The sequence below is a fragment of the Sciurus carolinensis genome, chromosome 13 (assembly GCF_902686445.1).
Source record: "Sciurus carolinensis chromosome 13, mSciCar1.2, whole genome shotgun sequence".
NCBI lineage: Eukaryota > Metazoa > Chordata > Mammalia > Rodentia > Sciuridae > Sciurus > Sciurus carolinensis.
In genome coordinates, this window is record NC_062225.1 from 30511557 (window position 1) to 30799914 (window position 288358).

The following is a 288358-nucleotide window of genomic DNA, read 5'->3' on the forward strand; positions in this document are numbered from 1 at the left end:
CTATTTCAAGGAATAGTTTGAGGAGTATTGGAATGAGCTCTTCTTTAAAGGTTTTGTAGAACTCGGCTGAGAACCCATCTGGTCCCGGACTTTTCTTTGTTGGTAGGCTTTTGATGACCTCTTCTATTTCACTGCTTGAAATTGGTTTATTTAAGTTGTGTACGTTCTCCTCGTTCAGTTTAGGTAATTCATATGTCTCTAGAAATTTGTTGATGTCTTCGAGGTTTTCTGTTTTGTTGGAGTATAGATTTTCAAAGTAGCTTCTAATTATGTTTTGTATTTCACTCGTGTCTGTTGTGATATTTCCTTGTTCATTCCGAATTTTAGTAATTTGAGTTTTCTCCCTCTTTCTCTTTGTTAGTGTGGCTAAGGGTTTATCAATTTTATTTATTTTTTCAAAGAACCAACTATTTATTTTGCTAATTTTTCCAATTGTTTCTTTTGTTTCGATTTTGTTGATTTTGGCTCTGATTTTAACTATTTCCTGTCTTCTACTACTTTTGGTATTGGTCTGTTCTTCTTTTTCTAGCGCTTTGAGCTGTAGTTTTAAGTCGTTTATTTGTTGATTTCTACTTCTTTTGTTGAATGCGCCCCATGAAATAAATCTTCCTCTAAGTACTGCTTTCATAGTGTCCCAGAGATTTTGATATGATGTGTCTTTGTTCTCGTTTACTTCTAAGAATTTTTTTATTTCCCTCCTGATGTCTTCTGTTATCCATTCATCATACAATAGTGTATTATTTAATCTCCAGGTATTGGAGAAGTTTCTGTTTTTTATTCTGTCATTTATTTCTAATTTCAATCCATTATGATCTGATAGAGTACAAGGTAGTATCTCTATCTTCTTGTATTTGCTAACAGTAGCTTTGTGGCATAAAATATGGTCTATTTTAGAGAAGGATCCATGTGCTGCTGAGAAGAAAGTGTATTCGTTCTTTGTTGGATGGTATATTCTATATATGTCCGTTAAGTCTAAATTGTTGATTGTGTTGTTGAGATCTATAGTTTCTTTATTCAATTTTTGTTTGGACGATCTATCCAGTGGTGAGAGAGGTGTGTTAAAATCGCCTAGTATTATTGTGTTGTGGTCTATTTGATTTCTGGAATTGAGAAGGATTTGTTTGACGTACGTGGATGAGCCAATGTTCGGGGCATAGATATTTATGATTGTTATATCTTGCTGATTTATGCTTCCCTTAAGCAGCATGTATTGTCCTTCTTTATCCCTTCTGACTAGTTTTGGTTTGAAGTCCACATTATCTGAAATGAGGATGGATACTCCAGCTTTTTTGCTGTGTCCGTGTGCATGGTATGTTTTTCCCCATCCTTTCACCTTTAGTCTATGGGTGTCTCTTTCTATGAGATGAGTCTCTTGCAGGCAGCATATTGTTGGATTTTTCTTTTTAATCCAATCTGCCAGCCTGTGTCTTTTGATTGATGAATTCAGGCCATTAACATTCAGGATTATTATTGTGATATGATTTGTATTCCCAGTCAATTGACTCATATTTGTTTTTGACATGATTTGGTTTCTCCTTTATTTGGCTATTCCTTTAGGCTAGCGCCTCCTGTTGCTGATTTGCATCGTTGTTTTTCATCTCTTCCTATGGAATATTTTGCTGAGAATGTTCTGTAATGCTGACTTTCTTTTTGTAAATTCCTTTAGCTTTTGTTTATCATGGAAGGATCTTATTTCATCGTCAAATTTGAAGGTAAGTTTTGCTGGGTATAGGATTCTTGGTTGGCATCCGTTTTCTTTCAGGGCTTGGTATATGTTGTTCCAGGCCCTTCTAGCTTTTAGGGTCTGGATTGAAAAATCTGCTGATATTCTTATTGGTTTCCCTCTGAATGTAATTTGATTCTTTTCTTGCACGGCCTTTAAAATTCTGTCTTTATTTTGTATGTTAGGTATTTTCATAATAATGTGCCTTGGTGTGGGTCTGTTGTAATTTTGTATGTTTGGAGTTCTATAAGCCTCTTGTACTTGGTTTTCCATTTTGTTCTTCAAATTTGGGAAATTTTCTGATATTATTTCATTGAATAGATTGTTCATTCCTTTGGTTTGTTTCTCTAAGCCTTCCTCAATCCCAATAATTCTTAAATTTGGCCTTTTCATGATATCCCATAATTCTTGTAGATTCTGTTCATGATTTCTTACCATCTTCTCTGTTTGGCCAACTTTGTTTTCAAGATTAAATAATTTGTCTTCAATGTCTGAGGTTCTGTCTTCCAGGTGTTCTATCCTATTGGTTATGCTTTCTATGGAGTTTTTAACTTGGTTTATTGTTTCCTTCATTTCAAGTATTTCAGTTTGTTTTTTTTTTCAGTATCTCTAACTCTTTATTGAAATGATCTCTTGCTTCCCGTATTTGCTCTTTTAACTGTTGATTGGTGCGATCATTTAATGCCTGCATTTGCTCTTTCATCTCCTCCTTCAATGCCTGCATTTGCTCTTTCATCTCCTCATTAGCTTCCCTGATTGTTTTAATTACGTACATTCTGAACTCCCTTTCCGACATTTCTTCTGCTGTGCTGTCATTGGGTTTTATTGATGTAGTATCTAGGTTTGTTTGGGACATTTTCTTCCCTTGTTTTCTCGTATTGATCAGCTGTCAGTGGGACCCTGAGATATTGCAGATTTCTGCTATTGGCTTATAGTGTCCCAGTAGATTTCCAGTGTATCACCACCCAGCCTTCAGTAGCCTGATTTCTTGGAGGAATCTGATAATGCAGCGCATCCGAAGAAAGCTGCCCCTAGCCCCCTACTGGTTCCAGGGTTTGGAGCTGGCTCTGTGCAGAAAGGCTCTCACTGTGGGCCTGCACCGTGCAGCTGGCCGTGTGGGAGGAGCCCACTGCCGGAGTGTGGAAGGCTACCTGGGGAAGACTCTAGCTGCCCTGCCCTGCTCTGATAAGCCACCTCTATCTGTGCCTGCCACCCGGGCCGAGCTTTACCCAGTGGGCAGAGTCACCCGTGGTTCTATTTCAGTCCGAGTCTCTCAATGCCTCCCCTTCTTAACTCCTGGGTTCTGGAGCGACTGGGGATGCAGTCACCCTCTAGGCCGCCATCTTGGATCGCCCTGTGTAAAGATCCAGTGGCCGGAGTGGGCAGAGCCGCCTGAAGAGGTCTCTGGCTGCCCTGCCCTGATCCCAGAGGCTGCTTGCGGATTGAAGATCTCCGTTGGTTTGGGGACTTGTGGCTGGTTCTATGTAGAAAGCCTCATTGGGCAGTCTGGTCCAAGAAGCTAGCCTTGAAAGGCACCTCCCACCGCAGGGGTTCAGGCTGCTTGGGGAAGTCTCTGGCTGCCCTTTCCTGGTCCCTGAAGCTGCTTGCGTGCCGGAGTACGCTGCGCTGCGCTGGCTCCGGGACTTGGAGCTTGTTCTGGTCAGAAAGTGTCAATTTTTTTTTGATGTGTGAGTCTGTGTGTGTGAGTGTGTGTGTGTGTGTGTGTGTGATTTGCTCCACTAAATGGCATGGGTATTAAAAAATGCAACAAATGAATTAGTTTATTTCAGATTACATAATAAAATATATATGCAGAACCTGAAAATTTCACATAAAGTCAGTTGAGAGAATTTTAGAAACTGGAAACTGTGCAAAAACCATTTGCAATATGTCTCAAATTCTTTAAAATAATCCAAACTGAATTGATATATACTACATACCAAAGGACATATCTTTTAAATTGTCTGAGCCCAATTTGGTTGCTCTACATTTTACTGGTGAAAGAGGTTTATGGTTGGAGTATCAAGCACAATTATGAAATATTTTGTTATGAATGTTGAAAATAAAATTAAGAATAGAATATAGTCCCTAAATATTGTACCACAATATAAAATTCTGTTTTTTTTTTTAAAGAAGGAAAATATAAAATATTGATAAATTCAGAACAATTTTAACTACTGAGCAAGGGAGAGAATGGTCTACTAATATAGTTATGAAACTAAACAAGAATTTCCCATTCTACAAATTATTTTGTAGTTTCAGTGTTTTACTCCAGAATATTATCTAATGTCCTACCTGATGTCTCCAGTGGAATTTGCAATACTCTTCCCAAATTAACATTCCCCAGAAGAACTCCTGCTCTCTCACCTCAAATCATTTTCTTTGTACTCAGCCTGGTTACTGCATTGTCAAGTCAATAACCCAAAGCTTATTCTTGGATTCATTAAGTCCCTTGACACTTCTTATCTACTGGGAAACTTCATAATTACTTTTGATGGACCATCAAAATTTCAGTCTGATTATAATAGGATTACAATGACCATTTTTTTTTTTAAGTTCAAAACTAAAAATACCCTTTCAGTATACCCAGTCCCTCAAATCCATTCAATTCTGTGTCCACCATCATCTCTCATCTGGACAAAAACCTCCTAACTGGCCACTCTCTATCTAAAATTTTATAATTATATTCTGTGCTCATGAAAATCAAGAGATATTGTTTAATATAAACCACTCATGTTACTCTTAGTTCAAAACCTCCAATGTTAAAAAAAAAAAAAAAAGTGCCCAAAGTAAAATTCAAATCTTTTATTATGGATTGCAAAGTTTTACATGAATTTTACAGGATTTCCTCTATTTACTTATACTCCAGCTCTAGTGATCTTCTTGCCATCTCTGGAAAAAGTCATGCTAGTTTAAATTATATTCATGTCTCTTTTGGATCTATGCCCCATACCCCATGCCCTAGGCTCTTAGCTTGGTTCTCACCCTGGAATGTTCAACTCTAATTCTGCATTTCTTCTGGTCATTCTAATCTCCTATAATTTCTTCAGAGGGTTCAGTTTATTGTCACATCTAAAGCTGTGGATTTTCTCTGATTACTCTAATTTATCTCTCTTTCTTTCCTTCTTTCTTTATTTTTCTTTTTTTCTGTTCCCCTCGCCCCCACCCTTTTTCCCAGGGATTGAACACAGGGGCACTTAAGCCCAGAACCACAACACAGGGGCACTTAAGCACAGAGCCACCTCTCCAGTATTTTTAAAATATTTTATTTGGAGACAGAGTCTCACTGAGTTCCTTTAGGGCTTCACTAGGTTGTTGAGGCTTTGATGTCGCCATCTTCCTGCCTCAACATCCCAAACCTCTTGGATTATAGACATGTGCCATGATGCCCGGTTACTCTGATTTCTTTCACATAGTCCACCTTTGCCTATGGTTATCTTACTCAATGATTCTGTTATACACTTTTATCTCTAATGAGGTGGATAATGCTTCATTATGCACTGATTTTCCCTCTTCACTATTGTATGCTGGGCACCAAGAATAATGACAGTCATATTTTGAACTTAAGCACTTAATACATGAACACAATTTTAAACCTTGTTTAAATTAAATCACATAGTTCATTATAGTCCTTCATGAATTTAAGGCCTATATTGTAAATATTAAAATTCCTTCTCTGACTCGTGTATAAATCCTAGACTTATGTATTTGACCCACCTGAATTCTGTCTCTGACCAATTATTAATGTACTTATACTATGACTTTCCTTTTCATGAAGAGATTTTTTTAGGGGTGGGGAAAAAGAGGTGTTCTCTTATTTTTATGTTTCTAAAAATGTATGTGAACAATAAATGTAAAATATGTGCACAAATTCTCAAATTATTCAGACTAATATAAAAAGTAGTAATATTGAAAATAAATGATATGAAAAGGAAAATAATTATAAAAGTATAAACTCATCTATAGTCACTGTGTTCCCTCCTTGCACCTCATTTCCCACCCAAAAGTTAACTACAATTAGCAGATTGGTGTTACTCTTCTCAGTCTTGTCCTATGTATTACTAATCTGTGCTTCCATTTAAATGTATCTTCATATACCTATATACAAAGGTTTGGAGAGTTTAATGTAAGGTAAAGAGAAACATGAATGCATGAAAAACCTCAAGGGCACAAACAGTAGATGTAATATTTTCTAGAATAAATGAGGTGCTCATTAAATTGACTAGCACAATTGCTGACACAATACTTTAAAGAAGCACACTTGAGGCTGTATTATGTAACATATATTTCAGATTTGAGAGTAAATGGAAGTAATTTTCTTTAAATATGGCTGAATGAATCTGATATTTTCTTTGTGTATCAGTATATTATCAGCATAAGTAAATTGACCTGAATACATAAGTACTTTTTTCTTCAAAATTTCTCTTTAATTGTCAGTGATAGATTAATTAACCTTAAAAATATTCCCTTAGTTCACATAAAATATATAAAATGCTGTTTATTTAGGGAGAGTAATTAATTTTCTTCAGGGACTAAAATCATGTTCCCTAAAGCAAAATCATTCTGACATTATCAAATATCACAGTGTGTTTAAAGAATAATTATAAAGTAATTCACAAAATAAATCTCATTGCTTTCCTAAAGTCTTTGAATTAAGTGAAAGAAAATGTTACCACATTAGACTTTCAGCCTTGTTTCCTCCAATAGTTGAACATGCAGAAAAAAAGAGTGATATTTCAATACTGATAAACTATTAAATTCAAATGACCTTTAATGTATAAATTTCAAATATACATTGCATTTTTTTCTTCAAAACTTACTGTATTTTGAAAAAAATAAAATTTTCTTAAAACTAAAACAATGAACTTACTTTATAATATGTAGGAATAAGCTTTCTAAAGTATTTTTAGATTTGGTGGTCACCTATTATTTTTTATGTAAAAACACTGCAATTCACTTATTCATGGATTTATTCCTTTTCTTTCAACAATTCTTTGTTGAAGGTGGATTCTGTAAACCCCCATTCAAAAGACTATGAATTGTTGAAAGAAACAAATGGTACAGTTCCAGATAGCTTTCATCAGAAAATTTGAAATATATTAGAAAATATTTCTCAAATTTTACATTTAAAAAATACTAAAGAAATAAAAAATTATGGCACAACTAGAATATTATCTAGTTGAGCATAAAAACTAAATTAATATAAATCAGTAATATAGACAACTTCTTAAATTACACTACCCATTGTTTTCTCTGTATTTTCACTCTTGGAATCATCACTAATATTTATTTTAGGTCTTATCACCTAAATTTCTGCAATAATCGTAACTTTTATCCATCTTCCCTTTTGAACTAATAATGTTTGTCTACAGACAAGAAAATATCTTTACATTATATAATGAAATAATTATGCCACTTTTCTGTTAAACTTTTATTATTATGTGAGCAAATCAATTCTAATATTCAAAGCCTTGCATAATCTAGTTAAAACATTGTTATTTAATCCATACAGTTTCCTTAAATGATAATAACAATGCCTAGCTTTTCTAAAGTGCTTGTAAAATTTCCTTCCTCTGTTACATTATTTCATGTAATACTTACGAATGTTCTATAATTAGTTCCATTATACAGAAAAGGAAAAACAGAATAAATGAATGTCCAACACCATCCAAATGATATCTCTCATTTGCCATGCCTGTTTCTATATCTTCCAAAGTAAACAACATAAAATTGTTTCCCAAAGTCTTTACTGATTTTATTGTTTGTTCAAGATTGCCTATTCTAGTAGGTACATGGAATCTAAAGTAAAATGGTCATACAATGCTTTTATTTTTGTAGTTCTGCTTATGTTCTTTGCGCTGGAAATCTATATCAAGAAACCTTCCCTATCAGAAGGTAGCCATGATTCTAAACTTTCTTCTAGAGTTCACGTATTATTTGCTAAATACTATGTTAAGGAGTAGTATTAGAAAGGAGAAAAAACACCATCATATTTTATGGGCAGCTCTTAAAATGTTCAAATTCTGTGCTAGAAATAAATAAATGAAACAAATATAACAGCTTGATTTTTCTGAAGTGAAAAGAAAAAGAGACTGTGTACTACATGTCTGCATGCAGAACAATGTTCCAAGAGGTGTCCTAAAGTCCTTGCCTTATGCACATAAATAATGAAGTTTTTCTTCTCTTTAATTCCATAGATGCAAAATGACCTAAGCCTATCCATTTGTGTCATTTATGTCACTTGCCCACTTATCATCTTGAGTGGAATTACAGATCATATTTAGCAGTAATGCCTCTTCCGTTTTTATTAGTAGCTTTCTTTCGTAGCATTTCAGCAATTATAACCCACATCAAATTCAAACTAAGCATTAAGCCATTGACCAATGTAGCTGGGGTACACAGTGAAATTGTTTGCAGTTTGATGATTTTTTCATACTCACAATGTTCTCATGTCCTATCATTTCTGACATTTGAGTTATTTATGATAAATTGTGGTAAGAGACATAAAAGAGGACAGTCCTATTGGTGGAAAGGGGCCTCTTCTTGGTACTGAAGATTTTCTTTCCTTGAAGCAGTATGCCAGCATAAAAATTATGAAAATCTATATTTTATCCCTTTATTCATTTTTCATTGAGAATCTACTATGAACCAGTCAGTATTCTAGATATTGGTAAACATGTCTTTGTCAGAGCCCCCAGGACAACCTTGGTTTAGTGATTCACTAGGGGGTTCACAATATTCATCATGGTTATGATTTACTACAGACAAAAAGTACAAAACAAATTGAGCAAAGAGAAGAGGTACATGATGTGAAGTTCAGAGGAAAAGAGAGAAAAAGCCAGAGTCTTCTCACAGTGGAGTCATACAGAACACACTTAATTTCTACAGCAAAGAGTTATGACAAAATGTGAAATATGTCTACTAGAGAAGTACATTAAAGGTTCGGTACTCTGGGTTTTTGTTGGGTGCTGCTGACAAAGGCACTCTCTGTCTAACATGTACAAAATTTCAAACCCTTGAAAGAAAAGCAAGTGTTCAACATAAGCCATAGTGTTTGCATAGTTTATGCTCAGTGAGACATTCTTGTCACTTGAGGGAGGATGTGAACCATCCTGAAATCCAATCTTCAAATATCAGACAAGAGTCTATCTTGAAAGCGGACATATAAGGATAGCAGTCTCAGGTGTGCTGTGTTAACTCTTCTGTGAGTTACATAAAGACATTGCAGTGTTGAAATTTATTTACCACTATGTGGGCATGTGTCGCTGTGGAAGGAATGAAAAAATGAAACAATTCTATTAAAATGACAGACCTTGATACAGCAGTTAATACATGCCAGGTATTCCCCTGAGTGCTTTATGTATATTAACTTATTCACTCTTACAATGATGCAAATAAGTATTCCTATTTTACCATGAAAAACGTAGGCATAAAGAATTTATGTAAATTGCCTAGGTCAAACAGGAAGAAGTAGAGCCAGGAATTCAACTGTAAATCTACATACACTCTGTTATCAAGAGAAGTTATATAGTTTTCTTATGATTTAAGCCATTTGAATAAGGTTTTTCTCTCACTCATAGTTATAAATATTATATTAGGTTAAATTAGATGATAGGAAAAGACCTTTCCTAGTAAATGGCATTTAAGCTGAATCCTCGATGTTAAGAAAGACCTAACATGTAAAAAATATCTAGACTGAAGAAATAATATGTCAAAATATTCTTTTCTGTGCGTGAGGAACAGAACAGAGGCTAGAAGTGGGAGAGCAGAATGTGTGAGAAAGAGATGGAGTAAGGGGTTGAAATGATTAATGAAAACATAGGTTTTGAAGACTATGGTGGGAATAGTGGATATTGTCTTAGGCGCAACTGAAAGCTACTGAAAAGTGCTAAATATGGAAGTAAATGATGTTCTTTTAAAATCACCAGCTAACTGTGGAGGATAGAAATTTGAGCATTTCTCTTAGAAGCAAGAAGACTAAATTTGGAAATAATTATAGTTTTCAAATAAAAGATGAAAATATTTTGGATTAGATAATAAAAACACAATAAGACACAAAGGTAGATTTAAGAGATATTTTATATCTATGGCCAATAAATCTGGATGACAGAGCAATATAAGAACATCATTTTTATTTGTCTTTTTCTTACTAATTTGCATGTTTTATTTATTCTGGACACAAGTCCTTTATCATTTATATGCATTAGTATTTTTACTTCTTTTACCTTGCCTTTTCTCCCCCATGCCCCATAAAAGCCATATTCGAATGACTAAAAGACACAAAATTATCTCAACATGATTAACATCAGGGAAATGGAAATTACAACCATGTGAGAGATTTTCAATTTAAGCTTAGACAAGTAAAGATTGTTGAAATTGTCATTCCTGTCTTTGTACGACTGAAATAAATCTCACTTGACCATGGTATATAATTATTTTCATACATTGTCAGATTTGATTTACTAATATTTTGTTGAAATGTTTATGTGTATTTTCTTTAGAGAAATTAATCTGTAGTTCTCTTTTCTTTCAATATCTTTGTTTTGTTTTGTTATGCTAATAGTAGCTTCCCAGGATGAGTTAGAAGTATTGCCCTTCCAATGCAACAGTTTAGAAAGGGTGACACTTCAGATATCACACAGATCAGTTGTTTTCAGGACTCTGTAGATGAGAAAGTGTTGAAAAGATGAGACACAGGGGTGTTCTTAGGATAGTAAAACTCATTGATATCATAATGGTAAATTCAAGATATCATAGAAAATACAGTGCAAAAAGTGAATCCTATGCAACTAGGAAAAAAAAGGTCATCTAAGTAAAAGTCTCAAAGTGGAATAGAGTATGTGACAAAAGAATGAAGCTCTATTATCAATACATGAGGCAAACTAATCAAAAGGATTGGAGGGAAAATGTGCTGAAGTAATTAACTTTTGAAATGAATGTAATCTGTAAGACAAAAGGCAAAACAAACTATAGGTAAGCATTGTATTTTCATTGATAATGTTGTTCCCCAAGGGAATGAATTTCAGTTCTCATACCACCATATACAAATACTGAAATTTAACAATGAAATAATGAATAATGGATGGTGGGAACAAAGAATCTCATGGCTGGAATGGAAGTTTCATGTAAGCAAGAGGAAGCATCTCAAGTAGTACATATGGTAATTATTTACTGACATCACTATGAATTCATATTCAAATGAGTATACATATGTGATACACATATTTCCTTACTCTGTCAGCTCATAGGGCTTAATAGTACTGATATTATAGGAGAAATCAACATTGAGCACTGGAGTACTGATTTCTAATATCATTTTCCAATATGAAGAACAAAAAAATCCTTGAAAAATAACTAATTCTAGGAATTTGGCAGGAAATTTATACTATGAGCCTGGAACATAATGCCAGAAAATAAGGAAACTCTAAGTACACAAATGTATACTAATGGGAACATTTAAAAAGGTTATCAGAGCGAACTAAAAGAGCTATTAACTGTCATACCCGGAAAAATTTGAGCATAAAGTAAATCATTTTATTATATTATGGGACAACCTGTATTACATCAGATAGGGTTACCACAACAAAATCCCATAGATAATAGAAATTTAATTTCTCACAGTTCTGGATTTTGGCAAGTCCGAAATCAAAGTTCAGCAAGTTTTATGTTCTGCTGAGGGCTTTATTTCTGGATTTTAGACAAAGGTTTTCTACCTGTGTCCTAACTTGAAACTTGAGGAAGAGAGAGAGAGAATAGGAGAGTGGGAGGGAGGGAGAGATAGGAGAGAGAGGGCAGGGGATAAATTAATCTGTGAGGAAGGGAATGAGAAAAACGGGGGGTGGGGGGACATGTTTTCCTATTCTTATAAATTCACAAATTTTATCAGGTTAGGTCCTATCGTTATGACCTCATTTACCCTTAATTACATCTTAAAGCTTTGTTTCAGAATATAGTCACATTGAGGGATTATTGCTTCAGCCTATGAGATTTGGGGTGGCATAATTCGGTCTATAAGATACTACTTTCCTACCTCCCATATTTATGTTCTCACATGCAAAACACATTCATTTCATCCTAATAGCCCCCAAAGTCGTAATGCATTCTACATTCCACTCAATGCATTCCACTTTCCACTCTCAAGTCTAAAGATCAATGTTAAAAGTTGTATTTAGTTCTCATCTAAATTAGACATGTGTGAGACTCAAGGTACTATTCATCCTGAGGCAAAAATGTTCTCCAGCTCTAAAATAGAGTATGTTATACACTTTCAAAGTATAGTGGTATAACAGATTTTAAAAGAGAGAAATGGGAAGGAAGATATATAATTTTTACCTTTCTATCTAATAACATGATATATATTTTCCATGAGAATAATTGTGTTTGGTTTCATGCTCAGCCTGATAGGACTACTAGAGTGTTGAACCCCCTCCCAAAGATCTGCTGAGTGGGAATTCTACCTCCATGGCACTGTACAGAGTCTGTCTGTTCTTTTGAAACCCAGATGATAACCCTGAGGTTTAAAACAAAGGAGATAGTTTTGATGACTTCTGAAGTATGTGGATCCTTTTCCTTTTTTTGAAGAATAGTGCCCATTGCAATTGCTTTAGTAAGCTCTGACAGTTTCTATGAAAAGTCTACATATACTTATCCTATATACCAGACATATCAATCATAGATAAATGCCTAAGAGAAACAAGGTGATATGTTGTATTTCTATAACAATGGTTATAGAAACTTAATTAATAATGGTTCAAACTAGAAACAACTAAACTCATTCAATAGCAGTTTAGTATCAAAGTATGGTTTGGTTTTATGATGGGATACTCCACAAAAAATAATAAAGAATGAACCATATATCATACAGTATAATGAGCAAAAGAAGACAGATACAAAATGATACACAAGGTATAATACAATTCATTTAAAAATATTGGAACAGGCATAACTGTTCTATGGCTACTTGTTTTAGTCAGCTATTTTGCAACTATGACTAAAATATCTGACCAGAACAATTTTAGGGGAGGAAGGGTTCATCTGAGAGCTAACATATCAGTGGTTTTAGTCCACAGAAGGTTGGCTCCATTCCTCTGGGTTCAAGATAAGGCAGAACATAATAGCAAAATAGTGTGGCAGAAGGAAGCAACTCACATGGTGATCAGAAAGCAGAGAGAGAGACTTCACTGGTCAGATAGAAAATCTATACCCCAAAGCCACACCCCCTATGCCCACTTCCTTGCAGCCACATCCTATCAGCCTTCAGTTACCACTTGGTTAATCTCTATCAGGGGATTAATTCATGATCTGCTTAAGGCTGTCACAATCCAATCATTTTTCCTCTGAACCTTCTTGCATTGGCTCACATATAAGGTGTTGGGGGACACCTCATATCCAAACCATAATACAAGCCAGAAGAGTCCTCATTTGTGGAATAGGAAGCTATATTGTTACAGGTTATTCTATAGCTTGGTCTTAATGGTAGATCCATGTATGTAGGTATACATAAAGGATCACAAGACTCTATTTTCATTATCTAGTTCATAACAGAAAAATTATATCTCATTATAAAAATAATTTTGCAATTTCTTAGGCAACTGAAAAATAAAGGAGATATTTACTAAAATGCTGAACAATAGAGAAAAATCAGATTTTGTCTGGGAGGAAAATCAAGACATCTGCTTAGATACCATCAAATTTGAGAGTCCTGCTGGATCTCTAGATATAGCTATGATATGTAATTCTGGAGGTATTGAAAGATGTAAGGCCTGGGAGAGCAACTAAATAAATACATAAGGAGGAGGTGTGTGTGTGTGTGTGTGTGTGTGTGTGTGTGTTGAAAATATTTAATTTTGTGTTCATGTTAATAACCAGGATATATCTGGTAGAAAACTTTATTCTTTACCATGTATAATTATCACTGTGATTGCTAACCAAGCTAGTTTTCCTCCTTTTTCCTTCAGAGGAACCATCCATACTAAATCTACATCATCAGATGCCCAGTTTTCTGTGTGCCATGTTAAAGGTATATACTTGTCCAACCATGGTGTACACTACCTTCATTTCTAAATCCACTCTCCTCTCTTGATATTTGTAGTGGGTGGAGAGGAATTGGTTTCTAAAATTACTGTCTCTATTATTTCCAAGGATTACTTCCAAACTACTACAGCTTAGTACCTCAATACAAAATTGACTGCCCTATTGTGTAGCTATTTCTCAAAGCTGCCTTTTTCTTTTGATGTAGACTAAGCATATTGCTTATTCTAGTCACTACTATAACTCTGTGTGTGTGTGTGTGTGTGTGTGTGTGTGTAGGGGTCATTTAAAATGGGATTTGAAGGAACAACACACGGGAGATGGCAAAACATCTTTCTCCTATGTTTAACAGGCTTCCAAATATTATTTGAAAAAACCAACAGGTGAAAATACAGTGTATTTTTCAAAGGAATATGTAATTCTAATATTTTAATAAACATTTTAATGATAACTTTCTTTGTGTCTTTTGAATTCTGTCTTTTAAAAGTAGAAACTAGTCAGGCATGGTGGCACTGCCTGTAATCCTAGTGACTCAGGAGGGTGAGGCAGAAGGTTCACAAGTTCAAAAGCAGTCTCAGCAATTTAGCAAGGCCCTAAGCAACTTAGCAGGATTCTGTCTCAAAAATAAAAAAAAAAATGAAAAGGACTAGGGATGTGGCTTAATGGTTAAGCACCTCTGGGTTCAATCTCTGGTACCAAAAATTAAATTAAATTAAATAAGTACAAATTATATGAATAAACATAAAGATAATTGCTATAAATGCAGTGGGTGTTTCAGGTTAGATTTTACTGCTCTTTTTGGTTCCATTTATTAACATATAATCTTTCATTAAAGATAATGTGTTGACAAAATCTCTGTTTTATGTGGGAGATAATTTCCAACATGACTCTATAAATATGCAGAATAGAATTTAACTATATTTTTTAAAATTGCTGCAAAAATGTTCAGCATGAGACATGCCCTCTTAAATTTTTAAATATACAATATAGTGTTGTTAACTCTAGGCATAATGTTGTACGGATCTCTAGAACTTACTCATCTTGCGTGACAGAAACTCTATACCCATTGAACATGCCTTCTACCATTCTACTCCCTGCCTCTATGAGTTTAATTATTTTATATATCTCATATAAGTGGAATTACTCTTCAATGATGTTTTTCTTCACTTCATAAAATGTCTTCAAGTTTTATCCATGTTAAACTAGATGACAAACTATAAAGTAAATGTTTGTGTCTGCAGAAATTCTTATGTTGAAATCCCCCCTTTCAAAGATATACTATTAGAAAGTGAGGACTTTGGAAGATACTTAGAAAAGGAGTCAGTGCCCTCTTGAATAGAATTAATGTTCATATAAAGGAATCTCAGGAGAACTCTGTCCCTCCCACTATGGACATGGTGAGAAGAAGTTGACCATGATTAGACTCTGAATATGCCAATGCTTTGATCTTGAAGTTCTTAGACTCTAGGACTGTAAGAAATAATTTTGTGTTTTCATAAGCCACCTAGTTTGTAGGACTTTTGTTATGGCAGCCTGGATGTGTTAAGATATAGCAGAATCTCCTATTTGGGAGCACAATAGTATTCCACTGTCCACATTTTCCTTATCCATTCATGAATAATAATAGATAAAAGTCAATGAATGTTTTAAACTAATACATTTAGTAAAGTAAATGCTGTCTTCATTAAGTTCAGGTTTAAGTTGACTTTGCTAAATCAGAATATATTTTAAAAATAAAACTAAAAGTGCTTCTAGATAAATAGCAACTATGTTCCTTTAACTCCTTTCTAGACAAATGAAATGTACCAGGCTTCCAGGATCCTCTAGCTATTTCTTCACAAAGCACTGAAGGTAATCTGTTCATATGGCATTGTCCTTGTGAAAACACTCCAGAAAATAAAAGCCACAGAAAAGAAAAGGCAAAGTTCCTAGCATGGATCAAAAGTTTCTGAATGCTCTGGCTTCCCCACCTTCTTGGTTGAAACTCCTTCCGATTTCTTTGATCCTAGCTGCACATCAATCATACTGCTTGTTTCACTGTTCCAAGAGTACAGTCAACTATGCTTCTTGGTCTATGTTTTAATGTAGTTCTAGCTATGTACTTATTTCCCTTTCTCACTTCATTTATATGTGTACACAAATAACATCAGGAAGTTCTTTCTTGATTGTCCATTTCATTTTAATGATTTTTTATCCCATTTTCTTAACTGTTTAATTTACCTTAGTAACAGACAGATAACCACAAATTTAGTGGTTTCATATAAATTTATCGCCTTATTTTTCTGAAAACTGGAAGTCTGAAATAAAGTTCTGTGGGCTACAGTCAAGGTGTCAGGCAGCTTGCGTTCCTTCTGGAGATTCTTGTGGAGAATTTACTTCCTAACTCCACCATCTCTGAGATACTAAATGCATTCCTTTTCTCGTGGTGTCTTCCTCAATCTCAAAGCCAGTGACATGTCTTCTCCCTCTGACTCTGCTTCCTTGTGGTTCTATTTGACTTTACTTCCTCCCACTGTAGGGATCCTTGTGATGACCCTGGCCCTTCACAGAGCACTTGAATTCAGAGCACTAAGATAATACAAGATCTAATCCCTTCCTAAAATCCAAAATTTAATCATAATGGAGAAGTCCCTTTTACCATGCAAAGTTCCATAGATGCAGGTTCCAGGGATTAGGACTTGGATATCTTAGGAAATTCATGATTCAGTCTACCAAATCAAAATTAAAACTTTGTAGTTTTTTGTTCCTTTATTTTGTTTCTCTCAGTGAGATATAAGCCTCATTGGGACTTTGAACAGGGACTTGAATGTTATGCCCATTTCTTTTTCCTTATCTGCTAGCAAATATCTGGCACAGAAGAGGGACTCAACATAAAAAGCAGCCAAATGCTGTTTATGGAAACTTTATCCTGTAAATTATTTCTTAGTTTCAAGTCTCATCAACAATTTAAGTAATTCAGGAGAGAATACTGATGGTTTTCTATGAAAACAACAACAACAAAAATAAATAAATAAATAAATAAATAAATAAATAAATAAATAAATAAACACCTGTTCCCGTGTAAGGTGTAGTTACATAGAAAGGAAGACATGAAAATGGAGATAAAATGGCAACATTGGTTAGATTGTCCTATGTGAGTTTTTTCAGGATACAATGTGCTTGCTGTTTCTTCTGTTATGTCTTCTGAAATTTTGGTTATATGTTACAAATGAAGACAGACAATCTTTTCTGATATCTCAGATTAACCTCATATCAAAGATAATATGCCATCTCAAACTTCATTAATAAACACAAATTAGAAGCTTCTAAAATTATTATTTAGCATTTTGGACCATTTCCTTACAATAAATTCATTTGGTAAAGCAATATTAACTCTAATTCCTCAGATTGGTTTTATTTACTTAAGTGTCTCAATCTTTTCTTTCTTTAGTGATGTTTTTCTCCATTTGATTCACCCGTAATGAGGAACTAAATATAGTACTGAGAACTAATAAAGTTCTTTATGACTTTTTTAGTTTATCTCCAAATACATCGATTCTATATGAAGAATGAGAGAAATATAGAATCAATTTAATTTAATTCCACTAAAGTATTTTAAAAGAAAAAAAGTCAAATTGATTTTAGTACATTAGCAAGGTCCTATGGATACTCGGGTGTTTTAACTCTTCTAATAAAGTTTTATTTGGTTTTTATGCTTTTATTTTTTTGTACTGATCAAAATAAAAATTACCTCTAATTCACAGTCTACTCAATTTTAGATGTGAAGTAAAATAATTCTCTTTTTATTTTGTTTTGCTCTTTATGGTGATAGTAAACTTAGTATAAGTTACTAAGGTCAAGAGCCTTCTGTCTTGGATTCCTCATGCAGTCCTTATTTGTCATCTTATGACCAACCACTGACTGTGGCAGCCTCCATTTCCTGGTGCTGCAAAGTACAAATTCTGCTGTGCATCAATTTCCTTTCTGCCTCAGAGAAACTTCACATAAGTAAGCCAGAGATTAGTTTAATCTAACTTCAGTATAGAATAAGACTCAATCTGCTCTAACTTAATCAAAGGCAAAACCAACAGACAAAAGATTCATCAATGATTTTAATTAATGGATAATGATGCTCCAGAGCTCTCATGTATTATTGCTATTTCAGTAGAAATTTTGAAGTTAGATAAGTTTATGGATTTCAGTCATTTTTTATCCTAATCAAATCATTAGCTATTTTATGCAACTCTTGTCTTCATTTCTATTTCAAATATTTTGCCAGTTTAATTCTGGCATATGCATTGTCAACCTAAAAAAGTGGTTTCTAATAGGAATAGCTGATTATCTTGACCCACAAAGAACATTTGTAAACTCTGGAAATATTTTTGTTTGTCAAACCTAGAGGAAAATTCATTTGCCTCTAGAAGGTAGAAGCCAGAGATGTAGCTGAAAACTCTACAATAAGCAGGACAGTTCTTCACAACAGAGAATTATCATATTATCAGTAGCATGGAGGCTGAGAAATTCTGTTTTTCTTTTCCCCCTCAAAGGACATATAATTTATTGAGATTATTCAATTTTAACACAGCTCTTTGTCTTTTTAATTGGAAAGGATCAGAAATATTCAATGGACTTGCATTTGTGCAAATCGTTTTTTATCCCAAGAGTTGATAGAAAAGAAAAAGGTCTACACAATATTTTTATTGTTGTTGACATAAACCAGGAGCATAGGGTTTTTAAAATCCTGTTTAAAAATCAAATATGAAATAACCTCTAAAATTAAGGCAAATACAGAAAGATAAGGTCTACTAGAGACTAATGGAAATATTTGCAGTTTCAGTACTTTTATTTTTTAAGTTTGTGTTTTCATCCAAAAACTCTTTACAGAGAAGCAGAGAATTAAATTAACATGCTTAAAATCATGAAGTAGAGCAATAGGGAAAATTTCATAAAGCATTATATTGAAGTGAGATTCCCCATCTTCAGTCATAGACCATTAACTGCTTATCAAGGATGAATAAATAAATAAATAAATAAATAAATAATAACTTGCTCACTACTACACTCTTAAATATCTAAGGAACATAGATTAACACCTCAAAATGTACCTATTTAGGTTATCAATTAGGCCAAAAGCTTATTCTTTTAATTTCAATTTTATAGTTTTGGCAATTCTCTTCCCACATGAATCACAAAGTGAGTCTCCCTTCCCTTTTTACTTATCTGTATTTAAGTATGTAAATAAATTCTAATAATGTTCAATTTTTCAGAATCTGCTATAATACTATTAGAACAATCGTCATTGACTTGAATTAATAATTAATATAGTTGTTCCTATTGAAAAAGAAAAATAATGTTTCTATTCCATTAATAATCTCCATGTTGGTGGAAAAGTTGTGGATATCAAGAAAAATTATCTGGTAGTGCATTCAAGAGATCTATGAAAAGGAGAGAGCACTTTACCTTCATTTTAAGAGACCACAGTCACCTGAAACCAAATGTAGACAAGAACAGAAAGAAAGAAAGAAAGAGAGAGAGAGAGAGAGAGAGAGAGAGAGAGAGAGAGAGAGAGAGAGAGAGAAAGAGAGAGAGAAGGAAAGAAGGAAGAAAGGAAGGAAGGAAGGAGGAGGGAGGGAGGAAGAAAGAAAGAAAATTACAGGACTCATAATGAGTCCCAGGTGCAAAAATTCCTGACTCAATTCTGGCAATTGGAAGCACTGCACATTAAGGGATCTTATGCCCATTTGAATGGAGTTTATCCCTGGGACACAAGATGGTTAAACACTTCCAAATCAATCTGTTTGCTATATCACACTGACAGAATGAAGGGTAAGGGATATGTCATCCTCTCAATGGATTACTACTAGCATTTGACAAAAGTCAACATTACTTCTTTTGAAAAATTATCAACAAATTAGGTATAACAGGAATATAAATCAACACAATTATTATATTTATGACAAGCCTCAGTTAATATCATAAAAGTTTTCACCTTTTCCTCTGTAAGACCAAGAGTATGACAAGGATGCCTATGCTCATCACTTCAATTCAGTACCATATTACTCAAAACTATCAGAAAAGTAAAAGCAATTTAAAAAATCTAAATATCAAAGGAGGAAATAATTTTCATTTTATAGATTGCATGATGGTATATGTATACAATCCTAAAGAATCCAACATAAAAATATTAAACTTAGCAAACAAGTTAAGTTGCAGAATTTAAATCAACACATAAAAATCAGTTGTGTTGCCATGTACTAACAATGAATCCTCTTGAAAAGAAATTAAGGACTGGTGGTATAACTCAGTGACTGAGCACATACTTGGAACACAGAAGGCCCTGGATTTAATTCCCAGCATGAGAAAGGAAGGAAGGAAGGAAAACAAACAAACAAACCTCAATTACAACAGCATCCAAATGAATAAAATACTTAATAAAATTACACATTGAAAAGTACAAAATATTCATGAAGGAAACAAGACTCAATAAAAACAGAAAAATACAATGTTTTGTGAATTAGAAGACAATATTGTCAAAACACCATAATATCCAAAGGGATATATCAATTCAATGTAATTTCTGTCTAAATGCCAGTGGCACTTTTTTTTTGCAGAAATAGACAAAACAATCATAAAATTTGTATGAAGTCACAAAAGACTGCAAATAGCTAAGTAATTTGAGCAAGAAGAATAAAGCTAGAATTGTCATATTACAAAGCCTTTGTAATATAATTAATAATTTCACACAGTTACAGTAATAAAAACAATATATACTGCCATAAAAACAGATGCATAAACCAGTGCACCAGAACAGAAATCCTAGAAATAAGTTCATGTGTATGTGGTAAGCCAACTTCCACAAAGGCACCAAGGATGTACAATGAGGAAAGGCTAGTCTTTTCAGTAAATGCTGCTGAGCAGACTAGTACTCATATGAAAAAAAAAAAAAATTCAAATTTTTATCATATACCATATACAAAAGTCAACCCAAAATGGATTAAAGACTTAAAAACAAAACTTGAAACTGTAAAATTCCTAGAAGGAAACAGGGTTAAATCTCCATGGCTTTGTTTTTGGCAATGTTTTTTGAATATGATACCAGAACAGGAACTGAAAGCAATATAGAAGTAGAACTCTTATCAAACTAAGAAGTTTGTGCAATCAATAAAATAATATGGCAACCTACTGAATTGGAGAAAGTATTTGAAAACCATAAATGTGATAAGAGGTTAGTTTCTAAAATATATAAGGAAGTAGTATAAATCATAAACACAAATGATCTAATTACTAATACACTAGGGACTTGAATAGGCTTTTTTTTTTTTTCAAATAAGACATACATATGGCCAACAGGTATATAAACAAGGGCTTCACATCGCTAATTATAAGGGAAATAAATGCAAATAAAAAACACAATGGGATATCACATCACACCTGTTAGAATGACTATTATCAAAAGGTCCAAAGATAAGTATTGGTGAGAATGGGAAGATAAGGGAATCCTTATATGTAGTTGGTTGGACTAGAAATTTATGTAGTCATTTGAAGAACAGTATGGAGATTCCTCAAAAAATTAAAAATAGAACTACCATACAATGCAGTAATCTCACTGGATATACATCTGAAGGAAATAAAATTAACTTAAGGACATGTCTGCATATCCATGTAAAAGCAGCGTTATTCACAATAGCCAAGATTTGGAAACAAACCAAGTGTTGGCTGAAGGGTGGATGGAAAAAGCCTTAAGAAAGAAGAAAATCCTTCCATTGGCAACAACATGGATGAACCTGGAGGAAACATGGAGTTCAAGGAGGTAATCCAGGTACAGAAGACAAAGAGTAACCTTGTGGAACTTTTGTGTGGAATGGAAAGGAATATGAAATGTATATATAGAAAGAGCAGAAAGGGGATATCAGGGGTTAAGAGATGGGGAAGAACAGAACTGTCAGAGTATAAGTTTTCATTTAAAGCTTTTCAATAAATATTTTGAGACTGAATGAAATGCGTGTGTGTGTGTGTGTGTGTGTGTATTTATATGATCATATACATGAAATTTACTAAGAGAATAGATGTGAAGTATTCGTTTTGTATGCACTCTTACACAGAAGTAACTGGGAGGTGATAAGTCAATTATCTTGATTATAGTAATTATTTCAAAATAAATATCTATATCAAAATATCACATTATATGCTATACATATTATTTTTATATAATTATAGTAATAATTATACCTCAGTATAGTTGGAAGAAGAGGGAAATTTATCCAATCAATTTAGTTGACAGATATTTTCTAAGAGCCATACTTATTTCAGTGGTTTACAATATTGCTTATTTTGCTTAAATGATCCTTCCTGAGCAAAATGTGTGTCCAAATTTAAATTGTACACATTGTCATCAAACCTATATTGTGCCTTCCAATTGCATACCTTAAATATTGCTTCCAAAAAAAGGAGACATACAGGAAGGAAGAGGAAAAAGAGGAGAAAGAATAAATAAAAGTGAGAGAAGGTGTTAATATTTTGAGCTTCTCTTGTGTTCTAAATTCCCTTTGAAACTCGAAAACCCAATTTGAAATAATAATTTATCATCAAATATGTAAGAATGGGACACTAAGTTTCCATATACAGGGTGAAATTTTACTTTAGATATAGCTTGTCTTCCTTTGACAATGCAGACTCTTGTGGTGATAAGATCAGTTGTCAGCATTTATGAAAATAGCTTAGCTTCTCTTTTTCAAATCTCCTTTCTTTGTATATTTATTTCAAATTCTTTTACTTCCCAGATTGAATAAGTATAGTTTCTGGCCAGAGATATTTTCTCACCACAACCCCCTTTCTCTTGAACAGGGTGACACATATTTCTAACAATCTATTCTATAAAGTTCTAGCATTGCAATTCCCTGTAAGAGTCAAGCTCCAGCTAATTTTGCCACCTAAAATAAAAAAGTTCACAGAAATCTGAATTTTTTCTTCTTCATTTTGTAATTCTGTAATACTGCTATCTCTCGCTCTGAATTCCTTTAGCCTGTTAGAGCAGTATATAAATAGAACTTAATTTTTCTTCACTGGCTTTTCCTAACCTGAATTCACAACAGGAAATCATTGAATTAAAGGTGTAAATTTTTGTGCATCTTACAGCTGTACAGATCAGCATGTCTTTGTTATACAATTGTGCTTTTTAATACAAGTGTATACCTAAATATGAAAGTAAAGGATAAAACTTTCTCCTACTAAATACAGTGACACTGCATGCCCACTCTCCTTTCATATAGTAGTAGAAACTTTCTGTCACATGTCATTTGTACGTGGTGTATATCCACCTTTTTTATGAAAGTTTATGTGTGTTTTAAAATTTTTACCTTTCTTAACTCAGTCCTTTCTTGTTCTACCACATGTAGGTTAAAAGAATTTGTTGGATCCTCTTTTCTTTCTATCCTAGAAATTTTGTCTTGGCCATAAGATCAAAATTTGTTTTTAAGTTGTTCCTATATCTTCCTGAGTTTCTGATGTCCCTATTTCAAAGTCTGAGCTTTTCTTTTTGTTCACGAACCAAATTCTGAAGACTTAAAAAAAAAAAAAAAAAAACTTGCTAACTGTGGTTTTCCTTTTGCCTCATGGAAAATCTAATTCTTTGAGATAATGTGATCTAAAAACAGGTTTTCAGCTGCTTCCTTCATGCTTACCCTTGTGATAATTCCACTTTTTTAAATCTTCTGAATGTGAAATGGTGCACATAACATTTTTTCACTTTATTTTTTATCTGATCATTTATCAAATGTATTCCTCTCTCAAATACATTATTTTTGGAATCATATTTTAGATTGCAAGTATACATGAGCATATGTAAGACTTGTTGCTATCCCGTCTCAATTGTCATTATATAAAAGAATTGTTTAAAAGCCTGTCTAGTTAACAATATATCAAATAACAATTCAAATGTTTGCATATATAAATCATACGTCTGATAACTGAGACCACCCTAGTTCTAAAAGTAATCCACTGCTGCCTGATAGATTCCTGATAGTGGAGAATAATGTGTTAGATATGTAGATATGTCTTCAATGTGAAGACCCTGATGATGGATTTCAACCTCATCCTCTTGTCCTAATTTTGCAAACTGACTCTTCACGTGTGCTTTTGACTAAAAATTTCTTCTGCTGTTAGACATATGTCTCTCATAACTTATAGTGTTTTGTGCATATACAGTGTTGAAGTTTGTATATGTGATGTTCCCCGAAACTCATGGGTGACACAACGCAAGAAAATTTTGAGACAAAACAATTGGGTTATTTAATCCAGGCATTAATCCACTGACATGGATTAATTGAGCAGTAACCATAGGTGGGTAAGGTGTGACTAAGGAGGTGGTTCATAGGAGTGTGCTTTTGGGTTTATATTGTATCACTGGTGAGTGGAGCTCTCTTTGCTTCCTGATTGCTGTGTCCTGAGATGCTTTCTTCCTCCACACCCTTCTGCCATGATGTTCTGACCCATTTCAGGCCCAGAGCTATGAAGTTGGCCATCTATGAACCCAGACCTTTGAAACCATTAGCCAAATTAACTCTTCCTCCTGTAAAATTGTTTTTGTTAGATCTTTTGGTCAAGTGGTATGAAAGCTGACTAAAACATGTGCTCTTCAAATTGCTGATACACAACAAATGCTAGTTATACTTCCGGTGGAAAGCAATGTTCAGGATGCAAGGTTGAAGAATCTAAACCAATCAGGTGTTGACAGATTTTTAGGCATACTTATAATGATGTACTGTGTAATAATCCTTTTCCTTGTGTGTGCATGGGAACTGTGAATTGCTTCTAACTAGTTTAACATGGTAGAAAGTGATAGAATATAAATCCACAATTATATTATGTAACAAAGATTGTTACATGTCATTAACTTGATTATATTATGTTATATTATCCATCCAAGTCAACTGAAGAAAGAGTCTACCTTCTGTCTCCAAATAGGAAGTACCAAATTAAGGAATCTCTTATGACAACAAAATGCTGGAAGGCTGTAGGAATTGGGGTGGACACTAGGATCTAGCCAATCAGGAAAATACTGAAGCCCTCAATTATATAGCTGAAAGAAAAGGAATTCTGGCAATAATCTGAATAAGATCATAAATGGATTCACCCCTAGTCAAATTTTGAGATGAAAAGGCAGCTCAATGAAGATCTTCACTGCACTTTCAAAGACCTTCAGCAGTAACCCAGATAAGCTGTGCTCTCGGACTCCTTACTCATGAAAACTGTGGAATAATAAATGCATATTGATTTAAGCTGCTAAATTTGCAGGAATTTGTTGCATAACAATAGAAAGTTACCTTCACCTCATTGTGTAAGAGCAATATGTTTCTGAGAGACCCCTAAAGATTGTAGTTATTTGACTGTAACCCCCGAATGACCTTCTTGAGAGTTGAACTGGAGATTCCATGATCTGGAAATCACTAGTCATAATGAAAGGAGACTTTCAGATGGAATTTCCTTTCATTATGACTAGAGACCCACACTGGTACCAAATTCTTCATGTAAAATATAGGCCAAAGGTTTTATAATTATTCCAGTCATACAATAAGTTTTTTCTAAGAGAAGGAAGACACTGTAGAAAAAAAGGAGATAAAAAAACAACTAAAATTTTTGGTATATCCAAGAATGTTTATTCTTTTTAACTTTTTCATGAGTGTCTTAGCTTCCTTGCATTATGACTAAATTTTCCATCTTTGACTCATCTTAGAATATGTATTTGTGTGTATGTAAGAGGATGTGTTTGTGTGTAGGTGTGCATGTAGTTGAGTTCTTAGAGTCTAGCATGTGTACAAAATGACATCTAAACATTCTGATCTATATGCTTTGGTTACAAGTATAGCAATATGGAACATTTCTTAGTTAAAATTGTTTCTATAACTTTGCTAGTGCAGAAGGATCATCACACAGATATTATGCTTACATTCCTCCCTCAATCATATCAGATGTTTTAACAAAGACATGTTATTGTTGATTAAAGACTATTTTATCTTTTTATCTTTCATATCTGTACAAAATATTTTTTGTTTTTGATGTTTTTCAACCTTGTCTTCACAGACATAATTGCATAGTCTAACTCAAAACAAGTGAACCTTACTTTCTCTGATGGATTTTTAGAAACAAGAAAGTTACTGAAAATGTTCTGATGTCACCAAGCTGGGAAAAATGAACTAGCAAATGCTGAGGTTGGCCTCAAACTTCCAATTCTCCTGCCTCAGCCTCCTGAGTCACTAGAATTATAAACATTGTCATGCCTGACTGAGAAAATAGGGTACATGTCCTTGGATATGAGCAGGAGGAAACCTAAAAGCTGTCTACTAGGCACATTAGATATGACAGAATGCCAATCATAACTTCTTTGATTTTGCCTATATCCATAAATAACTGACAATACAAACAACTAATTGGAGTCTATGAAGACCCATAAACATAAAATTCACTGGCAGGTTTACTTGTCTGTATAAAGGGCAGCAAAACATGGCTATCTTAGAACCAGAGGTGAGAAAACAAGGGTGAAGATTGTGGGGGTATAGGTAGAGCATGATTATTGCAGAAAATCTGATTGTGGGACAATAAGAACTTCAGAAATTAGAGTCACTTTTTTCTGGTGAATATTGAACATAATTTTGTTTAGAAGACCTTGAGTTAAGAACCTAACATCATTGGACACAAAAGTAAAGATTTAAATAGACTGATTTTATTCCCAGTTTGCATTGTTTTATTAGATCCTAATATAAGGAAACGTCACTTTCGAGAAATCTTTAAAAAAGTCTGGCATTTTCCATATGACAAAGGACACAGAGAAAAAATTAAATATGAAACTAATTTCATTCTGAGTAAATTATACACACAATTACATATTTTGTTCAAGTTAAAATTATTTAGACATTTAAGAAATTAGAAATTTTATACACACATAAAACAAAAAGTATACATATTAATGAGATAACATGACATTTTGACACATGTATATATTGTGTAATGTTTTAATCAGGGTAAACATATCTATCTCCAGCAACATAAATTCTTTTTGGTGAAATTACTCAAGTCCTATTTTCTAGCTTTTGGAAATTACAGTATATAATTGTTATCTATAGTCACTGTGCTATGCAGTAACACCAGAACTTTTTACAAATCCTTTCTAAATAAAACTTAATACCCATTGATCAACCTTTCCCCAACTCTCCACTCCTTCTGGTATCCCTGTTCTACTCTCAACTTCTAGGAGATGAACTTTTTTTAATATTCCAATGAGTGAGATTTATGGTACTTGTCTTTCTATGCCTGACTTATTTGACTTCACAGTGATATCACATTTCATCCATGCTAAAACAAATGCCACAATTTATTCTTGTTTGTGAATTATAGATTGTTTCTCTCTCTTGAATACTGTGAATAGTGAAACGATAAACATGGTAGTGCAGATGACTTCAATTCCTTAAACTCAGGAATGGGTTTGCTGGATCATATAGAAATATTATTTTTAATTTTTTGAGACATGTCCATACTATTTTCTATAATGGTTATGATTAATTTACATTCCCACTAATAGTGTGCACATATACCCTTTTCTTCACATACTTGCCAGTACTTGTAATGTTCTGCCTTCTTGACAATAGTCATTCTGGAGTGAGGTTATATCTTACTGTGGTTTTGATTTTCACTTACATGATGATTAGTGATATTGACTCTTCTATCACCTATTTGTTGGACGATTTTGTGCCTTCTTTGTTCAAATATATAAGATTATTGCTCATTAAATGATCAGGTCTTTTTTCCCTAGTGAGATTTTTTTAGTCCCTTATATATTCTGGATATTAACTCCTTGTTAGATGTATAGTTCCAAAATATTTTCTCAGCCAGGCAAGGTGATGCCTGTAATTATAGTGTCTCTTGAGCTGAGACAGGAGAATTGAAAGTCTGAAGCCACCCTCGGAAACTTATCAAAACCTTGAGCAACTCAGTGAGACCCTGTATTGAAAAAAAATAAAAATAAAAATAAAAAAGGCCAAGGATGTGGCTCAGTGACTAAGCACTGCTGGGTTCATCCTGTTTTTGTTTTTGTTTTAATTTTCTCCCATTCTCTAGAGTTTCTCTTCACTCTGGTGATTACTTCCTTTGCTGAACAGAAGTTTTCTGTAATGATATAATCTCATTTATTTATGTTTGCTTTTGTTTCTCAAGTGTTTGGGGACTTGTCCAAAAACTCCTTGCCTATTCCAGTGTCCTGAAGCATTTCCCTTGTTTGTTTGTTTGTTTCTAGTAAGTAGATTTACAATTAAAAGTTTTACATTTAATTTCTTAATCCATTTTTAGTTTATTTTTTAACTGGTGAGAAACAGTGATTTTGCTGCATTCTCTGCAAATGTACACTGAATTATTCTAGCACCATTTCTTAAATGACTGTCTCTGGTGCATGTTTGTTATGGTTTGAATATGCAGTGTCTCCCAAAAGTTCCTGTATGGATGAAGGAATGTTTGGAGGTGAAATAATTGGATTATGAGAGTTGTAACCTCTCAGTCTATCCCAGTTTGAATGAACTGACTGGGTGGTAACTCTAGGCAGGTGGGGCATGACCGGAGGAGGTAGACTATCGGAGTTGTTCCCAGGAAGGGTGCATTTTACCTATAACCTTTCCCCTCCTCCTGTTTCTCTCTGCTTTCAGAACCTGCCATGAGCTGATTCGTTTCCATGTGCCATGGAAACTGCCATGGAAGCTGGGCCCATCTGCCATGATGTGCTTCCTCACCTTGGGCCCAGAGCAATTGAATCAGCCCTCTTGGACTGGGCTCTCTGAGACCAGGAGTCTGAAATAAACTATTGCTCCCCTAAGTGGTTCTTGTCAGGTTTTTTTGTCACAGTGATGCAAAGTTGATTAAAACAATACTATTAATAACTTTGTTATTAAATAGACAAACATTTAAATGTTTCACTATTGTTCATAGCTACTTGAAAGGTTAACTAATGTTTCTTTTAAATATTGAAATCTTCATTTGCCACTGCATTTTATATACACACACACACACACACACACACACACACATATATATATATATAGAGAGAGAGAGAGAGAGAGAGAGAGCGCGCAATTTTTGGTTTAGGAAGAAAAGTAATATGGAATGCATGTGTTACTATCTATATTGTTCAGGCTTGTACACACAAATAAAAGAAAACAAGTATGCATAAACACCATTGTAGTAACAGGAGGTAGAATATATGATTCATTGTAAATTTTCAAAAACAGAACATATAGAGTTAATGCCACAGTAAATGTCATTCTTTTCCTTCTAATCTAGCTATCTGCCCAGATAATTTTGGCTGTAACCATGTTAGATGATTTATTAAAACATACATTATGGTCAGAGAATATGCCATAAGTTCCCATCATGAGTCAGAAGATATAAGACATGAAGTCCTTTTACCTCTACTCAACCTGATATTGGTCAAAATATGATAGGAAGGAATAAAAATATGGGCAAATACCTAAATGCAGAGAGAATGAGTTGGAGTGGGAAAGAAAAGTTTGGGAAGGTTTGGAAGCAGAGGTGCAAAACTCATGTGAAAGATAAACACATAGCCACATGTAGGAAGAGATAGAAACTTGTTATAAGACTACTCAAACCAGAATATTTTAAGTACAAAATACTAGTAGGAAAGGAAAGAATTAGAGAAAGGAAACTCTAAAAGAGATGTATATTGAATATATTGGAGGATGGAGTGAGAAATCATAAAATCAGTTTCATTAGTTGAAATTCATTCAACAAGACTTCATCTACCTAAACAAAAGGGCTTTCCTTTACACAAATACAACTACCTTCAAAATGTAATCCTGTTGGTATAGTAGCATTTCTAGAATAATTATCTCTTCAATCTGATATATGAGAGGATTCAGTGTAAAGAACAGCCTTCTCATTTAAGGAGAGTTTCTGAGCTACCATTCCACTTATCTTTAAACAAACTCCAATTATATATTCTAATTCATGGAGAAATCGGGGAAGAAGCCAATCTCAATATACAATAGCAGAAACAATCCATGCAAATTCTTAAAGTATAAACACAGCTGTTTTTCTTTCTTAAGCAAAAACCTGTGTAAACATTACAAGATCATATAGAAAAAGATCATATGCCCAGAGAGAGAAACATTATGGTAAACTGGGAAGCAAACTCTTAAAGAAACAGAGATTCTGTAATTTTTCTGCCTAGAAATTATTGGACTTCTAATTTAAGCTTCAACATGTAAAATGTTTTAAAATCACTACTTTTATTCTCCATATTTTTTTCTGCCCTTTAAGAAATAATAAATTTTTTTCAAACACATGGAAAATGATAGTCAGAAAATAGGATTTACATAAATAAAAATATAGACGGAGAAAGAAAAGGGAAAATGAATAAAATATTTTATTTATTTATTTATTTATTTATTTTTATTGTATACAAATGGGATACATGTTGTTTCTCTATTTGTACATAGAGTCAAGGCATACCATTTGTGTAATCATACGTTTACATAGGGCAATGATGTTTATTTTTTTTCCTTCCCCCCGACTCCTCCCACCCCTCTTTTCCCTCTATACAGTCCTTCTTTCCTTCATTCTTACCGCTCTACTTATCCCTAACCCTAAACCTAACCCTAAACCTAATGCTAACCCCTCCCACCCCCCATTATATGTCCTCATCCGCTTATCAGCGAGATCATTCGTCCTTTAGTTTTTTGAGGTTGGCTTATCTCACTTAGCATGATATTCTCCAATTTCATCCATTTGCCTACAAATGCCATAATTTTATCATTCTTCATTGCGGAGTAATATTCCATTGTATATATATGCCACAGTTTCTTTATCCATTCATCAACTGAAGGGGATCTAGGTTGGTTCCACAATCTGGCTATGGTGAATTGAGCAGCAATGAACATTGATGTGGCTGTATCTCTGTAGTATGCTGATTTTAAGTCCTTTGGGTATAGGCCAAGGAGTGGGATAGCTGGGTCAAATGGTGTTTCCATTCCAAGATTTCTGAGGAATCTCCATTCTGCTTTCCAGAGTGGCTGCACTAATTTGCAACCATACCAGCAATGTATGAGTGTTCCTTTTCACCACATCCTCGCCAACACCTATTGTTGCTTGTGTTCTTGATAATCGCCATTCTAATTGGGGTGAGATGAAATCTTAGGATAGTTTTGATTTGCATTTCCCTTATTACTAGGGATGTTGAACATTTTTTCATATATCTGTTGATTACTTGTACATCTTCTTCTGTGAAGTGTCTGTTCATTTCCTTAGCCCATTTGTTGATTGGATTATTTGTATTCTTGGTGTAGAGTTTTTTGAGTTCTTTATAGATTCTGGAAATTAGCGCTCTATCTGAGGTATGCTTGGCAAAGATATTCTCCCACTCTGTAGACTCTCTCTTCACATTGCTGATAGTTTCCTTTGCTGAGAGAAAGCTTTTTAGTTTGAATCTATCCCAGTTGTTGATTCTTGCTTTTATTTCTTGTGCTATGGGAGTCCTGTTAAGGAAGTCTGATCCTAAGCCAACAAGTTGAAGATTTGGACCTAATTTTTCTTCTATAAGATGCAGGGTCTCTGGTCTGATTCCGAGGTCCTTGATCCATTTTGAGTTGAGTTTTGTGTAGGGTGAGAGATAGGGGTTTAATTTCATTCTATTGCATATGGTTTTCCAGTTTTCCCAGGACCATTTGTTGAAGAGGCTATCTTTTCTCCATTGCATATTTTTGGAACCTTTGTCTAGTATGAGAAAATTGTATTTATTTGGGTTTGTGTCCATGTCCTCTATTCTGTACCATTGATCTACCTGTCTATTTTGGTACCAATACTATGCCGTTTTTGTTACTATTGCTTTGTAGTAGAGTTGAAGATCTGGTATTGCAATATCCCCATGCTTCGCTCTTGCTACTGAGGATTGCTTTAGCTATTCTAGGTTTTTTATTCTTCCAGATGAATTTCATAATTGCTTGCTCTATTTCTGCAAGGTACATCATTGGGATTTTAATTGGAATTGCATTGAATCTGTATAGCACTTTAGGTAGTATAGTCATTTTGACAATATTAATTCTGCCTATCCAGGAACATGGGAGATCTTTCCATCTTCTAAGGTTTTCTTTAATTTCTTTCTTTAGTGTCTGCTCTTCTTTTTCTAGTGCTTTGAGCTGTAGTGTTAAGTCGTTTATTTGTTGATTTCTACTTCTTTTTTTGAATGCGCCCCATGAAATAAATCTTCCTCTAAGTACTGCTTTCATAGTGTCCCAGAGATTTTGATATGATGTGTCTTTGTTCTCGTTTACTTCTAAGAATTTTTTTATTTCCCTCCTGATGTCTTCTGTTATCCATTCATCATACAATAGTGTATTATTTAATCTCCAGGTATTGGAGAAGTTTCTGTTTTTTATTCTGTCATTTATTTCTAATTTCAATCCATTATGATCTGATAGAGTACAAGGTAGTATCTCTATCTTCTTGTGTTTGCTAACAGTAGCTTTGTGGCATAAAATATGGTCTATTTTAGAGAAGGATCCATGTGCTGCTGAGAAGAAAGTGTATTCGTTCTTTGTTGGATGGTATATTCTATATATGTCCGTTAAGTCTAAATTGTTGATTGTGTTGTTGAGATCTATAGTTTCTTTATTCAATTTTTGTTTGGAGGATCTGTCCAGTGGTGAGAGAGGTGTGTTAAAATCGCGTAGTATTATTGTGTTGTAGTCTATTTGATTTCTGGAATTGAGAAGGATTTGTTTGACATACGTGGATGAGCCAATGTTCGGGGCATAGATATTTATGATTGTTATATCTTGCTGATTTATGCTTCCCTTAAGCAGCATGTATTGTCCTTCTTTATCCCTTCTGACTAGTTTTGGTTTGAAGTCCACATTATCTGAAATGAGGATGGATACTCCAGCTTTTTTGCTGTGTCCGTGTGCATGGTATGTTTTTCCCCATCCTTTCACCTTTAGTCTATGGGTGTCTCTTTCTATGAGATGAGTCTCTTGCAGGCAGCATATTGTTGGATTTTTCTTTTTAATCCAATCTGCCAGTCTGTGTCTTTTGATTGATGAATTCAGGCCATTAACATTCAGGGTTATTATTGTGATATAATTTGTATTCCCAGTCAATTGACTCATATTTGTTTTTGACATGATTTGGTTTCTCCTTTATTTGGCTATTCCTTTAGGCTAGCGCCTCCTGTTGCTGATTTGCATCGTTGTTTTTCATCTCTTCCTCATGGAATATTTTGCTGAGAATGTTCTGTAATGCTGACTTTCTTTTTGTAAATTCCTTTAGCTTTTGTTTATCATGGAAGGATCTTATTTCATCGTCAAATTTGAAGGTAAGTTTTGCTGGGTATAAGATTCTTGGTTGGCATCCATTTTCTTTCAGGGCTTGGTATATGTTGTTCCAGGCCCTTTTAGCTTTTAGGGTCTGGATTGAAAAATCTGCTGATATTCTTATTGGTTTCCCTCTGAATGTAATTTGATTCTTTTCTCTTGCGGCCTTTAAAATTCTGTCTTTATTTTGTATGTTAGTTATTTTCATAATAATGTGCCTTGGTGTGGGTCTGTTGTAATTTTGTATGTTTGGAGTTCTATAAGCCTCTTGTACTTGGTTTTCCATTTCATTCTTCAGATTTGGGAAATTTTCTGATATTATTTCATTGAATAGATTGTTCATTCCTTTGGTTTGTTTCTCTAAGCCTTCCTCAATCCCAATAATTCTTAAATTTGACCTTTTCATGATATCCCATAATTCTTATAGATTCTGTTCATGATTTCTTACCATCTTCTCTGTTTGGCCAACTTTGTTTTCAAGATTAATTAAGACAGGAAAAACTAAAAAGTCTAATAATAAACAAAACATAGTGAATAGGAATCCAACTACATCAATCACCAATTTAAATATAAGTAGGTAAATATGCTAGTTAAATGACATATCAGAGAATGGAAGGGCACCCACCTATGTATTCCCTGTGAAATCTAAATAAAGGTTAAAAGTAAAGAATGTAAAAAAAAAAAGAAAGAAAGAAAGAAAGAAAAAGGTGATGTTACAGCTAGTCAAGAAACCTGTAATAATTTTAGTAAAGGTAGACTTACATCATGAAAGATTATCAAGAATAAAGATAGGTATTGCAGGAGGAGGATCCAAGATGGCGGACTAGAGGGTGACTGCATCTTCCGTCGCTCCAGAACCCAGGATTCAAGAAGGGGAGGCATTAAGAGACTCAGACTAACATAGAGCCACGGGGTGAGTCTCTCCCACCGGGTGAAGCTCCGCCCAGGCGGCAGGTCCAGACAGGGGTACTTCTCAGACCAGGCCAGGGCAGCTAGAGTCTTCCCCAACCAGCCCTTCTCCCTCCTGCATCAGGCTCATTCCACGGCCAGCTTCTTGGAGTAGGCCACCCAGTGAGAGCCTTTCCCCACAGAGCCAGCCCCCAGCCCTGGAACCAGTAGCAAGCTAGGGGCAGATTTCTTCAGAAGCACTGCATTATCAAGAACCTCCAAGACATCACGCTACTGAAGGCTGGAAGGTGATACACTGGAAATCTACAGGGACACTATAAGCCAAAGAGGAAATCTGCAATATCTCAGAGTCCCACTGATATCTGAACAATATGAGAAAACAAGGGAAGAAAATGTCCCAAACAAACCTAGACACTATATCAATAAAACCCAATGATTGCACAGCAGAAGAAATGTCAGAAAGGGAGTTCAGAATGTACATAATTAAAACAATCAGGGAAGCTAATGAGGAGATGAAAGAGCAAATGCAGGCATTGAAGGAGGAGATGAAAGAGCAAATGCAGGCATTAAATGATCGCACCAATCAACAGTTAAAAGACCAAATACGGGAAGCAAGAGATCATTTCAATAAAGAGTTAGAGATACTGAGAAAAAAAAACAAACAGAAATCCTTATAATGAAGGAAACAATAAACCAAGTTAAAAACTCCATAGAAAGTATAACCAATAGGATAGAACACCTGGAAGACAGAACCTCAGACACTGAAGACAAAACATTTAATCTTGAAAACAAAGTTGACCAAAGAGAGAAGATGGTAAGAAATCATGAACAGAATCTATAAGAATTATGGGATATCATGAAAAGGCCAAATTTAAGAATTATTGGAATTGAGGAAGGCTTAGAGAAACAAACCAAAGGAATGAACAATCTTTTCAATGAAATAATATCAGAAAATTTTCCAAATCTGAAGAATGAAATGGAAATCCAGATACAAGAGGCTTATATGACTCCAAATATACAAAATTACAACAGACCCACACCAAGGCACATTATTATGAAAATACCTAACATACAAAATAAAGACAGAATTTTAAAGGCCGTGCAAGAAAAGAATCAAATTACATTCAGAGGGAAACCAATAAGAATATCAGCAGCTTTTTCAATCCAGACTCCAAATGCTTCTAGTGAATAGAATGTCAAAAGTGCCATCGTCTATTATCAAAACACAAGCAACAAAAGGTGTTGGCGAGGATGTGGGGAAAAAGGTACACTCATACATTGCTGGTGGGGTTGCAAATTAGTGCAGCCACTCTGGAAAGCAGTATGAAAAGTCCTCAGAAAGCTTGGAATGGAACCACCATTTGACCCAGCTATCCCACTCCTTGGCCGATACCCAAAGGACTTAAAATCAGCATACTACAGAGACACAGCTACATCAATGTTCATTACTGCTCAATTCATCATAGCCAGATTGTGGAACCAACCTAGATGTCCTTCAATTGATGAATGGATAAAGAAACTGTGGTTTATATATACAATGGAATATTACTCTGCCATAAAGAATGATAAAATTATGGCATTTGCAGGCAAATGGATGAAATTGGAGAATATCATGCTAAGTGAGATAAGCCAATCTCAAAAAACCAAAGGACGAATGATCTCGCTGACAAGCAGATGATGACATATAATGGGGGGTGGGAGGGGTTAGCGCTAGGGTTAGGGTTAGGTTTAGGGTTAGGGTTAGGGAGGGGTGCAAGAATGGAGGAAGGAAGGACTGTATAGGGGAAAAAGAGGGGTGGGATGGATGGGGGGGAGGGAAAATGTCAGAATGAATCAAACAACATTGCCCTGTGCAAATTTATGATTACACAAATGGTATGCCTTTACTCCATGTACAGAGAAACAAAATGTGTCCCATTTGTTTACAATAAAAAAAATTTAAAAAAATAGGTATTGTGTAACTGACAAAGGAGTCATTTTTCTAATTTGTGGGATACAAAAACCTATTCCTTAGTGGGAAATCCATAATATTAAAATCATGTGTTAGAAAAAAATAATGTTATAAAAAATCATCTAAGCACCCAACTTAGTATACTAGAGAAAAATACAGTAAGACTGGTATCCTTGTAAGAAAAGAAGAAATACACAAACACATGAGAAGATGTGGAGGGTGGGGATGGAATACTACATCAATCTACATACCAAGGAACCTGAGGAATTTAAGATCAACATCTGAAGTTAATAGAAAGTCATGAAAGAGATTCTCCCCTCGAATCCCCAGGGAAAGCATGGCCCTGCCAACACCTTGACTTCATATTTTCAGACTCCAGAACTGTGACAGAACAAAATGTCTGCTGTATTAACAGTTAGTGGTAATTAGTTGGAGTAACTTTAAAAAACATAGAGATTCCTATGGAGATACAAATACTAATGTAATCTGGCAACCTAGATGTGATTTTGGTAGAGAAAAAGGATATAAGGGAATCTTTAGGCTGTAGAAATAATATATGGACTTTAGTTAATAAAAATGAATCAATACATTTTTGTTAATTTTAATAATTATACCAAATTTTTATAAGCTATCAATAGTAGGGAAACAGGATATGGAACATACTGCATTAAAAATAAGTTTATAAATCTAAAACTATTCTCAACTTTTAATCTTATTTATATATAAAAAACCAAATTTACAGCAGTTAGGCATGGTGGTGCATGCCTGTAATTTTGAGACTGAGGCAGGAAAATTGCAAGTTTGAGGCTAGACTTTGCAACTTAGCAAGACTGTGTCTCAAAATAAAATATAAAAATGGGGGTGGGGTGAGTAGATAACTCAGTGGTATAGCACCCCTGGATATCATTCATAGTACAATATAACAATAATAATAATAATAAATACATATGCATATATATCTAGCATAAAATAAAAAGGAAATTAAAAACTGACCCTAGACATTTACTGCACACTGAGGTATTAGATGTTATTCCCCACATTAAACAGGTTACAATGAAAAATAATACAACAGAAAAAAAGGGTAGCTTTGGAAATTAAAGGAATGTCTGGTAGAAACAACAGAGTTCAATGACTCACTTGAGAACATTTCCTAGGATTTAGAGCTAAAAGATATAAGAGAAAAGGCAAGACATGTTTATTACTGCAGGAAGTTAATAGGTGATCTAGAAAAAGAGAAGAAAGAAAATCAATGGAATAAAATTCTCAAAGCAATAAGAAAAGTGTATTTTCCAGAGAAAAGAATACTTATTATTAGATGAAAGGACATACCAAAGGACAAAAAGGACAAATATGGTAGTAGAGGAAGGTGAGAGAGTTCATCTCACCTTGCATACATCTTAAGACATAAAATCATCACAAGTAATTTTGTGCAGGCAGGTGGAAAAGAGAGAGGGCATAGGGAGGCTAGGATATATACTCATGAAGAGAAAAAACAGGACAATCCTGAGCAAAATAAAAGCAATGGTGGAGACATCCCAATACCTGATTTCAAATTATACTATTCAGTCATAATAACGAAAACTGCATGGAACTGGTCCAAAAATAGACATGCAGACCAATGAAATAGGATAGAAGACAGAGAGAAAAGCCCACACAGTCTTGGTCATCTACAAAAGTGCCAAAATATGCATTGTAGAAAAGTGAGCATATTTAACAAGTGGCACTGGAAAAACTGGATATCTGGATGTAGAGGAATGAAACTAAATCACTCTCTCTCACTCTGTACAAAAGTAAAATCAAAATGAATTAGAAACATAAGATCATAAATTTTGCAACTGTTAGAAGGAAAAAAAAAAAGAATATTTGCTAAATAATTCAACATATAATCACTGGTGAAGACTTCCTGAATAGGGTCCCTATTGCTCCAGAAATAAGAAAAAGAATCAATAAATGGAATGACATCAAACTAAGAAGCTTTTGCATAGTACAAGAAACAACAGAATGAAGAGACAACTGGTAGAATAAGAAAGAAATCTTTGCCTGCTACTTTGCCAACAGAGGACTAATAACCAGAATATGTAAAGAACTATAAAAAAAATTCATAATTTGGAAAAGAAATAAACACAATAAATGGGAAATAAACTGAACTAACAGGTGAAAAAACAATTCAACATCTTTATTATCTCACTCCAGTTAGAATGGCAAGCATCAAGAACACAGATAATAGTAAATGCTATTGAAGCTGCAGGGGAAAAGGAACTCATACACTGTTGGTGGAAATGCAAATTAGTACAGCCACAATGAAAAACACTATGGAAGTTCCTCAAAAATTAAAAACAGAAACACCATATGATTGAGCTATACCATACCTCAGTATTTATTGAAAAAATTTAGTCAGCCCACTTTAAAGGTACCTGCATGACCATGTTTACCAGAGCAGAATGCATAATAGCTTACTATGAAACCAGCTTAGGTGTTTCTCAATAAATCCCTGGTTAAAGAAAATGTTGTATATACACAGAATTAAGTTTAATCAGTCATAAAGAAGAATGAAATTAAGTCATTCACAGGAAAATAGATGACACTGGAGGTGACAATTTTAAGCATGAGTGAGACTCAGAGAAAAATATGTTTTCTCGTATGTGGGAAAAAAAAGGGAAACATAGGGGAAAAAAAATGGGGGCAAGGATACACCATGAAGTTACAAGAGAGAACAGCAACATAAGGGTAGGGGTTCAGGGGAAGGGAAGAGGAGAGTGCAGATAAGATATCCAGGAGTAGATCTGATTAAATGAGAGTTGTTGTTTTTTTTTTTTGTATACACAAATATTCCACAATGAAACCCATTATTTTGTAGATCAATATGTACTAAGAAAAATCAAAAACAAATAAATGAAGAAACCTAAAGAGCCAAAAAGAGAATAATATTTTGCTATTTTGTCCAGCTAGTTCAGGTACAAACTCTAGTTCAAAGTCTTAGCATACTGTTATTATCTATTGTACTATCTTAAAGTTAGATTTAATAATTAAATGACATTGAATCTGTGATTGCTAATCTATTCTAAAATGCTAAGCCTCATAAGGAAATAGAATATGAATTGTCCGAGTAAATTAGATAAATTTGAGAACATAGAGGGCATTAATCACAGGTGATTATAGATGGAGGAAACCTTCACACACCATTGTTAAAATTACCATAAGGCAAGCTAGCGCTTATTCCAAAATGGAATTCCAAGTTATGCCAAGAAATGATACATGCTGATTAAACAAATATATATGTTTTATTATTTGGTGTTATTAGTGCTTTAGACAAATCTTAAAAATAGGAATATAATGAAAAGTACTTATATTTGTGACATCATCAAATCTACTGGAAAGTAGAAGGACTATATTTATTACAAATACTGCTACTTAAAGAGAAAAAGTCAATGAGTTTTGTTATGAGGATAAGCAGAAGTCATAGATCTTCACAAGTTTAGAATGGTTTTCTGATTTGGTTCCTTTACATGTCCAGATACTGAAAGTCACACATCATATTATCATATTGTATGAGGTCATATTCATTATACCAGAGGATGATAAAAAATATGTTCAAAGTTTGCAATATTTTATGCTTAAAATGGCACTAAACAGAAAAATCTATTAACTAGATCTTTAATCTACAATAAAAGAGTTCTCACTAGAACCAATGTTGGGCTTTCCTAATTAAAATATTGCATGTATGAACATAGACAAATTAAAATAAGGAAAAAGAAGGAGTTGAGATAGATACATATGCTCAACTGAAAAAGGGTTCTGAAAAGACTTCCACTGAAATTAAAGACATGATAGCTTTGCCTAGTAAATACAGCAAAAAAAAGATTATCCAACATAGTGTCAATAGTTGATCATAATATATTGTATATAATGTATTAAAATATATTGAGAGTGGATATTAAATGTTCTCATCACACAAATGATAATTCTGAGATAATGCATGTTAATTAGCTAGATTTATTCATCCCATAATTATTTGTTTCTCAAGATATATTATACATGATAAAGACATAATTGTATTTTTTCAATTTAAAAGATAATAATTTTTTTAAAAAACAAAGTTTTGCACCTAATAAATATTCATGAAGAAGTGAAAAAAAAAATCATCTTGTGTACAGAAACCCCTCCTTTTTTCCAGATTGAAATTGTCTTTACATTTTGTTAAAAAAAGGCTTTGGATCTATGAGGATAAGAATCAGATCATCATCTTTCCATTACTATCTACACAAAGTATTAGGGTTAGTCTTGAGTTCACTGCCATTATTTTGATTAAAACAATTTATATTTAAGAAAATTATTTCTAAAATAAATAGTACCAGCTATAAAACTAAAGGAATAAAATTTTATTTTTCTGGCTCAGTTATTTAGTTTTCCCTAGGCCATACGTGTTATTGTACTTTTTCTTCCAAATAGAAATTAAACTGCTTTTCCAAACATTGATCAAAGGCAGGCATACTGAATATTCACATTACTGTAGAGGACATTCAACATTAGAGATTCAAATTAAGCATCACAGATTTTGATAATCCCTGCATGACTTCAGTATTGAAATCCTTTAATACTTTAAAAATACTTTAGGAAGATATTTGCTTCTGGGTTTTTTATGTCTAGACTCACAATTTCAAATTTCTGTACTAAATGGGTGAGGACAAAGTCTTTTTTTCAAATTGTCATTTGATTATTCTAAATGTATTCTGACCAATTTCACTTACTTTTAATCAAACTTTGACTCTAAATATGATGTGATAAACTTTACATTCAAAACGTGGCTAGAAAACTATACACATAAAGAAGGCAATTTTCTAAAACTCTCTGGAAAGCTATGTGCAAAATGTGATTGACAATAACATGCTCTTAAACAATAACTTGCATAATTTACTTAGAAGAATTTCATAAAAGAAATAATGATTTTGGTAACAAAAATTAAAACACTAAAACTGAATTATTGGAAATCTGATTTAAGTTGTAAAAGTAATGATGTACTTTCTTCACGCTAGATAATTGATCAGTTGTTTAACTGTTTCGCTCCCTATTTTTAATCTTATAGACAAAGGAACTAAAGCTAAACAGGTCATACATCTAATAAAATAAGTAGATGTGAAGAAAACCTTCATTCTTTACTCTTCTTTTTAAAATTTATTCCTTTTGCTTATACGTGATAGTCGAATATATTTTGACAAATGTATACTAACATGGAGTATATCTTATTCTATTTGGATTCTAATTGGGATCCCTGTCTTGTGGAATTACATGGAGATTCATTGTGATGTATTCATATAAGTACATAGAAAAATTGTGTCAGATCAAGTTGGTTTCATCCCAGGGATGCAAGGTTGGTTCAACATATGAAAATCAATATATGTAATTCACCAATCAATCAACTTAATGACAAGAATCACATGATTATTTCACTCACAGAAAAAACATTGACAAAATACAGCCTCTATTCAAGTTCAAAATGCTAGAAAAACTAGGGATAATTGGAACTTACCTCAACTTTGTCAAAGCTACATATGGTAAACATCATTCTAAATGGAGAAAAATTGAGAGCATTCCAAGAACTGGAACAACACAGGGATGCCCTCTTTCACCACTTCCATTCAACATAGTCCTTGAAACTATAGCCAGAGCGATTAAACAAAAGAAAGAAATTGGGAGATCCAAGATGGAGGACTAGAGGGAGGCTGCATTCCTTGTCGCTCCGTAACTCTGGTTTCAAGCAAAGGATTTCTGTCTCTGTCTCTTGGTGAGGCAGTTTTTGCTGCTTATCAATCCCCTGCTGTTTACCCCATTTGTCTACTGTGATCACTTGCAGTCTGCCAGCATATTGACGGCTTTTTTGAGTGCAGATTTCTTACTGTCAGGCACCTGTTATCCGCCATTTGCCTGCCTCTTGCCTGTCCATTGCCTGCCTTTCACGTACCCATCACTCACCACCCAAGGTTCACCTCCCGATCATCCGACAGCTGCCAGCAGACTGACCACAGAGCTCCAGTGGAGCGCCAGCTGCCTGTTGTTGCCTGGAAGTTCTCTGCCACAGTACCTGCAGGTTTGGTTACACGTGGCTGCCACCATTTTGAGACAACAGCCAGGCCCTGTAGGACCCCTGGCCAGACTGACTGAGTCCCGTCTCCAGAATCCCTCAGTCCAACCGATCACTCCCTGCCTCTGGGGCCCTCACATCAACTGACTGCTCCCTGCCTCCAGGACCCCCAGACCAACTGACTGTGTCCTGTCACTGGGCCCCAGACCGACTGATTGCACCTGGCCTCCAGGATCCCGCAACCACGCCAAACACACCCGACCTCCAGGACCCCTGCCTGACCAACCGCACCCCGCCTCCAGGACCTCCAGCCAACCACGTCCACACCCCAAGCAGCAGCTCCCCATTTACCAACATTTGGAAGCCAGAGCGGCCATCTTGGATACTCCTGGAAGTCGTTACTCCGATCTTTAGGTGGGGCAAATCCCAACCTGTGACGCCTGCCAGAGACTTGAAGCTTGTTGTCAGGTACCTCTCATGTATCAGGCTACCGAAGACTGGGAGGTTTGAATATTATGTGACTGTTATAGTGTAGATTTTCTTTCTTCTCCTTATTGAACAATTTTAAGGTTTTATTTCATTACCTTTTTTGACTCTCTTTTCCTTTTGTTTACCTGTTCCCTCAGAGTCTCTTTCTCCCTTTTTGCATGCTAACATCCAATTTCTTTTGATTACACTCTCACCCTTTCTATTATCTAGAACTTCTGTATATTCTTTTCTTATCCCATTAACAGCTACATCCTACATCCCTCTTCATCCTCTTTGTCCTCCATTAGAAACTGCAGACCTTATTGCAAATCTGTTTGTTATACTGAAGATAGTATTTGAACTCATTCTGTTTATTATGACAATTTTGTTATTGTCCTCATAGGGGCTATTTGGTCTAGGATTGCATAGTGTCTGAATTGGGCACTGCTAATATTGATCTCCCCTTAAAGAAAAGGTTTTGGAAACCTATAGGACCACTATAAGCCTATAGGGGGAAATCTGCAATACCCCAGATCTGCACTGCTAGAGGGGGAGATACATGAACAACATGAAAAAACAAGAGAAGAAAATGATCCAAACAAATCTAGATTCTATATTAATAGAATCCAATGACAGTATGGTAGAAGAAATGTCAGAAAAGGACCTCAGATTATACATGATTAAGATGATTCATGAAGCAAAGGATGAGATAAGAGAGCAAATGCAGGCAATGAATGATTACCAATAAGCAGTTGAAAGAGCAACTGCAGGAAGCAAAAGATCATTTCAACAAGAGATAGAGATTTTCAAAAAAAAAAAAAAAAAAAACAGAAATCCTTGAAGTGAAGGAAACAATAAACCAAATAAAAAACTCAATGGAAAGCATCACCAAAAGACTAGACCATTTGGAAGATAGAACCTCAGACAATGAAGACAAAATATTTAATCTTGAAAATAAGTTGCCCAAAAAGAGAAGATGGTAAGAAATCATGAACAGAATCTCCAAGAATTATGGGACATCATGAAAAGAACAAATTTAAGAATTATTGGGATTGAGGAAGGCAATCTCAATAATAACCCTGAACGTTAATGGCCTAAACTCATCAATCAAAAGGCATAGACTGGCCAAATGGATTAAAAAGAAAGACCCAACAATATGCTGCCTGCAAGAGACTCATCTCATAGAAAAAGACATCCACAGACTAAAGGTGAAAGGATGGAAAAGAACCTACCACACACATGGACTCAGTAAAAAAGCAGGGGTTTCCATCCTTATATCAGATAAAGTGGACTTCAAGACAAAGTTAGTCAGAAGGGATAAAGAAGGACATTTCATACTGCTTAAGGGAACCTTAAATCAGGAAGACATAATGATACTAAATATTTATGCCCCAAACAATGGTGCATCCCTGGACATCAAACAAATCCTTCTCAATTTCAGGAATCAAATAGACCCCAATACAATAATTCTGGGTGACTTTAATGCACCACTGTCACTACTAGATAGATCTTCCAAACAAAAACCAAAGAAACCATAGAACTCAATAACACAATCAATAACCTAGACTTAATAGACATATATAGAATATTCCATCCATCAACGAGCGGATTCACTTTCTTCTCAGCAGCACATGGAACCTTCTTGAAAATAGGCTATATGTTATGCTACAAAGCAGCCCTTAGGAAATTCAAAAAAATAGAGATACTGCCTTGTATTCTATCAGATCATAATGGAATGAGAGTAGAAATCAATGACAAAATAAAAAACAGAAATTACTCCAACACTTCGAGACTAAATAATATGCTATTGAATGAAACATGGATAACAGAAAACATCAGGGAGGAGATAAAAAAATTCTTAGAGGTCAATGAGAATGACGATACAACATATCAAAATCTCTGGGACACTATGAAAGCGGTACTAAGAGGAAAATTCATTCCAGAACTACAATAAAAGTTCCCTGAGGGGAAACCTCCATCCTTACACTTCTTTGGCCTGACCTATATTTTCCTAGCACATGCAACTTAATAAATACTTAATGCAATTTAATAAATATTTGCTGATCACATAAAAAAAAAGAATGAAATTAATGGGATACGAATAGGAAAAGTTGAGCTCAAACTATCCCTATTTCCTGACAACATGATCTTCTATTTAGAAAACTCAAAAAACTCCACCAGAAAACTTCTAGAACTCACAAATGAATTCAGTGAAGTAGCAGAATATAAAACCAACACCCATAAATCAAAGGTATTACTATACATCAGTGATAAATCCACTGAAAGAGAAATTAGGAAAACTATCCCATTCATAATATCCTCAAAAAAGTAAAATATATGGGAATCAATCTAACAAAAGAGGTGAAAAACCTCTATGAGGAAAACTACAGAACACCAAAGAGAAAAATTGAAGAAGTCCTTAGAAGATGAAAAGACCTCTCAGGTACTTGAATAGGCAGAGTTAATATTGTCAAAATGGCCATACTACCTAAAGCACTATACCTGTTTCTCTTGAATTTGAAGATAAATAATCACTGGAAAATAAGCCATCTCTTCCATGTCAAAATAAATTAGGAAGAACAACAAAAAAATAAATAATAGCTGTGATAGCAAATATTCCATCATTATTCTCATTTAATGGGAAACTGCCTGGTTATTCCTGAAGCAAAATATGGGTATTAAATTGAGTAGGATTAAAAAATTATATTAAAATGAATGTGAATCTCTGTCATTTCAACAGGTAATTTTAATAAATAATTATTTTGATGAAGTAATTTTAACTTTTAACTTTATAGCACTTATTTGTAACTCTAATAATATTATGTATTTTCCTTTGGTCTTTAAAGTAGTAAAACATTTAAAACTTATAGAGATATAAAATTGCTGTGTTGAATGCCTTTATTTTTTAATATCTGTACATTTCTGAAATCACCTGTAGGGTTATGTGGTTTTTACAAAACAAAACTGTATTCAAATAATTATATCAAATATATTCCCAAAATATAATGACATTGCCTAAAAATAAACTACTAACTTAGCTGTTCCATGTGTCAGCACTAACATACAACATTTTACAACTGGCAAAAGGTTAATTTTCATTTTCTACTGAAGATGGCAGAAATTTAGCCATATAAAATGTCAGAAATGTAGCCATTTCATCTTATTTCTTTTCTTTCCAAACAAATATATATATACATATATATTCAGAAAATAATATTTCATTGTCATCCTGTGGAAGAAATGCATGAAGAAGGAATATTGAATACAATGAAAATTGAGTCTGGAATGTGAAGAATCCAAAACTCCAAAACTGAGTTAATACATGGAAGAACTTTTGTATCTTTCAGGACTCTGAAAGAGAATGAAATAACCATTTTAAGGGGCAAAACTTACAGACCTAACTTATTCTTAAATTTCATAATGTATAGTGAGACTTCTACATCACTTCTAAAGAAAATGAAAATTACCAGGGCCATGCAGATTCTCTATTAACCTGAGACACATCCAGAAACACATCCACAGCATGCAGAGGATGTGATTAAACCCTGCTCACTCTCTTCTCTCACAGATATTCCTGTGAAGGCTAAAGAATTGATCAGTTCTTTTTAAAATTTAGCGATGCTTATCATGGGGTCGTTATGCAAACAAAACAACTGGGAAAGAAAGAGGAATGTTCAAGTCAAACAAATTATAAAAAGAAGGGTGTACTGCAGAAATTTCAGAGTGCTAAATGGATGAAAGGTATAGAGAAATATTTTTATAAAATTAAAAAAAATAAGTCTTTGAAACACAGAGTTCAACATAGAGATACTGGTTAGTTTGTAGTATTATTTCATTTTACTGCTTATAACCCTAACTATTCACTGAGACCACTGATTGTGGTAGGCAGAACACTGGGCCTACAAAGAATGCCACCCCTGAATCTCAAATAGCTGTGAATATATTATATTATATGAAAAGGGGGACTTATTGTAGCTTGTGGGCTTGTGACTACAATCAGCTGACATAGGAGATTAACCTGCATTATCTGTGTTTCCCAGTCCAATCACAGTGCATTAAATGATGAGTAGGAAGGCAATAAAGGTCTATATCATAGTGACAGAATGTGAAGATGCCATTGATCATTGCCAGAGTTAAAGATGGAAGGTGTCAAGAACCCTGAAATGCAGGTATCATCAAGCAGCTGGACACACATTCTCCCCCAGAGAGAGCCTTCAAAAAGGAACGCAAACCTGCAGGCACCTAGATTTCAGCCCAGTGAGATCCATTTCGAACTTCTGACCTCAGAACATTAAGCCCCCAAATTTGTGATAATTTCTTACAGTTGCAATAGAAAACTTAGCACTCAGATAATACAGATGTAATTGTAAAAAGGTGTAAAGACTATTACAAGAAGAAGTTTAAAAAGACAGTATGATCTAATATTAGGATAGTACTGAAACAAAAGGTAAACATAACAGCAATGACACCACCAAAAAAAAAAAAAAAGAAAACCCCACATTTTGAAAAGGTCATGAATGGTTATGAATTTCAAGAAACATCTAACATAAAACCATATGCTCATATAAACCTCTTCTATATGACATGACAAGGGCCATAAATAGCACACATTTATCTACTTAAAACTCCAGATAAAGAGATAAATTCAATTATATTGAATATCTAAGAAAACATTTAAAACAAGGTAACTCAGACGAAAGGGCCAGTTTTATAAATGTTAAGGGGCGCAAATTAAGAACAGACTGATCACCACTGAGAAGTCCAAATTTGAGACTCTTTATTAAGCTGGCCAGCTGACTGTCTCACACAATGCCCCAAATAAATGACTATTGGGAGAACAGCCCCGACCACAGGGTTGTAGGGGTACTTATACCAAAAATCACATCAATCATAAGTGTCTGTTGCTAAGATTTGAAATTACAAACTAACATCATGAGATCATCAACAGAGGGGGAAGTGGGTCAAAATGACCCTTACTAGGTACAAACTAAAGAATGATTGCTAACATCCACACAATTACTGTTTACATGGTACATTGTTTAGGAGCAATAGGAATCAAAAGAGAGCAATTATTTACTACACAGGAGTTGCCATTGTATATTATTAAACATGTCACACCAAGTAACTGATGATGGGCACAGAGGCGGGGTGTTCCCATGGGTGAAGCTTATTTCCTACATAACATGGAATCTCAGAGCAAAATGGAGTCTGTTTAGTCATTTCCCTTAGAGTCTGGCCTATAACATTCTCATGGAGTCAGATCTGTCAGCCCATCACAATAAGAAATATCTAAAATACCATATAAGAATATTATAAAATGCAAAAGTCAAAAATTATGGGGAATACAAGAAGATTCTAAAATAAAATTACTTTAAGTTTTTATTTAATTCTCTTATAACATGCCTGATCAAATAAAGAAAATATAGAAAAGTTAAATAGTTTAATGAGTGATTTATTGCTAATTTAATTATCTTTAAGTATCTTTACTGCTGAAGTTAATCTCAATAGAATTCTCAAAATAAGAAGTGCTACATGCAACATTTTTGATGACTGTAGAATAAAACTAAAAATTTAAAGCTAACGAAAATAAAACAATTCATGAAAAATACTAAAAACTATCTAAAATGTCATTGTATATCAGAGTATATGATCATGTATTTAGCAGTGGAATGTAATCCATAGTATTGAAGAATTCCTTCACTATAAGAAGAAATAATGTTAATTAAGCAAATAAATTTAAAAGAAAAAATCTGCAAAATTATCTCAGGAAAGTAGGCAAATAGTTTTAACTAGATTTAGTATAGATCCAAGCAGAAATTAAGGCATTCAAGATCTAATTCTTCAGAATGACTGAAATCAGGGGCAAAAATTATGAGTGTTTGATGATAGGAGAGTCATGAATTAATGTAATAGCAATGATTCAACAACCATGTATTCTTCTAGAATGAAGCACATATTGCCAGAATACTTTATGCATTTCACATGAAGTAGTGAAAATGATTAATGATTAAGTTAGGGTCTACATATTTTCATATTTTTTATTATAATTTTTATCATTCTATAACTAAATTATTTCGCCTTAGTGCTTGCCTAGCATGTGTGAAGCACTGGGTTCAATTCTCAGCATCGAATATAAGTAAATAAAATAAAGGTCCATTGACAACTAAAAAATATATATATTAAAAAAAAAGAACGAAAACAGCAAGTATAAGTTGCATTTTGAAATAACGATTATGGAAGAACATTGAAAATCATCTGGAAAACATATGTAATGGTTAATTTGAATTTTCAACTTGATTGGATTGTGAGATATTGATGATTAAGAGGCTTCTGGGTGTGTCATTGAGGGTGTGTCTAGGAATGATTGGAATGTGGGATAGTGAACTGAAGTGGAGCCCCTCCCTGAGCCTGGGGAGCACCGCCCAATAAGATGGAATAAAAGTTGGAAGAACAAGGAAGCAGATTGCAGATGCAAGCTCAGCTCTTCTTGAATGGGTTTTTTATTGCTGTTTTGATCGTCTGAGGATATCGGATTCTTGCTTCTTCACTCTTCCAAAGTGGTCTCTGCCAGTGATTCTCCAGGTAGTTTCCAGAAGCCTTGGTCTCAGACAAGGGTAGCACTGTTGATCCTTCTTGTTCTGAGACTTCTGCCTCTTGGACTGTGTAGCTTCTCTTTCTTCCAGCTCTTTAGCCTGCAGACAGTCATTGTGGACTATCAAGCTTCTGGTTCTGTAAGCCAATCTAATAAAACCCCTTTTTATAATCATGATTCCTTGATTCTGTTCCTCTAGAGAGCCCTGACTAATTAAACATGGAAACCTCATGTAATTCAGAGATCTAGGACATCATCATAGTAAGAGAAAAAGTATTTCACACCTGACACCAGTGGTTCCACAACTAGGGAGGAGAAGCCTCCTCCTGCAGGAGTATGGGTGAAAGAGTTCCAGGAAAGTGTGAATGCAGACACTAGAAATCCTAGCTGTTGGATGTTTTTAGAACCCTCACAAGCTTGCCGGAGAACAAGATAAGTAACGTGATATTTGAACAGTAACCTTGTTTTGGAAAGGGATTTACATCATCTCCCAGTGAACCCCAGGTTGTTATAGCCAAAAACCACCTGGAGAAGGACTTGCATGAATTTAACCCGCTATGGCAGTCTGAATCCCCTGTATATTCCCATCTCTGGGATCCTATGGACTTTCCATTGCCCTGGTTCAGTGAGAAGCTGCCTCACAATTCAAGCATGGTTCAGTAGTGTGACTCTTAAGTCTGCAGAGCTCTCTGCACTACAGTGGACAGGTGTTGCAACATGGAGACAAGAAGAGCACTGGTGGCAGGAGCTAAATCAGGAAAGCTGCCTTCAGATACCAGGAGTGTGGAGTCACATGGAGATCCACACTGATACCAGAACTGAAGGCAGCCACCCACATGATTCCTTCCACCCCTACCCCAGAGCACCTCACATAGTGCTTGTTACTTAAATGACTAGGTATGACCTCCAAGTTTCCACTGCTGCACCGTTCATGGATACAACTGGAGTGGTGTTCAGCAACTCAGCTCTTGGGACATGTTCCTGTCCACAGTGCACATGATCTAAAGAGGTCCAGAGGGGACCAATGCCTATTTCTGACTGTGTTTCATTCCCTCTGGCTCACTACCTTGCTCCCTCCTGCAGTCACTTCACTTGGAGAAAAGTCATATCCTTGACCCAACCCATGAGTAAAGTCAAGGGAGGCCCAGGAAGAAATTTGTCTGCAGTTGACTCACTCCCACTCACTACCTGACTGGAGCAATAGCTGAAAGTTAGGGAAGAAAATCTTGGCTATTACCCCATCCCTCGGTGTACATGGTCACAGGAGACCACAAAAGGAGTTTTAATCAGTGAGAGTAAAGACCTATTCCTGCTCACTCCCTTATAGGCACTTATAACTGAAAAGAAGCAAAGGAAGAAAAGCCTCAATTGTTACCCATTCCCAGGTGTGTGCACAGGTGAAAAGGGCTGAGATCCTACTCCTGTGTGTGCACACAAATAATAGCATCAGAGAAGACACATCTTCCACTACCACCACAACTACCTTGGTCTCAATATCAGCCAACCCCTCACTTTGACTCATCATGTATCATTGAGAGGACTGAGTATGAGGGCAACAGAAGGGATGTTGTGTTTCCTTCCACCATCCGGCCTTGTAAAACAACAGGGCTGCTACCCACCGTGCGTCAAAGGCAAGTACTTCAGGCCTTTCACCACTACAAGTGCAGTAAGTGCCATAGATTCTTACATGTAATAGAGCCAACATTAACAGTGTCTGGAGAAAGGTCCATCTCATAATAGAGACCATCACTGCCAGTGTAAGAGTCGCCACACTTTCTGTTATCTAAATCACAATTTCCTGAAGTATTAAAGTGTCCTCCATTTTCATGACCCATAGAGACACTGAATCTCAAAAACATGGCAAGAACCATGGCTAAACTCCCTAATAACAGTCAAAGAAACTATAGGTGAATCCACTGTGGTACCCATATGGAAATAAAGTCAACATTGTATAACAAAATGATATTCCAAGATAGATCCTCAGGAGAAGGTTGCTTACTAACAAGGGCATCCCTTAAAAGTAATGATTTCCACTCCACCAGATGCATATTTCTTAACATAGGAACACAGAAACCAGGAAAAATCAAGTTGATATGACAGAAGATCATAACCCTCTAGTAGTAGATTCCATCTATATTGAAATGGATAAAATGCCTGATGGAGAATTCAAAAGAATAATTTTTTTAAAAGCTCAATGAGAATCAAGAGAATACAAATGAAAAAAGAAAGATAGGGCAGGGTATGAATGAGAGCTTCAGAAAAGAGAAAGAGCTTTTGAGAAAGAAAGAAGGAAAGAAAGAAAGAAAGAAAGAAAGAAAGAAAGAAAGAAAGAAAGAAAGAAAGGAAGGAAGGAAGGAAGGAAGGAAGGAAGGAAGGAAGGAAGGAAGGAAGGAAGGAAAGAAAGAAAGAAAGAAAGAAAGAAAGAAAGAAAGAAAGAAAGAAAGAAAGAAAGAAGGGAAGGAAGGAAGGAGGGAAGGAAGGAAGGAAGGAAGGAAGGAAGGAAGGAAGGAAGGAAGGAAGGAAGGAAGGAAGGAAGGGAGGAAGGGAGAGAAATATTGGAAGTGAAGATCTCAATAAGTCAGTAAAGTTTAGATGAAAGCCTCAAAAACTTACTGGATAAAGTCCAACAAAAGTATGAAAACTTGAATATAGAACTTTTGAAACAACACATTCAGAAAGAAAAATAGGAAAAATGAAGAAAACATTCAAGATCTTTGGGACACCATTACAAGATTTAATTTTCACATTAGTGGCTTACATAAAGGAGAAGAAATAAAGGTTAGGGGAAAAGAAAATCTACTGAATGAAAAAATAGCAGAAAAATTCCCTAATCTTGGGGAAAGTGTGAATATTCATGCACAGGAGGCCTCTATATTCCCAAATAGACATGAACAGAAAATATTTTCACCATGACATATTATAGTCAAACTTTCCAAAATACAGAAGAATTTTAAAAACTGCAAGAGAAAAATATCAAGTCACATTTAAGGGCAATACCATTAAATAACAGATTTCTCAGTGGAAATCTTATAGGCCAAGAGGAAATGGAATGACATATTCCAAGTCCTGAAATAAAATAACTGCCAATCAAGGTTACTATATTCAGCAATGCTTTTCTTCAGAAATGAAGAAAAAATGCTTCCCAAGATAAGCAAATACTGGGGAAATTCATGATAACCAAAAGATGCTTAAGAGATTCCTACATACAGAAGCAAAAGAAAGATAACCACCATCATGACACCATGTGAGATTATAAGATCCACTAGAAAACTACGACCACAAAGAAGAAATAGAATAGAATCAAACACAATCAAGACAGTAAACCATCAAATCACAAAGGTGTACAAGAAAAGAACAAAGAATTTTCACAAGAAGAAAATCAGCAAAACGACAGCCAATAAATAAATCTTGAGAATAAACTTGCCAACTAAAATATACAGACTGACTGAATGGATTAAAAAAAAAGAGCCATCAATATGTTACCTATAGAAACATGGTTCATAAGTAACGACACACATACTGAAGGGGAAAAGGTGGAAAATGATACCCCAAGTCAATGTAATCCTAAAGCAAGCAAGAGTAGCTATATCTGACAAAATATTTTAAGAAGAAATTATAAATATAGACAGATCACTATGTAATGATTGATAGATCAATTCAAGGATATGTAATGATTACAAATTGATATGCACCTAATGTTGGCATATCCAATTTTGTACAATAAACACAAACATACCTCAAGTGGTGGATGGGCTCCAATACAATAATATAGAGCATTTCTATATCCCACTCTCATTAATGGACAAATTATCCAGTTAAAAAAATCAACAAAGAAATATCATACTTAAACTATACTACAAATAAAACGAATTCAACAGGCATTTATAGCCCATTCCATCCAATAGATGAGGAATACACTTTGTTTACATCTCTAGAAGAAATCATATATTAGAGGGGAAAAAAGTTTTAACAAATTCGAAAAATTGAAATCGTATCCTATATCATTTCTATTACAATGGAATGAAACTGGAAGTAAATAAAGAAAGATACTTTTGGAATTACATAAATACATGGAGACTGCACAACACAATCTGGGACAAACAGTGGGTTATTGAGGAAATAAGAAGGATATTTAACAATTTCTTGAAACAAATGAAAATAAAAAAACAACATAATAAAATGTGTGGGCTGCAGCTAAAGAATACTAAAAGGAAGTTTATAGGAATGCATGCCTGATTTTCTCCAAGGCCAGAAATAAGATAAATGTGCCCACCCTTCTTGTTTTTATCCAATATAGTACTGAAAGTTTAGCCATAGCACTTAGCAAGAGAAAGAAATAAAAGGCATAAAAACAAGAAGGGAGAGAGTCAAATTACCCCTGTTTACAAATGATCTGATTCTATATGTGGAAATCTAAAGAACCCCCTAAACAGTATTAGAACTGAGAAACAAAATCAGTAAAGTAGGATAAAAAAGTAACCAATAAGAATTAGTAACTTTTCTATATAGCAGTCATGAATTTTCTGAGAAGGAAATTATTTTAAAAAATCTTTTCACAATAGCTACACGCATAGAATAAAGTAAAATAAAAATAAATAAAATAAAATACCTAGGGACTAAACCTAACTAAAATGAAAACCCTCCTATTAGATGAATCACAAATTGAAAGAATGAATATTAAAATGTCCAAACTACCCAAAGTAATCAACAGATTTAATGCAATTTCTATCAAAATATTAATGTATGCTTTACTGAATTAGAAAATAACAATCCTAAAAATCACATGAAAGCACAAAAGATCCCATATTTCCAAAGGTACTTGGGCAAAAATAGTGAAAACTGGGATCAGTACTCTGCCTAATTTCAAGATATACTACAGAGCCATAGTAATGAAAACTTCATGGTATTGGCTTAAAAACATACACAAAGACCAATGGAACAGAATACGGAACCCATAAATATCAATAACCAACTGATTTTCAATGAAGATACCAAAAATATACTTGTAAGAAGGGATAGCCTCTTCAACAAATGGTGCTGGGAAAAATATTAACATACAGACTATTGAAAATCAACTAATTACTTTTTCTCACCACATACAAAATTCAACTCAAGATGGATCAAATACCTTAATGTAAGATCTGAAACGCTAAAATTATTGGAGGAAAATAAAGGAAACACCTCAAGATATGTTACAAGCAGTGATTATCCAGACAGGAGCCCTGAAGCATAAGAAACAAAAGCAAAAATTGACAAATGGCATTATATAATTTAGTATGTGGAAGTTGACCTGAATATAGAATAGTCATCACCAAGGCAGGGTGAGATGGTGAGGGTAGAGAGTGGATGGATATGATCGATGCATGCTATATGATTCTGTGGAAATATCATACTGGATGCCATTAAAAGGTACAATTAAAATGTGTTAATGAATAAAGTATAGAATAAAATTAACAAAAGAGAAAACTATGATATGACATTTCAGGAGGCACACTGAAGCATAAGAATTCAGAAATGTTGAAAATAAAAGGATGAAAAATTATGAACTATGCAAGTACTAAACAAAATCTAGGGAGCTCAGTAATATCAGGATGAGGAAAACAGATTTTAATGCAAAAAAAAAAAAAGCAGAAATAGTACTGGAGATAAAGAGGATCTGTTCATAGTGATAAAAGTATCAGTTGACTGGGGTTGATAAAATAATTTGAAATATTTATCCATCAAGTAATCTAAATAGTAAAGCACTATAGAAAGTATGAAAACATCACTGTACATATTGTAAGTCATATTGTGAAATTTTAAGAAACTCTTCTCAGTAACTTATAAAACAAGCAGAAAAAATATCAGGTTAAAATATTTGAATGATATTATTCACAACTACATGGTATTTGTGCTTTAAAAAAATACTTGGTGTATTTTGGAGTTTAAAGCATATCTCACCAAATTTTAAACATTCAGTGCCTTTGGAGCTTCAAAGCAATACTAGAAAACAGTAGGAATAGATAAGTTGAAATATGTACATCTTTGAATCTTGAATATTGTTGGCAAATGCTTTTCTAATGCATTTTTGATTATTCAAAAATGTTACAATAAAACAAAATATTCTTTCAAAATGAAAGCAAGCATACTATGTATTAAACAAGTTAGGATAAATCTAAGGCACATTCACACACATATATATACATATACATATACAAACACACATTTAAGACTATAGATTATTAATAAGGAAAAATAGAAGATTGGTAATTAATGGGTTAAGCAGCAATTCCCAAATACTATGACTATGCTAGTAAAACATCCAAAAGCGTTTCAAGGTATGTTATTAAAATTGTTGAGAGTTCAGCCAGTTTGCAGAACATAAATTTGATATACAATAATAAAATGCAACAAAAATACAAGTAATATATAAGTTAAAATACAACAAAAAAAGTTTTTGGAAATCACAAAAAAAATCAATGACACAATGAAATCACACAAAAAAATCAGAATTAAATGTATTAAACTGGAAGGAGATCTGCACAGGAGAAAAACACTTAAAATATAAAAAAGAGGAGAGAGATACTACACTCTTGGACTCAAATATTCACTGTTGTAAAGATGCTTTTATCTACAGGTTGTTTATAGACTCAGAGGAATCCTGATTCTTCACCAACAGATCCACAGTCATTTGGAGGTGGTGGAATTGTCTGTGTGTGTGTGCATTTGTACATAAGAATACAATTGAATCCATTTCTCATATCATAAATAGAGAATATTTGGAATGTTATAAATTATATTGTTTGAAAGACAAAAAAATACAATCATCTTTAAAGAAAAAGTTTGGTCAGTTTAATAACATTAAGATGAGGAATATCTTGTCATCAAATACTCCATCAACAGGGAGTTATCAGAGAGTTAAAAATCACCTAGTGAAATTTACAACACAGTTGGTCCTCTGTGTCTGCAGGTTCTGTATGTATGGGTTCAACTAGGCTTTGAGGGAAAATATTTGAAAACAATAAATTGCAACTCTTCTGAACATACTGAACATTTACAGATATGGTTTACCTTACCATTATTCCCTAAACAATACAATAATGATTTATATAGAATTTGCATTCTATTTGGTATTATATGTTATCTAGAGATGGTTTAAAATATATTGGAGGATTTCTGTAAGTTATATGGCAATACTATGCTTTTTGTGTAAGGGATTTGAACATTCATGGATATTTGGAACCAATCTCCAACAGTTACTGGGTATTTTCATATGTCTTAAAAATTCCACTTGCTACCTTCCTTATAGAAATGTGTGTTTGTGCATATCAGAATAAATTACACAAGATATATTGTTCACAATAGCTAAAAAGAAAGAAACTCAAAGGTCCATAGACAGGTAAAATGGATAAAATGTGGTATATTATTCACTGAAATACAGTACAAAAACTATAGTCAAAGCAACCTGCATGGATCTTAAAAACAGAAAAGAAATATTTTTCTGACACCATTTATTTAGAGTGCAAAAATTGAAGGAATAAGAAGTACTTTTGCAATGAAAATAGGTGGTATAACCATAGGAGGTAAAACTCTCCAAAAATGAAAGAAGTGATTACTATAAAAATTAGGATGCTTTTGCCCTCCAGGAAAAGCAGAGAGGCCTGTTATCAAGCTGATGTGTGAAGAGAGTTTTTAAAATGCTGGTCATATTCTTGAATGGGTGGAGAATAAACAGATAGCTCTAATGATAAACCACTGATGCTTTGTCACTGTTTGGTAGGTGCATTATGATGTCAAATTATTTTTTTAAGATAATTTACATGACAGGAAAATTTGGCCTCAGTGTGATTGGGTCACAACCTCATGTTTTGTAACACCAAATACTGAATCTGTTTCATTATTCTAAACTATTTAATTTTGTAGGAAAATCTGCAGCCCAAAAGATTACCTTTTGGGAACCAAAAGGGATGCAAGGAGTTATTTATTTTATTTTAATGCCTGATTGTTTATGTTATTTTTCTTTGTAATTCAAGATTTTGTCAATATATGTCTTCCTGTACAATATTTTTTCTGAAATATCTGAGTATATTTTTCCTCCCATTTCTGAAGATCTGAATCAGTTACTTCTCTTATAGTTTTGAATTCTGCTTCTTCACCAGCTTATTCCTTAGTATTCTATTATTTAAAAATTCTGTATCTAAATGTGAACCTCCATAGTTATAGTTCTAACTCTTTCTCCAGTTACAACTCAGGTTTTGGCTATGTGCAGATTTATTTTCAGTATCAGTACTCTTTCATATGATTTCAAGGGGAAAAGTATCTAGTATGTTCTCAAGTTCTGTGAGTTGATTTTTTATAGTTTGTGTTCTGATAATCACTTTTGCTTCATCATAATTAATTTAAATCTGCATCATGTGTAATATAAATGTTCTTTGGATTCTGATTAGATACAGAAGTTAATATTTCCAAAAGATTTACCTTTTATTTTTAAAAAGTTTTGTGCAGTTATTTTCTTTTTAATTTTCAGATTGTTCCCTTTGTTTTAATTGCTTATTATATTCACATTCCTAATGCTTTTTAAAATTGCTTGTTCTTTCTAAAGGACATGAATATAATTGCCAACATTATAAAATAATATGGATTCTTATAGTGTGTACGTATCCCTATTCAAATATTTTAGCTTAAATGAGAGAAGAGCAAGATTTTACATCTGGAATTATTTTAGTTTAACAAGTTACAGATTGTGATGAAGCCCGACTCTACATAATAAATAGATGATCTGGTTGGAGTATAGACCTTGTAGTAGAAAGTTATCAGACTTTAAAGAAGTTACTAGAGAGACAGACTGATGATATATATTTGAAATGTCAACTATGCATTTGAAAAGAGGTCAAATATATATGTGAAAACAAAGGAAGTTACAGTGTTTGTTCTTAAGAACAAAGAGGGTATGACATTGAAGATCTGTGAAGGAGATATAAAGTAGGTTCAAGGGTATAAATCATCAAAAATACCTTGCTCATTGGACAGCATTTAGAGCAGTTGCCATGCCTCCCTATCAAGCAGAATGTCTCATACATCCTAGACATTCAAGAGGCCTTTCCATCCCAATAATAATTATGACAAATTTTGAAGAAGGTCTTAGGTATACTCTGATATAAATTTAAAACTTGCTATTGTGTTGGGTTAAAGAACTGTGGGGCAATGAGCCCAAGTCCCTGCCTGGTGACCATTTTCTCCCTTCTTTCTGTACCTGCAATCCTCTTGTTCCATGAAGTCTTTGAATTTTATAAACTTTTTCTCCCTATGATGATTATGCAGCTACTTCTGCAGTGCCAGGAGCTCTGTGCTGTGACTTCCCAATTTTTCAACTTTGAATGATAACAGCATGAAGCTTGCAAATGTAGAAACTTCTTTCCTAAATAGCATCAGTGCAGCCATGAGCATCCAATTGAAATGCCAGGTAGCACCACTATGTGAATGCTCTTTTGTTGAAATTAAGCCCTTTGTGTGCATTCCAGGTATCCATCAACCACCTGAGCATACAACCTTCTCTGTTTCACTGGGCTTCCTTCCACTTTGCCTCATGTATAATCTTTCCCTTTCTCACAGTGTTTCCTTTGTATACACAATGGTTGTATTGGTTTTTACATTTAATTTGCCATGTTAATAGATTACCTTGTAGAAAAATGTTATATTTATTCATTTCAATTTCGTTTATCTGATTTCAGACATCCATGTCATTTTTAAGTATATTCCTTTTGTTATTTAGTGGCATTCTGAAAGGAAAAATAAGGTCTCCAGTTTTGATGAGAAGCATAATTGTTATTACTTTCACTTGTTTCTTCTGCATTTGAGTATTTAAATAAATATATTGATGGCATTATTTTATCAGCAAATACATAGTATCAGTTTTACTTTATACATCAAATACAAGTTGTGAGAAAATATTTTTAAGGAGGTATTATATTAATAGACACACAGAATGAATAGTCCCAATTTTAGAGAATTCAAGGTGTCCAAAAATTCTTGAAGTTATAAGACATGATGTATGTATTATGTCTTCCTGATAAGTTATAAATAATATATCTAGAAACAACATTTCAAAGATACTTCATTGTTTCAAATTATTAGTCCAGAATAGAATTTACAAATATATACTGTATTAGAAGCAAAAGCTTTTAAAAAGCATTGATTTGGGAGTGGGGTTAGATTTATTAACTTAAGTCAAAAGTTTTTGTTTTGTTAGGTAGATGCAAATAGTTACTTTTAAAAAGTGAAAGAAGTATGCAAATGTCATAGCCACATTTTGTTAGGGACATCTTTGACTATTACTTTCAGTAACTAGCCTTGAGTCCATTCCCAGCATCGAAAACTGGGAAAAGTTTAGAAAGTTTCTCTTCAATTACAATGTTCTTTCCTTTTTCTATATAGGGCAAGTTTTCCTGACTTTTAAATAATTCTAGCAAAGATAGCACCAAATATAAAAACTCTGCAAGTGTAATTCCACAGAGGGTTCTGGAATGTTGACTTGGAGAGTAACACCACAAAGGTTCTAAGAGTAATGGGCAAAATATCCTCAGCATTTTCTGCATTTCAGACAGATATAAAACTTTTTCAAGACTTCCTGTCTCCTGGGTAATGTGTGAGCATAGCATTTTCTTACATTTTCTATCCATTTTATGCCTCTCTTTCCACTTGAAATTATTTCTTCTGGGACTGAAATTTTTTGACAGTTGTTGACTCAGCTACAATTCCTCTAAAAAGTATTGTTTTCATCTATAATTAGTCATTGCAATGCTATTGTACTTCTGTCGAGTTCTCTAATCACAATACAAACCTCAAAAGCAAGTCAGTGTATACAAAGATCCAAAAGCTCAAGGATAAAATGCTACCTCCAAAGATACCCTATGGGTAGTTTGCTGACAGGATTACTTTCCAAGTTTGTCTTTGGCTCTTAAAGTTTTGTTATAGTATGCCTGAACCAAGGTCAGATGTATTGACTTGTAAAATAATATACAGTAAAAAGGATTATTCTCTGCTGTTTATGGAGAACATCAAAGTGGTATAGATGTGTCTTTGATGGAGTCAGAACTTATATTCTGGCAAATTTCCTTGATGATGTTTGGTCATTTTATTCAGCAGAAGACTGGCAATAAGATTTTATTTTTTTAAGTATTTCAGTCATCAAATTACTGCTTTTGTCTGAAGGTTCTAATGACATCATCTCCCATTAATATGAGCCTTGATTTCTAAAACAATGTTGAATATTGTTTTCAATTAATCTACCCAAAAACAGGGGTTATACAGAAGATTCTCTAGCTACTCTTACCAGGTGCAGGCATAAATTAATTCATCCTTGTGAAAAGTAACTCTTTAACCATATGCTCACAGCAAAGCTAACCCATTTTTTATGTGTGTAGCTGGGAGAGTTAAAGAACTGAGGAGCATCAGAATAAATTAAGACAAAAATCAAGAACAATAAAAAATCCTTACAGTTTATTTCCTTAAAAAGAGAAACTACAGCTGATGTTGTTGGTGGAAATTCTGGCTAAAGCATGCAGCACACACACACACACACACACACACACACACACACACTTCTCTTCTGTGGACAGGTGCATTGTCAAGAGAAAGCACATCAAATGGAGGACACATTCAAGTTGTTTCACTTTGCAATTGCAGCTGTTTCAGCACAGTCAGTCTCCCTGTCTTTATCAAGATGCTTTTTAAATCACATTTCCTTAGGGATAACTGGATCTGCCATCCATGGTTATCAACTTTTCATCCCATCTGTTACTATTCCTATTATAGTTGCAGTGAAGTAGCACACACAAGCTGGCTTGAAATGTATAGAACTGAAAACATTTGGCTTTGTGACCAAGCATTTAAACCTTACTTGATTCCAAAGTGTAAAGGAGCTTGATCTGATTTCCTGTAGTTGATGTTCAATGCCATCCTCCTTTTCTATTCTCCTGCCTCAGTTGTGATCTAGGTTGTTTAAAGTTGTTTGAGGAAAAATGAAATAAACTTGACCTGGGAATGTGAAAACACAATATTAATCTCACTGTTCTTTCTGAAAATTCTTTGGTTAAGCACTTACCTTCTTTGGCATGAATTACAAAATCAGAAGCATCTACATGTAATATAAACACCACCAACGTTGGAACTGTAGAGTATGCAATCAAGATATATTCCTAATTACTTTATTGCATTTACACTATAATTTCTGTGTAATTAGATTGAATACCCAAACCATTACTTTTTCCCTTGATCAATGAGAATAGCAATCTTTCTGAAAAGCTGAGAGAGAATAACATGTTAGACTTTATGTCATGCAGTGAAGCCCAGAACTGTGCCCAGGTAGGATGGTTAATTTGTGTTAATAAGAGTATGCAGGAGGCAGCCTGGGGAATCAGGAGCCTTCAGTTCTACAGACTTCATGTTCTACAGGACTTTCCAGATTTATCTGCAAGTAAAGAATACAAATTCCTCTTCTTCTTTTGTATTTAAAAATTAATTTAGTAACATAATGTCTTATCTTCTTTGTACATAACACAAGAAAAACTGACCAAATAAATTCACAGCTGGAAAGAAATATATTTATCAAAATTCCACTAAAGAGACTTCCCCCACACTCCGTGGGTAGCTGCCGGGCGCTCTTTCTATCCAGCATCTTGTTCCCGCACCGAGGACGCCAGACTGACCGCCTTGACCCGCTTGGCTTTGGTTGGGCGGCATCTCGGCGCCCACATGAGCCAATGGCATCCTGTCCACAGTGGCTGGGGCCGGGAACTCGACTTTTCTGGACGTCCCTCAGCAAAGAGGAAGGGCGGAAACCGCATCCCAGAAAAGTGTAAAGACTATCTCCCAGTTGGACAGAGGATGCCTGGGACTGGATTCATTGCTTTCAAAATTCCTTTGCAAATGAGTTTTGAAGCGAAACTTGCTCCAAAAGAAACATTTTCTTCTCTGGATCTTTTTAACAAAATCCAAGAACAAAATGAAGAGCTTGGACTGATTATTGATTTAACGTATACTCAGAGCTATTATAAGTCAGAGGATTTGCCAGAAACTATTCTTTACTTAAAACTTTTTACAGTTGGGTATCAGGTGCCTGATAACACTGTTTTTAAATTCAAATGTGCCATTAGTGAATTTTTTAAAGAAAATAAAGACAATGACAAACTTATTGGCGTCCACTCTACCCATGGTTTTAACCAGACTGGCTACCTCCTGTGCAGATATTTGATTGAGTTAGGAGGCATAAAGCCAGATGATGCAATTGAATTATTCAATAGGTGCAGGGACATTGCATAGAAAACAAAACTACATTGAAGAACTTCAGAATGGTCTTGTCAGAAAGAATTGGAATTCTGGTGTGTCCAGGCCAAGTGATGTTTCAGCACATCTCATGGAACCAGTCCACTCCTCTAACAAGTCTGGTAACCAAGGATCTAGGTATAACTTACCTCAGACTTAGGGTTATCCGATGTCTTTCTGGCATTTTCACACTCAGCCCCACACTTGCAGCAGTCATTCAGAAAGTTTTCACAAAATCAGAATGTTTACCATAGAGGCCATATCCCTCCTCCTGGCCCCGCTGGAGAGGACTATTCACAAAGGAGATACTTTTGGAATGTGAAGCCAAATGGCAGTCAAGCAGTCCAGGATAAGAGGTGGTGTCCTGGCAGTTATCAGAGACTGTCCTATCCAGCCCATTGGGGACGGACCAAGTGATACAAAACCTGTCCCGGATATCTCCCTGGAGGCCAGAGCTGCACTGAAGGTAGCTGGAGTGACTTTTAATAAAATCAGGTCAAATGAGAAAATTTTAAAATCTACTGAAGAGAGAAGATAAAGTCCTTTTATCCAAAAGAATCTAAACAAAATTTCTAAAACCTGTTGGTTTTGAAATTTTAGTTATATAGTGAGATCTAACTAAATTAGAAATGCAATTTTGACTCATTTTAATTTTGAGAACAGATGTGATAGATAATACATGTTCTTATTATACATAGGTTAAAATATTTAAAATATTTCCTGTTAGCTTTTTAACAAATTTCTATTTTGATTTGACCCCAGACTCAGAAAATGTTTTGTTGAAAAATTGGTGCCTTCTTTTGGTTTTGTTTTGTTCAAAGAGGGATGTGCTATAAAACTAAGCCAAGATATATCACTGAATAATAAAAGGAGGCACTATGTCTTAATGAAATTGTTTTATCCAACTTCAATAAATACACAATCCAGGATAAGACCAAAGTGTAAGCAATTAGTATTATTTTAAAATCATCATTCAGAGATTTCTATGCATTATTGAGTTTTAAAACATGGATACAAGAGAATACTAAACACTCACATACCCATTACCAAAATAATAAATCAAAAAACCACATTTACTTTAAATTTTAAATCATAGGCTATTATATTGCAATATATAAATTATCTCACTTAATTAGAAAAACAATATCATGAAATACATAATACAATGAATGAAAAAATTTCAGGCTTAGCATATTAAAATAAGTGCCATGGTTCAATGTTCTGCAGTATTCTCCCTGCCCAGAGTTCCCAGAACAAAAACAAACAAACAAACAAAATAATCATAAAATAACGGTCTCTTCATGTGTTCAGTGTGGTTGGTAATGAAAAATGTGAATGCATGGGATCTTGAGAAAATTATGCAAAACAATTTCCATCATGGTAGATGTTTTCTCTCTACCAAAGCCCATCAAAGACAGGAAATATATCTGAAAGAGCCAGAAGCAAACTGGAAGAGGAAAAGTAGAATAATTTTACAAACCTACAGATAATAATTTTGATAATAAATGTGGAGTTAAAAGAGCAAAAGGCAAAGTAAACATTAATTAGGTGATGTTCACCATAATCTTGGGTATGTATAAAAGAGGTCAAAGGTAGAACTCAAAAGGAAATTCTCCCTTCCATTTTTTGATAATGCTATTTACATCTTCCCACTTACAATCCAGAGTCAATTCACTAAAAAAAATAAATTTCTTGTTTTCAGACATAAACAGATATGGGAATAGATTTAAAGTAATTTATAGAATATAAAACCTGCAGCTAATTATCTCCTGAGAATAATTCATAACTTTGCCCCCTACAATATATCCATTCAAGATATTATCATGAGAGTTTCAGTAAAAATCCAAGGGAGAGGTTGGGTTCAAGGTTGACAGCTGAGCTTTCCCATTTGCCATCCCTGCTCTCACAGACAATGAAAAAGTGAACTCTCCAACATGCAGTTAATACAGTGAGACTGAAAAGTCACGGAAATGCTGCTCCATTCATAGGTCCACATGTGATGTAATAAGACATATTGACTCTAAGTGAGAAAGAACAAGATTCTACACAGACAGGGAAAAGCAAGGAACCTGAAACTCATGTTAGGTGGAAATAAGACAAGAAATACTTTTAAAACGACATGTATAGTAGCCAATAACAGTCTTTAAGAAAAAGGAGATAAGCATATTCTTGCCAACAAAAGTTAAAATTGCAATAGAATGTAGGGCAGATTTCCTCTTGTCACATATTTAAAAACAATGGAAACCCATGAAACTTCATATATTTCATTGCAAAGAAATACCCAGATAAACAGAGAATGATTAAAGCTGAAAAATTTAAGTCGAATCTTTCTTGTTAACTAACACGTCTCTTAACTGAAACCATATCTAAAAGGAAAATGAAACAGTGAAGAATGTATTAATATCAATAAGAACTGTGATTTACAAATTTTAAATACATAAATGGTTGAATTAAGGAAGAATATCTCAAAGAATAAAAAACAAAAATTCCTTAAAAAAGATAAAAGAAAGAGAAAAAGCCTAAATTGAATAGTTATGAATTTTTAGAAGCAGCTTAGGGAAACAAAGGGGAGGATGTATTAAAATAATAACTCAAGGAAATGCATTTAGATGATAGAAAACAAATATTTACCAAATAATATCAACAACAGCAACTGCAAAGAAAACAAAAGCAAAGTTAAAGTCAGAAAAACACTTAAAAAGTCAAATAAAGAAGAACCCAATCTTCACTCATATATTGCCAGGATACTATAAATTGGTACCAACCATTTTGGAAAACAGTATGGAGACTCCTCAGAAAACTTGTAATGGAACTACCATTTGACCCAGCTAGCTCATTCCTCAGCATATACCCAAAGGACTTAAAATCAGCATACTACAGTGACACAGCCACATCAATATTCATAGCAGCTCAACTCACAATAGCTAAGCTATATAACAGTCTAGGTACACTTCAACAGATGAATGAATAAATAAAAAGTGGAATATATACACAATAGAATATTAACCATAAAGAAGAATAAAATTATGGCATTTGCCAGTAAATGGATGGAACTGGAGACTATCATGCTAAGTGAAATAAGTCAATTCCAAAAAACCAAAGGCTGTAAGTTCTCTCTGATATGTGGATGCTAACATACAATAAGGGTGGGGAAAGGGAAAAATAGAAGTTCATTGAATTAGACAAAGGGGAATAAAGGGAAAGGAGAGGGATAAGAATATAAAAGGCCGTAGAATGAATAAGACATAGCTTTCCTATGTTCATATATGAATATACAAGCAGGTAACTCCACATGATATACAATGACAAAAATGGGAAGTTATACTCCATTGTGAATTATATGTCAAAACACACTCCACTGTCATGTATATCTAAAAAGAACATTTTTTTTAAAAAAGAACCTAATCATTATCAGAGTTTTCTTTAGTAATAATGGATAAAAGAAGGAAGAGTAAGGTCTTGAATTTCTCAGTGAAAAAGACCATCTTTTCATTTTTCATTTAAGAGAACATGTGCATTGTATAGCTATTAAAAAATTTAGAAAAAATAACAAAATTTAACATCATAAATAATATCTTCAAGGACATTCTTATTAGTGGAATCTTGAAAAACATTTTGCCTGAAAATTAAATTTTATTTTCCCCTCACCTGATTATACCATGCTAAGAATTATGGAACTTTATTGTACTAAGAATTGACCGTCAAGGCACTATGTTGGTTTAGGGATGATGCTATTGTAAAGGAGCTTAGGGCGTTAACTGCTGTGGTATTCACATTTGGTGCCAAAGATTTGCTCCTGTTCTCTGAATAGAGGGTTTGGGAAGAGACCAATATGACTTTTTCAAGCAATGTATCCATAATCTAGAACTTTGGAAAATCATGGTGCCTAAGACGTCTTGGTTCAGAGAAATAAGTATAATAAAGAAGTTTCATCAGTTTCTATCAAAGTATGATCCAAATAAAAACCTCTTCCTTGAAATACAACAGTAAGGAAACAGAGAAAGAGGAAAAGCAAGGAATCAAATGAAGTTTTTTTTGGTTTGTTTGTTTTTTTTTGTTTGTTTGTTTTGTTTTGTTTTGTTTTTATAGAAAGCAATAATTTCTCTTTGAGCAAATGAATGAGACATTTACTTTGGGGAAAGAGTAATATTCTAGGGAATCAAGGGACTTGTTCAGAAATGGATGGTAATAAATTGGGAGAACTTTTGTCACTGATATTGCAGTATCTGCACATGCAGCACATCACATTAATGTCCATTTTAAGCAAGCAAGACTGGAAATTGAAAAAGGAATAAAGCAAGTGGCTTATTGACCTAGTGTACAGCATGACTTGGGATTAAAATGAAGTAATACTCAATCCTGACACACTTCAGAGTTTTCTGAGGGAAAAATCAGGCTCCAAAATGTCCTTGAGAAACTGAATTTCTTATTTCATTGACACCAGGTGCAGGTGAGGAAAGTTTCCCATGAAGTCAGTGGCTGACAAAGAAATGACAAAAATATGTTTGGTCAACTCTGGGCTTAAATAGCAAACACTTTGAATGCTCATCTTCTTAAAAAAACTGAAACATAATTTTTCTTCAGTGATCTGAATGACATCACATGTAGAGACTACAGAGAGGATGAGGTTTAGGATTTTGTATTCCAAGTTTCTCTCAAAATTTTTCTAAAATTTACAAGGAATTGTTTACTTGGTGCTAGCACTAGTCTGATCTCATTAAGAATTAGCCAGAGATATCTCCCCTTTGAACACTTTCTCTGGGGACACATCATTTGGGGTCCACAGGAGAAAATGCCTTTCAACTGCTTCTCTGACACCCTCACTTTTGACCTTCGCTCATCTGCTTCATGTTGGCTTTGGAGTTCTGCTAATGTCTCATCCCCTTAGATCCCAAGGGTTGTAGAAAGTGTAGAACCTTCTTGTTGTAGACAGTGTCCTCCAGTCATGTCTCAAATGTTCCACATTTTGCTGAAATAACTCCAAGATTTGAGAGAATAAATGTCACCTTTCCCTCTTATCCAGGCTTTTGTTTTTGACAATGGAATTTCAACATTTTGTTTACTTTGTTATCCTAACTTAAATTACAAAGAAAATTTCAATGAAACTCATTCATAACCAGTACTGGAATATTCTGAAGCACTGTGAAATTAACTTCTAAATCCAAGGACTGTAATGGAAAAAATCCCTGACCTGGCAAAAACATGAATTTCTTACTGTACCACTAAGTAGTATTTTGGCAAATTTAGAGAAGATTTTTCTGGGTCCCAATTTTCTCATCTATAAAATAAATGTGCTCAGCAAGGTAATTTGGGAGAATACTTACAACTCCTTACATAAGTCTATATTAAAATTTCCCCAAATTTTTCCATGTGGTATGGCATTCAAACTAGTTCATTGTGAAATAGTCTAATGAACAGAACTTCTCTGCTCCTCTTGGAGATTCAAAATGCACCTTAGAATATTATAGACTGAGAATTTCAGCATGAAATAAACTTACTTTTGTTAATTTTTCACTCACCAAAACTATTAAATATTATGTAATGCTTATTAATATCAAGAGAACACATTTTAGAATCCTTCAGTTCAATTCAGGTGAATGTGTCAAATGTTCCTCTCAGGTATCCAGGTATTTCTCATCTCTTGTCTCTGAGGGAGAAAAAAAAAAAAACTAACATGCATTTTTATTAAGTATCTATAGTAATTAACCTTGACATGAGTTAATCATGACCTTCATATGACCAATTATGACCTTATCATAATTAGGCAGCCTAGTTCATGGTGGAATGAAGAATAATGTTACTCTATTGTTCTGAGCAGCAGATGTCTATCAAGGACTTCAGTAAAAAAGCAAAAGTAATGAATAAAGGGAAGACAAGGATTGGCACTGATAGAAACAAGTTTGACCACTTATATTCGATAAAATTCTTCACACTGATATAATTAAGTCTAATTATTTACAAATTGGAAAAATATATCTAATTTATATCTAGTTTTTCTTAAAAACCATATAGTACATTAATTCATCACACCTTCCAGAAATAGAATCTGAGGTTACTGATAACTGTATAGAAAAGAGCTAAATAAATTTTGCAACATATTTACATTAAACCTGTACTTTCACTGATTGATTTAATTCCCCATCTCACTACAGACTAGGGTCTGATCTCACAATGCATAATTTACAGAAATTTATAGAATAATCTGGATTCAGAAATTTTTTTTTAATTTAGAAGAAATAATGTGAAATTTGCCCTCCTTATGTGTGAGTCCCATATCTGTAGATTCAAACAACCACAAGTCAAAAATGTACTTAGGTCTACAGTGGTTTCATCTGTGGTAAACATGTACAGACTCTTTTCCTTGTTATTAATTTCTAAATAATACAATAATTTATATACCATTTGCATTGGATTAAGTATTGTGAACAATCTAGAAAATGGCTTACCTAGAAGGGAAAATGTGCATAAATCATATACATATATGATGCTATTTTATTTTGGATATTTGAGTATCCACAGATTTTTCTGTCCTTGGGAGGTCATAGAACCAATCCTTGGGGGATACAAAGCATTACAGCAATTTGCACATTCCTCAAGTGCTTAATTTAAAAATCAGCCTCGTGTTTTAAAATAGTCCTCTCACAATACAATAAAGATATAAAACTCTGAAATATGAGTCAGGGGACAAGGTTGAGAATGTATTCTACAAAATGAGAACTGAATCACCTTTTATTTTACAAAATAATCAGTGTGTTAATCCAGCCACCTATAATTTGGGCATCCTGGGGTAATTATAAAAAATATCTAGGCTTAAACTCCATATTAAAAAAATATTAACAGAAACTTCACTGGGGGATGAAATAAATTGTTGAAAGATAAAGTTTTAAGAACATTTTTTAAAGAAGGTATATAATGTACACAAAGACCCATTATTGCATATCCTTAGAGGGTCTCTCTGCTACACCTTTAGTATTCTATGAATCTCACACTGCTGAAGAGAAGAGGACAATCCTAAATGGGATAGGATTTCTCACCATCTTAAGGGGATGAGGATTTAAAATAAAAATTAAATTTATTCATAGAAAATAAGGAATATAGTATTTTCTACACACAAAAATAGTTGATAAATTAAGATATACTTCTCCCAAGGTTTTCTTCCCCACTTTACTAAATACTTATTATATAAAATAAGTATATTTTATGTATATTTATTTTTTGAAAGTTTTTCTTAACTTTTTCTATTGTATTTTGGGTATAATAATTAATGATATTTATCTCTTAGTTATCAGTTGCCAAACAATGATTGACCAAAATGAACATCATCCAGATATCTTAGATTTGAAACAAAGTCAAATAACTCTAAAAACTTGGGTATAGTATCTTTTGATGAGCATACATAGTATGATAGATCTAGCAAGGGTGGGGGGGTTTGGTATGGGCATGCATATATGGAAAAAAGAGTACAGGGGTGTCTGGAGTCAAGAGAATGTTGAATATGTACATTTGTCAAGTAATCTGCAACATGTGAATCTAACGTAAGTCACAATCTTCCACCACATGGTATTAAGGAACCTTCAATCATATCGAGATGTCTGTTGCTGTTACCATATAAAGAAGAAAGTTGTCTCCAGCTGGCGAGTCAGAAAATCTGAATCTGCCACCTAATGATTACTTCAAAGATGATCAGAGAAAAATATGACCAATAGAACACACCATGTAATTTTCCACAGAAATTTGAGAGTGCTTGGTATTCCAGCTTTTAAAATTCTTTACTTTTAATCGTGAAAGATAAAAGGCTTGTGATGACTACGTTCCTTATTGAAAAGAGTTTTTCTGGGAGTGAATTTGATCCACTATGGGAAGAGAAATCATGAGATAAGAGGAAAGGCTGGAGTACATAAGGCTGGTCTCCACATCCAATCGTATCTTAAATTAGCAATATCTTGGAATTCAAAATAGCATCATTATATAAACATTCCCTTTCCTTTTGTTTATTTGAAAGCTGATCAGACATGTTTTTTAACTTGAAATCTAAAACACATAACAATGGACTCAGAATGTTTAAGGATCTTCCACTTATTAAACCAGCATAAAAGCAGTTACAATCAATTCTAGGATTGCAAGTTCCATTTAGATGGACAAATAATGTAAAATCTTTCTAATGAGGTAGAGATTGCATGTTAAAAAAGGACTCATGGATAACAATTTGATTATTCTCAGAATTATTTAGTTCAAATTCAAGTGCATATTTTACAATCATGCTAGTAAAAGTAATTAATGTTATACTTAACATTATCCACTTCCTCAAATTCCTACTAAGTATGACAATCATATGCCTACTATGGTAGTCCATAAATTGATCAAATCTATTAATGTTTGAAAATATTTTCAAAACTATGTGATATCACATATACAATAAATTTATTTTTTGTCTGTGTTTCAAAATTATTTGAAATATTACTAGTGACACTGACAGATTTTCTTATCTTAATAGCGTTTTTTTTTTTTAACTTTTCTTCTTCTGGCAATTACTTTCAGTAAACATGCTGTCAAGACATTTTATTGCTATTGGAACAATAAAGAATGCAGAGGTCTTTATCATCATGCTATGCAATAAAATGGTAGCTTAATTACCTGACAGTGTAGGCTGGTATTTTAAATGAATTTTTAATACCCTGTGGGTACATTGATTTATATTTTGAATTATGATTTCAAATATCATCCAAGTGTGCAAATCCTTTAACTCTCATATTCTTTGAATAAATGTGGGAAGAGTTCTAATTGTAATGCAAATAATGTTTATTTATGTATATATATGTGTTTGCCTGGAAGGAATTATGATTTAATTTGCTTTTAATGAGAAAAATAATTGAGCACAAAGCTTTAGAAAATAGGGGGAAATGTAAATAAAACATCTTGATCCTATATGATACCTTAAGGCAAAAGGCAGAAACAGTTATCTTTCTGTTTGTTTGTTTTAAATCACAAAAAATGTTGTTCCACATGCTACAATTTAGGAACTACAATTGTACTTACAAAATATTGAGTTTGATTATTTTCTCATATAGTAACATAGACTTATAAGTATGTGCTATTCATAAGGGAGAGTCATATGAAAATGTATATGCATGTGTGTATTTATCTTAAACCATTTTAAAAGATATTTCTCTTATTTGAACCCAATGAATTGCTCATATATGCTACCTTTTCTCAACATTAATATTTAGATATTTCTGAACTTTCATATTGAGACAGGTTTAATATTTAAACTGGAGAAACATCTGCCAATCAAGGTTCCAAAAAATACTAGTTATGAAAAATGTTAGTGGTTGATCCTCCCAATCTTTATAAAACTTTGGGACATGCCCTATTAATCAAAATCTTCACCATGCTAATGTGTTTAAATATCACTTGTGTAAAAATACACCCGAATGTAATTTAAAAGCAACAACAATAAAATCCAATTTATCTTTGTAATTCTGAGGCTTTATTCTTAGCACACGCCATTTGCTTTTCTATTTAACACAAGAAAACAATATTTCCTTTGAATGCAATGTGGATAGAAATCATTTGAAATCAGTAGAGGCTCCATCCTGAATGTGAGATTTGTTCAGTGAGAGGGTGACTATGGAACAAATAACCAGGCCATGCAAGGTGATTAGGAAAAGAAGTAGAAGTGAGGTCTAAGAAGTTAACTATTATCAGTGTGAATATACTGTTTGTAGACACAGGCGGAGCTCACCTGTACCCAAATAACCCCAGCATCTCCTTTTTGCTCCATGTGATCTCCCCCTGCCACTCCTTGCTCATGTAGTGTTTGTTTCTTAGAGAGTGCCCCAAGAGAAATGAGAGAGAGAGAGAGAGAGAGAGAGAGAGAGAAAGAGAGAATGATGAATGAAACCAACTCCCATAGGGAAAATACGTTAATACACAAGGATGTGGAGAAGATAAAATCCTCAAGCAATAGCCAGAACTGCTAGAACAGGTCCAGAGCATTGTTCACATACATTTTGACACTACATAAATGTGAAAATGAAGAAGGGAGTGGGGACTTGAATGATTCTGCAAACGAAGAACAAGCAGGAGCAAAGGCAGACTTCAGACAAAAGTACTCCTCATTCCGGACAGAAATGCCTGAGAGAGGTTGAAGAGGAGTAGGAAGGATCAGAGTTCTGAGTCTTCGCTCCTGGCTAAATAAAGCTTCAGATATTCTCTCACTATATGCTGAAGAACTGAATAGTAAACTCATTATTAAGCATTTTTTCTACTATTTATCATTCACTCTGTTCACATATTTCTATACCACTGGTGAGGCAAAAGGTTGAACTATGTAAATTGAATCTACAGGCCAGCTTTATGAATCAGTCATTTTCCCTTCTGTAAACCGTTTATTCATTATTGGTGAGTTCATAAATATGTACTTCTTGTTTTTCTAAGATAAATGTTCGTTTTGTACATTTTGAATTCTGGACCATATAGGTATTTTTACAAATTCAAAAATAAGTATCAATTAACATGGTATTGTATTGCAACAGAGACAGGGTAAACGTGAGGTACAAGCTGCTGCCGTGTGTAACCGGGCACACAATTTTCCAGTAATTTTTAAAAATATAAGTGGAAGGTGACACTCTAAAGTAATGATAAAATGTATAGTGTAGTAAGCATGTAAATTAGTACCATCGCTTTTATTATCACAATCCAATTTTTTTCACTAAGCCTTATATACGTGTCATAGTTTTGTGCGACTGGTTGTGCAGTGCTTGGTTTGCATCAGTATCATCACAAAGGCATGGGTAATGCATTGCACCATGTCGTAACAGTGTCACTAGGCAGTTGGACTTTTAAGTGACATTATATTCCTCTGAGACAGCAATCATACATGTGACCCATCATGACTAAAATTTCACGAGGCAACCCATGACTATGCAAATAGTAAAGATTGAATAGAAAAATGAAATAACTTCATAAATATTAAATATTCTTGTTTATGTGGCACAAATAGTATATCAGTTTTTACTTATCTTTTAGTTCAAATATAAACTTGAATTTTAAAATGTTATGAAAAGTAGTTTTTTTTTATTGTAAACAAATGGGATACATTTTGATTCTCGGTACATGGAGTAAAGGCATACCATTCGTGTAATCATAAATTTACACAGGGCAATGTTGTTTGATTCATTCTGCCATTTTTTCCCACTTCCCCCCACCCCACCCACCCCTCTTTTCTCTATATACAGTCCTTCCTTCCTCCATTCTTGACCCCTTCCCTAACCTTAACCCTAAACCTAACCCTAACCCTAATGCAAACCCCTCCCACCCCCCATTATATGTCATCATCTGCTTATCAATGAGATCATTCATCCTTTGGTTTTTTGAGATTGGCTTATCTCACTTAGCAAGATATTCTACAATTTCATCCATTTGCCTGCAAATGCCATAATTTTATCATTCTTTATGGCTGAGTAATATTCCATTGTATATATAAACCACAGTTTCTTTATCCATTCATCAACTGAAGGGCATCTAGGTTGGTTCCACAATCTGGTTATGGTGAATTGAGCAGCAATGAACATTGATGTGGCTGTATCTCTGTAGTATGCTGATTTTAAGTCCTTTGGGTATAGGCCAAGGAGTGGGATAGCTGGGTCAAATGGTGGGTCCATTCCAAGATTTCTGAGGAATCTCCATTCTGCTTTCCAGAGTGGTTGCACTAATTTGCAACTCCACCAGAAATGTATGAGTGTATCTTTTTCCCCACATCCTCTGCAACACCTATTGTTGCTTGTGTTCTTGATAATAGCCATTCTAATTGGGGTGAGATGGAATCTTAGGGTAGTTTTGATTTGCATTTCTCTTATTACTAGAGATGTTGAACATTTTTTCATATATCTGTTGATTGCTTGTACATCTTCTTCTGTGAAGTGTCTGTTCATTTCCTTAGCCCATTTGTTGATTGGATTATTTGTATTCTTGGTGTAGAGTTTTTTGAGTTCTTTATAGATTCTGGAAATTAGTGCTCTATTTGTAGTATGAGTGGCAAAGATTTTCTCCCACTCTGTAGACTCTCTCTTCACATTACTGATAGTTTCCTTTGCTGAGAGAAAGCTTTTTAGTTTGAATCTATACCAGTTGTTGATTCTTGCTTTTATTTCTTTTGCTATGGGAGTCCTGTTAAGGAAGTCTGATCCTAAGCAGAACACTAAAGAAAGAAATTAAAGAAAACCTTAGAAGATGGAAAGATCTCCCATGTTCTTGGATAGGCAGAATTAATATTGTCAAAATGGCCATACTACCAAAAGTGCTATACAGATTCAACGCAATTCCAATCAAAATCCCAATAATGTACCTTACAGAAATAGAGCAAGCAATCATGAAATTCATCTGGAAGAATAAGAAACCCAGAATAGCTAAAGCAATCCTCAGCAGAAAGAGCGAAGCAGGGGGTATCGCAATACCAGAACTTCAACTATACTACAAAGCAATAGTAACAAAAACGGCATGGTATTTGGTACCAAAATAGACAGGTAGATCAATGGTACAGAATAGAGGACACGGACACAAACCCAAATAAATACAATTTTCTCATACTAGACAAAGGTGCCAAAAATATGCAATGGAGAAAAGACAGCCTCTTCAACAAATGGTGCTGGGAAAACTGGAAAACCACATGCAACAGAATGAAATTAAACCCCTATCTCTCATCCTGCACAAATCTCAACTCATAATGGATCAAGGACCTCGGAATCAGACCAGAGACCCTGCATCTTATAGAAGAAAAAGTAGGTCCAAATCTTCAACATGTCGGTTTAGGAAAAGCAGTTTTTAAAGAATTAGATTCAATGCTTTTAAAATTAACTTGTTGAAACACATTCTAGAGGGGTTAAAATATTCAAACAATAATCTAACAACAACAACAACAAAAATCACAAAAATCAATACTATCTAGGAATGGTGACTCATACCTGTAGTCCCAGCTACTGGGGGCCTAAAGCAGGAGTTTGGGCAACTTAGCAAGACTCTCTCAAAATAGAGTGGAAAATGGATCGGATGGAGTATAGCCATAGAATGCTTGCCTAGAAAGAGCAAGAGAGACACTGAGTTCAATTTCTAGGAACAAAAATTGCAAAAGCTAAATTAAGAAGAAAAATACTGTATGTGGAATAAAAAATAACATATTGTCCATATCACTACAGCTCTTCTTTGCAACATTTCTCTTCAGTGCAGTCAAAGGCAGACACTCCTGAATTTGGAGTTTGATGTTTGTTCCTCCCAAACATTTGCAGTGTTATTATGTACATATGTAACTTGTGGAACTACCACCCCAAGGTAACTGAGGTAACTGTAGCAAATTTTCAAGAACACATAAATGACATGAATTTGAACTCTGAAATATTGTATATATCAATTAAACCCTATATCATATCTTCCTATTCCTAATTGTCATTAAAATTCAAGATTCCTGTTTCCTCAAGGGTATCTTTATACTCTGCTTTTTGTTCTGGATTGTGGTCTCTTTCTTCTTTTTTTTTTTTTTTTTTTTATTGTAAACAAATGGGATACATGTTGTTTCTCTGTCTGTACATGGCGTAAAGGCATACCATTTGTGTAATCATAAATTTACACAGGGTAATGTTGTTGATTCATTCTGCCATTTTTTCCCTTCCCCCCTCCCCTCACACCCTTCCCCTCCATCTATACAGTCCTTCCTTCCTCCATTCCTGCCCCCCTCCCTAAACCCAACTCCAACCCCAACACTAACCCTTCCCACCCCCCATTATGTGTCATCATCCACTTATTAGCGATATCATTCTTCCTTTGGTTTTTTGAGATTGGCTTATCTCACTTAGCATGATATTCTCCAATTTCATCCATTTGCCTGCAAATGCCATAATTTTATCATTCTTTATGGCTGAGTAATATTCCATTGTATATATATACCACATATTCTTTATCCATTCATCAATTGAAGGACATCTTTTCTTTAATTTTCCTTTTACTCCTGAACCACAGGATTTTCACTTTAGTAGATTGGAAAAATACAATTAGCTGTTTATAACACTTTGCTAAAACATTTGTTTCAGTCTTCATTGTTTTATCTACCTTTAAAGGAGAAATCCAATGCCCCACCCCCTATTTCCACTTCTCCTCCCACCCACCATCCACCCTTTCAGAGTTAGAAAAAAGTAGTGCCAGAACTGTGGAGAAAAGTTCTTGTTTTGGTCATAAAATTAGCTGCTGTGACCCAACAACCTGACAAGAACAAATTTAAGAAGGTAAAGTTTATTTAGGGGCTCATGGTTTCAGAGGTTTCAGTCCATAGATAGATGACTCCATTCCTTATGAGATAAGGTAGTATGTCAAGATGGAAGGATGTGGCAGAGGAAAACAGCTCAGAACCTCAGACCTGAACCCAGAGAGAGCTTTTTTCGCACACAATATTTACCCAAAAGCAAGCCTCTAGGTGGCCACTTCCTCCAGCCACACCCTACCTTCCTACAGTCACCACTCAATCCCTATCAGGGGATTAATGCACTAATTGGGTTAAGACCCTCATAACCCAATTATTTCACCTCTCAACTTCCTTACATTGTCTCACATATGAGCTTTAGGAGGATAACTAATATTTAAACCATAACAGTTGTGGTGCAAACTCAGTGAATGGCAGAGCAAATTGTATACAGTCAATTCCTCAGTATAAAATTCTTGTTGAAAAAGCCCTCTCCATTTTATCTATGGAACTACATAGACGTGAAGCTTAGTGAGAGTATGGGGACCCCAGTAACAAGAGATTTCTTAGATGGAGTGATTTCATCAGTAGGGAACAGAGAAGGTTACCTATGGATGGAAGGATATTTTTTGCATTCTTCATATTTGATTCCTGTCAGTAGGAAAATTATATATGCTTGGGGGACATCAGCACCTTGTTTATTTTAATCATGTGTACATTAGAGTAAATTAAATCTCCATAGTAGAAAATAGATATAATTTAAGTCCTGCTGTGTTTTAAGCATTTTAATTTAACAGTGTGAGTTAATTTTCAGGGTACATCGATTTAGTAATGTTTCAAAATTGATATAATTTGAGGTCATGTTCAGGAATTGATATCAAGTTAGATTGCTTTGCTGAAAAAATAAATGAGAGGGAAAAAGATCATCATCAAATTCAGTTTTCTAAAACCTTTTTTAAATTTAACTTTCTGATTATTGCCAAGAGTATCACAGTGTAGAAATATTAGAATCTACAGAGATTTAGGATAATATTCATCACTCAAAGATAACTACTCTTAAGTTCATACATATGTATGTGTTTTCATATACTACATGAATATGGATGTAAGAAGTATATGTGGAATTTTCCATTTATAACAATAGTTATTGCTCTGATTTTACATTTTATCAGCATTATTTTTATCAGGGGAATACACAAGTTTATTTAGTAAATAGCTTTATAAAATCCATGAGTATAAATTGAAAATAATTAATAGCCAGATCATAAGAAGATCCAAAAGCAAAAACAAAATTATGAATTAGGTTTCCTACAAAAAAATGAAGAGAAATTGGTACACTAGACCCTGAGGTAGCAGTAGAAAGGAAGGATGAATAATAATGAACTAACCTGAGATCTAAGAATGATGTAGTCAATGAAAATAATGCCTATAGCAGAGAGCAGCTAATGAACTCTAGGGTAATATTTTTCTAATGCTCAATTTCAAGTTGTTTGCTAGCATGCTCTCGCTCTCTGCTGTCCCAGAACTACCAATAAATATTAACTAATCTCCTTTCTTTCAACATATATTAATTGGTTTGTAATATAACCAATATCATGAAGTGGTCAGAAAAAGCAAGAAATCAATCATTACATAGTTTGCAATTTAGCCTGAGACAGAAAATGATCCAATAGTTATGTAAACAAACATGAAGTACTTCTAAACAAAGTTGCACAGGGGAGGTATTATGTGCTCTGGGACCACTGCATACAAATTTGATCTATAATAAGTGTAGGTTTAGGGAAAAGGAAGAAGCTCTGTTTTCCAGCTACAGGTGATGTGAGGTAGGAAGAAAAGACAGGAGATTGGATCATGTAAGGAAAAGAACAACTTGTGGGCAGATCTCAGGAATTCCCATTTGCCATGGTCAGTAAGGTAGCTGAGTGTTGCAGATCTCTTTCTCCACCACAGATCAGTCTGCCCTCACCTCCAGTTCCTGCTCCCAAAGATTGCAAGTGAGTTACAGGGTTCCTGGAGAAGATGGGAGGGAACTTTTCATGTATTACAGTAGTCCTTCTTTTGATACATAGAAAAATATTCCTGCTTTGTGCTCCATTTTCTCAATTCACCCCAAACCTTTTCTTATATTAAAAAACAAAACAAAACAAAAAAAAAATCTTTTAAGTTTCAAACGGTTGGAAGGATCATTTCAAGTTTCCAGTGACCAGCTTTTTATATCAAGCTATTTCAAAGTGAAATTTAGATATCTAGGAGAGTCAAATGTCTTGTCCCAGAAGCACCACTCTACACTTTATTTCTTAAAGCATTTAAAATGGAAATATTGATGAAGAATTCTTGAGCTCATGGGAATGGAACAATAATAAAAGCAGGGAGCAAGGAAATAAATCAGTTTTGAGAATCATTTTAAATTTAAAGAAGATTGTCCTTACTCCCAATTTAGAGGGCATTTTAAATGAGAAATCCAAAAGGAGAGAGAGAGAAATATCTCCACAAATAATTGGTTGATTATTTTCCTGTCGGGAGAAAAAAATGATACTGTCAAAGGAGTAGAGGCTATTAAAGTTCCATAACCAGTTTGAAAAGAGAAGATAATAACCCATTAGTGTCTTTGGTAGTGATTTTGTTAAAATTTTAAAAAGGGAAACCTGGTATGAAGAAACATAATTGCCTCCATGGAATTCAGGGCGTCAATTACAAGTCATCTAAAGAAACAAAAGATTCCCAAGGCATCAATAATAAACTGAGAAAAGTGCTTACTAATATAGTCATCTATAGTTAATTAAAACTCAACATTTCAGTTGGATCTGTCATGTCTTGCTCAAATATCATAAAATAGTTTGAGAGAGAATGTGTTCTCATTGTAGAAGTACAATTAAAATGTGCAGACTGTCTTAAAAAAATTTTAAATTTATCCTTTCCTTACTTTGAATTTTCAAAGAAATGTAATATGAATATAGAATTTCCCTAAAATAATTGCCATATGTGAAATTATTTTAGCTAAGAAATAAATTCTGTCACAATGGTTCCATTTTCACTCAGGTCAGTCTTAATCCTCATGTTCTTCTGTATTTTTCCTTCAAGTGGGCTCATCAAACAAAGCTACACTTGTTTTATCACTGGAAAATTACAACCATCCTTCCATCATGGAACCACAATGAATAACCTCTAAGCCCAGTGAGAGAAATGACTGTATTTGCTTCAATCTTCAATTACTCCTCTGTGCTACCTCATTATAATACTCCTTATGAAAAGTACAACCTAACAAATACCACCCCCCAAAAAACTCAAAAAGAAATCCCACTTAATGGTACTATGTGTTAGTCCTAAAAACTTTAATTTCTGTACTTATTCCTCCTCCCCACTTCTTTTTTTATTTTTTTTAATTTTTACAGACTGCATTTTGATTCATTAAATTCTAAATTCAATGGACATACTCCAATGACTTGGGAACTTTACAAAAACATAGAAATGTCATTATACTCTTATGATTCTTACTTTCTCATCATTTTTTGTGAGACATTTTAATTGCTTGTTTGTAATACTGAATGACATTACCAGGGAGACATAAACTAATTGAGGAAAGAATTAATCCTAATAGAGTATGATATATCATTTTATCTGAAATCTAGTTTGGTTTCCCTTCAAATATACAGCTTTCATTTTTCAGTTTTATTTTCTGTTTTCTCTTTGGTGACACTTCTCATAAACTTCTAGGTAATCACTGAGTGCACCAAAAATCACACTACTTACAAATATAAAAGTCATGCTGCAATCAACAAGTGTTATGGCAAGTTCTTAAAGCATCTATATTTTGGTGTTACCACAGCATAATGACTTATGAATATTATATGAATGAAAATATGCTTAGTACATGAACTGGAACTTAGCCCATAACGTTGTTCATCTTTTATACAAATATTTCTTCCATACAAGTATTTCCAACCAGTGTTGTAGAAGCTGGAGAGCAACATTAACAGACAAATATCCCCAGAACAGCAGGACACTTAAGACTAAGCCTTGCACATATGGGTTTATGAGTTTTTAATTACCTGCACTATTTTCTATTAACAGATATATACAGAAATGATTCTTGAAAAACATATATAGAAAATCACATTTTAAATGAATAATTAACCAGAATCTGGGCAAATATCTTGAGGTGATAACAGATGAATTATACTGCATTATAGGCAATCCAAAGTAAGTAGGCAGGAAATGTAATAAGAGATTTGAAGTCTTCAACACATTACAATTGACATTAAAAATATTTTAGTGTTTTTAATTTTTCAGACACAGTTATCTTTAAATTCAAATTATATCTTTAAATTTTAATTACATATTTATGAATCCTGAAGGACTTTGAAGAACATCTATGATGGATAAATTTTTCTTAGGCCCACTCTGCATATAGACCAACTGGAGCTCACCTTTGACCTTGTCCAGCTGGATCCCAGTTCATAGTCCTCCAAACGGAACTGCTCATGCAGCATTCTAAAACCCTGTGTACTCACTGGCTGATTGTCCTGTTTACAGTTGTGTGATTACTCATTGCTGTATCAACTACCTATTTCTATTTTTACAACTTTCCAGATTTATGTTGATCCTTCTGAATGACTTTTTATATTAAATAATATATTGCATAATATTCAATACTAATTGAATAATCTTGATTTTTCTTCATTTTAGAAGAAAAAAAACTCACAATAAAAATTTACCATTGTTGGTTTCTTACAACTGTTAGTGGCAAGATGATTAATTAATTTCCCATTTGTTTTATCAGAAATGTCCATTTTAATTCATCAAATACCTTTGGCATTAATTAAGATAATCATATTATTTTAATCGATTAACTTAAGAAAAAATTCCAAAGGCATCTGTATATTAAAAAGAAATACAAAATATACAGCAAGAGAGCATAATTAATATAGAAAAGAAGATGGATATCAGGTACAAAATATAGTTTATTGCAGTTTTATAGGTGGATTAAGTATATATTACCTTTAAATATTCAAATATATTTTTGTGTATTCATCTGTAGAATATTTTCTGCTAAAAATATATGGTTAAAAGAAAATAATTCAGAAGGGTTTAAAAGAGTTGCACATGTGAAAAACATTTACATTTGAAAGGAAATAGTATCTTTTATTTATTCCCAAATCCCATCATATAATATGCTAGATTCTAGCTAGCACTTCAGATATTGATAATCATATCTCCCCAAAAATTATGTTTTTTCAGAAACCAAACTGGGCAATACTAGTTTTCAAAGCAACAGAAACAGGCTAAGTTACTAAATAGGTGTTAATTGCTTCCACTATTGACCCACACCACTCACTCTCTTGACTCCATCATCAGTCAAAGTTCTTGAGTGATTAAGGAAAACATTGAGTGATTAAAGGAAGCATTCACCTACCTGAAGATCTCAGCATGACTAAGTAACTTTTTTCCTAAACACATAAATATTTAACCATTATGAATCCATTTCTTTGGATAAAACCAAAAGCTATTTTAAAATTTGATATTTTTAATACGTAGGGGATAAACCACAAAGTTAAGAATAAATGCAAACACACGTTTCATAGAAAAGTTTTCTTTTTTTCCTTTTATCTTTTCTTTTCTTTTTCTTTTTTTTCTTTTTGTAGTAGGGATTGAACCTTAATCACTGAGTCACATCCCAACCCTTTTTATTTTTTATTTTGAGGCAGCATCTCACAAAATTGCTTAGGGCCTTGCTAGGTCACTGAGCTGGCTGGCTTTGAATTTGCTGTCCTCCTACCTCAGCCTCCTAAACCACTGGGATTACAGGCATGCACTACCAGGAATGGCCTTTCTTTGATACAATGTAACTACTTTAGATCTATAAAATTTTACTATTTTATAAAGTAAATTAACAGTATATAAACCTATAACTTATCAGTAATGAGCTATTTCTCCATTTTTCTAAAACTGACCCATTTATGCTTGTTATTATTGCATCCCATGTAGTTTGATATTCATGTTAGACATTAGAAAGTTAAACAAGTGTTATTAACACCAGTTGTGTTAGTAGAAGCATTCACCAGTTGGTACACCCCCACTGGTGCTCCATACTTCCATTTTGGTCTTATTTGGTAGCATGAGAAACACATAAGTGGTGAACTAAGTTCTCACCTTAATGCTTGGTTAAATAAAAAAAGACAACTACTAATAACCTTTTTATCCTTTTCTGATACTTTTCTCACTAAAGTCTACTAACACCTTTTCTCACTAAAGTCTACTAACACCTCTTTTGCAGTGCTGGGGATCAAACCCAGGGCCTTGTGCTTGTGAGACGAGCACTCTACCAACTGAGTTATCTCCCCAGCCCCTAACACCTCTTTTTCAAGACCAATCCACAGAGTCCTTGGTAAAACTGAGCAAGCTAGCACACAGTTGTAGGGAGAGGTAATTCCCTCAGTTGTAGGGAGAGGTAATTCCCTTATTTGCAGGTATAGTGCAAATAATAGAAGAGGCTATTACCCCTCAGATGCTTTATATGCATTTTTAGAAAAAAAAATAATGTTTTGAAAATCTTTGTAAAGGAATATTTTATAGGTCCTCAAATGTAATAAGACTTTCCAGTCAACAAATACACACAAACTGTATCTATATATTTATGTTGTTCTCTTTCACTTATTTGGATTTGAAAATTAAATAATTCAGTAATATTTATAATTGAAAGTGATATAGTACTCTGTGAGAAGTTATTACTTTTCTCTAATATCTAAAGAAAAAAGAAGGCATTTGAACAAGTTAATAAATAGTATGGGTACCTTAAGATAATTTGATTATTAGAAAAAAAGTACGTGTTTTTCAGTCTGATTGTAGAATTTGAGCCCAAAGTAATTTACCATTACTTTCCTTTTCCATATTTTACTATTTCAATGCATTTTGTTCTTCTGTTATTTTCAATAGCAGCAAAAATTTACTGAATTACTACCTATTAGAATGTGTGAATCATTAGAATAGAGACTTCAGAATCTAATAAAAGGGCAAGCAGAATTAACTTCAAGCTCTCCTGTGACAAAGTACATTCATGCAGGTGATATTAATGTAGCCTAAAGAATATACATTGATTTTTAAGCCAAAAAAAAAAAAGCCATATTTATAGGTGGAATAAATAGGAGCAGGAATTGAAACCAGGGAAATAGGTAGAGGACCCAAGTCAGTGGCTTCACAAAATTGGACCAGAGACCGCCTAGCATTCATTGCATCCATCTTACCACTCATTCGTCCACCTTTATATCCACTATTTTGCTTGAAGCATCTGTGAGTGCCATGTGCATCATATTCCTATACACTATTCAATGTCTTTGAAGGTAATCTCAAAGACAATAAAGAAACACACTTTTATTTTATATATGTATTATTTTTTTATTTTTTGGTACCAGGGATTGAACCACCCAGGAGTGCTTAACCATTGAATCACATTTCCAGTCCTTTTTTAATATTTTATTTAGAGAGAGGGTCTCCCTGAGTTGCTTTAGGGCCTTGCTAAGTTGCTGAGACTGGCTTTGAACCTGTGATCCTGCTGCCTCAGCATCCCAAGACATGGGTCAACAAAATGTTATCAGCAACTTTCCTAATAGCATAAACAATGCTATTTTCACAAATGATGACATGAGTTAGGAAAATGACAATAGATCAGACTGTGAATGTAAAATAATTTTAGTGGTGTCTTAAACTTCCTTTGCTTACATTTTCCATTTATGTATCTTCAAAGGGATATATAAATCAAGGTCCATCTGAAGCATGTAAAGAACTCTTTCACTAAATATACAATAAAATTCCATGTGAGAACAATATATTTTGTCAGCATTTAATTACCAGCAGTATTTCAGTACTACTGGTTCTTAAAAAGTATAGCCTATCTTAAAAAAGATGATATTTTAGATTTGACAAAATGTAGTTATTTATGCTGTTCAGCACTCTTTTTATCATGGAGACACACAGCTTTCGCAAAGAACCTCCCCTATTGCTGATGGGAGCACGTAAGGTTAACTTGTCTGCACCTGCCCTCTCCAGCTCCCTACAGTTATAGAAAATTGCTCTAAGCTGTTTTTGCTTGTGGTTATTTCTTCTTATTCTCCCGCTTGGCTTGTGCCTATCTCATCTGATCACATAAATGCTGCTTTGATAATATAGCATTCATCAGGAATTTTATCATGCAATGCCTCAAAGCCAATAAGCAGACAATTGCTTAGCACTCATCACCCTATATTTTTCACTTCAAGTTCACATGTTATTGGGAAACAAACATTAGCTTTTGTACTCTTATCACTTTAGATTTCTCCCCACAGGGAATTTCATCCATCCACCCTACTTCTGCTACTACATCTGTGCTAACATCCATTAAAATCTCTATCTCACGTTTTCCGCATTTCTAACTTTCAGGAAATCTCTTTAATCTGCTAAACTCAGCATACCCAAAGTTTACATTTTAGGAAACATTCAAATGATAAAAATGTATAGAAGACTTGGATCCAAACATACTTTGCTTATATGCCCTTATACATCCAAAAATTCAAATTAACTGAATTTAAATTTCCTTGCAAGAAAAACAAAACATTAGTTCTTTATTTGATTGAATCAAATGAAGTTTATTTTTTTCCTATTTTTGATTTTTGATTTGTTATTTTTAGATATACCTGACAGTAGAGTGTTCTTTGACATGTTATACATACATGGAGTATAACTTGTTCTAATTAGGATCCCATTCTTGTGATTGTATATGATGTGGTGTTTCACTGGTGGTGTATTCTCATATGAACATAGGAAATTTATGTCCAACATAGTCTACTGTCTTTCCTATTCCCATCCCTCCTCTCTTCCATGACATACCATATGTAAAAGCACATTTGAACTGCAAAATTCTAGACACGTAGCATTAAACCTGGCATTCACATCCTCCTGTAACCAAAGCTGAAAACTGACTTAATCTCAACTTCCTTTCCTTCTCCAAAATCTATGAAATAAACAATATCTCCAATTCACTTCTCTAAACTGACGAATCCATTTATTTCTTCTGCCAATGCCCTGATTTAATTAAGCATCTCTTGCCTTGACTGAATTAATACTTTTCTAATTCTCTTTCTTAAATATCATATTCCATCCAGTTATTTCCCATGCACACATCAATTATTAGTTTATAGCTAAATTTGTATTCATCAATGTCATATCTACATCTTTGTAAGCATCCTAAAACATTCAACTTTGTTCAACTTGTAATTCCCATGCAGTTTAAACATGATATCTCTCGCTTACTCCATCTATCTGAAACACTTTGTTTTGAAATTCTACACATTTGTTTAAACCCATATTAGGTGCTAACTTCTTTATAAAGTACTACCTTAAACAATCAAAATTAATCTCTAAAACAACTTCCTTATTTTTGAAAAGCATTTGTTCATCTTTCCTAATACCATTTATGGCATTAATATTTTTATCTCTTTCTCATTCAATAAATTCCAGAATATTTAAGGACTTGAGAATTTCTTATGCTTCTCCCCACAACCTGTGTAAGTAAATGTTTCATGAATAAATATTCTCATGTGTAACAAGTATTATACCCATACCTTTACTATCACACTCATTAGATAAACATTCCCTCATACCTTTTACTTTAGTTACAAATTGCCTTTAAAAATTATGTTGTGATTCTCTTAGAATATGTTCATTGGACTGAAACTGAAATTTTACATACTTAAGACTATTTAAACAATTTTTTATGACACATAAGCTAAGAATTTTTTTTGTATTTCTAAATAACTGAAAAAAATTCAAAAGGAAAGTATTCTATGAAACATGAAAATTTTATAAAATTCAATTTTCAGAAGCCATAAACAAAGGATTATTGGAATATAGTCAAGTCATTCATTCATTCATATATTATTTTTTGATATGGTTGCTTTCATGCCACAAGGCTGAGCTGAGTAATTGTTACAGAGACTGTAAACCTACCAAGTCTAAAATAGGTACCCTATGAACTTCTGTTATGGTTTGGATATGAGGTGTCCCTCAGAAGCCCACATGTGAAACAATGCAAGAAAATTGTTGTGGGGTCCAGTTATTGGCACATAGTTAGACCACGAGAAAATAAAGTAGTAAAGAAGTTTATTTTGGGGAAAGAAGAAAAAAAAAAGAAAAAAGAAAAACAGGCTGACACGTCAGGACCACTACTCCAAGTAAGGGAAGCAGTAGTGGGGAGTGACTTCAGCAAGCTGGTTTTTAAAGTGAAAACCATAAAAAAAAGGGGCCTTTTTCCTTTTTTTCCCTAAGGAGTGCAAGCAGCCACCTCCATTTTGTCTATTTCAGGCTGCACCTGGCGGGTTAGCAGGGCAAGCTAGGCGGTGGCAGGGGTGAGTCAGACTACCCATGTCTGAAACTGGAAGCTTCTGGGGCCCCCATAGGGATGGGTTGCTTCACAGAAATGTTCACAATATCCTTAACTCACAGTCACATTATTTTATCTTGGGTACAGTTCTTGTATTTGCCACAGTCAGCACAACTCAATGATTTTATTCGCACCCATTTTGGTTTGGTCAATCTTAACTAGATATATTTGTTTTAAATTAGAGGGTCTCTATATTTTTCTTTTTATAAGGGGGTTTCTATTCTTTCACATTCCCCCCTTTCTCTAGAACATTAGTCAAATCCTTGACTTACTCTAGCTTGGGGTGAGAGAGGTATAATGGGACCGCAGGACTATTAGTTTTACTGAATAAGTTCTTGGGTTTTGAGGTACTTTTGGTCAAGTTCTATGGACAGTGCCCAAAGGATTTTGCTTTGGAGGAGGTAACGCCTCCTACAGACTGTTATCTTTTGAGGATGATAAAACATATCCTCTTTGCCTGCAGCCAGCATCTGGAAAACATTTATCTTGGGAAATGAAAGCTGTCGATGTATAGTCTTTGTTTTTAGTCCCTTTTTCACCTCAGGTTTTATTATTTTTGCAATTTCTTATTTTCCATATCCATTATTCCAGACTCTGAAAGGAAAGGGAAAATTGGGCAATGACTCTCTGACTTCTTCAAGCTGGGAGGTGGTGAAGTGGGGGAAAGGGCTTCCCTTCAGAGTTCTGGAAGAGACATGGGGGCATGCAGAGGGATATGTGTGAGGGAAGTCCTGAGGTCATCCAAGTGATGTCAACTCTCTTTATGTTGCTCCAGGAATTGAGGTGGTGAGTGGTGGAAGGAGGCAATTTCTGAATGTTTTTTGGCAGTTCAGCTGAGCTGATCACTTTATTTAACAATTGTGAAACTGAAAATAGGGAAAAGAAAAACATTATAGTTAAGATCCAATCAGCTTTGGAGTGCTCCCCCCATGAGTTCATGGACTCAGTTCCTTTGGAGCATAGCAAACATGATTAATCTTGGGTCCATACTTTCCTGATGGTTTAGTTGTTTCCATCCTGTTTGACAAATTACATAAAATAAGACAAGAGACATAATTAACAGTATTTTTAAGGCTAGTAACCCAGCTATATATATGGAAAAATAGATAAAAGGGTTAAGGGAAAACATCCCTTCAGCTAAACTGTTCTAAATTTTTATTATCTAAAGTAGGTGTTTGGGTATTAACCATAACCAGAACCTGAGATTGTAATTTAATATATCTAAAGAGACATTATGAAAAGAATCAAGTCCCATTAAATTACTACATACACTGTGTCATTGAACCTCAGTGTCATTGCATGGAACCCTAGTAAGGTAAAAGTGAGTACTGAAATGAGATTAATACAAAATAAATGTTGCACCATCTGGAACATGTCAATGAATATCATGAAGATGGCAGAAGTCAACAATCTCTCACAAGGAGGTGGAAGAACTGAAAAGTTGTTCCCATAACAAGGCATAACAAAGACTGGAGAGAACAAGACCTTTATTTGGGAAATTTAACCTTTCAAAGTTGTCAGGAATGTAAACACATTTAATTTTTAATGTCATTGATGGTCCCAGAAAATGTAGTTAAGTTATTTAATGTCATCTGATTTTTGTAAAATATCCTTTTATTGATACATTCTCTATAGGCTTAGTAGAGACCTCTATATTTTTGTTACTTAGGGCTAGATAATCATACCATCAAACATAGATTAAGACTACCTTTATAGCTTAGGAAGATCTGTAGACCTTAAACTGACTAAAATTTCTGACTGGCAGTTTCTCTTGAAAGTTATCAGGCATATCTGCCTAAGAATCTCTTTTGTAGCTTTCAATCTTTACTTATTTCAGGGGCTAACACAAGTGTATATCTTAAGTTACATTTAATTATTGTTTGTTTGTTTCTTTAAAGTCCAAGAATGGCTATATTTTGGTTTTAACTGTTTTGCTAGGTGTCCAAGATTGAGTTGGTCAAGTTGACCTGTTCCTATCTGTTAAAGAGTCAGCTGAGTTCCCACAGGGGTCATTTATGGGAAACTTGAGAGCAGCTTCTTAGCTCCTTTAGTGTCTGCTATTCACTAGGTAGGGTCTCCTTGATGATGTGGCTCCCTATGGAAGCATCAGGGACATCTCCCTTTTTTCAATGATCTTCCTCTACAGCAAGTGCACTGATTGGTTTTTGATCCTCCAGTGGTCTCATCAATCTCCCTGACTGGGAGGTCTTTGGCCCAGAGTTGCAAAGCTTCTTAGAGAAGTTCTCTTGTTCCCTGGATTCAGGCTGATTCTGAAGGCAAGAGCCAAATACTGGTTTTCTTGGTCCCTTTATTTTAATCGGAATCTGTAAGTTTTATCTTAAACATCCAGTAAACCAGTCTCACCAGTCATAAAGTAAGAGTACTGGGCTTTAACTTTAATGTTTATGACTTTACAGTCATTTACCCCCTTTTATTTTATTGTACTTTATGTTAGTCCTATAGGTGATGGTTTATTATCTCTAATTTAGGTCGTTTATTCTTGAAGTAGTACTTCTGCAAAACATTAATCAGGCAACAGAGTTTACAGGAAAATACAAAATGGAATTAACAAGAGTAAAAACATTTAGTTTGTGTAATAGCTATCTTGAATTTTGGCTGAGCTCCCCTGTTTGAGACCACAGTAATTTTACAACAACAACAACAACACACAAAAAAAACTTTAGAATATAACTCCAAATAAGCTGAAGTCTGGCTTAATTTGGAGCCATTCTGACATGTAGTAAGGTGGGAGGCAGAGCCTTATCTCAGGTGAGGTGGAGCTCTTTACAAATCTTAGGTGAAGTGTTGTAGTTCTGAAGCTGATCTTTGCCTCTTTTGTCATGGCCAGCATGATCAAACTCTCAGGTCTAGTGAGTGGCAAAGGAGGATTGGAAAATAAAGATATACAAACACAGATTTTAAAGATTAAGCTGGGATTAGATGGAGCTCTATTTTCTGATGGAGATGCAGATCTAAAGAGTTATGCCAGCATCTTTATTTATATATGCCTCACTCTCAGGTTAAAGACCATGAAAGCATTATTCTTTGTATTCAGGAAAGCTATAGAAACTAGGACATCTATATAGCTTTTTCACAGTTGCAAAGTGTTGCTTTGTGTAGCTCCTAAGAAAGTTCATTGTTTAAAGTTACTATAAGGCAGGCAGGAACCATAGAAGGGAGTGGGTGAAACGTTGTTGTCTAGCAAAATAATTCCTTCCTGCCCAGAAGCTGTGTGCCTGAGGTCAAAGAGCTGATAGGACTCTTACACAGAGCCTCCTCATGCAGGGCATTGCCACAGCTGCTAGGCATTGTGTGCCCTTGCACAGGAACATTCCCAGGTACCAGGTATGCCACAGCCATGAGGTCATCAGAGACCCTCAACCTCAGTCACTGCTGTCCCACACTGTTATCACTCTCCATACTCTTTCTTAAATGTTATCTTACAAGTTTGTATATATTGCTTTCAAAGTTTATATAACATTAGTTAAAATAATATAACATTATATCTAAAACACAAATTTAAAAAAGACTGAGAGAGCTTTTAAATTTCCTTTTGTGTGGAAAAGTGGCAAAATGTTTTTATGTTTCATAATATTAACCTTTAAATAGATCAGGCTTTCATCTTTCTTTAAAAATGCATTTTAAATTTTTACCTCAGCATAAAAAGCAATATAAAATTTTATATATACCTTATTGATAACAGGTCCTGTTATAGAAAATTAAATGATATAAATAAATCTCCAATAAAATATATTATTTTTATGAGTTATTTTTATGAGTTTTATGAATTACCTTTACAGTTTACAAACTAAAATTACCTTTTAGTTTGGAGAACATCAGCTTGATAAAAACATTTTTTCAAATTTTCTGCTTAAAAGACTTATATACCTGGAAAATATGAACACATTCAGTATATAAAGAAGAGTAATAGTACCACAATTATACTGATGTTTTATATTAACCAAGTTTAGTTTCTGAAAGAAAACTCAGACTCCAACATAGTATAATACTTTAACATTTGTTTAACCATAATTGTACAAGTTCCAATTTCTTTAAGACTAATTGCTCTGAAGAATAAAATTTAACAGACACAATATTAAGAGCAAATCAGTGTTCCAAAGAAATCCTTGTCAGTTTAACATATAGATTAAACCTTAGTTTTATATCAGTATATTAGTATTTGACCTTAGGGAAAAACCTTAAATAGCTCTAACTGATTGTCTCACATACATATAACCAACTTAGTTAAACACACAAACTTGTTGAAATTTGACTTTACTTACACACAGACTTTCTTAGCATTTACTTAGAACCTCATGTATTTCATCATGCAAAGACTTTTTTTACCCAGAGACATTTTTTTTTAGTAAATATATTTTTTATACATAGAACCTTCCATTTTTTCCTTATTTGTTGACCTTATTTTTTTGTTTACATTTTGAAACAACCCTTATGAAATTTCTAAACTTAGATAAATTACTCCATTTTAATAAATGAAATACTTTGTTATTTACAATACTCTAATTGAAACACAGTTGAAACTTTTAAACCCTTTGTACATAGAATTATATCAGTATATTTACCAATTTATGAAAACAAGAACAACATTTTAGTACATCATCCCATGGAATCCAAGAAGTCAGGAGTATTTGATGCTATATTAACCATTAGCCTTTTAATTTTGTATTTTAATCAGATGTCTCTAACAAACAGAGTCATGATTAATACCATATATGTCAAATCAAATTTGCTCATTTTTCCTGTAAGAACCAAGATATTAGACAAGTGTATTGAACAGCACTTGCCATCTCTTTCTTATTGAAGAAAAGTTCTAGAAACAATGGATATTAGACATTTTATAATAAATACTAGTTTCACCACCTAGAGAGATTCGTGAGTTAAGTAATTTTAAGATATTCTACTTTTATTTGTTTACCCAATTTATTTTTTTTCAAATTTTCTAAACTTTTTATGAAGTCTAAATATCTAAGGAGAATTCTGTTTTTTATTTTTGTTACAGTAACTTCAGATTCCCTTCTATTAGAACACAGAATACAGCACAGATACCATCCTACAACTGAACTCAAAGCAGCTAAAACCAGCTTCAATAACAGATTTCAGAATCATAATATAATGCTCTTTAACCAAAACACTAAACATCAGCATGGTATAACTTTGTCATGAGGACAAGGGGAGTTACAAGCACAGGAGTCTATATGATACTCTTTTTATGTACAAAACTGTTTTCCAAATTCTGCTCTCCATTACACTCTGGCACTACTTACCACATAGACATGTGTTGAAGTCCCTTTTGAGAAATTTAGAACATCATAAGTCACTCATAATCTTTTGAAAATGGAAGCCAATTTCTGGTCTCAAAGACAGAGTTACGAGGAAATATTTCCTTTATTTTTCTTGTAAACTTTTAAAGAAACATAAATGTTCAAAATTTTTATAAAAATAGAAACTTAGATTGGTTCTAAATCCCTGATTTAATAATTGCTTATTAAGTTTTTAAAAGCACTTTTATGGGAATGACTATATTAAAATCATTTATTCTTTATTTGTTTTTGCCAGATAGAAACTATTCATTAGAAGTTGCTTATCCTGAAAATACATTTTAAAATCATCTACTTTATACGTGTATGATTACATGAATGTTATGAATCTCCATCATGTACATCCATAGAAACAAAATGATGTACCCCATTTGTGTACAATGAATGAAAATGCAGTCTGTAAAAAAAAAAAAAAAAAAAAAAAAATCGTAACCTATAAATCTCTGAGTAAATAGTCTTTAAGGAGATACTATGTTGTAACATTTTAAAAAGTCCTCTTTGAGTTTGCAATTATACTTCCAGGAATCTCTTGTGTAAACACTTCCACATGGACATATTTGTTTACAGGATATTCAATCCATAACTCCAAACTCATGGTTAGCCATGAGTTTCATTTTCATCTTACGTTGCTAGGTTTTCAGCTCAAACATCTATGCCTCATTAATTGATTTTTTTTTTTTTTGTACTTGCTAATACTTATCAGCTGAGAAGACTCCATCTCTGGTGGCAGTTTAGCAAAAGCAACTGAAAGGGAGGTCTGTGTACCATTCCATGTTCAATGAAACACTGCTAACACTGCTGTGAAGTAGAAAGTATGACCACAAACACTGTTCTTGTTATACAAATAAAACTGAGGTGTATATACAGTAAGAAAAAAGAAAAAAAAGAAACAACACACAAACTTGAAAGCTTGCTGTCAAGGGTAAGAAGACAGTGTCAGGGTCTCTTAGTTGAAAGATTGTCTTCTACTCTTTGAGAAACCATGCTTTTCTTAATATTTGTCAAAATATGTGATGAATAGACACAAATAGGCAGACACTCATGTCTTGTATATTCTTGTATGGTGCTTGGTCTCCTTAATGAATTGCTTTACACCAGTCTGCAAGTTCCTTGGTATAAAAGAGTTTTGCCTTATTACTATCTAGTTCAGGGTTCTTGTCATCTAGCGAGGCTCACAACTGATAATTGTTTACCCAATTTAAATTGAACCTTTTAAATCATGTGAATTTAAGGTATTTGGATCCATATTTTTGAATTTTAGTTCATGAGTACTCATTTTCTAGGTATCAACTTTGATATCATGTACATGATAAATGGATGCACACGCATATATAGACAGACAACACAAAAAGCAAAGGCCTTGAATCTTTCTGTAGATGAATCTCCATTGCAATGTCACAGACACTCAAAAAACTCTATAGTTGAATAAAAATAGTACTGATCAGAAAAACATGAACCTAGGTATGTAGGATCATGTTTATGAACTCAAAAAATATGGAATTTAAGAAATAACAAGAGTCCTAGAAAAACCATGGCCGTTAATTATTTCTGTAAAGAAGTATGAGAGAGAGAGAGAGAGGAGAAATCCTAAAACCATTTTTCTTGTGTTGTATCTCAGGAGTTTAAACTCACACTTTTTTTTCTTCAGTCTCAGGTTGGTCCCTCTCTGGGTTTCCAGTCTTTTGTAATTTACATTCCAATGCAGACTTCAGCAAGGCCAGGTCTGGGAAGCTGTTGCCTAGGACTTTTTAATCCCTTTTTTCCCCAGTTGGTCTCAGGTTAGTTTAGGATGCAGAAAATTATGAAACATCATTTTGTTCCTTACTGAGACATGCCATTAGTTGCTGGATTGGTCAGTGTTAAGGGGGGCTATTTACCAGTTAGTCATGCCCTTAAAATCTTTTCAGAAGGGGAATATTTGCCTGCTTCTTGGTCTTCACCATCCTTGTAACTTGGGGCTCCTTGGAGGTATTAGGGGACTTGGGAAGGTGTTTGCATTCAGGGGAGGGGTGTTTATCCCTGGGTGATTTCCTGGGTGATATCCTTTCCCAGTTGACTTGGATATGGGAATCTTTCAGAGGGCTAGCCCACCCCAAAAGTGGGCCACTCCAGTGAACAAAGAGTGTTCAGTTTGCTGGTGTAGACTTATCTCCGGATTGGACTGCCTTTCTCTTGAAGTCTGAAAAATGAAGTTCAATTAGTTCCAGGGGGGTGTTAGATTTAGATTGAGATTGTCCCATTTTAAGACAAAGGAGGACAGAGAAGGCTTTAAGAGAATAACAGAACACAAAATGAAAGTATAACAACACGAAAGCGGCCGCACTGCGAAAGAATTAAAAGTACAGAGATATCAGACCTCCATTCAGTCACTCGGAACGGAGGTACAAAGAAACAAAACTCTCACTCAGCCACCCTGAGCGAGACCAAAGGGACCCCGAGCGTCCTCCAGGCCCCCCTGACTCGGAGAGTAATGCTGCATCCAGCTTCTCACAAGTCTACTCAAAAGTGTGCACAACAAAATACTGACTCACCTCCGGAGGCTTGTAGAGATCTTTGCCAGGGACCAAAGGGCATCAAAGATGAGGAGAGTTTAAATATGCAGGTAACTCTCCAAGTCCAAACAGCACCAGAGACGAGGAGGGTTTAAAGCATGCCGACAACACTCCAAGTCTAAGCAACTGCAGTGGTAGTCTGGGTCTGGAGTTTTCACATGGTCAATCCTGGATGAGCCTCCCAAAATATTGTGGGGTTCGATTATGGACTCATACTGAGACCACCAGAAACTAAAGTAGGAAAGAAGTTTATTTTGGGGAAAGAGACAAAAAGCAAAACAGACTGATGCATCAGGAAACTACTCCAAGTGGGGCAGTAGTAGTGAGTGATTTCAGCAAGCTGGTTTTTAAAGTGAAAACCATAAAAAAATCCTGGCAGGCTTACAATAGGGGCCTTTTACCTCCCCACCACCCCAAGGAGTGCAGGCGACCAGCTCCAGCTTACCTATTTCAGGCTGCACCTGGTGGGTTAGCAGGGCGAGCTAGGCAGTGGTGGAGCTGAGCCAGACTACCCATGTCTGAAACTGGCAGCTTCTGGGACCACCGAAGGGATGGGTTGCTTCACAGAAATGGTCGCAATGTCCTTAACTCATGACCATAATATTTTATCTCAGGTACAGTCCTTGTATTTACCACAGCAGCACAACTCAATGATTTTATTCACACCCATTTTGGTCAATTTTAACTAGATATATTTGTTTTAAATTAGAGGGTCTTTACCTTTTTCTTTTCATAAGGGGTTCTCTACTCTTTCACAGTTCGGGGAAGAAATGATTGGGTTGTGAGAGTCTTAACCCAATTGGTGAGTTAATTCCCTGATAGGGATTAACTGAGTGGTAACTGAAATGGTAGGGTGTGGCTGGAGGAGGTGAGAATTTGAGCATGGCTTTGGGTATGTATTTGTATCTGGGCAGTGGACTCTGTTTCCTGATCACCATGATGTGAGCTGCTTCCCTCTGCCACACTCTCCCACCATGCCGTTCTCTTCAGCCTTACCTCAAGCCCTGAAGGAAAGAGCCAGCCTTCTGTGGACTAAGACCTCTAAATCAGTAAGTCCTCAAATAAACTTTTTCTCCTTTAAAATTGTTCTGGTCAGATCCTTTAGTCACAGCAGCGAAAAAAGTTGACTAAAATAACTTCTATGAAAAAAAAATCTATCAGTATCCTGAAAAATACATATTGTTCAACTAAATTACATACTTAGACTGAACAATAAATGAGGTCAATTTATTGATGTGCATGTAAAGGAAAATATAGCTAATTTGTCAGCATTCTCCCTGCCTGTCCCTCTACTTCCTAGAAGACCCCATGTGCCCACAAGGCACTTGCTTGTCCCAGCAAAGAATATTCTCCTAGGACTAGCAGTCTTCCTATTTGATTGGCAGTACAGATTGCAGATGCTATGTTAATGGCCCCTGTGAACCCTGGCATGGATCTGTGACTTTTACACACTTGACTTCAGGGAGAGCTGAACAATGAGGTTTGAGAATTAGCATATCACCAAGTCAACAGATTTATGATGATGCCAAATGTATAGTATAAACTCATGATTAGGATGAAGGTATTTTAAAGTCTCTTCTTCCACATGTTATCAAATTAAAATATAAAAAGAATTTCTCATTAATCTCTCTTCCCTTGACAGTACTTTAGAAGTGTTGTCTTACATTTACCTGTACAATATGAAAAGGAGAAGCGATAGTTATAATTTGTTCAACCTAATGTATCCTAGAGAGGTAAATTTAATAAATTATGACACTTTCTAAGTCATGTTGACTGTTCATATGCATATCTCATTATATTTTGAGTTTTGTGTTAACACATAAACCGTAACCCAATTCTATACTTTTTCAACTCTGGAGGGAGAGAACCATAGAAGTATGGTTACATTAATGAGGTTTATTTGTACAGATTCTTCTGAGTCTCAATGTCCTGTCCTTGATGAAAAAATGATACTGTATTTTTGGTATAGTAGTATAGCTTTTACATGGGAATTTCATCTTCCATTTTTATAACCTAGAAGGAAGGTCAAAGTGTTCTGTGTTCTTTTTTTTTTTTTAACCTGCTTTGTTTTTTTAAGTCTGGCATATTCAGTATGCCAGAGCAGTGCATTTGGGACAGCATGTCTTGAACTACTTCAAATGGCACACAAGTTGGTGGACTTGAATGTCACAGATGTTGAAGACCCAGCACATAGATGTGGGAGGGCAGAATTTTGAAAGCTTATATGTTGCAGAGTATATATAACTAAACATGTTCTATAAAGACTATGATATTTCAAATTAATTAAATGAAGGTAGAAGCAGTATGCTGGAGATACTAAGAGAATTCATGGAACTACAAATTTAAAATAGTGGCAAATTGTAAGAGGGATATGTTCATATCATTCTAAGTTGCCATCTTTAATCCTTTCAAATTGCAATTCTTTTCTGTGGCTCTGCCCTGAGATACTCTTTTATAAACCTTAGTCAACATCAGACACTAACTGGCAACTCTTACACTAAAATTAAGCCATCATGAGTCCTGCAATCATTTAGAGCAAATTCTCAGCAATCAACTATTAATGATTCCTGGGTGCCCTATGAGGAGATAAAAATTTCACATATCACACTTAAAATATGACCGCAGCTGAAGGGAAATTTGTAAACAGAAGTTAATTGGATTTGGAAATGACCATAAAGGAAAGAGTTGCTTTAGTGAGGTTTGTTAGTACAGATTCTTCTGGGGTTCAACTTCTTGTCTTTGATGGGAAGAAAGACAACAAATGCCACAATGCAATTACATCAGTCCTCCACATGGATAGAGTCAACCAATCACAGATCAAAAATGTCTTTAAATAATTTCATCTTTAAAAAAATGGCATCTTTATTGTCCTTGAACACGTTTTTCTTATTATTCCTTAACCAAACTCTCTAAGAAGTATTTACATGTGTTTGCACTGTTAGGCATTATAAGTAATCTAGAGATTACTTGAAGTGTACTAGAGAATGTGTGTAGGTTTTACAGTAAATACTAAGCCATTCTAAAAAAGGAACCTAAGTATCCTCAGATTTCAGTATCCGCAGGGATCCTGGAATCTTATCTTTTGTGGATATTGAGAAATGTTTAAAATTTTTACCTGCAACCAAACATTAAATATTTAATACTTAACAGAGAAGTTTAAGGCACAATTAATGGATTAATGAGAGTTGGACCATATACATTAGTTTATATGAGAATCATACTTGATTTACAATCCCAACTTGGCATAAGGGGATTAAGGATATTCCTTCATAAATGACAATCACTTAAAAAAAAGACATAGTTTTCTATCTTTCTAATACAAATATCCATTGGACTATCTGTGAATAATTAGTTATTCAAAAAGCACTATTTCTTTCTGTAGAAAGGAAAAATAAAATGGTACCATGAAAAATATATGTACCCATCTTTAGTTTACAGTGTCCTTTTTTGCTTTACATAACAGAAATTATTCAATAAGCTAGAAAGAGATATGCCGCTTGGGTTTACATGTCTCAGGATAGCCGAGAATATGTAAACACTGGCAAAGAGGATATTTAAAGGAATTTTAATAGTTGGATTAAAGGCATTTTTGCTCTGTTTTGCTTAATAAGATGAGTAAAATTCAAGTTTTCAGGTAAACAATGATCAATATGTTTCCCTTCATCTTAGAAATCCATTGAACAGTCTGGATTTTATGGAATCAGTGAGCAATATCAAAAGAAACTGTTGGAGAGCAAAAATTAAGGTCATTGTGTTCAAGCTACCATCTAAGTTTTCTGAGACCTCTGAGAGGAGGAAAGCCTATCTCATTATAGACTATGATCTATCACAGAACATGCTACAGAGTAACAGAAACTTCAGGTCTGCTTTCATCTGTACTTTCCCACCTATTATGCAAAACAACTGCTTCTATATGTGTGTCTATATTTTATTGTCAAAGATTCATGTTTTATAAATAAAAAAATGAATAAAGTGGGAACATGCTAGAAAGACTACAAAGAAACTTCATGGGAAGCTTTTCTTAGCATAACAGAGAAGCACATGGGCTTAATGACAGAACAACATAGGCTTAAATCAGTGAATCACAAAGAGTAGCATGCAGAAGAATGATCTGCAGGAAGTATTCTATATAGTTTAAAAGACTTTATAGTCTTTGTTAATATTATGAATATCTTCATTTTAATGATCTGCTTGATTTAATTGATTTGTTTGTTTGTTTGGTACCAGAGATTGACCCTAGCAGTGCTTAACAATGGGGAATATACCCAGACCTTATGTCTAAATTTTTTAATTTTTGATTTTTAAATTTTTCCTCCTCCTCCTCCTCCTCCTCCTCCTCCTCCTCTTCCTTCTGCTCCTCTTCCTCCTCCTCCTCTTCCTTCTGCTCCTCTTCCTCCTCCTCCTCTTCCTTCTGCTTCTCTTCCTCCTCCTCTTCTCCTTCTTCTTCTTCATTTTATTTTTCTTTTTGGCATGGGAATTGAATCCTGGGGCCCTTAATCACTGAGCTACATCCCTAGTCATTTGTTAAAATTTATTTATTTTTTTTATTTTTACAGACTGCATTTTCATTCATTGTACACAAATGGGGTACATAATTTTGTTTCTGTGGTTGTGCATGATGTAGATTCATACCATTTGTGTAATCATACATGTATATAGAGTAATGAAGTCTCCCTCATTCCACCATCTTTCATACCCCCATCCCTCCTCCCTCTCATTTCCCTCTACTTAATCTAACGTTCCTCCAATCTGCTTTCATCCCCCACTGGCTATCCCCATTATATATTATTTTTCACTTGTCAGGGAAAACATTTGGTCTTTGGTTTTGGGAATTGGCTTATTTCACATAACATGATATTCTCCAATTCCATCCATTTATCTGCAAATGCCATAATATTATTCTTCTTTATGGCTGAATAATATTCTATTGTGTATACATACCACAATTTCTTTATCCATTCATCTAGGTTGAAGGCATCTAGGTTGGTTCCACAATCTAGTTATTGTGAACTGAGCTGCTATAAACATTGATGTGGCTGCGTTACTGTAGTATGCTAATTTTAAGTCCTTTGGGTATAAACCGAGGAGTGGGATAACTGGGTCAAAAGATGGGACCATTCCAAGTTTTCTGAGGATTCTCCACACTGCTTTCCAGAGTAGCTGCACCAATTTGCAATTCCACCAGAAATATAAAAGTGTGCCTTTTTCCCCACATCTTCACCAACACCTATTATTGTTTGTGTTCTTGATAATAGCCATTCGAATTGATTCTTGCTTTGATTTCTTGAGCTTTCGGAGTCTTATTGAGGGAGTCTGATTCTAAGCCAACATGATGAAAATTCAGGTCTACTTTATCTTCTATTTTGTGTAGGGTTTCTGGTCTAATTTCTAAGTCCTTGATCCATTTTGAGTTGAGTTTTGTGCAAGGTGAGAAATAGAGGCTTAATTTTATTTTACTGCATATGGATTTCCAGTTTTTCCAGCACCATTTTTTTAAATTTATTTTTATTGTAAACAAATGGAATACATGTTGTTTCTGGTTGTACATGGAGTAATAGCATACCATTTGCATAATCATACATTTACATAGGGTAATAGTTTTTGATTCATTCTGTTATTTTTTTCTTCCCCCCCATGCCTCCCACCCCTCTTTTCCCTCTATACAGTCCCTCCTTCCTCCATTCTTGTCCCCCTCCCACCCCCCATTACATGTCATCATCTGCTTATCAGTGAGATCATTCGTACTTTGGTTTTTTGAGATTGGCTTATCTCACTTAGCATGATATTCTCCAATTTCATCCATTTGCCTGCAAATGCCATAATTTTATCATTCTTTATGGCTGAGTAATATTCCATTGTATATATATACCACAGTTTCTTTATCCATTCATCAATTGAAGGGCATCTAGGTTGGTTCCACAGTCTGGCTATTGTGAATTGAGCAGCTATGAACATTGATGTGGCTGTATCTCTGTAGTATGCTGATTTTAAGTCCTTTGGGTATAGGCCAAGGAGTGGGATAGTTGGGTCAAATGGTGGTTCCATTCCAAGTTTTCTAAGGAATCTCCACACTGCTTTCCAGAGTGGCTGCACTAATTTGCATCCCCACCAGCAATGTATGAGTGTACCTTTTTCCCCACATCCTCGCCAACACCTATTGTTGCTGGTATGATCAACACCTCCACACTCAGGGAAACTGAGGCAAAGTAAGGAGTGGTAGACATCTAAAATACCAAATCCTGATGAAAACCAAATCAGGAAGACTCAATAAGATATCCCCACCTCAGCATGAATTATCATAAATAATAAAATGTTAATTTTGATTTTAGAGATATTACTTTTTGTGTTGAATTGATAGGTATTCCCTTTTTGTTCAATACTGCAGCTATCAACACAATCAATTGTATTTCTTCTAATGTTGAAAAGATTAAGTGAAATTATTCTTTCTTTGTTTTCCTAGTCCAGGTTTACACTTGTTCTTCTTAGTCTCTCTTTTCTATCTTGCATTATCTGCTTCTGCTTTAATGTCCCCCATTATTCTTTTTCTTTTTATCCTAATTTGTATTTTTTATTATTACTTTTCTATTTATTTTCCTTTTTATGTTTTTTCTGCTTTCCCCTTTAAAACCTCATACAGTTCAAGAGTGACTTTACTATCTTTAATAACTGATTTTTCAATATACTCAAAAATATTACAACTGTTCTATATCCAGATTAAGAGAATTGTGACTAATATATTCAATAATTTTATCCCCTTAGAGTTTACTTGTACATGACTTTGCTCTGAAGTGATTACAGTTATGGGGGTTAAGTATTTTAATAAACATGGTGCTGATATTGGGCATAGCAAAAATATACACATTGAGTGGAAAGGTCATTACTTAGATATTATCCCAGATTAGGGCAATTCAGAGAAAGATGCTTACTAAATAGCCCCTTGCATAAAAGTAGAAGAGATAATCATTCTAGCAGATGTGTAGCATACAAACAATATAAAAATTAAGGAAAAAAATAACCTCAAATATCCTATTGCACCTCAAAAATTGATTCCATTGACACCACAGCTGAGAAAATGTCAGATCAAAAATTGAGAAATTTCAAAGTTAAAATTTTCAATGAATTAAAAGAAGAGGTAAGGAATTAACTAAGAGAACAACACAGGAAGTAAAAGATCATTTCAATAAAGAGAGATTTTGAAAGATAACCAAACAAATACTGGAAATAAAAGATCCAAGAAGCTAAATTAAGTATTTAGTTAAAAGTGTCATCAATAGATTAGAGCACATAGAAGACAGATTCTCAAACCTTGAAGAAAAAGTATATATCTTGAAAATATGTCAACAACGACAACAAAAAGATGTTGAGAAATCATTACCAGAATATTCAGAAAATCTGGGATAGCATCAGAAGACCAAATTTAAGTATCATTAAGGTAGATGAAGGCTCTGAAATACAAACTAAAGAACTGCAAAAACTTCTCATTGAAATAATACCAGAAAAATTTCCAAACCTTAAGAATTAGATGGAAATAGAATTCTAAAGAGGTAAGAGATCACAAATATGCTCATGAATACACATTATAATTAAAATGGCTAATATACAAAATAAAGATATAATTTTAAAAACTGTAGGAGAAAAGTAGCAGGTCACATTTAGAGGTTAGCCAATTCAAATTTCAACTCAATTCTCAACCCAGACCATAAAAGTCAGAAGAGCATGGAAGAGTATATACAACACCCTGAAAGAAAATGGTACCAACCAAAATTATGATATTAGCAAAACTGTCCTTCAGAATTGAAGATGAAATAAAACCTATGATAAGCAGAAATAAAAGGAATTCACAACCAATAAGCCTACACTATAAAACATGCTCAGTGAAATAATTCATCCAGATGAGAAATGTCAGAGTCAGTGTATGGATAAATCTCACTAGAATAGTGATGTAAAGGAGAATGAAATCTGAATTAAGCATTAGAAATAGATAAAATGGCAAAAATTAAAAATCATAATAGCACTGAATGTAAATGATCTAAACTCTCTGATCAAAAGACATATTGGCAGATTGGATTTAAAAACAACCATATATTATTTACATGAGTTGAACTTTACAGGAAAAAATTTACACAGACTGAAGGAAAAAGGATAGTAAAAGGTATGCCATGCAAATGGTGATAGAAAGCAAGCAGGAGTAGTTATTCTCATATCAGACAAAGTATACTTCAAGTCAAAATCAACCGGAAAAGAGAGAAAAGGTCACTTTACATTCACTCAGGAAATCATCCAACAAAAGATGTGATAATTGTAAATATTTGTGCTCCCAACATACCTATGTACATAAAACACCCTACTTGATATAAATAATCAAATAACCATTACAATTATGCTGGGTGATTTCAACACAACTTTCTCACTGATAGATCACTCAGTAGTCATAAACTAAACATTCTTCAGAACTAAAAAAAAAAAAAAAATACTATTAATCAAATGAACCTAACAGATATCAATAGAATATTTCATGCATCAACCACCAAATTTGCTCTCTTCTCAACAGGACATGAAAACATTTTTACATAGATCACATTTTAGGGCACAAAGTGATTCTCAGCAAACACAAACACACACAGAGATAATCCCTTGCAAGCTATCAAATCATAATGGAATTAACTTTGAAATTAATAACAGGTTTAAAAAATGGAAACCAGGCTGATGGATTAGAGAAAAGCTGCACTCCCCAGCAGTTCCTGAGCTCAAGATTTAAAAATAGAGAAGACTCCTCAGTGAGGTGGGTGACCAAGAAAATTCACTAAAATTCAACATTGGACAATAAGAAATTCATATAGATGCAGAAATTTGGAAACTTTGAACATAAAAAAGAATACTTTAGAGACTCACCAGCTTGGTTGGTGAGAACACCAATCCCATTAGGTCACAACTGAGGGGAAGGACAGCACGGGCAAAGAGAAAAGAAAGTGCAACGAATAGAATTGGCTTGGAAGAACCTGTGGAATCGAGGAGGATAATCTTCATTGACCCAGAGATGGTAAGATAAATTGTTGAGAGGAAAGTAATTGAAATTGCTTAGTGGATGGATGAAGACTCCATCAGAAAAAAGAGTTGTACCAGTAAGAATCAGTTTTAAAAGACCACATGGCAGTGAACATGGACATAAGATTGGAAACTCAGAAAAGAAGTTGACACCCTGATCCAGGGATAGTCTAATGTGGGGTCCAGAGTGTGCCTGGTCCAGCATGGTTGAAACACATACAGAAAGGACTATGCCTAGGGTGATCTCGCCTGGGGAAATGAAAGGGAAAGATTCCTCTGTGCTGGTATTCCATATGAGCCACTGGAGAGACACCAGAAACTGGTCAAATAGGTGTGTCTATATTCCAGGTTTGATCGAGAGTAATTCACATCCAGATAGTGAAATGTGTGAAGTCTAGAGATGTAGATGTCTCACTCAGAAAGAAGAATTTGGGGAGGGTCCCTAAGACGAAGACTTGCAGATTGGCATCTCCCTACCAACAGGGAACATGGATCAAATATCAAATACCCACCAACTGAGTTTCAAAAATTAGCCAAGAATTAATCTAACTGCTGGAATTTAGTATTTTGCATCAGCCCTGATATGGAAGTACATCATTTGCCAGCACTTCCCAGTCTACCTATCCTATCCAGAAAGACACATCGAGGAAAGAAAAGTACAGTCCAATATTCCTGGTGAACATACATAAAAAATCCCTAATGAAATATTAAGGAACCCACATTAAAAACACATCCTGAAGATAGCATATCATGATCTAGTGGGTTTCACTTGCATGATTGATTTAGCATGCACAATCAATAACTGTAGTTCACCACATCAATAGAATTAAGAACAAGAATGATATGATCATCTCAATAGATGCATAAAAGACATTTCATGAAATTCAGTATAGATTCATGATAAAAAATGCTGAAGAAATGAAGGAGAGAGGGAATTTATTCAACATTAGAAAGTATATATATATATATATGAAAAAACCAAAGACAACATCATACTGAATGGAAAAACACTGAAAATATTTCCTTTTAAAATCAGAAACAAGACAATGATGTCCACCAGTGTCACCATTATTCAATATAGTTCTTAAACTGTAGCCAGAGTAATCAGGCAAGAGGAGAATAAATAGGAAAATGACAAGTCAAATTATCTCTGTTTGCTAATGATATGATTCTATACCTTCAAAAAATATGCACCAGAAGTTTTTCAGAGCTAATAAATTTAGTAAAGTATCAGGGTACAAGATCAACATTCATCATCAATAGATTTCCTATACTCTGGTAGTGATTCTGCTGAGAAAGAAATTAGGAAAATTATCCCATTTACAATAACCTGAAAAAAAAAATGCTTTGGCATTAATCTAACCAAGGAGGTGAAAGACCTTTACAATGAAAATTTTAGAACAATAGAGAAAAACATTGGAGAAAACCTCAGAAGATGGAAAGACTTCCCATGTTCTTGGATAGGCAAAAAATGATATTTTCAAAATAACCATACTACCTAAAGCAATACACAGATTCAGCACAATCCTGATCAAAATAACAATAATGTTCTTCATAGAACTAGAAGAAAAACAGTCCTAAAAATTCATTTGGAAACCTAAAAGACTCAGAATAGCCAAAGAAACACTGAGCAAGAAGATTAATGTTCGAGGCATCATAATACCTAATCTCAAATTATATCACAGAGCTATAGTAACAAAAACAACATGGGATTAGCATCAGAACAGTCATGAAGACCAGAAAAATGCAATAGAAGACACTTCTGATACTTGACAATGATGCCAAAATTATATGTTAGAGAAAAGACAGTCTTTTGAACAAAAGGAGCTGGAAGAACTGGATATTCATATGCAAAATAATTAAAGTAAATCCTTTCTCTCACTCTGAACAAAAGTCAAATCAAAGTAAATCAAACACTTAGGAATTAGACCAGAAATTTTGCAATTGCTAGAAGAAAACATAGAATCAACACTCCAACATATTTCTATAGACATTGATTTCCTTATCAGTGCCCCAAAGGCTCAAGAAAAAATGCCAAGAATCAATAAATGAGAAAGTATCAAATTAAAAAGTTTCTGCATGGCAAATAAAATGATAAAGAAGGTAAAGAAAAAACCTAAAGAATGGGAGAAAATCTTTGCCATTTACTCCTCCAACACGGGATTAATATTCAGAATATATAAGAAACCAAAAAAACTTAACACCAAAACAAAAACAAAAAGCTACAAATAATCCAATCATAAACAGGCAGTATAACAACATAGACATTTCTCAAACAAAGACAAGCAAATGGCTAACAAATATATGAAAAAATGTTCACCATTTCTAGAAATTAGAAAATAAAATTTAAAACTATACTGACATCTGGGTGCTGTGGCACATGCCTGTAATCCCAGCAGCTCTGGAGGATGAGACAGGAGGATGGTAAGTTCAAAGTCAGCCTCAGCAACTTAGCAAGGCCCTAAACAACTTATGAGTTACTGTCTTCAAATAAAATACAAAACAGGGGTGGGGATCTGGCTCAATGGTTAAGGGTCTTTGGGTTCAATCCCTGGTACCAAAAATAAAAATAATAACAATAAAAAAAACTATACTATAATTTCATCTCACCCTAGTCATAATGGCAATTATCAAGAATACAAATAATAATGAGGATGTGGGGGAAAACTTATATATTGTTGGTAGGACTGAAAATTAGTATAACCATTCAGGAAAGCATTATGGAGATTCTTAAAAAAAAAAAAAAACTATGACCCCACTGTCCAACTCCTTAGTATACAAACAAAAGTACTATATTCGGTATACTGTAGTGATAAAGCCACATCAATGTTTATAGCAATAAAGCTGACAATAGCCAAGTTATGGGGCCAGCCCCAATACCCATCAATAGATAAATGGATCAAGAAAATGTGGTACATAGACACAGTGGAGTTTTACTCAACCGTAAAGAAGAATGAATTTATGGCATTTGCCAGTGAATGAATGGAACTGGAAAACATTATGCTAAGTGAAATAAGCAGGCTCAGAATATTAAGGGTAGTGTGTTTTCTCTCATAAACAGAAAATAGTGCAAAATAAGGGGGAGGCAGGGGATCACATGCAAATAGAAGGGAGATCAGTAGAGTAGAGAAAGATGATGTGGGGAGGAAGAAAGGACAGGAAAAGGGAGGAGCTACATAATGGAAGTCATCAAGTTATGCTATGTAAACATGTTAATATGCCACAGTGAATTTTACCTTTATATCCATCTACAAAGCATCAATATAAAACTTATAAATAAATAGAAGAAAGATCAGGTGAACAGGAGTGAGCAGGAGAAAAGGAAATGAGGAAGAACTGGTAACTAAAATTGAGCAAATTATATTCTATGAATGTATAATTATGTAAAAATTAGCCCCAATATTATGTATAACTCTAATGCTGTAATAACATTTCAAAACTTGAGAAATTAGCAAATTCATCTTTTTCCTCAGTTCTCAACTCTACCCTCAGACTTCTCTAAAGACAACCATTGCCATTATCTAAAGACAAAAGTAAAACAAGGACAGGCATGGCGGTACACACCTGTAATTCCAGAGGCCTGGAAGGCTGAGGCAGGGGGATTGCAAGTTTGAGGTGAGCCTCATTAACTTATTAAGGTCATAAGCAACTTATCAAGACTGTGTTTCAAACATTAAAAAAAAAAAAATCATGCAAAATAAAAGGACTGGGAATGTAGTTCTCTGACAGAGCAACCCTGGGTTCAATTCCCAGTACCAAAAAAAGGAAAAAGAAAATACAATGAATTTAGTTGCAGTGACTTTTATTCATCATCTTTGATTACAGCATCTCTCAGAAACAGAAGAGAACACAATGCTTCCCATTATCACTGCAATGTGGTCAATGTGGTCAAGCAACTTTTTTTTTTTCAGTACTAGGAATTGAACCCAGGGTGCTTAAACTACTGAGCCGCATCTCGAGGCATTTTCTTATTTTTATTTTTGAGACAGGGTCTCTCTAAGTTGCTTAGGGCCTTGCTAATGGTCAAGCAACTTTTATGGATAGAAAATTAAAATGATATAAAGAGCCCACTTAATTGGATGAAGCTTGGTGTTTTGCTTTACTTGACCAACCTGACCACCTGTGATTGACTGAAGTTTAGTTGCTATGATTGACTAAGACTCAGACATTTATTAGAAGAATGTGCTCCTAAATTAGGCTTTCAGTTCTTCTCTGTACCAAGCCAGTTTGCAGTTTTCCACTTAAGAGTTCAAGTACAGAGATATTCACATGCTTAAACTAAATTTAATGCATGAATATGGTGAATTATTTCAGTCCATATTGCATTATCATTATTTTTAAATAGTTTTATTTAGAACCCCTGTAAGGAAAATGGAATTGATCATGATCCCTCAACCAGATGTCTAGGAAGCAATGACTAAGATGTCTTATATAAGTCAGAAATGAGAGCACATGCATAGCCTTACATAACCCATGATATCATAAGTGACACTCTGCTGGCTTTATTGTAATCCTGTACATAAGCTGAATGGGACATTCTTTGCACAGATTGCCCACCCATCAAATAAAGGCATGTCAGGTCTCCCAATAGCTCCCTCTGTCTTCTTCAGGCTTTCTGAATCTCAAGTCAGTTTGTCTGGGAGAGAGCATTACACTACAGTTGGTATAGTTGGCAAGATTTGTCTCTGAGGCTCACTGAAATTTTCTGCACCAACAGAGGTGGGTATGGAGGGTGGCCAGCCACACATTGGCACCAGGCAGGAGCCTCCTAACTATCTATTCCCGACAACCAAATGGACAGAGGTTGGCGGTACTGCCCTTTCCCCATTTTGAAAAAGGTGTTGTGCCAAGCAAGAGAAAATCTGGAAAAGCACAATGTGCACAAAGCTGCTGGGTCTGTGGCATGGGTGTTTTAAGTTTCTGAGGGCAGAAACTAATGCAGCTTTAGGAGAAACTGCCAAGATGAGGGAGTTACAAGATACAGAAGAGGCTGGGGAAACCAGAGTGTGGTCATTGCAAGAGGATCTCTGTACTTTGGAAAAGCACCCCTGGGATTCCACTGTGGAGCCCAGTGGGGTTCGGGAGAAGAAAGGGAGGCAAAACCTGAGACCTGAGGCCCACCAGCGATGGCTGAGATTGATACCCAAGTCAAGGGAAAATATTTGTGGGGACAGGCAGAATTGGTGCCCTGTCAAGGTACACCCTGCTGGAAGCTCCAGGAGGCAGCTGCAACCCCAGGCAAGTATAGGGCACAGTGGCTTCTGAGGAACCCTCAGACCACTGGCTGTGATTTCAGTGGGGTGCTCCTCTCGGGGGCAGCATGTGAGTCAATCTGGTTAGCAACCCAGCTGCCCGGTGCTGCCTCAGGACAAGGGGAAGATAAATGTGAATTCAAGGGTTGGTTGTTCCCAGTGCACTGAGATCACGTGTAAGGGCTCAGATTACATGGGTGTCAGAAGTAGGGGTCCCAGGCTCAGAGACTCAAATATGATTGGCTCAGGTGTAACAGGCTCAGATGCTGTAGGCCCAGGTGCAGGGATTCTGGTGTAGTGGGCCCATAGGCAGAGGGTTCAGGTGCAAAGAGTTCAAGTGCAGTGAATCCAAGTTAGTGAACCCAAGTACAGTGGACCCAAACTAGTGAATCCAAGTCAGCGGGACCAAGTGCGATGAGGGGCCCTTTGTGAGTGGGGTTCTGTCTCCTAACAGCTTCCCTGTTCATTGCCCTGCAGGCTCTGTTTTTCCCTCCTTTAAACTGTTCCAGCTTCACTAGCTGGTTTCTTCTGATAAGAGACCCAAAATAGATTTCTATGTGGGCAAATGGGGAAACACCACATTCAGTACAAGTTAGTATCTTGCAGTCAAAAACATGGTGTGCCTAGCTGTCAGAGAAAAAGGTCTTTGGTATTGTTAAAGATTGGGCACCAGAAGACACAGTAGGACTTGCACTTGGCTACATGGTGGAGCCTTAACTGGAAAGGGACCCATGTCAGATGGGATCTAAATTTAATGACTCAAAAAATACTGGGAAGAGATCCAGTATTGTCCATGGTCTCTAATAAAAGTAGCTTGCAAATGGAAACTGCTCAGCACATGCCTTAACTGTTGCTGAGAGACTAGAAGAGAAGTGAGTGACTTATATGAAAGTCAGATATAGAATGGGCCGTATGGAAAGGGATCTTGCTTATCTTGCGGGGAGGTGACTTGTGTATTAGTAACTTGTTATTGTGCCTTATATTGCCATTGTGGATTATGAGTCAGGCCTCTGCCCTTTTTGCCAACGGGCCTTGGTGAAAGACCTCTGTCATGTAGATTGTATGGTAAGGAACTCTGAAGGAATGGAATGTAAGGAAAATGGAATCAATCAGTATCCCTCACCCGGGTGTCCAGGAAACAATGACTAAGATGTCTTGTATAAGTCAGGAACAATGGCACATGTGTAGTCTTAAATAACCCATCATATCCTAATTGCCTCCGAGCTGGCTTTGTTGTAATCCTGTACATAAGTTGAATGGGATTTTCCACTACACAGATTGCCCACCTGTGAATAAAGGCATGACAGATCTACCAGTGGCTCCCCATGTCTTCTTAAGGCTGCTTGAATCTCAAGTCACCCTGAGATAGAGCCATTGCATTATGACTGTCTCTCTCTCTCTCTCTCTCTCACACACACACACAAACACACACTGGATAATTTGGAATTTACAGTTCCCTCACCCTAAAATATTCAACATGCTTACATAACAATGGAGAAAGTTATGAGTTTCTCCACCTGAAATAAGGATACTCAGACTGTGAAGTTCTTCAGATGGACTTGATGCTTGCTTTAGTGCAATTTAATGCAATGATTCCACTTTCTTTACAGTTTTAATACTTTTACCTTAGAATTTGTGTTTCATCAGTGAACTCTTATGGGACAATGTGAACATGCCCTTGAGCAGAAAATGATTATGGGTCCCAGTCAAATTTTCTCTAGCTGAAAATGGGAGAAAAGTGAGAGAAATGGGAAGCATTGGACAGGACTAATGGATTGTTGCCATCTTTATAACTGAAGAAAGATGCCAAGAAGGAATTCTAGTAGGCACTAAGAATGGAGGGGCTCTAAGTGACAGCCATCAGAACCAAGGGAAATACTCAGACCTACAACCTCAAGGACCTAAATTCTGACAACATGCAATGGCCTTGGGAGTTAATTACTTCCTATAGCCTTCAGATAACAGAACAGCTCAGTCAAGACTTAACTTTGGCCTTTTGAGACTAAGCAAAGGATTTAGCAGATTCTATCTGGACTTCTGACCGAATAAACAGTGAGATAATAAAGTGATTCTTGTTTAGAGCCCCCCAGTCTGTGACAATAGAACACTAGTATAAACATCAATTAAAATTATAGACATTACAACTCATACATCTTGAGTATATCTATTATATGGAAAATGATGTTAATCATCACATAGGTATCTCCACTTTTATGAATTCTGATTTCTTTCAAATGATAGTTTTTATTGCTTATTTTATTCTGATAATTTTTAGTTATGTATCAGAGGTTTTAGCCAGAAATCCATATATTAATGTTGTTTTTTTATTTATTATTTATTATATATGTTATTAATTTTGAATGACAGAAAGGAATCTATATCAGATGCAGAATTTTTTTTAATCCTAATTATTGAAGCCTGAAGTTAACTGAAGAAATGCCAAGCAACTATCACAAATTTGGGCATGTTCTGACTTAGCTTGCTATACATGTTACTTGAGATGCTCAGGAGTAAATATCAAGCTTTTACGATTCTAAGAACATGAGTGTCAGATTAGAGGTATTTCCCCATAGGAATTTCAACATATATAGGATAGATTAGCTGCTCTTCTCAAATTTATATATCCTTTTCAGAATCTGTAATGCTGATTTTTTTTTCCTATATGCATGATCTTAATATATTTGTTATGGACTTGGACTATGTTTTGGTTTGGATATGAGCTACCACTCAAAGGCTGATGTGTGAAACAATGCAGGAATGTTCAGAAAGGAAATTATTTGATTATGAGATGTGTAAGTTAATCAGTGGATTAATCCATTTGATGGATTAACAATTTGAAAGGACTATAGGTAGGTAAGGTGTGGCTGAAGTAATTTGGTAAGTAGGGACTTGTCTTTGAGGTTTATATTTTGTCCCTGACTATCTGTCTCTGCTTCCTGGCTGCCAGATCCTGAGCTGCTTTCTTTTGTCCGGCCCTTTCACCATGATGTTCTGTCTCCCTTAGACCCAGAGTATGGAAACAGCCACCGTGGACTGAACCTCTGAAACCATGAGCAAAAATAAACTTTTCCTCCTTTAAGTTATTCTTATCATGTCTTTTGGTCACAGTGACGCAAGCAAACTAAAACAGACTACGCATTGCAGATCAGTGTTCTGACATAATTGAGCTACACAAAATTCTCTTTCACAGTCACAAGGTTTAGGATATTTTCAAGGGATCCTGTGGCTTCCAAAAAAGAATGTTTCATTTGTATCTTTTGAATCCTAGCTTGGAGAGTACTTTTCTGAAACCAGTCCTTGTGTTGATACTTAAAATTTTCTATTTGTGAGAACATTCCTTTTTCACAGTTCTTATGTAGATGTGTGTGTGTGTGTGTGTGTGTGTGTGCGCCCACGCACGTGCGTGTGTGTGCATGCGCACTCATGTATGTGTATAATATTTTAGGGGGCATTTAGAAAGGCTATATTTTGAATATGGAGGTATATTTTTAAGACTATTTGTTGCTGTTATTATCAGCATTATTATTTAAAGAGGTATTCATCAAGATATTAGATATACATATACAATATATTACCTCTAGATACTAAATTTTAAATTAACTATTTCTTCGTTATATATTAGCAGATACTTTTTCAGTACATTGGTTTTCAAAATCCTTTTCTGGTTATTAAAGAAAATAAAAGTATAAAAACAATAATAACAGTGTGTTTTAAATGTTTTTTTTTTCCTAATTGAAGTATAGATTAAAATTAAACTTGCCTGTAGCCTGCATCTTATTGATATTTTCAAATGTCATTTAATATTGGTGGAACATACACAAAATAGATTGAGTTGCAAAGATTTCATTCAGCAAAAAGTTACTCTAACTAAGACTGACTTTTGAAACATCACACTCAAATATTAATATCAGATGGGGGAGGGAAAATGGAAAGTATGTATAACTATTTTGAATATCTATCCTGAGTTTACTCAGAGAACCTATGTTTTATTTTACTGCTCCCACAAACTTTGTTGCCTAATTCTAACATTACTCTTTCTGAAAATGTATCTACAAAACTATTGGTATCTTTGTGATTCAAATCTAATTTCGTGTTTTATTTTCTAATTTTAGAATCGTCAATACTTTTACTTTGCTTGTGCCCTATGCAAGAATATAGAGATTTGCCTTTGGCAATGCACCTCTTTTTCTTTTTTTTTTTTTTTTTTTTGATATAAGACAAAATATGTAGCCATTGAATAAATAGAAAAGACTGGAATAATTTCAGATCCCACTGATATCTTGGGCAACTAGTCAATGAAACTTTCAAACTATCACATAAATTGATATTACAAAAACAGACTTTAAATAATTGTATTAGTTTGGGTTCCCTAGAGGAACAGAATCAACAGGAAGTATCATTATAAAAAGGGGATTTATTAGATCAGCTTACATGACCAGAAGCTTGATAGTCTGCAATGGCCATCCTCAGACTAGAGAGCTGGAAGAACCAGTAGCTGCTCAGTCCAAGATGCAGAAGCCCCAGAACAAAAAGGAACAATAGTGCTACCCTAGTCCAATTCAAGGCTTCTGGAAACTATCTGGAGAATCACTGGTAGAGTCCACTTTGGAAGAGTGAAGAAGTGAGAGTCCAATATCCTCAAATGATAGAAGCAGTTCAAGAAGAGTGGAACTTGCATCTGCATCTGCTTCTTTGTTCTTCCAGCTTTTATTCCATCCTATGGGTGGTGCTGTCCACACTTAGGAAGGGGCTCCACTTCAGTTCACTATCCCACATTCCAGTCATTCCTAGACACGCCCTTATTGACACATCCAGAAGCTTCTTAATCATGGGCATCTCTTAATCCAAACTGACAATTCAAAGTAACCATAACAATAATCTATTAATACAATTTCTTATCTGACTTTAATATTAAAGAACAAAGAACTTAATTGCCTATTTCTCTTAATGAGTGAAAATTTCAAATCAAGAAAATTAAAAATTTGGAAGGGATTAATACATATTTTATGTATTTTGCATTTTATCACAACTTTTATCATCTACCTTGTACTTCTGAAATGTTCATCTGTTTGTATTAGATGAGAAATAAATAAAACCTAATCATATCTTCCAAAAGTACATAATCATTGACATGCAGAATTGGCATAGCTAACAGTAGGAAGTGACACCAGAATTGTGTCAAAGGAGTGGATGTGGCCAAAAAAATGAGTCTTCCTTTCCCCTCTGCTTCCAAACAAATGTTAGTACATGTCGCCATGTGGGGCATATCAACATAAATACAACAAAATTCCCAAAGAGTAGGGAAAGAAACAAACAAAAACAATCAAATAATTAATGGCAGGAAATTTTCCTGATAAGATGAAAAATTAATCTAGACATACAAAAAAGTTCAAAGAATTCAAGTCGAAAAAAAGTAAAAAAAAAAAAAAGTACACACCACATCCAGACACATCATGATAAAAAGGTCAAAAGGCAAAGGCAAAGAGAATAACTTGAAAGAAATAAATGATAAACAACTATCACAGGCAAGGGAACCTATATAAAATCAGAATTGACAAACTTCTCATCAGAAATAATAGAGGCCTTAGGCAAAACTATCTTTAACAGATGAAAAACAAAAAAGCATTCCTAAAGAAATACTGAGAGAATGTGTTGCTGGCAGGCCCAACTTATAAGAAATAATAATGGAAGCAAGTAAACCTAGCTAGAAATTCAAACTATATGAAAAAACAACACACATAAAAGTAATCAGAAAAGATATATATGGGAATTTTTTATTTTTTCAAATCATATGTCTGAAAAGGGACAATATTTTGCTAGCTATGTATCTAGAATATAAATAACCACAAGAACTCAAAAGAAAAAGTTGAAGAATGGACAGAGGCCTCCAAAGAAGATATTCAGTGACTAATAAGCATTTGAAAATACATTCAACATGACGAAACACTAAAAATTAGATATTCCTCTATACTCACCAGAATGACTTTAATGAAAATGGAGAACAACAATTGTTAGGAAGGATATGGAGAAATCAGGGCCCTCATATGCTACTGGTAGGAACGTAAAATGGTGCCACTGATTTGAAAAAGAATTTGCAGGTTCCTCAAAAAGTTAAACGGAATTACCACATGACCCAGCTAGTTTACTCTAGGTGTATGCCCAAGAGAAATGAAAATATATACCCATCAAAATACTGTACACATATGTTCACAGCAGAATTATTTATAATAAACAAAAATCAAACCAAATGTACAACTGATAACAACATAAATAAAATGTGATATATCCATACAATGGAATATTATTCAACAATAAAAAGATGAAGTGTTATGCAACATGAATTTGCCTTGAAAATATTTCAAAATGCTAAGAGAAAGAAGTCAGTTTCATAAGACCAAGTTACATTTAATTTATATGAAATATCCAAATGGGGAAATCTGTAAGAAAAAAACAGGTTAGTAGTTGCCTATGGCAAAGGGGTTAGGAGGACTAACGGGTGACAGTTACAACACATAGCATTTATTTTTGGCATAATGAAAATTTTCTATAAAATTATTATGGCTATGAGTGTGTACCTTTGTGGAAAATCCATTGAATTTTTTGCTTTAATTGTGTGAATTCTATGGCAGATTAATTATATTTCAATGAAGATTTTTTTTCTTTAAATGGGAGTATTTAATATTCTCTTAAGCATTCCCTGGGAGCAGATACTGTTTGAATGCTTAACATAAATGTTTATGTAATGTTAATTCATGTAATAGTATTACATATAAGTATTTCATGTAATTATTTAATGTATTTTTCATAACATTTATCTTCATTTTACAAAAATAGTAAGACAAAAAATGTTTAACTTGCTCATTTAATGTATTACAGCTAACAAGCAACAGAACACCTTTTCCAAACTGCAGTCTGATTCTAGAGACTAAAGTTGTATTGTTTTTTTAAATTTTTAAAAATTTATTATTATTATTAATATTATTTTGCTTCCCTTATTCCCTGTGTGGAGTGGCTTAAGTAGTTCTTAAGCATGCACTGCTACCACCAGAAGCGACATGAAGCCAAAAGACTTCCACTCCCTATTCCTGGCATATCTGGTTCTGTCTGTCTGGAATGGAACTTAAGAATTTACATATCCAAGTTCTCAAGTGTGTTACTTAAAAAAAAATCACAGTAAATAGCCAATCCATTAAAACTAACTCATAGTCAACCATGGTGGCAAGTGCTTATAATACAAACTACTCAGGAGGCTGAGGGAAAGGATCACCAGTTTGAGGTTAGTTTTTGCACTTTAGCTAACCCTATCTTGAAATTTAAACAAGGACTGGGATGTAGCAACTGTCTACCATGCAAGAGGCCCTGGGTTCAATCCCCAGTATTACAAAAGAACAAAAAGCAAAACCATAACTCCAAGTTAATAAATTGAAAAATTTTAGTGAGCATTCATAAAATGATAATTAATATGAAGGAAAGAAAAGCATATGACAGCATAACTTAGTACATTTAAGTATAAAACTATACAATTTTGCAAAGAAAAGTAAAAAAAAAAAAAAAAGGAAAATCCAAACACCTTGAACATCTTAACTCAGATATAATAAGAGTCATTACTTATATAACACATTATATCACACTCTACTAATCATCCTACATATTTAATCTTCACATGAAGTATATTGTACTACTATCCTTGCTGTACAGATAAGAGTGTAGAGCACAGTTCAGTAGCTAGCAAACAGATAAGTCAGGATTTTATATTTATGTAGCCTGCTGTGGAATCTGAACTCTTACTCTCTTGTCTCTTTTAAAAAGATATTTGGTATTATTGATAGTGATGGAGAACTATAGAAATATTAACATAATTTACACACACCAGATGGCCAATGTAAGAATGAATTGTTTAAGAAAAAAGTCATTTGCATGTACTATTAGTGGCAGAAGGTATGGGTGGAACCATTCCAAAGAATAATTTGGCAATATATATCAAAGACGTTTAAAAAGCTCAGACTTTTTGACCCATTATATAAAGCTACAGGGATTTCCATTAAAGGAATATTTACATTAGTTCATGGATATATGCACTAGAAAAATATTAATTGAAATATTGCATTGGAAAATGAATCAGTGAAAAGAAGGCATAAGACAAAAAAAAATGACTAAAATTTACTAGAAGTCACTAAAACAGCATAGATGTTGCTCTACAGTTATCAACACAGAAGGAAAGTCATCTTATTTTTCTCTTTCTTTCTTTGCACTGGAAATTGAAACCAGGGGCATTTTACCATTGAACAACTGAGCAACATCCTCAATTCTTTTTATTTTTTATTTTGAGAGAGAGTCTTGCTAAGTTGCTGAGAGTCTTGCTAAATTGCCCAGGCTGCTCTCAAACTTGCAATCCTCCTGCCTCATTCTCCTGAGTTGCTGGGATTACAGGCATTCCTTTCCTTATTTTCTCATATAAGAAAACATCATGGAGAACTATGTATAGTATAGAGCAACTGTAATTTAAGATATAATATCTTAAGGAAATTAATTAAGAAATAAAACAAGGTAATTTAAATGGCTCATAGCTCCACCCCCCCAAAAAAAGGTAGAGAATTATAGGCATAACATAATCTAAGAAACAACAAAGAAATGAAAATACAAATTAAGTAAATAAAACCTCACCTCAGAGAGAAAATAAATAAATAAAACCTCCCAACATTGAATCAAAAAGGACTTATTTATGGTAAGTTAAATATTATATTTGACTCAAAAGACAAAACCCAAATATTTGTTGTTTTCTTGAAACTTACCTGAGTTTTTTAAAAAGCTAAAATATAGGGATGGGACAAAATGAACAATATGGACAGCAATGCCCACAATGGTAAAAACAGAATTGTAGGAAAATAAAATCACAACAAACATTCCAAATTCACAGAAAGACTGAGTCACTGATCATGTGCTAATTTGCAAAACTAATACATATTTTAACCAAAAATCGAAACAATAGAAATTGGAGTAAATATAATTGTCACTGATTTTTTAAGAGTACAGTAAACAAAAGTCACCCCTAGGTAGGATTAAGATATAGAAAAGGGTTTTCCAGCTTGCGTTTGTCCTCACTGATGGCAGTTTCTGCAGCAGGACCAAACATTCTTCCCATGGTCCTCAGGGGGCAATAGACAATGTGATGTCTCAGTGTAGGACCTGAAGAAAGCTGTCCTCTGATATATGGAGCATATGCCAAAATGCTGAGGTAGAGTTAGCTCTATCAAAAGCCTGTCAAGAATGAGTGAAGAATGAGAGAGAAGAAATTACTAAATTATCTAAATAAATAAAGGCATTTGCACGACTGTACTTGTCACATTTGCAAAGACAAAAATAATGCTTATATGCTGTACATTTCTCATTACATGATGATGGTTGAGCATCAATTTTAAGTACTCAGCATCACAAATACTCTATTCCAGGGCTCAAGCTGAGAAGAACATCTAGTTGAGACATTTCATTTTCGCATAAAAGAAAAAAAAAAAAAGCTGGTGGAGAAACATGGTGACCCTTATAACTTCTGCTCACACAACCACATGAAAGTCTACTCATACTCCATTGGTCAAAGCAGCTTATAAAAAGTAACTTAGAGTCAAAGTGGTGGGAGGTGTATTTCTCTGCAACGTGTCACATGGCAGTAGGCAAGGATGTGTAATCAGGATATTTTCAGGAAAGCAGGAGAGAAGGAGTTTGTTAATCGTGAATGACAATACAATCTGCCACTTTTGGATTTCTTTAGATAACTATTTCTCTGATTGATAAAATGCAAAAAATTAAACACTTTTTCTAGTTTTATCTACCTGTATCACTCTCCCTGGCTGTATTTTATCTCATTTAATTGATTATTCTCTATCTACCAGCTTCTCTTTGTGTCCTACTATGTTCTAAATGCCCTGCAGCTGACTCACTGTGCAAATAATCAAAATGGGTATTTATAGACTCAGAAATAACAGGATATTATTAGTAGATCATTCAAGAGAAAAACTAACTTTATCATATACATAGAATGTGTATATTTTAGAATAAAACATCAGAACTGGCAAAGTGACTAAGACAGCTTTCTTCAAAAACTCATAGTCTGTAATTAGAAGATCAATGATTCTTCTTTAACTTTTGAAAATCAAAACACACACACACACACACACACACACACAGCACACTATCTGTTCCACCCTGCACCATTTTTCATACACACATACAGGAGACAAGTTGCCATGGTGATATGCTTATCTTCATGGCAATTGATCATTTCATTTATGTGTATGTCCATTGTTTCTTAATCAATAAATTATGAGCTCTGAGCTCAAAGATTTGAATCTTCAAAGAAAATACAATAAAACTTTGAGAAAACAAATTCCTGCCCAGGAAAGAATTTAATTCCTAATAATACAACAAGAAAGAGCAAAGCAAAGCTTTAGAAAATTAGTATCTAAAATGGAACTATAAAAAGTACATGCTCTTAGGAAATGAAAGCTTCCAAATAGCTGTAAATGTTCAAAATGACAGCTTTCTCACAATATGTATGATGCAATTTAGTTTGTAGTTGTCTGTGTGTAGTTGAAATGATCCCCAACAGAAAATGAGTCTTGAAATTCTGATCCCCAGAAATTCATCAGGGTAAAATTTGTCTAGCTACTGGAAAAAAATTCAACTCATACACAGGTAGTCACAAGCATTGAGCAGAAATATGAGTGAACTGGAAGTTCTCGACCTACAGAGCAAACTAAAAAAGATAGTGACTTCAATCTCTGAAGTGATTAGAAAAATTGACATGTGGTTTTTTATCTTCAAATGTTACCTATGACAAAAAAAAATAATCTTAGGGCATTGTCATTGAATTCTGATCAACTGTGGGATGCAAAAAAGGCAGTCCCCACACTTACTCCCTGTCCTATCAGGAGGGCAAAGGGCTGCAACTGTCAAAAACGTACATTTTAGGTTTAAGAGTAAGTAGCATTTGCTCTAACTTGCAATACATTTAAAACACTTTTATATTTTTCTTAAAAGAGTCTTCATCAATTCTGTCAAATTAACTTATAAAATTATTTTGAGATTTGACAGTTCATATTAAAGTAACATTTGAAATTTTAAGTTATATGAGGTAATTGGGAAAATTAAATATATACAAACACAAGTTAATATAGTGTTATTCTATTATTTTAATTATTTATATTTATTTAACATTAATGTTTAAATAATTAATAATTAATTCTTTATATTTAACATGATTAGTTTCTTATTTATATTTAACATTATTTTAATTATTTATATATTTTCATTTACATACATTATCTCATATTTATAGCTAACATTATTGTGTAACATTATTTAATATGCTATTATATTTTTAATTATATTAATTTATATAATGTTTTATCTAAACATTATAATTAATATAAATGTTTTAATTTTTTAAAGAACTTAAATAAAGTTAAAAAAGCATAAGTAGAGAAATTAGAAGATTTGGCAATGGGATTAGAATAGCTTATTTTAAGTATTACTTTATTCAAGTAGAAATAATTTTACAAGAAAATTATTTAATAAAATGATAAATTAAAATTTTTAAAAAATACATGTGCTCAAATCTAACCATTATAACATTACTTATTTCAATGAATAGTCAAGAACAAAGGAGTGAGAGTAAAAAGATCTACCTTCTCATTAATTGCACCCATAATGTTGCATTTTTAGAAATCCTATACTCTTTAAACTATCCCCAGTCCATGGATATTTTTGTAATTATTTAAAATTGAATTAAAACCTTAAGTACATATGTTGGAACGATATGTTCAAAAATATTTCTGACCTTGCTTTGACTCCTTGAATATGCTCTTATAGATTTTTAGAAGCAATTTGAATAAGAAGTTAGCAAGTTATTTTCCTTCCAAATAAAGCAAGTTATCTTTGCTTAAATATGTGGATTATTTATATAATACTTGAACAAATAGATATTTCTAACCTTAACAAGTCTAGAAAGAAATATGTAAGTTTAAAAAAATGCATATTTGCTTACTGAAAAAATATCTCCACCAAACTATAAAATATTTATTTAACCAAATATTAAGTAACTATCCTAAATATTTGTCCTTATTCTTAGGTCCACAGTATTTGATACTAATGAATATTTAGGAACAAATGTGTGCTATTTTATTTGATGAAGCATTTAATGGAAAGAGTTTATATTGGTCTTTTAGAGGCAAGTACTATTTTTTTCCCTTAGTTCTTCTTCATGTGCTTTTTTTTTTTTTATCACTGTTGCCTAAATGTGGCATAATACTCTGTCAGAAATTCTTATCAAAATATCATTTCAATAGATACAGTGTCATTTTCAAAATAATGTATAATACAACTGAAAATAAACATCCATCAAAGAACACTAAAAATCAGACAAACAGGATAAGCTACCCTATGTTTATTACTGTTGCAAGGGGTAGGAATACAGGATGTCATGAAGGAACAGAAACCTCAGATGGCTACAGATATGTTGGAGATTATGTTAACTGCTTGGCATTGTTCATACATTATGAGTCAGTCAATGACCCAGTTAATGTGTGATGCTGAGAGAGTCATTTGCTAAGAAATATTATGGCTCCAATATTGAAGACATGTTTCAAGTTTCCATCATAAAAAATGGAAAAAAGGAAAAGCTTATGAAGCTATCTTTTCTCTGTCCTCATTTTATTCTTTTATAATCCCAACAGACCACACACATATCTTAATGCTTACTGTCATTCAATGTCAATCCTTAATTACCTAAATTATACATATAAATAGGAAAAATTCTTCACTTCGCCCCATCTATATCCTCAAATATAATTAAAGATTTCCACAGAGATATCCACAAGGTAATGTTTGGGGAAGAAAAACATAAACAAAACAGGATGTTATTATTCAGCAGTGTATATATTATAGCCAGTCAAATTGAGGAAATTCAATATTCCTTTTCAAGCTGTTCATAATTTTTTCACTTATTAGAGTTCTTTAAGACCTATATTAGAATCCTATCAATTTTATATGCTAATTAGTTAATAAATCCTCAAATTGGATCTAATTTTTGTTATAAAAGCTCCCTTTTCCATGTATTCCTTTTTTTTAATTGACACATTATAATTATGCATAATAGTGGAATTAATTATGCTATACTTTACATGCACATAACATAATTTGATCAATCTCATTTACCTGTACCTTCCCTTTCCCTCTCTTCCTCTCTCCCCCAATACATTCACTTTAATCTACTGATATCCTTTCAATTTTTATTTCAATTAGTGCATTATAATTCTACACATCTAATTTTATATATGCAGGGTTTATTTTGGTATATTTATATATGGACATAGTATTATTTGTTAGATTTCATTTCACAGTTCTTCACCATGCCCTCTCCTCCCCACTCCCTCTCAATCTCCTTGCTCTCCCTCTCCCTCTCCCTCTCAATCTCCTTGCTCTCCCTCTCTCTCTCTCTCTCCCTCTCCTTCAAGTGATCATTTTGACTAGCTCCAGATTTCTAGCTCCAATATCTGAAGTGAAGATGATAATTGTCACTAAGCAATGGAATACAGAAGAAATCTATGGTAGAGAAGATCTATAAATTTTACCTTGCAAAACTGAACTTTGTATCAATTGACAACTCCATATTTCTCCCTCCCCCATGTCTCTGGCAACCAACATTCTAGTAATTTCTTCCGTGTAAGAGTTTGTTGTAGAGACCTCATATAAATTGAATTATGCAACATTTGTCCTTTGATGACAGGCTTATTTCACTTAGCATAATATAGTCCATGATCATTCATGTTGTGGCATATGTAAACCTAATAACATTTTTTACAGAAATAGAAAAAAAATTCCTATAATTCATATGGGAAGCTGAATAAGCAAAACAATCTTGAATGATAAGAACAAAGTTGAAGCTTTATTTTTTTTCTGAATTGTTATATTATACAATAACAATGCTCAAAACGTATACACCAGTGAAACAGAGTAGACAATCCAGTATCAAACCCACAGATATATGACCAAATAATCTTTGCTACACTAGTGTGGGCAAAGGATAGTCTTCTTCAATGAATGGTGCTGAAAAACTGAATATCCCCAGCTAATGAAATTAGATGCTTATCTTAACCCACATTCAAAAATGAACTCAAAATTGAATAAATATGTAAATGTAGACCTGAAACTGCAAAATTCCTAGGAGAAAACAGAAAGGGCTTATTGTGTTAAATACTAATCAGTGCCTAGGGATGCCTGCAATGAGATAAAGTCTCTAAAGAATGTGATAATGAAAGAAATTGAGAGGGGGAACCAGCCACTTCCCTTATCTCCAGTGTTTAGGAGAGGATCTAAACATAGTGACCCTGATTGTAAAGTAAGAAAATAGGCTCATAAAACATCTGAAGAACTCCACCTTTACAGTGGGCATGCAAGCTATACTATATATTCCCCCTGCTTGTAGGCATGGTTCAACACTTTATCATATCCTGACCTGCCACCATCAAGAAGTAATAAAATGTCCAAAACCTTTCCCTTGAGTTTTCTAAATTCTTTCTTCAGAATTGGAAAAGAGTATATCACAGTATTTGCAGTCCTGAGTTTAAACAATTGGCATAGTTGACAGAATCACAGAAAGAAAGTTATCAAGTTGACTCTGGATTTGGGAAAAGATATGGAGTCTGCAGGAGAAATTGTGGGCTGGCCTTGAGTCTCAGTGTGATTTGATGTGGTTTCCCTATTGGAAGGGTTGGTTCTACTGCATGGATATGAAGGTGCCCTGAAAATGCCAGAGGAATTGCTGAGAGTATAAGAAACAACATCCAAAGTAGTCATGGGAAAGCAAAAGGAAACAAAGAATGTCAAAGCAATAGTAGCATTGACCCTGCGGTGTGCAGTGAAGTTAGTCATAGGCCAGGAGCTAGCCACTCAGGTTCGGCTCTATAGCAGACAGGAAGAGGTCAAGCTAGAAAGAGATGCCCATTTAGTGCAGGAAGACGTCAAGGATGTGTCATTATGGTGCTTAGAACTTGTAGATATGAACATCTGCTGGCCGTAGCCTGCTGTTATGTAAACTAAGGGGACATCACAGACCCAGAGCCCATACTGGGGCTTTGATGATTATTGAAAATTGTCAGATGGGGATTTTGATGTAGGGAATCCACTAGTTCCAGTAACTCAGAAGTTTAGATGACGATAAAATGGAAGTTAGATCAATAAAGGTCCAAAATTTAAAAACCCAGCAGAAGTGACCTGAGAAGGCAGATCCAGATCTGCTCTACATTCCAGACAGATATTTACATATTACCATAAGACCATCTGCCCCCAGAGAGTTGGTGGAACTGAGGTCTAAGTTCAGGCATAATACAGCAACAACAAAAAAGTTTATCTGCATGGTTATTCTGCTTGTGGGACACTGGAGCAAATGAGAGTACACCATGCATTACACCAGAGGATTTACACTGTCACTGCTGTTGAATGTGTGGGGTCATTACTAACTTGGCTACTTCTTGCCAGTCACAATATGTGGCCAAATTCAGGAGATATTCCTATGCCCAGAGGTTTCTGAATCTCTATGGAAGAGTTACCAAACTATCTGCAGGAACTGGGAATGAAACATATGCAGCCTTTCCCAGGACCAGACAGAATGAATTTTACTGTCAGCATGAGAGATGCAGTGTTACAGACAGCTCATTCATCCACTTATGGTGCCCTGGTATCAATGTTATCCCCATTAGTAGAGTGGCCCCTTCTGTAATGTGCACAACTGGTAGCAGATCTAGGGGAAACAGATTTTGACAGAAAGCAGGAATTCATAAAACCCAGCCAAATCAAGAAGGACTTCCCTGAGTCTCACATAAACAGATGTGGGCAGATTTAATAGCAGCAGGAGTAGATGAAAGGAAAATAAATAATGCAATTCTATCCTGGTATAGTTATGGAAGCAATTGCTGAAGGACAAGAGGTTTTATCCACTACCTCTCAATAAGGAAACAAAAGAATAGGCAATCAGAAGGGTAAAATCAACTCCTACTCCAAAAAGAGACAGAGACAAGCCTCTCCTATTAGAAGATGTAATAAAAGCAGTGTCCACAGCTTCCAGTGAGGAGTCTTTGAGTCCTTGGGTGTGGGACAACTGGAACAAAGATCAAAGTTCAGGGTCTAAGCCATGTCTTTGGCCTAGAGGCCATATGCAGAATTGACAATACATTGGTCTTCAGAATATTTTCATAGCACTGGTGGACACAGGAGCTGAGCATACATTGATACATGGTAATCAATTCTGATGAAATCCCTGACCAATTAACTGCTTGCTATTGATGGATACAATAGGGAAAGCAGAGTTCCAGCAATAACATTGACTCTGCAGCTTGGACACTTGTCACCCACCCTCTACGTACTGTTCATAGCCCGCATTCCTGAATATATAATAGGTGTTGATATTTATGGGGTAAATGCCTACAAACTACCATAGAGGAGTTGAATTGCCAGAAGATTAAGCATGTGTCAATTATGAGACTTATATTAAAAGAACGTTCTGTATGCCCCCTTCTTGTTTTGCCTGTGCCTTGCCACCAAATAATATCAAACCCCTAGTGGCCATCAAGAGATAAGGAAGGCCATATATAAATAGGCTAAAGTATACACAATTTGCACAAACCACAGTCCTGTTAGCTACCCTGTGTGGTTGGTAAAAAAGCAGGATGGAACTTGGTGCATGACAGTGAATTATGAGGAATTGAAAAAGGTGGCCACTTCATTTTATTTAGCCCTTCCAATTGCTACCATTGTAGAAGAGTTCAGCATCCAGCTGGGAACATATCATTGTATATTAGATCTTGCTAAGGCCCTCTTTAGTATAGGTATAGCCCAATAGTTAAGAATGATTTGCCTTCACATCAGAAGGCTGATATCTCAAGGGTATTTCCATAACCCCACTTTATGTCATAGTATGGTAGTGCAAGACTTAGAAACCTGGTCCTAACCTTCACAGATAAAATTGTTTCATTATGTTGATGCCATTTCTCTCACCTCTGAATCTTTCTCAGCACTTACTGTGCTAACACCCATGCTTGTGATTCATTTACAAAAAACGGAACAGGCTATAAACCCCAACAAAGTGCAAGGCCTTGACTTATTCTCAAAACTTCTTGGATGTTTTGTTGAGTAAGACAAAGTTTGTACTTCAGTCTGTAATATATAAAGTATTTGTAATAGATAAAGTATTCAAGTATTTCCACTTCCACCAAAAAGTACAGAAAATAGAAGAATTTATTGGGCTACAGGGTTGTTGGAAGACTTCTATTCTTAATGTAGCTCATTTATACAACCCTGATATAATTTTGGGGGCATGGTAAGGCACAGAACTGACTGGCATACTGAAGTATTTAATAAAGCCAAATATGATCAACAAAATAGGCACAAGTCCTCGGGATCCTACGCACATCAAAACCTGCTGAGCTTTTGTTCATGAACTCTGAACAGCTTTGGATGGGGCTTATGGCAGTGAATTAGGGGACATAAGACCCCCATTCTATTTTGGTCACAATTATGGAAGGAGGTAAAGAGAATGTTATAGCTTATTGGGAAAAAATGGTGTGTTACTTATGCTAATGTTCTTGCCACAGAGTTCATCACCAGAGAAATGCCAGTCAAGAGTGTGAGGGCATACCCCATCGGTAGATGACTACAGCAAGCCAAGGCCCCCTAATCATAGGTAGTCCAGATGGCAACCACAATAAAATTGGGTGAATTCCTTTTACAGCAAGGAAAAAAAAAACTTTGTCTCTCAACTTAGAACTTCAACAACTTCTGGAACCCATCACATGTGTAGAAGAAAATAATGAAATACCATCAAAATATATGCCTTTATTTCTTTAAGATAAGAAGGCCAACCTCCAACACCAGAGATAGTCTGGTACACTCATAGATCAGCAAAAGGAAGCCCTCTGTCCCAGAGTGGAGAGCTATAATCTATTATCCAATGACAAGACTCTGTGGATGGAAAAAGGAAAGGACATAGCAGTCAATGGGCTGAATTGTAAGTGGTATGGATGCTTATTGCTCATGAAAGTGGGCCATTAACTGTCTGTACAGACAGCTGGGCCATATTCAAAGTACTTATAATGTGGCTGCCTCAGTGGCAATAACAACAGGGAATGATTAATGGCAGGCCTCTGTGGAGAAAGCAGCTATGGAAGGACACATGCCTTTGTGTCCAAACCCAAATTGTCATAATATACAATGTGAATGGTCATTGCTCTCTCCAATTTCCAGGAAATGATGAAGTTGACCAACTGGCAAAGATGAGATGGCTGTAGGAAGCCCCAGAAGAAAAAATTGCCACTTGGCCACATCATAGATTAAAGCACACTGGTCAAAAGACTGTATGAGCAGCTGTGACATGCCGACCAAAAAGATGTCTGATGATTTTTCTGCAAGCCTGCTCTCAGTACTGCCCATGATGACTAATGCCATTGAGGGGCATATCATGCAAGATGACGTCCCTTTTCAGCAATGGCTGATAGACTAACTTGGTCCTCTCCCATTATCAAAAGGATCCAAATATGCATTGACTTGTGTGGACACAGTTAAATTTCCCAGGAATAGAAACAATCAGAAGGCAATTATTAAGGGACTGATACAGACGAGTGCTGTATATGGCATACCTCAGAAAACTGACAGTGACCAAGGAACTCATTTCACAGGCCAGCGAATACAAGAGTGGACTCAAGACCAGGACATACTAAGATTTTTCCACCTGCCATACAATCCATTCATTAATTGAAAGAACGAATGGCTTGCTGAAACAAGCCTGAAGGACTGAGAGTAATTGTGCAGGGCACAATAACTGGGAAGCTCATCTGCCTGAGCTACTGAGGACACTAAATGAGAAAAACAGACATAAGCACCCTGCAGTCATTTCTATGTTATCTCACTCATGGCTGCCAGCATTAAGTTTACAGATAAACACTTCCACTGAACATTTTCTTAAACCAGCCTGGGGCACAAGTTAACAACTTGCTCTGACTGACTCCTTAATACATCACATCAGCAACAGTGATTTTTAGTTGACCATGGACTGCACAAGGAAGCCCCCAGTGGTTTGCCTTATTGATCCTTTGGGAGGAGGGAGAATGCTTAAGCTTACAAGTAAAGTCTACTGTGTTGGGAACCTGGCCTTCCCGGATGATGTTACCCTTGGGTATCAATGCCCAAGGACAACTTAGGATCAGTTTTAAACAGTAATATATTTCATTCTACCTATACCCCAAAGGAAGCAGAATGACATGGTACACTTGCAGGAAGTCCACTATGCAGGCTACTTTACTAACACAAGATGATTAGTTGTGTTATAATATAGCATATACTATATAATATATCCTGTATACTGTTTCATGCAGCTGATTTGGGATTTTTGATTCCTATTAGGCATTTGTCATATTCTCCACAGTTTAGGAGCATATAATCTATTCCTGGAGTGGACAACAGAAATTGAACATTTACTAACCATACTGAAGATTGAATCTGCTCAGACTCCCTAACCCCAACCCTACCTTGCAAATCAGATGGAATGGACTTGATTGGCACAATGCTGGATTGAAAACCCTCAACTACCAAAACAGGCATCATATGATTACATTAAACAAAAAGTTTGGCTTTGATTAGGGAAATATTAAATAGCTCTCTGGTACCTGAGTATATCTCTGTATGGAATGGGCTTTCACAGAAAGTATCAACTCAGGTTACTGTTAAAAGGGTAACTTTCTTTTGTGTCATACAGTGTGATCATGATAACAAGATAATGGACTTTCTGCCTGCCTCTCTATGTGAGATCACAGTTAATTCGCAGATACCTTCATCCTATCACCCCATGTAACTCATAGGTTTTTCCCCTTGCCATAGGGTGTTCTATGGATATGTGGGCCCTCTGGATAGTCTCACCTACCTTACCACTGGATAGGATGATGTGCATACAGATGGTCATATATTCCAGCTAGGGTTCTGCCTTTTTTAACATACACACTTAGTAATTGGGATAGTGTAAAGGCAAGTTACACAAGGCACTGCCAGGCCTACTGGTGGTCCTATCCATTAACTATTCTTTCTCCACTAGCCCGTAGTGAACGATGCAGACACTTAGTTCTCAGCTGTAGCTTTCCACACGGCTCAAAACTAAACATGTCATAACATGCCACAGCATTCTGTAACATGCTATAACCTGGTTAACTGAGGAGACTACTCAGATAAAACAAGATGGTTTTACAAAATAGGATGGCACCAGATATACTGTGTCTGCCCAAGATGGAATATGCACAGTCTTAGAGACAGACTACTGTATGCATGTGTATTCCTGGTAATGAACACAATATTACCCTTGCTTTAACACATTATCTAACCAAATTAATGCTTTTAACACCCTTTTAATTGATCCAGTCTCTAAATGGTTAACATTCCTTCTCTTGACATGACTCCATACCACCTATGCTATATTAATAACCCTGGCATGCATACTGATAGTTTCTTTCTCTTTGTACTGCTATTGTGAAGTATGGATGCAATGTGCCTCCAGAGCCCTGTTGCTAGGACCTGGTGGAATATGTGGGATGGTCTGAGATTGTGAGAGGCATGAAGGTGTTTCCAAGGCACTGAAGGGGTGGAGTGTTGAGTTAAACATGAATCAGTGCGTAGGAAAGCCCACACTGAGGTCAGTGAACTGGCCACTTCCCTTTTCTCCAATTTTAGGAGAAGATCTAAACATAGTGACCCTTGTTGTAAAATAAAGGAATATACTCCTAAAACATCTGAGGAAAACCACTGGCACTGAGGGCAAGCAATCTGTTCTATGCACTACCCCTGCAGGTAGGCATGAGGAGGCCTTCCATTGTATCCCTGTCTGCAGTTGCCAAGGAGTTAGTAAATAAGAAAATGTCCAAACCTCTCCATTGAGTTCTCCAAGATCCTTCTTTGGGACTGGAAAACAGTATGCTGGGTTGTTTAAAGTCCCAATGTTGAACAGGGGTTCATGATGTGGTCATGACAATGATTTCTTGGATATGACATTGAAAGCACAGTTAACAAAAGCAAAAATAAATGTTTGGGCCTATATCAAACCATAAATCTATGCACATTAAAGGAAATGATCAGTAAAATGGAGAGGCAATCTATGGAATGCAAGAAAGTATTTTCAAGCCATATGTCTTATAAGGGGTTGAGACACAAGTGGTCAACAGTATATGAAAAGATGCTCAACATTTGTAATCTTTAGGGAAATACAAGTCACAATTTGAGGTATTACCTCACACCTGTTAGGATGTTTATTAACAAAACAATGTAAGAGACAACAGGAATTAGTGAGGATATGGAGAAAATGAAAACATGTACACTATTCATTGGATCATAAAATGGACCACCAAAGGAAAAACAGTATGGAATTTCCTCAAAAAATAAAGCATGCTGCTACCATATGACCTAACAATCCAACTTCTGGGTTTACATAAAAAACCAATTGAAATCAGCACCTCGAAGAGATATCTGCACTCCCATGATCACTGTAGCATTATTCATAAAAGTCAAGGTATAGAAACAAACTAAATTTCCAACAGGGGTGGTAAGATAAAGACAATGTGGTATATACATACAAGTCTGTTTATCTTTTAATATATAGGATGGGATTGTGTTTTCTTATAAATAATTGTAAATTGGTATACGTGTGTGTGTGTGTGAGTGTGTGTGTGTGTGTGTGTATGTGCATCTGTGTGTCTTTTACTGTGGTAATGATGCAAGTTTACAGTTGCTTTTATTTAGTATGAATAATTTTTGCCTAAAACTTTGTCTACTACTAATGAACTTTAACTTTTATTTTTGTAATTTCAATAACTGCTATATTTCTGGCCTAATCATCTTTCACACACACACACACACACACACACACACACACACATATGTATTATATGTATATAGCAGTCATATATTATATATATTTTCTTAATATAATACACATAAGAATATGTAATATATAATATATATAATATATAATATATAATTATGTATAAGAATATCATATATTATAAAATTTGTAATATATAAAAATATGTTATATATGATGCACTGTATATAATAATATACATATTATATAAAAACATATTATATATAAAGAATATACATATTCTTAATCAAAAAGATGATTATCAAAATACCACAACTTTTTCTCTTCTATTCTGTTTTTACCTCAACTGGTGTAACATCAAATGTGGATACTGAAATACAATTTCTGATACTAACCATCCAATGTTAGAGTTTCTCTGGTTGGCAGACTACAAATATAGATGTTCTAACAGTCTTGCATATTCAATAATTTGCTAAAACAACTCACAGAACTTACTGAAATTGCTATACTTTTGGTTATGGTTTTATTATAAAGGACATAGATGAGGTGGGATCTGGGAGGTTCCCCAACACAGCTTCAGAGTCATCTTCAAGGGGAGTCAGGGCATGTCACCTTATCCCCACTCCTTCAGTATTTCCAAAGCAGGTGATTTTATTCACCAGCCAGGAAGCACTACTGAGCTTTACTCTCCACAGTTTTAATTAGGACTTCATTGTGCACAATGAAATGAATGAGTCAATTATTGGCCATGTAACTGAGCCTAATAAACTCTAATCCTTTTTTTTCTTTTTTTCTCAGGATGACTGGAAGCTGGAATTTTCAACCCTCAAATCATATGTTTGGTCTTTCAAGTGACTGTCATGTTCAAAAACCACCAAGGAGCCCACCATAAGTAATGCATTAGCTTAATACAGTCAATCTTTTCATTTAATAAAGGCCAATAGTGTTTCAAGCTCTGTGCCAGGAAACAATGGGGAAAAAAAAAAGTTCTTTGTCATACCATATCTTTCCACATTCATTATCCAATTCCTCACCCCACCAGAAACAAAATGATTGGTTATCTCATATTTGCATCAACACCAAACAATACTGTGTCAAATAATACTGTTTAGGATTTTCTTGGCTTTTTACAAATCCAACTCTCATTCTTTGAAAATGTCTACCACCAACAACTTCATCAAGGTCACTGACTTTCTTAAATCACTTTCAAACCTCTGGGACCAAATATCACATACACATTCTCAGGTCATAGCTATAGCCACCTCCAATGTCATAAATATCATCAAGTTTACTTTTATAAAATATATTTTTATACTTTTATAAAAATACTTTCACAAATTGTAGTCCAATGATTTTTTGTTGTTTTTCTAATCTTGCCATATTACACCAAATTATAAACAGGAACTTAATCCATTTTTGATCCCAGCCTTGATAGCCATGAACCTTAGCATGATGAATAAGATACAAGAACAATGAAGGCAAATGAACCTCAGAATTTAAAAGATTTCATTGATCATACAGCAACCATGACATGGGAGTCAAGTGTTGCCCAACTTCCTTTAGAGAAGAAAAATGGGAAATTCGGTCCATTCCTCTGTTTGAAGTTTTGCTGCAAGGTCACCATGGCAACCCAGAAAAAGACAGCAGAAAAGGTCTTTGATGCCATCTTCTAGGAGCCTTTCTGAATCCCTTGAAATTACATGCAATGTATAATTTTTAGAAATTTCTAAATAACTACAGTGTACAAAATAAATAGGGAAAACAGTATTGGTTTTGTGTCATGGTCAGTAACCTTGCACACCTGCCAACTATAGCTAAATATGGCAAAATATTCTCCAAGTATTGAATGGTGATATCCTCAAATTAGTAGCTGGGATTGAAAAGAATTATGTAAAATCCAATTTATAAATACACAGTCTTTGAAGAAATATTCTGCTTAAAGAAATAATACCAATCAGTAGAGAAAAGAGGATAAAAGATTTAAATTTTCACTGGCTTATGGAATGTATTTTAAATCTACTGAATATTAAACCTCCTTTTTAATTACTGCTAGGCAAATCTAGCATTAGACCTCTGAATTCATAGTTTATTAATATTTTTAAACCCATTGATTCCTAAAGGCCATCAACTAAGTACCCTTAACACTTAAATTAACAGAGCAAGAAAGAAAATATAAACCTCTGAGTCATCTAGAGTGAGGTTCAAATTCACCCAAAGGGAAGGGAAAAATTCCTATGATCTTTTCTATTCTGCCTTAAAATGCCAGCTATTTTAAAAAAATTGAATCATTAACAACATGGTTTATTTTACTGTTTTTAAAAATGGTTTTCAAATGTCTTGCCACAGAATAAATTGATGTTCCGGGACAATGTGTTTCCTTCCTGTGGTTTTGCCCACCTTATGTACACAGTGTCAGATAATGCCCAGAACTGCTGATACTTCTGTGTCAGAAGGAAATTAAAAGCCCATGTTCTATAAGAAAAGCGTTCATCATAGCTAATGTTCTTTCCTTGAATGAGGAAAATCTCATCTCATAATAGACAACTCTCTGATGATGATAATTCAGTTTTGTTTTAGACAAACCTGAACAGTGGTGAGTAGGCTAATTTGACATGAATAATTCATTTGCATTGTCTGGATCTCTTTGAGGAAATTTTATTCTCATTTTTCATAGTTTATGTCTTTAGCATACACTGATTTCTGAAAGGAAGCAGATTGGAATTGTCTAAAATGTAAAAAAGAAAAGATTAACAGGTGACCTGTGGCACTGACTTTGGGGTACTCAAGTACCTCCTAGTTTTTGCCACATCTAAAAAGAACAATTTGAGATGCTAAGGCAAAAAAAAATATTACAAGAACTTTATCATCCATAATCATTTTGGTATGGGGCTCATATTATAAGCAGAAAAAGCAGATGGAGAGGGCTATGAAATATTTAAAGCAAAAAGAAAAATATTTTAGATTGAAAGTAGAATATTAGGCACACAATAGTAGCAGAAAAATTATATGCATTTATTAAGAGAAATTTTAACTCTTACAATGAAATTTATTATGGTGCAAATGAAAGAAAATCAATAGAGGGCAGAGGGATTTATTTGCTTCTAAATATTTATTTTAGGAGAATACTCGAAAAGAGGGAGAAGATCCAGGGGGTATATTCAAAGAGACTCATATAGATGAGTAAACAAGGGAAGGATGCAGAGTGCCAAGGCATAGGGCTTCACTGGAATCCAGGAAGAATTATACGGAGGAGAGCAGAGGAGGTCGGACAGAGAAGGTAGGCCTTGCTAAGGAAACCCATATCGGAATAATACTCAAAAGCATTCTTGGAACAGAGAAATTGATTTTTAAGAAATGATTGAGAATTTCTCCCTTGATGATGGAAGTATTACCACAACAATCATAAGAGCCAACATGCAGTGAAGGATCACTATTTGGTGAGCACTGTGCTAAGGCCTTGGCCTGCTTTATATCATTTAATCTTCACAGAAAATCTATATGCTCTGCAATCTGTACTGATTTCCTAGAAGAAAGAGGCCATTGATCAGCCTTGAGTCTTAAAGCTGACTTTCATGACCTCTTTAGTAGAGTAGTCTAGAGAAAAAGGATTTTCTGAAATGTATTATTCTGACCTTTATCATAAAAGAGGTAGTCCCGACTAACAGGAATATAGAATATTACTTGGAGGTGGGAGGAATGGTCCTAACCAGACTCAAGGGATTTGAGGAAAGTCAGAGCCCTTTCATTAGGTGGACTGTAGGAAGAGACAGGAGGTATCAACAAGTTCAGACAAAAAAAGATTTATGCTTCCAACCTGTCCAGAGGACCAAACTCTTAAAGACAGGAGTAGGAGGAACTCACAATATAGGGAACCTGCAAGCTTCAGGGGCTACTGGTCCACTCTTAATCCTCTATGAAAGGTTCCACAGACTTTCAGTTTCTCAGGGATACAAGGTAACAGCACAGCAACACAGGCAGAAAAAAAAAAAAAAAATGCTAGATGTATGAGTCAGAACACAGTCTGGATCTCTACATGCTGGAACTAGAAGTGTCCATGTGACCAGCAAGAGACCATAAATGTACTAAGAAAGCCATGGGTCAGTAGCAGGACGGAGTTAACAAGAAGCACGTGTATGAGCTGCAGGAACTTTAAGTCAAGAGGTAAATAGCCAAGGTCAAGACCATGGCAGTAACTGACAGAGTCCCCCAAACTGGATATGGTTACTTCACTGCAGGAGCTACCAGTCCAGGAAGAACCTAGACCAGACACCCTAGAGACTGCCCTGCAAGTCCACAGAAGACATCATCATGTTAATACAAATATCCAAAGTTGATTCAAGGTCACCAGCCCTCTTAAAATATGTACTCAAAACCTTGGAGAGGAGAATTGAAAAGGAAGAGGAGAAAAGCAGAATGTGAAAGACAGCATTTTTTTCAAGAGCAGCTGTTTATAGAAAAAAACTAATTATATCACCTGCTGGATCTAAAACTTACCAAAATGCATATAAAACTTAGATGTCCCAGTTGCCACTGCCCTAAATCAACAGGAAGGGGCAGAACTGCTTGTGCATTGAGGGGGGTACAGGGGTACTAGATATGCTCGCTCGGTTTCGTGGTAGGACTTTGCATTAATAATCATGTCTTAACCTTTCAAGGGAAAATATTGTTTTTAAATGATATTTAAAATTTCATAATTCTACCTACAAAACTTTATTGATTGTCTCATTGTAATTTTTTTTAAATTTTTTATTTTTTATTTTTTTTGGTGGTGCCAAGCGTTGAACCCAAGGTCTTGTGCATGCACAGCTAGCACTGTACCAACTGAGCTTTATCCCCAGCCCCTTTTTTGATTATTTGACAGATATTTTAAAACAAAAATATCTGGTTATTCTCAAAATCAAGTTTGAGTAAATTTTGATATTTTACTATTCTCATTAAAGTTATCATCTAAATTTGGTCTCAACTATTTTTTCCCTTCTTACTAATTCCCTTAGTTTGCTGAGTATTTTCTTTATTTGTCAATATTTGAATGGACCATTTTATTTTCCTTATTTTTGTAATATATGTGTCAGGTTATTCAAATAGGTCTCCAAATTTAATTGTTTTAGTGAGTATTGGTTTCCTGCATCTGGCTTTGACCACCTCTTTGTCTCCTTTTTTGTTTGACAGCATTTAGAACTTTGCAGCCATGTAATTTTAAATCAAGGAGGATACATATCATGCCCCTCAAGGATCTAGGTATCGTCTGGTGGGAATAACAAGTCCTCTGAAGGGTGAGAGTTATGGGATTTGTTTGTCAGAGACCAGAATGATGTAGCCCAAGACTTTAAAACATGCTTTTAAAGACCACATAAACAGATATTATGTGTTTACTTTTCTAAGGAAATTGCAATAATTTCAATAATTATAAAATTTGAGATTTCACATAAGCATCCAAAATACATTTTCATTTATATTTTTATTATCCATTTGGATGCTGTGCTAAAGGATCCAGAGCATTGGCAGTGTGGTCAGGCAGTTTTCTCTCTGCAGTTTTTGCTTTATTTTAGAAGTGCAGACTTGAAACTATGCGCTGCAAGTGGGTAGATATCCCACTTTTACCATAAGTATAGCAAATGATCTGGGGGAATTACAATTTGGAAATATTCATGCACTCCTGAAAGAAAACTTTAATTAATCATCTCTACTTATTACTATTCTTTTACTAAATTGCCAAAATACATTTGCTGATGTTTATTTATAGATTGTTTTAATGGGTGGCTTTGTGGCCAAAAACATCTACTCTACTACTAACACTTTATTTTTCTATGTTTGTTGGGCTAATACAAATTTATCAAGAACTTTATTTCCTTCTGTAGCAGGCAGTAAGGACCTCATTAGAACTATGTTATAGAAGGGTCACTTTATTTGGAAATCTGTCTTAACCAAATACATGCTGGATATCCACAAACAACTTTTCATTGTATTTCTCAAAATTTTTACCAACACAGATTTCTTCCAGCCTAACTAACCCATAAGCCATCACATCTATGTAAATTTTAGATTGGCTAATAATAATGGTATTTTGGAAATCCTGTCTGTATTCACCTTTGTGCTGTTTATTTTCCAGAAATCAAAAATTGAATCAGTCAAATCTCATTTGAATTATAGCAATATAATTATGACTTCACCTCCAAAATACATCAAATCAATGCTTACCTTTATCCTTCAATTTCAATTCTTTCTGTTATAATACTTGAAGAAATTTCTTTAAATTTTCTCTCCTTAGATACTTTTACATTTCTGAAGTGATGATAGAACTGTTTCCTACTGATTTGTATTTCTTTGATATTTAAATAAATTTTTATCAGAATAGGAAATTAAATGAATTGGTACATCATGATGTTAATTCTAAATGCAGTTTTCCCCCCCCAAAGGGGTGCCAACCATTTAAATGATGTGTGACAATTTAGTATTGCCCTAGGTTATTTTATGTCCATATATGCCTACACAATCTGAGAAGTGGAGCTAAGATAAACATTTTTCAAGCACAACTACCATCTAGTTTTATTGCTCTTCGATTTTCAGTAAAGCCTCTAAGATTTAACTATAAGAATAGATACACTGATACCTCTCCCTTCCACATAAAAAGATCATAAACAGAACCAAAATATTTCCATCTTATATCCTCTCCCTCATTATGTCCTAAACAATAAAGCAATAACAAAACAGCTAAATGCTAGTAAATGTCCTTCTTTATAACAGCTGCAAATCAGTTCTTAACATATATTTTGACCCAAAAAAATCAGTTGGAATTATCTTGTGATACTAAGAGTACATAACAAAGTAATTTCTCTTTTTGAAATAGCAGCATACAAATATCTCCATGGCTAATTGAATCTTTTTTATCGGTTCTTTTTAGTTATACATGTCAAAAGGATTCATTTTGACATAATTAGAAAAACATGAAATATAATTTGTTCTAATTTAGTACTTTCCTTTCCCCTCCTTTCTCCCTCCCCATTCCCTTCCCTTTATTCTACTGATCTTTCTGCTATTTACTTGTATTTTTTTAAAATTAGTGTCTTGTGGATGTATATCATGGTCAGATTCACTGTGGTTTGTTCCTATTTTTATACAGGAAAGTTAGGTCAGATTAACTCCACTGTCTTTCCCTATCCTGATCCTCCTCTCTTTCCTTCATTCCCCTTTGTCTACTCCACTGATTTTTCTTCTATTCATTTTTTTATCCCCCTACCTTGTTTTAGATTATCTTCCATATATCAGATTTCACTTTTGGGAACTGGCTTATTTCACTTAGCATCCACATTTCCATCCATTTAATCTTGATAATCATTTTAGGAAACATAATGAATATAGGCACTTTCTTGTATGTACATGACTATTTTTTTTTTACTCTTTTTACTTCTTTCTACAATTAAGATCAGTAAGTTTGGATAGTATTTATATTGAAATAATCATATAAATACATATATATTTATGCTTTTCATATAATCTCTTGTATTAATTTTCTATTGCTGTATGACAGATTTTCACAATCCTAGGTGAGCTAAAATAATACCCACTAGCTATCTCATAGCTTTCTTGGGTCAAGAATCTGAGTACATATTATTAGATCTCTGGAGGTTTCACCAGGCTGAAATTAAGCTGTCAGATGGGGCTAAAATCTCATTTGAAATTTGGAGTTCATTGTAAGGTCACTTGTTTGGGGCACAATTTTAGTTCCCTACGTTTGTACTACAGAGTCATCCAGCTCCCAGAGACTGCCTGCCTTTCTTTGCCAATATAACAATAATCATAGAAGTAAAATCCCCTCATGTTCACAAATCCCACTCACACACAATAGGAAAGAGGATCACACAGAGCTGTACACTGCAGGAATCTTGAGGCCCATCTTGGAATTCTGCCTATCCCAACTATCTAGACAATAGAAACAAAAGTTTTAAAATTAATTACATGAAAATCACACACAAATTAACCTTAGAGAAATATGACTTAGATTATAGGTATGGATTTTTAAAAATACTTTCTGTATTTCAGGAACTGTGTTTTGTGATCAGGGACTAACTGAAACTTTGCAACAATCTTATTAGATAGACATTGTTATTATCTGTAATGTTCAGATGGGTTTCAATGGCTGGCCAGAGGTCAGATGACCTCGTCAATGATAAAGGTGGTCTGGAGCCTGGACCCTGGTATCATTGCTCCCTCTATATGAACCATCTTTTCAGACCCAGTCAAGCACACCTTCCTTGTAGCTAAAGAGGTAGGAGGAAATCAACTAGCACCTCAGTCTTCAGCACAAGAAGAATTCAAGAATATTCTAAGGAAGGTAAGAGCCTTGTCAAGAGCAGTTCATGCTGTCTTTCTTATGGGAATATTGGGTGTGTGTACCAGAATTGTGACAAGTGGAGTAACAGTAATGCACTCTCCATCTCATGAGAATAGATTGTTTCTAATGGACTGAGCATCTAAGCTTTGGGTCATGTCATTGCACTGAAAGCCTGAGATCAAGGAAGACCAGTAGCCACATATACATTGGGTTCCATTACCAACTGGACAAACAGATCCAGATTCAAATATTTGAAGATGTGGGTTGTGGTGATCATTTCAAAAGTCTGGCTAACACCAAAACCAATCCAGACAAAAGTGTCATTCTATAATACCAACAAGAAGTCGTATTTAACTCCCTAAATATACAGTTGTAAAAGAAAACTTAGCAAGTATTCAAAAAAAAAAAAAATAGTACACCAGGCAGATCTCTCCAAGCCCACAGAAATTGATATACTATTACAGATGCAGAGTCTACTTCAGAAATATTCACTTTTCATGTATTGTAAAGCTCAGCATATCAATGATATATGATGCAGAGTGATGACTCTATAGATATCTAACTCTAAGCATCTTGATTTTTTTTTTGTCAAAATCATCTGATAATATACTGGGAATCACTTGCCCAATTCAACTGAACTAGGGAAACAGGAACCAGACTGAAATTTCTTTCTGGCCCAGTCAGATCAATATATGAATTTTTGTGCATTTTGGTACTTGAGACACTTAGGGAAGCATCTTCAAGGCCAATTGTTCTTGCATAGCTGCTGCAGGCCATGAAGTACAACAATAGTCACAGAAAAACCAATATTAATTAATCAATAAGTATAATTCTGAAAGGTGACAAATTATTAAGGATTTACAAGAAGTGTAAGCATTTCTTTTTTCTTTTTGGTACTGGGGATTGAATTCAGGGGCACTCAACCACTGAGTCATATCCCCAGCCCTAATTTGTATTTATTTAGAGACAGGGTCTCACTGAGTTGCTTAGCACCTTACCATTGCTTGGGCTGACTTTGAACTCATGATCTTCCCATCTTAGGCTTCCAAACTGCTGAGATTACAGGCATGCTCCATTGTGCCCAGCAAGTATACACATTTTTGAGCCTTTAGTCAAAGTTTTCTTTTAAAGTTATCTTAAAATTTCTGTGAAGCATCAACTTCAGTCTCCCATTTTGAATTTAATAATGGGAATGAAGTTTCATAGGTAAATTTTTTGTAATAATCTCCTTATCCTTCTCAAGCCTGTATTTAGTTTTAGGTATCTATAAATTACTTTTTCAAGAATTTAATTATTGAACTTCATTTTGAGAATATTGAGTTTGACACTTGTTTACAATGGAACAAATAACTAAACTGCATTAAGAATTTATTAAGTTCTACTAGAGTAAATAGATAGTGCAAGTGATTTTTCTGTTTTTATTTCACAACAAATAGTTTTTTCTGAATGTTCCAAACTCTGAGAACATAGGGACTTTCTTTTAGGGTCAACCTATCTCTCCCATTTATGATTGATGATTCTTTAAAATGATTTGCTACAATATAAACTTTTCCTGCTTTTATGGTTCCTGTTTTATCCTGCTCTTTTCCTGAAACAATTACCGAAGACCATCTATCTTGTTAAATGAGCAAGTTCTCCAAATAACATTTTGATTCTAAGCCTAGTCCCAGGTACTTGCTCAGGTCAGAAGATAGAACTGCTGTCTAAGGTCCTGAATGGCAGGTAATTTCCCAAGTCTTGTTGAACTGTGTCCTAATTATTGCTTTTAGGTGGTCTTCCCACAGCATGTCATTCCCTGACTCCACTGATTAATCTTGAGGTGACAATTGTGACACAATTAGAATCAAAGGTCATAATGAGACTTTTATTGCCTGTGTGAAAAGAAACATGTTCTATTACAACTAGATTCAGAGTTAGGAAGAACTTAGAACTGCTGGAGACTACCATATGAAACGTGAGAATGAAGACAACAGAAAAAGAATGCAGGGTTAGCACATGGAAACTTTTTTCTGAAGGCACCATACCTGAATCAGGCCCAAACTTGGACTTTTCTATCTTAGTGACCACTAAATTCTCCTTCTTTCAGACTGAGTTTAATTTTTCCATTGAAAATAGGAAGTTGCCTAAACATGATTGCTGCAAAGGAAATGCTACAACATTTCCAGTAAATCTATCATAAGTTGAAAATATCATGAGTCAGAAATGCCTTTAATATACTTTACCTACTGATCATCACAACTAACCCATATGATACACTGGAGAGCATCAGTTATTATTCCTCATGATTGCATAGCTTGCTGGGAGCTGTGACTTGCTATGGCTGCCCATCACGATAAAAGGATATCTTACCACCTATGACAATCCTGGGAAAATATCAAATTAAAGTTAAAAATACAGTTTCTAATAAGTGCACATCACTTTTTCACTTTTGCACTGACATAGTTAAAAAATCATCAGTTAAATCACTGTAAAGTCAAGGACAGTCTGTACAAAACATTGTAGGGAGAATTTACATTATAAATTATATACTTTATTCTTTTAGCACAAAGAAGAGGTTAAAATTTGAGAGCAGTTGAATGAATATCTAGGTAAGAAAATGCAGATTGATAGGGAGAGGTAAGACATATTCCAAGTAGGAATGACTACTTGGAATGACTCCTTCACAGTCTTATATATATTTTTCCCATTAGAACCCATGTTTTTCTTTTTTTTTTTTTTTTTTACTATTTTTTTTTCTTTTTATTGTAAACAAATGGGATACATGTTGTTTCTCTATTTGTACATGGCGTAAAGGCATACCATTTGTGTAATCATAAATTTACATAGGGTAATGTTGTTTGATTCATTCTGCCATTTTTTCCCTTCCCCCCTCCCCTCCCACCCTTCCCCTCCATCTATACAGTCCTTCCTTCCTCCATTCCTGCCGCCCTCCCTAAACCCAACTCCAACCCCAACACTAACCCTTCCCACCCCCAATATGTGTCATCATCCACTTATTAGCGATATCATTCTTCCTTTGGTTTTTTGAGATTGGCTTATCTCACTTAGCATGATATTCTCCAGTTTCATCCATTTGCCTGCAAATGCCATAATTTTATCATTCTTTATGGCTGAGTAATATTCCATTGTATATATATACCACAGTTTCTTTATCCATTCATCAATTGAAGGACATCTAGGTTGGTTCCACAATCTGGCTATTGTGAACTGAGCAGCTATGAACATTGATGTGGCTGTATCTCTGTAATATGCTGATTTTAAGTCCTTTGGGTATAGGCCAAGGAGTGGGATAGCTGGGTCAAACGGTGTTTCCATTCCAAGTTTTCTAAGGAATCTCCACACTGCTTTCCAGAGTGGCTGCACTAATTTGCAGCCCCACCAGCAATGTAAGAGTGTACCTTTCTCCCCACATCCTCGCCAACACCTGTTGTTGGTTGTATTCTTGATAATTGCCATTCTAATTGGGGTGAGATGGAATCTTAGGGTGGTTTTGATTTGCATTTCTCTTATTACTAGAGATGTTGAACATTTTTCCATATGTTTGTTGATTGCTTGTACATCTTCTTCTGTGAAGTGTCTATTCATTTCCTTAGCCCATTTGTCAATTGGATTATTTACATTCTTGGTGTAGAGTTTTTTGAGTTCTTTATAGATTCTGGAGATTAGCGCTCTATCTGAAGTATGATTGGCAAAGATTTTCTCCCGCTCTGTAGGCTCTTTCTTTGCATTGCTGATAGTTTCCTTTGCTGAGAGAAAGCTTTTTAGTTTGAATCTATCCCAGTTATTAATTCTTGCTTTTATTTCTTGTGCTATGGGAGTCCTGTTGAGGAAGTCTGGTCCTAAGCCGACATGTTGAAGCTCTGGACCTACTTTTTCTTCTATAAGATGCAAGGTCTCTGGTCTGATTCCAAGATCCTTAATCCATTTTGAGTTTAGTTTTGTGCATGGTGAGAGATATGGGTTTAGTTTCATTCTGTTGCATATGGATTTCCAATTCTCCCAGCACCATTTGTTGAAGAGGCTATCTTTTCTCCATTGCATATTTTTGGCCCCTTTGTCTAGTATGAGAAAATTGTACTTATTTGGGTTTGTGTCCGTGTCCTCTATTCTGTACCATTGATCCACCTTTCTATTTTGGTACCAATACCATGCCGTTTTTGTTACTATTGCTTTGTAGTAGAGTTGAAGATCTGATATTGCGATACCCCCTGCTTCACTCTTTCTGCCAAGGATTGCTTTAGCTATTCTGGGTTTTTTATTCTTCCAGATGAATTTCATAATTGCTTGCTCTATTTCTGTAAGGTACATCATTGGGATTTTAATTGGAATTGCATTGAATCTGTATAGCACTTTTGGTAGTATGGCCATTTTGACAATATTAATTCTTCCTATCGAATAACATGGGAGATCTTTCCATCTTCTAAGGTTTTCTTGAATTTCTTTCTTTAGTGTTCTGTAGTTCTCATTGTAGAGGTCTTTCACCTCTTTTGTGAGATTGATTCCCAAATACTTTATTTTTTTCGAAGCTATTGTGAATGGGGTAGTTTTCCTAATTTCTCTTTCTGAAGATTCATCGCTTATATATAAAAATGCCTTCGATTTATGTGCATTGATCTTATATCCCGCTACTTTACTGAATTCACTTATGAGATCTAAAAGTTTTCTGGTGGAATTTCCTGGTTCCTCTAAGTATACAATCATATCATCAGCAAATAGGGATAGTTTGAGTTCTTCTTTTCCTATTCGTATCCCTTTAATTTCTTTGGTCTGTCTAATTGCTCTGGCTAGAGTTTCAAGGACGATATTGAATAGAAGTGGTGAAAGAGGGCATCCCTGCCTTGTTCCAGTTTTTAGGGGGAATGCTTTCAGTTTTTCACCATTAAGAATGATATTAGCCATGGGTTTAGCATAGATGGCCTTTACAATGTTAAGGAATGTTCCCACTATCCCTATTTTTTCTAGTGTTTTGAGCATGAAAGGGTGCTGTATTTTATCAAATGCTTTTTCTGCATCTATCGAAATAATCATGTGATTCTTGACTTTAAGTCTATTGATATGGTGAATGACATTTATTGATTTCCTGATGTTGAACCAACCTTGCATCCCTGGGATGAAACCCACTTGATCATGGTGCACTATCTTTTTAATATGTTTTTGTATGCGATTTGCTAAAATTTTGTTGAGAATTTTTGCGTCGATGTTCATTAAGGATATTGGTCTGAAATTTTCTTTCCTCGATGTGTCTCTGTCTGGTTTAGGAATCAGGGTAATATTGGCTTCATAGAATGAGTTTGGGAGAGTTCCCTCCTCTTCTATTTTCTGGAATACTTTGAGAAGTATTGGAATGAGTTCTTCTTTAAAAGTTTTGTAGAACTCGGCTGAGAACCCATCTGGTCCTGGACTTTTCTTTGTTGGAAGGCTTTTGATGACTTCTTCTATTTCATTACTTGAAATTGGTCTATTTAAATTGTGTATGTCCTCCTCGTTCAGTTTAGGCAATTCATATGTCTCTAGAAACCTGTTGATGTCTTCGAAATTTTCTATTTTGTTGGAGTATAGATTTTCAAAATAGCTTCTAATTATGTTTTGTATTTCAGTCGTGTCTGTTGTGATATTTCCTTGTTCATTCCGAATTTTAGTGATTTGGGTTTTCTCTCGTCTTCTCTTTGTTAGTGTGGCTAAAGGTTTATCAATTTTGTTTATTTTTTCGAAGAACCAACTATTTATTTTGTCAATTTTTTGTATTGTTTCTTTCGTTTCAATTTCGTTGATTTCAGCTCTCAGTTTAACTATTTCCTGTCTTCTACTACTTTTGGTGTTGGTCTGTTCTTCTTTTTCTAGGGCTTTGAGCTGTAGTGTTAGGTCATTTATTTTTTGAGTTTTACTTCTTTTATTAAATGCGCTCCATGAAATAAATCTTCCTCTAAGTACCGCTTTCATAGTGTCCCAGAGATTTTGATATGTTGTTTCTTTGTTCTCGTTTACCTCTAAGAATTTTTTAATTTCCTTCCTAATATCTTCTGTTATCCATTCATCATATAGTAGCATATTGTTTAATCTCCAGGTGTTGGAGTAGTTTCTGTTTTTTACTCTTTCATTAATTTGTAACTTCAATCCATTATGATCTGATAGAATACAAGGTAGTGTCTCTATCTTCTTGTATTTGCTGACATTAGCTTTGTGGCATAATATATGGTCTATTTTAGAGAAGGATCCATGTGCTGCTGAGAAGAAAGTGTATTCGCTCTTGGTTGGATGGTATATTCTATAAATGTCTGTTAAGTCTAAATTATTGATTGTGTTATTGAGATCTATGGTTTCTTTGTTCAATTTTTGTTTGGAAGATCTGTCCAGTGGTGAAAGAGGCGTGTTAAAATCACCTAGTATTATTGTGTTATGGTCTATTTGGTTTCTAAAATTGAGAAGGATTTGTTTAACATATATGGATGAGCCACTGTTTGGGGCATAGATGTTTATGATTGTTATATCTTGCTGATTTATGCTTCCCTTAAGCAGTATGAAATGTCCTTCTTTATCCCTTCTAACTAACATTGGCTTGAAGTCCACTTTATCTGAAATGAGGATGGATACTCCAGCTTTTTTGCTGAGCCCCTGTGCATGGTATGTTTTTCCCCATCCTTTCACCTTTAGTCTATGGGTATCTCTTTCTATGAGGTGAGTCTCTTGCAGGCAACATACTGTTGGATCTTTCTTTTTAATCCAATCTGCCAGTCTATGTCTTTTGATTGATGAATTCAGGCCATTAACATTCAGGGTTATTATTGAGATATGATTTGTATTCCCAGTCATTTGGTTCATATTTAAAATTTTTGACACATCTTGGTTCCTCCTTTATTTGACAGTTCCTTTAGGATAATTCCTCCCTTTGCTGATTTCCTTCTTTGTTTTTTATCTCTTCCTCATGGAATATTTTGCTGAGAATGTTCTGTAATGCTGGCTTTCTTTTTGTAAATTCTTTTAGCTTTTGTTTATCATGGAATGATCTTATTTCATCGTCAATTTTGAAGGTAAGTTTTGCTGGGTATAAGATTCTTGGTTGGCATCCATTTTCTTTCAGAGCTTGAAAAATGTTGTTCCAGGCCCTTCTAGCTTTTAGGGTCTGGATTGAAAAGTCTGCTGATATCCGTATTGGTTTCCCCCTGAATGTAATTTGGTTCTTTTCTCTCACAGCCTTTAAAATTCTGTCTTTATTTTGTATGTTAGGTATTTTCATTATAATGTGCCTTGGTGTGGGTCTGTTGTAATTTTGTGTATTTGGAGTCCTATAAGCCTCTTGGACTTGATTTTCCATTTCATTCTTCAGATTTGGGAAATTTTCTGATAATATTTCTTCAAATAGATTGTTCATTCCTTTGGTTTGTTTCTCTAAGCCTTCCTCAATCCCGATAATTCTCAAATTTGGCCTTTTCATGATATCCCATAGTTCTTGGAGATTCTGTTCATGATTTCTCACCATCTTCTCTGTTTGTTCAACTTTGTTTTCGAGGTTAAATATTTTGTCTTCAATATCTGAAGTTCTGTCTTCCAGCTGTTCTATCCTATTGGTTGTGCTTTCTATGGAGTTCTTAATTTGGTTTATTGTTTCCTTCATTTCAAGGATTTCTGTTTGGTTTTTTTTCAATATCTCTAACTCTTTATTGAAATGATCTTTTGCTTCCTGAATTTGCTCTGTTAACTGTCGATTGGTGCGATCGTTCAATGCCTGCATTTGCTCTTTCATCTCATCGTTTGCTTCCCTAATCATTTTAATTATGTACATTCTGAACTCCCTTTCTGTCATTTCTTCTGCCATGCTGTCGTTGGATTTTATTGATGTAACATCTAGATTTGTTTGGGGCATTTTCTTCCCTTGTTTTCTCATATTGTTCAGGGATCAGTGGGTCATTAAGATATTGCAGATTTCCTCTATCAACTTATAATGTCCCTGAAGATTGTTAGTATATCCCCTCTTATCCTTCAGTAGCCTGAAGTCTTGGAGGAGGTTGATAATGCAGAGCTCCACGAAGAAGCTGCCTCTCTAGGGGTGGTGACCCTCAGGTGGCGTATATTCCCTGCTAGTGGGCAGAGGTGTCTCCACTTGTTGACCAATGGTCATCCAACGGGGAAGTAGGCTGCGGGCTGAGGCAAGGCCTGTTTGTGCCTATGTCTCTGACTTTACTGTCCCTGTGGGAAAACCTCCCCTGGCCGGGAAGAGTCACTCGGTGGGGACGTCTCGCTAGTCAGTTGCCCTCCTAGAGGTTCCCCTCAATCTACAACTACCCCCTGGGCTGGGCTGTCTTCTTCTGCAACGATCCCAGGGGCCCGGACCTACGTCCTGGGCCTGGGAGCCTCACCCTTCGCAGGCGAGTCTCCTTAGGCTGCCTCTCCCAGAGAGTCTGCCCGCCGCCCTGGAAACTTCGCTCCGCCCCTAGGCGTGTCTCTGTGCGGCTCTTCCAGCAAGAAGTCACCTAGCTCCTGGGACCCTGCTCTGCACCAATCGCCTGGCTATGCAGCCCCTCCCCTGAGCCACCACCTGGAGCCCCGTACAATAGTTCCGAGACACAGAGACCCGCCACACACCTCCTCCTCCGGACAGCCGCCCGGTTTCCGACGCAGTCACTAGGAATCCAAACAACTCACTTTGGGTCTCCTCCTCCCACCAACTACCCGTAGCCTTAGGCAGTCACTCCAAGTCCAAGTGACCCGCCCTGTTCCTCCTCCTCCTCCTTGGGGTAGCCGCCCGGGTGTTCAGGAGCGGTGGCTCCGAGACCAGGTGACTCACCACGCTCCTTCTCCAGGCAGGCCACCGGTGTTCCGGAGCGGTTGCTTTTAGTCCAATCAACTCACCACTCGCCTCCTCCTCTGGCAAGCGCCTGTGGTTCTGATGCAGTCACTCACAGACTAAGCGTCCCACCGCTCTCCTCCTCCAGGCAGGCCACCAGTGTTCTGGAGCAGCTGCTCCGAGTTCAAACAGCTCGTCACGCAGCTCCTCCTTCGGCAACCGCCCGCAGCTCTGATGCAGTCACTCCCAGGTCAAACAACAAGCCACGCTCCTCCTCCTCCTCCGGGCAACCTCCCGGCACTCAGGAGCGCCCACTCTGAGTTCAAACAGCTCACCACGCAGCTCCTCCTCTGGCAACCGCCCGTGGCTCTGATGCAGTCACTCCTAGACCCAAGCGACCCGCCGGGCCTCTCCTCCTCCTCCGGGCAACCCCCCGGTGTTCGGAAGCGGTCACTCTGGGTCCAAACAGCTCACCACGCAGCTCCTCCCCAGGCAGCCGCCCGGAGCCGCAGCGGCTGCTCGAGTCCAAGCGCTATGCTGAGCCGCCTCCTCTACGATGATCCCAGTTGTCCGTGTTTACCGCTCCAGTGGGGGGAGGGGCGTCTCGCCGAGCAACTCCACTTCACAAATTCCCTGCGTTCCGGGGCTACCGCCCCATCCGGGACACCTCCCCAACAGGAGAGACTCACCCGGCAGCTTTGAGTTGGTCCCAAGTCTCTCACTATCTCCTCTTTTGAATCTTGCGTCCTGGAGCAGCGTGAAATGCAGCCGCCCTCTAGTCCGCCATCTTGGCCCGCCCCATGTTTTTCTTAAATGTAAAAAATGTTTAGAATTTTCAGGTCAAGTCCTATAAAATAATATATTGATGTAATCAAAGTTATCTATCTTATTGATTAAAACCATGTCAATGAGAAATTGGAACTGTTTTTATTATTACAGCATTAAAATATAAATAGTTGAGGAAAGAAGCAAAATACATAGCTCAAATTTTCACTCATAATATCATTATTTGGAAGTTTGTCATTTTCCGAGAGCATTCACATATATATTATCTTACTTCCTCTTAGATCAGCCTCTTGAAGAAAGGCTCTATTATCAGTCTCATTCTAGGGATGAGTAAAACAAAGTTTAGAAAAGTGAAATCTCTTGTTAATTTTATCTGTAGCTGAGCAGGGACTAAAATGAATACATTCTATTCAATGCAAAACATATTGAGCATCCATGGTAATAAATTGGAAAATACTGATGCTAACAGGATTAAAAGGCATCCATTTCTCTCTTTGCAGGTGATATAGCCTCCTATGGGTCAGGACTGGGAAGGGCATGGTTATCTGCACCCTCATTAATACTGGGATTGAGTGCTTGGCCACTCTGGCTCCTCACTCAACATTCCTTGCCCATGTGCCCTTCCCAGTACCTCTGGAAACCACATCCCAACATGTAGAAGTCACAGACTGTGGGAGCCAACAACTCCCCATTTACCTCACTGAAGTATCAGACTTCAACACATAATATCAAGGATAGGTCATTTCTAAGGCCTCACCCCTCAAATTTTCTGTTCAGGGATCTGAGGTGTGTACCAGTAAGCTACATTTTTTGACAACCACACAGAAGCAGGTATTCTTTGAGAAACACTGTTCTGAAAGTCTTTTTCATTTCAGTCATTTGCTTTAGATAAACTAAACAGTTACATTTGAAAATAAATTAGCACCCAGAATAAGAAATTAGACTAAGAAACTTAACATGGTTCATCAATAGCCTAATAAATAGATTTGTGTATTAAAAGAAAACACACGAGGCTATTTTTCATTTCTCAATCACAAAGTCTAAAATTAGCAGATCCACTGCTATTGCATCATAACAAAGGTAGTCATATCATCAGGTAACAGTTATCACAGAAGACAACTTCTGAAATTTGCCTGAAACTGCATCCACTTAAATAAACAAACAAAAAAAGAAATATCACAATCCAGTCATCTAAAATAGAAATCTTCAAACAAGACCACCTGTATCTTAACAAAACCTCAACAATTTGTCTTTGAGCTTGTCTTCCTCATTTTGAGGGGACATATTTTCTAAAACTTAAATATAGTTGTATGTGTATGTGAGTGTGTGTGTGAGTGTGTGTGTGTGTGTGTATGTGTGTATGCATGCACACACGCGTGCACTCACCAGTCTCCGTTATATATATATATATAACAGAAAGTACCACAAACATGCACCAGAATCCTTGTGGATTTCATAACAGTATTTGTTTACTAAAATTGTTGCTTATGTATTTCAGAGTCATAATTTAAACTCAGTCAGTAAATTCTGGTGAATTTCCACTTATTTGTGATAGCATGAAAGGGCAGTGATTTACCTGGATGCTTTCAGTATAAATTATCTGAGACAGGACAGAAATCTAAGTACTAACTATTAATCCTTTTTGTGTGTATGTCAATGGCATGCATTTTGATGACACATTTAAAAGCTAATGTTTTAAATGTGAATTTAGAAGTTTAAAATCCATATCTGAAAAATACAACACACTTAAGCATTTTAGGAAAATAGGTAAAACTGAAATAGTCCCCCTCAATTTTATTATGTTTCTTGTCCTTTCAAAGTTTAAATGGCTTTTGATTGAGTGTCACATATTTTCAGAATATGCCAAATATTTATAAAACTTTGTCATTTTATCTCTGACAGGGCCACTTAAGCATTTCTCTCTAGAACCCCATTCACTTTTATTTGTTTAGTTTCACTTTGTAAAGTCATTCAGGTGCCATAAGCCACTAAAAATGTCAGAAGATAGCAGAAATAAAAAAATTAAAATCTTCTTTTCCTCCCAAGCAGCCTTCCTATTTTTATTGCATATATAAGTAGTCCAAACCCTTTAATTTTCATGTAAGTTGAATGCAGTAATCATTAATATTTAAGTAAAACCACAAATTAAATCAAATTTAAACTAATCATCTATTTTTTTTCTTTCTGCATGGTTAAGATTTAAAATAGAAATAAACAAAGAGAAGATATAAAGGGTAAATTGCATGCCCATGGGCAGTGGGATGAACTCTTTCCCCATTATTACCAAGATCTGTTCTCACTTTCATTAATCATTGTGTTGTTAACAACACGGTGGTTAAAAGGGACCAAGATGTTCATCTTGCTTACTAGCATAAAGGTTAGAGATTTTCAACAAATTGCAGCATCCTAGAATTTGCTTTCCAAAGGGATGAACTCCAATAATCACACCATTAGATCACATCAAAAAAATAAGTTCCGCTAAATCAAATAATTAAACTATCCAACAATGAAACAGGAAAAGCTTGCATTTGTGAAAGGCCATGTTTCCTTTCTGAATGGTGTTGTTGAATTAAGGATCTGAGAGTTGATCCTCAGACACTGATTTGGAAGTGTTCTTAGTGGTTATTTTCTTAATGGCAAACTCTCTAAGATGGGCTCCCTGGAAAGCAGCTACAAGAAGGCTTATTAGAGAGTGTTCTTAGGAACCACACTTGTGGAAAGGAGGGTAGAAAAAAGAAGGAAAGCCCTGGAGAAATTGAGCAGAGAGGGAAACCCCTTTGCTGACTGTCCATGAAGAGCTCCCAAACAGGAGATTATTTCAAGGTTGCCCTGGGTCACGTGAATAGAGCCAGCCTGTATGTACCTTTCTCACTGGATGCTGGCCACCTAGGAAACAGGTGTAATCTTGGCCAAAGAAACTCTTCAGTTCAATTTTTTTAGGTATCAGGTAGAAAGATGTTTAGTGCTGATTGCCAAAGTCTTCCTGAAGCTGGGAAAATCCATCTTTCTGAAGGGAAGTTTGAATGAAGCATCTACCATAAACCAAATTTCAAGTTACAGGCATGTGTTTGTATACACAGATAGCCATTTGACACACAAATCTGGGTATTATACACAGAGACACTAATGTAGATACCTTGCACTGTATTTTAAGCTCAGCAATGCAGCAATTACACAATTTGAAAATCAATCTTTCAGGGTCAATTTTCATCTACAAAAATAAAATTTTCAGCTAGACTCTGGGTCAACAAAGGCTTTATAAATGACCTATAAAAGCAGTCAAGATTTTACAGCCACAGGCTAGATGTCTCTAATTTCCTTCCAATCACTAGCATTCTAGGTTTTCATGATTCTTCTCAGAATTAGATATCATCTTTAAATTATATTATGTTATTTTAATTCTTTCTAGAAATAGTTAGCAAAGAAGTAAGTTTTCAAAATTTGGAATGCCTTAGTATTTTTCTTCCCAATTTTAATAATGAGAGATATTAATGAATTGGCTTTAGTTATGAATAATACTTATAAAATTTATCCAATAGCAAAATTGCATTTTAAAAGCTAGTACCTTGGCCTTTTTCAAAGGCAACAAAATTTTCTAAAAAAGCTCCCTGAAAGGAAAAGTAAGGATGCATATTCAGAAAGCCTTGATTTTCCAAGCAAGGCATTTCCAGAAATAATTCAGTGTTTTTGTTGTTGTTTGTTGGTTTGTTTTCCTCCTTTAAGTCTTGGATTATGCTGGAAAGGGATCAGACAGAAAGCCATTTGGGTAGTCTGTGAAATCAGTACTCTCAAGTACCTGGGTGAAAACAAAATATAAAAGGAACTTAAGAAAGATCGTATGTTTATGTAGTCTCTCTTGACCTTAATTGAAAATTTAAGCTCCTTTAAGCAACTGTTTGAATGTGAAAGAACTGATATTTTGGAAAACATAAACATGTCTTTTCATTGGCTTTTCTAAGTCTATGACCTTCTCTCAATTTTGTTCAAGGCATTAACCTGAAAGATTATAAAAGGATTCTAACAAAAGGGATTCAGTGAGATAAGAAGAATAAATATTCAGTTTCTAACATTTAACATAAATTTTTTCAGCAAGACTAGAATCTTGTAATATGGGATACTATCTTGAGAAAGAAACTGCTAGATTCCTGTTTGTCACTTTTTATTAAATCAATGGAAGACATAAAAAAGAGAGTTTTATCATTGCAATATAAAGATAACTTTTTTTGTTGTTACTTGTTTTGAAAATAACATTTCCACATGAAGAGATTTGGCTATGAGGTTTGTTGCTACAAGGTAGGATAAATACAAACGACAATGACAAAATTCAACACTTAGACATCACAAGAAATCTCAGCAAACTGAAAATAGAAGAAAAACTACTGTATGATAAAGAGAGTCTACAAGAAGCCTACAGTAATGATATACTTGATGGAAAAGACTGAATGTTTCTCCTGCGTATTAGAAAAGGAACAAGATGTCCACTGTCATCACTCTTATTTAAAATAGTACTGGAAGTTCTAGTTTTCTCAATTAGGTGGCAAAAAGAAATAAACCAATTAGAGAGGAAAAAAAGACAATTGTCTCCATTTACAGACTATTTGATTGTCTACATAGAAAACACCAAGAATCCTAAAATATATATATATATTTTAAAATATATAAAAATACATAAATATTTAAAATATATATAAATATATAAATATATTTAATATATATATAAATATATAAATATTTAAAATATATAAAAATATATGAAATATATATGTATATATTTTAAAAAAGCAAAACAAAAAAAAAAACCTATAGGAAGTAATAAGTAAATTTGAAAAGGTCACAGAATGCAAGATTCACACACAAAATTATTTCACATTTCTTTATGCCAACATCAAGTGTGGAAAAAAAATTCATAACGATACCATTTACAATTGGTTCAAAATGAAATTATTATATGTAAATGTAACAAAATATGTATAGAATCTTTTACCTGAAAATTTAAAGAAACACTGATTCAAGAAATGAAATAAGACCTAAATTAATGGTGATGCATATCATCTTCAAAGATTAGAAGATTTGACATAGCTAAAATATTAATTCTCTCCAACTGATTTATAAGTTCAATGCAATTCTTATGAAAATCCCAGTAAACATTTTTATAGGCAAACATTCATTAATTAAGAAATGTTATTTGGAAAAGCAAGGAACCTATGATAAATACAATATTTTTTTAACTTTTTTTAAGTTGGGGATGAACACAATACTTTTATTATATTTTTATGTGGTGCTAAGGATCAAACACAATGCCTCACACATGCTAGGCAAGCGCTCTACCACTGAGCTATAATCCCAGCCCAAATACAATGTATTTAATACAAATAATAAGGTAGGAGGACTCAGACAAACAAACATTAATGTTTACTATATTACTACATTCATCAACATAGTGTATTATTGATTGAGAAAGAGATGGTAAATCAATGGAATATAATCATAAAAAGAAAGAAATGGAACTGTACAAATGTGCCCCCCAAAACTGGACAAAGATGAAAGAATAATGCAACATAAGAATAACAACCTTTTCAACAAGAGGTGTTGAAGCAATTTTAAAACTAGAAGAAAAAAACCCTTAGCATAAACCTTACACTTTATGCAAAAAGTAATTCAAAATGGATTAAGAATTTTAAAATGAAATGTAAATTTATAAATGTTTTAGGAAAAAATGGAAGAAAATAATTGTGGCATAATAATAGACAAAGTTTTTTTTCAAATGATACCAGAAGTATGATTCATAAAAAGAAAATTTCATAATATCATCAAAATTATCAACCTTACATATGAAAAGGGCCCTTTGGAGAAGATGGAAAATACATTTTACCCTGGAAGAAAACATTTGCCTACCACATAGGTGTATCTAATTTAAAAATCTGCAAAAGACAAAATAGAGGAGTGGAAACATGAAAAAAACACAGGAAAAGATATTCAATCCATTATCATTAGGGAAATGCTAATCACAGCAAAATGGGGTATTAGTGCACACATATCACCTGACTAAAAACAAACAAGCAAAAATAACAACAAGTTTTGATCAGGATACATTACTCATATTGCTGCAGAGAACATGAAATGGCATAGCTTTTTATAAAACAAAGCTTGCACTTACCATACAATCCATTATTGTACTCTTGCATTTATCTAAGAGAAATGAAAACTAATAAATCAGTCCACAAAAGTCAAATACTGCACAATTCTGCTTATATACGGTACCTAAAGTAGTCAGAGTCACTGAAGTGCAAAGCAGAATAGTGGCTACCAGAATGAATAAAGCCCTGGAAATGTGTTCTACAACACTTCCTTTCACCTAACAATACCATACGACACACTTGGATTTTTATTAAGATGGATATCACATGCCATGTGTTTTTTACTACAATAAAAAGCTTGATTTTGAAAGAAAATAAAAGTATAAAAAATGTAGAGTAAAATAGGCAGAATTCTAAATATCCTTATTAAACCCCCATCAATGTTCCATCCCTTAATTGGCAGGTACTGTGAACATAAGGAGATATTATTCCTATGATTATTTTATGTGAAACAGTTGACCTTAAAATATAGACATTATCTGGGTGAACTGATCTAATTGCATGAACCCTTTAAAGTAGACTATTTCTCTGACTGGGAGCAGAAAAAGACATCAGAGGTTCAAAGCATGAGGGAATAAAAGGAACACAACCTAAGGAATGCAGACAACCTGTAGAAGCTATAAACTGAGCCTGCATGAGCAAGGCTATGGGGGATCAAAGGTGAGGAACTGAGTTCAGCACACTATTGAATGAGGCAGAAGGCAGATTATTCCAAAGAAACTCCAGAAAAGAACCAAATCAGCCCATTCCTGAATTTTGCCCTTGAAGAACCCAAGTAAAACCCATCTAGTTTTCTTATCTAAGGAAAATTTGTTGTTTTAAGTCCTTAAATATGGAAACTTATCACTCAGTAATAGACAATACTGTAGGGAATACTGATAGCTGTCAGGAAACCCAGGATTCCACTAGAATCTAACTTTACTTGGAAAGGAATTTATGCCTGATGTTTTCACTGATGCATCTCGAGAATCTGTAACAAAGCCAGGAGACACTTGACAAATTTCTTTTTAATGAATGAATAGATCAAAGAAGAACTTTTATTTGATCTGCATATATGTCGAGGGAAGAGAATTGGTAGAGACAAGAGGGAAACACAAGAAAAAAGTGATGATGTCCAAAAATTTGAGGTAGGACAAGATAACATCCAAAGGAAAGGATAGATAAGTGATTAAATGTCCTACTCTACGATTGTTCTTGGGGAAAGCAGGAAAGGAGGTGCATGACTTAAGACTCTGGTTTACATATTCAGAACAGAAACTTAGAGTGATATTAATATAAGAAGGGAATTGAAGAGATCTTATATATGCTTATGTACTACTTCATATACTTTACTACTTTATATGAAATAGTACAGGGCAATTCTCTCATAACTAAAGTTGGAGGAAGTGATTTGGAGGGCTTAAGAGTTAGAAAGATGAAAAGAATATGAATAATGTATGATATACTATGATTTAATATTTCAAAGTTATTGCAATTCTTGGTAAAGAAACAGCCCATAGAAAAGCTTCAGGAAAGGGTGATTAATATGTCTTTAGAACCAAAATATCAAAGGGAATGCATAATTGAGTTATTAGATCCTAGAGTACCTACCAGAATGGTAAGAGTGGGTGTGGAATGAAGACAGGAGAAGGAAAATAATAAATGGGAACTGAAAGACCTGATGAATACAGGCCCAGACATTAATAGAAAATGGGCTAACAGACAGATGCAGGAAATTGTGTTTGTCTGGTACCAGTTCCAAATAGAATAGTTTTGCTCTTTCCATTTGCATGTAAAGAAAATGACTGCAAATCTTACTGAGGTAGAAGGAACTATGAATGCTACCTGTGAACATAAGATACTGAGAAATCAAAGACTTTCATCCTTTGCAAGGGTAAGGCAGGAAGAACTTGTAGATAGAAGCAGAAAGACAGACAAGAGGATCAAAAACATGAGAAAGGACTAAAGCTTTATTTGCCTAGTGTGACTAGCTTTTACTTAATATAACCTTAATGATTAGATGCTACAAAAAAAATTGCAAGTTTAATGGTCATTTAATTTGCCAACATCTGTTTTAATAAAATCAAAGAAAATGATCTGCCTCTGAAAGCAAACATATGTTAATTAGCACTATTAAACTGTATGTATTTTAAATACATGAAAATTTTAGATAATATTTCACTTGGAAACATTAAAATTTTCAAACTGTTGAAATTATATCAACTTTAACCATCATAAGTTGCAAATAAGATTTAGACAAACTATGAGCTCTCAAACTTGAAATAGAAAGTCTGAAATTTTATTTGATATAAATTAAAATTGGAAAATAAATAAAATTCAATTTAATTCCAAACTCTAAGAAATGAAGATGATACATATTATTATTAGGCATACCTGTATTCTTAACTAAATTATTTTTTCTTTGAGTATAGGAGCACATTTTAAAATATAAATGGAGTTAAAATGTAACTATTTTGGAAGTTATCTTTTAAATTCTGCAAATATATATTCTTCCACCTCCAGATTGTACTTGATAAAAATCATTTAATTTGAATCTTTAATTTTAGAAAAAAATGGTAGACTTGAATAGAAATCAAGTTTGGAACTCTAACAGAACTTTTATTTTACAAAAATATAAAGATTTTAGCTAATAGTCTTTATTATGCTATTATAAAATCTGACTGCCAATTCCCATTTTTACATCTTGAGAAACTTTATGTTCTTTTTCTTTGATAATGTGTTCATTGTTACAGAGTGCAATATGTAGAAATAAATTGTAATGCAATTTTTGAAAATATTACTTTCAGTGTCTTTTAAAAGAATGAATAATGCTTGTATGTTACTTTATAAGTACAAATACACTTGATAAATAATAAAATTAATATAATAAGAACAATTTGTCTTGAAGACAAGCTCATAATTATATCCATAATCTATGTTATATCTATATACTCACTGATAATTTATGTACTGGTACATAAATTAGTTCAATGCCTTCCAGTTTTAAATTATATCTATTTACTAATCTTTGAAGTAGCACCTTCAGTTATTCATTAAAAAGATAGGTGTACAAAACAGTTATTCATTAATAAAATTTTATTGAAAATTTACAATATTTCAGACACTGTTAGGTGTTGGAAAATCAGTGATGTGTTAAGTCTTCTCTTCAGTGGTAAACACACTCCTGAGCTTTCAGACTGAAAGAGAAGTACAGTACAATCTGAAACGTGGCATGATGGAATGGCAGAGTACCTAATCTGGAAATAAAAGGGTGGTGTCCTTAAAGACAAGATAATCTGATACCGAGAGGTTATAGAGACAAAGAGAGGAGTGAAAACTAAAGGGGCGAAGGAAACAGCTTGCATTTAGTACATATTGACATAAAAGGAGATGGAAGGGAGAAAAGGAAGAATAGAGGAAGGCAGTGAGAGAGGAAGAAATGGAAGGCCAATCACTTTCTAAAAATAAAAATAGCTACAATAGAATGTGAGTAAGAAAAAGTACAAAAAAAATGATATAGGAAAAGTTTGCATAAAGTTGAATGGTCTTATTTGCTGGTAAATAGATGGAATTGGAGAACATCATGCTAAGTGAAGTAAGCCAGAAAGTCTAGGATCAAATGTTTTCTTTCTTATGTTGAAGCCAGAACAAAATAAGGGAGGAAATGGAGGGTGGAATCTCATGAAAATGGAAGAGAGATCAATGCAGTAGAGGAAGGAGATTGAGGGTGAGGGAGAAGGAATGGGAAATGGGAGGAAAGGCAGAATGAAATTGACCAAACTATCCTATGTACATATATGAATATGCTACAGTAAATTTCATCTTCTTTTATATCTAGAAGGTGCTAATTTAAAAAAAAAACTGTAAATAAATAGGAGGAAGATCAGTAGAGTAAAGGAAAGGGAACAGGGAGTTGGAGGAGAGGAGGAAAAAGTAAAATACTGGGGACTGAATTGCAGCAAATTATATTCTATGCTTATGTAATTATGTCAAAATGAACCCCAATATTATGCCTAACTCTAATGCACTAATTTTTTATAAAGTTGAATGGCCTCGGGAGCCACATGAAGAATTTTATATACTTTCATAAAATTAATGGAGGTGCATTATACATTTTTAAGTAAATGATAGTCATGATACTATTTCTAGAATTTAGTTGGATGGTGGGTATATTAAGAGGTACTTCTGCATCACTCAAGTGAGAATTATTATTTGCTTCTACTTTTGCAGAAGTTTAGTGTACAGAGAAAACTTTTCAGATTTGGAGTAGAGAGAATGGAGAGAACTTTATAAATAATTAGATGTGAGTAGTGAGTGAGAAGGAGAAGTCAGATTAGCATTCTGACCAGCTCCAGATTTCTGGCTCTAATCTCTTTAGTTATGTTCTTTACTAATCTGTAGAACACAGATGACAGCAAGTTTGGTGAGAAGACTTGAGTCATGTTAGAATAAGTTCCTTTGTACTTCAACTGGGAAACTGAAAAACTTGTAGAATTTATAACTTTTGCACTTGAAGAGAGATTTTTACTGATGGCATGAGCAAAACCAGCTCATGGGCCTATGACCTCTGTAATGCTCACATCTTCCTCCTCCAGAAGGCTCCCATATTGAGTTAATATTTTGTTGTTGCCATCTCGAAATTCTCAGTACTTTTATTCTGAAGTTACGGTTTGTCAGTGAAGCTCAATGGGATAATGGAGCAGAAGAGGTACGTGCAATGTGCATGCCTTCTATATCTTGTTGCCCACGCTGTTCTCATGCAGCATTTATGATGCATGATAAACCCTGAATTCTAGTGGAAACATAATGTTCAGGAATCTAGCAAGACTCAAAGAAGTGCAGAGTAAGCCCAGTACACTGACCAAAGACTAAGCAGAGGTGCTAACCGCACTGAAAAAACCATACTTTTTATTTGTACCAGAACTTTCTTCTAACACAGGAAAGAGGCAGTGCCAATCTAAGGAACATGAATGATCAAGACCTTATTGTAGCCTTTCTTTCTCATATTACTGCCTGTATTAGCCAGCTACTTATGTTGAAATTAAAGGTAGAGAAAGAAAGGGAAAGTTAGTTAGTACAACCGTAATTTCCTTTTCCTTTCACTCATTTCTTACTCATCAGCAAAGTAAAAGTTAGAAAGTGTATATATCAAGAAATTAAAAACAATTTAGTTTTGTGTAATATTTCTACAGTTCTGGTAAGAACAAAATACATATGCATGTGTAAGCTATAAAACAAATTGTGTAATTTTCATTATGTATGTGCATTAATTTCTCTTGTATTTGCATTTAAAATTGGCACAATGTAAAGATGAGTGGCTCATTAGAATTGTGCACTATTTCAACACATTGGGTAAAGATGAATATCCATTCCAGACAGAGGAAAGAAACAATTGCACGTTCAGAATGTGACATGTTTTTTGAAAACTATCTTGAAAAATGCATATACAAAAGTTTTTTTATGTATGTCCAAGTAGAGAATTGATTCTTTTAACTGCTATGTTTAAGTATATGATAAAAAGAAATATTTGTGTTTTTCCTCAAAATAACAGAGACATTTGGAAAAAGACAAAATAACTTTTCTTCCAGCTCCCATTTTTCCTCCAAAATCAACACAAAGAATAAAAGAAAACAAACATAAAAGTTCTCTGATAATGTGCTAAAATTATCTTTCAAACAGATAGTAAAATACATGTTGATTTTGTTTTCTCTTAATTTATTCCTATCAAATACCCTGGGGGAAAGTCAGATAAGAGTGAAAAATTATAGAAAGCATTCAGTGGGCACTAAATAGATAAGATTTGAAAAATTACATCAACTTAAAATACTCTTTATTTTTTATGAAATGAAGAAATATATACTATTCATCTCTTCTGCTGTTTAACATTAATAAGAGATATAAATTGATTTCACAAATGTCTGCCTATTTCCATATTGATGACTGAAAAAGTCCTGGATATTTGAGTTTATCATTCTAAGCCACTTTTCTAATACCACTTGGTAAACTGGAAATGCATAAAAATTATATAGATAGTAGCTTGAATAGCATAGGAAAACAAAAATTACTTGAAGGAAGATGATCACAACTGCATGAATACTGAGACAAAATATGTATGTATAATAGGTAAACTGGCTATGTAACTCTTATTTTATTGACACCAAGCTCTGATGAGTGCATAAGAAATCATGATACAACAGTCCAAGACTAATACTTTGCTCTTCATTTCAAATCTTCTGTTTATTGCTGATGTTTGCATAGCAATATTTCAGTTCTCTTCATATTGTCTCACAAGAGTAGATTGCATACATCTAAACTTAATATTAAAACTAAAATAGAGGTATCACCTAAAAAGGAAAATTGTGAAGAGAAATCTGCCTATGAAGCACTTCCTCACAACAGAGCTAAGATTCAAACCTGCTATTGAGTGTGGATCTGGTGACAGTCCCTTTAGTAAAAAGTCACTGTTATACCTCATAGGACCATCCTCTTTGTGCCTAATGTAATGAAAGTTTTGTCTTCTTTTAAATGAAATATAGTTGAACTAGCACCACCATTTGTAGTAAGTAGTAAGGAGAAGCAGTTTATTGTTGTTTTCAAAGCTATGAACCTGTACCTTGAAAATCATACATAACTTTATTTCTTTATCTGAATTTAAGGTCAGTACTGCGTTTCTGATTTTAATGACCAAGTCATATTTATTCTCACTCATTAATACACTCAGTTCCAAATGACTGGGAGAACTACAAAATCTGAAATTAACATGCTTTAATCACTTGAATAAGATATAGGGCCCATAAAAGCAATTTATGGCTATCATTACGATAATATTTTTTTCACTGGCTCTATCTCTATTTCAACAAATCATGATTTCATAAATTAGAAAATAGGTAGGTGAACCTCAACCTTCACATACTTAGTAATCCATTAAATTATTTTTTATATTCTACACTCTACCTCCCTTTCAAAGTTTATAAATAATTACTCAAAATATCCATTAAAAAGTGTCTCTGCCTCCAGGAAATGCCCAACAATAATGCATTACTTAAACATATCATCAGAGCAATGGCAGATGTATGATTTATTCACATGTCAAAAGATGACTCCAATAATGAAGGACAATTATGTATAATACACTGGGTGGCTTTAAAACAAAATGGTTAGTATATTCAAGAAAATGAATGATGAGACTACTAAAGAATTGGAATCAATTTTAAAAACTATGTATTTGAAATTCTAGTAACATCATTACAATCCTGGATTTAGGAACTTGGTGTATTTTTTTAATCAGCTGATTGGACAGTGTTGAGAAAATTTTTAGTGAAGTGAAACCTGGGGAAAATATAGATGAAAACAAAGCAAACTAAAAGGGCATAAGATACACACACACACACACACACACGTACACACATGTGCACACACACACACACACACACACACACTTACACATATGCACTTTCATCTCAGAAGGAGAAAAGTGAAAAATAGGACAGAGCTATATTTTAAAGGAAAATGACTAAATTTTTCATGAACCTGATGAAAAACACCAAGCATGGTTAACTCCATAAAGAATAGATATTCCTTTTAAAAAAATCACAACAAAGCACACAGAAGGAAATTACTAAAAAACCAGACAAAGAAAATACTAATGAAACTATAGAAAAAAAAAGACACACCATTTTTAATTCAATAATAAAATAATAATGTTTTTTTAAATAAAGAGTAAAATTGATGCAATAAAAATTAAATGTATAATGACCAATCATTGGTTAGAAGACTGATATGTTCACTTTTAGTGAGACTATTTAGTTAGACTAATAAAGATACTCATATTAAAAACATACTTACTCATATTAAGAATGTACCAACAGAGGCTGGGGTTGTAGTTCAGTGGAGGAGCACTTGCCTACTATGTCTGAGGCACTGGGTTCCATCCTCAGCACCACATAAAAATAAATAAACAAAATAAAGCTATCATGTCCATCTACAACTAAAAAAAAATTTTTAAAAGAATGTTCCAACAAAATCACTATAGATCTCAAAGACATTATAATTAACTTACCCCAATTGATACAAAGTAAAAATCTTTATAATTTTGTTTAATGATAACCAATCTATAAGTAAATTTTTTCTGTAAAGAAATCTTCAAATTAAATGCATTTGGTGAATTATCTCAAACATTAGAGAAAAAAAAAAGTTTTACACATATTTTCCAAAGAAAGGAAAAAGAAGAAACATCTTCCAAATCATTCATGCAGTAAGAAAAATCATCATAATCCAAAGTCTGTAAGTGGGGACAAGATGGTGAAATAGAAGCACCCAGCACTTGAGGATTTGATACTTCCGTTGATAGAACAAAAGCAACAAGTGCACAGCTGCAGGTAGAGAATAGTGACTATGGGAGAATCCTGGAATTCAACAGCAGAGAGATGAACATCTGGTGAATTCAGAATAGGAATAGTAGCATCCAAGAGAAGCAGAGTTGCAGAACCTGACACCTGGCACCATGGCAGGAGGAGAAGAATTATTTCCTCTGAGAGGTAAAGGTGAGAGTCCCAGCTAGGTGAGGGAGCCTGACCTTTGTAGACATACGAATGAATAAGAGGCCTGGAGTCTGCATAGCAGTCTTCTTGTAGAGAAAGAATTTAGTGTACCTCTCAGAGATTCCCCATAATAATATAGCTTGGGACCATCCTAAGAAGGATAATACTGTCCAAGTTTATACTGCTCTGGGGATCAGAATCTCCAGCAAACACCTATCTCTGGGACCCCTGACGTTCTGCTGCATTGCTTGTGTGGGCAATCGACTCACCAGGTAGTCTTGACGTGAATCCACTGAGAGCTCTGTGCTGAGGGAAGCATGAGCTGCCACATGGCAGGGGGAGCAGAGGCACTGCCCCCTGGGATTGGGGATTGAAAAATCTGTCCTCTGAGGTGGGAACATGATGGTTGTGTGTGCCTTCACAGAGAGACCAAGACTGCTGGTGTCAGGACAGAGTGTAGTAGACTGTGATGTTCCTGCTACTCCTCCTTACACAGAGTTCTTGGTTTAATTGCCCCAAACCTACAGAGGCATCTAGGCCCTACCCTAGCTCCATTTCCAGATTCTTAGAATATAAGAAGCTTAGGAAAGAATATATACCCAGAGTGTCATGCTTTTCTCCCTAATCATTCTAGTGTGGAATTCCTCTAGTGAGAGGAATTTCAAAACATTGCCACCATGGTCCCCCTCCCCAGGAACCTGGCAGGTACCACAAATGAAAAAAGAGGGGGTGAAAAAACCCTGGCCAAATTCTCTGTTCCTGGGTCACACAGCCAAAAAAGATGGTGAGATAAATTTTGATTGTCAAAACCCAGGATCATTCACTTGATTCAAGCACACCAAGTAGAAGGAATTTCTGGTTTTGTTGTTGTTGTTGTTGTTTGTTTGTTTGTTTTTAATGTTTTGCTGATTTTTCATATGGTCTTCTCTTTCTCGATACTTCTTTTTAGTTTTTATTTTTGTGTATTTTTAATTTTAGATTTTTTCTTCTTTTTTTTTTTTATCCCTTCTTGCTGTATTATTCTTTTTTCTTTTTTCTCTTTTGCTTTTCATGATTTTGGGGATTGAGCTCAGAACCTCATGCTTATTGGGTGGGTGTTTTGCCACTAAGCTATGCTCTCAGCCCAGATGAGATAAATTTTGCCCCACCCCAGCAATCACCTAGTCCTGATAAAACTTGGCAGACCCTTTCACTTAAAGAATAGGAGGGACATAAGTGTATAGCTGTTAAACCATGCCCAGGTGTTCACAGTGATGGGAGTCTGAGGTCCTACTCCTGGGAAAACACCTTTCAACTTAAGAGCAGAGAGAAAAAAACCGAACATTGTTCAAACTGCACCTGCATGGGTCCCTTTATATGTATTACGAATGTATTTCTGACAAGACTAGAGGAGCATTCCACAATGAATTAGCTGGGATTCTGCCTCTCCCTCTCCCCACGAAGTACTTGGATTTTCAACAATATCCATTCAGAAAACAAGAACTTCAGACCTCTCCCTATGTCTTAATAATCAGAACCAGAATCATTTTCATGTAACAGACCCCATATCAACAGTGTCTGTGGAAAACCCCATCATCTGATAAGGGCTACCACTCCCATTATAGGAATAACCAGAGGGTACACTCCACATAATCTACTGCCTGCATTACCTGAGTGATTGAAAAGCCTTTTGAGATAGTGGATCTCTGTGAATCCAGTAAGAAACAATCTATGCTGAAACACACAAATTGCAATGAAAGAAGATAAAGAGAGATTACACTATGCGACCAGTTGAAAATAAGCTCAATCTTATGTAACAAAAAAATACCCTGATAAACACTTTCAGGAAAAACCAGCTAAACAAGAAGACCATTACATAAAATTGGAAGCCATATTTATCCAAACAAGGTATGCAAATTCTGACATAGAAACCCAAGAAAAATGAAAAATGAGGCAATATGATACTTTCGAACATGCCCAACTTTCTAGTAACAGATTCTAAAGAAATCAAAATGAAGGAGATGAAGAATAATGACCTTTTAATAAGCTAAGGAAATCAAAGAGCCTATGAGTAGTTGAATGAACTGAAAGACAATATGGGATATGAATGAAAATTTTGTTAAAGAGAGAAAGATTTGAAACAAGAACCAAAAAGAAATTTTTAAAACAAAATGTTCGATATAGCAGATTTTTTTAAAAAATCAGTTGAAAGTCTCAAAAATTACTAGATCAAATCTAAGGAGGAAAATTATAGCTTGAAGATGGATCTTTCTAAAATTACAGTTGGACAGAGAAAAAAGTGAAAAAAGAACAGACTATTCAAGATCACTGGCTCAATATTAAAGAATCAAATATCTAGTTCATTGGCATACCCAAGGAAGAACTAAATGTTGAAGGCATAGATAACCTACTCAACAAAATCGTAGCAGAAAAGTTCCCAAGTCTTGTGAAAGAAATGGAAATACAGGTATAGGATCATTCAGAACTCCAAATAACATGGTGAGAAAACAGCTTCTCCACGACACATTAAATTGTCAAAAGTACAGGATAAAGAAAGAATATTAAAATCTGTAAGCGAGAAGTGACAAGTCACCTTTCAAAAGCAAACCCACTGAACTAAAGGCAGATTTCTCAACAGAAACATTAAAGGCCAGGAGGGCAAGAAGTGATGTATATTTTAAGACCTGAAAGAAAAACAAGAAACTGCCAACCAACATTATCATACCCAGCCAGACAGTGCTTCAGAATCAAAGAAAACATAAATACCTTTCAAGATAAGCATCAACTAAGGCAATTGATGACCACTACGCAGCATTAAAACGATGGTCAAACAAATCAGAATAAGAGGAACACTCAGAATAAGAGGTAAAGATAATCCCATCATGAGAGCACATGAAAGGATAATTCCCATTAAAAGAGTAAATAGACAAGTATGAACTAGCAAAGAATCAAACATTAGCAAAACAGTAAATCATCAAACCTCAGAGATGAAGAAGGCAGGACCAAACAAAAATATTCGAAACAACCAGAAAGAAATTAATGAAATGACAGGAACAAGTCCATATATTTCAAAAATAACTGTGAGTATAAGTGTTATTAATTCCTTAATTAAAAAACAGACTGGCTGAGTTGTTTGAAAAACAATTCCCAACAAAATGCTGCCAACAAAAAATTTACCTAATTTATAAAGACATGCACAGAACAGAAGTAAAAGAATCGAAAAGGATATTCCAAGCAAGTGGAATTGGAAAACAAATACCCAACAAAATGTACTATAAGTACTTTAATATAAGAATGTCAGTATATATTGATCAAGAAATAATTCATTAAGAATATATGACAATTATAAATTTATATACACCAAATCATGGTGCACCCAGTTCTATTAAACAAATAGTACTAGATATAAAGGCAGAGACTGACCCCAACAACAATGGGGGACTTCATTACCCCTTTGTCATCAATAGGTTATCACAATAAAAATTCAACAATAATTATCAGAGATAAATTGTGCTACAGATCAGAATGTCTTAACAGACATTTGCAGAATACTAGATCCAACAACTGCAAAATACACGCTTTTCTTCAGTACGTAGGAATTTTCTAGAATAGACCATATATATTAGGCTGCAAAGCAAGTATCAACAAATTAAGAAACACTGAAATAATTTCTTGCATCTCCTCTGATCAAAATGGAATGAAACTAGAATTAAACAGCAAGAAAAACTAGAAATTTTGTAGACACATGGAGATTAAACACCACAGTTTAAAATAATCAGCAGGCCAATGAACAAGTAAGAATGGAGTTTAAAAACTTTCTTGAATCAGAAATGTGATACAGAAAAAAACAATAACACAGAAGTTCTTAGCAATAATTGCCTACACCAAAGAAATAATATAATTAAGCATCTCAATGTCTTAGGAAAGCAAGTACAAACCAAAACCCAAATCAGTAGAAGAAAACAAATACTAAAAATGAGAACAGAAAGAAATGGAAACTGAAGAGACAATACAAATTATTAATAAAATGAATAGTTGGTTCTCAGAAAATATAAACAAAATTGACAAGTCTTTAATTAAAATGATGGAGAGAAAAGGAGTCGAGTTGAAGAAATTAAATTAGATTTTTTTTTAAAAGGAGACACCAAAATAGATACCACAAAAATTCAAAGGACCATTAGGAATTATTTTGAAAATTTGTATGCCAATGAATTGAAAAATGTAGAAGAAATGAACACATTTCTGGACACATACAACCTATCAAAATTGAATCTAGAGAACATAAATAACCTAAAAAAAATGTAATGAGATTGAATCAGTAATAAAATGTCTAAAAACATAGAAAAGCCCAGAATTGGATGCCTTCACTGCTGACTTTTATAAAACTAAATAAAAGACCTAGCACCAATTGTCCTCAAAATATTTCATAAAACTGGAAGAGAAAGAGCCCTTTCAAACGTATTCTTCAAAGTCAGCATTACCCTGCTACCAAAACCTGAGAAAGACTTAACAAAACAACAAAATAAAATAAAAAGAAAGAAAAAGAAAGCTATAGATCAATATCCTTGATGAGCGTAGATATAAAAATCCCCATCTAAGTACTTTCAAATCAAATTCAATAACACATGAAAAGACCACCCACCATACACCAGGCAAGGAGTGATGGTACACATTTGTAATCCCAGCAACCCAGAAGGATCTGAATTTGAGGCAGAATGATCACAAGTTTGAGGCCAGGCTCAGCAAATTAGTGAGACCCTCATCAATTTAGCTACAACCTGTCTCAAATTAAAACAGACTGGGAAAGTAGTTCAGTAGTACAACACTCCTGGTTCAATCCCCAGCACCCCTAAAATAATATAAATTTTTTTTAAAAATTTAAAAATCATACACCAGGATCAATTTTGTTTCTTTCCAGGGATTCAAGAATAGTTCAAGATATGCAAATCAACAGCATAATACAACATATAGATAGAATTAAGATAAAATTTACATGATTATGCCAATAGATGCAGAAAAACATTTGACAAAATCCAACATCCCTTCTAAATGCCTTGAGGACTGAGTATAGAATGACCATAACTCAACATAATAATGACTATATATGACCCATCTATATATAACATCATACTGAATGTGAAAAAAACTGAAATAATTTCCTCTAAGTTCAGAAACAAAACAAAGGTGTTGACTCTCACTATTCTTATTGAATATCGTTCTAGATATTTTAGCCAGAACAATTAAGCAAGAGAAAGAAATAAAAGGTATACAAAGAGGGAGGGATGAGTTCAAATTTATTCCTGTTTGAAGAGGAAATGATCTTATGCATAGAAAAAACAAAAGACCCTGCCAAAGGATTATTAGAACAGCTAAATTCAGTAAAGTAACAGAACACAAAATCAATGTGCAAAAATCATATGGCTTTCTATGTAACAATAAAGAATTTTCTGAGGAAGAATTCAGGAAAATAATTTTATTCACAATAGTCAAAACAAAACAAAACAAAATGAAATGAAACACAAAACAATAAAAATAAGGATTAAAAAAGAGAAATACTTAGAAATAAACTTAACTAAGGATGTAAAAAATGTCTTACAATGAAAATTACAAACACTGAAGAAAGAAATTGAAGAAGATACTAAAAGGTGATACTGCATTTATGGATTGGGAGAATTAACATTATTAAAATGTTCATATCTGTAAAAATTCCCATCAAAATATCCATTACCCCAGGTGTGGTAGCATATGCCTGTAATCCCAGTTGCTCAGGAGACTTGGGCAAGAGAATTGTGAGTTCAAAGGCATCCTCTGCAAGTTATTGAGACACTGCCTCAAAATAAAAATATGTTAAAAAGGGGTGGGGTGTCACTTAGTGGTTAAGCACCCCTAGGTTCAATCCCTGGTACCAAAAAGAGAAGTAAAATTAAAATCACATGCTTCATAGAGCTAGGGAAAAAAATCCTAAATTTCATTTAAAGCACAAAAGACCCCAAATTTGAAAATCTTATGCAAAAGGAACAACTTTGGAAACATCTTAATAAATGTTTTCAAGACATACTACAGGGACAAAGTAATCAAAACATCATGGTATTAGCATAAAACAGACATGTAGACTAATGGAAGAGAATAGAAGACCCAGAAATTAATCCACACATGTTCAGCCAACTGACTTTCAACAAAATTACTATAAACATACATTGGAGAAAGGACAGCTTCTTCAACAAATAGTGCTGAATATCATATCCAGAAGACTAAAAATCTACCCTCTCACCCTGTTCAACATCAGCTCCAAATGTATCAAAGACCTTAATGTGACACAAGGTGGCTCACACCTATAATCCAAGAGATTAAGACAGAAGAATCACAAGTTCAAGATCTGCCTCAGTAACTTATCAAAACCCTGCCTCAAATTAAACATTGAAAAAAAAAAAAGAATTGTGATATACCTCTGTGATAAATCACTCTCTGGGATCAATCCTGAGCATAAATAAATTTGAAATTAAATTTTAAAACTTTTAAAAGAACTTAATGTAAGACGTGAAACTACTAGAGGAAAACAAAGGGAAAACAATTCAAGATATTGACACAGGCAATGTCTTCAATTATTTTCAACAGAGAAAAATCATTTTTTTTCAAATGCACGGGAAACAAAACCAAGAATTGACATATGCAGTTATATCAAATTAAAACTTCTGCATAGCAAAGGAAACAATCAACAAAGTGAAAAGACAATCTACAGAATGGGAGGGAAATATTTGCTAGCTATTCATCTGAGAGAAGACTAATATCTAGAATATATAATGAATTCAAGAACTTATGAACAAAAAATAATTAATCCAATTTAAAAAAGCAAATCACCTGAATCTTCACTACTCTAAAAAATAAATACAAATGGCCAATAAATATATGATATGGCCCAATATCTGTAATCATAAGTGAAATGCAATTCAAAAGTATAATGAGACTCCATCTGACCTCAGAAGGGTTATTATTAAAAAATAAAATAAAATAATACTAGTAAAGACCTGGAGAAATTGAAACTCATATATTGTTGGTGGTAGCGTAAATTAGTATAGCTACTATGGGAAAAAAAATCATGGAGTTTTCTCAAAAAACTAAAAATAAATCTACCATATGTTCCAAATACCAAACTCCTGGTTATATATTTGAAAGAAATGAAATCAGCATACAAAGTAATAATAATAATAAATAATAATACCTATATACCTATGTTTATTGTAGCAGGATTTATAATAGTGAAGATATGGAATCTGCTTGTGTGTTCATCAACAGATGAACAGATAAGGAAAATTTGGTAGATATACATAATCTAGTGTTATTCAGTCATATGGAAGAATAAAATTCTGTAATTTTCAAGAAAACAGATAAACTGGAGGACATGCTAGGCAAAAATAATCCAGACACAGAAAAGTAAGTATATCAGGTTCTCTCTCAAATGTGGACACACACACACACACACGCACACACACACACACACATACACACACACACAGAAACAAAACAAAACAAAACAAAAAAAGGTGTGAAAGTAAAAGACAGGCTATTAGAAACTGAGAAGAGGACAGGGCCAGGAGGAGGGCAGAAAGGGAAGAAGAGAGTAAAATGGGTAAATATACATGATCACTGCTCTGCATAGGTAAGTATAGAAATATCACGGTGAAATCCATTACTTTGTACAATCAATGTGTTAATGATTATAATAAAATGTTTTCAAGAATATTAAAAGGAAAAATACAAGCAATCTCTCTCATCAACATAAAGCTTTATATGAATTAAGTTAGCAAATTAAAAAAGTATTGAAGTAAACTACAAGCTACATCACAACAATATTAGATTTAATCTAAAACATGAGGACTCTTTAATATTTAAAATTAACCAAACAGTCACAATAGCTACAATATAGAATCAACCACCAATGGATGAATTGATAAAGAATAGGTTACACACATACACATGGTGTGGAAATTATTTAGTCATAACAAAGCACGAAATCCTTTCATTGGCAACAACATGGATACACCTGGAGAATATACATTAAGTGAAATATACTTGGCATAGAAATACAAACCCCATATGATCTCATTGATGAGTAGAATCTAAAATAGTTCATCTCATAGAAGTTGAGAGTAAAATAGTGTTTACCAGAGACTGGAGAGAAGAGGGGAAAGGGGAAATGAGGGCAAAACCAGCCAACAGGCACAGAATTATAGTAAGACAATAGGAAGAAGAGGTTCAGAGATATTTTGGGGGCAGTGGGAGACACTGCAAAGTAGAAAGGATTTTGAATGTACTCACAATAATGATGATGAATATTTTAATTTCCCTCAGTTGATCATCACACCGTGTGAATTTGTAACATCACATTGTACCTCATAAATATGTAGACATACTATGTCAATAAAAATAAAATTTATAAATATAAACTGTATCCAATGCAATTTTCCAAATCAACAAACAAGGAAAAAATATATAGTTCAATGGATGCAGACAAGCAGATTGTTTTTCTTTTAATTTAATACCTAATTATGAAAAAAAAAAATCATGGATTGTTATGAAAGTACAGTTTTCAAGACAGTGTGGTGTTGGCCAAAGACAAGCAACTTTTTAAAGGGAACAAACAGAACAGAGTTCATAACCGGATCTGCACATGGAGTCACACTTTATGTTAAAGGTGGCACTGCGGTGCCATGGTGAAAGGATGAGCTACCTAATAAACGATGTTGGGTCAGAAGGATTACCATATGGAAAACAATGACTTCAATCCACACTTCACATACACAACAGTGAATTATACACTTGGGTGACAGTGTCTAAACATGACAGCATGGGAAAGGCGAATAATTTTAAATTAATGTCTAAAAACCCCCTTAAAAGGATGCATTAAGAATTTTTCCAGGCAAGATCCCACAGATGAAAATAAAAATGACAGGTGAAAGCACAGCATCATTGCATCTTATTTTTCCCCAAAATAGTTATTAACTGAAATTAGAAAACTATTAATTTATACTGGTGGGAAAGGCAGAAACCACCAAACCAATTAATCCAGAACAGCACCAGTATAGGACCTACTCGCATCATATACCCCTTAACATGACTCACTGGGGAGGAAAAAACACTTTTATGGTATTCTTAAGAAAAAATGGATAATGAAATTGCATCATTAAAAATCATCACTGAAATCCAGATTGAGGAGCAGGATACAAAGTAACGTACCAGTGCTTTTCAAAAAATGTGGAAATCAGGAAAGAAGAGGAAAAAGTGAGAAATAGTCAGATGGAAGGAGATTAAGAAAACGTGAAAAATAATTGCAATTCTGAATTGACTCCTACAACAGAAAAATAACATTAGTGAAAAAAATTTAGAATTCAAACAAAATCTAATTTATTTATTAGTTTCATATTAATGTTAATTTCTTAGTTTGGTTTTATTTACTATGGTAACATGTAACCATAGTAAGGGTATATATAAACTGTAATAAGGGTATATATAAAGTTTCCTGAAATATTTTGTGACTTTTCCATGTATGTCTTAATTCCTTTAAAATGAAAAGTTTAAAAAATGATAATTAGAACTTCATTAAAATGAAGATGAGGTTGAAAGAATGAAAGGGAAAGATACATATATTGAAATTATACATGTATATTATATACCTCAGACAAGGAAGTCATTGGTATTTTATACTCAAAATTTCAACAAAATTAATAAGAACATAGACAATTCAATAAATGTTTGAACAGTCATTTCACAAAATAGATTACTCAAATAGCCAGTGCATATGTTAAAAATTCTTCAACAACGTCCAATAACAAGATAATGCAAATAAAAACCATGATGATATAGCACTATAAACCAAATAAAATGGCTATGACTTAAAACAAATAAACAAAATCCAGACAAAACCATTGAAATCAAATAATGGCAAGCAAATAAAGTAACAAAGATACACATGACTGATAGCAGCAAAAATTGATTGAAGCACTTTGGAAAATTATTTTGCAAATTCTACTGAAGTTCAGTATGAGTCTGCCTGATGTCAATTAGTTCTACTTCTAAGCAACTCAAATAAATGTCTATCGATAATTCAATATAAAAATGTTATATGCATATTAATTTTATTTATGCGACACTGTAAAACAGGGACAAGAACAAAACTACTGCTACAGGCAGCAACACAAAGGCAAATCTCACAAGCACTATTGAGCAGAAGGATCTATAATCACAAAATAATTCAATTTAAATAAACATAAAACTAGGCAAAATTGCTTTTTAGTGACAAAAATCTAATAGTAGTTACCTGTGGGTAAAAGGATTTAGTCACATGTAGAGGGGAAACACCTGTTTTGTGATATTTGTAGCACTCTGCTTCTCTTCTGCACCTGGGTGATGGTGGTATGGGTGTGCATATTTTGTGAAATTCAAAATGCTTATGCAAAGGTATTTACAGAAATGTTATGAAAGTGGTAATTTTAAATATCATGTATCCAAAAAAAAAAAACATTTTTAACAAACCTTTATTTTGTGATCACAAACATTCATTTTTGCAAAAAAATGATACATTAATATAAAATGTAATTTTTACCATTAGAGAAATTATTATAATGCATAATGCATAACCCAATTGTGTGCTCCACAGGGGAAAAGGTGACTGAAAAAACACAAATTAAACTCAAATATATGTTTTACAACTATGTATGTCACTTTAAAATTAGGGAAATATATAGGCCAATTATGTTTAATTGCATTCTGAGCATCTTAATTGGGTATGCTGTCACATTAAATAAAAAGTAAATAGGACCTGGTGGCACATGCCTGTAATCCCAGCAACTCAGAGAATGAGGCAGGGGAATTGCACATTCAAGGTCAGTCTGTGCAACTTAGTGAAACCCTGTCTCAAAATTAAAAGTAAAAAGACTAGTATAGCTTGGTTACCACCAAGCACTCCTGTGTTCAAGACATTGCAACAAAAATAAAGATTTTATTAATTACTGATTTCTAAATTGTTTCATGTCATAAAATATTTTTGTATGTATGCATTTTTTTTTGGGTTACTGTTGCTTGTTTTGTTCTGGTTTCATGTTGATTCTTTTAGCATGAGTTGAACACATTTCTTCTTCTATTGGCCTACCTTTGTAAGGAGCATAATAAAAGAACAAGCACACCAAGGCTATGCTATTTAAGGCTTTTAGTGCTCTGCTTCATTGAATTGAAGTCTTAACTATATTTCTCCATATATATATATATATATATATATATATATATATATATATGTATTGATATATATAGTATATATATAGATTCAATCATGTTTTTGTTTGTTTACTGTGGATTTATTAGGAAATTCTTTATGATAGGGTTTATACAATACAAAATCTCCATTTTCCAAAAGTAGAGCATTCAGCTGAGGACTGGTAATTGATATCCCTGTGGGTCTTCACACCTATGAAATTAAACCAAATTCAGGAGCTGATTGGTCATGGTTACCAAAGACTTATAAATCTCCACACAGTCACATGGCTCTGTCACTGAGCATTAATGGCCCTTGACTGCTGAACACTGTTGTCAGCATTACATTTTACTTCTTTTCTAATTTCAAATCAAATCAAATCAGTTTTCTCTCTGCAGGGTATGAACTTTAGCTACTTTATCTGTCATGATCACATATTTGATTTATTCTCCCCTAGAGATATCTCTAATTTATCATTGTTTTTTGTTTTCATCCAGACATTTTAATTCCAACATGAATTCTTGGATGGCTGTTCACAATATGATGCTTATCAAGTTCTTATTGAATTCTGTAACTTGATGGCATGTGCCCTGAATGTGTTCTGATGGAACAAAACCAACACAGTCCCTGAACAAAAATCTGTGGCCTCGCAAAGTGGAGTGTGCCATTTCTTCACTGGTACTTCACATCTAAGAGAAATAATCAAATATCAAAGCAAAGTTTTAAGGAAATCTCCATGTATGGTCGTTGGCAACACTTTTTTTTATTTCTATAAAAAATTAAGAAGCTAGAATATACTTTTCAGTTTAAATCTCTAACCTAGTAGTTTTTAATTGATTTCTGAAGATTGAAATTTTTTCCAATATACAATTACTATAAAAGAAAGATGACTCTTCTCAAAGAGTGTTAGGCACAAGGATGAAATTTTTAAATGTACTTATTTTTAAAACTTACCAGAAAGTTTGATGCCTTCAGAATTTTACATGGTGAAAATAATATGTCTACATTTACATGTTTGTAGAAAGAGTACACACATTAAGAAAAAAAGTAATGTTAATAGCAACTTTATAGAAATCCTGCATTAAAATAAATGTTAGGATAGTTAGTGGTATAGCTCAGTATTAGATTACATGCTTTCGTTCAGGTACTGAACAAGAATGTGCCATTTCATTTTGGACCTCTAGTGTCTAATGAGAAGACAGAGTTCATTTGAACTATCGTTCAAATTTCTAAACAACAAAATTTGAACAAGGGGGGTTTCAAGATGGCAGACTAGAGGGCGGCTGCATTTCATGTTGCTACAGGACTCAGGATTCAAAAGAGGAGATAGTGAGAGACTTGGGACCAACTCAAAGCCGTCGGGTGAGTCTCTCCCATTGGGGAGGTGTCCCGGATGGGGCGGTAGCCCCGGAACGCAGGGAACTTTGTGAAGTAGAGTTGTTCGTGGAGATGCCCCTCCCCCACACTGGAGCAGTAAACACGGACAACTGGGATCATCGTAGAGGAGGTGGCTCAGCACAGCGCTTGGACTCGGAGCAACCACTGGGGCTCCGGGCGGCTGCCTGAGCAGGAGTTGCGTGGCGAGCTGTTTAGACTCAGAACGACCACTTCTGAACACCGGGGGGTTTCCCGGAGGAAGAGGAGGAGCGTGGCAGTTCGCTTGGTATAGGAGTGACTGCATCAGAGCCACAGGCGGTTGCCAGAGGAGGAGGGGAGTGGTGAGTTGTTTGGACTCAAAGCGACTGCTCCTGAACACTGGTGGCCTGACTGGAGGAGGAGCACGGTGGGTCACTTGGTCTCTGAGCGACCACTCCTGAACACCCGTGGGGTACCCCCCGAGGAGGAGGAGGAACAGGGCTGGTCACTTGGACTCGGAGTGACTGCCTAGGGCTATGGGCAGTTGGCGGGAGGAGGAGACTCGAAGTGAATTGCTTGGACTCCTAGTGACTGAGTCGGAAACCGGGCGGTTGTCCAAAGGAAGAGGTGTGTGGTGGGTCTCTGGGTCTCAGAGCTATTGTATGGGGCTCCAGGTGGCGGCTCAGAGGAGGGGCCGCATAGCCAGGTGATTAGGTGCAGAGCAGGGTCCCAGGACCGGCTTCTTGGTGGAAGAGCCGCACAGAGACACACTTAGGGGCGGAGCGAAGTTTCCAGGACTGCGGCAGATTCTCTGAGGAGAGGCAGCCTAAGGAGACTCGTCTGCGAAGGTTGAGGCTCCCAGGCCCAGGAGGTAGGTCCGGGCCCCTTTGAACGTTGAAGAGGAAGGCAGCCCAGCAAAGGCGGTAGTTGTAGATTGAGGGGAACCTCTAGGAGGGTAACTGACCAGCGAGACCTCCCCACCAGGTGAGTCTTCCCTGCCGAGGAGGTTTTCCCACAAGGAAGGTAAAACCAGAGACACAGGCACAAACAGGCCTTGCCTCAGCCCGCAGCCTAGTTCCCCTTTGGATGACCATTGGTCAACAAGTGGAGGCACCTCTGCCCAGTAGCAGGGAATATACCCCACCTGAGGGTCACCACCCCTAGAGAGGCAGCTTCCTTGTGGAGCACTGCATTATCAACTTCCTCCAAGACTTCATGCTACTGAAGGATAAGAGGGGATATACTAGCATTCTTCAGGGACATTATAAGTCAATAGAGGAAATCTGCAATATCTTAATGACCCACTGATTCCTGAACAATATGAGAAAACAAGGGAAGAAAATGCTCAAACAAATCTAGATGTTACATCAATAAAATCCAACGACAGCATGGCAGAAGAAATGACAGAAAGGGAGTTCAGAATGTACCAGATCTTCAACTCTACTACAAAGCAATAGTAACAAAATGGCAAGGTATTGGTACCAAAGTAGAAAGGTGGATCAATGGTACAGAATAGAGGACACAGACACAAACCCAAATAAATACAATTTTCTCATACTAGACAAAGGTTCCAAAAATATGCAATGGAGAAAAGATAGCCTCTTCAACAAATGGTGCTGGAAGAATTGGAAATCCATATGCAACAGAATGAAACTAAACCCATATCTCTCACCATGCACAAAACTAAACTCAAAATGGATTAAGGACCTCGGAATCAGACCAGAGACCTTGCATCTTATAGAAAAGTAGGTCCAGAGCTTCAACATGTCAGCTTAGGACCAGACTTCCTCAACAGGACTCCCATAGCACAAAGAATAAAAGCAAGAATCAATAACTGGGATAGATTCAAACTAAAAAGCTTTCTCTCAGCAAAGGAAACTATCAGCAATGCAAAGAAAGAGCCTACAGAGTGGGAGAAAATCTTTACCAATCATACTTCAGATAGAGCACTAATCTCCAGAATCTATAAAGAACTCAAAAAACTCTACACCAAGAATGCAAATAATCCAATCGACAAATGGGTTAAGGAAATGAACAGACACTTCACAGAAGAAGATCTACAAGCAATCAACAGACATATGGAAAAATGTTCAACATCTCTAGTAATAAGAGAAATGCAAATCAAAACCACCCTAAGATTCCATCTCACCCCAATTAGAATGGCGATTATCAAGAATACAAGCAACAACAGGTGTTGGCGAGGATGTGGGGAGAAAGGTACACTCATACATTGCTGGTGGGGCTGCAAACTAGTGCAGCCACTCTGGAAAGCAGTGTGGAGACTCCTTAGAAAACTTGGAATGGAACCACCATTTGACCCAGCTATCCCACTCCTTGGCCTATACCCAAAGGACTTAAAATCAGCATACTACAGAGATACAGCCACATCAATGTTCATAGCTGCTCAGTTCACAATAGCCAGATTGTGGAACCAACCTAGATGTCCTTCAATTGATGAATGGATAAAGAAACTGTGGTATATATATACAATGGAATATTACTCAGCCATAAAGAATGATAAAATTATGGCATTTGCAGGCAAATGTATGAAATTGGAGAATATCATGCTAAGTGAGATAAGCCAATCTCAAAAAACCAAAGGACGAATATCTCACTAATAAGTGGATGATGACACATAATGGGGGGTGGGAGGGTTTAGTGTTAGGGTTAGAGTTAGGGTTAGAGAGGGGGGCAAGAATGGAGGAAGGAAGGACTGTATAGAGGGAAAAGAGGGGTGGGAGGGGTGGGAGGGAAGGGAAAAATAACAGAATGAATCAAACAACATTACCCTATGTAAATTTATGATTACACAAATGTTATGCCTTTATGCCATGTACAGAGAAACAACATGTATCCCATTTATTTACAATTTAAAAAAAAGTTACTCTTTACAAACAGAGAAACAAGATGTATACCATTTGTTTGCAATAAAAATGAATTTAAAAAAATAAAAATTAAATTAAAAAAAATTTGAACAAAAAAATTTTGAATTGCTATTCAAATATAGTGATAGGTAATGAATGACTCATTTCTCTCTGGCTGCTTTCAAGAATTTTTTTTTAATTCAAGTTTCAGCAGTTTGCTTATGTCATGTCCAAGCATGAATTTGAGTTTGTCTATTTGGATTGATTCTCTAAGTTTGTTATTTTGGGTCACAGCTGGAAACTTTTAAGCTATTATTTCTTAAAAAAGGTTTTTCAGTCTTACCTTTCTTTTCCTGTTCTTTCAGAAACCCTGAAGACAAAATTAGTTTTTTGTAATTGCTACACATTATTTGTTGTTCACTTTTTCAATCTGTTTTCTTGCTGTTGTTCAAATAAGGTATTTTTTATTGATCTATCTTCCAGTTCACAGATTCCTTCATCTGTCATGTCCATTCTGCTTGAGCTATTCAAGGAGATTTTTAATTTTGCTTATTATACTTTTTTCGGCTCTAAAATTTCAACTTACTACTACTTTATCAAGTCTTTGCCAAGTCTTTTCTTTTGTGGGGTGGGGTACCCAGGACTGAACTCTGGGCAGTCAACCACCGAGCCACATTTGAATCCTATTTTGTATTTTATTTAGAGGCAGGGTCTCAATGAGTTGCTTAGTGCCTCACCATTGCTGAGGCTGGCTTTGAACTCGTGATCCTCTTATCTCAGCCTGTGGAGCCACTGGGATTACAGGCTTTCGACACCATACATGCAAGAATCTATTTTTTAAAGTGTTCTTAGTTCGTTTTTGGCCATTTTGATTATAGCTGTTGTTTAAAACTTTACCTGGTAACACAAACATAAATGTTGTAATGATTAATATGAATTGCCAACTTGATGGGATTATGAGATATTGCTGATTAAGAGGCTTCTGGGTGTGTCCATGAGGGTATGTCTAGGAAGAGGAGATCCACTGAAGTGGAGACCCTCCCTAAGTGTGGACAGCACCGCCCAATAGGATGATGACTTGGACGGAATAAACATTGGAAGAACAAGGAAGCACAGCAGATGCAAGCTCAACTCTTCTTGAATGGGTTCTTGATTGCTGCTTCAATAGTCTGAGGATATCAGACCTCAATTCTTCACTCTGCCAAAGCAGACTCTGCCAGTGATTCTCCAGGGAGTTTCCAGAAGCCTTGGTCTCAGGTAGCACTGTTGATCCTTTTTGTTCTGAGGTTTCCACCTCTTAAACTGCACAGCTACTGGTTTTCCCAGTTCTTTAGCCTGCAGATAGCTATTGTGGACTATCCAGCTTCTGGTCGTGTAAGCCAGTCTAATAAATCCCCTTTTTATAATCATACTTCCTATTGATTCTGTTCCTCTAGAGAATCCTGACTAATACAAATGTCCGCTCAATTTTGCTATCTGTTAATTACCTTCTCACATTCAACTTGAAATATTCCTAGTTTTGGGTCTGACAAATAATTTGGGCATGTGTCTTACATGTTTTGAGATTTTTGTTTTGAAACTCTGATTCCTATTTAAATCTTCTATTTTCTTAGAAAATAGTTAAACTGTTCAGGTTAAAACTGCATTTCCTGGCTAATTATTGTGGGTGGTGTTTCAACTGTCAACATAGTTATACAAAGTTTTGTGTTGCTCTTCTATCCCTGTTTATGTGCTACACAAAGAGGACAGGTATCCAGCTGCACAGCCTCTGAAGAAACTGGTGAGAGGAGGCAACATCTCTGCGCAGGATTGTGCAGGGTAGAGACAGTTGTCAAGAGTGCACTTTGTGGTCTCATTATCCATACTAAGGTTAGGAGTGGGAGGGAGAGCACCTCATTATTACAAAGCAGAGATTAAAGACAGGGCTCCATCTACACACTCTACTACAGAGTAGGGCCACTCCTTATTTAAGGAGAAAATGAAAGTTGATATAATGGGATTCAGTTCATGATCTCTGTAGCTAAAGTGTTTCATGGGAAGGGGAGGGAGGGATGATGTCAATCGCCTTTGAATTATTAACAGTGGTTATTGTGAACTGTCAACAGATATCTTAAAAATAAGTAGAGTCCTTCAATAACTGTATTTATATGAAAAATAGGTGGTGAGTGATTAGGAGTTCAACAAGTACTGAGTTGAGTAGACCAGGAGATTTTGTAAGATACAAGACATAATAGCTAGAACTTCATGACCTAAGGCCACAAAGAGACATCAAGACGAAAATATAATTTCATTGCTTTAGAAATGCATTAAGTAATGACTGAGAAAATATTTTGCATTTTAACATCTTTTATTTTCCAAAGAGTTGATAGTTATTTTTCCATTTTCAGTTTTATTCCCTTGCTTCCTCCTGATTTCCATATGGATTGCTATCCTAATAAATACAGATCTATTCATTCTTTTTACATGGACTATTTTGAAACACAGACACAAAAACAGTATTACCATTCTCTATTTTATAGTCCATTGTGGAGGCAAAGTTTTGTCACTAACAGGGAACAGAGACTTTAGATAGGTAATCTCACTAATCCTAAATAAGAAGAATTATATTTGTTAGTTGTCTGCACAAATACTTTATTACAAATTCACAAAATAATGAATTTAAACTTTTGGAAGATACCATTAATCAAAGATATTGATTAAAGATGATTTTAAAATAATGCATTTTATTTGTTTTTTATTTTGATCATGGAAAAGTAATAATACCTCTGCAAATTTGTAGAAAGTAAAAGGACTTCTGAAATACCTTAATATTATAAGAATCAATTTAAGATATTCTACAACAGTAGGAAGAGAAATGATCTTAATCACTACTCATATGATATTTCAAAAAGTTCAAAGCACATATGCAATGCTCAAGGAATCAAAATTTTAATACCACCTGTTTTCTCTTCAGGTTGTTTAAAATTGGACCGCACTGTCTTCACAATGTATAAGGAAACAAAATTAATGCAGTTGTGATAATCTGAATATTTTCTTCTTATCAGGTATGCTTCTCATCCTCTTTACCAGAGAAAAGTAGTTTCCAAAAAAAATTTTTTTAAATAAAGAATTATAAACACAGAAAATAAATTCTCTCTTACTCCCTGCTGCTATCAAACTATTTTAATTGTACTTGGCTCATTTTGAGTATTTTCAGCCAAAAACTTCATTCAGACCTCCCTCAAGCACATTTCTCAGGAGGAAAAAACAGATTTCTTATTATTGTATAATAGCATTTAATATATTAAGATGACATTTGAAAATGTCAAGAGGAAGTAAGTTTAAGTATGTGTTTTTATGTGCATATGTGTATGCATATACACACACACATATACAGATGTCAAAGCCTGAAACTCTGAACACCTCCAAAGTCAATCTTTTAAAAAATTATTATTAGCAAGTTTCAATAATTTAAACAAGATTAAATAAATAGCTCATAAAATTCACTAGTAATTTAAAAACATGGTTCAGGAATTGTGCTTTTTTTAAAACAGTGTTATATTTCATCTTTTGTTTCTAAAAACTAGAAAATGAGAGGTGGGGAGAGAGCACAAATTTGAATCCAGAAAATCTGTTTTTTTTCTGTTCTGTACCAATTTTTTATTTAAACAAATGCATATTTTAATTAATCTACCATTCAAGTGTTTTATTGAGCAATAACTATATTCCAGATGTTATTGTAGGTCACAAAGGTAATGGAATGTAATGCACTATAATTTATAGAAGAAACAAATACTGTGATTGTTCACTAAAGGTTCAGTACAGTGATTAATCCCCTTAGACCTGTGTCCTTTTTTCTCATGAACCACAGTGATCATAAGGATCACTAACCTTTCCTTACAGAAAATGCAATAAGATTTCCATATCTGTAAGATGAATAATACAACAATAGTTATTAGAATTAACTCCTAGGTAATGTAAACATTTACTATAATGTAAACTATACTTTTACTATAATAATGTTAATGAATATTGAATAATTTCATTCTACAGCTACTCGCTAAAACCCTCTAGAGTCTTTTTCTAATCTAAAAAACGCCATACATCTCTTCCAGAATTTTACCTTATTAACTTGCACAAACAGCTACTCAGCTGCCAAAATAGAAACCTCAAAAAGACTTCCCGCTCTTTATGTTTGCTGACTTTGAAATCTCTATTTCTCTACAGAGGATAATTGGCTACACTTTTGCTTACATTTACATCAGGAGCTAGTAGAATGCAATGGTTAGGAGCACAGACTGGGGAGCCAAACTGCCTGGTTTCTCAACCCAGCTTCTCCACTTCTGGCTGTGATGTTAGAGAGGTCACATCATCACTTTGGGATTCAATTTCATCAATTACAAGATTAAAATGAAAGTAACTGCATCTACCTCATTGAAGATTATGTGATAATACATGTAAAATGCCTTGTACACTCAGCATCAATTAGTACCTGATATCTTGGGTTTCTCTTTTCCTTTCTTTGATAATCCTACTAATTTCATCCCATCCATCTACTTTCTGTTGTTCAGTAGTATTTTCCATTTCATAAACTCCTTGTAAGTTAATGACATGCTTTTATATTTTCCAGCAAAATATGAAATATGATTTTCTCCATCTTACCTGTATGTGTGTTCTCAGTGTGCAACTTTGAATTGAATTTTCCCTTTAGAAATTATTAGTATTTTGTGAATTTTCTTTTTAACGTCTCCTATTATTTTCTGCATAACACTTGTTTTCTTAAATCTGCACTGTAATATTGTAGTAACTATGCCTCTCCCCTTTCCTCATCCCAAGATTTAAGCAACATTCTGGCTTACAGTAGGCACTGACTAAAACAAGAGAATTAAATTAATGAATTAATATTTTGCAGAATAAAGGAGTACAAAATATATATATATATAAAATCTTCAACCAGCAAAAAACAATTTCTGTAAAATGATAGTCCACCATACACTTTTAGCGATGATGGATATAAGATACTTTTAGAGAGAGAAAAAAATAAAAGGAACATTTAGAAAGCCTGTGCTAGTTAATTTACATTCATCATTTCTTTCTATCAACTGACTCATGAGATAGGTCTCTTTATCTTACTTTTCCCAGGTAAGGCATTTAAAGTTCAGAGAGAATGTGATGCATCTGCATTAGGTATTTGCCAATCAGTCCTTATACAATCCACTGTTGCCTGCTGCCCACATTGATGGTTCTGTCAAAAGTAGTTTTCCAGGTTTTCAAGAGATCCCCAAGCAGCTTGTCTTTGTTCCATTAAAGAACTATCCTTAATAAGAAAAGGTTATTTTCTCAGAATATGTCACAACATGGTTTTAACTGTGGAAAGAAATGAAGACTGCCCAAATGTAACTAGCAAAGGATTTTTTTCAGAGCTCGCTTTAGCAGACACAGGGGAAATATAAAATGATGTCTGAGTGTACTGTTGAAAGATTATGGCGAGAATTTGGGTCTATATTATAGCCCAAATTAAATTAGTGAATGCTCAAAGTGATGAAAATTACAGAACTTAGAAAGGTGGGCTACCATGAGGTAAGCAAGTCCAGTTACTCTACTAAGTGGAAGCATGAACAAGCCCATCACCTTGATGAATCAACACCTTCCTCATACTAACAAGTAGTTTCAGAATGATTAGTAGGTGGCTGTAAACTATACAGAAATGAAGTTAGAGGATTCAGAGGCAACTAAAAGGGGATAATGGCTAGAGATGAACAATAGCAATGCAGTTAGTTCATGTGGTGAATGACACAAAGAGACCTGTGATTAGTGTTTGCACTAAATCTCAGCAAGTGAGGGGCAGGTGCTGCTGAAATGCTCTTAAGTCACACTTAATCAGAAAACAACAGGGTCCAGCCTGTGGATTGAAAAATCAGTAGTAGCTCAGCTCTGGCAAACTGGAAGGGTGACATAGGATAATAAAATCATGGTTGAAAATATCCTCGACATTCTCAGCAGCAACACTTTCTAACAATTTTTGCTATTCCTGAGTAGAAAGTATACTCACATTTTTTACATATCAAAATGGTGGTAATTATCTAAACCAAAATGGCAGCATCTCTGATTTGGCCACCAATTAGCCACTTGGCTTTGAGTATTTTCCTCCTCCTGGAAATATAAAAGCTATACTATACCTTCTCTATGATTTCATGATTCAACAGAGCAGCCACAGCCACTCCTAGTTCCATTATTTATATGAAAGAAAGGTGCAGGCATTATTCAGTGTAACAGCAAGAAGTAATCAAAGATTCTATTGAAAAACTCAGAAATTCAAAGGATGATGGAACTCGTATGACCATCAGGCCAAAGAAATTATCAATGTGAGAAAAGAGGCACAAGAGAATAGCCTGCTCAAAACGTAATCTGTTAGCAAAAGAAGCTTGTGTTATTGAATCTTGCAACTCCTTTTTCTTTTATTCTAAATGAAACCAAATAAGGTAGAGCCTCCATGAATATAAGCATTGCAAAAAACAAACTGGCTGTGTTAAGTATTGGGGGCAACAGCAGACAAATTTTTTTTCATGCAATTCTTGTCAGGATGGAGTTTTAAGGCAGAACTCTAAATTCTATAACTGTAAGCAAGTTTTTTGTGCGTAATGTGGAACTGGAAGAAAATAAAAAAGGCATTTTTTGCTTAAGTCCAGAAATGATATTTTCTGTGAATGTTTGATTTCCAAAGGGACTCTTTGAGCAGAATGGTCCTTTTTATGTTCTCTTTTTTCAGGATGAAACCACACTAAATAAACATATATCACTCAGAAGAAGAACAATAAACAACAATTGCATCCATATCTTTCCCCTGAGGCTAATTCAGAGAATAGAATAAATTGCCCAACAATCAACATATCATTACTGGGTCTTAAAATTTTAGGTTGCTTTTGGGAAGTGATGAACTTTGTCTTTGAATTTTCAATGACATGGTATTATTTCTTAATGAATTCATTAATGATATTTTCAAAAGGTTGTATAAATCATCATTAATAGTTGTTTAGTAGTAAAACTTGCATGACAAAACATTGAGATCCAAATTAATTTGGCCCCCATACTGAACAATTGAGTAATAAAACAGAATTGTTTTCTATTGTCTTGTATTCACTAAAAACACTATGATTATTTTGAAGTAATTTATTATTTTTTGTCTAGTATTTAACATATAAGATGCTGAATTTGTACACAGACACATAAATATATATTACATAAATACATACATACCAAATACAATTTGATATGAAGTATACAACTTTGCATACAGTATTAAAATATAGGTATGTAAAAAATATTGAGCTATTTGATCTACACCAAAGATCAAACCAATATTTTACTTTTTGTTCTCCAACAAAGTATGCCAAAATTTCTATAGAATATTTTGTTTCATAATTATATATTAAATCATAAAAATCAATACTTTTTAAAGTATTTGAAATGTAATAAGATAAATTATGCCTAAAATCAATCTTAAAGTATCTAATTGTTATTAAATAGTGAAATTGCATTATGCAGAAAACCATGATATTATGATTGTTTCTACTTAAAAGGAGCTCTTTCATCATGCTGAGTTTCAAAGCATGACTATAAAATTGGTCACCAGCCCCGCCATGAGTCGTCAGAGGATATTGTGATAGCAGAAAACAGTGTGATTATTTGTTACTTTAAGTACAAAAAATACGTTAGCTGACACTGTAAAGAAATGAACCAGCATTATGGATTCCATGAGGGGTCCTACTCTGATGCAGGCACTCTGGGGATAAAGACCCAAAAGCAAGCAAAGGACAACCTTGAGTGACCACTGCAGAACCCTGCCATTGATAGCTCCATCAGACCCAGGTGAACAGACACACAAAGTGAAAAGTGTCAAGGAGCAAAGCAATGATGTCTGAGGCCTTTCCTGATTCAGGAGGGAAATTCCTTTCAGAGCAGTATACTCTCTCTGTGGTCTGGGATCATCCAAAATGGGGAGAAAGCATAGACCGATTGACACATAGCTACTCTTCCAATTCAGGTATTTATAGCATGAGACAGATTTTATTGATTTAAACACATCAGTTCAACTAATCCAGCTCAAGTGTATAGAGAATTTCATGTCTCTAACACTAGGAAAACAGAATTTTGACTGGATGTTTTTCTCTAGTTATGAAACTTTTATAGAATTTAAAAACTTGTTAGTAAAATTGCTCTAATTTACTGAGTGCCTGCTTTGTGTCAATGATGTACCTTTACCTGTAGCCTTTACCCATCCTGCAATACAGGAAACAACTTCATTTTAATAGTTTCAAAAAGGATTCTTGTATCTATTGCTGTATAACTAATCATCCCTAAATTATTGCCTTAAAAACATCAGTCATTTTATTCCCTGTACTGATTTTAGGAATTCAGAAAAAGGTCAGTTGAGTGCTAGTAGTCTGGGTACCTCATCTAGCCACAGCAAAATGATGGCTTTACGTAAGTACTATCACATGCTATCCCATCTGGGGTTGTCTAAACAAAACTTTCTTCTTGTGGACTCTGAGAGTCTGCACCTATGATATTTTTTTGTTCACTGATGTGTATCAATTTAGACTTCCTTATATAGTGCCAGTGAGACAGTGTAGTCAAACTGCATACATGGCAGGTAAAACTTTCAAGAGTGAGTCTTCAAGCAGACAGTACAGGAACTGGGGTGCCTTTGTGTGACCTGCTCTCAGAAGGTATGTGGTGCCATATGGCTTAGATGATGGATCATTTCTCATTCCTCAAAACATCACACAAGTGTGCCCATTTTCAAAGGGGGAAAGAATATATAGATACCTCCCATTGATGGAAAGAGTATAAAGGAATTCATGGTTGTGTTTTAAAAGCACCACACAGAATGCATATAGCATTCAGAGAAATTGGTGAACCCTGGGTCTATGAAAATTAAGGGTTCTTCCAATCCAAGGATTTTTCAATTTCGAATGTGATCAAGTAAGATCAAGAGACTAAGTGAAAACTCTAAATGAAAACATCCCTTTTTCTTAATAAACCCAACTGGGGCATTTTCCTGATCTTATTAATTTTTTTTAATTGGTTAACAATAGTGCCAGCTGCAGAAATAACACAGCATTACATAATCAAGTTTTGGCTTTGTTTTCCAAAATAATATATTACAAATTCAATACATATGTCCTGAATTACACAGTAATTTATTATAACTTTTAACACAAAAGGTCTCAAAATATGTGATTCTTCTCTTCCTGCCTTTGTCTAGTCCCTATTCTTTCCCATTGTACATTTGGTTTCCTGTTTCTTTTCAGTTCAGAAGAGACACAGCATTGAAATCATTCTTTTGTATTCTCAGCCTTTGTGATTAATGGTAGTCTAAGATGGTACACAGCCATAATAAGTAATAGAATATAATTTCACTATAAATTTTTAAATTGCAAAGGTGAAACAACAGAAGGCCCCCTTTGTGGGAGAGCAATGTCAAGCAAATGAATGATTTCTGCACAATAAAATGTAACTCAGTTGTGAGTATTTGTCACTTCCTGTCAGAGGTGGGCATGTGAGGCATTCAGGCATAATTTACAAACCCGCTGGCTCCTACCCATTGTGCACTGACTACTCCCTCAGTCTCTATCTGCCAGCTAGAACAGCACAATAACTTCAGCCCAGTCTCAGTTATTCCCTCCTTAACTACCATGCATATAATTATCCACATTGTAGCTTTCTCTTGAGACTCTGTTAGTCTTTCTTTCAGAGAAAGCATATGATGGTGATTTTTTTGTTGTTGTTTTTCTGCTTATAAACTTTATGGTTCCTTATTTGCAACCTGTTATGCTTCATTATATTTCAACCCTTGATTGTTTATTCTTGAGAACTGAGTCATTAGATTCAGAGTTGTCATTTACTACATGGGAGATACAAACATTTATTCAGTTAACAAAAACACAGTCAAGGCTACACAGAATATGAAGAAAATATTATATCAAGTCATGTGATAAAAACATTCAAAATATTTTTCTGTATTATGGTTATTAAGCAAATATATATTTCTATATTAGAGTAGCAGTTATTTGCTTTATCTTTCTCTATATATACACACACGGTGTAAAAAGTGAAAAGCAACATGCAAATTTGAAAACAGTTTTCAGAAAGACGTCTATTAAAGTGATAGGCACATGTAACAGTCACATTTTGCAGATAAGGACTTGATTATAAAAAATACAAATAGGATTTTCTGTGATATCATAACACAAAGCTATAAATAAAAACAAATACAATAAATATTTGATTATTGTAAAAATTGCTTGACTCATGGGGACATGACCCCACGTTAATGATAAAAAAACTAAAGATCAGAGATTCAATTTATGATTAATGTCAACATTTTTCTTGTTGGGCTGATTAAGGTCATTGAGGATGGCATATCTGCACAAATCAGTTAACTTTTCTACCCCCCCATGATTCTTAATGTAAGTGGAGAGAAAAGGAGAGGAGGGTAATAGTGACATAAGTCAATAAAAAGAGAAAAGATACAGTATGAATGTAGGAAGCCAGTGAAAGGGGTACTTCCAAACAAAAAGAATTGGGAATAATTGCACCTTTACTTTAAAAAAATAAGAATCCTGGAATCAGAACACCATTGGGAATTATGAATAGAGGTATCAATTCCTACTTGGCAATAATAATTCTAACACAAACGTTGTGGGTAAGGAGGAGTTGTGTTAGTCAGTTTTTCATTCCAGTGACAAAAACACCTGACAAGAACAACTTAGAGGAGCAAAAGTTTATTTTGGTTCCTGATTTCACAGGGTTTAGTCCATGGTTGGTCAAGTCCATTGCTCTGGGCCCACGGTAAGCTAGAACTTCATGGCAGAAGGATGTGACAGGGGAAAGCTCCTCAGCTCATTGTGGCAAGGAAGACAGAGGGGACGGGGACAAAGAGAAGATAAACCCTCCCAGGGCACATTGCCAGTAAACCACTTCTTCCAGCCACATCCCACCTGCCTATAGTCACCATTCAGTGAGTCTCTTCAAATGAAATGGACTGGGATTAGGTGACAGTTCTCATAATTCATTCATTTCACCTCTGAACACTTCTGCATTAACACAGGAGGGACACCTCATATCCAAATCATAACAACACCATCATGCCATGAAAATCTTCAAGAAATAGTTGTTACTCACTCTAAAACACATAACTAGTCTCTTGATCATTATGCTTTATCATAGTTGCTTCTTTATTAGAGTAATTCTAAGACCAAGTACATGGAAAACAGGAAATGGCAAATTGAGTAGATGATTCCCAAAAGCAAATGATTCTGTTACATACACACACGTAGGGCACGGGTGCACAGACGTACACACACACACACACACACACACACACACACACAAAGGATAGAGAGATTGGAGAAAGATTAACTTTTCACTTTTCAATGTTTTAATTTAAGGAACAATCCTGCATTCTACAGTAAATGTATTTTGCATCAAATATCCCCAAACAGAAATATCAAATACCCTGGGTAGATATACATACCCCTTAACTCAACAATCCTTATAGGAAGAGGCTGAATTATTTTTGTTTTTGTATATCTATGTCACCAATATCTAGAATATATAATGATATGTAATAGTTATTCAGGACACAAAAAGTAAATCAAAGAGTTGTTCCACAGTTAGATTTATGCTTTGAATTCCACTTAGTGTAGAATGAGTCACCAGAATAAATTTGAAGAGTATCAAAAAAATCTGTGGATATATTTTTTAAAATAAATATAGTGGGATCACAGGTATTCCCAACCTGTGTATCAGACTATATTACATGTATGTGTATGTGCACACATATTATGTTGAAGACTTTTTAAAAGTCATTTGCATTTTTGTTAGAAGTAATTGGGTATCTAACTATAATGTGATGCTCCACATCAGAAAGCAAGCCAAGAATACAAAGAAAATAAAACAGTGGTAAAGAGGAAAAGAAGGAGGAGAGGACTGGCATGAAGACAGAAGAGGAGTCTAATTCATTGGGCATAATAAAAAATTCATATATGATTGCACACATCCACCCCAACCCTTGTCCTGGCAACTTAATTTTGGAGAAAGTTAATGGCCACTATATATACACTTTCACTCTCTAATATGTTCCACAGACAAGAAGAAAGCAATAAAATGTTTTTTCCAATATTACCAATTACTGACTACATATCTTCTACTTTTTTTTTTCTTTTTTTGTTTTTACACTGTTTTTCTTGTTCACGTTTTCATCAGAAGAGCTTTGGAGTGCCCTCTTTTCTCCTCATGTGATTTCAGGTCTTCTCGATGTGCTCGGTTCTTGCATGAGTATTTCATGAGTGGATGCCACATAGTGTCCTAGTCCCTCCCCACTAGCAATTGTATGTGACCTGCAAGTCTGGCAGCAACTATTACAAACCCAGGAGACCATCTGCCTACAATACATAAAAATGTACATGGTTTTCTGGCTGAGTCTTTAAGTTTGAAATTGTCCTGTGATGCCCTAAAATAAAAAAAAAAAAAAGAAAGAAAGAAAGAAATAGAAGTAACTTTTAGAATTACCTGAACATATTGCTGCTTTTAATCAATTTGTGTTTATGAAATGTCTCCTGAAGTCTGGGCAACCAGTGTTACCAAGTTACAAAATTCTGTGAGTGTATGATAATTCAGGCAGTTTATTATTGACTTTGGAAATATGCAAATTTCTGTTAGTTGTGAATATCTTCCCAGTGTTTCTGGACAGAATTTGGGGCATGAAATGTCTTCATCATTTCCATTTCACTGCTAAAATTTTGTTATTTACCATAGGGGTCCAGCCTACTGCTGAGATTTATTCCATAATTAGATATGTGTGAAGAACAAAAGTGAAAGTCTCCCTCAGACTATATTGAATATTTCCTCTAATGGAAAGTTCACCAAATTAAGGGTCTCACCCTTCAACTACTAAAAGGAGAAATGGTGTTCAGCACATTTTGCAAACTAAGATGAGGATACAGGGTGAAAATTGGAAACTACCATAAAATAGTTCACGCCCTTCTGTCAAATTAGGGAAACGTTGACAGTTCTAAGATAATCTTGTTTTCTTATTTGTTCTACTATTGTTCATGATTAACATATCACTCTCATGTTTCATGCTATCTTGTACATTAGATTGGGTTTGGGAGTCAATTAGGCTACCTTCTACAACTAGTGTGTGGCCATGGTTTGATAACCTAAACTTGAAACTGGCCTATAATATATCACTACTGGAACCTAGGATTATGAAATTCAATACACTATCACAAATAAATTCTCAAGGCTGATAAACAGGACTGTAATCTAATTTTTATTTTGTGGATTGCAGATGTCATATTGGACAGTTGTGCAGTATGTGACTTTGAAAAGATAATTAACCTTTCCACACCTCAGGACCTTATCTATAAAATTACTTACCTCATAAGGTCAATGTGAGAATGAAATACAGTAATGTTTCTAAATCGCTTATCTTGGTCCCTAATGCATAGTAAGCAAATAGTAATAAATACTGTGAGATATAATTATGTTTAATTATTTTTTTTAATTTAAAGATACTGAGGAATAGGGCTCCAGAAAGGATTAAAATGACTGAAGAATGACATTTAACCACAAGTCAATCTTTATAGATTTGAGAGATTTTAGACATAATTTATTATTTTTACCCTTTAGATAAATCAATCCCAATATTTCTCTGTACCTACTACTGTTTGCAGGTACAGATCTATGTCCTAGAAAGAGTGTGAGCCAAAGTTTGGCCTGCACACTACAGTAGTTCTAAAAGTATTTGTTACTGGTCTACAATGAGATAAGAATAAAATTGAGAATTATTTTTAAGAAATGTATATAACAACCTGATGTCCCACCAACCAACATGTGATTAGTGGTCTTGACTTTTGAGCATTTAGTGGAAATATCAATCTGTGACAGATTGGAAAGTAAACTGCAACAACAACCTCAACAACAAGAAGAAAACTGATTCCTCACCACAGAAATTTGAGAAGCATTACTCCAGAGTAGATAGAATATCTTGTCAAAACCTTTTTCAGAAAATTTCCACCTGACCAAGACCTTATAGGTGACATAGGAAGTATGTAAGGCTGCTAAAGAAACAAACTAAAATGCCTAATTTTATTTAACCTCACTTTCACAAATTGTAAAGAAGGTGTATCAAGGAACCAAAATTTCGATGAACCAATATTCCAAAGGCTAATTATATGAATCAGTACACCAATAGACAATTCAGAGGGAAATGACAAGCTACTATGTTTGGGCTTCTATCAGAGTATAATAAGCAATCACCTAAAAATCATAAGACATCAAGGATGTGAATGGAGATGGATATTAATACAAAGTCACCTAAGTCAGAGACTGTTTCCTATCATTTCCAAAATTTAGTATTAAAGAGTCAAGAGTTCTGAATCCACAAGTGAAGAATAGAAATACCTTATTAAGGTGGAGAAGTAAATTGGCAAGGACCTAGAAAATTCCTAAAAACTTTGCTGTCTAGGGCTGATAGATGCTAAAGTGCTGGGAGTCTGAGTAAAGCATCTGCTACCACTCTGGCTGCTAAAGTGATGGGTGTTTTCAGCAAAAATGTGCACTTCACCTTAGCAAGTAAGAAATCAATTTTCTCTAGTATCTCCAAAGCATGCAATTTTTCAGTTCTTATAGCTCTTTTTAGATAGACTTCAATGGCCAATACACCTTGTTCTTTCCAAGCACTAAATTAAAACTCATTCTTTCTATGTTTAAAGATATGATTGGAATGTTTTAGTAAGGAAAGTAGATGTGAAAATTATGAATTAGGCAATATAAGTGGATTGAAACTGTAAATCCTAGAGTTCTTATTTAGAGGCTCCAAATAGAGGTCATTCAATGACGTTTCTGAAATGAAGTCCTTAGGGAACTAAGTCTCCAGGCTTACCTTAAAAAATCCCATCCTATATTTCTAACTTTTTTGAGATATGTTTGCTTGAACTACTTACCAACACCTCAGGTGCTTAATGTATTTAAAACTCAGCCCACCATTCACACCCCACACACATCTGGGCTCTCCTGAATTTCTCATATATAAAACTGACTTCCATCTCTTCCAAGCATCAAGGGTGAAGTCTCCAGACTTTCTGTTTGCTCTTTCACCATACCTACCCATGTCTCATCAGTCACGAAGAGTGTCTATCCTTCCTTAGCTATCCATCTTTGTTCCCACATCTGTGACAATACCCAGAGTTCAGGCTCTTGTCTCTCTGGACTTGTGCCTTTCCTGGAGCAATAACATTCCTTGCCTTCTGGTGCCTCTTTATAATGAGAAGATTCATTTTCTATTTTATGTGTACGTCTGATGAATGAATTTTGGGAATGTTGTATCATATTAAGGTGATGGCTAGTCCATGAGGGGCCTATAAGATGAAGTCATTAATAACTGATATTAAAGCCTTCAGTTTTCTATAGCAATGAAATTAATTCTCAGTACAAATGTCTCAGAGAAGATGGCAATGGAAATTGAAAAGATGGACATCCCGATACTCAGGAGGTCTCACTGTCACCCATCTTTGGGAGAAGAATCCCTTTTCCCAAATAGAATATTTCCCAACCAGAATGTTCTTTAATCAACTTATTATTACTGATTCTTAGTGAGGGATAACAGACACAAAAATGTAATACATATCCTTTATTGGTAGTTGTAAATTATTTTGAATAGTAAATGCTATAATTATAGGTATATTTATAGTCATAATTACATTCACAGTCATAATTGCCATATATTTATAATTATGATTAAATTTATGATTATAGTTACATTTATAGTTCTTGTTAAGCTTCCAACTCCAGGCTGTGATCTGCAGCTTTAACCACTGATGCTCCAGCACCAACCTTAGCACCTGGAACCTAGTAAGTTATTCAGAAATATATATTGAACATAATTAACTTCCCTATATAGTTTTCCTATTCTCTGAAATGAAAAGTCACCTTGAGATATTTAGGACAGTTTGATAAACCAAGAAAATGAATCCTGCCTTGTCAATTTAATTCTGGCTTTTTGGTCCTCCCTAATTGGTCAAAACAGATAAATGTCACCCTATAAATAATTTGATATAATCAAAATCTTTCACAGGTGGAATGTTACATTTTTTGCCCTAAAATTTTAACTTTTATTATATACTTCAGGATATTGGAAATCATTAAAAACATTTAGATGAACAAATTATAACACCAATAGAAAAGACAACATAAATATTACTTATTAATTGTATATATCATGATTTCTCAATGTAAGGTAACACCAGCACAACCATATGTAAATTCTTGGGATTTGTTTCTTTTTAAAAGTTCTTATACCTGTTCATGTGCTCACCTTTATTAATCTTTTGACAGAGCAGTTCTGCCCCAGTGATATTCCCTAAGCCCAAATTAGATAAAAAGGCAACATGCCTCTTTAAGGATAGTTCTACAACAGGGTGCGATGCTGAATGCCTCATTCGGAAGTGTTTTAAAAACTATTCACAAAGTCATTTGACCTGATACAGGCTACTTGGTTGGAAGAAAATGATGTGAATTCAGAAATCCAAAATCGTACGGACCAGATGCAAACTGAGTTTTAGAATATAAAATGGAAAGATGAGGTAGGTAAAAGAGAAGGAGAAAGCCCTGATACAAAAGCTTCCTTGAGGGCAGGGAATACAGCTCAGAGGTAGAGCACCTGCCTCATAAGCACAAGGCCTTAATCCTGACATCTTCAAGAGTATTAATGTGAGAATTTAAATTTCTCATATTCCAACACTTTCCAGCATCCCATGATATCTCAAACATATGCTTTCTTAAAACTCAGTTATCCCTACATCTAATATATGAATAACCTTATGTAATGGATTTAGCAGAGATAAATTTCACTCCACAAACTTGTCAATGAGGAAAAACTATTGTATTACTTTGTTTCAATCAACTCAAATAACTCTGAAAATGGGGCTTCCTCCTATGAGACCAGTGGGTTTTCAAAAATCAGTCATTTCAGTTATTTCATCTTCCGTGAGGTTACATATGTGGGCCTAACCTTTCACAGTGGCTAGCAATATCATCCTTGTCAAAGATATCTGCCCTGTATAAGGGGCTGTACTTCTATAATAAGCACAAAATTATGATTTTGCTTCTGGGTGCCTCATGCAGATACTTTCTTGTACTTCATAAGACATGCTTGCTCACCAGAACTCTGGATGTGGCATATGTATCTCTTTGCTCACAGAATTTGAAGACCTCTGCTCATGCCTTGTCGCTGGCAATCTAACCATTGCATTTCTATTTCTATCTATTTTCTTCCCTCCATAAGCATGATCCCTGAGCCCTGTCAGACCTGACCATTCCTCCCAGGCAAGAATACCAAAAGTATCCATCTGTCATCTTGATAGGAAGGAAAAAGAACTGTAAGAACAAAACACATACACATTAATATTTCAGTAAATTATCTTCCCACATTGCAATTTATCATATGGATAGGTAAAATAGTCATTCCTCACCTTTCCTAAAAAAGAGGCAGTGAGGTATCCCGAGAAAATACATCTTTTTGCATGAACTTACTCATGATAAGGGAGAAAATGCAGATTTCTGGGACTTTATCCTCACCACAAATGCTTTTCATCAAGAGAAAAAAGAGGACAATTCAAAAAACCAAGAGATGCAATATTAAGTACATTTCAGTTTTTCAATTATCCTAGTTAAGAATACTAGTTAAAGTGACTTTTCACAAAAGATAAACAAAGGATACTTAAGCCTACTTTTCATCAAAGCCCCTCTATTTCTGTATTAATAATAATTCCTCACAAAATCAATATTTGGGCTTTGTCTTACTTAGATTTTCATTGCTGTGACAAATATCTGTGAAAAAACAACTTAAAGAGGGAAAGATTTATTTTGGCTCATAGTCACTGAGGATTCAATCACGGTGGGCCTAAGGTGAAACCAAGCATCATGGCAGAAGAGTAACACTGACGAAATCTGCTAAGATCCAAACAGCCAGGAAGCAGAGAAAGCAGGAAAGCATGCAGAAGGGGCCAAGGACAAGAAATAACAAGGACAAGACATAACCTTCCAGGGCAGGCCATCAGTGCTCTACTTCCTCCAAAAGGCCCCACAGCCTACAGTTTTACCCTCCCCAAAATGCCATTCAGATTATTAACCCCTCAATGGGTTGATCCATTGATAAGGTCAGAACCCTCATAATCCAATCCTTTTTCAAGAACTTCACCTCTGAACACTGCTGCATTGGAGAGCAAACCCTCAACAAATGAGCCTTGGGGAAGCTTTCAGAGCCAAACCATAACAGGATTTATAATATAAATAGTATTTGAAAGTGTATTTATATTACTCTTCTAAATGTTCTCATCTTTTTGATTAATGGTAGAATTTGAAAAAGAAATGAGCGCTTTCTCATCTTTAGAGAGTTTTGCTGAATATGCAGTAATGTAAATTCTATTTTACTGGAACAACTAATAATAATATTTGTTAATTTATGGTTTAAATGCAGTTTCCCTGAGATTTTAACTTGGGACAAAGATATTAGCATTTCTATGCAATTGGGGATACTTATTGTTTTCAGTTAACCAAATTATATTTAATTTCGTATTGGGATAGAATTGTGGTTTGGCAACTTCTTTGGTGACAATGACAAACTGGAGGAACACAGCCAGCTACAAAATTGCCACTTACTAAACTCCTTGTCAATTTACTTCTGCAGTCTTTGAAAAGGGTGATTTCATAGCTTTTTCTCTACAGCCCTAATGCCCTTTGTAAGATAAATACCCTCCTAAATGATCACATCTGCTTTCTTTTGGCCCACAAACTGCTTAGTCAATGAAATAAGCCACCACAGCTACTTTCCTCACTTGACATTAAATCAAATTTTGTGGCAAAGGAACAGTGAAGACCAAATTGTGTGTTCTCGTCATATAACTTATATTACTTCAAAAGTAATTTAATTTCCGAAAGGTCTTTAAGACCACTTATCTTCTCATTTATTTATATTCATTTATTTGTTTATTTTTTTATTCATTCAATGAATATTTATTAGATTCTGGTATATGCCAATTATTGTGCTAAGCTGTTATAGATAAAAAGATTAGTAGGTCACAGTGCCTGCCCTTAAAGAGTGTACAGTCTGTTGTAGGAGACAAATATAACCAAAGAATAAAAAATAAAATTTGATTAAAACAATGAGGATGGAAGTTCAAAGATGAGGAGGAAATAAAAAGTCTCATTAGTTCTGCTGCAGTCAGGGGATATCTGGGAAAGCTTTGTAGATAAGTACAATCCCAAGCAGGGTCTGAAGAATGAACTTTAAGGCAGGAAAGAAATCAGGAAGGAATTTTGGAATTAACAGGGAGTTTCACATGATCCTGGTGGAATGGGAGGGAAAATGTAAGGGGAAGTGATGAGGAATGAGGTTGAAGAGATGTGCAGGTGGAGACATCCTTGTGTGCAAAGCTAAGGTGTTCAAATGTTGTCCTAAAAGACATGGAAAATTGTTGGAGAGTTGCGGTGGTGGTGTAGTGCAGTCTAATTTGCATTTTTACCAAGATTATTCTCACAGCAGTATGAAGTTTGCAGCCATTCTAGACTAAGGGATAACAGTGTCCAGTCTTAGAATTGTGAATTCTTTCTAGTGTTTACCTATTTTGGTTCCCTTTCTTTGAAATTTGACATTGCTTTACTTTTCCTTAATAAATTTTTTTTCGAGATTCAATAAACTGTTCTTATGTCTCAGCGGTTTCTCAATTTTTACTCAAATGATTTCTCTAATATTGAAGATTTTTCAAAAATACTCTAATGGATATAATAATAATGGGAATATTAAATAAGAGAAAAGACAGACACCAAAATGTTAGTCATCTTTATAAGAATCAAGTAAATGACTCATGGAAGTGTGTTGCATTATGACTATGAATAAGATAATTTCTATCTTTGCCTTTTATAAATATTTCAGCTTTCATAACTGGCTTTTAGATGATAAAACATCAAAGAAAAACAATTTAGTCTTGGGTTAAAACATAATTTTATCAAGATACGTTTTTTGCTTGTATTGCAAACAAAGGTTCCACAGAAGAATCAATATGTTATTTTTGTTGGTATTTTATCTATTTCATGTCATTTTCAAGATAATTTATGTATAACCATAGGCATTTAGTTCCTGTAATTATAGTAAAAATGTGCAGAAGTATATTGTTTGCCTCAGTCTCTAAATATTAATGCCAATAGAAGTTGATTGTGACTATCTAATGCAGGTTTCCTCCAAATAAAGGACATATGACCTTATAAAATAGCACAGTCAAAACTGTATTATGATTTTTGTGAGAGCAGAAATGTTGTCATTAACTTAGACTGAAAGTATGATCTTATTAAACACATATGAGATGTTAAAAAGTATAATTCAAGAATTTTATGATGCTCATTGGACATTCACCCTCATTCTAGCCTAAAGTGAAACTATGAAGCAAAGAATAATGACTTATGTAATGCAATATGACCACTTTACGGATTTTAAACAGTTTTTTTTTTAATTTGAATATTAAATTCCACTGTCTCTTGCCTGATTCTTTACTGATTGTCTCACTAATCTTTTATAAACATTAGAATGTATAAAGAAAAAAGAGAAGAAAGATTTGGCTAAGTAAAACTGTAAAACTTTAACAATAACAAAATGTTAAATTAATAAATGACATATGGACTTAAAATATAACTGGGAAAATACTTGAAATTAAACAGTTAATCAATAAAATGTATCAAGACAAACATTATGGTCCAGATGTGCAGTATAAAAATAATGAATTTCAAAAAACAGACTTTAATGTGACCAATAAATGTTTGACACAAAATATTCAATATCATGAATAATCAATTATATCAAACATATATTGCTCTTTGTATAAAAAAGTTACAGAGATATAAAAGAATGGCATGCTCTTAGTAGTTCAATACATAACAAGCTGGATTTGAAATTGGCACAGCTTTCCTGGTGAGAGTTTAACAGTAAATATTAAAAGACTGAAAAAGTCCCAAATCTCACTCAACAATTCTGTGTTTGAAAATTCACCTTAAGGAAACTTTTTAAAAGTGCTCTAAATCTATTTACATGATGGTTATTATAGTTACTTATATACAAGATGAAAAGCTTTCTTTTTTGTTAAGAGCACCTTAACCCAATCAGTGAATTAATCTCCAGACAGAATTAACTGAGTGGTAACAGTATGCAAGTAGGGTCTGCCCCAAGAAGGGTGATCCCTAGGGGCATGTCTTTGGGGTTTATGTTTTGTGCTTTTTTGAGTAGAGTTCTCTCTCTGCTTCCTGTTGTGATGCCCTGAGCCCATTCCTTTGTCACATTCTTCTGCCATGATGTTCTGCCTCATCTCAGGCCCCAAGGAATGAAGTCAGGTATCTATGGACTAAGTCTCCTGAAAATTTTTCCTTCATTAAAACTGTTCTCCTTGCCTGTTTGATCACAACAGTAAAAAAGCAGACTAAAACATCAGTTAAATTTAGAACATTAGATTAGTTTAAAAAATTATATTCTACAACCAGCAAAAAATGCTGTAGGTATATATGTAGTAGTTCTTATGTCGTGGTTTTTTTTTTTTTTTTTTGGTGCTGAGGATCAAACCCATGGCCTTGTGCTTACAAGGCAAGCACTCTACCAACTGAGCTGTCTCCCCAGTCCTGTTGTGGTCATTTCTAATTTCTAGTTAGTAAATAAAACTATGTAACAAGTCATGTAGGCATAAACTCATCAAAACTTTGAGATGCATGCAAATTTGTAGCTACGGACAAAATGTTGATTAGGTATAAACAAAAGTACAACAAAGATTACACACATATTATTACACACATATTATGTTTTTTTTTTATTTCATTTTCTTCATTTTTCTTATAATTTTCTGTAATGGCTATGGAACATTCACATAATTTTAGAGAACACAAAATATCAATAGCACCCCCCCACAAAAAAAAAAAAAAGGAAAAGGAAAAAATATATATTGGAAGGAGAAGAAGAAGAAGAAAAGGGCCCTGACCAAGATAGCAAAAGCATACTTAAGAACATGTTGAGGACTATAGATGGAAAATAGATTTTAAAAAAACAGAAGAATCACATTAAAGATCATAAGTCAGATAGAAAATCATAAATATGGCTCAAGGTAGAATATAGCAGTGATTAGAAAATAAATATACCGTGGGAAGCCATCCTTATTTAGCAGAATCAGACTAGATTGAGCCATGCAAAGCAGAGGCCTGGCTTCTCGGAACTGCCCCGAAGTATGAGGAGTTGCGTGGGAGTGGTTCCCAATCTCCTTCTGGAATTTTCCCCCTAAGAGGATGGCTCCCTGCATTCCACCCTATCCTGTCCATCACAGAAGCTCCTCCCAGTCCTTGCCCCCTTTTACCTGCATAATATAAATAAAGGAGAGTTGGGCAACTGAGTTGTTATAAAGATGCCAGAGCTGGTATGGCCAGACTGTCACACTTCTCATAAAGAGTATTGGCTCTCATATGTTTATAGAGTAGATACGTTTTTTGGGTAATAGATAGAAAAACCATTAGCATCCTCCTCCAGCAGTTAACCCTTTCCTCCACGTGGCAGAGAGGACCCCGACAATATACTACCTAGGAAAAGGCCATTAAAGGTCTCATGGTAGGAAGATCTTGATCCTCATGACAAAAATGCATGTTAGTTAGAAGTGGAATTTTCCATACAATGGGAACTTTGAAAAGGGAATTTACAAGGGCAAAGATCAAAATGTCTCTGCAAACTTTGTCCAGGAAGAGGGCACCGTGGTTTGGTAATGGAATGGGTTGCTCTTTGTGATTGGTCCTCTACTAGTACTGTATCACTGAGAGGGGAAAGAATGAGAGCTATCTTAAAGAGCTGTTATATGAAAAAAGGAATTAAATCAATTCTCATGTTAAAGGGAAAATAAATAAATGTTAAATATTTCAGTATGAATAGAACATTTACAAAAATCAACACTAATATATAGTGCAATGAGCTGCTTTTTGAGATTGTAAGTTTCATCTTGGTGAGACTGTGTTAATAAAGATAGAGGAATAAATATTTTGATGTTGCCAGACATTTCTTTTTTAGAGAAGAACATGTATTGGATAATTTTGACCTTCTCTTCAAATTTGAAAATTGCTTGATTCATTGAAACATAAATAGAAAAAAAATCCAATCTTAGCTTAAGCTAGAAGCTTAACTTTCTTAGCTCAGTTTCAAAGAGCATACAAATCCACTCTATTAGAGTGTATGGACTATAAAATCCCTTTTTTTATCTCCTTAGGAAAAGCTATAGCAGTGCTGTAAAATAGAAATATAACTTTAGTCACAATGTAATCATAAATATTCTAATAGTTATTTTTTAAAATTAAAGGAAATATAGTAAATTAATTTTAGTAATACATTTCATTTATTCCTAAATACTTAAAAACTATTATCAAATCAATAACTAATCAGAAAATAAAAACTACCAATGAACTGTTTTACCTTATAACTTTTCAAAATATGGTATTTATTTTATAGTTAAAGAATACTTCAATTTAAATGCTAAAATTTATTTGGAAATACTTGGTTTGTATTTAGATTTCATAAATTTACAGTTTAAAAACTGGATTCACATACCTAAGTTGTTCCACATAATTTTCCATAACTGAATTAAGCATTGACTTCTAAACTTAAATTTGAAGTAATTGAAATGATATATAATATAAAATTCAAACTTTGAGCTGTAGTAGCCAAATTTTAATGAGTCGGTCACTACCTGTGATTAGTTGCTCCATTTTTAGACAAAGGGAATCCATGATGTCAATTACTGAGTAAAGTCTTGGAAAATTTTCCTCAGCGGGGTTATGTTGAAAAAATTGAAAAGAAGGATATTTGTAGAATGGCGCAGAGGTGGGAATATAGTCAAGAGACATTATCACCCTTCTGCTATCTTCAAAATGTTGTTCTATATCTTTTATCTCCAAATGATTTATATTTCTTATTTATTGTGGAGATATTAAGCTGAAATATATTTTCTATACAGGAGCAATGAAATCCCTGACTTTGCAATATAGGCTACCTAAAAACAAATATAAAAATTGAGTGTTATTTCATTTAATGTGCATAACAAACCGGTGAAGTAGAACACAAGGAAATAACAGTAAAGCAAGGTTAAGTACATAAAGGTCACACACCTATAAAGGGCCAGAACCAGAAATCAAATTGAGGTCACTGTGACACTGAACCAGGCTTAACTAGACCCTTGATCAATACTGTGCCATGATTTATACTGCCAGATCATTGATCAGCTATGACCATAAGAGAAGGTAAAAGAGTAGGTCAGCTCTGGAGGATAAACACTCTCAATTTTCTCAACTCATACTGCTATGAATGGTGTTCACACAAAGAGTTGGGGGATGTAAATGGTTAGAAATGTTTATAAAACCAACATCTGTGCTCACACCACGGTAATAGTTAACAGTGACTTCTGTAGCCTCGGCAGTTTTCTCTCTTCTTTATATCTCCCTGATAATATGCCTCAAGACAAAAATAATTAAAACAAGCTGACCTCTTTGCAGAGGAAAAAAATTGAAAAACTGTTATGTTCTATATTCCTCCTGTGATTTTTTCCCCTTCTACAAATTACATTTGTCTCCAAAAATTAGCATTACAATTATATCAATAAAAGAAATAAATGAAGCATTTCCTTCTCTTCTGTTCTTATCCCCTATCCTAAAAAGCCAGATGGGGATTTTCCTTTGGAATGAACTTTCAGTTATATATTTGTATTTTACATAAGCAATTCGTTTTGTTGGGTTTTGCCCAGAACCATCCTAAGAACGAAGACACAATGAAAGTGGAGGAAAGGCACAAATTTACAAGTCCATCCAGAGGGCAGATAAGGTTTACACTTCAAGAACACAAAGTAAGGACAAGACCTCAACCATGCAGGTTGGAGTGTGTTCTATGCTCGAGTGGACTATTTTGGAGGAGAAGCAAATACAGTATCTACAGGGACTGGCTCCAGGACCCTCTGTGGATATCAAAATTTATGGATGCTTAAGTTTCTTATACAAAATTATGTAGTATTTGCATATAATCTACACAATCCACCCCATATCTTAAATCATCTGTAGATTATTTATAACAACTAATACAATGTAAATATCATGTAAGTGCTTGCCATATTGTGTAGGTTAGTAAATAATAACAAGGAAAAAATTTGTACGCGTTCAGTACAGACAAAATATTCTCCTAAATATTTTCTGTACTCGCTTGAATCTTCAGAAAAGGTACCTGCAGATACAGAGGGCCAGCTGTAGCAGTTATGTGTTGAATATTTAAAATGTGTGACCATTTAGCAAATCCATAGGAACCTTTTTTGAAAGACTTTTTAGTTGATTTGCAAAACCTACCTGAACGTTTATGATCGGATCATTTCTTTTCTATTCCCCTTTCCCAGCTTTAATCCAAGTCGCTCTCATCTGGTAAGCCGTCTCCTTATGGGTCTCCGTGATCTGGTTCTTGCCCTGCACTGCCCCTTTCCCCGACAGCTTAGAAGTGTATGTCAGAGTAGATTCTGCCTCAGTTTAAAACATCTTTAGGGCTGAGTATATAGCTCACCTGGCAGAGTGCTTGCCTTGCAAGCACAAGACCCCGAGTCCAAATCCCCTGCACCACAAGAAAAAAAGAAAAAGGAAAAACCATTTTTAGCAATCTCTGAAACTGAAAAATGTTGAAATTTATTACCTACAAGCTCCCCACTTAGGACCTTTCAGGCTTCATCTCTTCATCTACATATCACTAATCATACTTCAGTCATTTTGGCTCTTTTTCTACCATAGACATCTAACTGGCTCTCATCTTAAGAACTTTCCAGCTTTTCATTGCTCCTTATTGACCAACCACTCTAATCCCACATTTTCTTGTGTCTCCACATCAGTCATAGTCCAAATGCAACCTCCTTAATCTCTTCCTGTTTCATTCATTGCTAAAGCTCAAGTAGGTACCAAAACCATTCAATGAAAGAATGTTCAAATTATATCTAGAGGCATTTTAATATAAATGTATTTTGTAAGAAACAAGTTAGTACATTTATAAGCATGTATATATCAAGCAAATTGATTTTTAAAAATTATACTGGCTTATCAAAAATTCATTGGGCTAGAAGACATAAGCAGTTAAAGAAAATGGGTTTATTAAGTCCCTCTCTAGGGATCTCTAGGTTTAGTGATGCATCCCTGCAGCCCTAGCTAACAGGGATGCTGAAGTGGGAGAATCACTTGAGACCAGGCATTTGAGACCAACTAGGTATCATAGTAAGTCCCCTTGTGAAATAAAAGAAAATAAAATGAAATAAAATAAAGTTATATGAAGACAATCAGAAAGTTCTAAGGAAAGGACAAAGATATCAAAATGGCTTCACTGTAGGACAAAATGGAAGACAACTCAACATAGTATTACATTAATAAAACGGTGTTCCACAAAATATTAAAAAGAGAGAGAGAGAGAGCAGTCCATCTCTTTCAAGTGGTGTATTGAATCTAGATTATTAGAGTCAATTATTCAACATTCAAGAAATTTTTGAACTGGTTGCTAAATGGCCATTATTAAAAATTATGTAAAATTACCATTGATCAAGTTATGTTAAAAAACTAAGAGGATAAGCTCTCAAAACCTGCCAATGACTCAGTTATTTACTACATTTTACCATATGATAGGTCAGTGGTCGGGAAACATTTTCAGGAAAAGGGCCAGGCAGTATTTTGTGTTTCGTGTGTTATACAATTACAATGTCTGTCACCACTAATTGACTCTGTCTTTGTGATATGAAATCAACCACAGCCACAGACACCTCATGAATGTAAAGTTATGAAAGTGTTCAGTAAAACTTTAAAAAAATAAGTAATAAGGGATGAAGGTGGAGCTTAGTGGTAGAGCACTTGCCTGGCATAAGCAAGGCCCTGGGTTCAATCCTCACCACAATAATCAATCAATCAATCACTATATCAAACTTGACTCACTCTATCATTTGCTGACACTTCCTCTAGTTTTTTAATATCCTTGCATCTTTCATATACACATGGTAGAGATGTTCTAAACGCACATGAGATTGTACGTCTTTCCCAAAATCCAATATATATATTGGATTTCCCAAAATCCAATATATATAGAACCCAGGGTTGCTTAACCACTGAACCATACTCTCAGCCCTTTATTACATTGTACTTAGAGACAGGGTCTCACTGAGCTGCTAAGATCCTCACTAAGTTACTGAGGCTGACTTTGAAATCACTATCCTCCTTCCTCAGCCTCCCAAGCCACTGGGATCACAGGCATGGCCCATGAGGCTGTGTGTTGGTAACTTGAAATTGGCTATAGTGGGAGTATTTACACCATTCAATTTAGCAAAGTTATATTCAGGTATTTTATTTACACACAGAAACCTAGTCATTGAACACATACCAGCACAGAACACTTATCCCTGAACAGAAAAAAAGAAAAATTACCAATTGTTAAAGATGGTAACACAGATTTTAGGGGTCATGGTTATAGGCATAGGCACCAGTGCAACAAAGACTTGTAGTGAGATAGACAGATTGGACTCCGCTCCACCTTCAAGCTGGACCAATGAAGATTTATAACCAAGGAGCAAGGATAGGAGTCAGGGCATAGAAAATCAGTAAGAGGAAACATTAAAGACAGTGGGTTCCTGGGTAAATTTACTTGGTGAGATTATAATTGAAGGCAGTTCAGGTGTTAAGATCTGGAATGTGAGCAGATACCAACGGTGGATGACTTTTCCTAAATCGATGTAGCAGGACTCTTATTCAAACTGGATTTTAAAGACAGAGAAGGAAGACCAGGTTTGGGCAGAGTCAATCAAAGTGTTTAGAGGAGTCTTACTAAAGTTTTGCTCAATGGAATCTTTCATTACTGCCACCACCAACACCAATGTTGTTGATATAACTTGGAACAAGAAATTACCATACTCCTAAGGAGTCTGTTTCTCCCAGGGCATCTGTTGTGCTGTCAAGAAGTAGAGTCTGACAGGAGCAGGGAAGGCTTCACATACTTCTTAGATTACAGCACAGCTGTGTGTTTATAGAGTATTAAAAATATATAAAAATAGTAATCGTCAGTGATTAGACAATCTTAGTTTAGTTTCTTAGTTTCTTAGTTTCACTCGACTTTGCAGTGTATATGCAATGTTAATATTCAACAAATATTTGAGTATTTCTTATATCGAAGATACTAGGCATATATCTGCATAGAGGCTCTACTAGTAAATAAAATAATGCCGTGATGGAAATATGGTGGACAAGGGAGAAGAGGAATGGTTATAGGTGGATTAAAGTTCTAAATATAATGCCCAGAAAATGTTATGCTTAAAAGTAACCTTTGAGCAAAAGTTTTAAAAAATTGGAGAGGTATGCTTGAGGATGAGAAGACAGAAGAGAAAGTTTAAGTCAGGGTGAATAGCAAGTGCAAATGTGTAAGATGTGAGCAAGTCAAGTTTCTTCAATAAGAACAAAGTGGCCATGGCTGAATAAGAGAGTGAGCAGGCTGGCTGTGAGGGCGGAGGGACCAGCAATAGGAGATTATGGAGGGCATGTGGACCATTAGGAGGGTCGATCCTTCTCCTTATTCTAAGTTCAGAAGCCTTCAGTACATTCTGAATGCCAACTTGATCCAACCAGGTCTATTTAGACTTTAAATAATTTTTGGAGGACTGGGAAATGGGGAAGAGTAGAACAGATGTAACAAGATCAGCAAAATTTGATAATTGTTGAAAACTGGTGATAGAAAAAAATTCATTATAATCTATTTTGTGGATGTTTGGAAATCAAAAATAAAATGAAAGCTAAATAAATAAGTAAATAAATAAACATTGTGTGATGAAAGAGAAATTCTCAAGAATGGTGTTTACAAAGAGACCCATGGAAGCCTATTGCAATGGTTCTGGTAAGAAGTGAACATATCTTAAGCCAGATCTGTGAATACAGTAAGATAAATTGGATTTAAGATAAATCCAATTTCTGGAAATATTTTAAAAGTGGAGGAAATAGTACTACTGAAGGAATTAAATGTATGAAAAATGTTTTCTCAGCTTCAATGCATTCTTCATTATTGATGTCTATACTTTTTATTGCAGAATTTTCACACTATTGAAACAAAAAATTGTAACTTTAAATAGATTTTAAAGTAAAATATTTGTCTTTCTCTCTTTCACTTTTACTTACATGGGGCTTACTTAACCTTTAGCAATGTGACTGTCATTAAAGATGTTTTATGTACCTGGCAGTCAATCAGTCTCTCTCCTGTCCAGGTTTATGAGTTCCAATCACCAGGGCCTCATTTGAGCCAAGAAGCTCAGGCTGTCACTACTCTTGAGAGAGAATGAGTGTCTCACTCAGCATTTCTCTCTGCTAAAATAATGCCATCTGTTGTTAGCCAAGCTGCAACAAGAGTCTCACCTGCAAAGAATGTGGAGTTTTGCCATAAATTCTGCTCACCCCTGGTTGTGTTCCAGCCTTCAAAGAAGGAGAGGTTGTTTTGCATGTTGGTAAAACTGAGCAGAATTAGGTCTATGGAACAAATAAAAAACATACAACTCATTCATTTCCCCTATTTATAAGCATAGTCAATTCACTAGATAACATCTCTTTCCAAAATATTATTTTCTTGACTAAAATATGAAAGGGAAGAATAAAAGATATTCCACTGTAGAAGGAGACATTGATATTATGTCCTGAATATTCTCAAAATAAAAAAGGAGCATGATGTAAAAGTAAAATCATATAAGAAATCCTGTATAAATACATCATAAAAAATATTTAAAGGTATAGCTAATATCCTCATAAAAGGAGAAATTATAGGAAAAATATCTGAAGAGGTGAATGAAAATCACATGTACAAGAATGAAAATTTACCCTGTGACTTCCCTATAGGGTTAAATGGAGGGAATTATGTGCCTCAGGTACTTAGGGCTGTGGTCTCACTGACTAGTGCAGGATTGACGGTCAGAGATGCCTGAACAGGCTGGGCTATTGCCAAGAGAAATAGGGAAACAGAATGAAAGCCATTCTCCTGCAATGGATGATGATAAGGAAAGTTGTCTACTTTTGGAATCTACTTGGTAAAAAGAAAACTAGAGTCTCCCCACACACAAAATCCCACAGCTTGTGCAGCCATCAGGCTTCAGGATGATTTTACAACAGCCTTGTAAATCCAGAATCCTCAACATGAGAAACCACCACGTTGATTAGTTCTAGGTAAGTAATGTTGCTGGGGTGCTCGCTAAGAAGCAAATTTATAACTCATCAAGAGGGGCAGTTCTGAACTCCTTCTGGAAAGGATACCTGTCTCTTACCACACATCAAAATTACCCTAGGAAAAGGAGATAATTTTCTGTGGTTGAGAGTCAGATACAATAGACAGCAGGATGGGGACTCTATGATCATCAGATAACAGAGCAATGATCCTAAGCAGGATATAAAATATGAATATGGACACTTGTTAAAGAACCTTAAAAGGTAATTGACACCCTAAAATATATGCTAATTGATACCCTAAAATATATGAGGAAGAAAAATAGGAATATTTGAAAAGGAAACAGGCAATAGAGAAGAAAATATAGTTATTAAAGAAGAAAAAATAACTGAAAAGGTAAGGTCCAAAATGAGGAGTTACAGGATTTAGAGTATGCTATTGTTTCTGTAATGAAAAATAATGGGAGGGACAACCTTTAAAGATATAATTCCTGAGAATTTTCCAGAACTGATTACCAACATACAATCTTAAATTCTCTATGCACAGTGTTCTGAGCAATATAAATCAAGGTAACATATCTGAGATATTATATAATCAAACCGTGGAATCCTAAAGAGATTTAAGTAATTAGTGACATGGAAGTCAAAATATTTTATGTAAAGATGAATGTTAGACCAATCACAGACTTCCAGTAATAATAGAACCCAGAGTAAAGTGGAATAAGATAAAGTGCCGATAAAAAACAATCAAATTAGGATTCTGAATTATATATGCAAATTATACACAAATTAATATTTATAAAACATTTATGTGAAGATAGGTGGACTCAAGATCAAAAAGTAGAAAAAAAGAAAAAATGAACTTCAAAAAGCAATGTGCGTTTTGCTTATTTCCTTTATTTTCTGTTTCTTTGAAATCTTTAAAATAAAGCAAAATTTAATTTTAAAACAGCAAAAATTTTCTGATTACCTTCAGTCTAAAAAGAAATAGTGCAGTATACTGGAAGAATGTTTTGATATTTTATGAAAGGTTTCAATAAAGCAAATCATGAAGAGGAAAGACAACAGGACATATCCAAACTTCCCCAGCAGAAGTGACTTTTTGCCCCATAGCTCTACAATGTGATTGAGCTTCTAAATTCTCTTTTACTTTTTCCATCTGTTTAACGTTTCCAGGTGATTCCATATCAATTGTTAATGACTGGGAACTGGTAGGAATTGAGACCCATTTCTATAATAGGAAAAATTATTATGAACCAATTCTTCATTCCATGAATTTTCTATTAAACTCTACATTTTACTGCTTGACACACACATTTCTTCTCCTACATCTCAACATACCCTCACTTAAAATATGCTGCGAACATACTTGCTATCTCTGTAAAGGGAAACAATCCTAAATTATAGCTGAATGCCAAATCCGGATTTGTTACCAAGGGAACTCTTGTCCCCATTCAGGATTTGAGAACAGTGATCAGTCCCACAGGACTCAGTCTTTACCAACCAATGTGACTCTGCACTATTTATTTCACAAAGGACCATTGATTCAACATCAATTTATTTATGTTGAGCTGTTTTTCATGTCATGCAGTTATCAATGTCTAGAGTACATTAATGAACAAAATTTTATGTTCTGTGGAAAAGTCATAAATATTATTTTTAAAAAGATAATCAATAAAGCATATTAGAATTTGGCAGTGCTTGGAAAAATAGAGAATAACAAAGGTCTTAGAAATGCTGGAGAGGAAAGGGCAGCTCTAGATTTTTTTTCAGGTGGTCAGAGTAGATATTCATTGCAAAAGTGAGATTGAAGCAAAAACATGAGGAAAGTAAGGTCACTAGAGATTGCCTGTCGTCTGGATGAACATTGCTGCAAGCACAGGGAACAGTCCACGCAATGGCTTTAGTAAGAGGGTGGTTAGGGCAGAGAGACTGGATTGGAGGGCATAGGCTGGAGAGGTAAGTGAAACTACAGTCATGAAGTCCCATATTAAGGTCACTGGAACAATGTTGGCTATCTAGTCTGTGTGAGAATACGAGTCTAAATAGCCATTATGAATTAAGAATTTTGTCCCCACAAAATTAATATGTCAATGTTGTAACCTCCAGAACCTCCGAATATGAAGTTACTCAGAAAAAAGACATTGCAGATGCAATTAGTAAGCATGAGATCCATGTGATGGATCTCATAATCCAGTATGATGGGTGTCCTTATAAAAAGGGAAAATTTGGAGACAGATATACAGAGATAGAATGCCATATGAAGATGAAGGCAGGATTTGGGGTGACGTTTTTCACGCAAAACAATGTCAAACACAACCAACAAACCAACAAAGCTAGGAGAGAGGCACGGAATGAACAGATTGTCAATCAAAGCTCTTGGAATGAAAGCTGCTGACATCCTGATCCTGTACATCCAACTTCAAAGCTGTGAGAAAATAAATTAATGTTGTTTAAGCCACCAAGTCTGGGGTAATATGTAATGGCAGCTCTAGCATATTAATACAGTAAGCAGTGAGCTGAAGCGTAAAGGACCCTACTTAAGTTTTAAAAGGTTCACTCTGTCTATTATGTTGGACCAGGAGACAAGAATAAAAGCCAGAAAAACAACAACTTCATGCAGTAATGCCAGCAAGAAATCTAGGGCTGGAGTTGCTGAGAGCAGCATTGAGATGGAAGAAATATTGACCAGTAGTTGGATTCTGATCTATTTTGAAGGTACAGACCAAAGGATTTCATGATGGATTGAATGTCAGTTGTGAAGAGAAAGCAAAATCAGGACTCCCACGTTTCCAGTATGTGCAGCTGGGAAGACGGGGATGCTGTGCATGGAAATGTAGTGGAGAGCTAGGACTGAAATCTATTCTCAGTTCTTCCTAATTCCCAGAAGTATATCCTCATCCTTGAAACTCATACTGGGAAGATGTGCCAAAAATGTATCCTTCTCATAGTGTTCAGTCATGCACCCACACGCTATGTCTCTTCTTTATGTGTGGTCACTAGAATGTTTTAATCCCAAAAGATCATCTCCCTTCATCTCCTTCACTGCCCTATGTAGAAACTAATTGCCTCTTCTGTTTAGGTAAACCTATTTCTTAGTTCTTAAATTTAGTTTAAAATAACTGCAATAAATGAGAATCGCTGTTCTTATCAGTTTGTCAGCATGCAAGGGAAAATTCATGCTCCTGAATGTTCTTCACATTTTTGGACTGTAAGTACTCTCTGGTGTATAATTTTTTTCTTGATAGGTCTCTGCTCTGGAAAGACATGATCAATGGTGTCAACTATTAAAAAATAATAGAAAAAGGTTGGGTGCGATACTGCACACCTGTAATCCCAGTGGCTCAGGAGGCAAAAGCAGAAGGATCACAAGTTCAAAGCAGCCTTAGCAACTCAGCAGGACCCTGTCTCAAAAAATAAAAAGGGCTGGGGATGTGACTAAGTGGTTAAGCACACCTGGGTTCAATCTCTGGTACCAAAAATAAATAAATAAATAAGTAAGTTATGAAATAGCTGAAAGATTAATGACTTATGTGAGAAGAAACCCAGAATACAACCAGCACCATTGTAGACTCACCCTCTGATATTGCAGCTATCAGTACTAAACAAATATATCCCCTTCACTTTCATGTTCTTTATTATGCCCTGAAAAAATAAAATCCTCTAAGTATTTGTGTTTTCTGTGAATATCTCATACCCACAGAGATATTATCTCATCTCTAGTATTAAAGGGGAAAAAACAAAGAAGTTACAAATGATGTTTATATTAAATTCCCTCAAGATCATAATCAATGAGTTTACCAGGTATAAACATCACAGCTATAATTACAGTGGTAGTTATAGTCATTCATGTGATAAATACTTAAAAATAAAATAGTGAGTCAAGCCTATTAAAGACCCACAAGAGATCTTGCATACCTGGAAAAATAGATGTCTATTTGTATAACAGAACATGGAAAAAATTATTTCAAAGTAGTGATACAAGTATTTACTTCCCTGGAAGGCTTTCATGACTTTTGTGCTAGAAAATTTGCATCTCAGTACTTGGAACAGAGAGATTTTCCACAAGAGAGTGTGTGGTAGTAGTCACAACAAAAAGGTGAATTTGTAAATAATGTCAACTGTTGGCAGTATTGTTAATGCTGTACTTGAATTCACTGGGAGTCTATGGAAGCTGTTGAGGAGCCTTGAACTAAGACACACCATGTTGAACACAAAGAACATATTGTATAAGAAAAACTGATAGGATCAATTTCACTGTAGACTTCGATTACCTTCCTGTATTGCAGTCTTGAAAGCTCCAATGAGTATTTCTCAGAGTCCCTTAGAGCAGCAACCCTGCACAGGAATACGTTTCTACAAATGAGGTGCTTGCAAAAAATCAGAAGGGTAGAAGGGGCCATTTTGCAGTTACTTTGACAACTTCTATTGAAAAACAGAGATGTGGAGGACTTGGGTGTTTCTGAAACAGCATTTCAGTGATTACTTTTCTGGGAGACCAAAGGTGACTCAGGAATGTGGTGGCAGCAGTGAGAACAGCAGGAGTAGCAGCAGCGAGGGCTACAATAGCACTTTCTGGAAAGCAATAGGACCCTGATAGTACTTGGATTCCCCCTTTTGATGTCCTGTTTGGCTAGATGACTGATGCTGCTCTGGGAGTGATTTCTGTATGCTGCAGCTAGATCCTGTCCTTTCACTCATGGCAAGGATTTCATAAATACAGTACTCCTGTTATCTGCAGCTCCATTTAGCCATGGTCAACAGTGGTCTACAAATTGCTACAGTGCAATGATGAATTAGCCTATTTTAAGAGCAAGAGACAGAGGCAGAGACTGAGACAACTAGGGATCACATTCATATAACTTTAGTTAGTATATTGTTATAATTGTTCTACTTTATTATTAGCTATTATTGCTAATCCCTTCCATAATTTATAAATTAATCATTGGCATGTATGTGTAGGAAAAACATAGTACCTATATGGATCAGTACTATATGAAGTTTCAGGAATCCAGAGGGGATTTTGAAATGTAATACCACACAGATAAGGGGAAACATAGGCAGCATATTTATTTCTGTGTGTAAATCACGTTCTACTTCAAACAACAAGAAAACAGAGTAATGAAAAGTTTTGTTTTGTGGGGGCGCTTTTGTTTTTAACTGACACGTGATAATTTTACATATTTGGAGGAAAGGGTGTAAAGTTTTGGTAGATGTATACACTGTGTAATTATTTAACTAGGGTATTGAGTATATTTAACTCATTCATTTCTTGGTGGTGAGAATATTAAAAACCTTCTCTAGCTATTTTGAAATATTCAATACAAAGTTGTTAATCATAGTTGTCTTTTTATGCAACAGAATATCAGAATGTGTTCCAGAATCTAACTATAACTCTGCACCTCTTGGCCAACCTGTCCTTATCCCTGACAATCGTCCCCAATATTTGGTCACTATTCTTCTACACTCTACTTCCATGAAAATGGACTTCTTTCAAGTCCACATATGAGAAAGAACATGCAGTATTTTCCTTTCTGTACTTGGATAATTTCACTTAATGTAATGTCCTCCAGGTTCATCCATATTACCACAAATGTTAGGATTTCATTTTTCATGGTTGCATTATATTTCATTTTGTACATACATCACATTTTCTTTGTCCATTCATCAGTTGTAGGACACTTAAGTTGATCTGGACTATTGTATGTAGTGTTGCAATAAACATGGAAGTTCAAAAATATATTCAACATACTAATTTCATTTCTTTGGGACACATAATAAATAGAGGATTGCTTGATCATATGATTATTCTATTTTTAATTTTTTTGAGAATCCACCATACTGTTTGCCATAGTGACTACACTAATTTACATTCCCAAAAACAGGGTATAAGAGTTCTCCTTTCTTTACTTCCCTGCCAGTATTACTTGGTTTTTGTCTTTTTGATAATAGTCATTCTAATTGGGATAAAGTTGTATCTCATTGTGCTTTGGACTTGCATTTCCCTGATGATCAGTGATATTGAGTACATTTTTATGTATTTGTGGACAATTTATATGTCTTATTTTGAGAACTATTATTGTTTTTTACCCATTGTCTCATTTGGGATGCACGGATGATTCTTACGCAATCAATGAAACATGACACATCACGTATGCAGATTGATGAACAAAAACCATATGATCGTGTCAACAGATGCAGAAAGAGCACTTGACAGAACTCAAATGCTAAGAAGCATTCAACAAACTAGGTTTAGAAGCAATGTACCCCATAACACCAGAAGCCAAATGTGACAAAGTCACAGGTGATATCAGACTGAACAGAAAAATGTTGTTAAGTTTTTCCTTTAAGATCTGGAACAAGATAGCAATTCAGGCCTGACCCCTGCACCGAGGACGGCACCATCACTGGTCGTCACAGTAGCGGAGCGAGCTGGCGGGTGAGTCAGGCCGCCTGCATTGCAGAGGTAGCAGGTGGGCACACAACTCACCTGCCTTGCAGAGCTAGGCAGCGGGCAGCCAACCTGCCCAACAACCAGGCCAAAGACAGACGCCATCATTGAGTGACCCCACCTGACCACCACGCCAAGGTCTATTGCCATAGCAGAGCAAGCCAGCAGACCAACCAGCATTCCTCTGCATCGCGGAGCTAGCCGGAGGCTTCTTTATAGGCTGGTGCAGGCATTTTGAATTATTCCTGAGAGCATGGCCATCATCAATGGAAGGGCAACTCCCTTCCTGAGACACCTACAGGAGGCTAGAGGACCTGTGACAAGACCCAGGAGTCAAGAAGAGGAGGTACTGAGAGACTTGGGACAAACTCAGAGCCACCGGGTGAGTCTCTCCCACTGGTCGGGCTCCCCGCATTGGGCAGTAGTCCCTAAACACAGGGAACTTCGTGCAGTAGAGTGGCCCAGTGAGACTCCCCTGCTAGAGCTTAGAACCCAGTCAATCGGGAGTATTGCAGAGGAGGGCCGCACACCGAGAGGCTTAGATGCAGAGTAAGGGTCCGAGGCCCAGGCAGGAGCTCCAGTCCCCAGGGAACATAGCAGAGGAGGGCTTCCCAGTCCAGGTGGTAGTTCTGGACGGAAGGGAACTTCTCAGAGGACAGCTGCCCAGCGAAACTTCCCCAGTAGATGAGTCTTCCCCGCTAGGCGAGGCCTTCCCACCAGGGCAGTAGAACCAGAGATACAGGCCCAGATCAGACCTGCCCCAGTCTGCAGTCTAGTCCCCCTTTGACTGACCATCAGTCAACAAGTGGAGGCACCTCTGCCCACTGACAGGGAATATACCCACCTGAAGGTCACCACCCCTAGAGGGGCAGCTTCCTAGTAGAGCACCACATTATCAAGTTCCTCCAAGACTTCAGGCTACTGAAGGCTAAGAAGTGAGTTATGGGAAATCTACAAGGACAATATTAGTCAATAGAGGAAATCTGCAATATCCCAGAGTTTCACTACTAGAGGGGTAGATACCTGAGCAATATGAGAAAACAAGGAGGGAAGAAAATGTACCAAACAAACCTAGATGGTATAGCAATAAAATCCAATGATGGCATGGCAGAAGAAATGTCAGAAAGGGAGTTCAGAATGTACATAATTAAAACGATCAAGGAAGCAAATTATGAGATGAAAGAGCAAATGCTGCAGGCCATGAATGATCCCACCAATTGACAGTTAAAAGAACAAATACAGGAAGCAAAAGATCATTTCAATAAAGAGTTAGAGATATTGGAAAAAACCAAACAGAAATCCTTGAAATGAAGGAAAGATCGAACCAAATTAAAAACTTCATAGAAAGCATAACCAAAAGGATAGAACACCTGGAAGACAGAATCTCAGATATTGAAGAAAAAATATTTACTCTTGAAAACAAAGTTGACCAAACAGAGAAGATGGTAAGAAATCATGAACAGAATCTACAAGAATTATAGGATATCTTGAAAAGGCCAAATTTAAGAATTATTGGGATTGAGGAAGGCTTAGAGAAACAAACCAAAGGAATGAACAATCTATTCAATGAAATAATATCAGAAAATATCCCAAACACGAAGAATGAAATGGAAAATCAAGTTCAAGAGGCTAATAGGACTCCAAATACACAAAATTACAACAGACCCACACCAAGGCACATTATAATGAAAATACCTAACATACAAAATAAAGAGATTATTTTAAAGGCTGCGAGAGAAAAGAATCAAATTACATTCAGGGGGAAACCAATATGGATAGCAGCAGATTTTTCAATACAGACCCTAAAAGCTCAAAGGGCCTGGAACAACATTTTTCAAGCCCAGAAAGAAAACGGATGCCAACCAAGAATCATATACCCAGCAAAACTTACCTTCAGATTTGAAATAAAATCCTTCCATATAAACAAAAGCTAAAAGAATTTACAAAAAGAAAGCCGGCATTACAGAATATTCTCAGTAAAATATTCCATGAGGAAGAGATGAAAAATAATAATGTAAATCAGCAAAGGGAGAAACTACCCTAAAGGAACAGCCAAATAAAGGAGAAACCAAGTCGTGTCAAAAAAAAAAAAAAAAAAAAAAAAAAGAGCCAAATGACTGGGAATACAAATCATATCTCAATAATAACCCTGAATGTTAATGGCCTGAACTCATCAATCAAAAGACACATATTGGCAGATTGGATTAAAAAGGAAGATTCAAAAATTTGCTGCTTGCAAGAGACTCATCTCATAGAAATACACACAGACTAACGGTGAAAGGATGGGGAAAAACATACCATGCACATGGACTCAGCAAAAAAGCTGGAGTATCCATCCTCATATCAGATAATGTGGGCTTCACCAAAGTTAGTTAGAAGGGATAAAGAAGGACATTCCATTCCGCTTAAGGGAAGCATAAATCAGCAAGATATAACAATCATAAATATCTATGCCCCAAACAGTGGCTCATCCATGTATGTCAAACAAATCCTTCTCAATCTCAGAAACCAAATAGACCACAATACAATAATACTAGGTGATTTTAACACGCCTCTCTCACCACTGGACAGATCCTCCAAACAAAAATTGAACACAGAATCCATATATCTCAATAACACAATCAATAATTTAGACTTAATGGACATATATAGAATATACCATCCAACAAAGAGTGAATACACTTTCTTCTCAACAGCACGTGGATCCTTCTCTAAAATAGACCATATATTATGCCACAAAGCTAATGTTAGCAAGTACAAGAAGATAGAGATACTACCTTATATTCTATCAGATCATAATGGATTGAAATTAGAAATAAATGACAGAGTAAAAAACAGAAACTACTCCAGCACCTGGAGATTAAATAATACGCTATTGTATGATGAATGGATATCAGAAGACATCAAGAAGGAAATTAAAAAATTCTTAGAGGTAAATGAGAACAAGGAAACATCATATCAAAATCTCTGGGACACTATGAAAGCAGTACTTAGAGGAAAATTTATTTCATGGAGCACATTCAATAAAAGAAGAAAAAATCAACAAATAAACAACCTAACACTGCAGCTCAAAGCCCTAGAAAAAGAAGAACCGACCAACACCAAAAGTAGTAGAAGGCAGGAAATAGTTAAAATCAGAGCTGAAATCAACAAAATTGAAACAACAGGAACAATAGAAAAAATTGACAAAATAAATAGTTGGTTTTTGAAAAAATAAACAAAATTGATAAACCCCTAACCACAAAAACAAAGAGAAGGAGAGAGAAAACCCAAATTACTAAAATTCGAAATGAACAAGGAAATATCACAGATACGAGTGAAATACAAAATATAATTAGAAGCTATTTTGAAAATCTATACTCCAACAAAATAGAAAATCTCGAAGACATCAACAGGTTTCTAGAGACATATGAATTACCTAAACTGAACCAGGAAGACATTCACAATTTAAATAGATCAATTTCAAGTAATGAAATAGACGACGTCATCAAAAACCTACCAACAAAGAAAAGTCCAGGACCAGATGGGTTCTCAGCCGAGTTCTACAAAACCTTTAAAGAAGAGCTCATTCCAATACTTCTCAAACTATTTCATGAAATAGAAGAGGAGGGAACCCTCCCAAACTCATTCTATGAAGCCAATATCACCCTGATACCTGAACCACACAGAGACACATCGAGGAAAGAAAATTTCAGACCAGTATCCTTAATGAACATCAACACAAAAATTCTCAACAGAATCTTCACAAATCACATTCAAAAATATATTAAAAACATTGTGCACCACCATCAGGTGGGTTTTATCCCAGGGATGCAAGGTTGGTTCAACATCTGGAAATCAAAAAATGTAATTCAGCATATCAATAGACTTAAAGTCAAGAATCACATGATTATTTCGATAGATGCAGAAAAAGCATTTGATAAAATACAGCACCCCTTCATGCTCAAAACACTAGAAAAAATAGGGATAGTGGGAACATTCCTTAACATTGTAAAGGCCATCTATGCTAAGCCCATGGCTAATATCATTCTAAATGGTGAAAAACTGAAAGCATTCCCTCTAAAAACTGGAACAAGGCAGGGATGCCCTCTTTCACCACTTCTATTCAACATTGTCCTTGAAACTCTAGTCAGAGCAATTAAACAGACCAAGGAAGTTAAAGGGATACGAATAGGAAAAGAAGAACTCAAACTATCCCTATTTGCTGATGACATGATTATATATTTAGAGGAACCAGGAAATTCCACCAGAAAACTTCTAGAACTCATAAGTGAATTCAGTAAAGTAGCAGGATATAAGATCAATGCTCATAAGTCCAATGCATTTTTATACATAATCGATGAATCTTCAGAAAGAGAAGTTAGGAAAACTACCCCATTCACAATAGCCTTGAAAAAAATAAAATACTTGGGAATCAATCTAGCAAAAGAGGTGAAAGACCTCTACAATGAGAACTACAGAACACTAAAGAAAGAAATTAAAGAAAACCTTAAAAGATGGAAAGATCTCCTATGTTCTTGGATAGGCAGAACTACTATTATCAAATGGCCATACTATCAAAAGTGCTATACAAATTCAATGCAATTCCAATTAAAATCCCAAAGATATACCTTACAGAAGTAGAGCAAGCAATCATGAAATTCATCTGGAAGAATAAGAAACCCAGAATAGCTAAAGCAGTTCTTAGCAGGAAGAGTGAAGCTGGGGGTATTGCAATACCAGAACTTCAACTCTACTACAAAGCAATAGTAACAAAAACGGCATGGTATTGGCAACAAAATAGACAGGTAGATCAATGGTACAGAATAGAGGACATGGACACAAACCCAAATAAATACAATTTTCTCATTCTAGACAAAGGGGCCAAAAATATGCAATGAAGAAAAGATAGCCTCTTCAACAAATGGTGCTGTGAAAACTGGAAATACATGTGCAGCAGAATGAAACTAAACCTCTATCTCTCACCCTGCACAAAAATAAACTCAAAATGGATCAAGGACCTTGGAATCAGACCAGAGACCCTGCATCTTATAGAAGAAAAAATAGGTTCAAATCTTCGACATGTCAGCTTAGGATCAGACTTCCTTAACAGGACTCCCATAGCACAAGAAATGAAAGCAAGAATCAATAATTGGGATAGATTCAAACTAAATAGCTTTCTCTCAGCAAAGGAAACTATCAGCAATGGGAAGAGAGAACCTGCAGAGTGGGAGAATATCTTTGCCACTCATACTTCAGATAGAGCACTAATTTCCAGAATATATAAAGAACTCAAAAAACTCTACACGAAGAATACAAATAACCCAATCAACAAATGGGCTAAGGAAATGAAGAGACACTCACCAAAGAAGATCTACAAGCAATCAACAGATATATGAAAAAATGTTCACCATCTTTAGTAATAAGAGAAATGCAAATCAAAACTACCCTAAGATTCCATCTCAGCCCAATTAGATGGTGATTATCAAGAATACAAGCAATAATAGGTGTTGGAGAGGATGTGGGGAAAAAGGCACACTCATACATTGCTGGTGGGGCTGCAAACTAGTGCAGCCACTCTGGAAAGCAGTGTGGAGATTCCTTAGAAAACTTGCAATGGATCCACCATTTCACCCAGCTATCCCACTCCTTGGCCTATACCCAGAGGACTTAAAATCAGCATACTACAGAGATACAGCCACATCAATGTTCATAGCTGCTCAATTCACAATAGCCAGATTGTGGAACCAACCTAGATGCCCTTCAATTGATGAATGGATAAAGAAACTGTGGTATATATATTTATAATGGAATATTACTCAGTCATAACAAATAATAAAATTATGGCATTTGCAGGCAAATGGATGAAATTGGAGAATATCATGCTAAGTGAGTAAGCCAATCTCAAAAACCCAAAAGATGATAAGCCGATGATGACACATAATGGGGGGTGGGAAGGAGAGACTGTATAGAGGGATAAGAGGGGTGGGAGGATTGGGGGGAAGAAAAAAAATAACAGAATGAATCAAAAACTATTACCCTAGGTAAATGTATGATTACACAAATGGTATGCCTCTACTTCATGTACAAACGGAGAAACAAGATGTATCCCATTTATTTACAATAAAAATGAACTTAAAAAAAAAAAAAAGATAGCAATGCACATTTTTGCCACTTCTTACAACATAGTACGGAAGTTCTAGTCAGAGAAACTAGGCACAGGAAAAGAAAATACATCCAAATTAGAAAGACAGAAGGTAAACTCTCCTTGTTTGCAGACACTATCTCACGTATAGGAAATCCTAAAGACTCCAATAAAAAGTACTGTTAAAATTAATAAACAAATTCAGTAAATTTGCAGGATACCAAGTCAAAATACAAAAATTGGTAGCATTTCCCTACACTAATATAACACTATTTGAAAACCAAATCAAGAAAACAATCCCATCGACATTAGCTAAAGAAAAATATCTTAGAAATAAATTTAACCAAGGGGGTGAATAATGATTGTTTCTAAAACAATCTAGGTACTGGGAAATTAAATTGACCAAATTATATTGTTGTTTGTCCATGGACAAATATGTAATAATGAATTCCACTATTATGTACACTTATAATGCAACAATGAAAAATTTTTAAAAAATGAAAATTCAAAAATAAAACATTTCAGGGACTTTTGAACAATTTGAACAAGAACAGGACCTTGAATTGGTACTTGAACTCCAGAGGATTAGAGGGGATCTGAGCGCTGCAGTAATGTATCTAGCCAATATCTTGCATCCTGATGGTACACATACCCATGCTTCTGTGTCAGGGTAAGTATTTACCCATTTAAATCATGAATTGTTTATTCAACACCTGAGAGTGATCCTTTATCTCCAAAGCTGAATCAATAAAACATAAAGGTCTCACTCAGGGCTAAAAGTAACTAGCAAAATGGAGATATTTCAACAGGAAACTTTACCCTGCGTTCCCATTTCCCACCTGAATAAAGCCATAAATTTGCCCTATTATTCAGAACTTCTTTTTTTCCAAATCAGTTGTCACCTTGATATCTACAAAATAAAATAATGAAAAAAAAAAAACGCGCTCTTAGAATGTGTTCATAAAATAATGAAAAAATGAATGAAATAATGGAAAACAGGACATCTGTGAGTTTATTTTTCTGATGCAATGAATGTGTCTGATGAATAAATGAAAATTTGAAATGACAGACTCCAAGAAAGTGTCACACCCAGGTTTGGCATATTGATTAAAAATATAAATCCCTCCAAAGCACGGCAAAGTTAAATTCCCATCTAAGGGTTCCCCATAACAAGACCTATATCACTCCAAAGACTATCATTCTTCTTAATAGCTTTTATATTAAACTTTAATTAATATTTATTAGTTGACACGTTTCCCTAAGGCAGTTTAATAAAAAGTGCAACCTGAAAGTGCTCATTTTATTTTATACTATCAAGCTTAAAGTAAAAGAGAAAAATTCATATATATGTAAATATGTAAAACATAGTATATTCTTTCAAAACACTATCAATTTGTATATTTTTGACCAATAATTACTTCTTCTTTGGTAAAATCAACAATAAAAAAGTGAATATTTTTAAAAATATAATTGTTGGAACTGAATATGTTGGGGTAACAGGATTAAATAATTTTAATAAAATCACAAACAAAAAATAATCTATGCAATATGAGACATTGATGGAATTGAATTGTTTTCAATACTCTGAGGATTACTGAAATATTTTTAAAATAAAAATGTATCAATTGATTAAATAATTTTTCACCAATTGTTACATAAAATAGACATTAATATAGGTGACATAATGAATGATAATAATCAACTTACTATTACTATTAAATGAGTAGTATCTTAAAACTGGTAGCACTTAAACATTAAAGAATATAAAGAATTGGAAAAAAAAAGAAAAAGCAGCATGTTAAGGCAGAAAAGCATGGAAATTGGCTGACGATTTTGTAGGTCTCCACGTGCATAGTTTCAACTGATCCACATCACAATCCTTTATGGTAAGTATGTTTTTTTTTTATTTTCAAATCCCAAACTTGAGGCAACAGAGCCTACTAATTATTCAGGCTATTGCTCAAAAAATGATAAAGTAAGAATATAAACAAGTATCATACCTTTAAAACCAATACCCTTTCCTGTGCATTCTCCTGCTTTTTAGTACCATGTTAATCATTAACTGTGTGGTTTTGGACACATGGCTTAAATTACCTAAAAGAGTCTTCACTCATAAAATTAGCAGGAAATGAGGTAAGAGATTGATATGCTTTTATGATTGGGGATTTTGAATTGAAAAGAGAATGTAAGAGAGGGTAAAACATCTTTGTTCATAATGAAGACTGAGCAACATCCATGTTTGATTGGTTTAGTCTCTAGGACAGTCAAGTAGGGACAGCACCTCAGCAAAGCTTGACCAGAGGAACCCTTGTTCAGACCAACTCGAGTTGGATCAGACATAGGAGAAGAACACACCATTTTAATTTCAAATGATTAAACTCATCAGAAACTGGACAAAAGATACTGTCTATATTTTATAAATAGAGTTAAGTTTATGGAAAAATAAAGACTAAAAACTGAAAAAAAGTATTATTTTGAGGATCTAGTGTGTTTGTCCCAAAATAGTATGCTACAGAATTCAAAAGAAAAACTTGAGTCTGTCATACTATAAAGTATAGGTTTCTATAACAGGTAAACAAAAACTGTAAGGGATTTGCACAAAATTTATTCATAATGTTAAATGAGTGTGATAAGATGAAAATTTCACCTTAAATATGCTAATTCAATAGTTTTACAATTGAGAAATATTTAAAAAGTAAAAGAAAATGAATTCTAGACAGTATAAATAAAATTAATGCTGTGATACTCTCTTTTTGTCTTTCTTTCTTTTTTTTAAAACTGGGGATTGAACACAGGAGTGCTCTATCACTGAGCCACATCCCCGACCCTTTTCATTTTTTATTTTGAGAAAGTGTCTCTCTAATTTGTACAGACTGGACTTGAACTTGCAATCCTCCTGCCTCAGCATTCCAACTAACTGGGATTTTGCTCCCAGTTTCTCCATTTTCAGTTTACAATAAAAAGACCCTAAAATAATGAAGAATATATATCAGTACTAGGACTCAAAGTAAGATATAATTCCTATGCCATACTGTTAAGTATTTTAATTGCATGTGAGATGAACTTTTCACTGATAAAAATTTACTGAGTTTAAAGGAAACAGATCACTTAAAACAATAACAAGAAAAATAAAATACAAATATCTTCTTGACAATGAGCACCACCAAGTAAAGGATCGTTAGCAAGAGAAAATTTCCATCTAAAAATTTTATTACTGATAAATTTACCATATTATGGTCATTGAGTTTACTATTTGGCATGACTTATTTCATGTAATTCTCAGAAATTGTTAGTTGATGATTAATAATGTAAGAGGAGAAATCCACTCATTCATATGAAATATCAAATACTAATACTGCAGAAACACAAACACATTTATCAAATATGGTTCTAACAAGGTAACTGGAGATGAATTAATGATTTTTTTTTTTTTTTTTAATTATGAAGGCATGTTCAGACAAAAGGTGACTGGCCAGGGATAATGAAATACCTCATGGTCTAGCACCACTGTTTTCCTTCACCATTTATTGACCTAAGGGATAAGAGAAGAAAGCAGTTACCACAACCCTGAGAAAGCCACTGTTATGAGAAGTCATCTCACGAGACTAGAGGTCATTGGGAAAAATATATAGTTACTTTTTGGGGACTTTACCTGAAAAGAAAGGAGCCAGAGAATAATTATCCTGTCCTTACTCCTCCCACACTCTGAACATTTTGCCCAAATCCAAGCAGAAAACAGATTAAAAAGAATTTTGGTGCAAAACCCAAAAATCAGTTGTTTTATTGTTGCTGTTTTTGGTTTTGTTTTTGTTTTGTCAGTATTGGGGGTTGAACTTGGGGACCGGGATTACAGGTGTGTGCCACTGTATCAGGCAACGATTAGGTTTTAGAGTATAGAAAAGAGCAGAGAACTGTATAAAAATGGATATGGGGAGGACAATGGCAACTCTTCATCACAACTTTTTCTATGATATAAAACAGATGAAAATTGCCAGATAAGAAGGTTCATTGAATATAAATAAAATTCAAGAGCAATCAACCTTTAAAATTATATAACGAAAAAAAATCACATGAGAAATGATGGGAGAAGATGCAGAATTTTCATATCAATACGAACTTTGACTTAGTAATCAACATGACTCTAATTTGTTTGAATCATCTAACATGAACATGCATTCACTTTTTACCCTTGTATTTAAAACTAAGACTGACAACGGTTACAACTTCAGTAATGCATGTTATTTTCTGAATGACAACACAGGGTTCACATCCTCAGAGTTGGGCCCTCACTCCTGACATTGGGAGACAGAGCTAGAAGGGAATGATCATACCAACTACACGCATGAAGTCAAGTCAGTGTGAGAACAGAATATCAGACTACCCAATACAATAGAAACCAAAAAGTCAGGGATACCAGCCAAGATACAGACAAGGGATATTGTCATCAGGATAACAAATAAGAATGAGACAAACTCCAGATGCAATAGAGGTAGAAACCTGAGCAATTTTCTCAAAAGTCAGTGAACATAAGCTTCTCAACTTATGGGCAGGTGATTTGATTATTAAAATGGTCAGGTTCATTGTTATTTATACAAAAAACACCCCACTGCTTTCTTTACATTTTTGCTATATTCATTCAAAAGATACAAATGATAAATGTAAAATATTTTTCCAAAAAATTTGCAATCCAAATCCACCTGTAGTCATACTTTTCAGGAATAAATTCTAATTTGGTGTTCATTTTGCACAGATTAGTGAATGACCCCGGATAGACAATTAATAAATGTTTTTGAAAGAGTACTAAAAATTGTGACTCATTTCATAGTTAGGAAAAGATGCCAGAGTACTGAACTGACTGCAATTAAATTAAACACAATCCTAGGAATTGGGTAATTCCTGGGATGAATCCCAGACAGATTTGAAGAGGATTCAACATATTGGAAATTTCCATTATGATATTTTGATTATCCCATTCATCCGAAGACTGAAATATTTGTTTATAATAAAGCTTCTAAGGAACTTAATTATATTCTTTCTTTTTTCTTTTGTTTCCTGTTATTTTTAATAAAAGACTAAGAATGCTAAAGAATGAAAAGGTATTAGTCTGCAGGTGATGGTAAACTTCTTTCCTTCTGACTCTTACAGTAAGAAATTGAATAGCCTAATTAGATCCTGTGAATACCAAATCCCTTATCCTGGCAGGAGACCCCTTAGCATGCTCAGCTGAGTTCCTTGGGATTGCATGTTATTAAACTTCATCTTCACCAGTCACCTGCAACAGTAGCTTGCTGGCACACCTTGAATGAGTTGTGAGTGCCTGTCTCTCTTTCCAGGTAGTAATGCTTATTGCTGTTCCCAAGGAACATAAAGGAGATGTCTCTGTTGTGGTATCTTAATAGATCCTGTAGTTCCCACACATTTTGGTAACTATTTGATATAATTATTGTGTCTCATAAAAAGTAAATTTTATACGGTAATACTCTAGCCTGCTGTGCTGCTTCACTTCAAAATAACTTATGGCTACTAGATTCCCTGTACAATATTGGTCCACAGCAGTAATAAAGTTGTCATCAAGAGTCGATGATAGACCACTTTGCATTGTTATAACTGCCTTTTTGTATTATAACTGTTTGCAACTTTATGAGGTCTTCATAAATGTGATCAATTGCAATCATAAAGTTGTGAGGCATTTGTGGCAGCTTATTTTTCTCTGCCTCAAAACAGGAGCTGCCTTGCTTATTGGTCTAATGTCTGTGACTGCAGTGTTGACTGTGGGTAGAGCTCTGGGCTATGATAGGAACAAGCGAGTTAGCTTCTGCACTTGCTCCCTGGCTTCTGGGCCCTTCCGGGAATTTATTCATGTAACTGCAAACCCGTCAAGTTCAAGCAGTAGAGGGATAACTTTTGTGTCCCACATAAACTGAGAAGTCAAGTCAAGCACTCTATATGAAAACATTTGTATTTTTTAATCAATATTAGGAAATTGTAGATCATGTCATTATTCCAATGAGTTACATAAAATTATTTGTTTTTTGTTACATGAATAATACATGATAAGGTGTCCGTTTTCTTTACAATAATATGAAGTAAAGGTTGGCAAAATTAGTAACGTGGTTGAACATGATACCTCCATTAAAAATACAGCTCTATACCAGTAGCATGAAGAAATGTAATCTAATTACTTTTTAGCTAGGTGATCCTCATGATAATTGAAATACTGCAAAAGATAAATAAGAATTAAATAGTCCTACCATTATTTTCACAGCAGAGGAAGGGTAGTTCCCAAGAATGACACTGATATGACAATGTAAGTCTCAAATGCAAATTGTACCTTGTATAGAATCTGCATTGAAAAATAATTTCTCCTCTCTCTCTCTCTCTTCTCTCTCTCTCTCTCTCTCTTAAGAAATATTTTACTCCAAACCCAGGTCAAATAGTTATAAAGTAAAAAAGTGAATTGTATTTGCAAGATATTTGTACTGATTCATTAAAAAAAAAAAAAACACAAATAGATATTCTTTTGAGAGACATCAGAAATTAAATTTTGAATCAAATAATTTAAATATAAAATCAAATGTACTTTATAAAGTGGTGTACTTCTGACTTTTATACAAAATTTTGTATGCAAAGAAGTTAATTGATTTTAGGAATTATCACATATATTAAGCTGTAAGGATTTTTTTAGTTCATTATAGATAGATAAAATTGGGGTTCACTTTGACATAATTATACAAACATGGAATATATTTGCTCCAATTCAATCCCCAGTACTTCCCCTTACCTTTCCCTTTATGCTTCCCATTCCCTTTCCTCTACTCTACTATCTCTTATATTTTTTACAGTGTTTTTGATTAATGCATTATATATATATATATATATATATATATATATATATATATATATATATAACAGTGAAATTCACTATCCTCCTTCCCCCCTCAATCCCCTTTCTTTGCTCCATAGATCTCTGCTCTGTCTTTCTATATTTTGGTCTATCTTTTGATATAAGGTAGAAAAAATTTAACCCTTCATTTACTAATTACAAAATCTGTCTTATTTCACTTAGCATATTCTCCAGTTCCATCCATTTATCAGTACATGACATAATGTCATTCTTCTCTATGACTGAGTAATACTTCACTGTGTATATATACCACATTTTCTTTATCCATTCATCTGTTGAAGGGTACCTAATCTGGTTCCATAACTTGGCTACAGTGAGTTGTGATGCTATAAACATCAATGTGACCGTATTCTTATAGTATGTTGATTTTAGATCTTTCAAATATACCTAGGATTGGGATAGGTGGGTCTGATGGTAGTTCCACTTCTAGTTCTTTTTTTACGAATTTTTTAAATTATTTTATTTTATTTGTTCTAATTAGTTGTGCATGACCGTGGAATGCATTTCTAGTTCTTTTTAGGAAGATCCATAGTGCTTTCCAGAGTGATTGTACTGATTTGCAGTCTCTCCAAGAATGTACAAGTGTACTTTTCTCTGCACATTCTCACCAACATTTATTATTATTTGTATTCTTGATAATTGCCACATCCTGACTGGAACAAGATGAAATCTCAGTGCATTTAATTTTCATTTCCCCAATTGCTAGAGATGTTGAACATTTTTTCATTAATTTGTTGGTCATTCGTTTTTCTTCTTTGGAGAAATTTCTCTTTAGTTCTTTATCCCATTTCTTCATTGGGTTATTTGTTTTGGGGATGTTAAGTGTTTTAAATCGTTTATATGTTCTTGATATTAATCCATTTTCTGAGGTGCAGGTGACAGAGATCTTCTCCCATTCTACAGGCTCTCTCTTCATGCACTTAATTTACTCTGCTGAAGATTTTTAGTTGATGCTATCCCCCTCATTGATTCTCCATTTAGTTTCTTGAAATCAGTGCTTTTGTTAAGGAAGTTGATACTTCAAAAGTATGTTGGAGTGTTCAGTCACATTTTCTTCTAGCAGTTGAAACATTTCTTATCTAATTCCTAGGTCTTGATTCATTTTGTGTTGACTTTTGTGCAGGGTGAGAGATAAAGATCAAGCTTCATTTTTCTACATATAGACATTCATTTCTTTAAAAAAATACTTTTTCCAACATATATGTTTTTGGCACCTTTGACAAACATCAGATGACTGTACCTATGTTCATTTTTGCTTTGTCTTCTATTCCATTCCACCGATTTTCTTATCTGTTTTGGTGACAGTACCATGCTGTTTTGTTACTGCATAATAATCAAAGGCCAGCATTGGGGTATCTCCAGCATTGCAGTTCTTGATCAGGATTGCTTTGGTAATTCTGGATTTCTCATTCTTCCAAATGAATTTGAACTATTTTTATGGGGATTGCATCAATCTGTATGGTACTGTGGCTATTTTGACAATATTAATTCTGTCTATTCAAGAACATGCAAGATCTTTCCATTTTCTAAGATCATTTTTGATTTCTTTTGTTAGCATTCCATAATTTTCATTGTACAGGTCTCTCACCTCCTTGGCTGTATTCCTGAGGGTTTTTTTTTTTTTTTTTTTTGGAGGTTATTATGATTGGGATAATTTTTCTAATTTATTTTCAATAATTGAATAATTACTGGAGTATAGGAGTATAGTATATGATTTATGTATTTTGATCTTATGTCCTGCTGCATAGACAAATTTGTTTATCAATTCTAGAATTCTTCCAGTGCAGTTTTTAGGGAGCTGCTGGATATAGCATCAGGTAAGAGTTTTAAGGACTACAATGAATAGAAGTGATGAGAATGGCTGTCATAACCCAATCATTTATTCTACAAACATTCTTTCTTTGTCTCACACATCAGCTTTTGAGGGACAATTCACATCCAAACCAAAATGCTCCACCACTGACCCCCAAAAGTTCATGACCATCTAACAATGCAAAGTACATTTTGTCCATTTCCAAGAGTCTCCATAATCTTAAGAGTTGAAGGATTGCCCAAAAGTTCAAGTTCAAAGTCTCCTCTGAGACCCAAGGCAAACTGTCAGTGTGAACTTCTGTAAAAATCAAAAGCAATTTACAAGTATCCAATATAAAAAAGTACAGAATAAACCTTTCAATTCAGAAAAATAGGGGCATGGGATGGGTTTGTGACTGAGTGGTAGAGTGCTTCCCTAGCACATGTGTGGCACTGGGTTTGATCCTCAGCACTACATAAAAATGAACAAATAAAATAAAGGCATTGTGTCCATCTATAGCTAAAAATATTTTTTAAAAAGAAAAATAATGGCATAGAATGAAGGGATAAATGAAGGGATAAAAATAAAGCAAGACTGATATCAAGCTGGACAAACAAGTCCTGTAGCTTCACTTTGGGCACTTGGGGCACATGGCCTGGTGATGTTCTCTCCAAAGGGTTTATTGTAGCTTCTCCTCTGTGACCTTGTTGGTTGGAGCCCTAGTCGGTTGGAGCTTTTCTTTGGCTTGTCTCTGCTCCATTCCTGCAGCTTTCCTCAGTAGACATCACATAGTACTGGTATTTCTTAATCTCTGTGATCTCCCCTACAGCTTCAGCTTCCTCCTCAAATCTCTACCCAATGCCCTCTCAGGGGCTGCCTGAAGGGACTTCAACCCTGCTGCACTTTGCCTGACCTCCCAGGCCTTCCTTTGAAATCTTGGTGGAAGCCTCCATGACCCCCTAACTCCAGCATCCTGCATTCCCACAGAACCAACACCATGTGGTTGATGCCAAGGTTTGCCACCATCTTAAGCAGTAGTAAAGCCTCCAGGGACTGTGGCTTCAGCAGACTCTGAGTATCTGGGTGGCTGAAATGTTTGAAAATCTTTTTAGACCCCCTGGTGCAAGAAGGATGCCCCACTAGTCTGTTCTCCAAAGAACTTTTACTTTTAGTCCTTTGAACCTAAGATGGATATGGTCTTACCAATTCCTGAGATGTCCTCAAGCCATCTTAATTATTGTCTCTGGGCAAAGTCTTTCACATTTCTTTAGTAGTTGTAATGTCTTTAATAACTGCAATTTCTTTAGCCCCAATTTGACTCCTGTCTTTCAAGTTTTTCAAATCTTTCTGCTGTTCTCTGCTCTGCTTTTATAAAAATAAATTTGACCAAAAGCCACCAGCAACATCCATGCCACTGCTTGAATGCTATGCTGTCTATAAATTTCTTCCATCAGATTAATGAGTCCATCACTTTTAAAATAAGCCTCACAGAAAGACTCAGGACACAAGCAAAATTCAGACAATTTCTCAGCCAGAACATAAAATGGATGGCCTCTAATCCAATTACCAATAGTGTCCTCCTTTTCCTCTAAACTCTCTTGAGCCCTGTCTTCTCTGTCCACTGTCCTATAGGCATTCTGGTCTTCTGAGCTTCCATCAGAATCAGTCATTAAGCTCCACTTACAACAACCTAATGCATTTCCAGCTTGCACTGCTAAACATCTCAAAATTCCTTCCCAAAATTCTGAAAATCTCCAAATGATTATGAACCACATGGTCAGGTTAGTCACAGCAATAATCCCACTCTCTGTACCAATTTCTGTTTTAGTAAGTTTTTTTGCTGCCATGACTACAAGATCTGCCTAGGCAATTGTAGAGGAGAAAAAGTTTATTTGGGAGCTCATGGGTTCAGATGTCTCAGTCTACAGACAGCTGACTTCATTCCTCAGGGCTTGAGGTGAGGCTAAACCTCATGACAGAAGAGTGTGGCAGAGGACAGTGGCTCACAAATGATCAGAAAGCAGAGAGAGAGGGAGACTCCACTCACCACACACAAAATATACACTCCAAAGGCCCACCCCTAGGGACCCAACTCCTTCAGCCACACTCAAGGATATTAGTCAGACATTTTCTTTCCTTGATGTTTCTTTGTCTTTTTGGGGTATCAGGGTGATCCTGAATTCATAGGATAAATTTGGCAATTCTCCCTCCTTTTCTATTTCATTGAATAATTTGAGAAGAATTGACATTAGATCTTCTTTAAAGGTCTGTTAGAACTCAGCTGAGAATCCATCTGGTCCTGGGCTTTCCTTTGTTGGAAGGTTTTTATAGCTGTTGCAATTTCATTACTTGATGTTTGTCTGTTTAAGTATTCTATATATTCATAATTCTATTTGAGTAGGACCTATGGCTAAGATTCCATCAATATCTTCAAGATTTTCTCCCTCATTGAAGTATAAATTTTCAAAATAGTTTCTAATGACCCTTTGGATTTCAGTAGTGTCTGTGGTGATATTTACTTTTTCACGTCTAATTTTGTTAATTTAGATCTTGTCTCTATTTCTTCGGGTCAGTTTGGCTAACGGTTTATCAATCTTCTTTATCTTTTAAAAGGGCCAAATCCGTTTTATTGATCTGTTGCATTTTTGTATCCTCAATTTTATTAATTCTGGCTCTGATATTTATTATTCCCTGTCTTCCGCTGATTTTGTCATTAGTTTTATTCTTCTTTTTCTAATGCCTTGAAGTGTAACATTAAATCATTTGTCATATGTATGTTTATTTCTGTTTAGCATAGGAACTCAGTGCTCTAAACTTTACTCTTAGAACTGCCTTCATACTGGCCCCAGATATTGATACACTGAATCATTATTCTCTTTTGTTTCTAAGAATTTTTTCTGCCCTGATTTTTCCTGTGATACATTCCTCATTTTAAAGTGTATCATTTAATCTCCAATTGTTAGAATATTTTCTGTTTTTGTCTTGCTGTTGATTTCTAATTCCATTTCATTATTATCTAATATGATGGGATGAATTATCTCTATTTTTGAAACTACTAATATTTGCTTTCTTCCCTAACATATGATCTATTCTAGAGAATGTTTCATGTGCTGATGAGAAGAAAGATTACTCAGTTGTCAATATTTTGTGTCAACAAAAATATTATAGTCTTTTTAAAAAAATAAAATCCTTTTTTTTTAAATTTAGTTGTAGATAAACACAATGAATTTATTTTACTTATTTATTTTTATGTGGTGCTGAGGATGGAACCCAGTGCCTCATACATATAAGGCAAGTGCTCGATCACTGAGCTACAACCCCAGCCCATGAAGAATCTTTACTTAGTTTTTGTCTGGATGATCTATCTAATATAGAGAGAGGTATGTTGGAATTATCCAATATTATTGAATTCTGGTCAATTTGATTCCTTATTTTGAGAAGGATTTATTTAATGTATGCAAATGACCAATGATTGGGTCAAGGTACTCATTGTGTCTGGTCATTGTATGATTTCCTTAACCAGTATTAAGTGACCTTCTTTGTCTCTTTTGACTGACTTTTTCTTGAGGTCTACCTTTTCTGATATGTGAGTAGCTACACTTGCTTGCTTTTGCTTCCCATTCATTTGGTGTATCTTTTCGCATTCTTTCATCTTTAATCTGTGGATAACTTTGTAAGAAAGTTGTGTAAACAACATATGGTTGGGCCTTGTTTTTCATTCCAATCAGACACTCTATGTATTTTGATTGAAGATTTAGACATTTACATTCAATATTATTAAACAGATCTGATTTTTATTTCCTACCATTTTTTATTTATTCCTAATGCTTAAATCAGAATTGATTCTTCTTTAATGAACTATTATTCTGGTATAATTCATCCCTATGCTGGTTTTCATTTTTATTTATTCTTCTGCATGAAATATTCATTTAATACATTTTGTTTAGTGTTTATGAATTCTTGTAGGTTCTGCATCTTGGAAGGTTTTTATTTCATCTTCAATTCTGAATGGCAATTTTACTGGATACAGTAATTTTGGCTGGCACCATTTTCTTTAAAGGCTTGGCAAATATTCCAATTCAACCAAGTATTTAGGGACTAGGTTGAGAAATCAGTTGAAATCCAAATTTGTTTACCTGTAAATATGACCTGTTGTTTCCCTTTTGTGACTTTTAAAATTCTATCCTTATTTACTATATTATATATGTTCATTATAATGTATCTTGGATAGAATCTCCTTCAATATTACTCATTTGAAGTTCTATGACTCTTATATTTGGATTTTCATCTCATTCCTAAGATTTGAAAGTTTTTCTACTATTATTTCATTTAAAAGAGTGTGTATCTCTTTAGTTTGTATATCAGAGCATTTATCTAACATGATTATTTTAAAATTTGGTCTCTTGATGTTATCTCAAATTTCTTGAATATTTTTGTCATGGACTTAACATATTTCCTTTATTGTCAATTTTATTGTCAAGATAATATACTTTTTCTTCAATGTCTGACAATCTGTCTTCTAAGGTGATTGTTAGTGATTGTTATGATTTGGATGTGAGGAGTCCCCCAAAAGTTCACATGGGAGAAAATGCAAGAAGGTTCAGAGGGAAAATGATTAGATTGTGTTTTCGTCAGTGTTTTCACTGCTGTGGCTAAAAGATCTGACCAGAACAATTTTAGGAGGAAAGGTTTATTTAAGGGTTCATGGTTTCAGAGGTCTTAGTTCATAGAAGGCCAGTTCCATTCCTTGGGGCTCGAGGTGAGGCTGAACATGATGGCAGATGAGTATGGTGGAGGGCAGGAGTTTACATGTTGATCAGAAAGCAGAGAGAGAGACTCCACTCTCCAGATACAAATATATACCCCATAACCACACCCCCAATGAAACACTTCCTCTGGCCACACCCTACCTGCCTCTAGTTACCACTCAGTTAATCACATCAGGGTTTAATTCACTGATAAGGTTAAGTCTATAGCCTAATCATTTCTCCTCCAAACCTTCTTGCATTGTCTCACACATGAGCTTTGGGGGACACCTCACATACAAGCCATAGCCAGGTTGTAAGAGTCTTAACCCAGCCAATGATTTAATCCCCTGATAGGGATTAAACTGAATGAACTGAAGCAATAGGATGTGGCTGGAGGAGGTGGAAATTGGAGTGTGGCTTTGGGGTACATATTTGCATCTGGCAAGTGGGGTCTCTCTCTATTTCCTGATCACCGTGCAAACGGCTTCACTCCACCACACTCTCTGGCCATGATGTTCAGCCTCACCTTGAGACCCAAGGAATGGAGGTAGCCTTCTATGGACTAAGATCTCTGAAACCATAAGCCTTCAAATAAACTTTCCTCCTCTACAGTTGTTCTAGTTGGGTCCTTTAATAACAGCAGCGAAAAAATTGACTAAAATAGTGATGCTTCCCATTGAATTCTGGGTTTAATTTAATGACCTTTCATTTCTAGGCTTTCCATTTGGGTTTCTTTTCCTCAGACTCTCTATTTTTATGTATGTATGTTGTTATGGGGTGCAACTTAAGAACAGACCAATCACCACTGAGAAGTCCAAATTTGAGAGTCTTTATTAAGCCGACCGACTGACTGTCTCACACAATGCCCCAGAAAATGGCTATTGAGAGAATAGCCTCTACCATAGGGTTGTAGGGATTCTTATACCAAAAATCACATCAATCATAAGTGTCTGTTGCTATGATTCGAAATTACAAACTAACATCATGAGATCATCAACAGAGGGGGAAGTGGGTCATCTAGGTACAAACTAAAGAATGGTTATTAACAACCACACAATTATCATTTACATGGTACATTGGTTAGGAACAATAGGGATCAAAAGAGAGCAATTTTTCATCTCATAAGAATTGTCATTTTGTATTGCTAAACATGTCACACTAAGTAACTGATGATGGGTACAGAGGCGGGGTGTTCCCAGGGGAGAAACTTATTTCCTACATAACATGGAGTCTGTTTAGTCATTTCCCTTATAGTCTGGCCTATAACATTCTCAGGAAGCCAGATCTGTCAGCCCATCACATATGTATGCATGTATGCATGTATGTATTAGAACTAAGGATTGAACCCAGGAGCCCCTAAGCACTGAGCCACAACCCTAGTCCATTTTATATTTTACTTAGAGACAGGGTCTCACTAGGTTGCTGAGATTGGCTTTGAATTCATTATCCTCCTGCCTCAGCCTCCCCTTTTGCTATAATTACAGGCATGCACCACAGGCCCAGCTTCTATCTCTTTATTCTAATGATCTTTCACTTCATGTATTTTCTAAATTCATTTCTTATATCTTCTTCAGATCATTGAAAATTTTAGCTATGAACTTTCTAAAATTCTTTCTCTGACATTTCCTACACTGTAATGTTCATGGACTCAGTTGTTGAAGTGTTGTTTACTATTTGGGGTAGTTTGTTCCCTTGTTTTTGCATATTGTTTATATGCCTACCCATCTATTTGGGGTGATCATCAGTTCTTGTTTGATTCAGGGAACTTTTTAGTGAGCATCTTTCCCTTAGGAGCCCTTGGCTGAATGAATATTTTCCCTCAGTTTGCATCCTCTGCTGTTGCCAATATCAGCATTGCTTTGAAAGCAGACCTTGAACCCTATTTACTACCACCACTTCAGAGCAAGTTTACTGAAAAAATCATAGGAAACAATTGTTATTTATCACTTCTATAATCCAGGTAAGTTCTGAAAATCAGTTGAAAAATAAATTATTGAATATAGTTAAATTGCTGTTATACTATATAAGGGCTGAAAGGGGAAGAGAGAAAAATTGGGCACAACGAGAGAAAAAGAGAAAAGATAGAAATAAAAGACAAAAAAAGAATAATACACATTAGGGAAAAAGATTTTTTTTTAAATGATGAATTCTGGGGATTTGAGGCAGTAGCAGGTAAAAAGAGGATTAAGTTGAGCAAGGTGCAATCAGAACTAGGAAAACAAAGATATAGAGAATGTTTCCAATTAATGCTTTAAAACATTAGAAGAAATACAATCAAATGGGTTGAGGGCACAATATTGAATACTGGTGTAATAACTATCAAATCAAAATGAAGTGTGATATATATGTGATCAAAGTTAACTTCATAGCTCTTTGTATTAAATCATGCCCAGGGAAAGAAAATTCTTACTGAGTCTTAATTTGGATTTCATAAGAATTGGGATTGTTAGAAGATACCCATAGGGCTGGGGAGATATCCCAGCTGGTAGAGTGCTTGCCTCACAAGAACAAGGCCCTGAGTTCGATCCCCAGTACCGCCAAAAAAAAAAAAAAAGAAGATGCCCATCATTCTTGGGCTTTAATGGTGCCAGAGGTGCTGGCACCTACTTGCCATGGACTTCCATCCTACATGTTCTCATTTATCAGCACAGGGGGCCAGAGTCTGGATGCTCTGTTGCTGTGCCTGTTGGATGTTTCAATTGTATACAGGAACTCAGTGTAATACAAAGCTGCTCTCCCCGCCTTTTCTGCTGCAGCCATTTCCCTGCCTCCCAACTACTTGTCAGTCTGTGAACATCCTAGCTAGCTATTGGTTCATCAGTCAGCTTGCAAGTATTCTTCTCCATTATTGGTCCTTGTTAGCCCTGCGGAATTCAACTGCTTAAGGATAACCTCCCCGCCATCTTTTCTCTTGCTTTCTCTCTCCTACTGACTTTCTTTCTCTCTCCTCCTCGTTTTTCCACTCTCTCTAGAATGCGCCCTTTCTCTTTTCCTCTCATTTTCTCTCTTACCCTGCAGGGAGACACTTTATTTGCTTAATAAAATCCCTTATGTGATTTCCTGTGTCCGTCGTGGTTTTTGTGGGTTTCTTACACTCAGAATGTGGAGAGAGAGGGTCTCAGTGACTTTTGGCTTGTAGTCTTTGCTTTGGTAATACTTGTTCTATTTGAAGGTGATGAGATGCCATGCTAATTTAATTTCTTCTAAGGTGGCTGACCTGCTGTGAGCTCCACAAAATGGCTACCATGCCCAGCATGACTTTCGAGCTACAATTTTGGTTAAACTTTATCTCCTTCAATGATCCTATGGCTCCCATCACAGTTTAATTCAGTCTGCTTTTCTTTTCAGCTGTCGTTAAGAAAGTGAGCTATTTTTTCTCTCCTTCTTTCTCTCTGTTGCCCCTTCCCCCACCCTGGTCTGAGTTAAAGGTTTCGAAGAAACTTGTTCTTATTTTTACTTCTGATAACCAAACTTCAAGTCTTCCTAGGTTTCAGGCTGGCAAATCTTGTGTTTTAGAGCATTTATCTTGTCACCCTTCACCCTCTTCTCCTATCAGCTGTTCCATCATTGTCTCTTTTCTGTGCAGTGGAGGGGTCAGGGATCCCACTTCACTCCACTTCACCGTCTTCTCTCTTTCCCTGTTGAGCTATCTTAATTAGCAATTCCTCAACACCAAAGATTCTCACTGAAAAGTTTTAGGGTGAGGTCCAGGAATCTGGACATCTTGGTTTCATTTCATTCCAAGGATCCACTGCAGTGGTTCTCATGCTGACTTCCTTGGCCATATTGCAGCTCCAGCTGAGGATCCCAGTACTAGCAGGTCAACTGCAGCTACCTCTCCATGCCTTAAGCTGTAGTTTAATGAAACAATTGCATAATAAATTAGGAAAGGTCCAATGTATGCAAAATTTAATAGGTTTTCACTGAACAAGAAAAATACTTGCAGTTCAAAAATCATTTATATTGCTTCAACACTATATTTCCTATTCAGACAGATAGACCACCCCATAAGCAACCTGGGAAAGGGTCTTGGAGGAAAAAAAGGGGGGGAATAGAGGATTGGGATTTCTATCCCTGGCTATTCCTAGCTATAGGGACAGTTCCTTTTCAGTCCCTTGTGCTGATAAAGGTTTAAAGATCACTTTTCTTCAGATTTGCCAAAGAAGACAAAACAGAGAGAGTTTATTGGCTCCTTTCTGAATCCTAACATCCCACCAATCAACTATAGCGACAGAGCAAGCCCATGAAAACCCTAGAAAACAGACACCCACTGACATCCTTCTCTTGGGACCCCTCCCTCTTCAGGGGCTCTGCTTTCTTTCTATTATTCAAACAAATGCTGCTACTTTGCTCTCACCCTTTTGTCTGTGGATTTCATTCTTCAAATTCATGAGACAAAGATCCCACCTGACATCCACCCTCTGTGTTACACTCTGTGTTTTTATAGCATATAGTGTAGAAGTAAATTGGAACAAGTTATATACTATGTTTCAAATATACTGTTACTTTATGCCTCTTGACTTACTAAAGGATTTTAGCAGGAAGTTACAAATGTAATAGATAATTTTTACACTAAGGAAATACAGGTATGATTTTTTTTTTTTTTGCTTTCATTAACTGTCCAACTGATTAAGAGTAAGATGATAAAAAAAGCTACTTTTTTTTAAATTAGTCACTTTTAACAAGTCAGGAAGTTGTTCATGATTACTGTCCCCTGACTTCTCATGCAGTTTTCTGCATTTTAAGCACATTGACATTATATGTTTGCCAGATAAGAACAGACATCCTGGAATTTTCTAGTATTCATATAAAACTCAAGTATGTAAAAACCGCCTGGGATTATGTGTGAGCTATTTAATTCCTTCTGTGTCAATAGTGAGAATTTAGACAGGATATCCAAGGGTCTGATGTATTTTCATACAACAGCCATGGGATCAATCTTAACCTTCTTCCTTAATCACTGAGTGCTACTTGCAAGAAGTGGGTGGGCACAAAGTAAGGAAAATGTTTTTGATAATTCCAGTTGATTCAAAAGGGAAATGGAGTGATTTAAGAGGCAAGAAGTGTTTCAACACTGAAGGTTCATAATAAACGTCTGAGTCACAACACAAAAGATGTGGTGAGACTGAAAGGAGATCATGCCCTTTTCCTCCTGAAGGTTCTCTGATTGGAGGAGACAGAGAGCTCTCCCCCACCCCATTAATTATTTCTCTTTCCTCACCATTTTCATCTCATATACTCTACATCCTGACCTCCTGCTATTCCAAATTAACAAATTATTTCAAATAGGTGATAACTCTAAAGGTAGAGGGCAAGTGAGGGAGAGTGAAAAATTACTGTGTTTTACATCATTTTTATGAAATATGGACTTTTACAATCACTGTCAAAAGAGGACTTAGTGATACTTAATTTTTGCTTTAATTATCTCTATAGATTATGCTCCTTCACAAGCTCTACAAGTTCAAGGATACAGATACTTTGGAGACAATCCAGGAAGAGGCAGTGAAAATGATTAAGATGCTGGGAAATTGGCTCTGTTTTAAAGAGAGAGTGAATCAGATAGGATAAGCAATGACAATATGTGTTTTCAAGTAAAACCTAAAAGTATGCATAAGGCATATCATCAGTTTTGCTTAATAACCCACAAGAACAGGCAAAGAGAGACTCAATTAAATTGATTCACAATTTTAAGTATACACTAATTTCAAAGTCTGATTAAAAATTGTGTATCACAATAAATGAATTAGGATAGTAGACTTCATCTGTTTTTAGAAAGAATGTATCTTAAGAGCAAATATATCACTTACTACTTGGCAAAGATATTGCAGACAGTAGAAATTAATATTAACCTTTTAGGAATGCCTTCTAAATGAAGAGCAAATAAAAAGCAAAAAAATTAAGCATCTCCTCTTGAAATAGTCATCTGAATCTATGAATATATTATCAATAACACATTACAACCCCTTTTGTGTACAATGAATCAGAAAATTAAAAATAAAAAAAATGAAAGGGGGAAGACTCATTTTTAAATAATATTCAAACCAAATGTCATTATGGCACATTAAAGAGTGGTTCAAATACAAATAATAATAATAATAATAATAATAATAACATTACAACCCTAGAGAATTGTGTTTTCCGTCTTTTGGACCTGTGCTTACATGAATGAGTGTTTAATTCATATATAGATTCATGAATTAACACTGATAAACAAGACAAGAAGTGCAAAGGGGTGACTGTGACCACATTATTCCAGTCTATCGTGTGCTTTCTTCCCTCCACAAACTATTGGCCATATGACTTCACATTTAAATAGCATGTCAAAATTTAGACTTTGGAAGATCACACATAGGTTTTTGTGTTCTCTGAGAAATTTTAAAATGTGGGATAAGGTAACTGTGGGTCTGTATCCTCACCTGGAAATGGGTGACTACAGGTGTACACTAGTCTCTCACACTGAGATGAGTCACATGTAACTTTACTCACCATGCTTACCTCCATTACCCACTGCTGGATCCCTCTTGTACTGCAAAGCCTCCTAACACTTTATTTATCATCTTTATTTATCATCATTATTGTCATTATTTATCATCTGGAGCAGTTCTCTTTTACTGATTTATCGATTTGTCTCTGAATTCATTTATTTGAAATTCTTGACCTAACACATTTGTGTTTTCACATAGCTACAAAACAATTCAGCAACAATCCATCTGTTCTGGTTTTAAGTTGGAAAGTTCTTGTCATTAGACATGAATTTGTGGATGAAAAAGAAATCCGAAAGGTCAGTTAAAATATATGGGCATTTGAGGCACAGAGGGATTAGAATATTACCATACCGCAAGAATCTGACTAGTCATTATGAATTAATTAATTATCAGATTAGCTTTTTCTCACCATGCATTCTGAGGTCATGTGGCAACTAGGGTAATCATTCTGTATGTCTTCCCTGTCATGTTTTCATTATTGCTTTCCCTTAACATAATATATTGAATAAATACCTTTTGAAAATCTAAAGTAGACCAAAAGAAAACAAGCTAACGAGGCAATTCTTACATTCACTTTTCATATTTTAATATGTGTAATTGTAATGTGGTCATAATTATGCATTTTTCCTTGTTCATGGTTTTTAAACCTCCTTTTTTTCAAAACTTGTTAAACAAATATCTAATGAACTATTACTAAGCCACATCATCCTCTAAGTCTTGCACACAAAAGCATGAATAAAACACTGTCCTCATGTAAATTTTATGCTTTTGGGAAAGACACACAATGACCAAGAGAAATCAATCAATTACAGAACTTATTAGAAAATTTTAATAGTAGAGGAGAAAAAATTAACTTGGAGGAATGGTGTAAAATACCAGAGCAAGAATTATAAATTTACATAGGGTAGCCAGGAAATAATCTTTTAACTTGAAATAAACACTTGAATCAAGATTTGACAAAATTGAAGGAAATCATTTTGTACAGATGATACCCAATTATGTACTTACTCAATATTGCTTCATATTATTCACTGCTGCATGTTTTATTTGTGTTAATTTACAAAATAGAGCACTATAATTCATTTTGCAATAACCTTATTTCTGAAATTTTATGCTATCGAAAAATGTTACAATTTTAAAAACACACAAAAACTTCAAAAGAACTATATCTAATCCTGGAAATGATAAGGTGGGTAAATACAAATTTAAAAGGTCTTTGAGCTGTGTGTGCTTTATCTAAGTGTACACTTTAGTGATGTACTACACACCTGAATTAAAAAGAAAAGCAGCAATATTACCTAGGAGAACTAGGGCTATTCCACTGACTTCCTTTACTATCACCATTCATAAAACCACTCCCTCAACATCCCAAGTTTCATTTCGAACATTTGTTAGTTTCTCAAGTATGAAGAAGATATTTTATATTCATTATTCTATTTATTATTTTTTTAAAACTCTTGAAATTGGCAAGATTATCACTAGGTTATAAATTGGGATATTAACATCTAGATAGGTGAATAAATTTGCCCAAAATACCAACTACGAGTCAATGCTGACGATGCTGACACAGAAAACAATACATGACTCTTCACTGATCCGATCCAAAAAACAGTGGATGAGATAGATATTAGCATTTCTATTCATTAATACTTTTACATTAGATACTGTCTTTTATGACTAGGATATATTTCCATGTATTTTACCCTGGCTCAGGGGTCCTGGAAAATAATAACATAAAGCAATGATTCTCAAGTGTTTTCCTCTCATTATTTTATTACTCTTAGGCATGTTTGGGATTCTAAGGAGGTTTTGTTTATATGGTTTGTATAGAGTAATATTTGCAGTAATAGGAATCAAATTGGGAGTTAAAAATGTTTACCTATACATTTATTTTAAAATAATACTATAATTTATTATTTCCCTACATAAATAAGCTATTCTATTGAAAAATGCTTATGTCTTACAAAAAAAACAAAGATGGAATGAGTGCTATTGTTCTACATTTTTAGTAATTTGGTAGATTTATTTGATATCAAGCTTCTCTAATACAACTGGATTCTCACTTCTGAATTCACTGTACTTCAGTATCTTATACCACAGCCTCAAATAAGTTCCAGAAGATGATGAAAGAAGGAATGAAAGGAATGAGACAATCTCACTATTATTGGAAAAATGGTTTTGACCTTGAGGGTGCCCTGAAACAGGAAAAACACTGTAAGAACTGCTATTATCAGGAAAACTATGTGAGTTAACCTGGGAAGAACACTGAAAAAAGGAAAGGGAAGGTTTAATAAATATAATAATAATATGTGCTATTTATCCAAGAGAAGAGTTATGACTGTCAAGTGAAGTCATCATGAGACTAAACCATTTTAGGAAATCTGTTATTAATTATGTCACCTTAAATGCATCACAAAACCACTCTAAGGACTTCTAATGTAAAAGAAGAAAGTAGGACTTCCTCAAGACCTCCATATTATTAAGATTCTATCATTTTTCAAAACTTGGTATTTTTTAGGCTTCTTCCCACATCATACTAAATAGTTGTATAGAGTAATTGAAGGTTAAATACAGAAATAATAAAATGTTAGGGAGAATAACTTTTTTTTTTCCCTCACACCTGAAATTTTGGGCCTTAATCAGAGAAGGTCTCTGGGAACAGAGATCTTTGAAATGAAAAAAAGAGGAATAAAGAAATTTGGGATCCACCCTCAAGGTATGGAACCAACCTAGGTGCCCTTAAACAAATTAATGGATAAATAAAATGTGGTATATGCACACAATGGAATATTACTCAGTCATAAAAAAGAATGACTTTATGACTTTTTTCCTAAGAAATGGATGGATCTAAAGACTATCATAAGTGAAATAAGACAATCCCCCCTGCCAGAAAAATAAGTTTGAATGTTCTCTTTGATATTTGGATGCTAACACATAACAAGTAACAAAGGGAAAAATAGAAGTTCATTGGATTAGACAAGGGGAATGAAGGGAAATAGGAATGGCAATGGAATGAATTGCACATAACTTTCCAATGTACACATATAAATACACCACAGTGAATTTCCACATCATGTACAACCTCAAGAATGGGATCCTAAATGTATATATAAATGTATATATAAATATAAATGTCTAAATACACTCTATTAAAAAGAACTCATTTTAAAAAATACATAAATTTGGGGTCAACTTTGTCCCCCAGAAGAGTAGAACTTAAAACTTAAATAGCCAGAAGGGATTGCTATACCATGTAATTCAGAAAGTTGCTGACATGGCATAGAATTAACTCACCGGGCACCTAGGAAATGGTGCCTAGGATCCAACTAGGTATAATTTGTGGTTACTGTGGTACTGATCACTTTTAAAATTGTTTGTGCTCAATTACCACTTTATATTGTTACCAATTTACCTGATTTCATGACATTTTTACACACATATTTACACTCATTCAGGTGTTCTATTCTGTCCTCTACCCCACCATTTGGGACTATATTAAATCAATTCAGCTAGGTGCATTTCTATAAGTGAATTTTTAATATCCATTTTGACATAAGCAGCATTTTCTGATTGATATAAGGAAATATTTTGTCATTTTCTTATTGAAATGAGCGTCCTTTCCTGTTTGTCTACTTATACAATTAGAAAATCAAGGACTTTTTAACCAATTTGTCAAAGCATTATTGTTCCAAAAATATATATTTAACAATTTAATCATGATATCATTCATCATTATGTATTACATAATAAAGTACAAGCTTATATCATAGGTGTCTTGAAGAATGTAATTCAATAGAATGAATCTTCTTCTAAATCATCTGTCAGTAGTCCTTGCTATAAAAGTGCTTAAACTTACTAAACACAATTATTTGTTAATTTCTTTAATTAATGGGAAACATGGCAAAGCAGAAAAGAAAGAAAAGTAGCAACAATAATCAAAATTAATTGTACTAATTTCAAAAACTTTACATTGCTAATACTCCATGTTTTCAACATTTGTCTTATGACCTCAGCTGAATCAAGGTTTCTTCTATTTTTCAAATAAGTCCCACATATTTAATGCTATATTTATTCATAAACATTTCTCTCCCTCATTTTTATAGCCACCATGAATGAAATTTTTCTTTATGTTATGTAACTGATTATCATTGACACATAGGAAAGATAGGAAATTTATTTTTAATTAGCTATGCTATTAAATTATAACTACTAATTTTTTAAGCGAACCCAAAATGTAAACAGCAAATAAGGAAAATTTGCCAAAGTATTGTTACCTTTTGCTTTCCGTGGTTTGTTTCACCATGCATCACTTCCAACACTAAACTAAAAGAGATGTATTGTAGATATAGTATCAGGAACTAACTCACTTGTTTCTAATGTATTTTCTGCATTTTAAAATGAACATTCAGTTAAAAATATTAAAATACATAGAAAGTAATAAATAAAGAGCCAGCCCCTCCCATTCCCTCTCTTTATGAAGTAGTCACCATTAACCTCCCTATATGCTTTAGGGTATTTTAATTGGCTATCATTTTGTTTCTTAACTTAGTCAAATAAGTGAAACTCTGTTGAAATATAATTTATTCTGACTGTTTTTTATCATCCATGAATACTGCAGAGACAGTCACTTGTATTTTCAACAGTAGGGGCTCTGAAGTCAGGCTGAAGGGCAATATTCCGGCTCTGCCATCCCTTAGTTGCAAGATGTGGGCCATTTTCTCAACATCCTACTCTCTGGTTTCATTCGTAAAATGAGGATATGCATAGTAACACTTTGCCTAATTATGTTAGGAGTTAAGTAAGTTAATGAATCCTAAATATTGTTAATAAGCTGGATGTTATGACTTTTATCTTATATGGCCCCAAAGGTTCATGTGTTGAGGGATTGGATATGAGCTGGTGGTGTTGTTGCAAGGCAGTAAAACCTTTAGAAAGTGGGGCCTCAGGAAGGGAGAGTGGGTCACTGGAGATACGCCCTTAAAGGGAATATTGGAACCCTGGATAAAGAAAACTACAGACCAGCATTCCTTTTGAACTTAGATGAAAAGTACTTAATATTAGCAAACCATGTTCAACAGCATACTAAGAAGATTGTATGTACATTATGACCAATTTAGCTTGTATGTACATTATGACCAAAGGATTGTTTCACATACACATATCAATAAGTATAATTCAGCACATAAACAGAATTAAGGGCAAGAATTGCATAATCACCTCACTATATGCAGAAAAAAAATTTTTTTAAATCCAACACCTATTCATGATTTTAAAAACTGAAGAAATAATGGGCAGAAGGATCTTACCTCAGCATGATAAAGTCTATATATGACAAACCCACAATCAACATCATAGTGAATGGAGTAAAAACTGAAGCATTTCCTTTAGAATCTAGAAAAAGACTAGAATGTCCACTATCACCATTCCTATTCAGTGTAGTACTAGAAATTCTAACCAGAGGAATTAGGCAAGAGAAGTTAATGAAAGGGATAAAAATAGGAAAGGAATGGGTCAAATTATCACTGTTTGCAGATGATATGATCTTATATTTAGAAGATCCAAAAACTTTACCAGAAGATTACGAGAGTTAATAAACAAATTCAGAAAAGTAACAGGTTACAAAATGGGCATACAAAAATCAATAGTTTTCCTACACACCAATAATAAATTTGTGGATAAAGGAAACAGGAAAATAATCCCATTCACAACAACCTCCAATAAATAAATAATTAGGAAAATATCTAACCAAGGAAGTGAAAGACATCTACAATAAAACGATACAATCCTGAAGAAAGAAATTGAAGAAAATACTAAAAGATGGAAAGACTTTCTATATTCATTCAGCAGAACTAATGTTAAAATGACCATACAATCAAAAGCAACACACATACTCAAAGCAATCTCCATCAAAATACCAATGATATTTTTTATAGAACTAGAAGAAAGTAGTTCTGAAATTTAGTTGAAAGAATAAATGTTCCAAACTAGTGAAGGCAATTCTAATCCGAAAAAGTAATGCTGGAGGGACCACAATACATGACTTCAAATGATACTACAGAACTATAATTTCAAAAACTGCATGATACTGACATTAAAGCAGACACACAGACCAATTGAACAGAATAAAATGCACAGAGCAAATGCACACAGATACAGTCAACTGATCCTTAAAAAAGGTGCTAAAAACATATATTGAGGAAAAGACAGCCTTCTTAACAAATAGTAATGAGAAAACTGGTCATCTATTTGTATAAAAATGAGATAGACCCTTATCTCTGATCCTGCACTAAAGGCAACTCAAAATTGACCAAAGACCTAGGAATTAAACTGAAAATTTCATAATTCCTAGAGAAAAATGCAGGGTCAACATGCCAACATCTAGGTACAAGCAACTCAATAGACCTTCTAAAACTCTGGAAATAATACCATGAATTCATAAATGGAACAGCATAAAATTAAAAAGCTTCTGCACAGCAAATGAAATGATTAAGAATCTGAGGAGAGAACAGTAGAAAACTTTTGTTAACTACTCTTCTCTCAGAGGATTAACATTCAGAACATATAAAGAACTCATCCCCCCTCCCAAAAAAAAAACACCAAAATCCCTCCAAAAAATCCCATTAATAAATGGGAAATTGAATTAAACAGACACTTCTCAAAAGAATAAATATATGGCCAACAAATGTATGGAAAAAATCTTCAACATCATTAGCAATTAAGGAAATGCAAATCAAAACTACACTGAGATTTCTTCTCACTCCAGTTAGAATGGTGGTCATAAAGAATGCAAACAAAAATAAATGCTGGAGAAGTTGTGGATAAAAAGGAACATTTTTACACTGTTGGTGGGATTGTAAATTACTACAACCACTATGGAAATTAGTGTGGATATTCCTAAAAGCACTAGGAATAGACTCACAATATGACCCAGCTGTACCACTCCATAGTATTTATCCTAAGTAATTAAGGTTATCATACTAGAGTAATACTTGCATACCCATGTTTATAGTGGCACAATTCACAATTGTCAAACTTTGGAACCAGCCTAGGTGACTGTCAATGGGAGAATGAAAAAAGAATGTGTGGTATGTACATACAATAGAGTTTTATTCATCCATAAAAAAGAATGAAATTATGTCATTTGCAGGAGAATAGAAAGAAAAAAAGAAAGGTAGGGGCATCTTATGAAAACTGAAGGGAAACCAGTAGAATAGAGGAAAGGGATAAAGGGAGGGAGAAGAGGGAATAGGGAAACATTGGAGAATAATATTAACTCAACCATATTACTATATTGTCTGCATCTATGAAATATGTAACAACAAATACCACCATTACATATAACTATATGTACCAATAAAAAATACAACATAACAGAGATTTCTAAATATCATAAACTCATATTGAATATGCTTAATAGTGAAACAAAGTAATAAAATAGAATCTATATAATTCATAAATAATAATATGTGCTCAAGCTTTTTAATAAAGGGATAAATAACTTTAAAAATTGAAGAATGTTCCATGATAGCTTTTACTACTTGAAAAACAACACTTCTGCACATAAAATGATGTGGGTTCTTGTTCTCTCTTGTCTTCAGTAAAGTCTACTATTTGTGGGAGTTATCACCCAAAGGGGAATTTAAAACTTAATTGCTACTTGGTTCCTGGGCCCTGCCAAGTTGTGTTTCTATGTAGGAATGGCAACAGAGCAAACAGGAGACACCAGGTTGTACCCAATTCCCAAAGGAATCGTTACTCCACCTTCTGGAGTCTGGAACCTCAGAAAATAGGATTTACAATATCAGTTCACAGTGGTGATCATTTCGAGAGGAGCTCTTTGGGAAACTTTTGTAAGGAAACTTTTTTTTTCTCATCTCTTTTTTAAAAACAGGTGCCTTATTTGATTGTGATTCCAATTTCTCAAATGATATTGATCATCAGTTTTATACTTGATGCTGTGCTTGTGTTGTTATGGGAACTGTCAGGTCTTCAGTATAATTTTGAGAAATAAAAGGGAGATTAAGTAGTTGTAGGAAGGTGAAAGAATAGAGTACTGGAAAGGCATATTAGTGTTTCATTTTTTTCTGTAAACATTTTCATTATGTTTGTGCAAAGTTACTTGTTCAAACACACTTCTTAGAAAAGCTTTCCTATCTTAGATAATCTTATTGGCATTAAACTAATTAAAAAGAGATCCCAAGCAGAGTCATTTCGGTTTGGATCGGAACATAAATGACAAATTTTCTAGAATGGACTTTTTTTTTTAACTTCAGAAATCACTGACTACAGAGAAAATACTCACATCAGAAATACTAAGATTTTACATAACGGTATTCACCTTTTCTTTTTAAAATTCATCCTACCTGCTTTAAGAATTAATAAAGATGAAATATTTATATTTCAATGAGCATTTCTCCCTTCATCCCCTTTCATCTTTAATTTGGTCCTGCAGGGTGAAAAATGCTTTGAGCTATAGTATAGATCTCTGAACTTCATAGAAGACTGATATTACATCATCCTAACGAGAAATCCAATCCAAACATCAAAAAGCTTAGAAATATACCCCAGGAGAAAACTCCAAATATCAGACCCAAGTTGGACTGAAGAGTAATTCAATTAAAACTTGAGTTTTTTAGACATCTGTTAACAGGTGACCTGGGCAACATGTGGACTATTTTACCATCATTTGTTGGCCCATCCTTAAGCAAAATAGGAAGTTAGAAAATTGTCTTAGGTCCCCTCTGATTTCTACCTTCAGTTTTTATATTCTCCTATTCAAATGTCCAATCTTTGGAACACACCATTCAAATATGACTTTTTCCAGGAAGACACAAATTAGAACCCAGTATTTCTTATGATATGAAATTAGCATTGAACTGGAATATATTCATGCCAATATCACACATATTATTACATCATGTACCTAGGAAACACTGCTTTGGAAATTTTATCTTCAAATTTTAATAATAAAGAGATTAAAACTCAAAAGATAAAGCAATTACTTTAAAAATCATTGTGCTAAAACAGTCTTATCTCTCAAAAGGTCCAGCCCCAGTTCCTCTTTCTCAAACTCCTCAAAACATTGTTACATCATTTTGACTAAATCAGATTTGGGGGAAATATCTCAGAGTCATGGGTTCTATTTGATTTACCATCAAACAGCAAGCATGAAGTGAAATACTTTGAGCACTTCAGCATCTAAACACTCAAATTTCAATCACAGACTTGACATGTCCTAACTCTGTGAGCTTAGGCACAGTGGACTTGATTTTTCTACTTGTAATATTCCTAAATAAGAAAACGTGCGTAAAACATAATGTCACACTACAGGGTTTACTATGAAAATTCTAAAGTAATTTATGTAGAACATTTTCCACAATGCCTGGTACATAGTAATTACCCCAAAATCATGAACTTATTTGATCTATTGGCCTGTATGTTTTGTAAGAGATATGAAAAAAGTTTCAACTGCTACAAACTCATAACCGAACACAGTCCAGTCAGTGGCATAAAGGAGAAATGCAAAGACTCTGTAATAAATGGATGAATGGATGGATGGATGGAGCACCTTGGTGACATGCACTGCTTGAAATAGCAATGAAATTGCATACAAATTTGAATGATTCCTTGTCATGTGTCTATCCCAGATGTTTGAAACATATGGCTGTTTAATAAATATGATTAAAAATGCTGAAGCTGTGTTTTCCATGAGGAGTTAACAGGCTTTCAACATGGGTATACCATTATTAAATCTTGTAACTTTCTCCTTCACCTAACACAGACATCTATCAGGAAAGATATAAGGCTGTTTTCAACTTCTATTGCATTTTATCCATCTCAACTAAATTAAATAGAACTGGTAACAACTAGAGTCTGTGCATTATTTTATAATTCGTATTAATAGCACTTTTATATAAGACCTGCCCTTTTACATAACCTGAGCGTCCATGCCAGCAACAATAGTGTCCTGACAGATGAAATAATAATGTTAAATAGTATGAAAGCTTGCATATTTGAGAAGCCTCCTGTGTTTAGTATTTTATTTTGATTATTCGAAATTCCTTTTGGATGAACTGGCTGTATGTGAGACTGTTACTGCCAATAAAGAAATTTTCTCAAGTTTAATGATGTAATTTTATTGTCACAATAATGACATCATTAAGCAATTGGCTAACTCTCTAAAGATACAAATAGATGACATAATAATACTATTAACATTTTGAAAAACAGTGCTTAAAAGTTACTGACTTAAGCAATTTTGTAAGATTTTAAGTCATAGATAAATTTACATAATAATATTCCTTCTTTTTCCTTTCTGTTTACCACCAATTCTTGTGAATATAGTTTGAATTGGAAACCTCACATAATTATTTCCAGGATCTTACCAAAGAACTGAATCTTCATTCTCATACCTACCCAACTGTTGAAAAAGTCTTTATATCATCACACTAAGACCAATGTCTTATTATACCTCACCATATTATTTTGTTTGTTTTTTATCTTTGGATGCTCAGATCAAATTTAAAACACATATCTTAAAAAGTAAATAAACAAAACACAAAATTTGGGGCACTAAATTTACCTCTGGTTAATTTATTTCTGTACATTTTAATTTTCCCTAATTTTTATCTATTCAAAAATAGACCAATTTTTCATATATCTAGTTATCTTTAGATTAAAATATATGATATTTATTCCAGTATATCACACACACACATGCATTCACTTTACAGTTTACAAGATGTGCAATAACTACACTGTCCACATTTATATGATGACTTTATTTCAAGTGACATTCTGGATGGATCTTAAGCAAGAAGAAGGAAAGAAGGAGGGTTGACTTGTTGACTGGCATTTTAGACAAGGTATTTGTGCATTCTTTTTCTAACATCTTTCTTTGCTTTTGCTCCCTGTTTACTTTGGGAAATAAACTTTTATGTAAGTGTTCTCAATACTGCTTGAAGATTATTTTGTATTTCAATTTATTTTTTTTTTATTTTTTACAGACTGCATTTTGATTCATTTTACACAAATGGGGTACATCAGTTCGTTTCTATGGTTGTACACAATGTAGAGTCACACCATTTGTGTAATCATAAATGTACATAGGGTACTGATGTCTGTCTCATTCCACCATTTTTTATATGCCCCTACCTCTCATTTCCTTCTATATAGTCTAAAGTTCCTCCATTCTTCTCTTACTTCCCATCCCCCACCCACAATATATCATCAACCACATATCAGGGAAAACATTCAGCCTTTGTTTTTTTGGGCTTGGCTCATTTCACTTACCATGATATTCTCCAATTCCATTCATTTATTTGCAAATGCCATAATATTATTCTTCTACTCTATTTTTCTGCTATTCATTTGTCATTCAATAGCATGGTATTTAGTCTTCAGCTGTTGAAGTAGCTTCTATTTTTTATTTTATTTTATTTTTATTTTATAGTTTCATTCTGTTATGATCTGATAAAATTCAGGGTAATATTTCTATTTTTTTTTTTTTTTGGATTTGCTGAGAGTTGCTTTGTAGCATAATGTATGGTCTATTTTAGAGAAGAATCCATGTGCTGCTGAGAAGAAAGTGTATTCACTAGATGATGGATGAAATACTCTCTATATGACTGTTAATTCTAAATTATTGATTGTATTATTGAATTCTATAGTTTTTTTGTTTAGTTTTTGTTTGGAAGATTTATCCAGTGGTGAGAGAAGTGTGTTAAAGTCACCATGTATTATAGTGTTGTGGTCTATTTGATACTTGAAATTGAGAAGGGTTTGTTTGACGTATGTAGATGCTCCATTGTTTGGGGCATAAATATTTAGAATTGTTATATCTTGTTGAAATATGATTCCCTTAAAAGTATGAAATGTCTTTCTTTATCCCTTCTGACTAACTTTGGTTTGAAATTCACTTTATCTGGTATGAGGATGGAAAACCTTGCTTGTTTACACAGTCCATGTGAATGATACCTTTTTTCCCAACCTTGTACCTTCAGTCCAATGAGGTGATTGTCTCTTGAAGACAGCATGTGATTGGGTCTCTTTTTCAAAATGAATCTGCCAATCTATGTCTTTTTTTTTTTTTTTTTTACAGACTGCATTTCAATTCATTGTACACAAATAGGTTATATCTTTTTGTTTCTATGGTTGTACACAATGTAAATTCATACCATTTGTGCAATCATACATGTACATAGGTAATGATGTCCGTCTCATTCCACCATTTTTCATACCCCCAGCCACTCCTTCCTCTCATTTCCCTCTAAGTAATCTAAAGTTCCTCCATTCTTCTCTTACTCCTCACCACCAACCCCCTTTATATATCATCATTCACTTATCAGGGAAAACATTCAGCCTTTGGTTTTGGGGGGTTGGCTTATTTCACTTAGCATGATATTCTCCGATTCCATCCATTTATCTACAAATGCCATAATATAATTCTTCTTTATGGCTGAATATTATTCTATTGTGTATTTATGTCACAGCTTCTTTATCCATTCATCTGTTGAAGGGCATCTAGGTTGGTTCCACAATCTAGCCATTGTGAGTTGAGCTGAAATAATCATTGATATGGCTGCATTACTGTAGTATGCTAATTTTAAGTCCTTTGGTTATAAACTGAGGTGGGATACTGGGTCAAAAGATGGGACCATTCCAAGTTTTCTGAGGAATCTCCATACTGCTTTCCAGAGTGTACCAATTTGCAACTCCACCAGCAGTGTAAAAGTGTGCCTTTCCTCCCCCATCCATGCCAACATCTATTATTGTTTGTGTTCTTGATAATAGCCATTCTAATTGGAGTAAGATAAAATATTAGAATTGTTTTAATTTGCATTTCTCTAATTACTAGAGATGTTGAACACTTTTTCATATATTTATTAATCACCTGTATGTCTTCTTCTGTAAAGTGTCTGTCCAGTTCCTTGGCCCATTTATTCATTAGGTTCTTTGTATTTTTGGTGTAAAGTTTTGTAAGTTCTTTATAAATTTTGGAGATAATACTCTATCTGAAGTGCATGTGGAAAAGATTTTCTCCCAATCTGTAGGCTCTCTCTTCACGTTCTTGATTGTATCCTTTGCTAAGAAAAAGCTTTTTAGTTTGAGTCCATCCCATTTATTGATTCTTACTTTGATTTCTTGTGCTTTGGGAGTCGTGTTAAGGAAGTCTAAGCCAACATGATGAAGATTTGGGCCTACTTCTGTTTGGTGCAGGTCTCTGGTCTAATTCCTAAGTCCTTGATCCATGTTGAGTTAAATTTTTTGCAGGGTGCGAAATAGAGGCTTAATTTCATTTTACTGCATATGGATTTTCAGTTTCCCAGCACCATTTATTGAACAGGCTATCTTTTCTCCATTGTATGTTTTTGGCTCCTTTGTCCAGTATGAGGTAACTGTGTTTATGTGGGTTTGTCCCTGTGTCTTGTATTCCGTAGCATTGGTCTGCCTGTCTATTTTGGTTCCAGTACCATGCTGTTTTTGTTACTATTGCTCTGTTGTATAGTTTAAGGTCTGGTATTGTGATACCTCCTGCTTCACTTTTCCTGCTCAGGATTGTTTTGGCTATTTGAGGTCTCTTATCCTTCCAAATGAAGTTCATGTGCTTTCTCTACTTCTATGAGGAATGTCATTGGGATTTTAATTGGAATTTTATTGAATCTGTATAGTGCCTTTGGTAGAATGGCCATTTTGACAATATTAATTCTGCCTATCCAAGAACATGGGAGATGGTTCCATCTTCTAAGGTTGTCTTCAATTTCTTTCTTTATGTTCTGTAGCTTTCATTGTAGAGGTCTTTCACCTCTTTTGTTAGATTGATTCCAAAATATTTTTTTTTTGGAGGTTATTGTGAATGGAGTGGTTTTCCTAATTTCTCCTTCAGAGGATTCATCACTTATGAATATAAATGCATTAGATTTATGCATATTCATTTTATATCCTGCTACTTTGCTGAATTTATTTATTAGTTCTAGAAGTTTTTTAGTGGAGTTTTCTGGATCCTTTAAATATAGAATCATATCATTGGCAAATAGTGACAGCTTGAGTTCTCCTTTTCCTATTGATATCCCTTTAATTTATTTGGTCTAATTGCTCTGGCTAATGTTTCAAGAATGATGTTGAATAGAAGTGGTGAAAGAGGGCAACTCTGTCTTGTTCCAGTTTTTAGAGAGAATGCTTTCAGTTTTCTTCATTAAAAATGATGTTGGCCATGGGCTTAGCATAAATAGCCTTTACAATGTTGAGTATGTTCCTACTATTCCTATTTTTTCTAGTATTTTAAGCATGAAGGGATGCTGTATTTTATCAAACACTTTCTCAGCATCATATGATTCTTAAATTTAAGTCTATTGATGTGATGAATTGTATTTATTGATTTCTGGATGTTGAACCAACCTTGCATACCTAGTATAAACCCCACTTGATTATGGTGTACTATCTTTTTAATACGTTTTTGTGTGCAATCTGCCAGAATTTTGTGAAGCATTTTTGCATCTATGTTCATCAGGAATATTGATCTAAAGTATTCTTTCCTTGATGAGTCTTTGTCTGATTTTGGTATCAGAGTGATGCTAGCTTCATAGAATGAGTTTAAAAGGGTTCCCTACTATTCTATTTCCTGGAATACTTTGAGGAGTATTAGTATTAGTTCTTCTTTAAAGTTCTTGCAGAATTCAGCTGAGAATCCATATGGTCCTGGCCTTTTATTGGTTGGTAGGCTTTGATGGCTTCTTCTATTTTGGTGGTTAAAATTGATATGTTTAAATTGTATATTCTTCCTGACTCAGTTTGGGAGGATCATATGTCTCTAAAAATTTGTCAATGTCTTTGATATTTTCTATTTTGTTGGAGTATAGATTTCTAATTATGTTATGTATTTCAATGGTGTCTGTGTGATGTTTCCTTTTTCATCACAAATTCTAGTAATTTCAGTTTTCTCTCTCCTTCTCTTTGTTAGTGTGGTTAAGTGTTTATCAATTTTGTTTACTTTTCGAGAACCAACTTTTTGTTTTGTCAACTTTTTGATTTGTTTCTCTTATTTCAATTTCATTGGTTTCAGCTCTGATTTTAATTATTTCCTGTCTTCTACTATTTTTGGTGTTGACCTGTTCTTTTTCTAGGGCTTTGAGATGTAATGTTAGGTCATTTAGTTGTTGACTTTTTATTTTCTTAATGTATGAGCTCAATGCAATGAACTTTCCTTTTAGTACTGCTTTCAGAGTGTCCCAGAGATTTTGATATGTTGTGTCATCATTCTCATTTACCTCTAAGAATTTTTTAATTTTTTCCCTGATGTCTTCTGTTATCATTACATCATTCAATAGCATATTATTTAGTCTCCAGGTATAGGAGTAGTTTATGTTTGTTATTTTATCATTGATTTCTATTTGCATTCCATTATGGTCTGATAGGATACAAGGTAGTATCTCTACTTTTTTGTATTTACTGATGACTTCTTTGTGGCATAGCACATGGTCTCTTTTGGAGAAGGATCCACAAGCTGCTGAGAAGAAAGTATATTCACTCAATGGTGAATGAAATACTATGCAAATGTCCATTAAGTCTACATCATTGATTGTATTATTTAGTTCAATAGTTTCTGTGTTCAGTTTTTGTTTGGCAGATCTACCAGTGGTGACAGTGGTGTGTTAAAGTCCCCACTATTATTGTGTTTTGATCTATTTGATTCTTAAAATTGAGAAGGGTTTGTTTGATATACATAGATTCTCCATTGTTTGGGGAATAAATATTTAAAATTGTTATATCTTGCTGATTTATACTTCCCTTAAGCAGTAGGAAATGTCCTTCTTTATCCCTGCTGACTAATGTAGTTTTGAAGTCCACTTTACCTCATATGAGGATGGAGATCCCTGCTTTTTCACTGAGTCCATGTGCATGGTATCTTTTTCCCCATCTTTTCACCTTTAGTCTGTGGATGTCTCTTTCTATGAGATGAGTCTCTTGAAGGCAGCATATTATTGGGTCTTTCTTTTTAATCCAATCTGCCAGTCTTTCTTTTGATTGTTGAGTTTAGGCCATTAACATTCAGGGTCATTATTGTGATATGATTTGTATTCCTGGTCATTTTGGCTTATTTTTGGTTTTTAACTTGACTTGGTTTCTCCTTTGATTGGCTTTTCCTTTAGGAAAATTCCTCCCTTTGCTGACTTGTATTGTTTTTCACTTCCTCCTCCCAAAATATTTTGCTGAGAATGTTCTCTAGTGCAGGCTTTCTATTTATAAATTTTTTTAACTTTTGTTTATTGTGGAAAGTTTTTATTTTATCATCAAATCTGAAGGTTAGTTTTGCTGAATATAGGATTCTTGGTTGGCATCCATGTTCTTTCAGAGCTTGAAATATATTTTTCCAGGCCTTTCTTGCTTTCAGGGTCTGGGCTGAGAAATATGCTGATATCCATATTGGTTTCCCCTTACAAATAATCTGATGCTTTTCTCTTGTAGCCTTTAAAATCCTATCTTTATTTTGTATGTGAGGTATTTTTATTATAATGTGCTTTGGTGTGGATCTGTTGTAATCTTGTGCACATGGCATGCTGTAAGCCTCTTATATTTGATTTTCCATTTCATTTTTCAGGTTTGGGAAATTTTCTGATACTATTTAGTTGACCAGGTTGTTCATTCCTTTTATTTGCATCTCTGTTTCTTCCTCAATCCCAATAATTCTTAAATTTGATCTTTTCATGATATCCCATAATTCTTGGAGGTTCCTTTCATGAGTTTTTAACATCTTCTCAGTTTGTTCAATTTTATTTTCAAGACTAAATATTTTGTCTTCATTGTCTGAGATTCTGTCTTCCACAAGATGTATTCTGTTGGTGATGCTTTCTATTGAGTTTTTAATTTGGTTTATTGTTTCTTTCATTTCAAGTATTTCTGTTTTGTTTTGTTTTTCTTCAGAATCTCTATCTCTTTATTGAAGAGCTCTTTTGCTTCCTGCATTTGCTCTTTTGACTGTTTATTGGAGTGATCATGCATTGCCTGCATTTGTTCTCTTATCTTTTGCTTCACGGATCATTTTAATTATACAGATTCTAAACTCTTTTTCTGTCATTTCTACTGCCATGCTGTCATTGAATTCTATCACAATAGCATCTTGGTTTGTTAGGGACACTTTCTTCCCCAGTTTTTTCATATTGTTTCTATATATTCCTCTCTAACAGTGAAAATCAGAGGATGAGGCTTCCCCCTCGCAGGCTTATTGTAACCCTGCAGTTTTATAGTACCTCTTCTTTGAAGGGGAGATCAATATAAGCAGCACACAATACAAGGAAATGCAGCCCTGAACCAGATAGCCCCTATAAGGACTTTAACATCATTGTAATAAACAGGATGAGTTTGATTATTATTTACAGTATTTCTAGTGGTGAATAAAGAGGATGGGGAAGGGTGTAGGATGTAAGTGAGTAAATAGAGATACCTGTCATAGGGTCTCAAGTCTCCTGTATGTGTCTCAGTAAGGGAGCCACCCTTCCAATGATGGTGGCCACACCCTCAGGAATAATTCAAAATGCTTCTCCACCCTCCACTAGGGAGCTGCAGCACAGGCCCCGAGTCAGCACAGCAAAGGTGGGGGGCAGGTTCCTCAATTTATGTTTTGTTCCAAAATTTTCTTAATAGTAATAGTGGTAGTTTTCAACTAATATCTGAAAGTAATTGTTGTCTTGTGACATCTTCTTAATTTGGGAATTAACTCAGATAAACAGTTTCGTCTTTTACTTTTCCATTGAATCTTTTTAAAACCTCAATTCATATCTTATCTTTTTTTCATGTGCTCCAGTAGAGATGACAATTACAGCAATAATTTGTTTAAAGTTTACTATGTGCCAGGTACTTTATTGGATGTGATGAAAACAATCACAGATAAGCCCCATCACAGAGTTTATAATCTGGAGTAAGAGACAGATATAAAATAAATAAACACAAAATATATATAAAATAAAGCAAGATTCAGTCACATATGTAAGAGATACATGTTGAATATATAGTCATGAAAAAATTAGAATTTTTAAAGCCTGCTATTTTGGAGCTTTTATTCAAGTATAACTTTATATATTATGAAACAAAATGACAATAAGGTATAGTGATATATAGCTCAGGACAATAACTTTGTCTTTTTCTGGGACAGGAAAGGCAACCGTTAGATAACCCCTACAAAGGATAAAGTTGTGTTGAGAGGTTGGGTTTAGAGGTTCTGAGAAGAAGGAAGAAGGACTTGTAGTAGATGGGAAAGTAAAATAAAAATAAAATAAATAAATAAACAGAAGATTCAGGATGGGGCTAGAATGTACTAAGAGGAATAGAGAGATAAAAGAGAATTCTGAAGAGTTTGGATCAGATCAAATAATGCAGAACTTTATCACTATGTTAAAGACTTGGCTTTATTCTAAAAGCAATAGGAAATTATTAAAAGACTTCAACCAAGCAAACAACATGAATATTTTTAAAATAAAGCACTATGCTAACAACAGATATCTGTGGTCTACAAAGAATACAAGCTGATGTAGTGAAAGAAAAGAAAAAAAAAATAGATCTTCTATTTAGGTATCTTTATTCTTCGAAATTTCTGTGTCATGAATTATTAAAATAATTAGACCACAGGCATATAGTGAGGTGTTGCTCAAAAGTCATTTTCTGTGAGGACTAATTATTAAAGAACTGTGTAGTTTATTTGTACAGCTGGAGAAAACCCACAGCAGCAGTTACTTCATTTGGGGAAGAGTTTACAGTGATGGTGGTGGTTAGAGTCAAGTGAATGAACAAAAAACATATTTAATTTTCTTTAATAAGAGACACTGCCTGATTATGGTCAAAATTGAAGTGAACTGTAATAGCATCAAAACATCTAATAATAGCAAACAAAAAAAATTTCAATTAAAGTTAGGGAGTGTTAAAATTCACTAATTTCATGACTTTTAGATTATATTTATAGTGATTTGGAAGTCAGATGGGAAAATTTGAGAATATAATTCAAAAAACTCATAAAGTCAATAGTAACCTACCCATCCCCCCCAAAAACAAAGAACTCAAAAAATTATTTTTAAGGCTTGTAACAACACAGAATAAAGATGGCAAGTACCAATCTGGCTAAGGTACAAGTAATGATAGAGCTGAACTGTATTAAACAGTCTCCCTCTTCCCACTACATTTCAATTTTAGACATATTTCTAGATGACTATCTTGGATATGTACAAGCCATTTGTGGTATTAAAGGTTCTAATATCTCAAATTGCATAGGAATCTCAAAATCTTTGTGATATCATCCCTTTCCTTAAAATTTATTTTACAAAAATGTCTACCACTTGACATCAATATGGTTACATTTCTAAAAAAACTCCAGAAGGTAAGGAGATGTATTTTAATTTGCAATGCACAATAAGTTTTGACCTCTGTCTTTTTTCTAATCTACTTTAAGTCATTTGGGTTGATTTACAATGTTTTTTGTTTTGATTAATGCATGATATGTTATCATGCAGAATGAAAGAAGCTAACTTTATTGATATCTAAAGCATTATAAAAAGCAAACTTTATTTACTGTAATGAATCTAGTTTTTATAGTATTATGCTGTATCATGGGCAAAATGAATCCTAAAGATATAATTAATTTACATCTGAGAGTGTGCTTTGGGGAAAGATAGGAAACAAAAAACACACATTATTTGGAAAGACTTTTATATTCTCAGCCTTACATTGATCAATATCTTGGTTTTATTTGAAGCTTTGCACATCAGCTTTTTTCATTCCTTAATTTCATGAATAAAACAAGAAAGAAAAATAAAATATTCTTTAAAAATAATCATATTTCTAGAAGTGCTTCAACTCCAGAACTTCTCTCCTTATGTATCACTTTGATAGATTGAAAACTGCCTTTTAGATAAAGATTAAAACTTTATTTCACATCACTTTGGCTTCATCATTCTTCCTGTAAAATGCAAAACAGAAAATTCACATATAGGATGCAATACTACTGAATTATATTTGAAAGCATACTTAAAATTCATGATAATAACACATTTTCAGAATATGTCAATTAATATTTGAAAAGTTTTTAAAAGTCACATTTATAGTTCTTACAGAAGGGCAAAATCTAAGTATTAAGTATATCTCAAACTTCAGCTCTCTTTATGAAAATCAATATGAGCAGAGAGATAAACTACATTTCAGTAACAGGCTAGAGATTTGTCAGTGAACCTTTTCAAACTATTCACATTATTTTCTGATGGCAAAGACATCTCAAAAGAAGCATGATATGGTCTATGAATACCATCAAACCTCCTCACTATCTTACATTCATCAATAGATGGTAGATTTGCTTTTTATGACAAGATGAATATATTTCAAATGCAGCTGTTATGAAAGTAGCTGACATTATGAATAAGAAATGGGAAGAAGGGCATATCTGCTCAAGCTAATTTTAGGAAACTAGACAGGCATCAGTTATTACACCAAATAGTCAAAGATTATCTGAAAATGCTAATATAGATTGTGTTACCACTACCAAGAACTCCCTTATTAGCTGTGGCTGCCCAGGGATGCTGAATTCATTTTAAAAAGATGGAAAACAGCTCTCTCACAGAAACTTGGAAACTTTCTTGAGCTCATGCTGGTTGCCAGAAGTATAATAACATGTAAAACAAGGTGTCAAGCTCCAGTGTGTAAAATTTTAAAATAATACAAAATATACACTCATTCACAAAGTATTTTTTCCAGACCTTTTTCACACGTTATATACAACCATTGAATAACCTCATAACAATCAAAGAACATGCTTTTAAGTAATCATGCAAGAGCTTGTTTTTCTCATAAATTCCACATCAAAGGTGCTTGTTAAGGTAGTATTGGACCTAATCCATTATACTCAAGACTTGTTCCTGGATCTGTCCAATTCTTTCTTGTAAGACCCTACATGGAAAGAGTATGTTTTTGGACCAAATAGATTGCTCATGTTAATGAATTAAATATCTTAACATTAATACATAAGGACTTATAAAGGCCACAGAACAAGTTTATGACACATTTGAACTCTGAATAAATAATTATAAAAATCATAATTTAGTCTATGATAAAAGAGAATGCATGATAATAAAGGAAGGCAGATTACATATCATTAAGCCATTATCCAGAGAGAGACACAAAAAGTGGTGTTACTGCTAAAGTTCCAGTCAAGTGCATGCCTGTTCACTTGGTAAACTTAAGATTATTTAGAAAATTTCCTCTTATATCCTCCATTAAAAAATTCTAACCCTGACATTTTTGTGTTTTTGTTACAACCTCTTTTTTGGTACCCTTAACCTTACAGCACATGCAATCACCTAACATTCCTAGCTTCATTAAGCCTGCAATTAAGTCTGCCATTCACTATCAGGAAAAAAAAAATGTGTAAGTATGCAATGTGGTATACCACGGTTGTGTAAGTACTACGTGACTCTGCATTTATTTTCTTTGGACCCATGTAAGAGAATACCAAAACTGATCCCACTGTGTAGGCAAAATACATTAGCAATGTAATAACTTAACCAAACAAAAACTCTTCACCTTTTCAGGAATGTGAAGGAAGCTCTAAAAACATATTTTCAAAAAGGCAGTCCACCATTCACTTTGATTTAAAAAACACACAAAACACTTAAAGTTTATTCCAGCAATTTAACTGCAGTTATGTTGACCAACCTCTATCTATCCTCTTTCTGCCCTTAAATACCCCAGCGTGTTGTAATAACCTTCTACACTCAATTTCTGAGATCACCTTTTTTAGATTCCACATGAGTGGGATCATGTAGTGTTTATCTGTCTATGCCTATTGAATTTCACTTAACATAATGCTCTCCTGGTTCATGAATGTGGTTTCAAATAGCAAACACAACAAGGTGACTCAGTTAAAGATGATACATTCCTAAAAAATGTAAAGAAAGTGGATGCTATGTACTCTTACCACAAAATGGCAACAATAAAAGACAATGTATTTGTTAGTTAACTATATTTAACCATTCCTCAATTTATATATACAGATCATGTCATGTATAAGGAAAATATGCAAAGTTTTCTGTCAATTAAAACATACAAAAATATACACTGTACCATCCTTTAAGAAAGGAAAACAAGTACTCACTTCAGCAGCACATATACTAAAATCTGAAGGATACAGAGAAGATTAGCATGGCCCCTGCACAAGGATTACATGCAAATTCCAGAAGCGTTCCATATTTAAAAAAAAAGAAAGAAAGAAAGAAAGGAGAACAGTAACATCATGTCCCTGAAAGGCCCTTTTCAGTTCATGAGGATCTAGGAAAGCCCAGGGAGCTTTGAGAGCCTGCTCTGTGCTAGAATGCCTAGATAGCTATTGTTACCCAGGCCACTGACTTTCTCTCATGTATACTGGGAACCAGGACATTTTGGTGTTATCTGTAGAAAGTTGTTTTCTTGCATGTGCTTCAAGGCAGATGTTCCTTGGAATGCTGGTCATACAAGGACAAAAAAAAAAAAAGTAAATTAATGATATCATTGCTTCACTATAAAACGTTTATAAAACTCCTTTCCCTGCAGCAGCTGATTCAAGTCAGAGCAGCAGGGAGAGGGATGTGCTCATTCAGGTCAATGCCCCTGGACAAAGCATCGTGAGGGACAGAAGGCACAATTTTCTGTTGAAGCACCCAGAGATACCTTGTGAAACTGGTGCACTAACCAGCCTATCACCAGTGAAGTTTCTCAAGAAGCACCTGTCCGGCCCATTGCTACTAGATCTTCCTCAATGCTATTTTCAACAAACCTGATCTCTTTCATGCTGTCTCTGGGTATTTTCTTTGATCTTTTGGTAACTTATCCTGCTGCCCCAGCACAACTGGGGTATAGGCCAGACACCCAGGCCAGACACACACACACACACACACACACACACACACACACACAGATCTAACTGCTATTTAGTTAAGGTACCCCCACATATATTAATTATAAACTTTAAATCAAGTGAGAAAAATGCTCTCTGATGACTCTAGAGATTAAGAAATAGGCAAAGTTTAGAGTCATAAAATATAGAAGACACAACTAGCATACAGGAAGTCTCTTTCTTAATGTCAACATGCCCTGAAGACTCTAGCAGTCATGGCAGGAATACAAAGTGACTAAAACTGATTTAAAAATAACATGCCCTTTTCCCACTGGGAAACAATGAAAGAAGTCTAGAGCAACTATGTTCAAAGGAAAACAATAGCAAAACCCCAAACATGGAACAAAATGCATAATAGAAAAACTTCAAATTCAGTAAGTAAATTGCATCCTAATGTCTGACCACACTGAGTTCCCCATGTATGAGGTAGGCTGCTAACAATCTGGCCTGAGATTTCAGAGATTCTAATCAAGCTAGATTTCTACTTAAAAAACACAACAACAGGGGTTTCAAGATGGCGGACTAGAGGTCGGCTGCATTTCACGTTGCTCCAGGACGCAAGAATCAAAAGAGGAGATAGTGAGAGACTTGGGACCAACTCAAAGTCACTGGGTGAGTTTCTCCCATTGGAGAGGCATCCCGGATGGGGCAGTAGCCCCGGAACGCAGGGAACTTTGTGAAGTAGAGTTGCTTGGCGAGACGCCCCTCCCCCCGCTGGAGTGGTAAACACGGACAACTGGGATCATCGTAGAGGAGGCGGCTCAGCACAGTGCTTGGACTCGGAGCAACCACTGGGGCTCTGGGTGGCTGCCTGAGGAGGAGCTGCGTGGCGAGCTGTTTAGACGGAGAATGACTGCTTCTGAACACCGGGGGGTTGCCCGGAGGAAGAGGAAGAGCGCAGCGGGTCGCTTGACCTAGGAGTGACTGCATCAGAGCAACAGGCGGTTGCCAGAGGAGGAGCTGCGTGGCGAGCTGTTTGAACTCAGAGCAACCGCTCCAGAACACCGGTGGCCTGCCTGGAGGAGGAGCGAGGTGAGTTGCTTGGTCTAGAAGTGACTGCATCAGAGCCACAGGCGGTTGCCAGAGAAGGAGGCGAGTGGTGAGTTGATTGGACTAAAAGTGACTGCTCCTGAACACGGGTGCCTGCCTGGAGGAGGAGCAAGGTGAGTTGCTTGGTCTAGGAGTGACCACTCCTGAACACCTGGGGGGCTACCGGAGGAGGAGGAGGAGGAACAGGGTGGGTCACTTGCACTTGGAGTGACTGCCTAGGGCTATGGGCGGTTGGCGGGAGGAGGAGACCTGAAGTGAGTTGCTTGGGCTCCTAGTGACGGCGTCGGAAACCCGGCCGCTGTCCGGAGGAGAAGGTGTGTGGCGGGTCTCTGGGTATCGGAGCTGTTGTACGGGGCTCCAGGTGGCGGCTCAGAGGAGGGGCCGCATAGCCAGGCAATTAGGTGCAGAGCAGGGTCCCAGGAGCTAGGTGGCTTCTTGCTGGAAGAGCCGCACAGAGACACGCCTAGGGGCGGAGCGAAGTTTCCAGGACTGCGGGCAGATTCTCTGGGAGAGGCAGCCTAAGGAGACTCGCCTGCGAAGGGTGAGGCTCCCAGGCCCAGGACGTAGGTCCGGGCCCCTGGGAACATTGCAGAGGAAGACAGCTCAGCCCAGCCGGTAGTTGTAGATTGAGGGGAACCTCTAGGAGGGGAACTGATCAGCAAGACGTCCCCACCAAGTGAGTCTTCCCTGCCGGGTGAGGTTTTCCCACAGGGACGGTAAAACCAGAGACACAGGCACAAACAGGCCTTGCCTCAGCCCGCAGCTTAGTTCCCCATTGGATGACCATTGGTCAACAAGTGGAGGCACCTCTGCCCACTAGCAGGGAATATACGCCACCTGAGGGTCACCACCCCTAGAGAGGAGGCTTCTTCGTGGAGCTCCTCATTATCAACTTCCTCCAAGATTTCAGGCTACTGAAGGATAAGAGGGGATACACTAGCAATCTTCAGGGACATTATAAGTCGATAGAGGAAATCTGCAATATCTTAATGACCCACTGATTCCTGAACAAAATGAGAAAACAAGGGAAGAAAATGCCACAAACAAATCTAGATGTTACATCAATAAAATCCAACAACAGCATGGCAGAAGAAATGACAGAAAGGGAGTTCAGAATGTACATAATTAAAATGATTAGGGAAGCAAACAATGAGATGAAAGAGCAAATGCAGGCATTGAATGATGAGATGAAAGAGCAAATGCAGGCATTGAATGATCGCACCAATCGACAGTTAACAGAGCAAATTCAGGAAGCAAAAGATCATTTCAATAAAGAGTTAGAGATATTGAAAAAAAAAACCAAACAGAAATCCTTGAAATGAAGGAAACAATAAACCAAATTAAGAACTCCATAGAAAGCATAACCAATAGGATAGAACACCTGGAAGACAGAACTTCAGATATTGAAGACAAAATATTTAACCTCGAAAACAAAGTTGAACAAACACAGAAGATGGTAAGAAATCATGACCAGAATCTGCAAGAACTATGGGATATCATGAAAAGGCCAAATTTGAGAATTATTGGGATTGAGGAAGGCTTAGAGAAACAAACCAAAGGAATGAACAATCTATTCAATGAAAGAATATCAGAAAATTTCCCAAATCTGAAGAATGAAATGGAAAAATCAAGGCCAAGAGGCTTATAGGACTCCAAATACACAAAATTACAACAGACCCACACCAAGGCACATTATAATGAAAATACCTAACATACAAAATAAAGACAGAATTTTAAAGGCTGTGAGAGAAAAGAACCAAATTACATTCAGGGGGAAACCAATACGGATATCAGCAGATTTTTCAATCCAGACCCTAAAAGCTAGAAGGGCCTGGAACAACATTTTTCAAGCTCTGAAAGAAAATGGATGCCAACCAAGAATCTTATACCCAGCAAAACTTACCTTCAAAATTGACGATGAAATAAAATCATTCCATGATAAACAAAAGCTAAAAGAATTTACAAAAAGAAAGCCAGCATTACAGAACATTCTCAGCAAAATATTCCATGAGGAAGAAATAAAAAACAAAGGAGCATATCAGCAAAGGGAGGAATTATCCTAAAGGAACTGTCAAATAAAGGAGGAACCAAGATGTGTCAAAAAAAAAATAAATAAATAAATAAAATTTTAAATATGAACCAAATGACCAGGAATACAAATCATATCTCAATAATAACCCTGAATGTTAATGGCCTGAATTCATCAATCAAAAGACATAGACTGGCAGATTGGATTAAAAAGAAAGATCCAACAATATGTTGCCTGCAAGAGACTCACCTCATAGAAAGAGATACCCATAGACTAAAGGTGAAAGGATGGGGAAAAACATACCATGCACATGGACTCAGCAAAAAAGCTGGAGTATCCATCCTCATTTCAGATAATGTGGACTTCAAGCCAATGTTAGAAGAGATAAGGAAGGACATTTCATACTGCTTAAGGGAAGCATAAATCAGCAAGATATAACAATCATAAACATCTATGCCCCAAACAGTGGCTCATCCATGTATGTTAAACAAATCCTTCTCAATTTTAGAAACCAAATAGACCATAACACAATAATACTAGGTGATTTTAACACGCCTCTCTCACCACTGGACAGATCTTCCAAACCAAAATTGAACAAAGAAACCATAGATCTCAATAACACAATCAATAATTTAGACTTAACAGACATTTATAGAATATACCATCCAACCAAGAGCGAATACACTTTCTTCTCAGCAGCACATGGATCCTTCTCTAAAATAGACCATATATTATGCCACAAAGCTAATGTCAACAAATACAAGAAGATAGAGACACTACCTTGTATTCTATCAGATCATAATGGATTGAAGTTAGAAATAAATGAAAGAGCAAAAAACAGAAACTACTCCAACACCTGGAGATTAAACAATATGCTATTATATGATGAATGGATAACAGAAGATATTAGGAAGGAAATTAAAAAATTCTTAGAGGTAAACGAGAACAAAGAAACATCATATCAAAATCTCTGGGATGCTATGAAAGCAGTACTTAGAGGAAGATTTATTTCATGGAGCGCATTTAATAAAAGAAGTAAAACTCAACAAATAAACAACCTAACACTACAGCTCAAAGCCCTAGAAAAAGAAGAACAGACCAACACCAAAAGTAGTAGAAGAGAGGAAATAGTTAAACTCAGAGCTGAAATCAACGAAATTGAAACAAAAGAAACAATACAAAAAATTGACAAAATAAATAGTTGGTTCTTCGAAAAAATAAACAAAATTGATAAACCTTTAGCCCACTAACAAAGAGAAGACGAGAGAAAACCCAAATCACTAAAATTCGGAATGAACAAGGAAATATCACAACAGACACGACTGAAATACAAAACATAATTAGAAGCTATTTTGAAAATCTATACTCCAACAAAATAGAAAATTTCGAAGACATCAACAGGTTTCTAGAGACATATGAATTGCCTAAACTGAACAAGGAGGATATACACAATTTAAATAGACCAATTTCAAGTAATGAAATAGAAGAAGTCATCAATAGCCTACCAACAAAGAAAAGTCCAGGACCAGATGGGTTCTCAGCCGAGTTCTACAAAACCTTTAAAGAAGAACTCATTCCAATACTTCTCAAAGTATTCCATAAAATAGAAGAGGATGGAACCCTCTCAAACTCATTCTATGAAGCCAATATTACCCTGATACCTAAACCAGACAGAGACACATCGAGGAAAGAAAATTTCAGACCAATATCCTTAATGAACATCGACGCAAAAATTCTCAACAAAATTTTAGCCAATCGCATACAAAAACATATTAAAAAGATAGTGCACCATGATCAAGTGGGTTTCATATCAGGGATGCAACATCAGGAAATCAATAAATGTAATTCACCATATCAATAGACTTAAAGTCAAGAATCACATGATTATTTCAATAGATGCAGAAAAAGCATTTGATAAAATACAGCACCCCTTCATGCTCAAAACACTAGAAAAAATAGGGATAGTGGGAACATTCCTTAACATTGTAAAGGCCATCTATGCTAAGCCCATGGCTAATATCATTCTAAATGGTGAAAAACTGAAAGCATTCCCTCTAAAAACTGGAACAAGGCAGGGATGCCCTCTTTCACCACTTCTATTCAACATCGTCCTTGAAACTCTAGCCAGAGCAATTAGACAGACCAAAGAAATTAAAGGGATACGAATAGGAAAAGAAGAATTCAAACTATCCCTATTTGCTGATGATATGATTGTATACTTAGAGGAACCAGGAAATTCCACCAGAAAACTGTTAGATCTCATAAGTGAATTCAGTAAAGTAGCGGGATATAAGATCAATGCACATAAATCTAAGGCATTTTTATACATAAGCGATGAATCTTCAGAAAGAGAAATCAGGAAAACTATGCCATTCACAATAGCTTCGAAAAAAATAAAATGCTTGAGAATCAATCTCACAAAAGAGGTGAAAGACCTCTACAATGAGAACTACAGAACACTAAAGAAAGAAATTAAAGAAAACCTCAGAAGATGGAAAGATCTCCCATGTTCTTGGATAGGAAGAATTAATATTGTCAAAATGGCCATACTACCAAAAGTGCTATACAGATTCAATGCAATTCCAGTTAAAATCCCAATGATGTACCTTACAGAAATAGAGTAAGCAATTATGAAATTCATCTGGAAGAATAAAAAACCCAGAATAGCTAAAGCAATCCTTGGCAGAAAGAGTGAAGCAGGGGGTATCGCAATACCAGATCTTCAACTCTACTACAAAGCAATAGTAACAAAAATGGCATGGTATTGGTACCAAAATAGAAAGGTGGATCAATGGTACAGAATAGAAGACACGGACACAAACCCAAATAAATACAATTTTCTTATACTAGACAAAGGGGCCAAAAATATGCAATGGAGAAAAGATAGCCTCTTCAACAAATGGTGCTGGGAGAATTGGAAATCCATATGCAACAGAATGAAACTAAACCCATATCTCTCACCATGCACGAAACTAAACTCAAAATGGATCTCAGAATCAGACCAGAGACCTTGCATCTTATAGAAGAAAAAGTAGGTCCAGAGCTTCAACATGTCGGCTTAGGACCAGACTTTCTCAACAGGACTCCAATAGCACAAGAAATAAAAGCAAAAATTAATAACTGGGATAGATTCAAACTAAAAAGTTTTCTCTCAGCAAAGGAAACTATCAGCAATGCAAAGAAAGAGCCTACAGGGTGGGAGAAAATCTTTGCCAATCATACTTCAGATAGAGCGCTAATCTCCAGAATCTATAAAGAATTCAAAAACTCTACACCAAGAATGCAAATAATCCAATTGACAAATGGGCTAAGGAAAGGAATAGACACTTCACAGAAGAAGATCTACAAGCAATCAACAAACATATGGAAAAATGTTCAACATCTCTAGTAATAAGAGAAATGCAAATCAAAACCACCCTAAGATTCCATCTCACCCCAATTAGAATGGTGATTATCAAGAATACAAGCAACAACAGGTGTTGGCGAGGATGTGGGGAGAAAGGTACACTCTTACATTGCTGGTGGGGCTGCAAATTAGTGCAGCCACTCTGGAAAGCAGTGTGGAGACTCCTTAGAAAACTTGGAATGGAACCACCATTTGACCCAGCTATCCCACTCCTTGGCCTATACCCAAAGGATTTAAAATCAGCATATTACAGAGATACAGCCACATCAATGTTCATAGCTGCTCAGTTCACAATAGCCAGATTGTGGAACCAACCTAGATGTCCTTCAATTGATGAATGGATAAAGAAAATGTGGTATATATATACAATGGAATATTACTCAGCCATAAAGAATGATAAAATTATGGCATTTACAGGCAAATGGATGAAATTGTAGAATATCATGCTAAGTGAGATAAGCCAATCTCAAAAAACCAATGGTCGAATGATATCGCTAATAAGTGGATGATGACACATAATGGGGGGTGGGAGGGGTTAGTGTTAGGGTTAGAGTTAGGGTTAGGGAGGGGGGCAAGAATGGAGGAAGGAAGGACTGTATAGAGGGAAAAAGAGGGATGGGAGGGGTGGGAGGAAGGGGAAAAAAATAACAGAATGAATCAAACAATATTACCCTATGTAAATTTATGATTACACAAATGGTATGCCTTTACACCATGTACAAACAGAGAAACAACATGTATCCCATTTGTTTACAATAATTAAAAAAAAAAACACACAACAACATCCTTACAGGGCATGTAACAGAATCCATAGCCTCGTCAGCATAATTTTCATAATTCCTGTTTAAATTTCAAAATTATTTGGTAGGCAAACAGGTATGAAAATGAGACCTACACTTAGAAAAATAAAAATTAACAGATGTATACTTGAAAATGATCTAGATGTTATAATTATCACAAAATATAGAATTTAATATGACTGATCAATGAGATCAAGAGGAATTGATAGACACTCAAATCAAATAAAAATTTTTAAAAATTAAATTTTAAAATTAAAACATAAAATTGAGATAAAAATATTCACTAGATAGATTTTATAGCTCTATGTTGAGGAAAATCTTGAGGAAATTGCTCAATTTGAGGAAAACAGATTAAAATAAAGATTGGAAAATATGAACAGAGTACAAGGATCCTGAAGATAACATCAAAACTTTTATGGACTGCATAACTCACACACACACACACACACACACACACACACACACACCCCTCTAGAATTGAATATTTTCACTATTTCTTAATACTAAATATATATATAATTATTGTGATATGCTTATTTTTGGTCAGTACAATAAGTTCACCAATTTTATTATTTCTTCAAAGAGTCAGATTGAATTAATATCATTTATTACTTTCTGTACTCAATTTCATTTATATTTCTTATTTCCTTTATTATTCCTGCCTAGAATTTAATTTGCTTCTCTTTTTCAAATTTCTTAATGTGGAAACTTAAATCAATAAATTTAAACCTGTATTTATTTCATTATATAAGTTTTTAATGCTACAATATTCTAATAATGACAATTTCACAAAGTACTTTCATTTTTATTGAACTTGAAATACTCTAAATTTTTCCTTGTGGTCTCTTCTTTGATCCATGGGATATTTGGAAATGTATCATTAATTTACAATATTTGGGGACTTACCAGGCATTTTTATGTTATTGATTTTTTTTAGCTTAATGTATTTTAATATGAGAAAACACCTTGTGTTGATGAATGCTCCACATCACCTTAAATCTGCTCAGCTGTTTCTGAATGAACAATTCTATATGTTAAAATATTGATTGGGGAGTAGTTCAGGGCTTCTGATGTCTTATTGATTATGTTCTTTCTCTATTAACTACTGAAATATGATTATTGATGTGTGCAAATATAATTATAGAATTGCCCATCTTTTTCAGTTTGCTTCATATATTTTGAAAAATTGTTGCTTTTATTTTAATGATTTTTAAAATGTTTTATATATATGTTTATATATATCATATATATATGAGAAATTGGTTTCTTTATTAGTATGTAATCATCCTCTTTAGTCTCAATAATATCTTCCATTATGAAGTCTATTTTTATATGAATATAAATATTTAGTTTTTTTATTAATACTGGAATTGCATATTTCCCATCCTTTAACTAATCTGCAATTTTGTATTTAAATGGATTTCTTATAGCATATAGATGAATCTTTCATTTTCTCTAACTGGAAAATCTGTCATTTTATTGATATATTTGTATTGTGTATTTTAATTCAGTTGTTGATGTAGTTTACAAAAATCTACCAAATTGCTAGAAATTTTTCTATTTGTTCCATCTGTTTTGTTTCTTTCCTGCTTTCATTTGAATTATTGGGGTATTTTTATACCATTTGTTCACTGTACTAGTGGCTAAATTTTTTTTCACTTTTCGAATTTATACTTTGTGTTTACCCTATGCTTTACAGTACGGTTATTTAATTATTAATAGTTGATCTTAAAATAAAAGTATAGCACTTCCCATGTATTTTAAGAACATTTTGTGACTTTTGATTGCAGCATCACAGTTTACCACACACTTGCAATTTAAAACAGCATCTATTTATCATCTCATAGTGCTCAGTTCAGAAGTCTAGCTCAGCATAACTGGATTCTCTGCCCAGAGTCTCGGAATCTAAAATAAATGTGTTAACCACCATTGTGAAATGATCTCAGTCTTGGGATTGTCCTCCAAGGTTAGTTGTATATTTAGAATATGTTCTGTCTTTGTAGTGGGACAGAGCTCTTGAAATTCTAGTTAGCTCTGCATTGGAGACCATTCTCCATGCTTAGAAACTATGCACCATTTCCAGTCAGTGTGGCCCCCTATACAACACAGACATTTCACACCTTCCAGACTAGCAGGAAAGTCTTTCTTTTTTCCAATCTCTCTAGTCACTTCTTAAGATTCACCTGATTATGTTAGTCACAATTAGCATAACTTCCCTTTTTACTTTTCTCAAAGTCAATGCATTAGGAAACTTAAGTATATTTGCAAAATCCTCTTTGTCACAAATTGGGACAAAATCATGGGGCTGAAATCTCATCATATTTACAAGTTTCCCTTATACTCAAAGAGTGAGAATTATACAGGGTTGGTACACCTGGAAGGAACAAGTATCAAGGGCTTTGTTATTCATATATTCACATTTCTTTTCTCCCATCACTTTTGCTGTCTCCTCATATTTAGATTTTTTTCTCAATTTGAGAGCCTCTCATAGAGAGTAAATAAGCATTTTTATAACATTTCACATAGAGAATGAATAAACTTTTTTTTTATTTTCTCTGTTATTGTATTCCTATGTGATAATAAACTGTGAAGTTGATTATCTTTTCCTAAAGTTCACAGTAATAATGATATTGAATAAATCATTTTCCAAGATGATTGATGGAGCACCCAGAATCTCAAAAACTGTATCTTGAGAATGATTATGGACAATACCATTTTATTAGTCCCTTGGGGCCACCATAACTAAATATCATGGAGCAGGTGGCTTAAACAACAGAAATTTATGATTACATAGTTCTGGAGGCTAGGAGTTGAGAGGTCAGCAGTGTTGATTTCTTCTCAGAGCTGTGAGGGAGAATCTATTCCACGCCTCTCTTCCCGGTGTCCTCAGGTCTTCCAAGATTTGTAGGTGTCATTTTTCTTGTGTATTAGCATCATCTTCTTTCTCTGTGTGTTTCCATGTTTAAATTTGTCCTTCTGATAAGGGCCTCAGCATATTGAATTGAGACCCACTCTAATGAGCTAATTATAACTTACCTGTGTAAAGACCCCATTTTTCAATAGTGATGCTCTGAGGTATTAGTGGTTAAGATTCCAACATATCATATTTAGGGGCACAATTCAAACCATACCTCTTCCTGGTATTGCAAGAGAGTTTATTTCTATAAAAATAAATGAAATGGGGAAATGCATAAATTTGAACTATAATATTAGTACTATAACATAAACTTAATTTATGAAATACATTTTAATAGATTGTCCACAGTTCTCTTCTTTGATGTGATTGTGCACTATAATTGAAATAGAAAAATAAAATGAATCCAAACAAACAGAAAGGAAAAAAAGTCTTCAAATTGCTTAACAACTTTAACCTCAATATCAACTTATTTACCAAAGATAAAAAGAAAATTCTTATTAACATATTAAATCTTTCTATTTTGACACTTGCTGCACAGATCAGTTTTAATACACCCACAGATCTAATCAAACACATTTGGCTCAAAAATAGCAACACTTTCCGAAGTTTAAAACTCTACATTTCCCCCAGTGGAATGGTTTGTTTATATAAGACTCTGTTTCTGAACAAATTGGCTCTGTAAGTACTGATTCACTAAACAAGAGTTGATCACAGCAATGTCCCTGCTTCCCAGGAAATAATATTCCTTACCTGGTAAGTGTTGACCCCTGCATAGAAAGGGAAAAACTGGTACTCTTACTGTTGCAATCCAAAACTTGTGAAGAATTCCATCTAATTTGTTTGCAGCTTCAAGTCCTATTGAAGTGTTTTTCATCCACAAGGCTCATAATACTCCAAATGTCCTGTTGTTACTTTACTCTGTGGGAAGATGTTCCTTTCCAAGCATTTGTAACTAGCCTTCTTATCTTTAACATAAAAGGGAAATGAAAAATCATTAAAAGAAAAATGTACAATTTACTTCTCATCATTTTACTGCCAGAGATGTAATGGTCTCTTTACATTTGTATGGCCATCACATGGATTCAATTTCGAGTTTAAGCTACAGTTTACCAACCCATCTGGGCTGCTTTCTGAAACCCGTTCTCCCTCAACATAGATGTTCCAAGTTCAGGATGTTCAAACAATAGTTGATAGAAGAAGGGGAGGAAAAGAAGAAGGGAGGAGAGGGGGGAATTGCAGGGAGAGAGAGGGCTGGAAGGTATGAATCCAGCCCACTCAAGCAAACCACCATTAAGCTGTGGAACTCTTTTCTCTTCCCTTTCTTCCCTGAGGTTGCCTCCTTAGTTCCTTTTTTCCATAGAATACATTCTATAATTGCAAGTTATTCAAATAAAAACCTACTTTTGTTCAGTACCCAAACAGTTGCATAGATGTCCATTCTTATCTGGTGAGAAAATCATTTTGACAATCATCTAACTCCAGTTGGGTTCTAGAAGATTTTATTCTCAAACCCAAATAAAAGGAAAATATGCATCTGAAGGTTTATCTGTCCTACTTGATGTCATTTTCTGTTTTACGAATTTTTTTCATCCCATTTCAGAAATATTAAAGGACTCCCAAGTCTGGACCAGAAATGATGTTTAATTAGTGAGACAGAAGCATATTTGCACAGCTCATAAATGGTAGAACAAACTGTTTTATGAATTGTCACTGGGTATCAAACAATCCTGCAGAATGCTCATTTAACCTTTCCCAGATGGTAAAAATCAAGATTATTTTTAACAACTTCACTAATATATGAGTTCTGCTAGAACCACCTAAAGTCTTCCAAAAGTTTTAGAGTAATATAAATGGAGATAGGGAACACACTGCTCCCCCAAATCTTACAGATCTCATGATGCTAACTGATGCAATAAAAGCAGGTATGCAATTTTCTCAACATCCTTCAGAAGAATAAAAAGTGACAAAATTTTTAGAAAAGTTAAGTCATTTTTCTTAAAGCATATGATACTATACTGGTTATCAATCCAATTTGATTGTACCCACCTGACTCCTGAGATCTATTGCGTTTGTATAAAGGAGAACCTGGCTATGGCTACTACTACTACTGTAACCCTGCTGCCTCACACCCCTGATCTCATGATCTCTCTCAGGAAAGGGTTGTGACAGAGCATTCCTTGTGCCCACTGATGCAGGAAACAAAGTAGCTTAAGGGTCAGAATTTTCAGATAGAAAGATCTCACTTCTCTCTTCACTGGAAGACTCATATGAAACTTTTCCCTATGGATCATAAGACCTAGTTACTCTGGTAACTGCCAGAGATGTAATGGTCTCTTTACATTTGTAAAATCAGTAACTTGGTAGCAGTGAAATTAATGTAGCATAAGTCAAAATTTGACCAATGAGACATAAGAGATGGAAGGAGGCTAGAAGATAAATATAATTCCCTTGTTTCCTTCACACTAACTGAGCTAATGACTGAGGGATAGTGTATGATCTCTTTAAAAATGGTTCATCTAATCTTGCAAATGGCCAGGTTTTCTTATGAGGAGACTGTAGCAAATTTAGCAATGTTACATTTATATTCCCTGCTTCCATCCCTCACTTCCCTTTTCCTCCTCTATTTCTCCCCTGTGATGGTATCTCATAAGAAAGCATTAAAATATAAATTTTGCAGCATAGTAGTAGAAGTATTGTTAACATTTCATAAATAAGGAAACAGAAGTAGGAAGTTGAAATCTCAGTCAGTGAAAGATCAAGCTATAAAGTCTAAGTCTCTGGACTTTTTCCTTAATGCCCTTTCCTTTTACTTAATACAGCCTCTAGATATAGATGAGCAAAGGAGTTCAAGCAAAATATCCAAAGAATATTCTTTTTGGCAGGACAGCGGGAGTACCAAGGATTAAACTCAGGGATCCTCAACCACTGAGTCACATCCACAGCCCTATTTTGTATTTTATTTAGAGACAGGGTCTCACTGAGTTGCTTAGTGCCGTGCTTTTTGCTGAGGCTGGCTTTGAACTCACAATCCTCCTGCCTCAGCCTCCCAAGCTGCTGGGAATTACAGGCCTGTCCCACTGTGCCTGGCTGAAAAATCCAAACTATATTCTAAGTTTTCAGTTCAATCTATCATGTACATAATAAGCACATGCACTGAATCAAAACTCCATCCTACTTCACTGGTGGGCACAGCCATTTCCTATTTCATCAGCTGAGAGGTACCTAAGTCCATGCATATCCTCAAATCTGACTGGTGTGGAAGGTGGGATTCTTACCTGACATAATGAAAATGAAGACAGAAACCAGAGGTATACAATTACATCAGAAATATAAAATAGGACTTCTGGTTTTTCTTTTTTCTTTTTTTTCCATTCCAAGGACAATAATTCCTTTCCATGATCTAATGGTTTCTCCTTCTCTCAGGTGTATAGAAATGCAGTCTACAGACATTTAAAAAGGGTCTCATGTCAGCAAAACTCCAGATTCATTTAACCGACTAGAACTAATATACTTTCTTTTTTTTTAATTTATTTTATTATTGTACACAAATGGGATACATGTTGTTTCTCTATTTGTACATGGCGTAAAGGCATACCATTTGTGTAATCATAAATTTACATAGGGTAATGTTTGATTCATTCTGTTATTTTTTCCCTTCCCCCCACCCCTCTCACCCCTCTTTTCCCTCTATACAGTCCTTCCTTCCTCCATTCTTGCCCCCCTCCCTAAACCTAACTCCAACCCTAACACTAACTCTTCCCACCCCCCATTATGTGTCCTCATCCATTTATTAGCAATATCATTCTTCCTTTGGTTTTTTGAGATTGGCTTATCTCACTTAGCATGATATTCTCCAGTTTCATCCATTTGCCTGCAGATGCCATAATTTTATCATTCTTTATGGCTGAGTAATATTCCATTGTATATATATACCACATTTTCTTTATCCATTCATCAATTGAAGGACATCTAGGTTGGTTCCACAATCTGGCTATTGTGAACTGAGCAGCTATGAACATTGATGTGGCTGTATCTCTGTAATATGCTGATTTTAAATCCTTTGGGTATAGGCCAAGGAGTGGGATAGCTGGGACAAATGGTGGTTCCATTCCAAGTTTTCTAAGGAGTCTCCACACTGCTTTCCAGAGTGGCTGCACTAATTTGCAGCCCCACCAGCAATGTATGAGTGTATCTTTCTCCCCACATCCTCGCCAACACCTGTTGTTGCTTGTATTCTTGATAATCACCATTCTAATTGGGGTGAGATGGAATCTTAGGGTGGTTTTGATTTGCATTTCTCTTATTACTAGAGATGTTGAACATTTTTCCATATGTTTGTTGATTGCTTGTAGATCTTCTTCTGTGAAGTGTCTATTGATTTCCTTAGCCCATTTGTCGATTGGATTATTTGCATTCTTGGTGTAGAGTTTTTTGAGTTCTTTATAGATTCTGGAGATTAGTGCTTGGCAAAGATTTTCTCCCACTCTGTAGGCTCTTTCTTTGCATTGCTGATAGTTTCCTTTGCTGAGAGAAAGCTTTTTAGTTTGAATCTTTCCCAGTTATTGATTCTTGCTTTTATTTCTTGTGCTATGGGAGTTCTGTTGAGGAAGTCTGGTCCTAAGCCGACATGTTGAAGCTCTGGACCTACTTTTTCTTCTATAAGATGCAAGGTCTCTGGTCTGATTCCGAGGTCCTTAATCCATTTTGAGTTTAGTTTTGTGCATGGTGAGAGATATGGGTTTAGTTTCATTCTGTTGCATATGGATTTCCAATTCTCCCAGCACCATTTGTTGAAGAGGCTATCTTTTCTCCATTGCATATTTTTGGCCCCTTTGTCTAGTATGAGAAAATTGTATTTATTTGGGTTTGTGTCTGTGTCCTCTATTCTGTACCATTGATCCACCTTTCTATTTTGGTACCAATACCATGCCATTTTTGTTACTATTGCTTTGTAGTAGAGTTGAAGATCTGGTATTGCGATACCCCCTGCTTCACTCTTTCTGCCAAGGATTGCTTTAGCTATTCTGGGTTTTTTATTCTTCCAGATGAATTTCATAATTTCTTGCTCTATTGCTGTAAGGTACATCATTGGGAATTTAATTGGAATTGCATTGAATCTGTATAGCACTTTTGGTAGTATGGCCATTTTGACAATATTAATTCTTCCTATCCAAGAACATGGGAGATCTTTCCATCTTCTGAGGTTTTCTTTAATTTCTTTCTTTAGTGTTCTGTAGTTCTCATTGTAGAGGTCTTTCACCTCTTTTGTGAGATTGATTCTCAAGCATTTTATTTTTTTCGAAGCTATTGTGAATGGGGTAGTTTTCCTAATTTCTCTTTCTGAAGATTCATCGCTTATGTATAGAAATGCCTTAGATTTATGTGCATTGATCTTATATCCCGCTACTTTACTGAATTCACTTATGAGATCTAACAGTTTTCTGGTGGAATTTCCTGGTTCCTCTAAGTATACAATCATATCATCAGCAAATAGGGATAGTTTGAATTCTTCTTTTCCTATTCGTATCCCTTTAATTTCTTTGGTCTTTCTAATTGCTCTGGCTAGAGTTTCAAGGACGATGTTGAATAGAAGTGGTGAAAGAGGGCATCCCTGCCTTGTTCCAGTTTTTAGAGGGAATGCTTTCAGTTTTTCACCATTTAGAATGATATTAGCCATGGGCTTAGCATAGATGGCCTTTACAATGTTAAGGAATGTTCCCACTATCCCCATTTTTTCTAGTGTTTTGAGCATGAAGGGATGCTGTATTTTATCAAATGCTTTTTCTGCATCTATCGAAATAATCATGTGATTCTTGACTTTAAGTCTATTGATATGCTGAATTACATTTATTGATTTCCTGATGTTGAACCAACCTTGCATCCCTGGGATGAAACCCACTTGATCATGGTGCACTATCTTTTTAATATGTTTTTGTATGCAATTTGCTAAAATTTTGTTGAGAATTTTTGCGTCGATGTTCATTAAGGATATTGGTCTGAAATTTTCTTTCCTCGATGTGTCTCTGTCTGGTTTAGGTATCAGGGTAATATTGGCTTCATAGAATGAGTTTGAGAGGGTTCCCTCCTCTTCTATTTTATGGAATACTTTGAGAAGTATTGGAATGAGCTCTTCTTTAAAAGTTTTGTAGAACTCGGCTGAGAACCCATCTGGTCCTGGACTTTTCTTTGTTGGTAGGCTTTTGATGACTTCTTCTATTTCATTACTTGAAATTGGTCTATTTAAATTGTGTATGTCCTCCTCGTTTAGTTTAGGCAATTCATATGTCTCTAGAAACCTGTTGATGTCTTCGAAATTTTCTATTTTGTTGGAGTATACGTTTTCAAAATAGCTTCTAATTATGTTTTGTATTTCAGTTGTGTCTGTTGTGATATTTCCTTGTTCATTCCGAATTTTAGTGATTTGGGTTTTCTCTCGTCTTCTCTTTGTTAGTGTGGCTAAAGGTTTATCAATTTTGTTTATTTTTTCGAAGAACCAACTATTTATTTTGTCAATTTTTTGTATTGTTTCTTTCGTTTCAATTTCGTTGATTTCAGCTCTGAGTTTAACTATTTCCTGTCTTCTACTACTTTTGGTGTTGGTCTGTTCTTCTTTTTCTAGGGCTTTGAGCTGTAGTGTTAGATCATTTATTTGTTGAGTTTTACTTCTTTTATTAAATGCGCTCCATGAAATAAATCTTCCTCTAAGTACTGCTTTCATAGTGTCCCAGAGATTTTGATATGATGTTTCTTTGTTCTCGTTTACCTCTAAGAACTTTTTAATTTCCTTCCTAATATCTTCTGTTATCCATTCATCATATAATAGCATATTGTTTAATCTCCAGGTGTTGGAGTAGTTTCTGGTTTTTACTCTTTCATTTATTTCTAACTTCAATCCATTATGATCTGATAGAATACAAGGTAGTGTCTCTATCTTCTTGTATTTGCTGACATTGGCTTTGTGGCATAATATATGGTCTATTTTAGAGAAGGATCCATGTGCTGCTGAGAAGAAAGCGTATTCGCTCTTGGTTGGATGGTATATTCTATAAATGTCTGTTAAGTCTAAATTATTGATTGTGTTATTGAGATCTATGGTTTCTTTGTTCAATTTTGGTTTGGAAGATCTGTCCAGTGGTGAGAGAGGCGTGTTAAAATCACCTAGTATTATTGTGTTATGGTCTATTTGGTTTCTAAAATTGAGAAGGATTTGTTTAACATACATGGATGAGCCACTGTTTGGGGCATAGATGTTTATGATTGTTATATCTTGCTGATTTATGCTTCCCTTAAGCAGTATGAAATGTCCTTCTTTATCCCTTCTGACTAACATTGGCTTGAAGTCCACATTATCTGAAATGAGGATGGATACTCCAGCTTTTTTGCTGAGTCCATGTGCATGGTATGTTTTTCCCCATCCTTTCACCTTTAGTCTATGGGTATCTCTTTCTATGAGGTGAGTCTCTTGCAGGCAACATATTGTTGGATCTTTCTTTTTAATCCAATCTGCCAGTCTATGTCTTTTGATTGATGAATTCAGGCCATTAACATTCAGGGTTATTATTGAGATATGATTTGTATTCCTGGTCCTTTGGTTCATATTTAAAATTTTATTTATTTATTTATTTATTTTTTGACACTTCTTGGTTCCTCCTTTATTTGACAGTTCCTTTAGGATAATTCCTCCCTTTGCTGATATGCTCCTTTGTTTTTTATCTCTTCCTCATGGAATATTTTGCTGAGAATGTTCTGTAATGCTGGCTTTCTTTTTGTATATTCTTTTAGCTTTTGTTTATCATGGAATGATTTTATTTCATCGTCAATTTTTAAGGTAAGTTTTGCTGGGTATAAGATTCTTGGTTGGCATCCATTTTCTTTCAGAGCTTGAAAAATGTTGTTCCAGGCCCTTCTAGCTTTTAGGGTCTGGATTGAAAAATCTGCTGATATCCGTATTGGTTTCCCCCTGAATGTAATTTGGTTCTTTTCTCTCACAGCCTTTAAAATTCTGTCTTTATTTTGTATGTTAGGTATTTTCATTATAATGTGCCTTGGTGTGGGTCTGTTGTAATTTTGTATATTTGGAGTCCTATAAGCCTCTTGGCCTTGATTTTTCCATTTCATTCTTCAGATTTGGGAAATTTTCTGATATTCTTTCATTGAATAGATTGTTCATTCCTTTGGTTTGTTTCTCTAAGCCTTCCTCAATCCCAATAATTCTCAAATTTGGCCTTTTCATGATATCCCATAGTTCTTGCAGATTCTGGTCATGATTTCTTACCATCTTCTGTGTTTGTTCAACTTTGTTTTCGAGGTTAAATATTTTGTCTTCAATATCTGAAGTTCTGTCTTCCAGGTGTTCTATCCTATTGGTTATGCTTTCTATGGAGTTCTTAATTTGGTTTATTGTTTCCTTCATTTCAAGGATTTCTGTTTGGTTTTTTTTCAATATCTCTAACTCTTTATTGAAATGATCTTTTGCTTCCTGAATTTGCTCTGTTAACTGTCGATTGGTGCGATCATTCAATGCCTGCATTTGCTCTTTCATCTCATCATTCAATGCCTGCATTTGCTCTTTCATCTCATTGTTTGCTTCCCTAATCATTTTAATTATGTACATTCTGAACTCCCTTTCTGTCATTTCTTCTGCCATGCTGTCGTTGGATTCTATTGATGTAACATCTAGATTTGTTTGTGGCATTTTCTTCCCTTGTTTTCTCATTTTGTTCAGGAATCAGTGGGTCATTAAGATATTGCAGATTTCCTCTATCGACTTATAATGTCCCTGAAGATTGCTAGTATATCCCCTCTTATCCTTCAGTAGCCTGCACACTTGGAGGAAGTTGATAATGCAGAGCTCCACGAAGAAGTTGCCTCTCTAGGGTGGTGACCCTCAGGTGGCGTATATTCCCTGCTAGTGGGCAGAGGTGCCTCCACTTGTTGACCAATGGTCATCCAACGGGGAACTAGGCTGCAGGCTGAGGCAAGGCCTGTTTGTGCCTGTGCTCTGGTTTTACCGTCCCTGTGGGAAAACCTCACCCGGCAGGGAAGACTCACTCGGTGGGGACGTCTTGCTGATCAGTTCCCCTCCTAGAGGTTCCCCTCAATCTACAACTACCGCCTGGGCTGGGCTGTCTTCCTCTGCAATGTTCCCAGGGGCCCGGACCTACCTCCTGGGCCTGGGAGCCTCAACCTTCGCAGGCGAGTCTCCTTAGACTGCCTCTCCTCAGAGAATCTGCCCGCAGTCCTGGAAACTTCACTCTGCCCCTAGGCGTGTCTCTGTGCGGCTCTTCCAGCAAGAAGTCACCTAGCTCCTGGGACCCTACTCTGCACCTAATCGCCTGGCTATGCAGCCCCTCCTCTGAGCCGCCACCTGGAGCCCCGTACAACAGCTCCGATACCCAGAGACCCGCCACACACCTTCTCCTCCGGACAGCGGCCGGGTTTCTGACGCAGTCACTAGGAGCCCAAGCAACTCACTTCAGGTCTCCTCCTCCCGCCAACCTCCCGTAGCCCTAGGCAGTCACTCCAAGCCCAAGTGACCCGCCCTGCTTCTCCTCCTCCTCCTCGGGGTAGCCCCCCGGGTGTTCAGGGGCGGTGGCTCCGAGACCAAGTGACCCACCGCGCTCCTCCTCCAGGCAGGCCACCGGTGTTCAGGAGCAGTCGCTTTGAGTGCAATCAACTCACCACTCGCCTCCTCCTCTGGCAACCGCCTGTGGCTCTGATGCAGTCACTCCTAGACCAAGCGACCCACCGCGCTTCTCCTCTTCCTCCGGGCAACCCCCCGGGTGTTCAGAACTGATTACTCTGAGTCTAAACAGCTCACCACGCAGCTCCTCCTCAGGCAGCCTCCCGGTGCCCCAGTGGTTGCTCCGAGTCCAAGCGCTGTGCTGAGCTGCCTCCTCTACGATGATCCCAGTTGTCCGGGTTTACTGCTCCAGCAGGGGGAGGGGCGTCTCGCCGAGCAACTGCACTTCACAAATTCCCTGTGTTCCGGGGCTACAGCTCCATCCGGGATGCCTCCCCAATGGGAGAGACTCACCCGGCGGCTTTGAGTTGGTCCCAAGTCTCTCACTATCTCCTCTTTTGAATCCTGCGTCCTGGAGCAACGTGAAATGCAGCCGCCCTCTAGGCCGCCATCTTGAAACCTCCTAATATACTTTCTTTAGAATATCTTATAATATATTCCACATTTTCTAGCCCTAACTTTGATTTTACTAACAAATGTGATTGATAATTACCATAAATTCAATAATTACTGCTGATTTTTTTTTTCCTAATTAGATTTTCCATGCTTGATTTTGACAGAAATAAATTGTCAACATCACCCAACCTCATTGTGGTAGTTGAAAGAATTCCTCTAGTACAATGCCATAATTTGGGTTTAGATACATTCAATTTTAGGGAAAAAGAAATGTCTCCTGTAGCTCACCACTTTCTCTGCTGATGCATTGATTCATAACCATTTCTGTTACTGTCGGTTTGTTCATTTATTGGTTGGTGCCTAAATTTAAAATTTTTTTTGAAAAATCAATTCACCTCTATAAATATATTATAGATGTGTTTCCCCAGCTTTAAAACGTGACCATTATAATTGAGCACCTATTATGCACCCAGGAATTCAGCATAGCATTTTGTATGAGCTACACAAAATCCTTTAAAGAACATAAAGCCTGAATACACAAACCAAACACATACAGTAGAAAAAATAAATAAAATATGTAGATATATTACATATATACATATATAAATATATATGTGCTGAATAATGTGGTAACAGTAATATTTTTTCACCACAATGGGGTATATTAACTGTTTTAGGGTTCTCTAGAGGAAGAGAATCAACAAGAAGTATGATTTTAGAAAGGGGATTTCTTATATTGGCTTACATGACCAGAAGCTGGATAGTCCACAAAGGCAATCTGCCAACTAAAGAGCTGGAAGAACAAGTAGCTGCACAGTTTAGCAATCAGAAGTCCCAGAACAAGAGGGATCAACACTGCTACCTTAATCGAAGATCAAGTCTTCTGGAAACTGGAGGATCACTGGCAGAGTCTACTTTGGAAGAGTGAAGAAGCGAGAGTCCCATGTCCTCCGATGATGGAAGCGGCAATCAAGAACCTGTTCAAGACGAATCAAGCTTGCATCTGCATCTGCTTCCTTGTTCTTCCAACTTTTATTCCATCCAAGCCACCATCCTATTGAGCAGTGTCGCCCACGCTCAGGGAGGGTCTGCACTTCAGTTCACCATTTCTCGTTCCAGTTATTCCTAGACACGGCCTCACGGACCATCCAGAAGCCTCTTAATCGCCTCTTAATCATGGGCATCTCTAAATCCAATCAAGTTGACAATTCAAATCAACCATTACATTAACAGACAGTGTTCTTCTGTCTTCTTCTAATAAACCCATGGAGATTGAAAACCTCCACAGAATCAAGTAAATATTCAAGTACAACGTCTGCTTTTCAAGAGGTAGGTTTTTATTTTCTGAAATTATTTACTAAGCATTGTAATAAATCATCAGTATAAATATTCTATCAAATCTTTGGCTAAGACAGTAATTTAGCATTAGTGCAGTAATCTTTATTATCTTATATTCTTTATTTTTTACATTAATCATAATTTTTAATAAAATCTTGGGAACAAAACTTTTCTAATGTAAGTATGGGTTTTCTCATGGGAAAAAAAGTTGAAAATGATTTTCAAATATATGAACCACATCACAATTATGATGATGATAATGATGATTCCCAAGAATAACTTCTCCCCGACATCTTGAACATCATTCAAAGCCAGACAACATATGTGGTCTTTACTGAGAGGTTTTGTTTGTTTGTTTGTGTTTGTTTGCTTATTTGGTTTTCTTGTTTCATTTTGCTTTGATTTTCAATTTACCATAACAATTTAGAGTAGCAATTGCCCCAAAGTTTCCAGGACAATGTACTCATGTCAGTATATTTGGGGGTCTTAATAACATAGAGAATCTTATCAAAGTCACTTCAAAATATTTTCACAGAATACTTTTCAACTTTTCTGCTAACTCTGATTACTAATATTGTATCAACTTGATTGGTCAAAACCATCCCTATGTATTTGATCAGTTATTGTTCTGGATATTTCTATAGGACATTTTGGATGACATTAACATTCCAATCAGTAGACTTAGTAAAGCAGATTACAACCCTCCCTAATATGGGCAGACCTATTCAATCAATTGAAAGCCTGGGTAGAATAGGGCCACTCTTGTATCTTTTCCACTTAAGAGAGACTTCCTTCTTCCTGTCTTTGAACTAGGACATTACATTTTTCCTGCCTTCAGATTTAAATTGAAACATTGGATCTTTCTGGGTCTTGAGCTTGTCCTCCTTCGGACTGGAACTACACTGTCATCTCTCTTGACTTTACAGCTTTCTTACTCATCCTGTAGTTTATGAGATTTGCTAGCTTATAACTGTATGAGTCAATTCCATATAATAACTTGTGTGTGTGTGTGTTTCTCTCTGGAGAATGCTGATTAACACACTATTCCTTGACTCTACTCTGAATAACATTACAGTAAGTTTCTTTCTAAAACATTCTGTAGATGAATGGACTAAGAAAATGTGATAGATATATATATATATATATATATAGATATAGATATATACATATATATAGGTGAATATTACTCAACCATAAAGAAAAATGAAATTATGTTGCTTGCCATTAAATGGATGGAACTAGAGAATATCAGGCTAAGTGAAATAAACCAATCCCCCAAAACCAAAGACCAAATGTTCTCTCTGATATGTGGAAGGGAGGAAAGAATAGAATTTCATCGTATTAGACAAAGGGGAATGAAGGGAAGGGAGCAGGATGGGAAAGGGAAAGGCAGTAGAATGAATCAGACATAACTTTCCTATATTCATCTATGAACATACAACCTGTGAAACTCCATATCATGTGCAACAGCAAGAATGGGATCCTAATTAGAATAAGTTAGACTCCATGTATGTGTAATATGTCAAATACACTCTACTGTCAGGTATATCTTTAAAAAAACCAAATAAATAAATAAATGAATAAATAAATAAAAACACATTCTGGCTAGGTACCATCTAATATTATATGACATATTTTTCCAAATATTGATGAATGCATATGAGTTTATTTTTAACTGACAACATATAATGGTTTTATACTTTGTGTTGGAAAATTAATTTCAACTCAAATTTTTTGCATAAATAAGACCCAAAATTTGACAGAATGCCTTGCTTCTTCTCACTTTAGTTGTATGACAAAGAGGTATTCCATATGTGCTCAGAGTTGCTAACATGTCATTTCTTTCTCTCAG

At 34.9% G+C, this 288358-nt stretch overlaps 1 non-coding gene and 1 pseudogene across 1 annotated transcript; both read left to right on the forward strand.

Moving 5' to 3' along the window:
* The first annotated feature begins 61824 nt into the window (after window positions 1–61824).
* On the forward strand, window positions 61825–62811 carry LOC124962737 (RNA/RNP complex-1-interacting phosphatase-like; annotated as a pseudogene).
* Window positions 62812–264043: 201232 nt separating this feature from the next.
* LOC124963782 (U6 spliceosomal RNA) lies at window positions 264044–264150 on the forward strand. The gene has a single exon (XR_007104818.1). It is a non-coding gene; the product is annotated as a U6 spliceosomal RNA (small nuclear RNA).
* The last annotated feature ends 24208 nt before the right edge of the window (window positions 264151–288358 follow it).